The sequence below is a fragment of the Lissotriton vulgaris genome, chromosome 7 (assembly GCF_964263255.1).
Source record: "Lissotriton vulgaris chromosome 7, aLisVul1.2, whole genome shotgun sequence".
Lineage (NCBI taxonomy): Eukaryota > Metazoa > Chordata > Amphibia > Caudata > Salamandridae > Lissotriton > Lissotriton vulgaris.
Genome location: NC_141695.1, coordinates 804,357,101 through 804,645,458, shown reverse-complemented (window position 1 = coordinate 804,645,458; position 288,358 = coordinate 804,357,101). Strand labels below are relative to the sequence as shown.

General features: G+C 47.0%; 2 protein-coding genes across 2 annotated transcripts; one reads left to right on the top strand and one right to left on the bottom strand.

The window, feature by feature from the left end:
* Nucleotides 1-11,259: 11,259 nt before the first annotated feature.
* Nucleotides 11,260-16,133, bottom strand: LOC147702449 (uncharacterized). Its single transcript, XM_086928794.1, has 2 exons — nt 12,232-16,133; nt 11,260-12,177 (listed from the first exon to the last, which is right to left on the bottom strand). Exons 1-2 carry the CDS (start codon nt 14,951-14,953, stop codon nt 11,474-11,476), a joined length of 3,426 nt encoding a protein of 1,141 aa, XP_086784920.1. The 5' UTR covers nt 14,954-16,133; the 3' UTR covers nt 11,260-11,473.
* A 174,430-nt stretch (nt 16,134-190,563) lies between these two features.
* On the top strand, nt 190,564-270,960 carry C1QTNF1 (C1q and TNF related 1). The gene is made up of 5 exons (XM_086931069.1): nt 190,564-190,846; nt 230,613-230,825; nt 248,897-249,039; nt 259,901-263,328; nt 265,409-270,960. The coding sequence occupies exons 2-4, from the start codon at nt 230,629-230,631 to the stop codon at nt 260,449-260,451; spliced, it is 891 nt and encodes a 296-aa protein (XP_086787195.1). The 5' UTR covers nt 190,564-190,846; nt 230,613-230,628; the 3' UTR covers nt 260,452-263,328; nt 265,409-270,960.
* Nucleotides 270,961-288,358: the final 17,398 nt, after the last annotated feature.

The following is a 288,358-nucleotide window of genomic DNA, read 5'->3' as shown; positions in this document are numbered from 1 at the left end:
CTGGGCAGGGTGGATGCTTGGCGACATATGCACCCTGCAACCCGTGAGTATACCTATGTCTCAGCGGTACATGGGTCATTCTCACGCTTAGATTATGTGTTTCTGCCTCGAGAATGCTTGAGTAGGGTGAAGGGCGCTGACATCTTGCCGAGAGGCCTATCCGACCACTCCCCAGTTTCAGTTAACGTGGACCTCCTTAGGAAACGACAGCCGTTCAGATGGAGGATGTCCTCGTGGCATCTCCTGCAACCGGCATATACTAAACATTTGCGAGAAACCATAGACCACTACTGGCGGGAAAACCTGATAGAGGGGGCTGATGTAGAAGTGGTGTGGGAGGCTATGAAACCTACCATACGAGGAGTAGATATTGCATGGTGCTCGGAGGCCAGTCGGTGGCGCCGAGAACAGACTGCGGAAGCGGCTGAGCGAGTGGTGACCCTAGAACAGGAACACCGCGAGGGTGGCGATGAGATCGGACTACGGCTGCTTCTGCAGGCACAGCAATCGTACGCGTCCCTATTGATGGATGAAGCCAGACAGGCGTGGCTGGTCACAAGAAGTAGGGTATATCAATGGGGGGACAAGTCGTGCTCAATGCTCCATAGATTATGCCAACACAACTTCCAACCCATCATGTTACCGGGTCTCACAGACAATAATGGGGAAGTCCTGACCGACCCCAACGAGTTGGCCGCGAGCTTCGCCACGTACTTTAAGGCCCAACACGCCTCATGTGACCAGTTGCCTGAGGGCGACTTAACCCGGTTTCTCGCAGAACTGCCGCCCATACAGGTGTCGGACGAGACCAAGAAGGCCCTAGATGCACCCCTCACAGCGGAGGAGCTGGGAGACGCTCTGGGGCAACTCAATGCTGGTAAGGCTCCTGGCCCGAATGGCTACCCGTGTGAATTCTTTAAAAAATTTCATGTACAGCTGGGGCCACACTATCGCAGAGTACTTGAGGTGGCACGAGCATGGGGTGCACTGCCCCCGGACTGGCGCCATGCGGAAATAGTGGTCTTTCAGAAGCCTGGTAGACCCCCGGGTAGCCATGACTCATATAGACCCATTTCCCTAATTAATATTGAGGCCAAAATATTGGCCAAGGCCCTGGCGAACCGTCTGGCTCCATACATTACAGACCTGGTCCATTCGGACCAGGCAGGTTTCATGCCCCACAGGGCGATGCGACATAATATCCGACGGGCACAGGCGGCGATCTACGCTGTTGGAGCCTTGGGGGACCAGGCGGCGCTCTTGTTGGCCGATATCAACAAGGCCTTCGACTCGGTTAGCTGGTCATACCTATTTACATTACTATCTTGGCTCAACCTAGGCCCAATCTTCCGATCATATATCAAGCTACTATATACAGACATCACAGCCTCGGTGCGCGTCGCGGGGGCGGTGTCGGAGACGTTCCGCATTGGCCGGGGGACTAGGCAGGGGTGCCCTCTTTCCCCATATCTATTTGCCTTGGCCATGGAGCCCCTGGCTGCCAGAGTGCGCAGTGATGCGCTGAAACGGGGCTTTGTGTGGAATGCCACCCTGTCAGATAAGATTGCGCTATACGCGGACGATGTCCTCTTCTTCCTTACAGATTTGCAGCGCTCCGGCCCACGTGTCCTGGAGGTCATGCAACTATTTGGGGAGGTCTCAGGCTTATATCTAAACCTGCGTAAATCCACCCTATGGGTGCTACCTGGAGGCACGGTGACGGATCCCTGGGCCTCGGAACTGCTAGTGGCCACAGCTGGTCTGAAATACCTCGGGGTGTTTCTATCCAACTCGGCGGATACTGCTTGGGAGCGTAATCTGCTGCCCGTCTGGGAGCGGGTCCAGGTGGATGTCAAAACTTGGTCTCGAATGCCCCTATCAATCTTTGGCCGGTCTGCTATTTTCAAGATGGTTGCACTCCCGCGCCTACTCTACCAACTACAGAACCATCCACACCCTATCCCACCCTAGTGGTTTCGGCAGGTCAACTCAGTGCTGGGTCGCTTCCTTTGGGCTGGTGGTGCCGCCAGAGTGGCGCTGCGCACATGCTTTTTGTCCACATACTGTGGGGGCTTGGCCACCTCGGATCTACAGTCCTACTACCAAGCCGCTCATCTCCTTGTTCTAAATGAATGGTGGTATGGTGACGGTGGAGATCCAGCCTATGCCCTAGAACGTGCATTGATGGGAGATAACTCGCTCCACACCATCCTATACTCACCCCGACTACGTCGGTCGTTGCCGAGGGTTACTAAACTTGTCTTTGCGATATGGCGACAGGCCTTGCGTCGCATGGGCTGGTGGGGCAGACTGACCGCGGAAACGCCACTATGGCACAACGGTTTACTACCCGAACTGTCTAAATTATCAGGCTTTGATGGCTGGGACACAATAGGTATATCGCAGCTAGGTCATGTGATGTCCGGGACGACTCTCAAGTCCTTTCAAGCCCTCAGTACCGAATTCGATATGCCCCAATCTCAATTTTTTCGATATTTACAATTCCGGCATGCACTGGCGCCCAGTATAACCAACCTTGACTCACTCCCTGAATTCAGCCCAATCGAAGCAAAGGTCTTCATGGGTGACCTGGGGGACAAGAAAGTATCACGCATTTACCAGACTATGGTCACCCACTGTTCCTCCACCCTTCTTCCGCTAAAGACGACCTGGGAGGCAGATATCGGTCCGTTAGATGAGGATGATTGGCGGGAGGCCTTAGAATCCCCGAGGGGTGCGGCTATCGCAATACGGTTTCGGCTCATACAATTCAAGATTCTTCATAGGGCCTACTATACCCGAGAGCGTCTGTGGAAGGCGGGCCTGATTGGGTCCCCGGAGTGTCTGCGGTGTGGGGCAGAGGTGGGTACGTTGCTCCACACAGTATGGTCGTGTTCCAAACTGGTTGGCTTCTGGAGGGGTGTATGGGGCTGCCTGTCGGAGGTGCTGGGCTGGACCCTCCCCCGTACTCACCGTCTGGGTCTATTACACATCCTGGAAGGGGTTGGTGGTAATATCTATAAGCGTCACCTACTCCTCCTGGGGCTGGTAGTAGCTAAAAGAGACCTGGCCCGAGCATGGAAGGACGTGAGGCCTCCCCCCCTGAGTGCATGGAAGGCTGGTATGGACTTCTGTATGGGTCTGGAGAGACCAATCTTTGAGGCACGAGGATGCCCTCGTAAACATTTTAAAATTTGGAAGAGATGGGCAGACTACAGGGGCTTGACACTAGACCCCCCGGCGGAACAAGAGGAGGACCTTTAGCCCCAGGTGGTCCGGCGAAGCCCATTCCCACACACACAATAGACACGTCAAGAGCTTACGTCAACACAGTTCGTACACACATGCATGGGGTTAGGGCGGGTTCCAGGGAGGGCTCTGGGAGTTGGGTGGGTAGATAACTGAAAAGATGAAGGTGGGGTTACTGTTTCCTTGTATCCTTGATTACATTGGTTTCTTGCTTCAACGCTCAGATCTATATTATAATTGTAACAAAAATGCCTGGTGGTATCGTCCTGAATGTGGGATGCCACCCTAATTCATATGCTCATCTTTATCAATAAAATTGTTGTGAAAAAAAAAAATGTACCGATCTGAGGTGGATCGGTACATTTAAAAATAAAATAGAAATAGTATTGTGAAAACCAGGGTTGGTTGGGATTCAAAATCGGCCCGGGCACGCAAAAAAAAAGTGGCCCACATTTACATATTGCCTTTCCCCACAACACTGCTTCGGCGAAATTTTATAAAAAGGGGGAGATGGGAGGGGTTACAAAAAAGCACTGATTAGTTTACACTATTGAACCACACTTAAAACAAGTGAGGCCACTTTTCCTCAGGCCCCCTGCCCCTGCTCAATCAGCATATATTAATCGGCCGGCCCAGGTAGTGAAAGGGAGTGACACCTCTGCCCGTAGATGCAAGGGAGGTAATGGATTGACACCCATCTGCCTCCACAAAGGCCACTCGGCACCCGCAGGGCCGCTGGCGGCATCCTAACACAAAAAACGCCTAAATCGACCCCAGGCTGCCCAAAAAAGCAGCCCACAGCTGCAGCTCAGACACCGGCCCCTCGGGCATTGCCTGAGTGCCCATGTTACCAATCCGACGCTGGTGAAAGCACTTTCTGTCGTTTGTGGGGCAGGGAGTAGATTGGGGAGGGAGGGAGTTGGGGCAACAGTACCACACCAGATGACAGTAAAAATCTATTTAAAAAAATACCTCAATCACAACGCGAGCCGAAGGTAGGGGGCCAGCAACATGGAAAAGTGATGGGTTAAGGGGGAAATAAGCAACAAGGTCCAAAATTTTCTTTAATCACAGCGAGTAGCTGAGGGACACTAATTTATAAGAATCAATCTATGCTTTGTCCCTACACCAGGGAAGAAACAAGATGGGACACCTGGCCTGTGATGTCCACTTAGAAGGCAGCAAGGAAGAAGTGACACTGATTCCAATGAAAGGCAAGTAACGAGTGGGTTCTAAGCCCTTTTCTGAAACAACATGGTCTCGCACGTAAGATCGCATGCGCTAGCACAAGGCTCACACAGGCTCGACCCTCAAAATATATAAAAGAGGCTTAGAGTCCACCCATTACTTACCATTAGAATGCATTCCCATCACTCTTTTGTTTTCATTGGACAGCAGCAGCTCGCATTCTCATTTCTCTTGTCTTTATTCATCAGCGACGGCTGGTTTCATTTTGCTGTTCTCAGCTTTGAGAGGTTATTGGTTTGACCTTCTTGAGATTCAGCACATACCAAAAAATAAGCATTGCCAAAGCTAATAGTTCTTATCTATTGCCTTTGTCAATGTTTTTTTGTTGCCACCCATTCTCTGCAGAGGAATGGGGACAGGGTTATCCGTAATCACCAAAGGACTATCAACTGTGTGGCTCAGAAGCCAGTTTATTATTTTCAGGCAAGGAACATAATTGTTTACTAGTGCCCCAAAATCTTTCATTCTTTCTACTATTTGCAGCTGGGTATCTCAACCCATTGTTAGCACCTAGCCATAATCTAAGAATTCCAGCGCAGAGACTCAGAGCTCCCCTATGAACCTCATGTGTGATGCGCAGCACATCTTCTCTTCACGTGCTGAGACTCTCACACTATTCACCAATGCACGTCATGTGTGATGTGCAGCACATCTTCTCTTCACGTGCTGAGACTCTCACAATATTCACCAATGCACGTCATGTGTGATGTGCAGCACATCTTCTCTTCATGTGCTGAGACTCTCACACTATTCACCAATGCACGTCATGTGTGATGTGCTGCACATCTTCTCTTCACGTGCTGAAACTCCCACACTATTCACCAATGCACGTCATGTGTGATGTGCTGCACATCTTCTCTTCACGTACTGAGACTTTCACACTATTCACCAATGCACGTCATGTGTGATGTGCAGCACATCTTCTCTTCACGTGCTGAGACTCTCACACAGATTTGCAGATGCCCCTTATTTGTGATGTGCAGCACATCTTCTCTTCACGTGCTGAGACTCTCTCACAGATTCGCCGATGCACGCCATGTGTGATGTGCTGCACATCTTCTCTTCACGTGCTGAGAGTCTCTCACAGATTCTCCGATACACGTCATGTGTGATGTGCTGCACATCTTCTCTTCACATGCTGAGAGTCTCTCACAGATTCACCGATGCACGTCGTGTGTGATGTGCAGCACATCTTCTCTTCACGTGCTGAGAGTCTCTCACAGATTCTCCGATGCACGTCATGTGTGATGTGCTGCACATCTTCTCTTCACATGCTGAGAGTCTCTCACAGATTCACCGATGCACGTCATGTGTGATGTGCTGCACATCTTCTCTTCACGTGCTGGGAGTCTCTCACAGATTCACAGATGCACGTCATGTGTGATGTGCTGCACATCTTCTCTTCACGTGCTGGGAGTCTCTCACAGATTCACTGATGCACGTCATGTGTGATGAGCAGCACATCTTCTCTTCACGTGCTGAGACTCTCTCACAGATTCGCCGATGCACATCATGTGTGATGTGCAGCACATCTTCTCTTCACGTGCTGAGACTCTCACACAGATTCGCCAATGCACGTCGTGTGTGATGTGCTGCACATCTTATCTTCACGTGCTGAGAGTCTCTCACAGATTCTCCGATGCACGTCATGTGTGATGTGCTGCACATCTTCTCTTCACGTGCTGAGAGTCTCTCACAGATTCACCGATGCACGTCATGTGTGATGTGCTGCACATCTTCTCTTCACGTGCTGAGAGTCTCTCACAGATTCACAGATGCACCTTCTCTTCGCGTGCTGAGACTCTCACACAGATTCACCGATGCACGTCGTGTGTGATGTGCTGCACATCTTCTCTTCACGTGCTGAGACTCTCACACAGATTCGCCGATGCACCTCATTTGTGATGTGCAGCACATCTTCTCTTCACGTGCTGAGACTCTCACACAGATTCACTGATGCACGTCGTGTGTGATGTGCTGCACATCTTCTCTTCACGTGCTGAGATCCTCACACAGATTCGCCGATGCACGTCATGTGTGATGTGCTGCACATCTTCTCTTCACGTGCTGAGACTCTCACACAGATTCGCCGATGCACCTCATTTGTGATGTGCAGCACATCTTCTCTTCACATGCTGAGACTCTCTCACAGATTCGCCGATGCACGTCATGTGTGATATGCTGCACATCTTCTCTTCACGTGCTGAGACTCTCAAACAGATTCGCAGATGCCCCTTATTTGTGATGTGCAGCACATCTTCTCTTCACATGCTGAGACTCTCACACATATTCGCACATGCCCCTTATTTGTGATGTGCTGCACATCTTCTCTTCACGTGCTGAGACTCTCACACAGATTCACTGATGCACCTCATGTGTGATGTCCTGCACATCCCTTCACATGCTGAGACTTTCACACAGATTCGCTGTTGCACTTCATGTGTGATGTGCTGCACATCTTCTGTTCTAGCGCTAAGGCTCGCACACAGCTCCGCCAATGCACCAGATGTGTGATGTGTAGCACATTTTCTGTTCGAGCTCTGAGACTCACACAGCTCCGCCGATGCACCTTATATGTGATATGCAGCTCATCTTCTGTTCTAGCGCTAAGGCTCGCACACAGCTCCGCCGATGCACCTTATATGTGATATGCAGCTCATCTTCTATTCTAGCGCTAAGGCTCGCACACAGCTCTGCCGATGCACCTCAAGTGTGATATGCAGCTCATCTTCTGTTCTAGCGCTAAGGCTCGCACACAGCTCCGCCGATGCACCTTATATGTGATATGCAGCTCATCTTCTGTTCTAGCGCTAAGGCTCGCACACAGCTCTGCCGATGCACCTCAAGTGTGATATGCAGCTCATCTTCTGTTCTAGCGCTAAGGCTCGCACACAGCTCCGCTGATGCACCTCAAGTGTGATATGCAGCTCATCTTCTGTTCTAGCGCTAAGGCTCTCACACAGCTCTGCCGATGCACTTCAAGTTTGATATGCAGCTCATCTTCTGTTCTAGCGCTAAGGCTCGCACACAGCTCCGCCGATGCACCTTATATGTGATATGCAGCTCATCTTCTGTTCTAGCGCTAAGGCTCTCACACAGCTCTGCCGATGCACCTTATATGTGATATGCAGCTCATCTTCTGTTCTAGCGCTAAGGCTCGCACACAGCTCTGCCGATGCACCTCAAGTGTGATATGCAGCTCATCTTCTGTTCTAGCGCTAAGGCTCGCACACAGCTCCGCCGATGCACCTTATATGTGATATGCAGCTCATCTTCTGTTCTAGCGCTAAGGCTCGCACACAGCTCTGCCGATGCACCTCAAGTGTGATATGCAGCTCATCTTCTGTTCTAGCGCTAAGGCTCTCACACAGCTCTGCCGATGCACTTCAAGTTTGATATGCAGCTCATCTTCTGTTCGAGCTCTGAGACTCACACAGCTCCGCCGATGCACCTTATATGTGATATGCAGCTCATCTTCTGTTCTAGCGCTAAGGCTCGCACACAGCTCCGCCGATGCACCTTATATGTGATATGCAGCTCATCTTCTGTTCTAGCGCTAAGGCTCGCACACAGCTCTGCCGATGCACCTCAAGTGTGATATGCAGCTCATCTTCTGTTCTAGCGCTAAGGCTCGCACACAGCTCCGCCAATGCACCAGATGTGTGATGTGTAGCACATTTTCTGTTCGAGCTCTGAGACTCACACAGCTCCGCCGATGCACCTTATATGTGATATGCAGCTCATCTTCTGTTCTAGCGCTAAGGCTCGCACACAGCTCTGCCGATGCACCTCAAGTGTGATATGCAGCTCATCTTCTGTTCTAGCGCTAAGGCTCGCACACAGCTCTGCCGATGCACCTCAAGTGTGATATGCAGCTCATCTTCTGTTCTAGCGCTAAGGCTCTCACACAGCTCTGCCGATGCACCTCAAGTGTGATATGCAGCTCATCTCCTGTTCTAGCGCTAAGGCTCTCACACAGCTCTGCGGATGCACCTCAAGTGTGATATGCAGCTCATCTTCTGTTCTAGCGCTAAGGCTCTCACACAGCTCTGCCGATGCACTTCAAGTTTGATATGCAGCTCATCTTCTGTTCCAGATCTGAGACTGTCACACAGCTCCACCAATACATCTCATGTAAAACACTCTGCTATTCCACCACTGAGAGCCACATTACACACAGCTTTTCCAATGCATCTCATTTCTGATGTACAGCACTTTGCTGTTCCAGCACTGAGCCCCACACATCTCTGCAAGTGACTAAAACTTTAATCCCAACATTCTTCGCCAAAAGTAATAAAAACATATAGGAACTCGTGAGGCTGTCTCTGTCCCTGCTATTCATCTGTGGGAAGTGTGGACAATACCTTGTCATGTATAGAAGGTTACAACATTTCACTTTACACTGCTTTAGTTATTATATAGCCACCAGAAACTCCGGGCTGAGCCATGATTCGGTCCTCAGTTTTTCGATGTATGCTCTTTAATAAATTTGCTTCTATTATTTTGGAGGCTGCAGACTACAGCAGGACTGACTGCACGGCAGGCTTTGGAGATTAGAGTGAAATAAAGCCAAGAGGACTCGACTCTGTGTGTCTTGTTCATGTGCACCACATGCCCAGTGTGCTTAGAAATGGAGTCTGTTGTAAACTCTCCACTGTTGTAAGGTTTGATAGTGAAGGTAGGCACACACACTTTGCCCTGTTCTTGCATGCCCTTTGACACAGAGCATGTCTCTTAACACAATCTTTGTGACATGTGATTAGTGTAGTCAGACAAACAGTCTATGATACTCGGTTATTGATATGAAAATGCTAAGTGCAGAGTGACATGCACTTGCAAAACCTACTATTTGTGAGATGCTTTGTATAGACAGACGAAAGCACTGTACTATTGGCAATATGTGCACAGTGTAGACAAAGTCTGCAAAAACTGCATTTTTATATTGTTAGAGCCTAGAAACTAAAATTCTTTATAAATGATGACACATTCCACTATCACACTTACCAAATAATACCAGGCCCATATACATAGTAAATGAGGTGAATGGATTCTATATGTTGAGTAACTTTTAGCAATAAACTATCTACAAAAAACAAGTCCAGCTTGTCATTTTGAAAAGTTTATTTTTTAAAGTTCATAAGTAAAATCTTTAATAACTCACTTTATTAAAATCAAACATTTAGTTTTATTAATTCAAATCACATTAATCATTGGCACAATGCAAGCTGTCAGAATTAATCAAAATGATGGATTAAGAAATCATTAGCTTTTTCTCTAAGTTAATTTTCAAACCTGAAAGGGAAACAAAAATATAACAGTTGCATGCTTACTCTCTCCCAAGGCAATCCGACAGCGCTTCGCCCCTCTGGAAAAGTACGTGCCAAACCCCACAAGAGAGCCAATTTTATATCATTTTTCGCTCTCAAAACTAACTAAATGTTATTATTTTGAAAAGTTCAGCACTGTGATTGGTTTATGGCCATCAGGCCACCTCAGCTACCAGTCCAGAGAATATGCGCGTCACCGTGCCATTGTCCATCTAGAGTGACAACGACTTCCGAGGCATTTGCAACAAAAAGTTGCCAATCCACTTCCACCAGAGCTCGGCAGATTCACGCTTGTCACTTCCTCGGCCTTGAATAGGAACATCCAGAGCAGTCCATGAAATAAACTCCATTTAAAAAGTCTTTCTTTAATAAAAGGTCTGAGCCACGAGAAGTAAGTTCAATAACCTCTTGCAAAGTTTTTTTTTCTTTCAACGTGCAGCTTGGCTCAGCTTCTGCTCAGTTCAGGCCGACCAACTTTACTCCAAAGCAAGAACTAGGCCTCAGCTCACTCTTGAGCTATTATTTAAACAAACACAAAAAGAGTGATTAATTCAAGTAAAGCAAACCCTTGTGTACCACCCAGTCCCTTATTAATTATTAATTAACCCACTAATAAAAACATTTAGCAGAAGCAAACATTTAAAGCAGCACATAAAATAACCACCATTCTTCATGTAGTCCAGCTTTATGTTTCTGAAAGAATAAAAAGATAATTAAATGATACACAGACAGACAAACACAACATAGGACATACATGTAAGCACATATAAAAGCACATGCCATGAATGATCAGCTGCATGTTAATAGTGACAAAGACAATAGGACAGACATAACAAACAGGACAATATTAATAATGTGTTACAAAAACAGACTTGCAAATGCAACAAGAGCACATATAATTAGTTTCCCGCGTGTTCATGTGTGGTGCAAACTTAATCTAGGTTGGATTAATAAAATAAATCATGCAACAGTGCATTAATTAATCAGTTAATGTTATGGGGAATTGAATCCACAAGCCAGAATAAAATATTTTCTGCAGCCCGCTTTATCAACTCCCTCATCTGGTGATATTAAAATCACCAAACAACACACAAAAATTTTTAATTAAAAATGTTATCTATTGAACATGTTTCAGGCTTACTCTGGATTAGTATTTAAACTCTAATTTCATCTATCTCATAATTAGTATTGAGTCTTACATCTTACTAATTCTGTATCCTTTACCCTTTCTTTATTCAGCTAAGTTGGAATCCTTTCTACCTTTGAATCCCCAACCCCCAATGAATTTACGGAACTAAGTTTTAAATTGCATAACTACATTTTGAATTGCACCAACAAAACAAATATCAATCTGAGTATTATAAAACAAAACAAAAAAAAACAAAAAGTACATTTGTGAAATTTTTTGAAAAATGAGTATAGTATATACCCCCTCTTTTTTTTTTTTTTTTTTCAAATTCTAAACATGTTTTCTTCGACCTTGCGTCTTACATAAAAGTGTTTTCAGCTAACACAATTTCTTCGACCTTGTGTCACCCTAACATAATTTCTTCAGCCTTATGCCAAAAATAAACCTCAACTTAAAGAAAACTAACACAATTTCTTCAGCCTTATGCCAAAAATAAACCTTAACTTAAAGAAAATTAAACTTAGTCATTGTCACCATTTTCTTTCAAGACCACCTGACTGCTACTGCGCTCCTCAACTATTGAAGAGATAGTTATGTAGACCCATTCTGGAGACTTGTATTTTACATTTGGTCTCAATGGTCTTTTGCTTTTCCTGGCAATCATTTCAATCTTCTCTTCAGCTTGCTCTTTTTTGTCTGAATCACTCTTCTGACTTGACACTTCATATTTGAACTTTAAATCTTTAGGCCAGACATCACCTTTTCTCAAGAGTTTCTTCTTAGGCTTGCTTTCTTTACATTCAGCTTTCCAAGCCCTTTTTCCGAATTTTCTTATCTCAGACTCTTCATCACTCCCATCTGTAACATTTTCTGAGACTTCAAATCTGTACCTAGGAACTTCTTTACTCGGCAGCTTCACTCCGTTAGAAACATCATCCTTACAGCTGGTACTTGGTAATTCTTCCTCTTCTTCAGGGATCACCTTCAGCTTCCCAGTTTCAGGATTCTTGTTCCCGCATTCAGAGCTACTCTTCTGCTTTTCAATACTCTCCTGGACTAGATTATCTCCTTGCTCAGAATTTTCTGCTTCTGAATCTTCTTCTTTTTCTTGAGATTCTTTTTCTAGCAGATTTTCATCATTTTCTGAATCTAGAATCACAATCTCTAGATCTTCTTCATTCAATGTTTCATTCACATTGACATCATCATCCAGATGTCGACCACCTTGTCGATCTTCAATATCTGAATTTTTGACATCATCATCCAGATGTCGACCACCTTGTCGATCTTCAAGATCTGGATTTTCTTCAGGAATTTCTTTTTCAGAGTCTGAATCAGTTGTAGTGTCTTCACTGTCTTCATCAGTGTTATCAGGTACAGATACACAAAGGGTATTACTGATATGCATCCATCCAGTATCTGTTGTCACCTGACTTGCTTTCTGCCACTTGGGTACTAGACAGTTTCTCCTTCGATGAACCTTTGTTCTGACCAAGTCTCTTGGCAATAGATCATGAGCCTGCTCCTTTTCCACATCTGTTCCCAACTGATGGAATACAGAAACTGTATCATTCTTTCTTTTTGGAAAAGCTTCCACCCATTTTGAAAATAAATAAATGATGACTAGGACATATCTCAGTTTGTTATGTTGGGGCACTTCAAAAAGATCTGTTTGAATAGTTGCAAATGAACCACCCTCCCGGCCTATGGTTCCCAAATTCTCAAATGTCTTTTGATCTGAAATGTTTTCTTGGCATGTCAGACATGTTTCCCTGAACTGTTGAATCATTATGTCTCTTGCTAAATGACCTGGACCATGGTACATCTGTGCCATGTCAGCAATCATGCAATTGGACATAACAGGTCCGCCATCTTTGTAAACCCTTTCATCTTCTTCTCGCTGTCTGCAACCTGCTTTGAGCCATGTGTTTTTGTCCTCATCATGTGCCTCATCTTGTAATTGTTTTAACTCTTGCCATGTCTGAATTGCAAATATTAGTATGAGGATGCTTGAAACATGTTCATTGAATTTTTCCCCTTTGATTGCAACCCTCTTCTGAGCACAAAATTTAACAATGGTACTTGCGTGCTCATTACCTTTTGAGACATAATCATTTTTCTCTCCAGCACATTTTATCTCTGCTATTTGGTCTAAAAGCTCAGATTCTTTGTTGAAGTCTGGCATGCCCTGAACAGGAGCTTCACACAAACTCTTTTTAAATTGCTCAATGGCTTCAAGCTTTATTTCTGTCAGGACAATTGGGTCTTTTATATTATCTGCTTTTGTCAGTCTCCGCAATTGTTTTGCAAATCCTGAGAAAGCACTAATCCATTGGCAACAGTAACCAAGCATGCCTAGGAGCATTCTTACCTGTTTTTGTGTCTTAGGGAATTCCATTGCTTCAATCATTTTAATTCTCTCAATAGTTACCTGTCTGGGAATTCTCTCTCTCTCTTGGAACCTGAAAGCAAAAATTATTTGACTCTCTGGGTGCATTGGAACCCAATACCACTCAGTATCATGTGGTATCTGATAAAGGATCTCTACTAGTTTGGGCACAATAAGACAACAAGTGATAACTATCTCATTAACCTTTCTCAGGTCCTGTACTATTTTGTACATTTCATCTGGCTTTCTAATTCCCAAATCTGGTGAATCACAAAGACTGTTCTCAATCTCTTTTAGGACACCCTGCTTAATCAATGTTTCAATAACAGGAATTGTTTCTGGCTTCATCTTGTACTGTGGAACAATAGGAAATGAGTTTCCCTGCTTGTTTGCAATTTTAACTGGATCAGGTCTGTTTTCCTGGACTCCACTGAATCCTGTATCTGTATTGTATTTCTGCTCATTAACATAATTTAGAAATGGCGGCGGAGGTATCTCATTCTGCTTAATCACCACCTGTCGCTGAATTTGTAGCTGTTCATTCAGTAACTGCTGCTGCTGATTTATCTCACTCTGCATCTGTGAATTTTTACGCTCTCCTACAAAAGCTAAAGTCGCTTTTTCCTTCTCTTTTTTCTTTGTCCATTTTGTTTTCCATTTATTCAGACTACCCCTTTTTCTCAAAGCCCAAATTAAATCTTTTATATGGGCAGAGGCAAACCTACCTGTATTGTTCACGTCTTCCATGTCCTCATCATCCTGTAATCTTTTTAATCTGTCTGTACTGATTATATTATCAAGTAATTTGTACTCACCAGGCTGTGTCAGGTCAACCAGGTCAACGTCAAAGTTTTCACTAGGTAAAGCTAGAGTCATCACTCTCTCTTGCTTAGTTGGAATCATTACTAACTTATTTTCAGGTACATTAGAATAAAGTTTTTCAGCAAACTTTTGAATTTCACAATTCAATGTGACCATTAAAGCTGTGGGACTAGTTTCATCTTTTCTAAGCACTGGGGGAACAGGTTCATTAGTCACAGGAACTGTCACTACTTCCATGACGGACGTTAACTGCTCAATTAAATCATTTGTAGAACTTACATGATCAGGAATATTAATTCCAGAAGTACTAGGCATCTCATCATACCTACCTGTTGTGACACCTTGAGAAAGGGTCTGGACTGGGACTCCATTAATCTGGACTGGGACTCTTGGCTTTACATTAATCTGCTTTCTTGGCGTCACATTAATCTGTTCTGGGGGTCTGCTTTTATTTCTGTCCTTATCTGTATTTACAACATAATTTTTATAATGATCAATTAATTCTTCTCTGTCAGGTTTATTATTTACATTCGCTAATTTGGGAATCGAATTTTCATTAAAAATGATTTCTTTTGGGGGAGGCGGTATTCTTTCAGAATATGTGTCATTTAAAACTGCATCTTTAGCATCTGTATTTCTATTATGCTTACTAGTTACTTCATTACTCACCTGTTTATTCATTAATTTGCTCTCACATGTAGCAACAACCCTTTTAACCTTTTTAAATACATTTTTCATTTTCTGATGGCAGAAAAACGTTTTCTTCTTCTTTGGATAATAATTATCCATGATTTAAAATAGTCAAAATAATTACAATAAGTAAATGCGTTCACTTAATTGGCCTTCCAATCTTTTGCTGATCAATTAATTAATTATTTATCAAGGACAGGTGAAATAAAATTTTATACCCTGCTCAAAATAATACAACTCCTAATTTACCGGCATCACTATTTTTAATAAACCTAGGGAAAAATATGCATTTACAAAACAGCAATGTAAAACATTTATTTTGCATCAACAAACACATAAATGTGATTAGATATGTTTAAAATGTATTTTATTTGCACTTACACACCTTACTGCAACAGTACTTGTAAATAAAATTAAATACACAGGTTAATATATTTGGCAAAAGACAACAATAAAAATACCTTATTTTAACAAAAGCAGAAACCCTTAAAAATGATTAAGTATTTAGAAATGCTTGTTTGCACATATTGTGCACTACCACTTGTGGAGAAAGATTTGTAACATTTTATTTAAACACACTGCTGCAAGAACCTCAGTTGTTTTCCCTCTGCCAACCAGCATCAAATTAGTTTCCCTTGAACTTATTTAAACCCCATAAATCACTAATTCCATTTATGTCACAACACTTGCTGGCTGCTGCAACATGAGTCAGCTGTAACAAGCACTTTTTAAAAGGGAAAAGAAACAGCATTGAAATTATTTATTTTTTTCCTTCGTTGTGGCAGTGTTTATTTAGATACCATGCACTATGCAAACTGTGTACCAGAGAAATACATTCACACAATGCCTTGGGAAGTTCCTGACATCAAGCTTTCCACACGATCTATATTTTCTAATTATAGAACAGAAGGTTTCAGCAAAAGCTTTCCTTCACGCTCTCTGCACAAGATGTTAGTGGCACAGCATGTATTTCAGCAGGAGCCTCTCTCCACACTTGGCTGAATGCAATGTTTACTTTCAATTAGTTTAACATTAAGGCTCCAACATGACCTTCCTCAATGCATGCCTGCTTATTTTCAGTCACATATGACAAGTCTTAATAAACGCTTGGCTGCGCAGATTAACACGGTGTTTGTTTCAATTCTGTGATGACAGATTTCAGATAGGCTTTTAATGGCAGATTTTACACCAGGTTCTCACTGCTTTAAACAGTCATTTATTCAGACTTGCACAATGGTTTTAAATTCTAAAGTAGTTGTGCCACAATCCAGATGAAAGCCGAGACACTCATAATGTAAATAAACAACTCGGCAGTCAGTTGCAACTCGGACACCAAGCCATTCACAGCACAATCTTGCTGTGACACTATGGGAGCCACAACGAATCACAGCACAGCTCTGCTGTGACACTCCGGCACATTAACCAATCAGGGCGCTGCCCTGCTATGACACTGCAGCACCCTGACGAATGAGAGCACAGCAGCTGTGACGTAGTCAGCTGCTGCAGCTGGCAGCTCTCCCCTTTCACTCCTCACTCGGTAAACAGCCCCTCCCTTCAGAATTTTCGATCGGGACCCTAAAATGCTCATAAAATAGCGCAGAATTCTTTTAAAATGCTTTTAACAACGTGGAATACCTTAATAATAACCTAATTAAATCAGAACACTCCTAAATGCTCCTAAATGCATTAAAATAGCACAGATCACCTTTTTGCACAGATCAGCTACGCTGAACACTTTTTATACATTTAAATCGCACAGAACACCTTACAATGCATTTAAACAGCGCAGACTTTACCTAAAGGCTTCAGAGCGCTTTACAATATTTTAAAATAGCGCATTCTTTACCCTGAAGGCTCCAAAAACGCTTTCCTATTACTTTTTTAAACGCAATTAATAACAACATAAAGGAAACCATTTATCTGCTTCTCTAAACAAAGAGATAGTTTTATATACATTCATTCAAGTATTCTCAGCGTGGAATAGACGACGCTATTCTCACAGAATAGTCTCAATTGCCAATAGAGTAATTCTTACCCTACCCTTCAGTTTTACAAAGCATTCACACACTTTTAAACAAAGAAAACCCTGTTCATACACACACAAATTCTTGGCAGGACTTGAACCAACCACAGAAAATGTCAGGCGTGGATAAGAATAGACGACGCTATTTTTACCCTTCACTCGAGTTTGAATAACTCCTACTACTCTTTTCACAGAAAGCTTTAAAACAGGCTCACCAGGTCCCTCTGCTTAATGCTACAATTTCATAGGCAATCCTTACTAAACATTTAACCATGCAATCTAAGGTCCCTAAACTTGTGTTGTACGCCCACAACACGTGATATATGCTATACCACAATTTTGAAACAGACAAATGCACTGTGTAACTCTTCTAGCTACACTACCTTGCCGGCCGGCAATTAACCAGGAATCTTTCACACTGCTGGAAAAATTATTTAAGACTACATATAACAACCTGACAAAATCAAAACTTAACAGATGTTAAACATCAATCCTATGTCTATACCAACATATATGTAACATGCATGTCAAAAACAACATATAAACCGTCTGAAGCTACCAAATTGTTAGAGCCTAGAAACTAAAATTCTTTATAAATGATGACACATTCCACTATCACACTTACCAAATAATACCAGGCCCATATACATAGTAAATGAGGTGAATGGATTCTATATGTTGAGTAACTTTTAGCAATAAACTATCTACAAAAAACAAGTCCAGCTTGTCATTTTGAAAAGTTTATTTTTTAAAGTTCATAAGTAAAATCTTTAATAACTCACTTTATTAAAATCAAACATTTAGTTTTATTAATTCAAATCACATTAATCATTGGAACAATGCAAGCTGTCAGAATTAATCAAAATGATGGATTAAGAAATCATTAGCTTTTTCTCTAAGTTAATTTTCAAACCTGAAAGGGAAACAAAAATATAACAGTTGCATGCTTACTCTCTCCCAAGGCAATCCGACAGCGCTTCGCCCCTCTGGAAAAGTATGTGCCAAACCCCACAAGAGAGCCAATTTTATATCATTTTTCGCTCTCAAAACTAACTAAATGTTATTATTTTGAAGCATTTGCAACAAAAAGTTGCCAATCCACTTCCACCGGAGCTCGGCAGATTCACGCTTGTCACTTCCTCAGCCTTGAATAGGAACATCCAGAGCAGTCCATGAAATAAACTCCATTTAAAAAGTCTTTCTTTAATAAAAGGTCTGAGCCACGAGAAGTAAGTTCAATAACCTCTTGCAAAGTTTTTTTTTCTTTCAACGTGCAGCTTGGCTCAGCTTCTGCTCAGTTCAGGCCGACCAACTTTACTCCAAAGCAAGAACTAGGCCTCAGCTCACTCTTGAGCTATTATTTAAACAAACACAAAAAGAGTGATTAATTCAAGTAAAGCAAACCCTTGTGTACCACCCAGTCCCTTATTAATTATTAATTAACCCACTAATAAAAACATTTAGCAGAAGCAAACATTTAAAGCAGCACATAAAATAACCACCATTCTTCATGTAGTCCAGCTTTATGTTTCTGAAAGAATAAAAAGATAATTAAATGATACACAGACAGACAAACACAACATAGGACATACATGTAAGCACATATAAAAGCACATGCCATGAATGATCAGCTGCATGTTAATAGTGACAAAGACAATAGGACAGACATAACAAACAGGACAATATTAATAATGTGTTACAAAAACAGACTTGCAAATGCAACAAGAGCACATATAATTAGTTTCCCGCGTGTTCATGTGTGGTGCAAACTTAATCTAGGTTGGATTAATAAAATAAATCATGCAACAGTGCATTAATTAATCAGTTAATGTTATGGGAAATTGAATCCACAAGCCAGAATAAAATATTTTCTGCAGCCCGCTTTATCAATATCATGTCATTACTATTGCTAGACATGCTGTTAACAGCGCACTATTTGTATTATACATTTTGTGTATACAAATTGTATAACCTGCGCTATCGATACTGTGCCCCTGAAAATGAAGCCTGAAACAGGAGTCTTTCGCACTTGTGAGCACAGTAGTAGTACGAAGGCTGAGAATACTTATCGTAAAGTGAAGTTACCTTTCCATGAACTGGTGAAAAGACCAACAATGTTCATTAGTATTAGGGACACAGGCAGTAAACCATGCACCATCTGCATCTTGTGCTTAATGTAAACATATGAACAGATTATGCACACAGCTCTGTATGGATATGTCACACTAGTGTAAACAGACAGTCTGTAAATACATTTGTGTTTCCAGTTTGTCTGCTTACTCTAGCATAACGTTTGTGCAGACACATTTGCAGACTGGCAGCACTCTGTTGATCATTAACTAGCTCACTAACGTGAAGGGCGATGTCAGCCACACGGGCACTCTGAAAACTGCACTGCTAGTTGTGAATAGTGCAGTCAGACACATAGGCAGACTGTAAACACTGCATAGATAAGGAACATGAATAGCAGGGTCAAAAGAGGCAAAACACCACATTACTTTCTATATCCAGGTAATTTATTAAGGGCAGGCATGAGCATTATAAGTAATCTAAACTCATACATAACCCATATGACCCCCACACATCTTAATGCCATAACATTCAGCAGTCAGCAGCCAATCGTAGTATGTGCAGTCTGCAAAATATACAGCGTAATCTTCTTACACTCACATATGACATCTGCTACAGGTCTTGTCCATCACTGTGTGCTGTACCAGCCCATAAACCAGCCATATCCAGCTGAATAAGCACGGAATACCCGAAGAGCTCTGGCACACGCTGTTAGTTAAGCAGAACTCTACTCCAGTCCACTCCAGGTACCAAGTAGCTACAACTAGGATTGTTTCTTGACATCTCAAAATGACAGTCAGATGTAGGATGACAGTACCAACGTGCATCTCAGCACATCTCCCCATCACCTATCTCTCCAATTATGCTGCCTCAGGACCATAAACTTTAAACAAGAAACCTGAAAATGCTGGTTAAGTGCAGTAACCAGCTAGGTGAACATGTTCATAAGAAATACCATAAAGGCACCTGCAGGGAAACTCAAAGCTGGCAGCGTACTGAAAACCATATACTGCGCACCTATCTCTCATGCTTCATCATCCCACACACTGCTAAGTGCTGCGTCCCATAACACAGTAACCACACCTCAATGATCATCACGTTTTTCATGAGAACACTTCCCATATAGGATCAACAAGTATTGACAAAGCAAATAGGTCGCACCTAAGTGCGATCTATTGGCGTTGTCAATGTGTTTTTTAGGTACGATGTACAGCAGCACGTCTGCTGTGCACTACGGCTGAAAGTGAAAAAAATAGCACTGTGATGCAATCAGCACTAACTGCCTCATAGCATTTTGATTTATTTTACTTTGAACCATGCTGTACAGCAGCTGCACTGTTGGAGAGCATGGCAAAACAATGACAGTGGGTCCAGACGTGCGTGCGCGGTTGTGTCTATAAACAAAGAACCTTACAGGCATCTAGTTGGACTCCTAAGGGCCTTGCAAGAAGCCAATTGTTTGTCATTAGAGACACTACTTATAGCGAGCCCAGCCCGCTTGTCCGTCGAATGCCTCCAGTGGCAGCTCTTTACCGTGACTAGGTACTACCAACGGACAGATAAGGGGCTTTAACAACTTGTGCTTGCTCTATCCTTATTTAAAATCCCTCAGTTTTAATCTTGCTTAGCAACCTTTGATACCCTGTGTCATTTGGGATTAAGGTTCATTAGAGTAAATCTTATATAGAGACTTTATGAAGGTGGCAATCCAATGCCTTATGAAGTTTGGGACCGTGTGCCATTTGAACAGGGTGCTGCAAGATGTAGTCTTCTGTAAAGACCTTATGAAAGGGGTAGCTACAGGCCATAAGAATACAGTTGGGCCTCAGGTCCTGAGACCCTGCTGGTATTTTGAAACTGATCATTTGATTAACAATTCAGAATATCTAACCAGTGCAAAATACTCAATACCTCATGTGAGGGCTTGTATTACCCATATTGCTTATATTCTTTATCAGGGTTAACACAATATTTGATTATGAACACAATAGAGCTTTTTTTTTTTTTTTAAAGGTTTGTCCACCTAGAGAGATGATCAGGTGTGACACCCTATTTTGTTCCCCACAGAGCGGGCCTCCTTCCCTGAGCTGGTGCCAGGTCGAGGTGAGGTATATTTTCCTACTTCTGGGGGTGAGTTTGATAACATTCAATACGATGTGAATGATCATTGACAATATGATATATAGGAATATGTCAATTGAGTTGCACTATACTTATTTCTGTGCGATGTTTTTTGTTTCTCTCTCATTTTCACAGACATTACCAGTAATACCTGACATCTCGACGCAGGATTACTGGTTTGGTATTACTTATGATTTTCAAATAATATTTTTTTCTTTTCAACACTGATTTTCAATAGGCAGCAGCACTAGTAACATCTCATTGGTCCTGAAGAAAGCCATTGATAGAGAACACTGATCGCCAGGCTGAAAAATGTTGACCCAATTTTAGAGTAATTTTAAATCTATACTACTCTCTGCACTGCTTTTTAATCCTGGCAGTGAGAACAAGCATCCCAGATTCAATAGGGAACCTCTTTCAAAACATCCCTGAGCTCCTTCCTCACAGTGAGGAAGTTGTAGCCCCCAGTAGGACTAGTATTTCCTATTGGGAGGAGGAACCCATATGATGAAGCATGTCACCTTAGAGTGAGTGAGGGTTCTCGTCCTTAAGGGATAATTCCCCCCTATGGGTATTAAGTTGAGAGAGTCCATACATCCGTTGCACTTCACTTTTATCACTTGGTTTGTGCGCATTTTCTGAGACCCAAGGTAGTATTGTGTTATTGATTATGTGTAAGGGGATGTTCTCCTTGCTTGGTCTTTAAATTAATTTCCCTTGGACCCTACCCCACCAATTTTGTTAATACAAAACAATGACTAAGCCAAATAGCTCCATTATTTGGCTTTGGGATTTTTAAAGCTCTGTAGCACAGCAGCACAGCTGCTGTGCAGTGTGGTTGAAATTAAAAAAAAAAGAAAACTATGATGAGGCCAGCGTTACCAGCGCCACATCGCCTTTTATTTTACTTTCAGCCATGCCACACACAGTCGATCAGAAAGTCAGACGTAAATTTGGACTGGATTGCCATGATGTTATCAACCAAGACCGATAAATGCTCCTAGCACTGTTAGTAAAGGCAAGACAGAGACCGCGTTTCCCATTTCATAATGATTTCCTGGGATGTCGCAGGCATAAGGCAGATCTTAACCCAGAAATATATCAAGGGGTCCAGCCTCCTTTGCTTTCAGGAAACATGGGCGTTGTCCTCGATACAGATTAAAGCCTTACACAAACTGCCTGTTAAAACAAACTACTGTGGGTGCCCAACAGGTGACCTTGCAATCTATACATCTACAAGCATGAATCTCGACACAACCATATTTGATAAGGAGTGTCCGTCACATTTGACAGCTATAAACAAAGGGTGTAAACTATGAGAGGGACAAACAATTTTGTCAATCAGCGTATATCTAAATACTCACAGAGTTGTAGGAACGCCGTGGTCTCAGCCTTCTGCGAAGCGCTAACTGCCATAATCTGCTGATCCCCCTCACATGAGATTTTTGATAACAGGAGACTTTAGCACTCACAACTTATACAACCTGGTGGACCTGCATTACAACAGTGCCCATTTGGTTGAGGAAATAGTAGTTTGGCTCCAAACACACTTCTCTGCGAGTGGCGTAGGAAGGGGGGTGCGTTTGGTGCGGGCCGCCCCTGGTATCACCACTGGGGGGGGGGGGGGTGACAAATGGCACTGAGGGGTGGTGACAAAATGGCAAAAATATGTGTAACTATCTCTTTTTCCCTTATTTTAATAATTTCAATGTAGTCAGGGTGACAAGAAATTTTCCGCACTTGTTACCACCTGAACTTGCTATGCCACTGCCGAACTCCCCAAACTCTCAATGAGATAGTCAACATACCCATACATACATTCACTTGACTACTCCTTTGCAAGCATCCTGCTACTGGCCATATGCAAAGCCTATACGGTTGTGAAATGCTTAGAAAGTGACCATCACCCAGCCGTAGTACAGTTTGACATTGAGCATCTCATTTGTAACCAATTAAACATAATAGAAAAAAAACACGCTGGTAAGAAGACTAAAGTGAAAAGAGGCAACTTTGGATCATTTAATATCTGGAAAGAGGGACGGAAATACTCACATGTTAGCCCTGGCAACCTGCAATACGACTGGGTCTCATTCACAGACTTGGCTTTTCGCTACCGGAGAGAGGGGACAAAGAAACCATCGCCCACTAGTTAATAGCAACCGCGGAGTCAAGAACGCACCATGGTACACCATTGAATTAAAGAAAAGCAAAACAGCCCTAAATGCTGCCGCCAGAAGATACAGCAAAAACAAAACAAATGTGTTATACAAAAGTGAAACACATAGAATTGGTATGGCTACACATAGATTCCCTACTAGCCTGAAGCAATCAAAAAACATTTAGACTGTACATTAATACGTTAAACAACAAATCTATTGTCAGAGGGAACGGCATACTAACGGTGAGATGGGTTGAACATGTTCAGAAATGATATACAGATGCTGATCCTTAGGTTAGACATAAAGGTGTACATATGTGGCAGGACTTAGTAAAAGAAAATAAGAAGCATTGGCCTGAGGTCTTTGACAAAGCATCTGTCTACAAGGCCATTAAATCCATGTGAGCCAATAGGGCGCAATGCCCCCAAGGCCTACTGAGTGCATTGTTTAAGGCAGAAACAGACTTTTTGGTGGTTTACCCCTTTGTACATGGACTGTTTCCAATCTGCAGGGGTCCTGCAATGCTGGAAGGGGTCTATCGTAAATTCAGTACACAAAAAGACGAGGAACTCCACTCCAGGAACTTTTGCCTAATTGCCTTACTAGACGTTGAGGCCAAATCGTAAGCTAAAATTCGATTACATGAACTTGAAGCCTGGGTGGCCGAAGCAAATATCATATGTGTGGCAAAGTCATCCTGTGCTCTGGACACCCTCCAACTTTTTGCTGACTCATTCTGGTGGTAACTGATTTTGACTGACCCTGGGCTCTGCCTAACCAGGTCCAGGGCCAGTGCTAAGCTGAAAGAGATGCAGTAGAATACAGTTAAAACACCTTACATGCACTAGGGTACACTATGGTATGGTGGGGTACCCCGGTAATTGGCATGACCTACCCCATATGCCCCAGTATATAATAGGGCAGGGGATTGAAACCATCTAGAAGTCACCAGTACCCTGGGGCATGGCAGTTTAGAGGCCTGCAGCTTTTTCTGCACTTGCATGTGTGCACTGTTGAAGCCTGAGGTACGTTTAAAAACAGCCCTGGGTGCCAGGGCTGCTTTTAAAAAGTAAATGTTGCCCAACTCGACTTTGGTGGTAGGGGCACTTAAAAATGGATAACCTACAATGTTTTGGCATATTAGGGACCCCCACGGTCTCCACTAGGTAGCCCAGGGGTGGGGGGGTCAGTTATCTATAAGGTACACTCTAATAAAATGAGTTTTTATATGCTTGGGTAAAGTGAAATTTCACATTTCACTCCCACATTGTGCTAAAGTGCTGCTCAAATTCGACTTTGATCCTGGGATCACAGTAAAGGGAGAATCTGCAATATTTCTACAGATTCAGAACCCCTAAAATCTCCGCTAGTTGCACATGGGGTGGGGTTCCTGTAGATATAAGGCAAGTACTTATAAAATATATTTTTGTAAGTCCTGGTGCTGGAAAAATGGCCCAAGTCATTTTTCCCATTGCAAATCCCTTGTTACATAGGTTAACATGGTAGGAGGTTATTGATTAATAACTATTGATAGGAGAGGACTAGATTGGCCATACAAAGACTTCCCAGAATGGTAGTAATAAATCCAACATTATCATAATGGTGAATTTCTTCTAAAGTGTACCTACAGGAAGTTATAAGACTTTCTTGTTTGTAAGTCCAAATTCAGCCTTCCAGTGGTCTGCCCTGATTGGTCAGAGTTAAGTGGATTAGCCTGCCTTGAAGAGGTGATAAAGAGGGGTTAACCAGCTCTGCTGGGAGGGCAGTGTGCTGTTCCATAGGAATGCCAGGCCAGGGGGAGGAGTCGTAAACCATGGTCTTCAAAGGCAGAGGGATGGCCACAGTGTCCGTTTCCACTTTACACTTTTGACCCCCACCAGATCCAGGATACGGGAAGGTATGCGCAGATGGTTGGGGGAGAGTCTATGGAAATAAGCCATCCTAGGAGGTGTGTTTAGCCAGCTCTTACCTCCTTGTTGGAAAATCAGCCATTATGGATTTGGAGGATTTGATGCTCTCTGGGACAAAATAATTCCACACTCTACAGGATGTGGTCATAACTTTGAGGAGTTACCCTGCTTCCATTGGTCAGAAGTGACCTCCTGCATGACCTATAGAACTTGGAATAAGTATCTGAAAGGGGCAGAGCCCCCCAGATCTGCTGCTTGAAACTGAAGAGAATCAGAAGAGTCTGTCTGCGCTGAAGATTTTGAAGTGCGTTTCCAAAGGCAAGGACTATGAGTTTGCGCCATTTTGCACCATTGGAAACGACAGCCCTGTGGATCAAACCTGCTTCAAAGGGACTAAGGAGTAGACTCCCTGCAAGCTACAGGTTAACAGAGCTCACCTGGACATCCCCACAAGGAATTACCAGCCTGGAGTACCAGTGGAATTGTAAGGGTTTTGTTCAAGTGGATTGTGGAATTGAAGTTTCACATTTTCAAGGACCCTCATGGAGATTCCAGCACCGTGGATTGTGTGTTGGATACTTTGGGACCCGCAAGCAGAACTTCAGGAAGGAGTTCTAACTGGACCCCGCCTGCTGGAGAAGGCGGCACAACACAGTGGTGAGAAAATTCTCCAGAACAATTTCTAAAGGTGTGTCCCTGTCAGAGAAAACGAAATGACTAAGAGGGGCACGGTTGGTTTCTAAGCACTAGAAAGTGACTAATCTTTAAAAATTCCTATCTCTGGTTCCCTACAGTGGATTTTTTTCGTTTTGGTGTCATTTAAAAGATAAAAAATATTACCTATTTTTATGAATTGGAGTTGGATTTTTATTTTGTGTTTTGTCTTAATTATTTACTGAAGTGGTGTTTTTAAATGTTTTACATACCTGTCTTTGAAGTTAAGCATGTCTGCTCGCAGCCAAGCTACCAATGGTTGAGCATAGGAACAATTTTCTAAGACCTATGCTGAGTCCTAACATGTGTTAGTGGCCTTATTGCCAGTGGCAGACCTGCATTTTCCCTTACCAATAACCCACCTTCCAACAATACGGTTTTATCAAACTGGTTTCAGACAAAACTCTTCTACCATCTACTCTGCCTCCCTCGCGTCTCGATCGCCTCTCTTTGCATGCTTCGTGGATTACTTAGCAGCTTTTGATGGAGTTGGCTGCAATAAACTTTGGGCCAAACTGGCGGAGTGGGGGCTTCCCCCTACTCTACTCAGAGCAATCATATTCTCTCTACTCGGACATGTGGGTCCGCGTCATGACGGGTACAGATAACTACACCACAATTCAGATCCCAACCACACGGGGACTAAATCAATGGTGTGCCCTAGCCCCCATGTTGTTCAATCTCTATACTCAGGGCCGGCTTTAGGGCATTGCAGCTGGTGTGGCCGCACTGGGCGCTGACCTGTGGAGGGGGCGCCCACCTAAGGGGGGCGCTCTGTTTAGCAATAGCTTATGATTGGAGAGATGAGGGACACTTTTGATCAGTGGTAGTGACAGAATCCGAGGAGGCGGTCATGGGGTGTGGGGGCACCAAAAATGATTTTCACACCATGCTCCACCAGCACTAAAGCCGGCCCTGTCTATACTGCCGATATTGGCCGCTCACTGGTAAAGGCAAATACAATCCCACCCAAGATCAGCTGCAATAGGCTTCCTATGATCCAATATGCAGACAATTTGCTTATCCTGGACCACACAAAAATAGGCCTACAGTGCGCCCTCAATGAGCTCCACATCTATAACATAACGAACATGCTGGTGGTTAATTTAGGGGGAAAAAGTGATGATCTTCGGCAGTTAAAAGAATAAGTCAAAATTAAGTTAAGGGCTATGGAATCAAACCATCACCCAAACATCCAACTATAATTTTGGTTCACAGACAAAGGCAATCCCGGTTTACATCTTAAACACATCACTAAAAATGCCCATGCTCTTACATTCGCTTTATATAGATTACATTTGCAACTAGATTCACCATCGGTAGAGGCCATCTTTCAAAATACGTGAGAGAAATTACTTCCAAATCTCTCTTATGGTCAACTCGCCTATCCGGGGATATTTTCCACTTTTTTTGGACAAGCTTGAGTGTAACACTTATAGAAGGCTGTTTCTCCTCCCAAATTCACCCACCACTCCCTGCTTCATATGGAGTTTGGCCTGATTGGGCAGGATTTTGAATGTAAAAGTCTCAGTTCTTAAATATGACCATGCTATTCAGCAAGCTAAACTAGATACCTTAATAAGACCCTCCAAGTGATCTTTACCAATTCCATCAATCCATCGTCTCGATCCCTAGAAAAGCGATCTTGGACTTAAATGTCAACATGCATGCGTTGGCAGCCATCACAGTTCTCATTCAAGCATAAAGCCCATTTAGAAAAAACAAGCTGCTACTCTCTCATGGATAAAATGATACGAGAAAATGAAATCGCAACCGTACTGAAAAGAAGCACTCAGAAAGACGACAAGGCATTGTTTTCAAGAACACGGCTCATGCCCACATGCATCATTGTTACATTTTGCGATCTCTTAATTGCGAAAATTAAGGAATCGCAATTAAGAAATCGCAAAATGCTATGCATTAAGAAATCGCAATATTTTTTGCGATTCCTTAATTTTCCTTAATTGCGTTTCACAATTTGCGAATCGCAATTAAGGAATCCCTTCCCATTGATTCCCATGGGCCTAGAGGCCCATAGGAATGAATGGGAAGCCATTCTCATTTTGCGATTCGCAATTAAGGAATCGTAAAATGAGAATGCTATTTCAAGGGTGCAGGTGGGGTCCCAAGGACCCCCCCTGCACCCCTGAAATTTAACTTTAAGAACATTTTTCACACACACATGCCCCAAGGGCATGTGTGTGTGTGTAAAATGAAACTTTCAAAAGTGCACTTTTGTGCATTTTTTAAAGTTTTAGCAAATTACCATGAAGTTCAACTTCATGGTAATTTACCTGTTCCTATTTGCGAATTCGCAAAAAAAAAATATTCATGCATTGCATTTAAGAAATCACAAATTATGATTTCCTAAATGCAATCGCAATTTAAGAAATCGCAACATAATTGCAATTCCTTAAATTGCGAAAAAATAAAAAAACATGATGCATCCCAAAAAAGGAAATTGCATTCGCAAACGGCCGAATTTTGCGATTTGCACCGTTTGTGAATGCAATTTACCTTGATGCATGTGGGCAATGGTTCTGTCGGTCAACGAGTTTCGTTCTGATTGGACATCTACTTCTGGCATTAGCCAGCAGATTTTGTGACTACAGGACAGAATCTGTGGTCCATCTGCTATGCTGGTGCCCAGATTGTTTAACTGCACGAAGCATTTTAATTATATGCATTGTTCATGAAGAATGGGATTTCTATGATGCGCTAGAATTTTGTATGTCCACTACTGTGCCTATGTACTTGTCACGCTTCGAGAAATGTGTCAATATAATCTTTACTATCATTAGGCGGAGGCGAGTCTGATCATTATAACCATAGTTTACATGGTGGGACAGTCATTTTATATTTTAACCACTCGATTTTAGCATTCTTTCTGCCTGAAGTTGTTTTAGATTGACTTGTACAACTTCGGGTCTCATGTTTACATGTTTATATTGGGATTTTATTTTGATATTTTGTTTTAATGTGATTAGATGGTACCAATTTTAAACAATTTACACAAATTAACGTATTCTTTCATTTATTCATTCATTCATCAGTGAGCAACTAAAACAACCTTCAAGAATGACGAAACACCTGGTCCAAACCGTCTGCAGGATTGGTGGGTGCCGATTATCTGAATACTGTTTTACACAGATGTTCTCAAAGTCACTAAAAAAGGTGAACATTGTCTCATTATGAAAGGGGGGAGACAAGAGAATCTTGGGGCATATTATCAAGCCTGTGCGCTAAAATTATCGCCGCTTTATCGGCCGAAAACGGCCGATAAAGCGGCGATAATGGGCTTGATAATATGCTCTATGGAATTCCAATCGAAGCACATGTTAGATGTGAAGACATCTAACATGGGCTTCGATTGGAATTCCACAGAGCATATTATCAAGCCCATTATCGCCGCGTTATCGGCCGTTTTCGGCCGATAAAGCGGCGATAATTTTAGCGCACAGGCTTGATAATATGCCCCCTAGATATTACAGGACCAATAAGGATAATTGATGTAGAAGCAAAACTCCACACCAAAAGATTACGAGACCTTTTACAGGACTGACGGGAGGAGGAGCATCATTTAAAGAGGGCTTCTGCCTGGGTCTGTCAACAACAGTACAAGCTTTTAAACTAAACTGCCTGTGTGGAATTTCAGGATTATACACCAGAGCTCAAACACAAACAGGCATAGACTCTTGTCCAAACTCAATGGAACATTGATCAAATATCCCTCAGCCAATGGAAGCAGCTGACACCACCTGGCTGATGCCATATGCTCCTTCGGTCATCTCTTGAAAGAATTCAGCACTACAATTGGGTCAGTTAGGGATACCTTCAGGTCCTCCTTTTATTCATTAATGTTATTAATGATCATCCTGAAGTTGTCTGCATTGTCTTAGAAGGTGTGAGAACGAAAGGAAGACAAGAACGTGCATGCCACGATACTCTGATGAATCTTTTGCTTTGGCTACAGCCACTGAGACAGCCCAAATATTACTGAATGTGGTTGCCACCTACTGCACGAAAAAACACGGGAAATCTAGAACTAGGACCTGGCTCTCAGTCTGAAGGTGCAAGGAACACAATCTTATCTTGGTACAGCGCCACTCCTTTTTAGGAATATTCACCTCTCCTATGACCTGGGCATCACAGTTGCTGGACGTAGCAGAAAAGAGCAGACTTCAGAGTATGGCATGGTGAGGGTAACGTCCTGTTTCAGATGAGGGGCAGCCCAAAGCATTCTATTTGTGAAGATCGTGTCATACGAAGTGGCGTGAACAGACCCCTGAACCTCACCGGGCGTCCCCAGATGTCTGGGAGTGGTTCAGTGACTAATGAAGAATACAATGTGCATCCTACAGGCAATTGCACTTGTTATTTTTGAGGCATATCAGACATGCAACAAGAAAGTCATGATTCATTTATTGAGCCCAGAGAAGTACAACCGGAGGCATTTGTTTCTTATTTCATTTTATTGTAATTGTCGATTTTAACTGTGGTATGCAGAGGCCAATATCTGGCAGAATGCGAAACACAGTTTTAATTTGGCATTTGAATTGTAGGCTAAGCCAGGATGAAAAACATCAGAAGGGTCCCTTCTTTTGCCTCCCTGGAGCTAGCAACGCCCCTGGAATGGCAAACAGTGACTGCCCAAGTGGGTAGAGTTCGTTATACACAGCACAGCCTTTTACTCTATACTTGGGGGCGCGGTGTCCCAGCCCTCCCTCCCTGGTCTAGGTTAACACACACACATAGTTCCACACTACACAATAGGACGCTCGGCTCCCTTTCACCTCAGTGGTGAAGCTGTCACAGTATAACTCATTCCGGCCACTCCCAATAGAAGGCGAAACGCGTGGGATATGGTATTTGCCCACTAGAGGGCTACCTTAGGCCTGTGATCATTCCTCATAGTAATGGCCTTCCTAGAATGAGTTGTTTTTGAGGAGCCTGGTTTGACGAGATTCATTAAAATTCCCTTCCTGTTAAAACAAGCATTTACAATGCAATGGTTTCGCCTTTGGAAAAGTTTGAGCTATTGGCATTGTAAAAGACAAAATTTGTATTTATGTGTTGGTTTTGAAAACAGATAAATAAATGGCATTGTCATTTACATTGCCATTAGCTTAATCTCTCGCAAATGTGAGACCTATTGTACCCTACGGACGAGCTCAGCAGACAACAATTACTACCACACACACACACACAGAGCCACACAAACACACCCAGAGCCAGCCACACACACACCCAGAGCCAGCCACACACACCCAGAGCCACACACACACACCCAGAGCCACACACACACCCACCCAGAGCCACACACACACACACCCAGAGCCACACACATCCAGAGCCACACACACACACACACACACACACCCAGAGCCATTGGTGTATTTTCTGCACCACCTACCATGACCTTATGGGAAAGTTAAATACACCATTGGGGTGAAAGCAATTTTGACCGTACCATTTTAGAACCAGAGAACGCGCACAGTGGCACTGAACAACAGTGTCACAAAATGGACACAGTGATTAGATCAGCACCCATAGGAGCACGATAAAGGTGAAAAATCTGGGGTGACCGCACAGAAAAGGCAGACTCAACAGCAGATTTCCTACCATTGCCTGGCGGCCTGTTTACACTTATTGTACCTGAGTAAAAAAAGCATCATAGCAATTGATTCACTGTGTTTCAGAGGAGTTTCCCCACACTGACGAACCCCTGCACATCCAGGGATATCAGAATATGTTGTGAAATCCTGCACAGGCCAGTCACGCCCCCCACTGCCTTCCAACCACATGGAAGTATATCCCACGAGGGAACAAACCAGAAATAAAAAACACGAAGGCAAATAAGCTTCCAGGCAGAGGGATTGGTGGTGGAGTCTCTCACACACAGTGTGGCACTACTCCTGAGAACTGTTTCATCACATCAGGAGCACTGAGCAGGTTCAACATTGAAGCAGAGTGGGGACTCCTCTTAAAAAATAAATGCCAAATCATGCTTAAATAAGCAAATAAAAGCCGCACCATGTTTAAATAAACAAATAAATGGCAAACCATGCTTAAATAAGCAAATAAAAGCCAAACCATGCTTAAATAAGCATAAATCTATTGTTTGCGTGTTTTACTCAATTATTAGATGCTCAACACAGACCGGTTTGCTCATGGGCGACCTGCAGGTAGCACAGGCCGCTCACATCTAATTATTCAGCAATGGATGGTACACAAAGGGGAAAATCCACCATCATATGGGGACCTATGTTATGCCACTTTTTTTTTAACCTGCAAAACATTTTCCTTGCATGGAAACCCCTTCACGTGGACCCTCTGAAAACACGGGTGGGTTCTGGCACTTTCCTACATTCATACCACTTAAACTGTCTGATGCTCTGCTCCATACAAGCAACACTCTTCTCCATAGCGCGGGGACACGTCGAGAGACGTCACCAGGCGCTCTATAAGCTCCTATAATAATAATAATAATTAAAGAATTTACAACTACATGAAGTGGCAGCAATGAGTGTGACAAAGTCTTTGAGAGTTTGTAAACACACACACACACACACACCCAGCTATGGCTTTGTGAGGGTCTGCCACATTCTCAGAGGAGCAGCACACCCCTCGTAGTGCTCCCAGATGTGTGAGGCGCTGTGGATCTCAGGAGCCTGAGCACAGCTCTGGTGAATGGCATGACTTCCAGCCCAGTGCATGGAGCATAAAAACACAAAAACCCACCAGCAATGAACAGAGTACAAGGGAGGGAAAAGCAACAACAGAAAACCGCACACTCACATCCAGAGCGCCCTCTTTCACAGCACGGCCCTTCAGAAACCAATCACATGAGCGATGAAACTACATGAGAGAATGAACAATACTAAAGGCTGTGTCCAAGCAAACTGGCCTCGCAGGAGCAAAAAGAAAACAATAAAGTTACTGTTCTACTCAAGTCGTTTTCAGACTTCGAGCTCCTCTTTCCTGCAGCCCAAGCAAGGGCTGTGTCGCTCAGGAAAGTATTTTCCAAGTCAATGTTTCAAAGTCAAGTATAAAGAAAGGGTCTGCCTGCCCCCTCCCTGGCACCCACCTCTAGGAATCCTGCCTGAACACAGCCAGACAGGTATGCTGACTGACAGAGCACAAGATGGCGGAGGGATCTGGGGTGCACACGGTTACTTTGAAGGTAAGGGTGGGAAGGCGAGGGATGGCGAGGGTCTAGCATGGCAGCCAATCAGCACACCGGGGCAGGTACCCAGGACCGCTGCCGTGCCAGGATTGCGAAGAATATGTGGTTTGTCAGAGGGAAAAAAAGGCTAAATCTGTCGAAGCACTTCCACTGTTCATCCTACAACAATCCACAGAGCATCAAAGTCAGCAGGAGTCATGAAAACACGAACAGCAGGAGGGGGGCGGGTTACCGGGCACACGGACAGCAGGAGGAGGGCGGGTTAAAGGCTAACCCTGTCGAAGCACTTCCCCTGTTCAGCCTACAACAATCCACAGAGCATCAAAGTCAGCAGGAGTCATGAAAACAGCAGCAACGAGACACTCAAAGACGTAAAACAAACATGGAGAGGACATGAGACGGGGTTAAAACAAAATTACGAGACGGGGTTAAAAGAAAATTTGCTTACCTGATCGCAAATACAAAGTACTTCCTGGCAACTTAAATCTAGCAGCCCACTCCAGCAAAAGACACTTCTAAAAAGACCAAAACATGATCGAGAAAAAAAAAAAAAAGAAAACGCCCACCGCCGCATGACGCACGAAAATGAGCGGGATGAGTAAAAATCGCCCGAACGCCCACAAATCTGCTCCGGCAATGACGGACAGATCTCTCTTCCAATGGCTAACCTCCATTTATTGAGCTAGCCAATGGAAGAGAAGGCGGGACAAAGTGCCCATACTGTTAAAACATAAGATTTCGCCTGCGCGAAACGCTGCTGCGCAGCTGTTCGCCAGGCAAAACCTAACAAAAAATTTGGCAAACTGGCCACCTACCAGGGGTCCCATTGGTGGTGCGCCCGTGAGGTGTCTTCTAGCTATTCACACATTTTTTCAAATGTCGTCCTTCTAGTGAATGTTTGTACTGTGTTGTCTAGTGTCAGGCTTATCAGAGATTGGCTATTTTTATTCTTGGCAATTGTCTTGAGCATGGCACCTATCTCTAGATTTAGAGGTGTGATTGGAATGATCTTTTGACAATCCATAGATGCCCATAGATTTATAAGAATTATTGCCCTCAGGACTAGGTTTTTTGTGAATTTTGTTTCACCTATTCTGGTCACCAGATTTTCAAAACATGCTTATTGCGAATTTTCTCCAGGTTCTATGGCAGATGCGAGTACTGGACGCAGTCAATGTTCGTAAATCAAAATACTGAAGGAGCGCGAAAAATAAAACATGAGTTATTGCGATGCCAATTTCACATTAGTATTAGGAAATTAGTTCCAAGAAGTAATCCACCAGGCGAATATTGTATAGTTCGTTTTCTTTATTCTGAACAATATGTTGATGGCAGTCAGCTTCCAAAAACAGCAATATTATGAATACAACAAAGTTAACAGCCGACGCGTCTCATCCCCATTTGGGACATCGTCAGGGCTGTAAATAAGGAAAAAGAAAAAAGGACATAAAGTCACTTTACAGTGATCCAATTATATACAATGTACAATATTAAATCGAAAAGTAGCCATTTGACATATATTTCTCATTGTGAGATTGTATTTATACAAAAAACAGGTACCACTCTGCCTAATGAACAGTCTAGCAATTGCTTTTGTACAACAACATATATCTAAGAACATTCTCATCTTAACGTAGCATGGAGAAACCAACTGTGTTACAATTTGAAAACGCTACCCATCCTGGGTCATGATCTTGTGACCCAACAATATAGACATAAGAAGCATTAGGGCCAACTTGGTGTGTAAATAGAAGTGTTACCTTCCTGAGCTCACCTTAGAAAATGTTAATTCCACTGTAATATTCCACTAGTATTTCTTTCCAACCTTCTAATCCTCCAATTACTTCAACTCAACCCAAGTTCCAAACTGTAAAATACATTTGTAAACATCTTAGATTAGCAAAACATCACATTTTCCATCAAATCTGATTCCACATTCCCTAATTAAAAGTCCACATTTCCCATACCGATCATGGCATTTAATCCAAAAGTCTTCCTCATGTACTTCATGGTTCCAATCCATTTTAATTCCAGTTTGAGTCTCCACTCATTATTCTTTATGACCTTCCAATACTCCAATTCCTTCAATTCAATATCCAGACTGTGAAATAATATTAAATAACAACTATGATCACACGTTCTAAGAAGTCAGTACCCAAGGTCCCCCATTACAAATCCACATTACTCATACCTATTGTGGAGTAGAATCCAAGCATATTCAGCATAAGCTTCTTAGTGGCAATATATTGCTCCCTTCCAGTCCCGCAATATCACTCCCCAAAAAGTCCCAGTGTTCCAAGTACTACATTGCACCATGATCTGTGAAAAATAAAACGAAAAAAAAAAAAAGAAAACAGTATCACCATCCTATCCATAACTCCAATACCAAATAATCCTAAATCAACCACCGAGTCACCCCTTAATAATCCTCCTTAATCTTACCAATGCACCAATCATCATGCCAAAAGTAAAGAAATAGAAACAAACATCTATTTCTTTCATTTTGGTATAATCGCGGCACCCGCGCTTTACTTTTAAAATGTTATAAGTAAAGCGCGGGTGCCGCGGCTGCCTGGCGAGTGCTTGTTTAAAAAGTCACTAGTCCCATGGCTCATCTTACATGATACACGTCAATAATATTTGCATCGTACGTTGACCTAACAATTATGCTTTTAGTGTTTTGCAAATAAAGCATGTATTGGTATACTTTCCAAGTAGGTTTGCCTGTATGTTGATGATGAAGTTTCTCTTCACGATGGGGGGGGTGGGGTGCCCCAGCTTAAGTTCCACGCTGGTTGCTGACAAGTAGGTTGATTTGAAAGCCCTAAGTCAAATCTCAGCAAGTTGAGAACTCTGTTATTTACAATGTTTAGAAACCGCAGAGGTGCGGCATGAAACGCCTTAAAGACTGTGCCTGGAAGTGAAGGGCTTTGCAGCTACTGTAGGCAATGTTCAGACTGACAATGGGGCCACCTCGTAGATAGACTTGTATGGCTGATACTTAAGGTGGTTTGTCCCGAGCTGTGGTGTTGGTTTCTCTTTATTACTGAAATACATTGGCATCACTGGCGAGTAATTTACCTGGTGAGAAAACAGGCTGAGGAAGAAGCTTTCTGGGTGTCTCGTGGACTAAATGTTGGGAATAATGACCCCCCCCCCCCCAATTCAGGAATGACAGTATTGTGAAAAGACATGTGTGAAAGTGTTTATTGCGCGATTATACCAAAATGAAAGAAATAGATGTTTGTTTCTATTTCTTTACTTTTGGTATAATCTCGGCACCCGCACTTTACTTATAACATTTTAAAAGTAAAGCGCGGGTGCCGCGATTATACCAAAAGTAAAGAATTAGAAACAAACATCTATTTCTTTCATTTTGGTATAATCGCGGCACCCACGTTTTACTTTTAAAATGTTATAAGTAAAGCGCGGGTGCCGCGGCTGACTGGCGAGCACTTGTTTAAAAAGTCACTAGTTCCGTGGCTCATTTTACACGATACACGTCAATAATATTTGCATTGTACGTTGGCCCAACAATTATGCTTTTAGTGGTTTGCAAATATGCACGTAATGGTGTACTTTCCAAGTAGGTTTACCTGTATGTTGACAATAACGTTTCTCTTCCATATGGGGGGGGGGGGGGGGGGGGGGCCCAGCTGAAGTTCCATGCTGGTTGCTGACAAGTAGGTTGATTTGAAAGCCCTGAGTGAAATCTCAGCAAGTTGTGAACTCAGTTATTTACAATGTTTAGAAACCGCAGAGGTGCAGCATGAAGCGCCTTAAAGACACTGCCTGGAAGTCAAGGGCTTTGCAGCTACTGTAGGCAATGTTCAGACTGACAATGGAGCCACCTCGTAGATAGACTTTTATGGCTGCTACCTAAGGTGGTTCGCCCGCGCTGTGGTGTTTGTTTCTCTTTATTACTGAAATACATTGGCATCACTGGCGAGTAATTTACCTGGTGAGAAAATCAGGAAGAGGCTTTCTGGGCGTCTCGTGGACTAAATGTTGGGAATAATGCCCCCCCCCCAAATCAGGAATGACAGTATTGTGAAAACATGTGTGACAGTGTGTTTTATTAGTACCCCAGGGATCCTCCCTCAGCCTGACGCTGTTCAACATTTATATGGCCCCGCTCACACACAAAGCCTGCCAGCACAACCTCAACATAATCTCCTATGCCGACGACACTCAGCTGATCCTCTCCCTCACCAAGGACCCCATCACCACCAAAGCCAACCCCCATGAAGGAATGAAGGCCGTCGCTGTATGGATGAATACCAGCCGTCTGAAGCTGAACTCCGACAAGACGGAGGTCCTCATCCTCGGCTCCAACCCTTCAGCCTGGGATGACTGCTGGTGGCTGACAGCACTAGGGGCAGCCCCAATACCCACCAACCACGCACGCAACCTGGGAATCATCCTCGAATCAACGCTCTCAATGACCAAGCAAATCAACGCCGTCTTCTCCTCCTGCTTCAACACCCTCCACATGCTCTGCAAGATCTACAGATGGATCCTGACAGATACAAGAAAAACAGTCACCCAGGCCCTCGTCAGCAGCAGACTCGACTACGGAAACGCCCTCTACGAGGGAGCCCCGACCAAGCTCATCAAACGACTACAACGCATCTAAAACGCCTCGGCACAACTGATCCTCGACGTCCCACACCACGGCCACATAACCCCCTACCTGAGAAACCTGCACTGGCTCCCCGTCAACAAGAGGATATCCTTCAAGCTCCTCACCCACGAACACAAGGCACTCCACAAGACCGGCCAGCCTACCTCAACAGACGGCTCTCCTTCTACATCCCCAACCGCCAGCTACGCTCCACCGACCTCTCACTTGCCACCGTTTCACGCATCCGAAGAACAACCACCCGTGGGAGATCCTTCTCCCACCTTGCCACCAAGACATGGAACACCCTCCCACTGAGCCTACGACAGACACAAGACCTGCTGACCTTCAGGAGGATACTCAAGACCTGGCTCTTCGATCAGTAGCGCCCCCCCCCCCCAGCGCCTTGAGACCCTCGCTGGTATGTAGTGCGCTTTACAAATGATTGATTGATTGATTGATTGAGTTATATTATAATTGCACACGCGGGGACTTGTGTGCCTTGAAATATAAATACCAAGTGTTCAGACGCATAGGCTATGAATCCCAATGCCCCCTGCCTTATTAATGGTAATAAATGGGTTATTACTCAGCTGGTCTGCATGTATAATGAATGCTATGCCATGGTACTTATTCAAGTGTAAACGTTGTAAACAAAGTTATTTCTACATAACCAGTACATAGTGGTTAAGTCCGTGTTGAAATTACATTGACTAGGCCTTGTGAGTAACCCTGCTACAGTACATGTGAGGCAATAAGCAGTGTTTCTCGCATTTGTAGGCTGTATTGTGGTAATAAGATAGAATTGGATTTAATGTGGTCACTATTCCGCTTTTTTTCATCTAGTGTTTGTGTCTATTATCCACATGATTAACATTGGAATGCCACAATTAACCCCACATTGTACTGCTTAAGAGAGGTTTAAAATAACCTGCTTTATTGGGGGCCCTGGCTGGGCACAAACGCATATGTGGGCACTCTTTGATTTAAACTTCAATAGAGGCAATGTGTTGCCTTTTGCTCATTCGTGCTGGTTTAACAAGAGCTTGAGCCTTAGCAACACCCGCCCATGGGGTCCGTTCCTGGTTGTCCTGCAAAGAAAGGGCGGCTTACGCAGCAGTTTGCTCTCTGACTGTCTGGAAAAGGGGTTGTAAACCGCTGCTGCAGAGATGGGCTTGGGGCTGCAGGCAGGGAAAATGGTCCTGTATGCCCTGGTTTGGCAATAAATCCGTTGTGAGTGGGCCACAGTTGTGGGGTATATAATATAATGTAAGACAATAGGCTATTCATTTTACCACTGTTTACGAGATTCGTAACTCGAGGCCAGCCTGTATCCTACCTACCTAAGGCAGCATGAATAGCGCCAGGGTGTCGCAAAAAGGCCGGGTTGGCCGTGCGGCCCGGTCGTGTATATATACTGGGTGCAGTGAGGTGTTTACGCCACAGGGTGGCAGTGTCCTTCTGTTACGATCGCCGTACACGCCAAATGATGTCATTGATATTGTAATGGGCTTTCTCCAGCATCTCATCATTAGTACGGTATAGAGTAACCCATACATGCCAACAGACCCGATTCAGGCGGGAGACTACCGATTTTCCAAGCCAAAAATGGCTTTATTTTAGCTGTCTCCCGCCTGAAATTGCTTTTTTTACAATAGAAGTCAATAGGGAATTTTCATTCTCCCGATTTTTTATTTAAGATCTCCCACTTCCCTGTCCTTAAATGTTGGCATGTATGGAGTAACCTTCTCTGTGTAATACCTTCTTTTTAGTGACCTGGCAGAAGAGGTGCTGGTTATTTCAGGCACCTTTACATGTTTTGTGTTTACCCAGGGGAATCGTCTCTCGATTTGTCCCTCATGTAGTGCGGCTTGTTCAGCACATGCCGAGCAGGGGGCAACCTAGAAGAGGTAACAGCTGGATTGGTGCAGGTCGGGCTTGGCATGGGTAACGTGCCTTTGACCCCACCGAGCGTGTTGGAGAGAAAGCGGGGGGAGTGCCTCAGGGTTTCTTCCATCCATTAGGGACTGCCCCTGGCTCCGCGTTGGTTCTTAAAGCTTAAAGCTTCCCCTTTGGCGTTGACCGATTATAAGCGCAAATCAACGGGGAACATCCAAGGAGGTGTAGTAACGTAAGACACGGTCTAGTGTCTCAGTTCTTTCTGTAACTGTACACCTAACACCCACCCACCACCAGGCGTCACAGGTCATGTGACACTGGCCAATAAAGGGGCCGAGCGCTCGTGCTCCGGGGCCCATTCACCCATCTGTTACCACTGTGTCGGTGTCTGCCTCATTGTGTGCTTGCTGCGTCATGAGGGCCTAGCGCCCCTCACCTCACGATCTCGACAATGGCGACGAGGCGGAGCTGTGCCCAGCGTGCCACAGCTAATTGAAACCATCGTGGGGGAAGAGGAGAGAGCTGTGAGGCGACGTCGCGCCCCCCCCCCCCCTTCCCCTCACAGGATCGGCGCCTGCCTTCCGTGAGGCCCGCGGGGCGTGAGCCAAGCCCCGGGCCGACAAGACCGAGGAGGTGACCGGGAGCCGACCACGCACCTCATGAACACATCGTGAGCTGCTCCCCCTGTGAAGGATAAATAGAGGGCTGCGCGGATCTCACCTGCAGCGGCTAAAAACTGGGCCGCGACTGAGCCCCACCGTGAGGTGACCAACGCAGAGCCCACCCGCGTGGCAAGAGTGGCCATGTGGCCGAAGGTGAGCCTAAGCGCAGTGTGCCCCGAGTGCAAGAAGGCCAGCGGAGCCCGCCCGCGGCCTGCCTGAAGCGTCCCCTGTCCTCGCCGCGCAGCGTGTGTGGTGAAAGGCTGCGGCGGCGGCGTGAATAAACTGAGGAGACCACTGCGGAGCCTACCCGCGTGGCAGAAGAGGGCCGACAAGCATAAAGGGGTGCCCCAGGGCGAAGCGTTTGGAGCGGAGCCTACCCGCTGCCTGCCCGAGTCGTCCCCCGCCCCCGCCGCGTGTGTGCTTGGAAGCGGCAGGGGCACAGAGACGAATGGCGGCGTGAAGAAGTGCGCCGGACCCGCAACACCCGTCAACAACGAGGGGGAGGGAGCGGAGTAGCTAACCGCCTCCCGACCCCCCTCGCAGTGTGATCCGGGCCAGCGGAGCCCACCCGTGGTCCGCCGGTAGCGCCCCAGCAACAAGAAGTCTCTGCAGCACCAGCGGAGCCCACCCGCGGCCTGCCGGCGGCACCCCAGCGTGTGAGGACACTGCAGAGCCAGCGGAGCCTACCCGCGGCCTGCGAGGATCATGGCAGGTCTCCGCCGCGCAGCGTGTGCGAAGCTGCTGCGGCGGGAGACCGGAGAAAGGTGAAGCCTGCCGCTCCGCCGGAGAAAGATCAGTATGTAAATAAGCAGAGCCGGCGGAGCCTACCCGCGGCCTGCCTCAAGCACGCCCCTGCCCAGGGAGGAGTGACTGGAGCGCCGCGCTCCCCGCCGGTGGGAAGCCTCATCAACGCCCCCCCCCCCCCCCCGCGTGAGGACTGCCGAGGCTGCCGCGGGCGGGGAGGGGAAAGCAGGAGAAGGAGGAAGCGCCGCGATCCAATATGCCCCCACCTCGTGGGCAGGTACTAAGTGCCCGTTAAGCGGCCAGCGCCGCCAAAAGTTTAAACGAGCCCCACCAGGACACTGAAATAATTGGAAGTGCCGGTGCACCCGGCAAGAACAGAATATTTGCCCCATGCGCACAGGAAAGAAAAGTGCTCACCCGCACGAAAGGGCATCCTGCCTCCCAGGAACAAGGACAGCTAACCCACACTGGAGCCTGTGCCTTTCCGCCCACAAAAGTAAACGAAAGCAGAGAAGGGACTCACCGGCAAGAACATGAACATGTGCCCCTCGTGCCCCTCTGCAGCAATCAACCAACTGTGAGGCGCCTGTGCTGTTCTGCCCCCAAAAGTAAAAAAAAAAAAAAAAAAAAAGAAAAACAAAAGAGACTCACCAGCTCCCTGCTACCAGCAGCTCTAGCCCCCCTGTGCACCGAGAGAGCACAGACAATAGAGTGCTCAATCAGCGAAGAAGGTATCAAGCAAGGCAGGCTGCTGACACAGTGAACACTGCCACCCAGTGGCCAAAGTCAAAGCGCACCTACATCCACAAGAACCAAAACAAGCATTGCACAACGCAAGCTCAGTCAACAGCATCAAGGGGCATCAGACTGAGTAGCGCCCCCAAGGAAAGCATCTAAACTCCCGCAGCAAGCAAGCATCCAACCTCACGCAACAAGTAACTGCGCAACAGCGCAAATGACACCCACCCACACCAGCAAGGAGTCGGCGGCTGCCACTTCCAACGCGACGTGGGACAAAGGCACCAATGCCTCACAAAGCATCCAAGCCCTGACGACTGGAGGAAACGACTGCCAAGCACCAGAAGAACGTCCGGGGAAACGACTGCCGCGATCAAAGGACGGAGAGAGCAGCGACGCCTGGTGGCCACAGGCGCTCACCGCAGCATCAACTACTCCCGCCAACGGTCCAAAGCATCAAGTACCTGACGACAGCCAAAGCAGCAAGTACCCAACGTCCTGCAACAGGCGTCCCAGAACCCTGAACAGTAAGTGCGCAAACAACGCGCCACGTGGCGACGCACAGCCACCGCAAGCAGAAAGAAGAATGCATGCAGCGCCATCGCGCAGAACAATCTTCAGGAACGATCGCCCATCAAGTGCCGACCCGCAACAGATCCATGGCGCCTCCCAGGGGCCGATCCGCAGGATGATCGCCCATCAAGTGCTGACCCACAACGGGTCCCCCAGGAACTGTTGTAGCGCAAAGTCCGACAGGACGACCGAAAGCAACCTGCCAGCATCGGCAGAGTGGACCGGCCAGAGGTCCAAGAAGTTCAAACACCAAGACACAGTCCACGATCAGCGACTAACGAACTTCGACAACCACAATTCAACATGTAACATCTAAAGAGAGAGAGAAGATCGCAACGCCCGGTCCAGTCACAGACTGACGAGAGAAGACAGTGTCCGTGAACCAGGACAGGACCGGATGGAAGCAGGTGGAGTGCACGCTGCCTGGAGAAGTCTGGTTAGGAAGATGTAACAGCAAGGTGACCAGACCGCGTTGCGAAGAAAATGGAGAAAGGAGAAGAAGTCTGAGTGGCATGACGTCACCAAAGGAGAAAGGAGAAGAGGTCTGAGTGGCACGTTTGCCACCACCGAAGAGAAGAAAAGGAAAAGAGGTCAGAAGCACGACGACAGGACGACAAAGAGAATGGACGATAACTAAGAGGAGTGTGAACCAAGACACCACAACACTCAAAAGGGGAAACACCGAGGAGAACGTGAGAGGTGCATAACAGTCCACACGCACGACCAAGTTACAAGTAACACCACTGGAAGGAAGCGTCCACATGCGAACTCGACAATCATCCATGGAAGGACAGAAGAGAGCACGCCAGTCTGTTGGCAACACCCACCTCTGGGATGGAACGGACGAAAGGGCCGCGGAAATCCAGGGGCAGAGGCCTCAGGGACACCGGTGGCAGCGGGTCCCACACGAGAGACGGACTGTGGAAGCTCACGCTGGAGATCCTGGAAGACCGAAGGTCGCACACGACTGAACCAGTGCCAACAACACCCTTTCAGGTGGAACTCGGACACGGAGAAGATGACCCGTAGCGACGACCTTCAACATGTTTGAAGAAGGCAAGGCGGCATGCACACCGGTCCAGTGGAAACCTGGCAGAAAGGCCTCCGGGTCGTCCAGTGAGAGGGGACACCCACGAGAGAGGGGTATCCGTGAGAGGGATAACCTGCAGCTGAAAGTCCAGTCAGGAACAGACACCAGTTTTCAACCAAGCACCTTGGACAGGACGGTCCAGCGAAAAGTAACACACTTGGGACTCAATGTATATTTATACTTCTGCACGTTCACAGGATGTGAAACAGAGCGAGAGAGACTGTAAAGCCCACTTACAAGCTGCAAGTCTGCCAAGACAAAAGAAAAGACATTGCCAGCAATCAATTGAACCAGCAGTAAAGACCACCACGTGGGAATCGTCGTGTAAATCATAAGTTTTGTTTGAACTGTTTATGTTTTTCCCCGCAGGTTGAACTCTAGTTAGGGTAATTTGCTTAACTAAGGTTGGGAGGGATGTAGTAACGTAAGACACGGTCTAGTGTCTCAGTTCTTTCTGTAACTGTACACCTAACACCCACCCACCACCAGGCGTCACAGGTCATGTGACACTGGCCAATAAAGGGGCCGAGCGCTCGTGCTCCGGGGCCCATTCACCCATCTGTTACCACTGTGTCGGTGTCTGCCTCATTGTGTGCTTGCTGCGTCATGAGGGCCTAGCGCCCCTCACCTCACGATCTCGACAGGAGGCACGCAGATGGGCTGTGTCGGGTACTTGTAAGCCCCCGTTTTTCAGTGACGAGTTTGTGTGCTGGTCAGGAGGCTATTAGTGGGGCACGAGGAGGAGTACAATTTTAGGCGGTACGTACGCTCGGATAGTGCAGCGAGGTGGCGGTTAATGTGTGTTATGTATGGGTCTAAGGGTTTAACGACATGCGGCTCTAGTATTGCTTGGCTTTGCGGTCGACCAGGGTTTTAGTAGGCGTTTCTGGAATTGGCTTTGGGGATCTGGCCGCAACTCCGGATTTTCCAAAGCACAGCACATGGGGGCTGGATGATTTTAAAAATGGCGCCCACGCGCGGAGGTCCCATATCCCGTTTCTCAGGGTCACAAGGCGGAGAAGGGAGCATCACATCCCGTTTCCCATTGGGGCTCACAAAAGGGTTTGATGGCCCGTGTTCAATTACAGGTTGAATATCCGTCCTCGGGCGTCGTTTTTTAGGTCTCGCCTGTCGATGCGCATGCGCATCGAGCTTGCGAGACTATGGGGGCTTAACCACTCTTTACCTAACTTGCAAGGAATCGCAAGGAATCGTGGCGATTCCTTGCAGTGCCCGTGACTTTTAAGCTCAATGCACATGCGCATTGAGCTTAAAAGCGCATGCACATCAGTTCCCTCAGCCGCACTCCAGGCCCCTGCTGCTTTCACACCCTCTCCCCGCTCCGCCCCCTCCCCTGCCCGCCGTGTCGCATTTCTCCTCCCCCCTCCCCTTATCTGCCTTCCCTCCGTCCCTTATTTGTGCACGTCCACTTTAACATGTGCATCTGCTTGGTTTTCGTGACTTATCACCTGAATCTGCCGTGTTTGCCACAGTGAGGATTGTCTCTCCAAAATTATTGAAGGCCGGTAGTTTGGGTGATTTCTGAAAGCCTCGGCTTACATATATGTCCTGCCTGGCAGTCTTCTCTGAGCATATGTAGTTTACGGACATACAGAGTTGGAGGCCATGACCCTGTTTTTCAGTGCAGTTCTCACAAGCCTGGCTTTACTAACATATTTTTGTTGGCTGCAGAGATAATTCAGAAGGATTATACATCTTTCAGTGGCAGCCATAACTGATAACTGCAAAAGTCTCTTCTAATGTAGGTGAGGCGTGACATCCACTGTGGGTGCTTGACTCGAAATGCGAGTGAACCTGGTTTGGGACTCATTCCCTTAAATCGTGCAATATCTATTGGGGATCTGCGGACTTGCTTCAGTCTGCGTAAGGAATGATGGTACACTTCTATTTTCTGATCCCGCCGTGTCGCATTTCTCCTCCCCCCTCCCCTTATCTGCCTTCCCTCCGTCTTGTTTGTGTCGCATTTCTCCTCCCCCCTCCCCTTATCTGCCTTCCCTCCGTCTTGTTTTTTTTTTTTACCCGCTCCGCCCCCTCCCCTTCCCGCCGTGTCGCATTTCTTTTCTCCTCTTTGCTCCTCCAGCAGTGAAACTCTGATTTTAGAAATCGTTATTTTTTAACACAGTAATAACGAAGGTTAGCTTTAATAGCTATGTACTAGTTTAGCGTTTGTTTCTGTAAATATTATTTTAAAAAGTGTGTTCATGAAACGAAAAAATCATCCCGCCCACAACCATCACATAAACAAGAGTAAATCAGCCTTTGTGCATATGTGCAGTGATGCACGTCCACTTTAACATGTGCATCTGCTTGGTTTTCGTGACTTATCACCTGAATCTGCCGTGTTTGCCACAGTGAGGATTGTCTCTCCAAAATTATTGAAGGCCGGTACTTTGGGTGATTTCTGAAAGCCTCGGCTTACATATATGTCCTGCCTGGCAGTCTTCTATGAGCATATGTAGTTTACGGACATACAGAGTTGGAGGCCATGACCCTGTTTTTCGGTGCAGTTCTCACAAGCCTGGCTTTACTAACATGTTTTTATTGGCTGCAGAGATAATTCAGAAGGATGATACATCTTTCAGTGGCAGCCATAACGGATAACTGCAAAAGTCTCTTCTAATGTAGGTGAGGCGTGACATCCACTGTGGGTGCTTGACTCGAAATGCGAGTGAACCTGGTTTGGGACTCATTCCCTTAAATCGTGCAATATCTATTGGGGATCTGCAGACTTGCTTCAGTCTGCGTAAGGGATGATGGTACACTTCTATCTTCTACCATCACCACATCCACCACCACATCCACCACCACCACATCCGCCATCAACTCCACATCCACCACCACATCCACCATCACATCCACTGCCACATCCACCGCCACATCCACCGCCACATCCACGGCCACCAGATCCACCACACCCACCACCACTACATCCATCACCACACCCACCACCACTACATCCATCACCACACCCACCACCACTACATCCATCACCCCATCCACCACCACCACCACCGCATCCACCACCACCACATCCACCACCACCACCACATCCACCACCACCACATCCACCATCACCACCACATCCACCGCCACATCCACCGCCACCAGATCCACCACATCCATCACCACACCCACAACCACTACATCCATCACCCCATCCACCACCACCACCACCGCATTCACCACCACCGCATCCACCACCACATCCACCACCACATCCACCACCACATCCACCACCACATCCACCACCACATCCACATCCACCACCACATCCACAAAAATAAAAGCCATTGTTATTTGTAATATCTATACATCTAAGTCACGTAAATACAACACACATTGCATTACAAATGCTATAGCTGTCACATTTGCGAAAGTTAAAACTATTGACATTGTGACTGACAAAGCTATTAATTTTGCTATTTTCAAAACCAACACATAAATAAAAAAGTGTCATTTACAATAACAATCGCTCAAACTTTCCTAATGCGAGACCTATTGCATTTCCAATGCTTGTACTGCTTTATTTGCTGCTGTGTCCGGGTAGCTCAGTGGTTTGTGCCCCTGCTAATTCGTGGGAATAGAGTTTTTTTAATTCACTTACATGAATCATGCTGACTGGTTTTCCGCCGATAGCTCTTGTGGGCTCAGCAGTCGAGAAAAAGGCACGGTATCTTTCCCAGCTGCACGCGCGTGTTTGCCATTATGTGGTACGAGCACTTTCAGCAACGTTTACGAGCAGGATCAGGTTAGGCATGTTCGTGCCGGGACCGAGGGCGGTCGACTTGCAGGAGAGCTCGCTTTGAATGTTAATGGCGCAACGATCTCCCACACCCCCGTGCCGCCCTTTCCACGGCGTGGGAGTGCCACCAGGGTCAGTGGTTTTTTGGGAAAGGCAGCTATAAAGCCTCGCGGGGAATATTGAGTGCCGGTAAGGAAGCCGTGAAGTGTATCCTGGCCCCGCGGGCCTCGGGCTACTTGCCATATCTCCGTTCGTAGGGCTGGCCTGCTCCTGTGTGGCCCTCAGTTTTCAGCATCTCCGTCTTCAAGGACCGCGGTACGGACATGGTCACATCCTTGCAGGGGGTCGGACCGCAGGCCCAGCAAAGCCCTCGGAAACGGGGTATTTGTTTGGTTGTTATGTGCTCGCTTAGAGTGCGAGAGGTAGCAGGATCATTGCCCGCATTCCCCAGAGGGTATTTCTGCGCAGGGAGTCTGCAGCGGGGCAATTAGTTTGGGCTCGAGGCCACGGGGGCTTTCGACCGAGTAACACGGGGGAATTCAACACGAGGGCAGTAAAGGGTCATGGTAGCACTCAAGCCTAACACCAGTCTAATTAACTTTTCACTGGTGCCTATGTAAGCGCGCTTTCTTTCACTATGGGTGAGCCAGAGACTTTTATAGCAATAGCCATGTGAATTTTGGTCACGTTCCTTACAGGCTTGGTATCGGCACACTCGCTTTCAGTTTTGAGTGCGGATGCCTCTTTGAGAGGGACCGGGAGCTTGCTTTGTATTTAAGGCAGGCTACGGTTTGATATCCAACACCTTCATTACAGCGTTCCCAAGTCCTAAGCATCACAGGCCCCGGAGCCAGTAGGGTTGAGGTGTTTCGGTCATCTCCATTCTGGAATAGGGGGATAATATTATATATAATATCACTCAAGTTGGGCTAGCAGCGGCCTGTTTTTCCAGCGCAAATTAAGTAGCACTTTCACGGCTGTGGATCATGAGTGCATTTGTGTTATAGGTTATTCACCTACGCATGTCTCCTTCCCTTACACACAGCACGCACAGGACAAGCTACTCAATTGTGTTAGGGGTAACCAGCGGGGTTGCCTGGGGACTTATGTGAAATACAAAGGGATCGAGAGGTGCCCAGTGCTGGACACTCCAGCATTTTACAGGACTGTATTACCTGCCGCTTACTTCATCACACTAGAGGGAGGATAGGTAGGAAAATTCTTTCCACCGTTGTTCTTCCTCAAAGGTGTTCGGTATTTAATGCAGGGCTTTAAATTGAATTAGAAAGAAGTACTGTGGCACTCGCAAGTACCCTCTCCAGCTGCTGCCCAAGACATTACTAGCTTTGGGGGGTCTGGAACAGACTGTATCGCCACCCTGCCCAAGTGTTAGGGTACTGGTGATGCTTCAGGGTTTTGGCTGTACAGCGGGAGCAGTGTGCGGGGCATGCGGGTTTGGCCTCCTCCCGTGAGCCATAGGGCGGTTGCTTTTCTTTAGCCATTTTGTTTGGCCGGAGAACACCTGACCGAACTATATTGTTCCTACATTAAACTCAGTTATTCCTTGAAACAGGCATTTTATCTCCACCCTCCTAGTTAGTGCAATTTTGGCGGGGAGGCACCAGGGAGCCTCACAACGATAGCAGGATAAGTAGGATAGCTTTAGACATTTGTGCCAGTGGTAATGACATGCATACAAGTGGAAACCAATTCTCAAACATTGATACTAGCAGGCCACGTATTTGTTCTATACTTTAGGGCTTGTGGAGCATACTCGTTACTAAGTGCAGCGAGTAGAGTTGTTTTAAGTTTCCATACTTGGATCCCTTTCGCATCTGCGCGGAAATATAACGGGACACACTATAATTCTCTGAAACATAGGCAAAGCCTCAGAAGTTTCCGCAGCAACATACCTTGTGATGCGAGGGGTTATTCTTTATGATATCTTTATAAAATCACGGGCAGACGGCAGGACAGTTTATTTTAGCCGTACTGATCAGTACCTGTCGGTACTTGTGAGGCTTCACTAACACCTGGTTATCGGTTGCCAGGGCTACCAAAGTTTTATCTTTTATTATAAAAGAAAAAAAAAAGGTTGGTTCAGAATCATTAGGCCACGGGGGGCCTAATGAGGATTTGGTTAATTGCAGATACCTTGTGTTGGTCCATTCAACATATGTAACCAGTATAGTAGACTACAAGAGGACCTCTATGGAGCAGTGGCAGGTGTCTCAGATACGAGTTAGCAGTAAGAACAGTGAGCGGCTGCTGTTTCCAATGCTTGCAAACACAAGTCTGTTTCCAATGCTTGCAAACACAAGCCACCATCACTCGTTAGTGAGGCACATTTGCGTTATAGAAGGGTTTGAACTGCAAGACGAAGGATTCTTATCAACCTTCAACCGCCCTAATAGAGTTCCAGTGACACACACTTTACAGTTGAACTACACAGGTGCTTGTTTAAGTACCGACGGATTTAACTTGCCCACATCTCTTACGCTGTACTACAACATCAGCCTTTTCTTAGACCCAGGGCCACTGGCATTATGGAGAGGCAGCAGCAAGCGGCTCACACCTTCGGGCCCGCAGTAGCCTCTCATATACTCCTCCTCGCTGGCCTATGCAAGGTCCATTCGGGTATGACCCCACTGTTTGTCTGCCTGATGCAACAATGCTTGGATTCGTTTACGCTTGTTTAATTTCTGCCCAGAATATCGGTGCGAGAATCCATGCACGCTGTTTATATCTTTAGTTCACCTCGGTTGAATGTGTCGGGGGGGGGGGGTTCCGGGTGCCCTCCACCGTCCCTCGTTGGTCACCAATGGCAGTTCCGACTGTCGGCCACTATATGGCTTTGTGAGAGGACCACTACAACAAGCACGGAGCAAGTCTAGATCATAGGTGTCTGTTGCCTTTGGATTTAACGGTTGCTTCAATTCCTGTTGCCCAGTATCTTGGACGCATATTGGCACGTTTTGGCCACATAGGGTGGTGTCTTAGCAGGAGGGGCTGCGATTGGTGTCACTGGTGGGACTTGTAGAATACGGATGTGAGCAGGAAATAACAACAAGTAAAACGCAACAGCGGGGGGTTCACGCGCAGTGGAGGGACATGGCTAGGTGCACTAGTAATATTTCTACCTGATGACAATATGTTAAGTAGTGGTTGTTATGTACTAAGGGTGGAGATCTTAGGCGGCATTACCTGCCGGGAAGGACGTAGTGATGAAGTAATAGTCTCCAAAATTAGCGCATCATTATATATACATTTGGATAGGGGGCTGGTTAGAAGCTGCCTTGGGTCCAACAAATGCAATTTGTCAAGAGACATACATGAATAGTCACTCTGAACGGTGTACTACAAGGGATGTGGTCTAAGCAGGTCTCAAGCTAGCCTCATATGCATTTGGAGACTATTAGTGACATGCCTAAAGAGCTAGACCCTGTATTAAAGGAATGGGTTGCTAAGGGAGATAGTGTGGTCGGCTTGCACAGGCAGGTCTTTTCGCAGGGGCGTGCTAAGCCTGAAGCCAGGCAGTGGGCTGGTACAACTAAGGTGAGAACATTAGGGTTGGAAGCATGCACCAAGGGATGGATTCCCAAGACCATCCAAGACAGACAATAACACCTGCGCTAGAGCCAGGGAGCTAGGCAGTGGTGGTAGCTGCCAGCTAAATTGTGGATTGCGGCGCAATAACCTGAGGGGATCGTGGGGTCAGAGCATAATTTGGCAACAATGATTGAAGAGGTTTTGTTTTGGCGTTACGACTGCCCAAAAAGGGACAAGTGTTGCGTTCACGTGGTTCCCCCCTTTTTAACGGCAAGTACCAAAGACGCCTGAGCCTATGTCACATATCGCATGGCAGGACAGTCACCAAAGGGGGGGAATGGCCTTTGATATGCCTTGCCAGGACAGGGATAGTCACGTACAAAAGCTGGAGCCTGTAAGGGAGATAAATGTTTGAAACGTAGACTGGGTGCTGGGCCCAAAACCCCTCACTAAATCAGCGGGGCAGCAGGCTGTAAGGTGTTTTGAGGGACGGGCAAGGTCATTATAGGGTTGAAGTGCGTGACACAGCTTTGCAGTGACCCAGAGAGGTCCCGGCGGATCCTCCAAAAGGACTATAGTGATACATGTGACACGCAATCTTGTAGTTCGACACCATTATTGGTGTAAGTATCAAGGGTCACAGGTGGAAAGCAGGGTCCGGGCATCTGTGAAAGTCAAACGTTCAGCAAGCAGGGTTGGCTGTGTAGTTTGGCACTTCATGATATGGTGCAGTGTCTAATGACGGACACCATACACTTATTCCCCTAACGTGTTGTGACACAATTGCTATGTGCACCAGGGACAGTGGCGGCTGGTGACATTTGAAAGTGGTGAGCCGTAAAATTAGTGGTGGAGCACACCGCCTTTTGACATGCAACACACAACCGTAATCAGGGTTCAGCGGGCCCTCAAGACTTTGGTTAGCGGTGCCACTACACCTGCTGCAGCAGTGAAAGCTACCCCCTGCTGCACACCTAGCTTTTTACATCCTACGGACTTGGTGCACTGGAGGTTTGAGTAAACAAATTCCACAAGGTCTACCTGGCGAAATCGATGCAGACCTGGGGCGGTATTTTTGTATTCCATAATCATTAAATGCAAACTCCCTTTTGTGCCTGAACCTGGTTTACTACAGCCCTCAGATTAGTTATTTCATTCAACCGGCTCACAGGTTAACAGTGCTTCTGACCAGAGTTTATGGTGTCGAACCCTAAATAAAGTGTAATATTTCATGATGTCATTACCCTTTCAGTACTGGCTGGGAAACCTTTGCTTTTAGTGTATTGTGTTGGAAGAAATGTGTAAAATGCACCATATATCACTATTTGTTTTTCAAAACCGTATATCGAGGAATATCTTTATAACCCATCCTCTTTTCATAAATAGGTAAACGCTTAGAATGTGTCAAAGATCAAAGCAGGAATACAATGAGGTTGATCCCTATGTAATAACGCCTGCCTTATCCTGGCAGACCTGCTCTCCCCAGGGGCTCTCCTTATAATGACTGACAGCGCGCAGTTAGAAGTCCTTTAAAGTGGCGTCTCCCTCCAATAAGAATTCCCCCGCATGAGGGCTCCTGGAAATGTTCTGTCTGCCGCGGTTAGTGCTCATCAAGCTGCCCATAATAACTACGGTTTGGGGAAACACATATTTATTTCACAATTATTAGAACTTGTCGATGTCGAAACCTTAATGTTATTAAATTAAAGAACTGGATAAGGGGCTTGCATTGTCTTAATAAATAAAGAGCAGAAGGATGACAAGTGAGAGGATAAGATTATCTCGAGGAAGGGAGGAAAAGGAAGAGACGGAATAGACATGAATGTGTATATTGGATTGGATGATGTGATTGCTCGACCAAAAATAAATAATAATAATGAACTCACCAGGACCCAAAGAACGGAGGAGAACCCTCTGCGCGTTTAGGGCGCGCTGGGTATCAGGGCTGTCTGTGGTGAAGTTCCCCTGGCGCGGAAGTGCAGAGCCAAAACTTTCCATTCAAATGCGCTGACTCGGTTTCGAGAAATTGTCGTTTTTAACCAAGAATTGGCATACCAAAGCCCGCAAATGACCAACACTGCTCTGAACCTGCGGCAAAGTTTCAGGTGCCTCGCTAGGGCTAGGAAGTAGAATATGAATTAAATGCAATGCAATAAGGGCACTTGCTGCTTAGCACATAGAACAGCCGCAATGTGTGTGCACTATAGTCGCCTTTGCGGAACAGGAAGCAATACGTCCGAAGCGCAGGCCCCCACATCTGTGCGTTAATTTCGATCACGCAGAACAGTGCACAATGTCCGTCAATTGATTTATTCTTAGTGCAAGCAGCTAAGCGTGTGCTATATTTTCAGCCAGTTCACTTGCATGCAGTACACAACGCTATGTCTGTGCACCATGAAGCCCCCCTCAAATAGTAAAAGAATATATCTACACACGGACCATAGTCATGGAATTCACGGCGCTACATCCATGTAATCAGGCCGCAATACTTTTTGAATGAGATGACCGCTCCTACATGGCGCTATAATTTAGCAGTCTGGGCACTATCTACGCAGGATAAAGATATACATTTTAGGAGGAAAAGCAACGGTCCAAAATAAATAAAATAATTAAATACAATAAAAACTAAACTTAGCTTACCAGGATGAGGCATGTCCTCCGCCAGCGGCCGGTCCCGCGTCACAGCACGTCTCACTCCGAGTTCAACGTGACAAATCATTGGCAGGATACCGCCCCCAGTCGCATCCAGGCCTTTTGAAAGGGCATGGGGCGACTGTACGTCACCGGCCGAAGAGGAGCCTATATGCAGACTTCTGCACTACACTAGGCATGCGCAGCATGCCTAATGTTATGTCAATGGACTGGCCGTTCTAAATAAAAAGCGCCCCTGGCTCGCAGTTGCGCAGTAGGAGTCCACTTCTGGACTCCTGCTGCTCCCGCCTGCGTGCATGCACTGTGTGTGACGCATGCGCACTTGAGGCTGTGAAGCAGCTGCCAGCACAGGCCGGAAATGTAAACAGATGAGAATTGCGTCTGCTTACATTTCTTGCTGCCTGCAAGGTACGTTACAGTTTGTCTTGATTGTGAGAAGTGGGGCGCTGCCCCAACGCCCCTAATGGACCAGCCGCCACTAACCAGGGATAATGTGAATAGAACATTGAAATTGTCAGGTCAATTTGGCAATGGATGCACCAGAGAAGAAGACCACAATGACCATTCGGTGCAAATTAGCAACCAATGGGAGACAGGGAATTTCAGTGGTCTGAAATCACCCCTGCTGCCTGGGGCTGGGAGCTCGGCAGGGGAGGCGATGGGTCCTGCACGCAATAGGTTCTTCTGTGCGATGTGTAAATTCACTGGGCAGAGGAGACTTGGCTTCATTAGACTTGGGTGATACACGCCAAATTCACAGGGTGTTTTGAGAACGAGGGTTATACCTGCCCGGTACAAGCTTGGCCCGGTTTCCTGCTGGATAGAGGAGAGGCCCTAGAAATAGCGGAATGTGATAGGAATGCCGGCCTTGGTGGGGGACCCTAGCTGCGACGGTCGCCACACCCAGGGCTGTGGCGGAGTTACAGGGTGATCCAGAGGCGGAAAGGCACTCAGGGGTACCCTGTTCAGGAGCACAAAGTGTGCTGAGGCCTAATATCCCCAGGAAGTCTGTGCGGTGGACCCTGGGATGCGACAGTGCCCCGCTATCCTACGGGCAGTTGGAAACCTGTACAACCGGGGGTCGCTTGAACGCTCCGCCCCTCGTAGGAGGGGGCGTGAGCAAGAGGGTGGATTGATGGTTCACCGGAAGTGGGAGTAGCTATCCTCTCACCACAACCGCTAAGCAACAACTGGCTAAGGCCACAATGCAAGTTGGCCCATCAGGTGGTAGGCCGCGAGGGGCGGCATGCTTTTGGATCAACTGTAAGATAACCCACCATGTTGGCATATGTGTATGCTAATAAACCTGCAGCAATTTTCTCCAACAAAAAGTTGTCTTGTCTGCTTATTTATGCTACATGTATGTTGCTGCTCGAGGTCTGGTGAGTGGGCCAATATTGGCACTATGCGGGCCGACCGACACGTCTCCGCAGGGGACCCTCATAAGAGGGCGGCCCCCTTAGTGCCACAGGATGGCACACGGGGCAGCCCAGTGTTCCGCGATCCCTGTTTGGGTCCCGCTTGTCACTTCCGGCTGGGTTGGAGGGCGGGGGAGAGGTATAAATTCCTCCCCGCCCACCTGGCGGCCTCTTTGTCCCCTCACCCTGTAGCCGTTTTTCTCCCTACCGCGTACCCGGCGCTTTCAGGGTGGGAGGGAAAATGTCTTCTATTCTTTTTATTTGTGTTGCAGGCGGAGTTACAGGGTGATCCAGGGGTGGAAAGGTACTCAGGGGTACCCTCTTCAGGAGCACAAAGGGTGCTGAGGCCTAATATCCCCAGGAAGTCTATGCGGTGGACCCTGGGGTGCGACGGCGCCCCGCTATGCTACGGGAGGTTGGAAACCTGTACAACCAGATGTCGCTTGAATGCTCCGCCCCTCGTAGGGGGTTGGGGTGAGCAAGAGGGTGGATCAATGGTTCACCCGAAGTGGCTATCCCCTCACCACAACCGCTAAGCAACGATTGGCTAAGGCCACGATGTAAGTTGGCCCATCAGGTGGTAGGCCGCGGGGGGCGGCTTGCCTTTGGATTGCTTGTAAGATAACCCACCATGCTGGCATATGTGTATGCTAATAAACCTGCAGCAATTTTCTCCAACAAAAATTTGTCTTGTCTGCTTATTTATGCTACATGTATGTTACTGCGGGAGGGCAGGTGAGTGGGCCGATATTGGCCCTCTGGCTGTGTTTGTCCTTGTTTCCCTGCCCCTCTGTTCTGCTATGACTTTACGGCCTGTGTGTCCTGTTGGGTAGGGTGCCTGTAGTTCTATTCTCATGTGAGTTTCTCTATGTTCATTTTCTGCTGCCTGTTTCTCTGCGTGTTTGGCTTTCTTTGCATTGTATCTGATGCGTGGTGTTGGTCTGTGCCATTTTTGCCTTTGTGTCTCCGACTGTGCCCGTATATCTGCCCCTGCCTCCCGTGTTTGTCTGTGGGTGGTGCATCTGTGTGCTGCATGTTTGTGTGCCCACGCCCATCTCCCAACCCTCCTCCACACCCTGTTTGTCTTTGCCCTGTACCTGCTGTTTGCTGTTTTGGTGTGCATTGTGTTTTTTGTTTCTCTGCGCTTGGGTCGTTCCTTTGCCCAGTATCTGCAGTTTTTGGGGCCAAGTTTGTGTGTGACTGCCTTTATGTGCGCTTTGTATTTGTACTGTGTGTTTGCCTGCGGCCATAGACCACTAGTTAATCAGCCCCCAAAGGGGCGGCATGGCCCCCTTCCCCAAGAATGATCTCTTTCGTGTCACTAAGTTTCAATTTTATACACTTCGTTCGGAGACGTCTCCACTCCGTCCCTCAAAGATACTGAGTTCAGCTATGACGGCATGGCATGAACATCCAGCAGTGAGAACGAAGGCCTTGTTCTTTATAGTGCTTCGTGTCGCACTTCCTTATTTTCTCAGCACGGTAAACATCCGGTATTCTTGTACTCCAGTGTATTCTTTGCTGTCTCCGCCTTCTCTCGTGCAGCCCCCCCACTCTGGTATAGATGGGTCTTGAACACCCCTGAAAAGGCCTGCATGGGCCGGGAGTGGTTTCTTTTGCTCCCTGTATTCGCGCTTGTTAGTCTCAACTGCCCGTTTTCCCTCGTGTTGGTCACAATTCGTGACCACAAAAAGTGCATCTCACCGTGTGTGGTCGGTTCTCTTGTAAGCTCACGGATGGCACAGTGCCCTGTGCGGCACGTCTCCTACCACGAGTCCGGGAGGGCAGTTTGTTTGGACTTTGAGTCCACCTGAAGGAGGGGCTGGGTGTGTGGGCAAGAGTTGCAGTCTTCCAGGTTCCCTTTGTTTTCAGGTGTGTATACGCGTCTCCGTTGAGTCTGCCAAGAGTGTTCATGTGACTAACTTGATTATGAAAATGTTGTTTTATGCAATATATTGACATTAGGAGGCCGAAGCCGCGTGTGCGGTAGCGGAGTTGTGGTCTGTGCGGCTCTGGGTGCATCCCTAGGGGTCAGGGAGTCTGGTCGGGGCTCAGTGTAAAGGTGGGGTCATCTGTAGGCTCCAGGCTGGAGCGCTGTCGTCTAAGGGGAGTTTTAAATTGCACTGAGGGAAGGGCTCTGTCCCCTTTGGGGCGGGATGGGGGCGCTACATGGACTGCGGGGAATCGTGGGCTTAAAATCTTCAAGCGTACTACTGGTTTCTTTTTGAGGGTGGGGAGTAGTGTATACAAGCCACCCATTTTTTGTGTACTTTTTTCAATGGGGGAGGTGGCGTGTAACAGGCCGCTCCTTCCCGCTGTGTGCCCCCGTCACCCTCTCACATCTGTCCAGGCTCCCGATGTCGTGGGGGCCGCGAAACAAGAGCCGCAATTAAAGCGCAGAGGTTGTAGGGGAGCCCCATGTCGTCTCACCACTATAAGCCGTTGTTGTGCACGCCTCGCTGGCGCCCACACGGCAGGGAAAGTTAGTGCCAGGGGTACTTTGTGTTAGTGAGAACTGGGTCCAGCAACATGCTTGTTTATTTATGATTTATAGGAAATTTTTGTCCGTAACAATGAAAATTAAATTGGACAAAAATTGCTACCCTGTCACAGACTTCAAGATACTGTAGCTTGGGGGTGGTGGGGGGGGGGCTGGCATGCAAGTTTACACTTGGAGATTTTTTGTAATGGCCACATAACTTGGCATTAACATAGCAAAAGGCGTTTGGCCACAGCCCCCACCACCAAACCTCTTCCTCTGCCTCGGGGGTTTGGACAGCAAACCCGTGCTCTTCGGGGTGGGCGGCGCGGGGGCCAATGCACGAGCCATGTAAGGGGGACGGGGGAGTGGGTGGGGAGCACGTCCATCAGCCTTTCCGATCTGCTGCTCCGTAAACGAGGCAACCACAGGGCCTGTCAGCCGCAATTATGCAACAAGCATTGAAAATGCAATCGTTCTCGCCTTTGATTAAGTTAAAGCCATTTGCTTTGATAATGGTATTGTATAGCAAAGCTAATGACTTTAACTTAATAAAAGGCAAAACCTATTGTATTTTAATGCTTGTTAATAAGATGTCCGGTTTTGCTCAGGCCTGCTGAACCGAACATAACAAAAACCACTGACATTATATCTATTCTCGATTCCTCTGTCAGTGCCAATAAGAACAAAAGGGGATAGGTCCATAAACACGTGGTGGGAGCTAGACCCTTTATGGAATATATAACACAAATTGCCCGAACCACAAAATCTCTACAAGCTTATTAGGAGAGAAAAGATCAATTTATTGTGATCCCCCTCGACATCCTACTTAGTGTCAATGTTTATTATCTTTTTCAAGTTATGACAAGCTCTATGACAGAAAACAACAATACATTAAATATTTACACACCTATATATACTTTGTACATACATGAAAAACAGATTCTTTACACATTACAAAAAGAAAATTTCTTGCTTCAAACATTACAAAAAACTAAGAATACATCGCAAACAACATTAGAACAAACATTACAATCAAAAAATTAGAAAAATAGTAAAAACCAATCAAGGGGTAATTATAAGCAAATGAATGGCTCTTAAACAAATCAATACTGGACCAGCCAGTCCTAGTATCGTAGAGATGACATTTTATTCCACCCTATGAAAGTGCTGACGCGTTTCGAGATCAGGCACAGTGTCGCTGATCTCTCATCAGGGCTGTTTTATTCTTTGTATCTGTAAGATGCAAAGAAAATATTTTACTCATCACTCTCAAAACCGAACTTCTTTTAAGGCAATGGGCTGAGAAAGAAAATTGCTACATACCAAACTTGGTTGTAAGTAGAGCATATTTCTATTCCCTTTTTAATTTTTGGAAATGTGCTCTCAATTTACCGTCCTGTGTTAGCGAAAAAACCATAAAGCGAGTGTAAGCGCTTGTAGCCAAAAGTATGACCATGCATTGGCTGCCTGTGAAGGAAAGAGATTTGTTTAAATCTATCTGCTTAGTCCATTAAGCTATGTTCTGCTGTGCTACTATCGGCGCCAGAGTGCTTTCGTTTGCAACTGGGTCCCAGTGAAATTTTCTTCTTCTGTTTTTGTGGTCATTGCCATCCCTTCTAAAATGCAGGAAAACTCTGAAGACCTGGCTATTTCCCCATCTATCTGTTAAATAAGCTGGACTTTTGAAAACTTTTTCATCCATAAGCATTGTTTTTTTACCGCACCAAGGTAACTCTTTGATATATGATTGCACTTTATATAAAAACTATAAATCAATAAAAAATAAACACAACTTTGCGGTCAGGTCAGTGAATACAGAGAACTAAGAAGCCATTTCTGAGTTGGGAGGAGGGTAACATATGCAGTATCTTGGATCATGCCCACTTTGCCACAAACAAAGGACACACCTAGAGGCTCTGTAGTGGCTGGGCGACCACACCGAATTTATATTGAAGGTACCCCATCTCCAAGGAGACACAAAAACCTTTAAACAAATCACACTGTCACCAACTACGGAGTCACCTTTAGTACCACAGGGAGATACTCACTGGTAGATGAAATGTCACAACGAGTCACCAATGATGTCACTGTCAATCCTTTAATTAGCACAGTCACGATCCACACCTCCTCTTTTTTGCTGCCTAGCAGACGGTGTTTGATAATTTTTGTTCCAAAATTTGCAGTGTACTTATTGTGCCTTATTTGTGTTTTTTATTGATATTGCTTACCTGTGATATCTTACTGCCTTGTTTGCTGTAAATTGGGCAACCGAGTAAACACGCTTGAAGTGTGGTGCTCTCTTTGACTTCAATATCTCTGGTGGATGTGATGGCTCAATGACTCCATTGTCTCCCCTTCTCCTCCTTTGGGGGCGTGTCTTATAATACTCATAGGCTTTTTGAGAGATCGGTCAGTTTTCGCTGTCTTTGCATTTGGCAGCCCTGTCTTTCCTTATCAGCAGCTTGGCTGCAGGGTGATGATGAGGTTGATCCTCCCCATGCATGTTTTTGCCCTTCCTTTTTCCTTCAGATGGCGCAGTCACCTTGTTGAACTTGTTCTGGAGACAAATGAGAGAAGGACATGTACAGCGTTGTTCAAACTAATGTAAACCAAAGGAAAGAAGGTGTTGCGTGCTCCTGGGGCTTCACTTTCTGTTCCACCAAGTGTTACTAAGAGGTCAATAGTGTTGCAGCCCCTAAAGAGGAGCTGTCCCTCAGTGCACAGCGTAGAAGATCCAACGAGCTGGTTCAATCCAATATATTAGGTTGAAAATCTTTAGACCATACAGCAATTAGTTATCATCTATTTAATGACCATCAATCTGTTTTAACACTCATTGTTCATGTTTAAATTTCTTCACAATGTAGTTCACAAAAATAATAATTTTCAGTGGCTGAACAGCCAAAGCCTCAAGGTTTTAAATCAATGCCCATCCAAAAGTAATATCCATCCCAATGCATTTCGGGCATCGGTTGTGCCCTTGGTCAGAGGAACTTTCTGCAAAAAAAAAGCAGGTGTATGATCTATACAGGAAGACTCTCGGTAAAAGTCTCAAGCTATGTGCATGCAGTTATCTGTGATATCAGTTATTGGTGAGTAAATGTGTAATCATGCATATCATCAAATGTCATGACAAACATTCAATGTCAAAGCGTGTAACCAGTAAAATCCGAATTGAAACGTAACTCGAAGGGTGCAAAAGTGAAAACTGATTTGGTGCCTCGACGTTGTGATAAACTAAGAAGTGATTAACCGGCGTGAGTTACGTGGTTGAAGAGATCCAACCACCCGTGTATGTTAATTAGTGATAAAATAGAATTTAAATTAGTAAGTCACAAGTGTTCCAAAAAAATATACAGAAGTAAAATAAAGTGCACGAATAGTAAAAAACTGTGTTCTTACATAATCGATAGTGAAGGTTAGGACACGTGGTCTCTGAAACAAGATAAGATAATGTAAACAGAGCGTATGACCAAAACGATAAAACGCGTGGTTTCTGAGTCCTCAAAACGAGGTACTTGATAACGTGAACCAAGCGTAAAACCAAAGCGGTAAGACGCGAGGTTTCTAAGTCCTCAGCGAGGTACTTACAAGGGTGACGATTAGGGTGAGGCATCTAGGTGAACAAGCTCGATCCGGTGTTCCATAATCCGCTGACCCCCGTGTGGCAGTGGCCCCCCCCTGTTTTGCGCATGCGTACGCATGCGCACATTATGGCCGATGACGTGGTACCACGCCCACCATCATTCCGTGACATCATCATTGCGCATGCTCTATTCGAACATGGCTCGCGTCTCGGGCAGAAAGCGCCCACGGGGTCCTTGTGCCGACACAGCCCGTCTCCGTACAAGCAGGACCCCCACCTGCAAGCCGGTATTGCCCCGCATTAAAGCTGCTACATATTTATTTAAAATGTAAACCGTGTACCCGGGAAGCGTGTTAAACAAATTATTATACGAACGATCACAGTGCATGTTGCGATGCTAAGCTGCCTGCATTACAACAACATCAGCGTGCCTCGTCCCAGACCCCTCTCCCTTTCCTGCTGTAATCAAATCTCCATCATAGATGGTGATTATCATGACATTAATTACCATGAATTTAGAACTGTTCCAGCCTCGTACACCGCCTCGGGCTGCTGGCGGCTCGAGGCTGTGAACAATGTTGGCACAAAGACCCCGCGGGCGCTCTCTGCCCTTCTCCGCCCGTGACGTAGGGGGTGCAGCCACTCACGGGGATACAGTGAATCTCGGAACACCGGCATGTAGAGTCCAGCGCTGTGGCATTGTGGGTGGTGAAGTAGCTTTCGCAACCGGAATAATTGTGGGCTAGTGACATAGAAAGAGGACTAACACGTGGTGCAAAAAGTGGGCGCCATCTTTAAAGTATCAATGTGCACGTAGGCTATATAAAGACATAGTGGTGTAACAATACAGTGCATATAACACGAATAAAAATAAAGAAACATTAAAATAACACAAGGTAATACATGAAAACATCGGTAATATGTTGAGCATACAAAGAATGTTAATGCTTTCAATACATCTGCTTCAAATATAACAAAGAAATTCCATTCTGTCATTGAGCCCAAGGGGCTGCATCGTGCATAGAAAATGTATCCAATACTTCTCCCTCTGTAACAGTTTATTTTTATTGCTGCCCCCTTCGGTTTGGTTGATCACTTCTAAAACTAAGAACTTTAACTGCGAAACGTTGTGTCTTTTCTCCAAATAGTGCATCGCCACAGTGGATTTGGGGTTCTTCGATCTGATTTTGCTTTTGTGTTCCAGAATCCGAATACAGATTTTTCTCTCTGTATGGCCCTTTGAGAAGATAAATAACGTGTGGCATTGGCTCTCAGTTTGATTTTTGTGCCATTCATAAGGTGATAAATGGTATTCCTGGGTATAGAATTATGACAGTTACTACAATTGTAACACAGTAGTAAGCCTTTAAAGGTGGTATTTTCTGTGTTGCTTCTTGATCGAGTAAGTAAATCTTTTAGGTTGGTACCTCTAGTATAGACAAAGATGGGTTTATTTTCAAAAAGACCTTTGAAATCGGGTTCCATGCTCAGTAATGGCCAGTGCTTCAGAATGATTTTGGAATAATGGTTGCTTGTTGTAGAGTACTTGGATACAACTATCATGCGATTGGTGGTCTTCTTCTCTTTGACTGACAATAAGTCTTGTCTGTTAAAAGAATCGCATCTGGTTTTAGCTTTGTGTAGGATATCTTCTGGATAACCTCGTTCTTTGAATCTACATACCATGTTATCTATTTGTTTGACGCATTCTGAAGGTTCCGATACGATGCGTTTGACTCTCAGAAACTGAGAGACCAGTAAGTTGTTTTTTAATCCTGGTCTATGAAAACTTTTGTAGTGTAATATGCTATTGCGATCTGTATCTTTTCGAAATAAATTTGTTGAAAATTTACCTTTCTCAAGCTGTATATAGACATCTAAAAAATTGATGATGTTTATTGACGTAGAAAACAAATGGAGGAGTATCACCCGAAGTTGGGCTGAAGGTTTTCCAAGAGGAGGAATAATTATTCCTTTTGTAAGAAACCCCTCACTCACCACCTAGTGGTGACATGCTTCATCATCGGGGTCCACCCTGGTGGCCTAGCGTCACCAGGGTGTGCTTCGACCCTGTGGTACAGTGGAGCAGGTTGTGAATGTGGGTGCAGAAAAATAAATGTTAAAAATTGTCCTGGTTTAACTTGAAAAAGTGAGTTTTATTTAAAAGCAACTGGACAATATCAAAAATAAGGGACGAGATATTGGGAGGGGAGTTACGACCTGAGAATCTCTATATGTGTAATGGTGAGTTGGTCAACATGTTTCTACCAAATGAGTAAATACCCGGTATTCGTCAGGACCAAGGAGATGGACGGTGTGAGCCCCCTAAAAGGCTCACCCTATCCTAAATCCTTTCTGTACCAATTGGCAAATTGGCCAAAGGTAGTGTGCTAAAAAAATATAGAGCATGAGTTGAAACAAGTAAAAAACCTGTGGGGAAGAGAAAGTAAACCGGTGTCAGGCGCAAACATTCTTACTAGCCTGTTACGTCGTGCAGTGTCTCAGTGCGTTCATACTTCATGCCACGGTGATGGATGGAAAAACTTCTGGTGATAAAGAGCGTGTTGATATCGTGTCTGTGAGCGCTTACTATTAGTGCCGGGACAGATGTATATGTATCAATAGGTGCGTGCTCAATCGCATGCAATAATTCTATTTTTATCGCAATTACATTCTGTTTAGAAAAAGTCACATAATGCGATGTTTCGGTTATGATCGCAATTGCCTTCTATTTGGAAAGGTCTCTTAATGCGCGATGGTATTTATCATGGACCAGGCAGTGATGGCCCTTAACAGTTATGGTGCAGGCTATGCCCGTAGTTTCAAACAAGGGACACACAAGACTCACAAACATGTAACATTAAGAGTATGAAAGCACTGAGACACTGCACGACGTAACAGGCTAGTAAGAATGTTTGCGCCTGACACCTGTTTACTTTCTCTTCCCCACAGGTTTTTTACTTCTTTCAACTCATGCTCTATATTTTTTGAGCACACTGTAGGAGAGTAGGGTCTGCAATCCTATGATCACCCGGACTTTTTGCTTCTGTTCACTGGTTTACGACTTTCTCGGGCTGTGGGCCTGCCAATCAGACCCACAGCCTAGCTGTTCTCTCTCTAAATTGATGCGTGTACCTTAGGTGCATTACCCAATTGGAACTGGGCCACCCTGTCAGACCCTGTAACTCAGGGCATCGGTGTACCCAGGGCCTACCAGGGGCTGAAGCATGTATTATGCCACCCCTGGATGGCCATCTAAATCTGACACAACTGGCTGCACGACAGCTGGGGCAACGTAGTGTACCCGCTCGTTGCTTTAGGTATAGTAGCCCTATATCTAACCATACAATGGGCACCCGAGTTCCTATCAGACACTCCTATGGCAGGCCTTGACAATCCTGAAGGCAGAGTGCTTGGAATCGTGTGAATTGGGTTCTGGCCCGAGCCGAGCCCGGTTGCAGCTTGCGGAACCAAGACCCAATGGCTGTTCCCTGACAACGCGTACCATATCGGTAACTTCGGTATAGCGTTATCAAGACATGTCGAGTAAGGTGTCATACGAATCGGGATGCTGCCCCCTCACCAATTCTGGCGACGAGGTTAGCATTCCGCCCTTCTAGAGGGACACGACATGTACGTAACTGTGAACCCCGGTTAAAGTTAACTAAAGCCTCAGCTCCACAAAATGGATGCTGCCACCACAGACACGAGTCTGACCTCCTGCTGCTGGGAGTCCTTCCAGCGAGGAGAGCTTGGACAAAGGGTTTCCTGTCAAGAGCGGTGTTCGCACCGTCCCAGACAGGGTTTGTGTATTCTGGGTAGGTAGGGCTTTGCGAGAAGGTGACTGCGGAGTGGCACCCCGGTGCTCACTACGCATCTGCCGGTCAGAACCAGTTCCAGGGGCGCGCAGCCCCTGACCTGGGGAAAGCCCGGCAGGGGAGAGGGGTGTAACTACCCCCCTTCCTGGTCCCACCCTTAGGGCAGGACCTAGTCATGTACCCACCCCTTTCCTTAGGATAAAGGCCGGAGCGGGGACCCTTCCAAATTAGATCATCTTTGAATCAAGAATACTTTCTACGAAAGGACTTCGAGACTCTTCTCAAGATTTCTCCCTTGTGGCTGAGGAGTAGTCACCCTGCACCAGCGGGCACCATCTAAGAACTCTGCGGTTTGCTGCAAGTCCTTCCTCAAGGAATCCGACGGCCCAGCTCGACGAGAACCGGCTTCCCTGGCACTTCTGGATAACCTCGTTCTTTGAATCTACATACCATGTTATCTATTTGTTTGACGCATTCTGAAGGTTCCGATACGATGCGTTTGACTCTCAGAAACTGAGAGACCAGTAAGTTGTTTTTTAATCCTGGTCTATGAAAACTTTTGTAGTGTAATATGCTATTGCGATCTGTATCTTTTCGAAATAAATTTGTTGAAAATTTACCTTTCTCAAGCTGTATATAGACATCTAAAAAATTGATGATGTTTATTGACCTAGAAAACAAATGGAGGAGTATCACCCGAAGTGAGATCTGTGGGTGCGACGAGACCTCGAGGGACCGGCCATCATCAAAACCTGCACGCTTTCTTAATCAGCACGACCATCGAAGCAATTCTCTGGTGAGTGCTCTGGGGTCCGAGAAGCCCCGACCCTGAGCAGCTCCAGCACCGAAGTGCAGTCTCCCAGCATCTCCACGATCTGCGTGGGGCCCTTCTGCTCGCTGCTCAGCACGTTGTCTGGTCACTAGCCGCTGGCTTGTGCCCTTCTTTGACGACATCCGACAACCATCGCTGCTGGTCTGGTTGCTCCAGACTGGCCTTTGCTTCCATCTTTGAGAGAAGCACCCCGGACCCTCCTGGTACACTCAAGACGCCATTTTAGGCCCACCACGTGGCCCTGAAATCTGCCAAGGCTTGTTGCCCCAATCCTGGGCCCAGCGACGCCGACAGCATCAACCTCGTGGGACAGCTCGCACCTCCATCCTGGTCGCCGACAACGCCTCCTGGTCCGTGAGACTGCAGAGCCTAGCGTCGCCCACTCACCTAGTCGAGGTGACGGCCAACCGGTACCTTCCTGGTACCCTCTGACTACTGGCTAGTAGTACGAACTTGGTCCCCTCTGCTTTCAGGTATCAACGATCTCTGATCCAGGCTTGGATCTCTACGAACTATTCAGCACTGGTCGCCGGCCAGCAACTCCTTTTCTTCCGGCTCCTGGCTCGTCAGCGAAGACCCAGACGCCTGTAAGACTGGTGCAGCCGCAGCCCTCGTGGCTAGGTAACTTCGGCATTTCGGTGCCTGCATAGCCTCCTTACTCTAGGGTCCCGAGTCCCTCGCTTCCGACTTGCCTTATCGGGTCCGCCCGAGACCACTAAACTTTCCGTGTCCTCAGACACTTGTTTTAATTGTGCACTTGAAGTATTTTCCTAAGAGTTTTGGTTTGTGCTTAGTACCCTGTCCTCATAAAGAGTCCAGGGCTGTTGTGATTCTTAATAAATATCCTGTTTATTTTCATAACACTTGTGTGGTGTCTTTTCACTTGGGGTTCAAGGGGTATGTGATGGTATAACAGCTGGCTTAACACGCCCTCTAGAGTTTAGCCCGAAGACTGCTCGTACCCACGCTACTAGGATAGCTGGTCTAAGGTTGACTTACAACCAATCACCATAAGGGTCGTTTGGAACGATACATAGCGGTCGCTAGAATAGCGAACGCTGCATATCTGGCCAACTTCTCACATTGGTGAGCAGCGGTTGGGATTTGAGCTTGCTGTTGTTTTACCACGCGTATCCTAAGAACATCTTGTGAAAGATCGCATAAGTACTCCAGGTACATATAACCTAGCTTAGAATACTCTGAGTTCTACTGAACCAGCTGTTGTAGCTCTTCAAGGCTTAGCACACCTTGGCTGCAACTCTTAGCAAGGGCTCAGTAGGTAAACCCATAGTGTAGGTAGGTGCATCACTTACACCACACTAGAAACAGCATGTCGGACAAAGGCGGAAACTCTGAGTCTCCCCTCGTGTCAGTTGACCATCCACAGGTCACCTCCAGATATGCTGCGCTTAGCTTTCATGAGATGCGACAGATCTGTACGTCTCGAAAGATAAAGCAGGGTGCAAACCCTACCATTCCGTTTCTGATTGGTCTCTTGGAGACTTATGATGCCAGGAAGGCGGGTAACACCGACCATTCTCATCCCGAAATGGAAATGCCTCCCCTCGAGGGAACCCGAGATGACCCTGACCTTATCCATCTCTCTGCCGAGGGCGAAGAGGAGGACGAGGAACCAGAGACATCTGGGGACGAGGCAGACAAAGGTCCAGTCATAGTTAGTCAGCTAACTCAGGACAACTTAAGCCGGCACAAGATTGGTACTAGGAGACCCCTGGGGCCTCTCTCGGGCCAGCTTAACATTGGGAACGGACGAGTTAGGTCTCTCTCAAGAGGCTCTAACAGATCTGTTCGAACCAATGGCTCTCGAGGCTCTGCTCGAAGAGGGATGACATCGCCTCAGAGAAGAGTGTACGAAGCAAAGGAGCGGGAAGTCAATCTGCGGATCGAAAGGGAAGAACTTGCCCTAGCCAAAGAAAGACTCGCCTTTGCTCGAGAGCAAGAGTTGAGTGGGACGATTCCCACTGGTGGCAGCATTCCCCCACGGGAACCCAGGAGTTTAGACACTAAGCACCTGAATAAGATAGTGCCCCCCTTTAAGCAAGGGGACGACATCCACAAGTGGATTACTGCTTTGGAGCGGGCCTGCACGGTACAGTGCGTCCCCCATAGTCAGTGGGCAGCTATCTTGTGGCTCTCCTTTGAAGGTAAAGGTAGAGATAAGCTCCTCACCACAAGGGTCGAGGACGCTAACAATTACCAGATCCTGAAGAACACACTGATTGATGGGTTCGGCCTAACCACTGAGCAGTACAGGTTGCTGTTCAGGGATACCCAGAAAACTCAGTCTCAGGACTGGTCTGATTTCGTTGATTGTGCCTCTAAGGCTTTTGAGGGCTGGTTGCTGGGCAGTAAGGTTACTGATTACCAAGGATTGTATAATTTGATCATGCGAGAACAGATTTTAAACAATTGTCAGAACCAGTTGTTGCATCAGCACCTTGTCGACTCGGATCTGACCTCTCCCCAAGAATTGGGAAAGAAGGCAGACAGATGGGTCAGAACAAGGGTTAAGCAAAACCAGGGCCAGAACCAGGGTGGTCAGAAGAAAGCAGACCAGAAGGGTAAAGATTCGAAAGGGGAACAAACTGACCAGAAGTCTTCGACAGGTCCCCAACAACCCAAAGAGGGGGGGGGGGGTCAGGCTTCCCAGAAAAAGAAGAATCAAGAAGGTCAATCGAAAAGGTGGTGCCAATACTGTAAAAGTACAACTCACTGGTTTAGTGAGTGCACCAAGAAAGGAGGGCAGACTCCTGCTACTGCAGCCCCTACGGCACCTGTGCCCCCTAGTACAGCCAGCAGTAGTAGTGCGCCTCCCAAGGGACTAGTTGGGTTAACCTTGGGTTCTGAGGGGTGTGACGGCTTAGCTGGTACACTCACTCAGGCTGTCCTTGTCTGTACAGGGGATGTGGATATATCCCCTGACATCAGTCCCAATACTTTGGGCAAATACCGACAGACGCCTTTAATAAATGGAAGAATGGCTCAGGCCTATAGGGACACTTGTGCCAGCGTCACCATGGTGACGCCTAACTTCGTGGACCCTGGACTGATCATGCCAGGTACAGAATTCCTGGTGACCAATGCCAGCAACGTCACTACCAGTCATAGTATGGCGATTGTTGCTTTCTCCTGGGGAGGGGTAAATGGCCAGAAAAAGGTTGTTGTTAGTTCAGACCTCCCAGTGGATTGTTTGTTGGGCAATGATTTGGAGTCATCACGATGGTCAGAAGTGGAGCAACGGACTCACATGGAGATGTTAGGCTTGCCAGCACACGTGTTTGCTGTGACCAGGTCACAGGTCAGACGATGCCCCACTGAACAGGTGCTGGATCCTGGAACAACGGACCAGACACCTCCCAAGAAGAGGAGCAGTCGGGTTAAGGCTTCGCCTTCCCCCTTGCCCCAGGTCGAGGATCAGGACTCAGAGGAGGCTGACCTCCAAGAATTGCGGGAAACTGAACCTAAAGAACTCGAACTTGATCAAGTTGAGTTTCTGGGCTCAGGGGGACCCACACGAGAGTATGTAGCGCGCTATACAAATCTTTTGACTTGACTTGACTTGACTTGACCTGGGGAAGGACCAGTTAAGCTGCCCTTCTCTTGAACCCCCCAGACAGCAGGCTGCTGCTGAGGCTGCTGGGAACGCCACAGGTACCCACAAGGTATACTGGGAAGATGGACTCCTGTACACTGAGGCAAGAGACCCCAAGCCTGGCATGACCAGGAGGCTGGTCGTCCCCTTGTCTCAGCGTGGTTTCATCCTTACCTTGGCCCACGAGATTCCCTTAGCAGGACACTTAGGCCAGACGAAGACGTGGGACAGGCTTGTCTCACACTTTCACTGGCCTCACATGAACGAAGATACCAAGGAGTTTTGCCGCTCCTGTGTCACTTGCCAAGCCAGTGGTAAGTCAGGTGGCACGACAAAGGCCCCCCTTATACCAATGCCTGTGGTGGGGGTGCCCTTTGAACGGGTGGGGATTGACATCGTCGGTCCCATGGAACCACCAACAGCATCAGGGCACAAGTTTATACTGGTGGTAGTGGATCATGCCACCAGGTATCCTGAAGCTATTCCCCTTAGGACCACTACAGCGCCTGTTGTGGCAAGAGCCCTAGTTGGAGTATTCTCCAGAGTGCGCTCCCCTAAGGAGGTCGTCTCCGACAGAGGTGCAAACTTTATGTCGAGCTACTTAACTGCTATATGGAAGGAATGTGGTGTCAACTACAAATTCACTACACCCTATCATCCACAATGCAATGGGCTTGTTGAGAGATTCAACAGGACCCTGAAAGGGATGATTCACGGACTACCTGAAAAGCTTCGGCGTAGATGGGACGTCCTGATCCCCTGCCTTTTATTCACTTACAGAGAAGTCCCACAGAAGGGGGTTGGCTACAGCCCTTTTGAGCTTTTGTACGGGCATCCTGTGAGAGGACCCCTGTGTTTGGTGAAGGAAGGATGGGAGAGACCTCTCAAAAAGCCTGCAACCAGCATAGTGGACTATGTGCTGGGCCTCCGCTCGCGGATGGCTGAGTACATGGAGAAGGCATCCGAAAACCTTAAGGCCAGCCAAGAACTCCAAAAAACTTGGCATGACCAAAAGGCTGTCTTGACTGTTTATCAGCCCGGACAGAAGGTGTGGGTGCTGGAGCCAGTGGCCCCGGCAGCACTCAGGGACAAATGGTCCGGGCCCTACACCATCCTGGAGAAAAAGGGAGAGGTCACCTACCTGGTAGACCTGGGAACTCCCTGGAGCCCCCACAGGGTGCTCCATGTCAACAGGCTCAAGGCATATGTCGACAGGAAGGACATGAGTTTGCTCATGGCCATGGATGAGGGACAGGAGGAGGAGAATGACCCTCTCCCCGACCTGCTCACTCAGAATCCTGACGATGGATCGGTAGATGGTGTTGTCTTTTGTGGCAGCCTCTCCGAACATCAACAGGAGGATTGTAAACAGGTTCTTCAATCCTTGCGGCAAATGTTCTCTCTAACACCCAGTCAGACCAATTGGTGCACCCATGAGGTCGACACTGGTGACAGCTTGCCCGTGAAGAGTAAAATCTACCGGCAGCCAGATCACGTTAGAGACTGCATCAAGAACGAAGTGCAGAAAATGTTGGAGCTGGGAGTCATTGAACCCTCGGACAGCCCCTGGGCTAGTCCCGTAGTTCTAGTGCCGAAACCTCACACCCCGGGCGGTAAGAAAGAGATGAGGTTCTGCGTAGACTACAGAGGTCTCAATGCAGTCACTAAGACTGATGCCCACCCAATACCAAGGGCAGACGAGCTTATCGATAGATTGGCTTCGGCCAACTACTTAAGTACGTTTGACCTGACAGCTGGGTATTGGCAAATCAGGTTAGCTGAGGACGCCAAGCCTAAGACCGCATTTTCTACCCCTGGTGGGCATTACCAGTTCGTGGTGATGCCCTTTGGTTTGAAAAATGCACCTGCCACCTTCCAACGGTTGGTGAATCACGTTCTCACTGGGCTGGATGACTTCTGTGCGGCGTATCTTGACGATATTGCTGTCTTTAGCTCCACCTGGGAGGATCACCTGGTCCACCTGCGGAAAGTGTTAGAGGCTCTGCAAGCAGCAGGTCTCACTATCAAGGCTACCAAGTGCCAGATAGGGCAGACACAGGTTGTATACTTGGGCCACCTCGTCGGGGGAGGCCAAGTTCAGCCACTGGAGAGCAAGATACAGTCAATCAGGGACTGGGCTCCTCCAACCACCCAGACTCAGGTTCGAGCTTTCTTGGGCCTGACTGGTTACTACCGGAAGTTCGTCAGAAATTACGGATCGATGGTGACTCCGCTCAATGAACTGACGAGTAAGAAAATGCCCAAAAAGGTTCAGTGGACAGCGAGCTGTCAAAAAGCATTCGATGACCTAAAACAGGCCATGTGCACGGCACCTATCCTCAAGAGTCTAGACTACTCCAAACCATTCATTGTCCAAACAGATGCTTCTGAGTTGGGTGTGGGTGCTGTTCTATCTCAACTGAATTTTGATGGTAATGACCAGCCCATTGCTTTTATAAGCAGACTGCTGACCCCCAGAGAGAAAAATTGGTCAGCTATAGAGAGGGAGCCCTTCGCTGTGGTGTGGGCCCTGAAGAAACTGAGGCCATACTTGTTTGGCACTCATTTCAAAATTCAGACCGACCACAAGCCCCTCTTATGGCTAAATCAGATGAAGGGTGAAAACCCCAAACTGCTTAGGTGGTCCATTTCCCTACAGGGGATGGACTTCACAGTGGAGCATAGACCTGGCACTGATCATGGCAATGCAGATGGGCTCTCCAGGTATTTCCACTTAGAACAAGAAGACTCACCTGGTCAAGGTTAGCTTATTGTCCCAACGTTTGGGGGGGGGGTCATGTAGGAGAGTAGGGTCTGCAATCCTATGATCACCCGGACTTTTTGCTTTTGTTCACTGGTTTACGACTTTCTCGGGCTGTGGGCCTGCCAATCAGACCCACAGCCTAGCTGTTCTCTCTCTAAATTGATGCGTGTACCTTAGGTGCATTACCCAATTGGAACTGAGCCACCCTGTCAGACCCTGTAACTCAGGGCATCGGTGTACCCAGGGCCTACCAGGGGCTGAAGCATGTATTATGCCACCCCTGGATGGCCATCTAAATCTGATGGCCATCCAGGGCACGACAGCTGGGGCAACGTAGCGTACCCGCTCGTTGCTTTAGGTATAGTAGCCCTATATCTAACCATACAATGGGCACCCGAGTTCCTATCAGACACTCCTATGGCAGGCCTTGACAATCCTGAAGGCAGAGTGCTTGGAATCGTGTGAATTGGGTTCTGGCCCGAGCCGAGCCCGGTTGCAGCTTGCGGAACCAAGATCCAATGGCTGTTCCCTGATAACGCGTACCATATCGGTAACTTCGGTATAGCGTTATCAAGACATGTCGAGTAAGGTGTCATACGAATCGGGATGCTGCCCCCTCACCAATTCTGGCGACGAGGTTAGCATTCCGCCCTTCTAGAGGGACACGACATGTACGTAACTGTGAACCCCGGTTAAAGTTAACTAAAGCCCCAGCTCCACAAAAGGGATGCTGCCACCACAGACACGAGTCTGACCTCCTGCTGCTGGGAGTCCTTCCAGCGAGGAGAGCTTGGACAAAGGGTTTCCTGTCAAGGGCGGTGTTCGCACCGTCCCAGACAGGGTTTGTGTATTCTGGGTAGGTAGGGCTTTGCGAGAAGGTGACTGCGGACTGGCACCCCGGTGCTCACTACGCATCTGCCGGTCAGAACCAGTTCCAGGGGCGCGCAGCCCCTGACCTGGGGAAAGCCCGGCAGGGGAGAGGGGTGTAACTACCCCCCTTCCTGGTCCCACCCTTAGGGCAGGAGCTAGTCATGTACCCACCCCTTTCTTTAGGATAAAGGCCGGAGCGGGACCCTTCCAAATTAGATCATCTTTGAATCAAGAATACTTTCTACGAAAGGACTTCGAGACTCTTCTCAAGATTTCTCCCTTGTGGCTAAGGAGTAGTCACCCTGCACCAGCGGGCACCATCTAAGAACTCTGCGGTTTGCTGCAAGTCCTTCCTCAAGGAATCCGACGGCCCAGCTCGACGAGAACCGGCTTCCCTGGCACCTCTGACCTCTACCCACGTCGTAAGCTCAGCTGAGATCTGTGGGTGCGACGAGACCTCGAGGGACCGGCCATCATCAAAACCTGCACGCTTTCTTAATCAGCACGACCATCGAAGCAATTCTCTGGTGAGTGCTCTGGGGTCCGAGAAGCTCCGACCCTGAGCAGCTCCAGCACCGAAGTGCAGTCTCCCAGCATCTCCCTTCTGCTCGCTGCTCAGCACGTTGTCTGGTCACTAGCCGCTGGCTTGTGCCCTTCTTTGACGACATCCGACAACCAACGCTGCTGGTCTGGTTGCTCCAGACTGGCCTTTGCTTCCATCTTTGAGAGAAGCACCCCGGACCCTCCTGGTCCACTCAAGACGCCATTTTAGGCCCACCACGTGGCCCTGAAATCTGCCAAGGCTTGTTGCCCCAATCCTGGGCCCAGCGACGCCGACAGCATCAACCTTCGTGGGACAGCTCGCACCTCCATCCTGGTCGCCGACAACGCCTCCTGGTCCGTGAGACTGCAGAGCCTAGCGTCGCCCACTCACCTAGTCGAGGTGACGGCCAACCGGTACCTTCCTGGTACCCTCTGACTACTGGCTAGTAGTACGAACTTGGTCCCCACTGCTTTCAGGTATCAACGATCTCTGATCCAGGCTTGGATCTCTACGAACTATTCAGCACTGGTCGCCGGCCAGCAACTCCTTTTCTTCCGGCTCCTGGCTCGTCAGCGAAGACCCCGACGCCTGTAAGACTGGTGCAGCCGCAGCCCTCGTGGCTAGGTAACTTCGGCATTTCGGTGCCTGCATAGCCTCCTTACTCTAGGGTCCCGAGTCCCTCGCTTCCGACTTGCCTTATCGGGTCCGCCCGAGACCACTAAACTTTCCGTGTCCTCGGACACTTGTTTTAATTGTGCACTTGAAGTATTTTCCTAAGAGTTTTGGTTTGTGCTTAGTACCCTGTCCTCATAAAGAGTCCAGGGCTGTTGTGATTCTTAATAAATATCCTGTTTATTTTCATAACACTTGTGTGGTGTCTTTTCACTTGGGGTTCAAGGGGTATGTGATGGCTGGCTTAACACGCCCTCTAGAGTTTAGCCCGAAGACTGCTCGTATCCACGCTACTAGGATAGCTGGTCTAAGGTTGACTTACAACCAATCACCATAAGGGTCGTTTGGAACGATACATAGCGGTCGCTAGAATAGCGAACGCTGCATATCGGGCCAACTTCTCACACACACTACCTTTGGCCAATTTGCCAATTGGTACAGAAAGGATTTAGGATAGGGTGAGCCTTTTAGGGGGCTCACACCGTCCATCTCCTTGGTCCTGACGAATACCGGGTATTTACCCATTTGGTAGAAACATGTTGACCAACTCACCATTACACATATAGAGATACTCAGGTCGTAACTCCCCTCCCAGTATCTCGCCCCTTATTTTTAATATTGTCCAGTTGCTTTTAAATAAAACTCACTTTTTCAAGTTAAACCCGGACAATTTTTAACATTTATTTTTCTGCACCCACATTTACAACCTGCTCCACTGTACCACAGGTGTCGTAGCACACCCTGGTGACGCTAGGCCACCAGGGTGGACCCCGATGATGAAGCATGTCACCACTTGGTGGTGAGTGACGGGTTTCTTCCAAAATGAATAATTATTCCTCCTCTTGGAAAACCTTCAGCCCAACTTCGGGTGATACTCCTCCATTTGTTTTTTACATCCTTGACCAGGGAAACAGGAGTATTCCCTGTCCACCACGGGTGGACACTATCCCTTGCTCTCCCCCTTGTTTTTCCACGATGTTTATTGACGTCCTATGCCAATTGAATGCGTTCGTCAATAGTGTTGAGTTCGTTGAGAATGTTTTTATGGGTGATCTATGTTCCAGACCATAGGATGAAAATATCATCTATGAAGCGAAGGAAAGTCTTGCCGTGTTCAAGCCATGTGGGTTTGTTGAGAATATGTTGTTCCTCAATTTATCTGCAAGTACCAATTGTCATTCTACTTAAAATAGCTTTGATAAAGGGTGAACGTCAGTAGATCCATAATGAACACTTGAAGATTAAGATCTATTGTAGAATCAAGTAACACTCACTCTGTTGCTTCGATACCTAAATCATGGGTAATTGAGGTGTACGGTGATTTTACATCTATGGTACACAACCATAAGTCTTCCTCTGTAGTTGTTTGTATTGAATTGATTTTGGTCATAAAATCAGTAGTATCACAGATATAAGACCTTGTTTTCACTACAAAAGGTTGCAGATGTTTATCAATGAATTTCCCTATAGGTTTGTGCATGTTGCCTCGTGTGGAGACAATATGGTGAAATGGTGGCTTTTGTAAGTTCTTATGTATTTTAGGCAGCATATACAAGGAAGGAGATCGTGGGTTATCTTGAATCAGAAATCTTTTCACTCTGTCAGTGATGATGTTGTTATTAATGGCTTTCTGTATGATGTTCATCAAGATGGAAGCAAATTCTTGTGTGGGGTTGTGATACAATATAGCATATGTATTGGTGTCTGAAACATGAATTGATACTTGTTCATGATAGAAATTGCTGTCCATAATCACAAGGGCACCGCCTTTATCCACATTCTGACATACTATGGAATCATTATTAGCCAGATTTTGTAAGGTTACAGTGTCTCAATGTTTGTTGAAATTTGAGGGTTGTGATCTTGTGTTTCACCAGGTTCTCAAAGGTGTCTAATGTTTTGTGGCTGACAGGAGCCACAAATGTGCTACAGGGACGGAGTCCCTTTAATAGTGACTCATCTTGTTGATCCGTGATTTGTACCACGTTCTGTAAATAATTCTTTAATCTGATGTTCCTCATTAGTTCAAAAAAACTAATTTCCAGTTCAAGTGTGTTGGTGGTGGTAGTTGGAACAACAGATTGTCCTTTTTGTAGGGTGCATATTTCATGGTTGATCCTCCCCATTCATGTTTTTGCACTTCCTTTTTCCTTCAGATGGCACAGTCACCTTGTTGCACTTGTTCTGGAGACCTCAGCTCACTTGGCGCACATATGTTCACCAACTGTATTAATTTATTTTCAGAAGAAGTTCTTTTAGTTTTGAGCACTGAAGATAGACGGGGATATGACATGAGCTTATTTTGGTCCCAATAATGAAAAGTTACAGTAAGGGTTAAGCAGGTTTCAGGTTCTCAGACTACTTGCCTGTATATAACTTGATTTTGTGTTACTTTGTTTTCCATTTAAAGACTGGATAAAGGCTACTAGCCCGTTTAAAAAAAAATGTTTTAGCCTAGTGGATAAGTTACAGAGGACGTAGGGAAAACTGCATTGAGACAGCTGACTCTTCGTAAGTTGAACCTTTCTTCAGAACCATCTGCGTCCCACCGACTCCTCTTTGTAAAAGGAAGAATAGTTACAGTGGAAGCAGCAGTAGTTGGTAAATGATGAATCCCTCATTCGGATTCAGGACATTGCCCAGTCCGAGGCTGGACCTCCATGAAATCAATGCTCAAGACTAGATGAAGGTTAATTGCAGCCTCTTTTGATACATTGATTTTACATTTGCCATATGCCCTCAAAAAGAGGCACATTCTATTCACAAGCAAGGCTCATCCTCCTTGGTTTCTAAAGAAGGTAGAAAGTGGTACAAAAAGAGAAAGAATGTTTCTGAGGTGCCTACGTTAGAGGGACAGAATTGTGGATTTCAGCGTGATCCCTTTGTACACAGACAGAAAACTAATGTTCCTTTAGTTCAGTGTTTCCCAAACTGTGGGTTACAACTCACTGGTGGGTCGCCAGTTGATTTCTGGTGGGTCGTGTAAGCGATGGAAATTTGTAGATTTTAAAAGTGGTGAGGCGGAAACTTTACACCTGAGTGTAATGTGCAAGCGCAGCAAGCGAGAACTTAAAAAGAAGGGTATTCTCCCACCGCAAGAAAATGTTTTAAACAAGCATTTACAATGCAACGGTTTCGCCTTTGGAAAAGTTAGAGCTATTGGCATTGTACATGACAAAATTTGTATTTATGTGTTGGTTTTGAAAACAGATAAATAAATGGCATTGCCATTTACATTGCCAATAGCTTAATCTCTCGCAAATGTGAGACCTATTGTACCCTACGGACGAGCTCAGCAGGCAGCAATTACTACCACACACACACACACCCAGAGCCACACACACACACACCCAGAGCCAGCCACACACACCCAGAGCCAGCCACACACACCCAGAGCCCCACACACCCAGAGCCCCACACACACCCAGAGCCCCACACACACACCCACACACCCAGTGCAGTCACATACACACACCCACTGGAGCAGTCACACACATACACACTGAAGCAGTCACACACACACACTCTGGAGCAGTCACATACACACACACACACTGGAGCAGTCACATACACACACACACACACTCTGGAGCAGTCACATACACACACACTCTGGAGCTGTTACATACACACACACCCTGGAGCAGTCACACACACACACACACTCTGGAGCAGTCACATGGACACACACACTGGAGCAGTCACACATGCACACACTCTGGAGCAGTCACATACACACACATTGGAGCAGTCACACATGCACACACTCTGGAGCAGTCACATACACACACACATACACACACTGGAGCAGTCACACACAGACACACACTCTGGAGCAGTCACATACACACACACATACACACGCTGGAGCAGTCACACACGCACACACTCTGGAGCAGTCACATACACACACACACACACACACACACACTCTGGAGCAGTCACATACACACACACACACACTGGAGCAGTCACATACACACACACACACACACACACTGGAGCAGTCATACACACACTGGAGCAGTCATACACACACACACACTGGAGCAGTCACATACACACACACACTGGAGCAGTCACACACACACTCTGGAGCAGTCACACACACACACACACACTCTGGAGCAGTCACATACACACACACACATACACACATTGGGGCAGTCACACACACACTCTGGAGCAGTCACACACACACACTTGAGCAGTCACACACAAACACACACACACTCTGGAGCAGTCACATACACACACACACACTGGAGCAGTCACACACACACTCTGGAGCAGTCACATACACACACACTGGAGCAGTCATACACACACACACTGGAGCAGTCACATACACACACACACACACACACACACTGGAGCAGTCACACACACACACACTTGAGCAGTCACACACAAACACACACACACACTCTGGAGCAGTCACAAACACACACACACACACACACTGGAGCAGTCACACACACACACACACACACTCTGGAGCAGTCACACTACTGGAAGTTGACAGACTGTGTGGTGCAATGCTTGTGTCTGCCTCCTGAGATAGTATAACTGTCTGAGGAGAGCTCCTTCCCATGGTTTCCTCAGGCACCGCCCATAACCGTGTACTCCTGCTAGTTTTAGCCCTGCCACGGCTAGTCCACTGATTAACATGCCATGCCTGTACATTTACAGACACGCTTGGGCAGACTAGTAGACAGTCTCCCAACCACCCATGATGGAACACAGGTCTACCACACTGCCAATGTGGGTGAACCCTCAAGGCATCACCACCACCTTACTCGAGGTATAGCACTGGGCAAACCTTACACACTAATATACCAGTAATTAAAACACTTACCAGTTGCTACAACCACTCTGTAAAATATTTAGCTGGATGACATCAAGCGCAGGCAATGACAGATCAAAGGTGCATGGAGCAGGTAGTAATGCACGCACAGGGTGACTTTTTTCAACGAACCACAAAAACACGGTAAACCAGTTCCATTAGTATCATTTCTGTACAGTAACCTACTGTACAATAAGCATTACAAGGAATCACCTAATGACCCCGTAATCACAGGGGGGTGGGGGGGCTTGTTTGCAGCCCAATATGTGCATGGGCACGGATGTGTATACACACACATAGCCTTCTACGTATCATATGCACACCCAGGGGAATATCTGGGTAATAGCAGAATTATTTGCTTGCACCTAATGGGACAAAAGTCACTATTAAACTCAGCTATTGGGAAAAAAAGAGAAAAAGAAAGGCAGCAATAAAAAAAACATAAAGATAAAGCCATCATTACCAGTCCCACACGGTATTATGCATAATTTTCAGTGCTATAGGTGAGCACAAGTCAGATTACTTTCTGATACACACCCAGGGGAGGATCTGGGCAATAAAGGGAGGGGGATTTCTATTCCCAACACAAGACGTCACTATTAAGGTGAAATACGGGAAAAATCAGCACCCTTAAATGGGGATGCTGAAGAAGGCAACAACAATGGATATAGAAAAATACATTCAGCTTTACCAGTTAAATACCCCATTATAGTTAAGTTCATGGCTCTAGGCATTTCACAGTTTACAATGCATACATGGAGGGGTTTTTCATATATGCAGTCACACAGAAGGAGGACATATAACTCTGCCTCCACACATTCACATGTACAGCAGTTAAGGGTCACGGGGCGATAGCACTTACTACTAACATTTTTCGTAACCCAGGTTTGCACCTACTGCGATCTCAACCTTTCTTTCGAGGGAGAATGCTGGTATGGCAACACCATACACTATCCATATGCATACACTCAGCCAATTTCTAGTGAGGGGATGGATCTCACCTATGTAGGAAACATGTTCCTGGTTTTTCGTGCAGCCCGCTACACAGCCACTCAGTCACACAGCACAGCAAGGCGAGATGCAGGCTACAGCTGAGGAAGGAAGCGAGCTAGCATGGGTGAGCTGCCCGCAGCCTGCCACCCTACCGCCCGCCGTGCACCTCACCTGACACCTGTCACTGAGGAGAGAACAGCCGCAACTCAGACAAAAGACACCGCTGCCGCCCTGATTTTCACCTGACTTTGCAGGCATTTTGCCCGGCCAGCCCAGCCGACTGCGGGTCTGCCACTGGTCAGTCGCGGCCGGCCAGGCATTCGGAGGGCATTTTGGGAGTCCGTGTTTGGGAGTCAGCAGACCCCACTGGGGAGGAGCAGAGTGAGGTAGGCAGGTGCGGCCGCCATTGGAAGGCGGCCGGTAAGTAAGAGCCTATCTTGCTGATAGCTGACGATAGCTCCTTCAGAGCAGCACATGGTAATAGGGAAATAACCAAACCCTTAGAGGCCATAGAGGCCACAGGGGCTACAGAGAGAAGTGAGAAGTGAACCAGCACAGATAGCTGCTGGTTACAGAAGGTTAAACCGCACAGGCTAGGAGCGGCGCAAGAGGGAGAGGGAGGGGGTTCGACACGTCCAGCAGTCGGTATTACCAATCATCGCTATCACCAAATTTCCGCTGAGAACTGCCAAAAGACCCCCAGAAACAACAAAGTAACAATGAAGTAACACTCATTAAATACATCTAAGAAATCAAAAATCAATAAAATAGAGAAGTCATGCACGGATTATTGCTGGAGGCGGCTGGGTTCAGCTTGAGTACAGTTTACGGATCATCTTTCGACACTTAAACACAAGACCGAAAAGACCAGTGGGCAACGGAGCAAAAGAGTAAAATCGAAACTAACAAGCACCTACGGGCACACGGACAGCGGGAGGGGGGTGCGGGAACGGACAGCGGGAGGGGGGGCGGGAACGGCGTACGGACAGCGGGGGGGCGGGAACGGCGCACGGTCAGCGGGAGAGGGGGGTGGGAGCGGGCACTCACCTGGACTTCTTCCGGCGGAGGTCGGCCACGGAATGGGAAGAAAACAAACGGCGGACAAAAAAAAATAAACCCCGCCCACGGCCGCGATGACGATCGGAGAGGGAAGAAATCATGAGAACGCCACCAAATCTGGTCCGGCCTTGACGGACAGATCCGGCTTCCAATGGCTAGCCTCCATTTATGGAGCTAGCCAATGGGAGTCGGGGGACGTTCCTATATCCCATATTGTAATCATTAGGATTTCGCCTGCGCGAACTGCTTGCGCAGTAACGCCAGGCGAAACCTAAAAATTAGTTCGAATGGTGGATTTTATGGCATACAGGCGGTTATTGGAAACTTTGCACTTCAGTGTAAGGCAAAGACCAACAGCCAGTGTGTAGTGTTCTCACCAAGACTTAACAACACACATAAGTATGCACTGATAAAAGAACAATAAGGTCTTGATTCAAAACGTTTATTTGTGTACAGTGCATTTTGTTAGCAGTTGCTTTTCACAATTCTGTTGCCTGTTTCAGCGTTTCGTCTACTCATAAGAGACTTAGACCAGAAGCAGACAAGCAATCTTCTTTCATACTAAGTGGAAACTCTAATTCTGCCAATACCCACGCATTGCTGTCCTGACACATTGGACCATACATCCTAGTCGTTATCACTCAAGATACTCAGTGCCTGCTATGACTGGCAATGTAAGTGCCATGATTCGTCTCTTTTTTCTTTAGTTAACTTTTTGTTTTGTGCATGGTTGCACTTGTGGTCCACTAACGACACACACTGCCCACATTAACAATATTTTCATGAACTTGCACACATACATGTGTCTTTGAAAAGCTACTGATATTGCTTTTGTGTTGCAGTTGTTTCTGGCAGTGTCAGTACATCACACCACGTTCAGATGTCATTGAGCTTTAAAACTACTTTAGGGAGCGCACTGTGAGTGCACACACTTTAAAACCAGTTGATTTTACACTTTGTTTACAAGTGTGGCAGTACGCACCAGCCACTGCCTAGTGCCTTGCCCTTTTCTAAACCCAATGGTAGCTCCCCTCACCCTTCGAAGCAGGAAGCGAGAGTGCAAATTGCACATGCTGCCAGGATATATCTCTGCGTGGGCCGAGCAGCATGCACCAGCCCAGCCAGCACGTGTACCTGAATGAAGGGGTGTCATACAAGTGGCTCAAAACACCCTTTCACACACTCACACTCGCACACGCACATTACTGCTTTGTAGGGATTCCTTTTCTTTTTGTGTATCATTTTCTCACCCAGAAATATGCATTTACGTCTTCATATTTAGCAACACTGCTTGGTGTCTTGCAAAAACATGGCCTACGCATTCTTTATTTCGAAATTAGATTGCGTTCAATATGTGTATCCACATCCGTGTTTATAGTGGCAACATCCAGACAGAATTTCACTGGAGACAGCAGTGGGAACTGTCACACAGCACACTACTGAATGATCATTTGTCACAGGACTCCTTGGATACCATATTTCTAGTCTGAGGCCCCTGATCGGGCCAACAACTCAGAAAGTCACAGTGGGACAGGCAAGCCGCTACTAATTCGAAACCTCTGCGTTTGGCGGGCAGTGGTGGGGGCCTGCGGAGCCCCAGGGGCAGGATCTGTTTGACCCGGTATCTCCCCTCAGGGAAATAAAGTGAAGTAAGCCTCACTGCCATGCTATTCATTCCCTGCAGATGCAACATGCATCGGTGGAAACGTGTGCTTTCACCTCCTGGGCTCAAACTGGTGCAGGAGGAAAGGAGAATGAGTCCCCTCCAGTCTGTGCCATATTAGCATAAGAGGTGGCTCTCGTTTAAAGGCATAGTGGGACCGGAAAAGGAACATTGCATACCACATCAATCTGTGAATTGTATTACTTGCATTAATAATCCATTTTATAGGCAACTTAGTAAATGCTTGCATTATGGAGCAGCGCCATCTATTGATGAATATAAGTGCCAGAGCTCAATGTTGGCACAAATGAAGCACAGGTGCTAACAGAATGAATGCATTCCAGTGGAGTTTGCACTAAATAAAAACTTGTTTGACGAATTCCCTACTTATATTGGGCTCAGTCTTGGACTTAAATTGCTGCAATTAACCAGGAGGGTCGGTCTCAGCTCCATTACTCTTCCGAAATGAAAACGCAAACAGAACTGAACACAAGTGCCCACTGCACTCCTCCTGCCATCCGCCTCCTCTCCTGAGAAGTGGCAAGTTGTTGCCACCCACTACCTCATCGCCTTCATCGGCGTGTCACGCCCCCAGCTGTGAAAGTAAATAGAGCTCTTAACAGGGCCATTGAATGAGCTCCTGGGAGTCAATCCTGTGTGTGCTTTGTAAATCACACACACCCTCTGTTTATGATGTCACTGCTGTAGCTTGTGCCTGCGGGTCCAAGAAAACCTCACATGCGCAGCAGGACGTGTCCAAAATCCTTCTCCCTCCCTCTCCCCCCATAGTAATAAAACACAGATTCGGCCCACTTTATTACTGAGCAGCAAGTAGTCATTTTATGTCCCAGCTGCTGGGTGTTTCTTCTCCTCGTGCTTCTCCATGAGGGTAGGAGAGGGACACCTATTCGCCATCTATCAGCAGCCGCCCCTGCGTGTAAGAGCTAAAAATAAAGATGCCTTTATATTTTACATTTATCTTGTCAAAGTTTCTGTCCTTCAAAGACAGAGTTCAAATGTCAGGCTATGTCTTCTGTCTAATTGCTGCTAATTCTTTAAGCATGTGGATTGGTGTTTGCTTTTCTCTTTTTGACTGCAATAGAGCCGTTTTAAAGAGACAACAACATTTAAAATTCCTGGAAATTAACACAATGTTCGTGCATATTTCATTATATATCAGCAGTTAGGAAAGCAAAAATGAAGTTCATTTGCTTGTAACTAAAAGGTGTGAGGGAAACAAAGATTTTAAACGGATTCAAAACAATCAAGACACTTTTACTTGGTGATGTGCAAATGAAACATATTAATTGAATCCCAATTTGTAACACACAACAACATTTAAATACCTGGAAATTAACACAATGGTCACACATATTTCAGACTATATTAGCAGTTAGGAAAGCAAAAATGAAGCTAATTTGCTTGTAACTAAAAAGCGTGAGGGAAATAAAGATTTTAAACGGATTCAAAACAATCAAGACACTTTTACTTGGTGATGTGCAAATGAAACATATTAATTGAATCCCAATTTGTAACACGCAACAACATTTAAATACCTGGAAATTAACACAATGGTCACACATATTTCAGACTATATCAGCAGTTAGGAAAGCAAAAATGAAGCTCATTTGCTTGTAACTAAAAAGCGTGAGGGAAACAAAGATTTTAAACAGAATCAAAACAATCAAGACACTTTTACTTGGTGATGTGCAAATGAAAAATATTAATTGAATCCCAATTTGGACGCATTATCATTTGTATACTAAATAGTTTTTACTTTTTAATGTTTTTTTTTAATTTTTTCCACATAAGAAGCAATCAGGCAATATTGCCCACATTAGAACATCACCAAGAAAGAATCCCACTTTTCCCTCCACCCAAACCCCACCGCCACACCAGACCAGACGCTTGTCAAATCACAATGTATTATACATCAGAATCTAGATCTTTGGAAGATCCAGCACGTGTACACACACACATACATGCACATACAGATAGGGGGCAGCGGGTGAGAGTATGTCAGAGTCAAAATTTTTTACTAGACCTCATTCAAACACATAATGGCTATGAGGTCTTACCCCATACTCTGCTGAAAAAGTGTTTTATTAAATGTGCTAAAACCGCTGATATCAACACCAACATTTTTCAGAAGCCTTGTGATTTTAGCGAACAATTGCCACAGGCCAGCACCCCACTCTGAAAAGTGTTAAAGCTCCAGTGCAGTTGACCATCTGACAGTTTTGTGGGCGGATCAATATCTTGGCTACAGTCCGATAAAGACATATCAAAAGACGTGGTCAGGGTCCTGACATTTACAAACAATTGCTGTACGAAAGGTACGCAAAAGTTTATAAAGAGTATCTAAGTAGGTAATTCCTAGCAGTTTAAAAGCTTGTCTGCTGTTACATTAAAAATCGCCCGCCTCACGTCTTGTAAAGGTAGGTGATTCTCAAAAGATTGTCGCTGTAAAAATTGGGTCATGGTTTTCAAACTTTTTATTGCTACGCACCACTTTGTGTACACAAGATTCATTGCCTTCCCCAATAAACGAAAAACATATATTCTCGCAATAATTTCATAAACTCAGCTGTTCAAAACATATTCAATCATTAAACTTTGTTATAATATTTAGCAATCCCCTTTAAAAATGCAGTGAAATACATGATTGCCAGTATGCTACTTATAATGTTGTATAAAATGATAATAAAACGAGGATGAAGTTCATCAGGTTAAGCAGAGTGGGTTTATTAAAACCTCATCCATGAACAGCCACAAGTAACTGAAAAAATACAGAATACTTGAGGAGAATACATTCTGAGAATTAAGAATGAAGGGGAGAGTGATGTGTCTTAAAGGGGAAGGAAAAGAATGACAAGGAAAGGAGAGAACATCACACATCTCCCTTCCTTTACAAAATGAAAAACATCACACATCTCCCTTTCTTTACAAATAAGAGAATGAGAACAAGTTAAACAGTATATAAACATGAGGAAAACGAGCTAAACATAGTCTTTTAAGTAGCACGGAGCCCTACAAATTCTTTGACTTTTTTTAAAAGGAGACGATGACCTGTCAAAGGAAGAGTTGGAAGGAAAGTAAGAATTATTGCACAAACCAATATCTTTATGAATGGAGTCACCTGACAAATTAGGATTAACGACAACCACACGACTCTTATTCCAGATTCTTCCATCTTCAGTCTTAACAGCATTCCTGAAAATCTTGATAACAGCTCTAACATCAGTATACTTGGACCACGGTTTTCGTCCAACCGGGGTCTTTATTTTTACAAAATCACCCACTTTGACTTCTTGAAAATGTACACTTTTTTTTTGTCAAAGTACGTTTTGCGTGCATTCTGCTTGAGCAATTCTCTAGCCCTCCAATCACCTATGTCATTATCTACCAGACCTTTGTTCAAGCACATCCACCCAGGACACAACAAGGTATTAGGAACCCTCCCTTTGAACAGTTCAAACGGGGACCTCCCAGTAGAGGAATGAGGGACAAAACGATAGGTATTTATCCTGTCCTGGAGAGTGGTTTTCCAATTTAAACCTGAAGAGCGAGCAAGTTGAATTGACTCCTTCAGCGTTTTATTGACCCTTTCTACGGCACCATTGGTCTCAGGGTGGTATAGGGAACACCTTTTATGAGTAACACCACACTTTTTTAGAAAATCAACAAATACGGAGGAACAGAACTGAGGACCATTGTCAGATAACAAACTATTTGGAAAACCTTCCTTATAAAACAGTGGCTCCAAAAACTTAATGATGTAATCAGAGGTAATTTCTCTGACAGCAGAAACTTCGATCCATCTTGAGTAGAGATCAATTAATACAATAAGATAAGGAGTATCGGAAACTTCAGATAAAGGACCCAGAATGTCAATGGCAACCTCATCCCATGGATGACCAGGTAAAGCCCTCTTGACCATTGGCATTTGTTTCGTTTTCAAGATCTTATCGCTAGAGCAACACTCTGGACATTCTCTGACCATCCTTTCAATTTCAAGATCCATACCTGGCCACCAAAATTGCATTCGCAGAAACTCTTTAGTTTTCACAATCCCCAAATGACCACAATGGGCATGAGTCAACAACTTTCCTCTTAGAGTAGAGGGAGGAACAAGTTTAGTACCTCGAGTCAAAAGACCACTATTAACAGAGAGTTCATCTGAAACCAAAGACCAAGGTTTAGACAGACGAGATTTACTCTTTAAGGAAAGAATTACTTTAGATATTTCTTCATCTTTGTCCAACTCCAACCTCCACTCAGTTTCATCAATTGCACCATCAGTGATTTCACACACATTAGTACACTCATCAGGTTCACTTAAATCATCCTGATCAGCATTCTCACTGTCAACCAATCTAGATAAGCAATCAGCTGACCTGTTAGCTATGCCAGGAATATACTGTACTTCAAACTCAAATTCCTGCAAGGAAACAATCCATTTCCTAATTCTTGAGGAAATGACATCAAGACCGTTCTTCGAAAAGACCTCTCTCAAAGGCTTATGATCTGACAACACACACACTTTCGTTCCCCAAATGAGATTTTTGAACTTTCTCAAAGCCCAGAAAATAGCAAGTGATTCCTTCTCTATTACAGAGTAATTAAACTCTGATCCTCTAAGGCAACGAAAAGAACAACAAATTAAACAATCTTTTCCATTTCTCTTCTGAACCAAAACGGCACCCAGGCCTTTATCACTTGCGTCTGTAAACATAACAGTGGGTAATCCAGGAACAAATGCATGAAGAGAAGGAGCTTTATTTAACTCCTTCTTGATGCACACGAATTCAGCCTTACATTCACTAGACCAGTCAAACACAACATTTTTAGCAGTTAATTTCCTTAAATTGTGGGTTTTGTCTGCGAAATTGGGGATGAATTTACCATAAAATTCAACCATGCCCAAGAATGAGAGAAGTTCATCTTTACAAGTTGGATCTTTAATCCACTAGTTCTTTCTTAGGAAAAACCCCATCACCTGTGATACAATGACCTAAATAATAAAACGAGGATGAAGTTCATCAGGTTAAGCAGAGTGGGTTTATTAAAACCTCATCCATGAACAGCCACAAGTAACTGACAAATACAGAATACTTGAGGAGAATACATTCTGAAAATTAAGAATGAAGGGGAGAGTGATGTGTCTTAAAGGGGAAGGAAAAGAATGACAAGGAAAGGAGAGAACATCACACTACTAGCAAGCCGCTCTCCCTCAAATTGTAAATATATCCACAATTAGAGGGATTTGTAAGGGTTATTTGGATCTCCTCCCTCTCGTTGACACCTACGGGACAGGTGACAAAAACTCTACTAATGCCAAATTAGTGAGTGGCTCACTGCCAGGGTGTTTTCTTTCACTGAAAACACAACACAGCTTCAGCATGATTTCTGCCTTAGTTCACCCAGGCCCTAGTACATGCTTCTCTTGACCAGAGCTTGGAGCTCCCCTGAGAACAAACCAAGCCTCCAGGGGTCCTGCCCCACAGTATGAAGATCTCTGCTTTAGTGGCACATGATCCTAGAGTAGATGTGCAGAAGCTGTGATGTGAAGGCCCAAAATCTATCCTTCCCTATAAATTTCCTGTCATAGATACTGCAATGTGCGCTTTTTGATCTGAGGAAGGAAGGCGACAGCTGTGAAAAGGGGATTGATATGGCCCTAAAAGTATTTCAAGACACATATATATTCTAATAATAGGTATCCTGAGTCCTTTTGCCACAATAGTGGAGATTACCAAGGAGGCAGTGGTGTTTGGAAACCCGGCGAATCTGCCTGTGTTAAGGCGTTGGCTAATCAGTCAACCGGCATGCAATTACAATGCGGTCGCTACAACGACCGCACTGTAACAACGCATATCATTACCCCGCAAGTCATAACAATGACTTGCGGAGGAGGGAGAAGGTGTTGGATTTTAAATCCAACACCTTCCCTACTGCCCGAACAGACTGGAGTTAGATTAGTAAATTATACTATTCCAACATGCAGCGCCCCCTCCGCAAGTCATTTTTACGACTTGCGGGGTAATGGTATGCGTTGTTACGACATGGCCATTGTAACAACTGCATTGAAATTGCATGCGGAGTGAAGGCATGCGTAATAAGGAGGCATAGTCCCTACTTGGTAATGCCAATATATACCTCTCAGCAAAACAAAAACAGAACATCGTGATGAGGGCAGATCTAAAGGTGGTGTGGATGTCAGATAAGGACTTGGTACTAATGCAGAAGGGTACATCTTTGGAGAGAGATCAATGGAAGAGATATCAGCCTATGTCCAAACCTTTACATCTTTTGATAAAGCCCAGCAAATTTGGAAAAACTGACAGAGGCAAAGCTTGTTTTTCCAGCCCTTCACAAAACGGTTTCTTGAAACTTGTATTCTGTGTCCACAGAGGAGGGCACGAGGAGGGCCTTCATCAACCTGCAATGACAGAAGAGGCTTAGGGCCTTATTTGGAGTTTGACGGATACGCTACTCTACCACAAACTTGACAGAGTACATTGCCCACCAAACTCTCAGCTTGCCAACTGTATTTAGAGCCAGACGAACTGTTGTGATTATGCTGCCCTAGCCTCGACTGGCTCCTACCTTAGATTAATGGTGCTGTCTGTATAAGTACCTGAGGCCATCCACCCCTTTTATGGCAGACATTTTTTCCTGTTTGGTCTGCCAGGGTGAGCCAAAATGGCCCTTATTCACTTTGAGAAAGTTCCCAGTGTGTCAGGAATATCTGTTTTTTATTTTACAAAAACAAAAGTCTCACTTCGGGAGATTGTGTTTGTAAAACAAAGTACTTTGCCGGGTGGAAGTACTGAACATGCTATCCGCACAGCAAAGGTTTGCTTTCAGCGGAGATGCAGTGGTGGCAGCCCCTTTGAAGCCACAGAGATCTCTGCCAGGCAGGAGCAGTTCTCTAAATATGGAGGACTGTAGTCTGCCAAGACAGTGGAAACATCCTTCCACTGCCCCGGTGGAACTGAGTATAATAATATAATATATAATAATAATAAGGGAGTTTTATAAAGCGCCTGGTTACGCTCAGATGGCGTGTCCCCGCGCTAAGACAGGAGAACTCATGAAGCTGGGCCGCAGGTATAGCCCCAGATGTTTGTTTATTCCCAGAGTTAGAATCACTGGTGAAGCAGAAGCCACAGAGGCAGAGGCTGCTTGCACCTCAGCAATGGTAGCTCATCTTCACTTAAAACGTTTTCCACTGAGAATGCTGGGTGGCAAACTCACCCTCTTTGTCACTAAGCACTGTGTCAGGAATCAGGATTTTGAGGAGTGATGTACGCCGATGTCAGCCTACAGGCTTTCTCTATAGTCTTGGCGAGCCTGGAGGAACACATATCCCACCAGAGATAGTTGCTTGCTGGTTGTAGCAAGGGGTTTTCTCTGTTTCTGTAATCTGGGTTACACCCAGGGCCGGACTGGCTACCGGGCAGTTTGGAATGCTGCTGAGCTGGGTGCTGATTTCGTTAATGGGGACCTGCGTGAGCTAAACGAAATTCGTTTTGCTTTCAGTATTTCGAAGCACATGCAGGTCTCCATGGACGAAATCAGCCCCCACTGCAGTAAAATCAGGCAGCAGCTCAGCAGCATTCCAAACTGCCAGGTAGCCAGTCCGGCCCTGGTTACACCTTTGAGGAAAAGGGGTGGTCTACAGTTTGTAAGAAGGGGTACCTTGTATGAGAATATAAGAAACAAACACAGCCAGCATTGGTAACGCATCGGTTTCGCCTATGTGAATAAAAGGCAGTTTTTTTATCAACGTCCGGAAAGAGGGAAAAAAACTCCTTGACAAATAACATGGGAGTGGAGTGGATGTGGCACAGCAGCCAGAGCCGCTGACTCAAGATCTGTGGATCCCGGTTTGAGTCACTGCGGTGCAACATCCTTTGATTCTATGCAAATCACTGAATCTCTCCGGTAGATAAATTGCTGTATAAATATGCTGCAAGAGTAAAAAGCAAAAATAGTTCCAACATAACAGATGTTACCAGTATTTCGGCTACGGAAAACTAAGAGAAGCAGATGAGGAACCAGCATTGGTAAATGCAGGAAAATATGCTAGCTCCAATAGAAATGGAGGAAAAGTAAGTGGCACCTGCAGGAACCAATGAGAAGCCAGGAAAGAGAGGAGGCATGATGTAAGCACCTTTTAAGTTTATATTAAAAACAATATATTCCTCAAGCACAGCGCAAGTGCTGTGCAGGCTAAACCTAATAACAAGCACTGACAAAGCCAACAGGTCTCGCATTTGGGGCCTTATACGTGGTTAGTCATGCAGCACATTATCCTGGGTGCTGTCCTGCCATGGATTGAAGCATTATCAGGCTTATCTGCACCACTTTGCATCTTGTGCAATAGCTCATTGGTGTTTTTTTTGCAATCAGACTTTGATGCCGGCCATTAGGGCCAAATGGAGAAAGTAATGCGCCTAGTATAGAATGGCAGCTGGCGCGTGACATTCTTCATTGGCAGCTTTAAGGGAAATCTCTATCGGCAGTGAAGAGGCCTGCTTGTCACTGTCACCATGGGGCGATGTGAGCTGATAACACAAACTGCTGACCAAAGAGTTTCCCCACCTCCAATGTGTGCTATTCCGCAATCAGGTGTAGTTAGCTGTACTTAAAAGATTCAATACAGGCCTGAAAAGAAAATTAAACAGCAGCCTAAATAGACAATTAAACAAGCCTCAAAACCCAAAAGCAGCGAATACACGTTAAACTCAACATTAAATTCATGCCTCCAAATAACGCCTCGAATCTCACAACAGAGGCTCACCCTTCCCTGATAAAAGGGTCACAAGCACCAGAGCAATGTTGATAAACATACACTAAAGAAGAACCCCTTCCGAATGACACCCCCTTAAAAATATGACAGATGGTCCACCATACCAGCAAATGTCTGAGCGGAATGGGGGAGGGGTTCACAGATAATGAGCGACTCTGTCAGGCACCTTTCGAGAAACAAAGGGGAGCAATGTGAATAATAAACTTTGCATTAAATACCCATTCCTTGCTACGACTGTTGGACGACCCCTGCCAGAGGCAGTAAGACTTGTGGAAACAACACCACGACGAAGCCTGTCGCACATTGGCTGTAACTGTGTCGTGATTCAGCACAACAAAAGCTTTTGCACTAACTTTTGTAGGAGTACATTAACAATTAGCATTTTATAGCATGCACACAACAAAATGAATTGCCTCTAAATGCAGTAAATAACAGATGTCCTTAACACCAAACTCAACACTCCTCTTTTTGTTGATAATAAAAAAACAAGCAGGCTGGAAAGGCTATGACTTGAACGTTTGTCCTGCAGGTCCAAAGCAGCAAGCGCACCGAACCATCCAGTTACCTTCGTAGGACTAACTAGGCGTGCAAAGCCTCTTGCTGAACTCAGGGATGACATAAATAAAGCTTTTGAAAGTGAGCAATTGGGATCAGATAGGTAGCGGGATTAAACAAGCATTGGCCGCGTGGCTGTGAAAGTTACACGGCCATGCGGCCACGAAAGTGATCACGATCACACGCTGCGAGCGATGCGCTTAATGAGTATGATGAGGAAAGCCATATGTCGCCTCTGCTCATAAGTGCGCAACTGTGCGTGTAACCGCCAGCTCTAGGCCACAGTGGTAGCATTTTCTAAAAGCCCTAAGGCAAGACCTAAAAAGGACAGCGTTCTGGGCATTCACCCAATGAAACAGTAAAGATCCATGATGGTGGCCATGGCCCATCCTCCTGAAATCTGGGAGAAGCTGATGTCACCAGCTTCACAGTAAACTGTAATGTTCACAAAGAGGCAATCTTAACAGCAGGTAAAATGGTGGCAGGAATTCGTACACCAAAGGAACCAATGTAAGGTGAAAAATAAAAAAAAGTCCAGGTGTTGTTGCAGGCTTGGATCACTTACTCACGAGGGAGGCCTGGAAGAACACTGCAGCAGAGCATGTGGAACTGCTCTCTTGCTGCTGCACTCCCTCGTAGCCTCACTGAAATTAGCCTATGGAGCCACCCTCTTGCTGTCACATTTCCTCGCTGTCTTAGGCGTTTTGCCTGCTAACGATTTGGCTTTGTATGCTCGGGGATTTGGATGGGAGATGTCATACCACTGAAACACAACACATGGGGCTGGGGGTTAGTGTTATTTTCTTACCTGATTATTCTGAAGTACCCACAGTTGAAAACCAGTAATCTGGTTGGTTCTTAGATTTTTTACACCTAAGATGGCAGATTCCTTTCCAGGTTACTGCCCAAATTCCTTTTTCTGATACTCTATAAAAGCCATTCATGGCCTAGCCAGGGTGCATTGCAAATTAGTCTGGCCGTTCGTCTCTTCTGATAAGTTCTTCACTTCTGATTCCTTTATCTTGCCTGTTAGGATTGATTCTGGTTCTTTCTTCCTTTGCTTCCTAGCTTTCATCTCATTTTGTGGCTCAGCAGCTGCCTTGGCCTCTGACTACCGCCTTGAGACCTTTCTTCGACCCTCTGCAGCCTTCATCAGTTCAAGTCTGGTGTTTTGTTACCCTTATTCCAACCAGTTATTTTATGCCATGTGCTTTTGCCTCCTAGATGACGCTTTCTTTTTGGGGACACAATTTCGGGTGGTAATCACTTTGAGTTGTTGCTGCTGAAAGGGATCGACCTTACCGATCAAGACTTTCCAAATCAAGAAAAGGACTTGGCGATTCACATCGGGCAGACATGACAGGTGCAAAGTGAACAGCACCAGCAGGGATCCTTAGCAAATGCAACAGTTGCCAGGCAAAGGGTCGGTGTGTGACTCGGGATCAAATATGGCTACTATTACTAGTAACTGGAAGTGAAGGATTTGAGCCCTGAAGTAATGCCCCGGTTACTTACCGGTAATCTTCTTTACTCCTAGTCCATGTCTTACTCGCCACAGTAATTACCCATGAGACTCCGGTTCCACACAGAACTCCAAGTATAAAAAAAAAACGCTCTAGTCTCCCTCTCCCTCCTCCAAGATGACCCCGAGTGGCTCCAGCCAATCCTATAAAGGGATACAGATACAGCCAATCGACCTGAAAAACCAAGCCGCAGACATGAAGCCACTACCAGGGCCGGGAGGGAAGGGAAACTATACTGTGGCGAGGAAGACATGGACTCGGAGTAATGAAGATTACCGGTAACTAACCGGGGCATTACCTCCTCGTCCTGTCTTCCTCGCCACAGTAATTACCCATGAGCCGATACCAAAGCAGTCAGCTTCATGCAAGGAAAACACTCCACAGAAATCATGCAGAGAAACATATTTAAACACAAGAGATACAAATATTCCACAGAAATATACACCTCAAGGAATCCCAGCGGACAGTACAGAAAAGGCAAAGGAAACAGAACCCCCACCCCCAATCCGAAGGTGATAATGGGACCTGAAAGTATGCGGGGACGACCAAGTGGCAGCCCGGCAAACATCCTCCATGGACACCCCTTTAAAAGCGGCCCACGATACAAAAACAGATCCGGTGGACCGACCCTGAACAGTAAGAGGGGGAAGAACAGAAATAGAACCATAAGCCAACAGTATGGCCTCCTTAATCCAAGGACTGACAGTGGACAGGGAGGGCTTCAGGCCCTGACGAGACAAACCAAAATGGACAAACAAATTGTCAACCTTACAAAAGGAGTGCGTGATAAATAAACCAACAATGCACGACGCACATCCAACAGGCGGAGAAGGCAATCCTCAACCGAGGAAGGATCAGGACAAAGAAACGGAAGAACCACTTCAGCAGAACAGTGAAAATAAGAATCCACCCCAGGAATAAACGTAGGATGAGGGCGCAAGACTAAATGACAATGACATGATCAGACAAAATGACCAAAAATGGAGCAGACCGCAGGAAGGCACCGAGCTCACCAATACGCCTGGCAGATGCAATAGCCACATGAAACACCACTTTGAGTGTCATGAACTTCAGGCCCACCGACTCCAAAGGCTCGAAGGAGCCGACAGCAAGGAACGCAATACCAGAGTTAGGTCCCAAGGAGGAGAACAGAAGATAGGACGGAGACGTGGCAAAGAAAGCGACTTAAAAAACCGAGCCACCAAAGGAGAAATTTGAACCAAAGGCAGGACATGAAATGCCCGAATGGCGGCCCATTGAGCCCTGAGAGTGGAAATGGCCAAGCCCAAAAGGAAACCATCAAGTAAAAAATCCAGAATCCGAGCAGGGTCCAAAGAAGCCAATGACAGCCTGTGACACACACATCAAGAGGCAAAGTAATCCCAATGCTTAGCGTAGGACTTAAGAGTAGAAGGCCTCCGAGATTGCTGAATGACGCCAGCAACCGCAAAGAACAACCTGCACGCAACAGCGATCCCCTCTCAAGAGCCAGGCCCGCAGACCCAGGGACCGGAACACAGGCAGAGGCAGAAGAGGACCCAACAGAGGATAAGGCACGAACGGTAACGTCCAGCCCGGAGAAACAGCCAATTTCATCAATAGGGGATACCAAGGACGACGGCACCACCCCGGAGCAACCAGAAGGACAAGCGACCCCTCCCTCTTGATCTCCCGCAATGCCTCCGGAATCAGGGGAACAGGAGGAAAGGCATACAACAGGCCCCTCGGTCAAAGGATTGACAGAGGAACCACACTCCAAGCATCCAGACAAGGCATAAACGTGTAAAAACTGCGGAATGCGGCAGAGGTCCCGGAAGCAAAGAGGTCTACAATCGGAGACCCAAACATCCACCGCAACCAACTGAACATCAATGGTGGCAGGGACAAAGACCCCATGGATGGAAACACACGGCTCAGACAATCCGTCACAAAGCACTCCCGACCAGTCAGGAAAAGCTCAGACAGGGACGCCAGGCACATCTCCGCCCAACAACAAACCTACGGCCGAGGCAACCGAGGGAACGTGATAGTCCGCCCGGACCCACACACGGTGACCCCGCGGAGATCCGAAAAGTTCAACAGACCCAACAGGAAGGACCCAGCCTCTCGTAGTCGGAAGAACAAGACAACACCGTCTGAGGCCAAACCCCCGATTCATAGAAACCCCCGGAGAAGTACCCTACCTCAGCAGGCCGGAATCGGCAGTGATAACCTGTGAGGGAACAACCAGAAACGGGCAGCACCTGGACAGATGACATTTGGCCAACCACCACACCAGGACCACCCAAACCCCCGGGGACACAGGGAACAAAACACTCATATCTAGGGAACAGGGGTTCCAAACGCAACAAACGTGCGGGACACCCACAGAAATATGTGAAGGCGAGCCCACGGCACGGTCAACAAAGATGCAGACATCCGACCCCGAACCCGCAATCACAGGCTCACAGGATGAGAAGGCCTCGACAACAGAGACCGCACAGCAGACACCAGGGACAAAATCCGAGCAGGGGTCAGGAACACCATCCCCAACCGAGACCCGAACAGAGCCCCAACGAAAGTCGACACCGCCGCCGGAACCAGGGAGGATATTGGAACAATCACCAGGAACCCGTGAGGCACCAGTCCAAGGCACACCTACCGGACATGCAACTCTGCCTCCAAAGAGAAGAAGCAGAGAACGAAATATCGGCGATAAAGGAAAAAACACCAATGCCCTGCTCTTGCAAATGGCCAATAAGAGGAGCCAGAACCATAGCAAAAATCCTGGGCGAAGGCACCCGGAACCGAAAGGGACGACCCAGGATGCAAAAACAGAGAAACCTCTGAGAATCCGGGTGAACAGGCACATGCAGATAAGCATCCCTCAAGGCCATGGAGGCCAGGAAATCCCCATGAGATATCAGAGGGAGGAGCACCTGGAGGGAAACCAAAACGAATGTCGAACGACGAACGAGAGAATGCACCCATTACAAATCCATCACAGGTCTGAGATCCCATGTGCGTCTTGACACCAGAAACAGGATGGAATACAAGCCCAACCCCAACTGATCATCGGGCACAGGAATCACGGCATCTTCTGGCCACCAGGGAATCTATGTCTTCCAAAAGCGCCAACCGTTACAGAGGATCCCTGGGACAAGGATTGGGCTTGAAACAGTCTGGGGGAGTCTGGGCAAACCCAAGGTGCAAACCATCCGAACACAATGTATATATCTTGACAACAAATTCACAAGTAAGAGGGAAAGTGGCGCTGACAAGGAATCACTAATACAATTCAATGTAAAAAACTCAATTATATTTAATAGATATTCATATTAATAACAGCATGTATCATTATCAACAAAACATAACAATCAATAACACACACATATATGTTCACAAATTTCACAGAATTAATAAAAATAATCACAGAATTTAAAAAGAACCAAAAAGTGGCAAACAGTATGTTTCCGACGCGCGTTTCGCGTTTCAAAGACGCCTTCTTCAGGAGCCACAAAATATGTCTGTAAATGTATAAAAAAACATATACATATAATCAATAACATATAATAACGATTTTTAAAATTTAATGTTCCTATCAAAATTAATTCAAAACATATTAAAAACTTTATTGACATAACCAGCATCAGGTAATCAACATTGCCTGACAAGTTCCTTAAAGGCACAACTTCCCTCTTTACTACAGCAATTCAAGTAAATACCAAACATATTATAATCACGATAAAGGTATATTTGAGCAGTCGTTATCAAGAAATTCTATCAAGGGAATTAATTAATTTAAGAGCCCTCCCACCATCTAGTTGGCAAGAAATATGGTGGGGATTGAGAATATCTGGGCTAACAAGGTTAATAAATTGAAAGGAAATGGTCCCTTCAGCGGGGCATCCTAGTTCATACACTGGATTTACAACTAGCATCAAGCTAATCTTAAAGTTTCTTATCATAGCAATGTAATGCTATCAGAATGGTTTTTCTAGCGAATATTTGCTCTCCAACGTATGAACATATTGTTGAGCTGATAGTTTCTCTTTTTAGCAGTATATTATTCTGTACAGTATGTAGATGATGTTAGTCTATCCAATGGGACTTAACCCCTTTTAAAGACTGAAACCTATCAGTATTCTTTAAAATTGCCTTCCTGTCTCATTTACGGAGTATTTTTAGTAATGAAGACAAAATAAGCTTAAAGGTGCTAGCCAGGTGTAATGATAACCATATACTGCTATACAACCCCCAAATCTACTCACTTTTCAACAGCGTGAAGTAGTGCGATGCAGCAAATGATTACCAAATTCAAATCAGTGCCATTCTCTGTAGTGTATATACCTTCTTATCTGTGATCGTATTCAAATTATGAGAAAAAGGGGGGGGGGGGGGAAAGAGAGGAAAAAACGAAAAAAGGGGTTTATTATTCTAGCTATTCATGTCTCTAATTACCCCATTTTCGAATTTAATGAGCTTAAAAGGAATCATGACTCACAATAGTGAAATGATGATCGATAAAGTAGTCAGATCCTACAAAATTCGACAAGGCCTTGGAAATTCATTGTAGGTATATCTTGTCAGTTTAAAAAGCCAGTATCTATATAAGAAGAGAAGACCAATTACGGTATTATAGTAAAAGATCCTGCATGATTTTAGACAAAACTGGCATGTTTATTATTAGATGTTGATCCTAACCAAGGTAGAAATACTATCGATCATATCATGTATTTCGGCTGAAATAAAAACACTACTGCTCACATTATGTGTCAGTCACGTGGTCGGGTATATACGATCTTTACAGTTTATTCTTACCGGTGTATGTTTAAATTATATTATTGGCATCTCCAGGCACGGATTTCTGTCGTGAGTAATGTCAATTTCAATATTATGAAGGTCAGCAATTATCTGAGGGAAAGCAAGAAAGAATGAAAGAAAAATGGAATTAATTGAAAATATACGCCGACAGGAAAAGCTTCCCTATTTCAAAGAGGCGAATCAACTTAAATCCGCTTCATCGGATTGAATCATCTTACCGATATATATTGCCGAGAGGTTGATCTACAAAACGCTCTGCCGTACTAAGAACACTTGGATGAAACTTCGGATATTCTTTTAAAGATACCAAGTTTCTGAAAAATACATCGTAGAGGTATTGATTAGGGAATAGGTTATAAGTTAAAGCTGTAATAACTCACAAGGCTAATCTATGGGTGCTCGAATAAACTTACCGATAAGATTAGATCGAAATAGGTATAGACGGCATTGGGCGCAGTGAAAGATGTCTGTTGGCGTCTCACGACCGTTGAGATTCGTATCACCTGCTGCGAAAAACGGGCTGCCTCTAAATAATAGCCTTACGAGTCACGTGGGACTGATCTCCCATTACCACGTCACACAGATATTTAAAGGTATATCCTGACAATGTGGCAATGGGGTTGACTACGGGTGGATGATGTATACGTCGTTCCCGGATTATTTCTGCTGCACGGCGTGTGCGCTATATTGTAACAGTTACCACGGAGATAGATAAAACTCGTCATTTCGTAACAGTTACCAAAAAGATGGGTAACACGCGCAGTCAAGTCTGCGTGTAACCGTAAAAAGAGTTAAAGATATTCTTTTTAGGTGCTTACAACATATGGGATACAAGCAAATATTTGCGGATATGGAAATGAAAAATATAGACACATTCCTCGGATATATGTTCTGGGATACCATTGTCCAAAGATCGGAGGTAAATCTGCGGTTCGTAGCACGAAATGCAGAATGTATAAATAGAATCCGATGTATAAGCGGATGATTATAGGGATGCGATCGAGCTCCTAGATTATAGCATATTACATATTCATATCGATGGATGTTGGATGTTTATACAGCTATATTGTAAGTATTGGGAATCTAAAATATAAGATATCAATACATATCAGAGCAGGTATGTTACGAACAGTTTAATTTCAAAATAAACAGTGTTCCTAGGGATGGCCAGGTTCACTGTTAATAACGGATGGACCTGTAAGTTACATCTTTTTTTCCCCCCATGGGGCAAAAATATTGTGTTTTCCCACGGAATTTCGCTGTTCAACCCTTTCTTGAAAGTGTTGAGAAAAAAAATCCAGTAAACCTCTCTTTTCTTTCTAATGGCGCATCCACCTTTTGTATCTGGTGTTGTTATTTTTTCTAAGATGCGCCATTTAAAATCTTCAGGAGTGTGATCCATTTCCAAAAATTTTTTCACTAGAGGCGCTGTCATTTTACCTGTTCTGATTGCTGATCTATGCTCAGTGAGCCGTACCTGAATGGACCTGCAAGTTTCTCCAACGTAGCCTAAGCCACATTTACATTGAATGAAATATACCACATTAGTGGTTTTACAGTTCCAGATATCATTTGCTTTTGTAGAGAAACCATTATGTGTAAAATCTTCACCTTCGATGATACTTGTGCAAGATTTACATGCAGAACATTTTATTGTTCCACGTACTGTCAGGTTAGATAACAGTGATTTCTGGACGAGACCATTGTTAGAGACCTTCATTCCGAATCTTGAATGGACGATTTTGTCTTTTAGATTTTTATTCCTTTTATGTGCAAATAGTGGTTTCTTCAAGGTTTTGTTCGAAGTCGGGTTACAATTAAGAATATGCCAATTGGCATTGATGATTTGCCTTATGCGCTCATTCAACGTAGAATGTGTGGTTATGCAGACAAGTTGGTCTTTAGATGGTTCATCCTTCGGGTTTAGCAATGCATCGCGATCAAAAAAACGTGCCCTCTTATAAGAGTTCCTGATAAGTCTGTGTGGATAACCACGCTCTAAGAATTTCTTCCTCATAACTAATGCTTGTCTATCAAAGTCCACAAGATTGGTGCAGTTCCTGCGAACTCTTAAAAATTGAGAGAATGGTATGCTCTCACGTTGACTTTTGGGGTGGAAACTACTAAAATGTAGTAAGGTATTACGTGCCGTGGTTTTCACGAACAAGTCCACCTCTAATTTGTTGTTATTTTCCTGTATCAAAAGATCCAAAAACTCAACCTGATTTACACTGTATTGGGCAGTAAATTTGAGGTTGACATCAGTCAAGTTGATCCACTCAAGAAATTCCATAAGGGAATCCATCCCATTGGTCCAGATAAAAAAGATATCATCTATGTATCTGGACCAATGGGAAATGGATTCGAAAAAGGGAGCGACCTCATTGTCGATGAACCTATCTTCGAACTGGGACATATAGATGTTTGCTATTGAGGGGGCTACTGAGGCCCCCATGCTTACTCCCTTATGTTGGCGGAATAGTAAATTGTCAAATTCAAAGATGTTATCAGTTAATACAATGTATAAACAATCAATGATGAATTTTTTTGGACAACATATATCATGCTTGTCGATAAACCAGTCAGTAGCTCTGATTGCTTCATCAAGCGGGATATTACTATACAATGACTCGATGTCCATTGTAACTAGTATATCTCTATTTGGTATAAATTCCAGATTTTCAACTAGACTAATCATGTGACTCGTGTCTTTCACGTATGATTTGAATTTAGGTATGTGTGGTCTCAAAAAATGATCCACAAATTTAGACAGGGGCTCTGTTGGTGTGCCAATAGTAGACACAATCGGTCTATAAGGTGGATTATTAATACTCTTATGTATTTTCGGAAGACCATAAATACAGGCAGTTTTGTTGTTATTGGTATTTAAGAAATCATGTTCCTTAGTATTGATATCACCACTGTTGAGAGCCTCTTTTGTAAGATGCTGAATCTTTTTAATAATGTTTTTTGTGGGATTGGAACTGATTTTAAGGTATGTGGAACTATCTTCTAACATCTTAATCATGTTACATTCATAGTCAGTTGAATCGAGTACGACAATTCCTCCTCCTTTATCGCAACTTTTGATCGTTAGTTTGTTGTTTTCTGAAAGGTTTTTAAGTGATAATGATTCTTCCCTATTGATGTTATATATAGGTTTTGGGATATATTGTAGTGTCCTTTCCAGTTTTTGAAGAACTACTAATTCAAATGCTGCTACTTCCGGGCCTAATTGATCTAGCCCTGGGCTAAAGGTAGAAGGTAACATTATCTCTCTCTGTTTCATCTGTTCATTATTATCATCTTCAGTATCTTCAAAAAACTTTTTTAACCTGATCTTTCTGAAAAAAGATATAATATCTTTGTGAAGCTCAAAGGTGTTAACATAAGCTTGCGGTACAAATGAAAGGCCTTTGGACAATAGAGCTTCACTATGTTTATCCAGTTCTTTTGATGATAAATTAAAAATAGGAATTACATTCCTTGGCCCCAGTACTGTCTGTTCCGTGTTTCTCTTATGAATTGGGGTTCTTGTTGTTGGTGTTGTTGATGTTATTGGTGTGATGTCTGATGTTGTTGGGGATTCGTTTGAAAATTCCCTCTGGTCTGTCCCTGGCCTTGAAATCTCACTCTTGAACGGCCTCATCGAGGCCCCCTGTTGGATAAAAAAGGCCGCTGTTGTGGTCGGGAGTTAGCATAGGTGTTAAACCCTCCATCAGATTCATAATAGTTGCTATTACTAAGGCCCTCGCCTTCAGAATCTGAGCTATCTGTGAAGTTGTTAACTCTTTGTTGGCCATTTCTAGATTCATCTACATAGTGATTTTGTGTGTAGAAATCCTTGCATAAAAAAGGGTAAGCTAGTTCCTCAGTATATTATCTTTTGTCTTTGTTTAATTTTTCTGTTTTACGTTTAGTAAGGTAATTACTAAAAGATTCTAAATCCTTATTATACTCCTCTATTCTTTTCATTGCTTCTTCAACCCCGTTGAGTTGTTTTAGCTTTTCTTCCAACTCGTCAATTTCAAGTTTTATGGTAGCCGCCAGTTCTTTTGATGTTGCAACGATCAGAATCATTAGATCGCGGGAACATCTATTCGCTATAAGGCTCCACTTTTCCAGAAAAGGTCTATGATGTACAAAAAGGCCCGGTATGTTTTTTACTTGTAGCCCATTGGGAATAATGCCTGTTTTAAGGTAAGATAACATAAACTCCCTGTGGGCTTCCATCCGGATGAGTTTTTTCTTCAGTTCAATAAGTTTCTTACCTTCATCGGTGCCTCTAACATGGGAATTTGAACTATTGGAAGAGGCTGTAGTACCAACTAGGGTTGCAAACTCCTCATCTGTGAAGCCAAATGTTTTCATGTTAGCCTTAGCTGTTAGAATCAAGGATAATTTTTAAGGAAAGATGATAAATCTTGCCAACAAACAACTGCTCAAATATATAACAAATTCAACATAACAACAATATTAAAGTGGAACGGCCCTACACAGACAAGCTGTGGGAAATATAGTGTGAACAACAAGGACCCCCTGATGCGGAATGATAGTTCCTTAAGACAGGGATAGAAACAATGTATATATCTTGACAACAAATTCACAAGTAAGAGGGAAAGTGGCGCTGACAAGGAATCACTAATACAATTCAATGTAAAAAACTCAATTATATTTAATAGATATTCATATTAAAAACAGCATGTATCATTATCAACAAAACATAACAATCAATAACACACACATATATGTTCACAAATTTCACAGAATTAATAAAAAATAATCACAGAATTTAAAAAGAACCAAAAAGTGGCAAACAGTATGTTTCCGACGCGCATTTCGGCGTTTCAAAGACGCCTTCTTCAGGAGCCACAAAATATGTCTGTAAATGTATAAAAAACATATACATATAATCAATAACATATAATAACGATTTTTAAAATGTAATGTTCCTATCAAAATTAATTCAAAACATATTAAAATCTTTATTGACATAACCAGCATCAGGTAATCAACATTGCCTGACAAGTTCCTTAAAGGCACAACTTCCCTCTTTACTACAGCAATTCAAGTAAATACCAAACATATTATAATCAGGATAAAGGTATATTTGAGCAGTCGTTATCAAGAAATTCTATCAAGGGAATGAATTAATTTAAGAGCCCTCCCACCATCTAGTTGGCAAGAAATATGGTGGGGATTGAGGATATCTGGGCTAACAAGGTTAATAAATTGAAAGGAAATGGTACTTTCAGCGGGGCATCCTAGTTCATACACTGGATTTACAACTAGCATCAAGCTAATCTTAAAGTTTCTTATCATAGCAATGTAATGCTATCAGAATGGTTTTTCTAGCGAATATTTGCTCTCCAACGTATGAACCTATTGTTGAGCTGATAGTTTCTCTTTTTAGCAGTATATTATTCTGTACAGTATGTAGATGATGTTAGTCTATCCAATGGGACTTAACCCCTTTTAAAGACTGAAACCTATCAGTATTTTTAAAATTGCCTTCCTGTCTCATTTACGGAGTATTTTTAGTAATAAAGACAAAATAAGCTTAAAGGTGCTAGCCATCCGAACCCATCCGAATCCACCTGAAGAACCCATTGGTCCGACACAGGAACTCGCCAAGAGTCCATGAAGCAAGTGAGGTGACCCCCATTCGGACCTACACCAGGAGCGAACCAGCCATGATTTGGAAGCAGGAGCGGAGGAGGCAGATGCACCGGAGAACCGGGACTTATCAAAGGAAGGAGCACCCCGGCCACGCCCACTTCCACGAAAGGGCTGACCAGCCCGACCCCTTCTAGAAGGACCAAAAGCCCTCTGTGAACCAACGGCACGGAAGCGGCCAGTCCGTACAGGAGCAAGCAGTGTACGGTCCTCCGCTGTCTACTTCACCATCTGGTCCAGAGGTGAACCAAAAAGCTTAACCCCAGAAAAGGGGATCTTCATCAGCAGGCATTTCTGCGCAGCATCAGCCTTCCATGAACGGAGCCACAACAGACGCCTCGCAGCCACAGAAGACCCAGCTGCCGAAGCCACCACCCCCAAAGAATCAAAAGAGACATCTGAAAGCAGGCGAACCTGTTGCTCCATCATAGCCAGGGTAGAAGAAACATCCTCCCCCTGGTCCATCAATTCCGACAGAGACTGAAAATCCTTAAGCAAGGACTGGATAGTGCAAGATGAATAGGCAGCAGTCCGACAGAAAAATTAGCAGCCGCAAAAGTGCGTTTTCACCGCACCATCCACTTTACGGTCAACCGGGTCAGCAGGAGAAGAATCCTCCGAAACAATAGTCCCATGAGAAGACATGCTGGCCAACAAAGAGTCAACCTCCACCAAGGAAGGGTATTTCACAGCAAAATCCTGCAGCGGGTACCTCATATACAAAAAAACGCGGAAAGGAACCCTTGTCCACATCATGCCATTCATCCTCCAAGACCTCCAACACAGAAGAAAGTAGAGGCAAAGAATCAGGTACAGGACACTGATACTGTAAAAACAGATCGTCCTCCAGAGGTACAACAGAAGCCGGAAACACCAAGTTCACACAAATGTGATCCAGCACCTCCTTAAGGTCTGCACCCTGCACAAAGCGACCCCTGACATCAACTACATCTCCAATGTCAGAATCAACAGCAGCAGCTCCATCAACCCTCGCCTTCTTTAGGAGGAACAGGCACCTGACCGTGTAACACTGCAGACACAGCAGAATTGATCATCAGCTGTAATAATTCCATAGAAGGAACATGCACCCCTGAACCAGAAGCTTCATTCAATGAACCAGGAGCACTAATTACAGAAGAATCATCCATGACAGCCACACTTGTGAACGAGTGCAAAAACAAACACAGGCAATGAGTAGAACAACCCGCCCGGTAAAAAAAGGTCCTGAGGTTGCTATGCAACCGAACAAACCACACCTCGTCCGAAGGGAAAACCCATAAAATCAGCTAGAAGAGCCGCGCGCACACTCAAAAACAGTCTCAGACCGTCTCGTGCCAAACAGAGCCCTGAATGCGCCCCTACCGCAGTAGACACAAGTCGAAGAGGCAGCAAACACAGGCCGACGCCCAAACCTTCAGTAGGTAAGGAAAGCGAACAAAAGCCTCCGGCCCCCATTGTCAGCGCACCCGGCCGCGCAACGTCCTCTCAGCAGGACGCGCGGCCGGCAAGGAAATATAAAAAATAAAGAATCGGCAGAGCAGGACTCAAGGCGTCCCGCTCAACGGTAGAAAAAACAAATACAGCCGCAAACAAACGCCACAAAAGTCCGCTAAGCAGGACACGAGGCTCAGAGGCAGAAGAAGGGGGGAAAAACACAATTGAAACACATCAAATAAAAACGCCATGAACATACACATTAATAAAAGAACAAACACTACTTTCCCCCAACTAGATACCTAAAGACAGAAGGGGTTGCTAAAGCAAGACCCCAATCCCACTCACCTGACCAGCAGAGAACACAGCACTTGGAGAAGTACAGAAAAAAGAACAGGTCGATTGGCTGTATCTGTATCCCTTTATAGGATTGGCTGAAGCCACTGGGGGCCATCTTGGAGGAGGGAGAGGGAGACTAGAGCGTTTTTTACACACAGAACTTGGAGTTCTGTGTGGAGCCGGAGGCTCATGGGTAATTACTGTGGCGAGGAAGACAGGACGAGGAGGTAATGGTTTAGAGCAGAATATAAAAGCATTAGATCGCTCCTAATTGTTTTCCCTTATGTGCCCTACTCCAGTTTTCCATAGATGCCATGTTGGCTATCTGGAAATTCTTTAAGCCCTCTGCAGTATCCTGGTAGTTAAGGATGAACTATTCCCTTGAGGAGCAGGGACAGTATTGATCTGCATAAGCTAAGCCTCTATCCAGAATGTCAACGTAGTATAAAAATGATGAGTTGGAATCCTACCCGAGCTATTGCCAGTGGATATGCTATTTGCAAGCAATCCTCCTATCACATTTTGCATGTTTGATGGAACACAGATATCACTAGAGACCTCAAGGGACAAAAAGGGGAGGAAGAGAGAGAGACAAACAGAGTTGAGGGTACAGACAGTGCATCATGCCAGACAAGGAAAAGGGGAAGTAAGGAGGACTGCTTTGCCCCTATGAGTTTTATGTCCACTGATGCTCTGAGAAAAACTGGAGAACTGCAGGGTGAGGGGTCTCCTGTTAGGAGTTTTCAACCGAACCTGCCAAGACTTCATTTCACTGAGGCATTGTCTGGCAAACCAGTAAGTAACACTCTACCAACAGGATGTCCCTGAATGGTGGAAGTAACTTTGAAATCCAGTATGAAGAAATTCTTATCCATAGTCAATCAGGATAGTAAATAAACAGAGCCACAGAAATAAAGTCAATCTATACAAATATCACAATACAACAGGCGAGTCCTAGCTGCAATCGACTGACAGCTGCATGAATGCAAACAAATATCTATTGGAACGACTGTCCCGAATGCCAGACTGGGGACACGAACAGTGGACTCTGCATAAAATGAAGATGACCATGGAAGATAGGAGCTGTCACAACAATATCAAGATTTCATCTTTTGGGGTCCCAGAGAACAAAGAGTAGAGCAAAATGATAGCCCTCTAGGAATCCTTAATCCCACAATTTCTTTGCCAGTTCATCATGACATCTCTGACATTTCAAAGGATACACTGGATCTTCTTCCCAATACCCAGTTCCCCATACTGGAAACATAGGGATTTGTTCTACTAACCCAACTAATTCTGTTATTTTTCAGATTCTTACAATTATTTAGAAGATTATTAAGATATACCTGGGATGTTCTTCCCAGATCAGGATGGATATCTTGTATGTCAAGGGCTCTATTTTCTCTGTAACTGCATAAGGACCATGCTGCTTAGCCCCCATTTTGTTCTCACTTGTTGGGTAAGAATAGTACTTTATCCTTCTCTTTATAGGTCATGAGATATGCCTCTTTATTATACTGCTTTTATTTGGCTCTTTGGGTATCTTGCAATGGTTGAGCTGATATTTGTCAGAGGATCTGTAATCAAGTTTTCAATTTTGATATTTACCAAAGGGTACTGTTATACCTGCTCTTCCAGGTCATATCTAATATTGATCTAGGTCCAAAATGTACCTCAAAAGGTAAACATTTAGTGGCAGATTGGGGCACACTATGCAAGATGGAGAGTAACAGTGGCAACACTTTATACCAGTCCTTCTCATTTGTGCTGATTGTTTTCCAGGGCATTTGATTTGATTTATTATTGAAATACTCCACTAAACCCATTAGTTGGGGCGTAGCTTGGTTACTGAAATTGTGTGTGTGTGTATAAAAAAGGCTTTCACAACAATCACGCTGGTATATCTTCTGAAAATACTTTACAAGAGAAGTGGGGTATAAGGGGGAGCTTAAGGGGCAGTGCATATTGCTAGGAGTACATGTAACATAATATTTTTCGAACTATCTAACATGTTTTAAGACCTTCAAAAGAGAGACGAGAGAGTGAGACTGTGTGTATTTTTGTCTGTGACTAAGTAAATCTCCAGGGTGAAATCTGACAGACACCTCACCGTCCCCGACTGAAAGCACTTGCACCCAACTATTTACTACAGAATACAATTTATTGGGGGGTGAAACACCCCAAACACACCACCCCCCTGAAGCTATTCCTCTGCCCATCACTCTGTGAATGTTACACAATTATCTACATTTGATGAATAAAAAATCGCTATCCGATCTGAGCCACGAGCTTCAACATAAAGTTATTTCTTTGTTCTCTTAGGAACTCCTGCTGCAATCAAACTTGAGACAAATAGGGTATAAGTTCATCACTGACGTGGGCCGTGGAAGCTGTCTTCAGGGGAAAAGCTTCTGAATAGCGTAGTCTACCAATACTAGAATATACTTATGTCCTCCCACCTGACTGTTCCAAGAGACCTAGTGGATCCATCCGTATTCTTTAGAAGGGTGTCATGATAACAGTCAAAGTTTGCAGTTTACTTTATAACATATCCCAGATGTACCAATTGATACTTTAGGCACTGCTTACAATAATTGTTTGTCTCTGCATATATCCCCAGCCAATAGAAACATTGCAAAATAGCCTGCTGCATCTTTTCAGAACACAGGTGCCCACCTGTTATGTCTCTATGGGCTAACTTCAACCCGGAGAGCCAAAAGGATCTGGGTTACTTCAATCTGTGGGGCCATCATTCAGACAAGCCGTTTCTTCCAATGGAAATAGAAATACATAGAAAGAGCTGTGTTTTGTTTTCCTTTCTGGCTCATTACTGGACATAGGCTACAGTTGGGGACTGATATTGATCCTCTCGGATGTATTCTCATTTCCCTTTATTCTATTCCACTCAACCAACTTCTGATTGGAATATTAGTATTCTAGCCCTTTTCTCTCTTTACCCTGATTCGTTCTTTCTTGAGGTTCTTTGTTCTCCAGTTATGTAGCGTTAAATGGAGCTTCTTGTAACAACTCTACACCTGAGTGTGCGAAGAAAATAGATCTGCAAACTGGGAAATGTAGGTTCTAAACATGATGTCTTTGGAATGGTTGGCGATCAAACCTAAAATGAGGGGAATGGGAACTTCTCCTAGAGAGGGATTCTAGTAGTGGTATGAATCTGAGTATCACCATGGATACAGGTAATGGTTGCTGTCCCCACAATTAGGCTGTAGCTAATCCAGGCAACATTGAGGTCTGCAAACAACCACTGTTCACCAGTACTTGAACTTTTTGACATAGTTCTGGGCCATTGAAGTAGGAATATGCAGAATATGCCTTACTCAGGAAACAATAAAAGCACGAGAAAAAAGCTGATCATTCGAATATGTAATACCAGCAGTTTATAATCCACAGGTTATACCGCCTAACAATTCCCGGGACATCACCAGGGAATTTGTTGCATGTATTACCTATTTACTCAACTGTGATGAATGTCAAATTGTGGGACTTAACAAGGGTATGATGAAATAGCAGTAGCTTTTGTGGCATGATTTCTAGTAAGGCTCTGGTAGAGAATGGGTTTCCAATGGAGGACTACAAAATCAATGAGCGCATTCTGTCAAAACTTCATTGTAAGCTATTCAAGGATGTAGAATCATCTGGCATCTAATGCACTATATCCAACTGAGCAGTGATCTCCCTCTTTCCCAAAGTAGATAAAGGTCTTCTCTTATGTGCCATCTACAGGTCAATATCTCTACTTAATGAAGATTTAAAGATTCTTGCCAACGTGCTGGCTAGTAGGCTGTTCTGGTGACACTTACTTGTATACACTCTACTTAGGTGGGTCTTGGCCATGAAAGGCTTCTGTACACAAACTGAAGATCCTGCTTCATTTCCCATGGCTAGTCAGAAATGACCAGGAAGATAAATTGGCCTTGTCTTTGGATGCACAAAATAGTTTTGACTTTAGGACCCTGGAACACTGGGTTATGCCCTGACATTGTGGGAAAAGCCAACTGGCGCTACTCAGCACCTGTAGCTCAGATTAATTATGGGGAGGGTCTTAAACATTCCAGTTTAAGAAGCCAAGTAGGCTGGGTTACTCCTGTCACCCTTGCTGTCTTTGATGGCGTTGGTACCCCTAGTGACCACTCTTGTGCATTCTAAATATGTAAGAGGTAGTGTAACACCTATGAATCCTCAGAGGATACAGCTGCACACAGGCAATATTCTCGTTACCCTATCGTAGCATGGTGTCTCCATCCTTGCCATTCGGCACATAATAACAAAATGCTTGGCTTTCTTTGGGTACAGAAAAAATGGACTAAGAATGAAGGACTGACTGTGACCAGATTCACAGGATGATCAGCTCTTGGAGAACATCCCTTCAAGTGGCTGCTGACAAATCAGAAATATGTGAGCGCCCTAGTCAGCTAAAGATTGGCCATCATAATGTTTGACCAACTCCACATGCTTTTGTCATGGACGTCAATTAGGGTGTCTAGGGGTCGCAGCTGTGACCCCCTGCCTTTGCTCTTGTGACTCCTGGAATTGCCCTTTGTGACTGCTGGCCTCAAAGGACCCAAATTCAGTGCCAGAAACCCTGGGGTGGCTAGCCCTTATAGGCGTTGGCTGGGGCTCCACTCCCAATGTTTTCTGCCATTTTTTATTATACTAATAGTGAATAATGTAACACAATGTGAAGAACAATTAGCTGAAATAGGACCTTTCCTGGCAGCCGAGGTAAGAGTAAAATGCTCTAAATGAGCCTACATGAGGAGAGGATCCTATGGCAAAGTGCTGGCACTAGCATATTGTAAGTATGGTTATGAGGAAGGACAACCACAGCACATGAGGAAAGGGCAACCATGACAAAAAGCTGGCCCTGACTTACTGAGGTAATTGCTAACATTGGGGGTCCCCAGTGGTATTTTGAGAGTATTACCAACAACATTCTGGCTCTGGTAGGTTAGCAATTACCTATTCCACCTCAATTCGCTGACGGGCACAGCAAGCCCATCGGCCACTTGATCCACCTCATTCGCTGATGGGCACAGCAAGCTTGTCCGTTACTATATCTGCCTCATTTCGCTGACAAGCACAGCTAACTAATCCATGATAGAAGGTGGACTTATCCTCTTTATTCAAGCTGACCAGCACAGCAGGGTGCTGGACATAATCTCTCTACAGCATTGTTCTCTTATTTGAACTTCATAAGCAGCGTACCTAAATTTATAACCTTTCTAAGCCTTCTTTTGTACTTTTCTCTATCCTTATCTTTTCTGTCAGCTTTATTACATGGCTGCTTTTAATATATCCTGACCACCTCCATTTTTAAATGAAGTTGCTGAACCAAATATCCCTTGGAAAGAATGGAAAGATCTACTTGAGTCTTACCTCATAGCTATTGGGGGGACAAATTCTCTCACTTCAGGAAACAACACATACTGTTGAACAATTTTGGTATTGAAGGTTTTAAAACCTTCAACAACCTAAAAGATTCTGAACAGGAAGTTGATGAGGGGGTCGTGATTTCAATGTATATTTAGCTACTATGAACAAGTTAGAGAAACATTTTGGTCAGGTCATTAATGTTGTATTAGAGAGACACAATTCTTTCTGAAGAGTCCAAGGCAAAAATGAAACAATCAGATCTTACATTACCGTGCTTAAGGGTTTGTCCAACACCTGTGATTTTGAAGATTTGACTGACTCACTTATCAGGGACCAATTAGTGAGATGCACTAATAACCCTAAAATACAAGAGAAATGATTAGCAGGTAACCCTGATCTTAAACAAGCCATAGAAATAGTGTTGGGAGTAGAACATACCGCAGAATGCATAAAAGAAATGAGAGTGAGCATGGAATCCTGCCATGAAGTGGTTGCTATTTTCAAGCAAGAAAATAAAGAAATTCACAAGCCAGATATGGACGGCAGGTTCATAAACCAAGGGAGTATAAGTATTAAGTCTACATGCTACAGGCTACAGGTGCGGTATCCCAGCGCACTTGGCCAATAGCCCATCCTGTCCTGCCAAGAAAGTAAAGTGTCACAAGTGTGGATGGAAAGGATATTTGGCCAGAGTTTGCCATGACATGCATGAAAAAACAGTATCGTTGATAGAACCGAAGACACCACTAGAACCCACATTGATGTTACAACTTGAGAACAAGGATGATGGTGTCAGCTATCCTGAGTGTTGTATTACTCTAGACAACAAACAAGTCAAGGTATTTGCAGATTCATGTTCCTCCTACACTCTGCTGGAGGGTAGAGTTTTTAAAGAAATGTTTCCCAACAGACTAAGTGCACTCCAGGCAGCAGATATTAAACCTGGAGGATACAATGGTGATCCTATTCCTTTGGTAGGGATGACCACCATGTTTTCAGTTACAAGGGTAGGAGCACTGTAGATAAAGTTTATATTACGGAGAAGGGTTCCAATCTTTTAGGTTGGAAACATTAAAAGGAACTTGGCATCAAACTTGACCCAAACAGCCCAGATCAAGTACTTTTAGTTTATCAGTCCGTATGTGGTCAAGACTTTTGCGAGGAATTCCCAGAGGTCTTTATGAATAAACCAGGTCTACTAAAGTACTTCCAACACCACATCAAACTCAAAAACAAGACTAAAGCTGTGGCACATAAAGTCAGACCCATTTCAGCCCTCATGCAGTTTCCCCTTCAAAAATAGTTAGACCGGTTATTGGATTTCGGTGATATTGAACCTATAGAAAGTTCCCAATGGTTGGCTCCCATCATAATCATGTCTAAATCAGCTAACAAAGAAGTCAGGTTATGCATTGACCCCAGAGATTTAAATAGAAACATCTGGGTAGACAGACACCTGCTTCACAGGATTCATGAGATTTTAACCCTCATCAAGGACTCCAGTTATTTCAGTGTCCTCGATTTATCCTCGGCGTACCACCAGGTGGAACTGCACCCTGAGTTCCGTCACCTCACTTCATTCATCATGCACTTAGGTGCATTTTAATATTTATGTATGCCTTTCGGGCTGGCATCTGCTGCTGCTGCCTTTCAAAGAATAATGCAGTATATTTCAAAGGCTGTCCCTGTGCTTCCAAAATGGCATTCTCTTACATGGGAAAGACATAAAAGAATACAACGATATGCTGAGACAAATTCTACACAAATTGTGTAAGGCAGGTTTTACATTAAAGAAAGAGAAATACCAAATTGGAGTAGGTTCTGTGGAATCCCTAGGACATAGTATTTCCCGAGATGGCATCAACCCAAAGACAAATTTAGTTAATGCCATCCTAAATACGGTTGCTCCCACCAATGTTGAAGAACTTAAGTCTTTTTTAGGCCTCTCAGAATACTATTCCAAGTTCATACAAAATTACGCCATCATGGTGGAACCCCTACGGAACATACTTAGAGCAGAAAGAAACCTTTGTATGGGTTTCAGACTGTCAAGCAGCATTTGTTGTCTTTTTTTTAGGCCTCTCAGAATACTATTCCAAGTTTATACAAAATTACGCCATCATGGTGGAACCCATACGGAACTTACTCAGAGAAAAAAAATCCTTTGTATGGGGTGCACACTGTCAAGCAGCATTTGTTGTCATCAAATCCTGTATCACAACGCACCTTTTTTAGGCAGGTTCGATCCTACGAAAGGTATATTCTTGTCTACGGATGCCAGTAATAGAGGGTTGGGAGCTAGCCTCACTCAAAGGGTAGGGGATAAGGAGCAAGTTGTTGCTTTTGCATCAAGGACATTGAAGGGAGCTGAACATCATTACTCTGTGGTAGAGAAAGAAGCCCTTGCTTGTTTCTGGGCTATCAGACACTTCAGGTTTTTCTTATGGGGCATACCTTTCACTGTCATGACTGATCATAAACACCTCATCTATGTCTTCACGACCAAAGGCTCAAATAGGGCCACACCTAGGATCTGAAGATGGATTATGGGGTTAGAAAGTTCGAATTTTAAGATGGAATATGTGCCATGTAAACAGAATGTGGTGGCTGATTTCCTTTCTCGGGCTCCTCTTAATGTATGTGCTGACACCCAGGAGGAGGAGGAAGGGGACATAGTTTTGGAAGTAGCAGTTCTGGAAAAAAAGATTTGGGATGTTTGTAGTGTACATGATGAAACGGTACCTTAACTAAAGAAATACATAACGGATGGCTGGCCAGATAACAAGCGTGCTCTACTTGAAGATGTTAGTAAATATTGGGAAGTAAGACTGGAGTTATGTATAATTGAGGATACCATTTATCGAGGAGGAAAAAATTGTACATCCAAAGGGCATCAGAAACAAAATTGTAGACTTAGAGCATGTAGGACATTTAGGTTGTACCCTTACTAAGGGCAAGGTACGTGAAGAGTATTGGTGGCCAGGCATGGATGCCATGGAACAAGAATCTGTCAAAAATTGTAGTGAGTGTGCTAAAAGTGATAAAACGCTTGCTGTCAGGAAAGCCCCGTTGTCCCCTGTCCAAGTCTCAGCACAACCATGGTCTAAGCTTGCCTTGGACATTATTGGCCCTCTCAACCTCAAATATCCTGAAATAAAGCTTCATTTTAGTCCTCATAGACTACCATACTCGTTGGGTAATCACCAAATGTGTACACCAAATTGATACCAAATTGATACCAAATCTTTCATTCAATTTTTAAAAGATACTTTTTATGAAAAAGGCATACCGGACACACTTGTAACAGACAATGGGATTCAATTAACATCCGATCTCCTGAAAAACTTCCTTTCTGATCTTCACATTTCTCACCAAAAGACTGCTTTGTATTGCCCCTGTGCTATTGGGCTGGTTTAAGGCATGAACAGAGTCATCAATGAGTGCTTACAAAGATCAGAAGTGTACGATGTACCTGCCAAGTTTGCTTTGCAAGAAATTATATGGGCCTACAGAACTGCACCAAATAGTGTCACAGGTGTGTCACCTTTCATCTCCTTAAAAGGTAGGAAACCCAAGACCAACCTCACTGCTGGATGGTTACAAAAAGACAGCACATGTTTTGTAAACCGATCGGAAATTGCCAAAAGAATTGACCCTGCACCAAAGCAAATACAAAACCAGATATGACAACACAAAATGTGTTAAAACACAGATGTTCAAACCCAGTGAATGGGTACGAATTGACCTTTCCAAGGTTAGGAGAAAGAACTACTCCCAGTTTTCCGAACCTCTCAAGATAGTAAGCGTGGGAAGAAATGTGGTCCAGTTAGAAATTGGACAAACATGGGGGATGGACAAAGTGGTAACGTGCAAATCTCCCATTATTTCTAAATTAACCCAGTACCGGAGGTATGCGGTTGGAAAAGTTAACTGGTTTCCCTCGTATATCACCAAGGAACAGTATTTGTTCCATGTGGCACACGGACTATAATGTTGGTTAAAATCTGATTATTGATATAAGCTGTAATCCTTTTAGTTATTCGTTTTCATACCTTGGATGTAAAGGAATGTGAAGAGAAGTAGGGTCCACACAGCAGGTAAGTGGAACTACGACTTTATTTCACGTCCAGTCTCAGCAACTCCCCGGCAGCAACTGCCAAGTAAAGAATCAACCAAGTGTTCCACGCAGGGAACATTCTACATAGAATGCGAGGAGAGGGAGAAGTCCCAACACACCTCCCTTTCTTCACAGAGAAAACAAAAGAAGAGAAAAGGAAAGGAGGAAGAAGAATGCCAAAGGAAAAGAAAAGAAGCTGAGGGAAGAAGGGAACAAGGAAAATAAAATGCAACAATTATGAGGAAAAGCAAACATTGTGAGATAACACAACATATACAGAATTACTTCATCACATAGTCCTGAAATTTGGCAGGAACAGATCTGACCCTGGAGGAGGTCTCTCTCAGCGGAAAGTTTCCATCAGAGTGCACCACACCACCCACCTTGGAGTTGGAAGGAGAAGTACTGACCCCCAACCGCTTCCCAACACTCTCAACCATGGGCCCAGGAACGATAGAAACCATACTCTTACTCCAAACCCTTCCATCCTCCAACACCACCACAAAATCCCTCACAGCAGCCACCTTCCTGGGAGAATAAAACCGTGACTCCCCTTTACGGAGAAATCCAGGTTTCCTTATCCTCACCCAATCACCAACCTTCACCTTGCAAGAAGACAACACACCTGATCTGGTACCATAATTGTTCTGAAGCGAAGCCCTGACATCAGCTACTCTAGCTATATCAGTGGCATCCACAACCTTCCTGGACATCCATTCCTTGTTCAACTTGGTACCAGCGACTCTCCCACGCAACAAGGTAAAAGGAGCAACACCAGTTGAAACATGCGGAGTAGTTCTTACAGCCCATAACATGTCGGCAACCGCTTGACGCCACTGCAAACCATTCACCAAAGCCAGTTGAAGATGCTCTTTGACAACACGGTTGAAACGCTCAACCAAACCGTTGCTGCGAGGATGATAGAGCGACGTGCAAACATGTTTGATACCAACTTCTTTGAAAAATGAAGACATCTCAGCAGAAACCAACTGCGTACCATTGTCCGAAACTATCTCCTCAGGAAAACCCTCCCTAGAGAAAACATCACGTAAAAATGAAATCACCACAGAAGAACTGATGGAATCAACAAATCTCACCTCAGGCCACTTGGTCATATAGTCAATCAATACCAAGATAAATTTGGGAGTCGAACCAACGAGACCGTAAGGTCCAGCGATGTCCAAAGCCAATTTGGACCAAGGAACACTCTTCACAACGATAGGTTGAACAGGCAGAGGACAAGTGACCTGTGACTTGTCACTGACCATACATTCACAACATTCACGAACAAAATGCTCAACATCTTTGTCCACGGACGGCCACCAAAAATCTTGCCTCACCCTGCGCTTCATGGAGCGAATGCCTGGATGGCCTTCATGAGCCAAACCAAGAATCTTTCCACGAATAGAAACCGGAACAACCAAAAGCCCACCCCGTCTCAAAATTCCATTAACAAGAGACAACTCATCCTTGACCCGCAAATAAGGAATAATAGCAGCAGGACAAACTTTTTCACACGGCCAAGGTTTAGAGAGAAGATCAATAACAGACTGCATGTCCACATCAGAGGCAATCCCCTCCAACCACTCACACTCCGAAAGCGCACACCCCACAGAGTCACACAAAGAACCAACAGCACAAACTACTTCCAAGTCGTCACACACGACACTGTCGTCACCATCGGAAAGAGGTAGTCTGGATAAGTAATCAGCAACCAAATTCTTCGCCCCAGCCACATATTCAAGCTGATATTGGAATTCCTGCAATCTGAATTGCCACTTGGAGATCCTTGGAGTCGCCCTACCACCACCCTTGGTCGTGAATAGATCAATCAAGGGCTTATGGTCGGTCCTCAAGATGAATCTATTCCCCCACAAAATATTTTTGAAATGCAAAACTCCCCACCACATCGCTAGGGCCTCCTTTTCAATGGTAGAATAAGTCCCCTCAGCACCTCGCAAGGTTCTGGAGGCAAAAGCAATGGTTTCTTCACGACCATCACCCCTTTTCTGCATGAGGACGGCCCCCAAACCCACATTGCTAGCATCAGTGGAAAGAATGCACAAGTCATTTATGTTGAACAGCTTCAGAGGGCGAGCTTCAATAATCTCTTGCTTGATGACATTGAAGTTGCTCTCACAATCATTATCCCAGACAAACTTGACATTTTTCTTGAGCAGACCACGCATAGCAGCGGTTTTGGTAGAGAAATTCTTAACAAACTTGGAGTAATACTCCACCAAACCAAGATATGAACGTAATTGATCCTTGTTCGTAGGAACAGGAGCATTTTGAATGGCGTCAATGATCTTGACTTTTGGTTCAACCCCATTTTGGGAAATGTGGTGACCAAGATAGTCTACTCCGTCTTGAAGAAATTTGCATTTATCCTCCCTCAAGGTTAACCCACTAGATCTTAGTATGCTGAGAACAAGTTTAACACGCTCATCATGTTGAAGTTCGGTTTTGCCATGAACCAGAATGTCATCCTGGAAAAAGACAACACCAGAAATGTTCTTGAACAGGTTGTTCATTAACCTCTGGAAAACAGCCGAGGCTGAAGCTAAACCAAACGGCATGCGGATGTAACGATAAGCACCCTCCGGGGTTACAAAAGAGGTAAGGTGTTTGGAATTAGGACACAACTCAATCTGATGATATGCAGATGATATATCGAGGGAGGTGAAAAATTTGGCACCTTCGAGGGTGGCTAACATCTCGTTGATGTTAGGGAGTGGTTGCCGGTCAATCCAAATATTGGCATTGAGATCACGCAGGTCAACACACATCCTCAAACACTTGTCAGATTTCCTCGCTAAAACTATGGGGGCAAGCCACTCTGAGCCTTCAATCGGCTCAATCACACCAGCAGCGCATAACCGCTCTAATTCTTTCTTTAACTCTGCACGTAAGCTCAAAGGCACCTTGCGCACCTTATGGGCAACGGGAATGGCATCCTCTTTTAAAATTATCCTGTGCTGGAAACCCTTGAGTTTGCCTAATTCCCCACTAAAAACTTCAGGAAACATGAGAGCCCACTTGGTGTTAGACACATGAGATACAGCAAGGGTCTTTGGTGACGCCAACATTGCAGAGTAAAATTCACACAATTCATTGCGAGAAATTACCATGTTTGGATGGTTGGGATCTAAAACAATGTTCAAATCTCCCTGTTCATCCCACCCCAACAAATTGGTACCATCCTTAACTATGAACACAACACAAGTAATGTGATCACCATGAAACTCAAGTTTGACAGAACATTTCCCCAAAACCTCAACTCTCTTGCTATTATAAGCAAAAATCTTGATACTAGAAGATTCTAAAAGTACATTAGAAAGTTTGCTAAAGTCAGTGAAATTCAACAAAGTAAAAGGAGAACCAGAATCCCCAAGGAATTTGCAGACAACGCTATTTACAGTTATTAAACAAGAAGGAGATTTTCTTTTCCGACGGCCAGACAAAGCGGACAGTTCTACCACTCCGGCCTCGTGCAAAGTAGAAGACAGCATCAGTAGTTCATAACATTCCTCATCAGATTCTTCTGAGATATGCTTCACAGAGGGAACGGGCTTGTTTGTGGAAGCAGCTTTGCACATGCGGGAATAGTGACCTTTGTTCCCACACTTGTAGCAGGTTTGATTGAGAGCAAAACAAAATTTAGCAGAACCTAAATGTGAGCTACTGCCACAACGAAAACATATTAATTCCTTTTGCACAGGTCTGTTTCTGGAAGAAAAGTTAGATGGGACAGAACGAGGAACACTAGGCAAAATAGGTGCTTTCGATTTGAAAGGAGGTTTAGGATTCAATAGTTTGACTTCAGTAGAAGAAGAGGTCGTTGGTGAGAAAGATGAATTCATTTCTTTGACGCAAAATTGAGAATGTTCAATACTTTTGGCTAAACTGAGAGCAGTCTCTAAATCAGGATCACCAGAAGCAAGAAGTTTCTCTTGAATTTTCTTGTTGGAAGTCCTTTCAATAAGTTGATCACGTATGATCTCATCTCTGAATTCCCTGTAGTTGCAGTTGATAGCCAAAATGCGAAGAGCTGCCACAAAATCATCAATTGATTCGCCAGGGGTTTGGGCACGTTGAAGAAATTTATGGCGTTCGAGAACGACATTTCTCTTGGGAGAGAATCTCTTGTCAAGAGTTTTGATCAAAGTAGCATAATCGTCAATGAGAAGTGATTCTCCAGCATCACCACCACTAACTGTAATGCTGACAACTTCAAGAGTCAACGTTTTTAATATGTTCCTCCCTTCATTGCCTAGGTTATAGATAAGTAGAGCTTTTTTCTTTTTGCCAGTAAAGGTATCGCCATCGATAGCTTCGAAATACGCTTCAAAAGTGTCTTTCCATTGCTCCCACAGAATGGGGGGAGTACCAGCTGTCTGTAGGAAAGGAGGAGGAGCCAAAATATGATCCATAGCGTGGGTGAGTTGCTGCCACAGTACACACAACAAAATAATTCGAAAACTTTCCAAATTTCGAATTGTTCACATAAATATGTTACGTTTAGCAAAGATACATTTGACAACGTATTTGTAACGTGTAACAGAGCTGCTCGGTGAGCCAAAAAACGTTGCACTAGTGAATAGCGTTGTGCATTGCTGTGCACATCAGCATAGAATCAAGGATTTGAAAAGATTAAAAGATGAGCTGTGCGCATCAGCGATAAAACATAAGTACGACTAACTGTGCGCTTGAGATCTGCCAAGATAAGCTGTGCGCATCAGCGGAGAATTCGTTGCGAGGCTTGCTTACGGTTGCTAGGATGCAAGTAAGGCCTAAGATGGCCGCCACACGCAACGTCAATTGTCCCGCAGGCGTCGTCAGGCAGGTCAGGCACGATCGCGTGGTAACGCGAGAGTGGCGCAGGGCTTGGACACGCAGGGAAAACGAAAAGAGTACCTTAATTCATCTGTCGGGAAGGATCGAGGAAGTTGACGGGCCAACTGGATACCATATGAAGCTTAGGTAATGAGAATGAGCGCGAGGATAGCGCTTTCCTCAAGGAGATGTCGATTCCAGATTTCGACGGAAAGAGGGGTGCGGAGGTCTTCCTCGGAGTTGGGGAGACTGGGAACTGGAACCAATCGTCGCCACTGAAGAGAAGTAGGGTCCACACAGCAGGTAAGTGGAACTACGACTTTATTTCACGTCCAGTCTCAGCAACTCCCCGGCAGCAACTGCCAAGTAAAGAATCAACCAAGTGTTCCACGCAGGGAACATTCTACATAGAATGCGAGGAGAGGGAGAAGTCCCAACAGAATGTTATCCTTGTTGCAGTTATGCGGTTTCCTCTTCCTCTTCCTCTTCTTTCTTTCTCTTTTCCTTTTTTCTCCTTGTCTTTTCCTTTCTCACTTCCCTGCATAGGAAGGTGTGTTGTAATCCACTTGGTTCTACCTTACCTTGCTCTTCTCCCCCTCCTGCTACCTTCTCTTGGAATGTTCTTACAGTTGGTGAGTGAAAATTCCAGAGCTGCCTCCAGCTGACTGGAACCTGTTGGTGGTGTAAGGCGTATTAAAGATTCTTCCTCATCTACTCAGTGTTACGTCTTATTAACATATACATAAACCTTAACTTGAATGGGTGCCCATGAAGAGTAGAGTCCCTTTGTGCCTCAGTGACCTGTGTTAGGCCACCGTTTGGGCCTTAAATCAGACTAGTTATATGACAATAGGTGTGATTTTATAAACAGGAATTCAGGCGAATCTTCCTCGGTTGCAGTTGCGGCAGGTGAATTTATATAAATTGGTTCAGCATCAGATGTCAAAGCTAGCACAGGTAGGGTAATTTTGCTGGAATACACATAAAACATCTCAACAATAATTTTTATAAAACGGTAGTCAGGGCTCGAAAGTGCATTTAAGGCCCGCATTGGCGCTCCCTGTTTATTTTTTGGCTCACGAAATTCAAATAAAAGGGGGGAGGTAGAGGGATGACAGCTAGGTTCGCCCTCCACAGCTAAAGTATATGTCAACCAAAATCCGAAATCTCGGATAAAGAACCTAGCCGTAATGATGAGACACTGTCTACATTGGATGTGGCTCATAAAGAAAAAGGTAAGAAAAGGGGCGGCTACTCTGAAACTTTCTTAGCCGGCGCTCGAAACCGAGACGGCATCCGCCGGTTGCGAGGGACGCCGAGTAGGTTTACAAGCTAGGAAGAGCTCTGTAACAAATGGATCCAGTGGACTTCCTTAATCCCTTGTAGGACCCATAGGCTTATTAGAGCCCTAAAAAACATACACCACTGAATTGCAGAAGAGTCGTATGTATACGTAGATTTATATGTACATGCTCATTGTTAGGCATACTATTCATTTTTTGGAGTGGAACTCACAGGGCTGGACCCTGTGACGTCCTGAAGAAGAGCTGAGGGGTACAGCTCGAAACTAGTTGGCTTTCTACTAGGGTCCCGGTTCCATCACACAACCGGTTCACCTTGAGAACCACCCCACTTTTAATATATCTACTAGGAGCACTAATAAAGTTATTTCCGCCCACTAGTAAGATATTTTTAACTCACACCACTCCACCCACTTCCCTTTTCACACTGCACCACACATAGTACTCACTTACAGTGCTCCTACGTAGTTCGCAAGTCGCAGCACACACATAGAGACCCCCCTGCCGCCGCGCATACACACACGCACACACACACACACACACACACATAGAGAACATCCCCCCGCCCCCCCGTGCGCACACACACACACACAGAACCCCCCGGCGCTTACACACACACACATCCCCTACCTTGTCTCAGTGTGTCTTTGAGCTCCCTTGCCCCCGCTCCTCTGGTCTGCGCGCACCACTGGTTTCGAATCCCGCGTCGGCTTCCTGTGGTGCACGCGCACGACAGGTTTCGATTCCGTGCTTGTGATTTATTGTCGCCCACTGATGCAACATCTTTTGGCCCAGGCTCTCACGGTGGCGTGCCCTGAACACTAACCATGTTAGAGATGCTCTAGACCCCGCTGCTCAGGTCTCTTTCTTCCACGGGTGCGGAATCTGTGATCTGTGCTATTAAAAGATCAGGAAGGCTGGTTGATTAATCAAGGTAATTGTTGCCAGTAAGTACAAACTGGAATTGACCATTTTAAAAACAGTATACGGAACTTGTTTTTTAGGTCTCTGGCCTAGCGTACCGCTATGTTATGGTATGTAGTGTTCAGTGTATGCTGTGTTGCGTTACGTTATGTTCAGGCATACGGATTGCTCTCTCCTCGCCACATCTCTGCTCATTTTGATGTAACCGGGCCACGTGCAGTGCACTCTCTGCGCCTTTGGCTTGGCTGGGTCGGTAGGCGGTGTTGGAAGCACACTGCAGCCGGGCCCAGGTACGGTCCTCTCCCCATGGGCCATCTGCTCAGTAATTGTAGCTGGGGTGGGATTCCCCAGGCCGCTCCTGTTACAAGTGCCTGTAACCCTCTCACATTAGGGAACGAGTAATGTAACCAAGTGTGAAGTGCTACTTAGCCGACAGATGGGTTGTTAAAGGGGCCATGCCTCTTACAAGCGGCACTCATGACTCGCCCACCACCTACCGGGTAAGCTATACATCACAAGAATTATTTAGCATGTGGACGCCCGCACAGGTGGGATGTGCAGGGAAAGTGGTATATCCCCCATCAGGCTGTTTTCTTGTCGCACCTGCCAATTTCAGGCAAATATATATATTTTTTTTTTGGGAAAACCTTTATTGAAAAATCAAGGCACACTGCTATTTAGCCTTACATCCCGGAGGCTAGGCAGCATTGTTAGAAGAAGGATGTTTAGTGCACACAGTACATGTTATAAAATGGTGTCAGGTTTAGTTTTTTTTTTTTTCAATAACGACAAACCTATGAGGTAATGAATCTAAAGAAACACCAAAACCAGTGTGAAAAGGCAAGGAATAAGTACGTAAATGCGACGATACCCAACGCAGGAAAGGGCAGGGCCTTAAGCCCACAGGGTGTACCTGAGCAGTACAAATTAGACGACAATGGGGGGAAAGAAAAACAGGATAGAAATGAAATAACAAGCAGGTTGGAAAGAAGGGTTAGGGGGAAAGTCGTATGTCCAATGGGGCAGTGTCGGGAGGTAGGCAGATATCTCCCCTGTATTCGTTCCAGGCCCCCCAGATCATATTCCACTTCTTGGGCTTGCCCCGGGCCACATACACCGTTTTTTCGCAAACCATACACCAATCCATGTTGGTCTTCCACAGTTCCACAGAGGGAGGCGACAGGGCGCCCCACTTCTGAGCGATGTCACGTTTCGCCATCATGTTTCCCAGGGTGACCCATTGGGTTTGCGCGTTATTATAATCCGTGGGGCCCCACACATTCAGCAAACAACACCGGGCCTCCGCCGGCAAATCCACACCAGTCACCTCACGCATCACTGCATGGACACGCCTCCAATAGGAGGCTATGGCGGGGCATTCCCAGATAATGTGCATGAATGTGGCCAGTTCACCACATCCATGCCTACAAAGACCATCCACCGAGTGTCCCATATGAATCAATCGGGGGCCGGTCACATACACTCTATGAAGAATTTTCAATTGGACCAGGCGTAATCTAGCTGAGATTGCCACTTCTTTGGGAGAAGACACCGCATACTGCCAATCCTCATCATCCAGTTCGACTCCATCACGCACCCACTGGTCCCTCACACTCAGCAGAAGATCCGTTCGGACGTTGATCAATTTTTTGTAGACCAATGAAATGGCACTGTCCGGCATATGACCATCCAGCACTCTGTCTTCTAGCGGGGATGACTCAGGGACTTTCTCACCTTCCGGCAGCACCGCCATAAGGGCGTGTCGTAGTTGGGCATATAATTTCAGGCAAATATTGAGGACAAAGATCACAGCCATTGTCTTTCTATTGTAGGGAAGACAGAGCCTGAATCAAGACTTGGTGACAGGAATATACTGTGCAATATTAGATCATTGCCCAAACACCACGCGGAAGTTTGGGAGCTTATCTCATCTACACAACCAGACCTATGTTTTCTTACAGAAACATGGCTAAAGCCCCATACGGTCCCAGCTATCACCTTAGGGATCCCACAGGACTACCATATAGTCAGATTAGATCGCCCAGTTAAAACGGGTGGAGCCATCGCTATTGTGTATAAAAAAGAGATACGGCTATCCATTCTAGAGGAACGGAGTACTCCTGAGCTGGAAATATTAATTTGTAAGATTGAAATCTTACGCACTATGAGTCGGAAAGGGGCACTAGTCTATCGCCCTCCGGGCTCATGTGCCGACTTCTCTACTACATTGCTGGAAGTGCTGGCCAGTCATGTTAACCCAGGAAGTAATTTTTTACTCCTTGGCGATTTTAATGTCCATAGTGAAATCACAAACTGTGCCGAGGCACAATCCCTACTCTCTGACCTGGCGTTATTGGGTCTTACACAGATTAATAGCGGACCAACGCATTTGGGAGGGCATATCCTGGACCTTATCTTTTCGACTACACCATATGCTATTAACTGTTGTCCCCCCATACAAGTGAGCTGGACAGATCACTACATTATGGAATTCCATACTTCTAGGCCAGAAAAACCCCAAAAACTAAAAATGATACTACCCATCACACGAAGACCATGGCATAAGATTAACACGGATATCTTCCAGCAAGGGTTTATTGAGCCAGCTATATGCTCCTCGGATGGAGTAGACAATGCCCTTGCCAATTTCGATCAAGCTATGCAGACAGCAGTGGATAAAGTTGCCCCAATGAAAACTTTTAAAACCCGCCCAGCTCATAAGCAGGAAGTGTGGTTTTCGGAGCATTTACATTCTTTAAAACGGGCAGCAAGGAAATTGGAAAAAGTATGGAGAACATCTCACAAAGAAGATGACAGGAATCTCTATTGGTCGGCCCTTTCCATTTACCATAAAGCTATTCGATTGGCACGCAAGACTCACATTGCGTCCCTCTTATCATCTGCAGGAAATGCCCCTAGAGTGCTGTACCAAGTCCTACAGTCTTTTGTTAAGCCAGCAGCTTGTGAAAGTCCTGAATTGACGTCACAGCAATTATGTGACGAAGTAGCACAGTTTTTCACTAGCAAGATCGATAAGATCTATAATAATATAACCAATGCTAATCTATCGACCACAGTGGAAATGCCACACATCCCAACTAACTCCCCCTCAAGCTTCCTTAGCACCTTCCCCCTAATCTCTTTACATGAGGTAGATGGCTACATTAATCAAATTAAAAGTGGAAGCCCATTGGACATCATTCCTGCAAGAATAATGCCAATTGTTGGAAATATACTGGGCCCAGGCATCCAGAGAATTGTGAACCTCTCACTGATAAATGGTCAGGTGCCTAGAGAATGGAAGAGAGCATCGATTAGACCGATCAGGAAAAACTCTACCATCCCTTGGACAGATCTGTCTAATCTAAGACCGATATCTCTACTCCCTTTCGTGGGAAAATTAGCTGAAAAGCATGTAAATAGGCACCTATCTAATTTTCTGGAGCAGGCCAACTGCTTGGATAACTCCCACTTTGGTTTCAGGCCCAAACATGGCACGGAGACTGCGTTACTATCAGTAACAGATGATCTTCATAGATATCAAGATAGAGGCTTTTCCGTTGTTCTAGTGCTGCTAGATCTGTCAGCAGCGTTCGATACTGTCACTCACAGTATCTTACTCGAACGATCTGCTGACATTGGGCTGAAGAACACGGCTTTAGCATGGCTAAAAAGCTTTCTATCCAACCGGACCCAGACGGTCAGCATGGGTACGTTTCGTTCAGCTGAAATGGAAATTACCAAGGGGGTGCCACAGGGCTCATGTTTGAGCCCTACTCTTTTCAACATCTATGTTGCCCCCCTGGCAAACATCCTGCGAGTGTTTGGTTTCATCCCCGTATCTTACACGGATGATACCCAGCTACTATATCCTTTCAAGCATCTTACGAACGAAATGAAGGTCTCTTTCTCCGATGGCATGAAGGCAGTAGCCAAATGGATGTCATCAAACTGCCTTCAATGCAATGTGGGGAAGACTGAGGTCCTGTTGCTTGGAGAAGTCAAGATCTTATGGACCCCAGATTGGTGGCCGCACGACCTCGGGCCAGTACCTGAACCCAAACTGGTCGTGAAAAACCTGGGGGTGCGCCTGGATCGAGATCTCTCCATGAAACAATATGCCAACTCAGTGGTGGGCACTTGTTTTCATGTGATCGGCCTCCTACGTAAGGGTTTTCCCTTATTACCAGATGTCACAAGAAAAACTTTAGTGCAGGCCCTGATACTTAGTTGATTAGACTATTGTAATGGGCTCCTGCTATCAGCCAACGAGGGAGTCAAAGCTAAACTCCAGGTTGTGCAGAACACAGCAGCAAGGCTGGTTCTAAATGCCCCTCCAAGAACGCCACCTAAACCACTCCTGACTAAACTACACTGGCTCCCCATTCGGAAAAGGGTGATATTTAAAATCTGTTGCCTTATCCACAAGAGTTTAAATGAATTACGGCCATCACATTGGGCAGATAAATTTGTACCATACATTCCGATGTGATCTCTCAGATCTAGTAACCAGCTGCTTTTAACAGTGCCAGCTGGTAAAAAAGTAAGGCAGGGTGGCAGGGCTCTATCCGTAGCTGGTACAACCTTGTGGAATGGATTACCTCTGGCACTCAGGAAATGTACAGAACATCTGAGTTTCAGGAAACAACTTAAGACCTTCTTGTTTCAATCATAAAACATTCCCTTAGGACTTGCAGAAAACGCTCTTTAGGTCACAGGCGCAGAGATACTCCTCTGGGAGTCGATTCCTAGCGCGGTACAAACCTATAAATAAATAAAAAAATAAATAAAGGGCTGCGGCCTTGGGGGCAGGTGGTAATCCAGAGAGCCCGGGGGGAGGGCTACTGTCGGAAGTATACTTTATACTGTTATGCAGCATGTTGCCACATCATTCCTTTCGATCTATCTGCTAGCCATAGTGACACACAGACCGTCTCACTCATTCACAAACACACACACACACACTTTCGTGGCACACAATAGGTGGGCATTACACCAGTACATAAACTCTGTTTTCCAACCCCTACCGGAAGAGGACCTTCATGAACAGTTTTGTTTGTGCATGAGCGCTCCCCGAATCTGTCCGTGTGATCATCAGAGGAGCCCTCGGAAAGACTGTCACTGCTGTCCCAGAGAGACCCACAGCCTGTCACTGACACCGCCGGACGAGCACCAAGCAACTCTGCGAGAGCTGTCATCGGGGAGTGCTCACATTTCAGTCACTGCTGTCACTCAGCGTTCCAACGCGGTAAGTGTCTGTCCGTCACTTTCAGGCTCACTCACTGTTCCAAGTCGTCAAGTCGTCGCCTTGCTGTCACTGAGGTGCAGTAGTACGTGTAAGTCGTTCTGAAACCCCCACTGCTAACAGAGGTGCACCTGTAAGCTCGCGAGTGTAATCAATGTAGTACGACTCTTTGCTGTCACTCTTTCTCACATGCATTAACTGTTCCCTGTCTGCCCGCAATCACTGAAGTTTGTATGTCCATTAAGACTGTCACTCCGGGAGTCCCACCATAGAGCGGTGTTTAAACCTGTCACTATCAGTAGCAATCACTAGAGCGCGGCTGTCACTTCCATCATCTCTCAGATGTAGTCACTACTTCAATCTGTCCCTGCTGCTAACCTGCCAAGTGCAGTCGTCACTGCTGTGAGCCTGTCTCTGTCACTTGTGACACTTGTCCCGTGGTTGTCTTGCTGTGATTGGAGTGTGCTGTGCGCGGTAAATGTGTCACTGTGAAAGCCTTTTTTCAGAACAAGTTTAATTTTTTAATTGGCAAGGAGATTCCCTAGTGGAACTGTTTACTTGCACTCTCTCTCCTGCAGTCACCGCGCCAAGATTGTCTCTGTCGCCAGTCGCTCTGGTGCATGCAAGTCACTGCAGGGAGTTTGTCACTCCCCAGATGAGCTCACTACAGTAAACATGTCTCTGCCCCTCTCAGGTGCAGTCACTGCAGTGCTCGGCATGTGTTGTCGCTCTATCATGTGCAGTCACTACAGCAAGCCTCTCTCTGAGGGACTCTATCTACAAGTGTAGCTGTCACATTCAAGCGTAGCTAAATATAGTGCTTCTCTGCACTGTTAAGTTCCATTCGCCTCAGAGGGTGAGGGTGTGTGTCTACAGCCACGCTCAGGTGTCCTTCCCACAGTAGGCGTGTCTCTTACAACTCTGCCAGGTGCACGCACTACAGTCAAATTGTCTATGCACTCAGTTTATGAGGCGAACTTACTACAATTTACCTGGCTCTTATGTCACTGTTCTAAGTGCATTCATCACAGTGAGCCGGTCTGTTGTCCGTTTGTCAGACGCTTTCACAGTGGCAGCTGTGAACCTGTCTCTTCTGTCCCTGTTGCAGGTGTGCAATCACTGCGGCGAACCATCACACTTTACAGTCGTTCACTAGAACGAGTCTGTCTGTCACTGAGATGCATTTATTGCAAGCATACGTTTTACCACCCGCGAGACAGTATGTGTCTGTGTGCACCAGAGGCGCATACTGCACCAGTGCACCAGTCTCTCCTTTTATTTAAAAGGATTCCCAGCTCGAGGTGCACAACCACACACACACACACACAACCACACACACACACACAACCACACACACAACCACACAAAACCCAACACACACACAGCCACACACACACACAACCACACACACAACCACAACTACACACACAACCACAACTACACACAACCACACACAACCAACCACACACACAACCACAAACACACACAACCACGCACACAACACACACACACACACACAACCACACACACACAACCACACACACAACCACACCGTCAGTGCACACTTTCACCAGGCACAGACACAATCAGTTATCAGTGCACGCTTTCACCGGGCACAAACACCACCAGCCATCAGTACATGCTTTCACGAGGCACACCCACGCCACCAGCTGTCAGTGCACGCTTTCATCAAACACACACCACCAGCCATCAGTGCACGCTTTCACCAGGCACACACACCACCAGCGGTCAGTGCACGTTTCCACCAGGCACACACACCACCAGCCGGCAGTGCACACTTCCACCAGGCACACACACCACCAGCCATCAGTACACAATTTCTACAGGCACACACACCACCAGCCATCAGTGCACGCATCAATTGTTAACGCATCCACAATTAACTATTGTAGCAATCGCAGTATGGCACACTTTACTTTTAAACATATTCACCTAAAGCGCAGCATGCCACCATTGCTACAAAAATAAACACACATTTTTTTGGCCTACAATTTATAGACTTTTGTTGCAGTAGGAGTTGCAATATTTAGCAATGCCAATAGCTCAAGCTCGAGACCTATTGCATTGTAAATGCTTGTCTTTATGAGCCACATCCAATGTAGACAGTGTCTCATCATTACGGCTAGGTTCTTTATCCGAGATTTCGGATTTTGGTTGACATATTTTATGGCTCACCCATTCCTATTGTTTACTACTATTTTGCAGAACATTAAACAATCGCACATACAAACAAATACTCACACACACGTTCACACCCTAATGCCCAATCAGAAGCTCACATAGGACGGAAGTCTGTAGTTTTTCCTTTATCGTGGCTTCTGATCTGGGACGTAAGGGCGCATGACTGACAGGCCCCAAATCACCCTTATCTGACATGCAGCTTTGCCTGAAGCTAGTGCAGCATGACAGATATATAATGTGTCTGTTAAAAGACACAGTGTAACAGCCCACGCCCGACACGTGCGCAGTACAAGCCAGGGGAGCCCTCTTCTGGTGTAAGGTGATAGTGCAGCTTTACATTTAAACAAATGATTGGTGAGATTGTTTCGTTACATGTTAAAATTGTAATAATTTAAGCAATAAGAGAGTAGTGATAGTGGGTCATTGTCACCCTTTGGCCCCTATGGAGAAGACGCCTCTGCTTGGTTGATATTGTTGCTTGCTTTCTCTCCTCCGCCTTCTACTTTAGCCCTGTTGTCTAGTACAGCTTGAGTTTGTGGTATGATAGATGTGGTTACATACATTTTCTGTATGCTCTAGAAACAATTTCTGATACATACATCTCAGTTTCTTTGTCGTATTGAGAGAGTGCTTATGGAGGTTTTCCTACATTGATGTAATATGTATTGTTTGGTTATGTCTGATTATAAAAGGAAATGTAATACATTTTTTGTCACTTGCAAAATGTAGTGTCACATTTATAAAAATTCATACTCACAAGCAGTTTTTCATGTATTTAAATCTCCTCCAGGGGCTGGGAAGTAGTGATATCAAGGTGGAATGATTGGGAACATCCACAAAAGTGCTTGTTTGTGGGTATTCTCAAATTCACAAACTCTTTTCTGACCAATTCCCATACTGTAAACGGTTAGAAATGGACTGTAGTCAGGTGCAGGAGTAAATTCGTTTCCCTGGAAGTAATGGACAGGGAATGCCTATAATTTTTGGTGGTAGAGGAAGGGAAACATATTTTTCTTGTAGAAAACAAAAAGACAACAAACATTGGTTATGGCAATAGACCTAGTTTATGAATGAAAGTGCATTTTGTGTCATTGATGGGTTTAGGCATTCGGTAAGTCATCACACAAGCGCTCTGTCATTCATCTTTTCACTCGTGCATCTATTCATTCATCTATTGACTCATTCTTGCATTCACTATCGGACACAACCATAACACAACACACACACTCAACAACATATGCAAGATAAATTAAAAAAAATACAGGTAAAAAAAATGCTGCAGTCTAAATATGGTTGGCATATGATTCTATTAACAAAACTAAACATAGCAGCACGTGTCTGTATTGTAGAAGTATTATCCACAGTCTATTGTTGTTTTAAAGTTACAGCATGGCTGACACATTTAGGAACAAACTATCGGTCATCTTGGAATGGTAAAACAATGATTTGTTATGGACAGTAGCATTCCATAATGGTCGTTTGGTGTAGAGGAAATGGCTGCCACGAGGGATGCGAAACACTGCAGATTAATTGCCTACTACAGAAATCTGCTAGATTCAGTGTAACAAAATACTAATGGTGGTTGGTACTCGTGGAGTTTCACTCCACGAATTCAGAAAAGTTACATGAAAACTCCACAAGATTCCGCAAAGTTTTGTCAGTGAGTGGAAACGGCACGTTGCACAGATTTGTTGCACCTGGAGCTTGTTTTGCACTGCAAAATCAGCTTGAATAGCCCCACGTGGCGCACCAGAGGAAGCTGCTTTTCGGCTGCTGCTCAATTTTCTACTGGAGCGGCAGCTTTCTCACCGCGAATGGTCACAACTACCTGTGTTGAGAAATCTCCCCTGGTGCACTCATGGCACTCAAAAATGGCACTAGTGGATACCAATTATTGCTCACGCTCGCCAATTTACCAATGACGAACCATGAGTACGAAAAAAATCAGCTGCGTTCCAGTCGGAATGAGGAGTGGGCAAACTCCACAAGCCCCTCTGGCGGAGTGGAATTTATCGCCTACCCCTAAAAAATACTAGGCCCGGGTACAATATAATTTGGGAAGTTTGTGTTATGCTGATTATGTGAAATTCCTGAAATTACACCATTACGCAACGTTGCATATTTACTCTGTCATTTGCAGCAAAATTATAGCACAGGAGTGCAGCAACCACAATGCGAGTGACTGTTTTTCACAGGGCAATTCTTTTAGCATAAAATGTGTCCTTGAGTCAAAAATGTATGTGTGAACACATTTCAAGCTAAATTATAGTGTTAGATGATGGATTTACATTTTGTGTAATAATTCACAATTTTTATGAAATTTTGCGTAGTTACACAAAAGAAATTATGTGACTCTCACACACCCCTACAAAATACCTCCCCACAGGCTTTAGCTCAGTGCTAACCAATGCTTTTCATGATCAGGAGGTCAGGTCTACTTGCTTTGTGATAACTTTTAACTATACACAGATCACACCAAGGATTCTGAGATAACTTTTCTCAGTGAAGCAATAGGGCCTATAGCCTTTACAATGGACTTCACAATACAACCAACACAGGCCTACTAAAACATGCATAACTTGGCAACCATCATGCATAGAGTTATAAAATGACATGTGTACAGAATTACAGCTGGCAGAACAATATACAACCCCTCTCAATTGGGCCTCACAAGAATAATCAGAGTAAAAAACTTCTACTCTCAGGTGTTGTTGGAGTGGGTGACCAGCACCACAACACTTTCCTACTGTGAGATTACATGTAACCAAATACCACTCTACTACCTGTAACATAGTGTTAGACCCGGGACCCCGGCTGGCAAAGGCTCACGCCAAAGTCAGTCAGAGATCACCATGTCTAAGGTCAGGGCAAGGGAGTTACACACCAAGATAACCCTGCTCACCCTCTAGGTAACGTGACGCGAGCAGCAAGGCTAATCTCGGAGGCGATGTGTAAAGCGTTTGCGTGCGCACCCAGGAACAACACCCAAGGCCCACCACAAAGGAAACTCCACACAAGGTTATATAAAAAAATAGCCTTTGTATTATAGCAAAAAAAATTAGATAACACACATGCTTTACAATGTGCCAACAGGCACGGGCAGAATTTACAAGGGATTATGTACAGGACAGGGCCACATGGACCACTGTCAGGGGTAGGCACTTGTTAGAAATAATACTTGTAGGTATAACACTTAGCTCATAAACATATAATGACTGTAGCACTAAAATAGTAAACGTAGCACACAACCAGTAATCACTGGTAAAGGGTAAATACCTCCTACGCAACCCTAAACACTGTAGGAAAATCACGCAGGGAACTAGGACCTTATCATCAGGACCTATAAAAGGAAAACCATCACCTAAGCAGGTCACTTTTAGCAAAGGGAAGGAAACCTAAACAATCACCTAAGCAGGTTACATTTAGCAAAGGTAATAAACATAAAACAATCCTCTAAGCAGGTCACTTTTAGCAAAGGGGATAAAACATAAACAATTGCACATGAGGCATTAAAACATATTCAGAGGTGCAGGTAGAACATTTGCGCAGGAATCAAAATAAGCAAGTAACTCACAATGCGCAGGGTGCACATAGCACAACACTAGAACTGTCCCTCAGGCCAACTGGCCTCGCAAGGGCTGGAATGCCCTGAGTCCAAATGTCAGGGAAGGCTGCGCAGGCAGCCAGAACACAAGCCTAAACGTAGCAACTGTCCACTAAGTGCTGGACAGTTGTAAATACAGATGATGCCAACGTTGGAGCCTCGTGGGCTCAAGAACACAATGGTGAGGGCAACACCGCGTGGGAGCCTCGGGGCTCTAACCACCTATTTGTGCCCCCAAGAGCCTCGCTGGGCTCTAACAAATATAATGTTACTCAAGAGCCTATCTGGGGCTCATAAATCGATATGGCTGGGTGATGAGCCTCTCTCAGGGCTCACAGAACAAGGGTGCCGGCACTCGAGCCTCTCTGGGCTCGCAAAGCAAGGAAATGCCCCCAGAGCCTCTTAGGCTCGTAAATCAATTTAGGGAGGGAGCCTCTCGGGGCTCAAAATACACAAATTGCCCCCAGGAGCCTCAGGGCTCCAATCACAAAGATGCGGGCGTCGTTGGAGTCCCTCACGGAGGACTCAGAACAAATGAATGCACCCAGAGCCTCTCAGGCTCGTAAATCAATTAGGGTGGGAGCCTCGGGGCTCTGCACACAACTGCAGGCGTCGTTGAAGTCCCTCTCGGGGAACTCTAAATGCAGAAATGCCCGCAAGAGCCTCGGGGCTCAGACAATGCCACGGAGCCTCTCTGCGCTCTAAACTGCAAATGCACCGAGAGCCTCAATCGGCTCTACACACTGGAGGGGAGGGGCGGGCACCGGCAATGTGCCCTGACGCCCTCCTCCCCGATTCGACACACCGGGCCCCACTGCGCACTGACCGGCTGTCCTTGGCACTGCTTCTCTATGCTACTCCGGGGCTCTCCTTTCAGTTGGAGCCTCGGTAAGACGCGGCAGGCTGCTTCCCAGTTCTCCGGCCTGGCCCCGTCACGCTGCAATCCGCCTGACTTCCGCTTCGGGCCGCCAATGGCAGCGCGGCCCTGGGGGTATGGAGGCGGGACTTCCGGGTTGCCGTGGGCAGCGCGGCGGCCCGGCAGGGTCTCCTGGGCTGCGCGGTGAAGTCTTTATTCACAATCCCTCGGGGGCAATGCCGGGTGGGCACCGGCTTCTAATTTAAAATATAAAATGAGGTGGGCACTCGCTCGGGCTGCGCAGATAGCGGCAAGGTCCCTGGCGGGGTAGGCACCTGCCAGGGGATTCCAAATTGGCAAAAATGGACAGGCAAATGCCGGGTGGGCACCGGCTGCACAAAAAGCTCTCCCAAGCGCTTAGGGGCCGAATAAAGCGCTCCCAGGTGCTATGAGCAAGGTAAAGCGCTCTCCAGTGCTAGCAGAGAGAGGAAAGCGCTCCCAAGTGCCAGGGGACAGAATCAAGCGCCCACAGCGCCATGGGTCAAAAGCAAAGCTCCAGCAAGGTCTGGGGGCAGGCAGGGGGCAAGGCTGGGCCCAGAGCCAGCTCACTGGGTCTCCAGGCAGGGAGACAATCCAAGTGGCGGTCATCCTGGCCCCAGCAACAGCAGCAGCCCCCTCAGCTAGGATCCAAAAGCAGAACAACTTGTATGGGGACACAGCCCCCTCTTATACTGTAAATTCCTTTGTCTGTAGGTGCAGGGTGGGGGAGAAACCAGTCGTAGCTGGTTTTGGAGCCCCCTTGATAGCTCAACTACCCATTTCATTCACTGGCAGGGCTAGGGTCATCAGTCGCACCACAGGGGGTGGAGCCAGCATTGTGTGGGGAAAGTCCAGCCCCATCAGGGACCAGGTGCACTCCTCCCCAGCCATCAACATGCTAATCTCACACTCACCACCGGGCAGACCCATCCAGCCTTCCTGGAGCCAGGCTCACCAGCCAGCTCCAGCCAATCACACGCCAGGCATATTTTACATTAATATGCCAAGTCCTAGAAGTGGCACTTCCGCACAAGACACACTCATGCCACATACATCATTGCGAAGCATTCATTCTCACGAGTTCACACATACCAAATTCGAGTCTGCACTCCCCACGCATCAGGAACTACCAGGGACACAGACATTCCCCATGCATTCCGATGGGAGAGCAGGCCAGCCTAACTACATGCACGCACTTTACTCTGGGACACAGGGAAAAAGTGCGCAGAGACCAAAATATCACTAACACAGATCACAGATTAAAAAGCAAAAAGATTAGGGGTGAACCTGCCAGAAGGGCCAAGTCCAACACATAGTGTGAGAGAAAATCTACTGATAGAGACCTATTAGCTTTAAGAGATATTTTTCACAATAAATAAGCAAGGCCTACTGCCTTTCCAATACCTTTCATAATAAACAGACCAGACCTATTGTATCTGGCATAACCTATCCATGTGTACCAATAAGGCACATAGGTACTATCATTGGCTCGTCACCTTAAACAACTCAAGCCTACTGTATTGAGGGTGAGCTTTCAGACAAGTCAACCATCAAGCATACAGTCGTAAAATAATAAATATATACAAAATTACATTTGGCAAAGCAAAATACTATCACTCCTAAAACGGCTTAACAAGGATTCTCACAGCATAAATCTTCTATACCTGCAGTTTGTCAGAGGGGGTTAATTGACCCCAAAAGCCTTTCACGCTACGGTAATGTGTGAGATTCTGTACACCCAAATACTTATCTTTAGGCTTTAAAATAGAGTAATAGGGGGCATGGCCAAGATGGCGGCGTAAGTGGATGGACTTCGGAGCTGCCGCCGACTGTCAGGTTCCTGCATCACCGCGCCTACCTAAAACATCAGAAAACTACATCTCCCACGATCCTTGTAGGGGGAAGTATAAGGGTGGTTTTTGCAGGAAACTAGTTGCACGTAATTTTGAGTCCTTTGTTTGTGTTTCCCGTGTTGCTGGGAGAAGACCGGCTTTCCTCGAGCTGCTGCCGCGTTGGGAAGTAAGAGCGCTGATCAAGCTCCTTTCAGCGTTAAGGTACTGTTGCTATGGATTCCGCTGGGAGCCCTGGTCTCGGGCGCCTGCCGGCATTATAGAATTAGACGCCTTTGTTTTCGTTCCAAAGTAACGCACCATCGGGCGCGTGTCAATTTCAAGACCCGGCTCCTCTGTTTTTCTGTTTCCCGGAGCTTCGCGGCGGCTGCTGCAAGTTACCGCGGAAAGCTTTAGTTGATTTGAATATCTTTGTCCTGCATTATCCGGAGTAGAGTGGTAGTCATACTACCTACTGCCGGCTAGAGTAATCTTCGTGTTCTGCATTGTCCGGAGTAGAGTGGTAGTCATACTACCTACTGCCGGCTAGAGTGTTTGTTTATCGGATAATATTCAAATAGCGGAACGTGGTGGCGGTCGCAACCACACGTTGCCGTTATATGGTTTAAAGGCTTTTTGTTTTGCTGAAGTGTACACCAACATATTACCTCGCATTTGGCTAAAGGATATTCTAAGTGCTTTTAAGGGACAGAGCATTGCTTGATTGAGTGACAACGTGTGGTATTATACTACAAACTCTTTTAAGATTTATCCGAACTATAGACTTGTGAATAGCTCAAAGAATAATTTAGAGGAACAAGTTCTATACCGGGGGGGGATCGTATACTAAGGTTCATCTCCACATAATATGGTGTGTATTCACAAAGGGTTTATAGTTTCTAGTTCATACACCTGTGCAGTAAATGTTGTGATAACTATTATGTTTCCTTTCAGGAAGCTGGACTGTTAATCATTTAAACTTGCTGGAGGAATGTGTACAGCCCCTCAAGGTATTCAGTGGTCTATAGAGTACAATTGAGAGTAGCCTTACAATTGGCTGGTGTTATAAAACTTCTATTCTGTCGTTTCAGATCCCTTGTCCCTGCTGACCTATACCCGTCCCCGGTCTCTTTTCATTATTTATCCCTCGCCTGATGGTTCGAACCCCCTGTGTACACATTCAGGGTGTTGGTAACATCAGGAGGTGGACCCCTTTGTTCATCGATCGGATCCTGTGGAGCAGGCCCTGACACCGACGGCCTATTTCAGCACCGGCTTTCGGGCCGTTCCAGCACCAGTCGGCCTAAGCACATGTGGCAGACTTGACGGGGACCCAGGAGGCCGATTTTCGGCCCTGAGTGGGCTGCTGAGGTGACGTTTACTGCCGGTGGCCTGTGGTGGTCTGGCATGGCGGCCTCGCAAGTAGAGGGAGGCCCGGTCACCAAGACCGACGGCGAGACACCCGAGAACTGAGGCAGTGGGCCAGCAGACTAGAGTACAGCGGCGTGGTCACCGAGGAGCAGGTGTTGGCAGTGGCGGTCCGGAGGACTGGGTTCTGGCATTCCCCTGCAGCGGATGTCTGAGGTGGGGCGGGGGCACTGGCCCGGGCCGCCATCTTGCATTGAGGGCAGCACACCCGGCCTGGAGGCTTTGAACGAGGGACGTGCCGGAGCCCCAGGGAACCAGAGGGCAGTCCTGCAGCAGCACAGTGGGAGCTGACCTGCTCGGCCGCCCTGAGTGCGAGAGGTGTGACGGAGGAGGGGGCCTGAGACACCGGCAAGGAGTGAGGTGGCAGGGATGAGTGGCATACCTGGAGCTTTTGCCTGGCCTGCCTGCCGCCGGAGATAGCTAGAAACGACGCGGGAGGCCCACAGCCTGCCGGTGATCGGAGCTGAGGCTTCCCCCACAGAGGTAGGAGGGCGGCGGCGGCTGGCGACATGGGAGCTTGGAGTGAGACGCTTCGGCCAGGCGGAGGTGAGAAGCAGCGGGAGGCTGCCATTTTGGGGCACCGCGCACCTCTGAGCGCGGGCCCGGAGATCGCTACTGCGGCAGGGGTGAGGGCCCCCTCCAGGGAGCTGAGAGCAGAGAACCGGCGTTGCTGAAGTGCTAGTGAAGGCCCCGGAGAGCAGCAGTGACATTTCACGGCGGCCCTGACCCACCAAATCAGAGCGGTGCGATAAGAGAGGCGCTGCAGGAGTGTGGGGCCTCCACTCCAGTCTGTGAGAGGGCAGAGCTGACTGGGGAAGGGGTCGGACAGCTGGAGACATACTGTATTAGCTTGGGCAGGAGGGATCGGCCGGGCGCCCCCCCGGACCTGGGGGCGGGACACGGGACCTGAGAGGTCGTGCTGTGTTCCCGGCTGAGGCGAAGAGAGGTCGGCCCTCGAGTGTGATCGGCAGTGTCCCTGCCGTGTAGCATCGCTGGACCGCAGTAGGCTCCACACCGGAGGACGACAGGTTCTACACAACACATAAGAGTCTCAGCAGGCTCGTGGGGCGCTAAGGAAGGGTCCTCTGGACATAGCGAGCCGTAGCAATGTATAACATTTCGGACTGACCCGGGGAGCGGAGCTGCTTGGTGTGACTCGCTGAGGAGGTAAGGAGCCTGGGTGCAGCGGTTCCACATTGGGACATTCAGCTGGTGTTGAGGTGGCCTGCCAAGGGGAGAGTGTACCAGACTTCACCATGGCCTGAAGGGGTGGGCAAGCACTTCAGTTTCGCTCGCACGTGACGGACTTATCAGTGAGCCGGCGAGTGCCTGACGGTCTCGTTTTGGTCCACCAGCAGTCAAGCGGGTTCACTAGGCCTGTTGGGGCCGAACGGATTGGAAACGGCCCCGGTCTGGGAGACGCAGTGGTGCCTGGAGCGGGCAATGTCCACCACCAGAGAATGTAGAGACAAGATGGTGAAGGATCTATTTGCCAAGGTCCAGGTGAGCCAGCAACTTAGAGCCATGGCTCTGGTCTCCTCTGAGCAGGGAGCGGGATCTGAGCCCCTCACTAAAGCCTTTCTGGAGTCGCTGTTTACATCATTACGAGAGGATATCCACACCTTAAAGAAGGAGTTTGCAGGGGAAATTAGGGAGGTTCGTAGGCATGTGGATGGAATCGGTGAGCGGGTGGCCGAGCTTCTTCACAAGAGCGATGGAAAGGACACAGAAATAGCGGCTTTGCAACAAGAACTTCTCAGGATACATGACCAACAGGTGGTCCTTCAGACTCACCTTGAGGATCTAGACTACCGCTCCCGACGACATAATGTTAGTGTTTGGAATGTGAAGCTGACCGATGAGACGAAGGTCCTATTTCGCTTCACGAGGGAACTCTTCAATCACATTTTGGGACGGCCACTGGAGTTGGAGCTTCGCCTTGACAGAGCACATAGGGTGGGGCCACTGCGAGCCTCCCCAGTGCCACCACCATACATCCTGGTCTGTGTACAAGACTATCGTACTAAAGAAGAGATCTCCAGAAAGCCAGGCAAATGCACCCATTGTCCTTCCAGGGCCAGTCGCCAGTCCTATTTCAAGACTTGTCGGATCTCACGTTGCAAAAACGCAGAACTTTCAAACCTGTCACGACCCACCTGCAACAGCGTGACATTTCCTATAGCTGGGGCCACCCATTACGTTTGGTGTTTAAACTGGACAATAAGCTCTATCAGCTGCAATCAGTGTCGGAAGCCTGCCGTCTGCTGGGCATTGATCTACCTGCCGAGGAGGGGGAGGGGACGAACCAGGCAGCTGCTGAGGACGATTCCAGGCCCCAGTGGCGACAGCAGGGCAGACAGCGACGAGTGAAGAAACCTCCAGCGGTGGCGATTGTGGAAGGCCAGCGGTCCGCAGTGGAGGCGGTCGCATTGGACAGGAACCCTTCCCCGACTGGCTGATTTCCAGGTCTCTCTATGGCCGTCTGTTTGCTTAACATGTTTATTAGGTCATTGGCGGGAGGGGGACCGTTGGGAGTCAGATGGATTAACCCTACTCACTATTCTACCAATCGTCTTGGGATGATGGACACTATGACTATGCTTACCTTGTTTTGTTTGGAGTTTTCTTTGGGGTGGGGTAAATGGGGGGAGGGATCTGTTGTTCCAAGTCCACCGAGCGTCCGTGGTTGCAATAGGTGCCCCTAGCGTAAGTCACCTATGAAAGCGAGACATTAATGGCCGAAACCATTCCCCTGGGGGTGTGTCTATTTCACCTTTTCTGATCCTAACCGACTAAATGCGAGATGCAGAGCTTAAAATCCTTACATTAAATGTGAGGGGGTTGAATAACCCAGTAAAGCGCCAGGCAGTCCTCTCACTCCTAGAGCATTCCCCGGAGGATATTTGCCTCCTGCAAGAGACACACCTGTTGCAGAAAGATTGCCATTGCCTCGGGTCCCAGAAATTCCCATTACAGTTCTTCTCTTCCAATGCCACGAAAACCACAGGAGTCGCAGTTTTGGTGGCCCAGAGATTCAAGGGTAAGGTGCTGCACAAAGGGGCGGAGATTAAGGGAAGGTTGCTGAAATATAGGTTTTCCCTGGGCGCCTCCACATTCACTATTGGATCCCTTTATGGCCCCAATGAAGGCCAGGAGTGTTTTTTTCATTTAGCCATCACTGAAGATTCCAATACTGCTGACTGCCATATCTTGCTGGGGGGAGATATTAATCTAGTTTTTGATAACACCTTAGACAGGTCATGTCAATGCACTTCCCAATCAGGTACTCTCACCTCTGAAGGGCTGTCCCATCTGAGTGAGTTGGGCTTAGTGGACTTGTGGCGCTGCTTTCACCCCTGAAGCCGGGAATACTCCTACTATTCTAATGCACACAAAACATATGCCCGCATAGATTATATACTGGATTCAACTTCCCTACAGGTGCTCGTGACCGCTGTAGACATTGGGACCACCTCTCTATCAGATCACACACCGGTGGCAGTTGTCCTCTCCCTTCCTCCAACCCCGCGCACAACACGATGCTGGCGCCTCGGGAAACATTACTACACTGCAAGGAGGTGGTTGCGTGGATACAACGAGTCATTACTGACTACCTCTCACATAATAGTAATGCGTATACCACACTTATAGCAATCTCGTGGCAGACAATGTTGAGCGCACGCGTAAGCGGGATGAACTCACTCAGCAGACTTGGAGCTGGAGCAAATGCACCAAAGGACGGGGGCTCCCCGAATTTGGAGGCAGCTTAAGGCAGTCCGGCAACAGCTGGCGGCTATAGATCAGGATCGAGCGAAATTTGCAGCGCTGAGACTGAAACATGCATACTACATGGGTGGAGATCGGTGCGGGCCCCTCCTAGCTCACAAGCTGCGCGAAGCTAGGCAATGCCAGAATGTGCAGGAGATTCTACGGCAGGACGGTAGGCGCGTCACAGAAGACGCTGATATCACCTGTGCCTTTAGCGAATTTGATGCCGAACTCTATGCCAGAGCCCCACCAGGGGCCTTTGCGGGAGAGGCCTTCCTGGATTCCATTTCACTTCCAGCTCTCACGAAGGATGAGGCAGACCACCTGGAACGTGACATTCGGCCGGAGGAGGTCATTGCAGCTATCTCCCGCTTCAAGTTGGTGAAGACGCCAGGGCGGATGGCTTCCCTGCGAGCTTTATAAGATGTTCTGTGCACAGGTGGCCCCCCTTTCTTACGAGTCTTTTTAATTCCTTTTCAGAACCAGGGATGATCTCAAGGGACCTCTTGGAGGCTACTATCATGGTCATTCCTAAGCCAAGGAAGGATCGTTTGCAATGCGGGCCATACCGTCCTATTTCTCTCCTTAATGTTGATCTTAAACTGTACACGGGAATCCTAGCTGCCCCGCTTGCACCTCATATGGGTGACCTAATCGACCCAGATCAGGCGGGCTTTATCCCGGAGAGCCAAACTTCTGACAATACCAAGAGGGCCCTGCATCTGGTGGGAAAAGCTACGTGTACACAGGGGGAATGCATGATGCTGGCTATCGATGCTGAGAAAGCGTTTGATCGGGTCCACTGGCCCTACTTAGAAAGAGTTCTGGAGAAGGGGGGGTTGGGAGAAAAGTTCTGTACTTAAGTTTTGAACTGCTACAAATTCCCAACTGCGGCGGTCCGGGTTAATGGCTGCACTTCCCCTCGGTTCGCTATTGAACGAGGCACGAGGCAGGGGTGTCCACTGTCGCCCCTGCTCTTTGCCCACTACATGGCGCCGTTGGCACAAAGGTTGAGGCTTACCCCAAGGGTACAGAGAATCAAGTTTGGAGGCTACGTTCATGCAATTATTCTTTATGCAGACGATGTCCTACTTACATTGTCTCATCCGAGAGAGTCGTTGCCTGCTTGCCTCGAAGACGTAGAACCTTTTGCCCAGGTGGCTGGCTTCAAGGTCAATATGAGTAAGTCGATGGCACTTGACATGTCTTTGGAGAAACCTACTAGAGAGTTTCTGCAGGGCTTGTTTCCCTTTCAATGGGCGACAGATGCGATCCCATATTTGGGGATCCAGCTGGCCCCCTCGCTTCCGGCCACCGTTAGCATTAATTATTCCTTGCTGCAACAGAAAATTAGGCAGGAGCTTGGGAGGTGGAAGCACTATCCTTTGTCCTGGCTTGGTAAAGTGGTGGCAGTAAAGATGACAATCCTGCCCCAGATCTTATATCTGTTTCGCACCATTCCTCTGTGCTCACCAGTGGGTTGGATCCAACAAACACAGTCGGAGCTGGCTCAGTTTATTTGGAACGGTAGGAAGCCGCGCCTAAATTTGCATTTGGCAACACTTCCCCCTGAGTGCGGGGGACTTGGCTTCCCAGATCTGTTACTCTACTTTCAAGCGGCCCAGCTGCACCTTCTTGTGGAGTGGAGTAGATGGGAGTCTGGAAAGCATTGGCTCTTTCAGGATCAAGCGGTAGCTGGTCGCCCACTCCAGGAAATTCCCTTCCTCCGTAAGCAACACAGACCACCCAATTTGTATGCCTAGTATATCACCAGGGTCACCACAGAAGTTTGGGACCACACAAATGTTAAATACGAGCTCACTACCTTCCCGTCCCCACTTGCCCCCTTAATGGATAATCCTGACTTCATACCAGGTATGGATTCAGTGGCCTAGGCGAGATGGAGGCCGGCCGGGTGCAGGTACCTTTTCCACTTGTACGCAGTGGAAGGTGTCATGTCTTTTCCCCTTTTCCGTCAAGAGTATGGGTTGCCAGAGTTAGAGAGGCTTCGCTACCTACAAGCGCGACACTGAGCGCTTAGCGAGCAGGTACGTCCTATGGCTGACAGGGGGCTGCTACCATACGAAAACTGGCTAATCACGCGCAAATGTGACAAAAAACTCATCTTGGATTTGTTTAGGATGTTGCAAACTAAATACACTCATATTTACAGCTCGGGAAAGGCGCGCTGGGAAAGGGAACTGGGGGGGTCACTCAGCCATAAGGAATGGGAGGGCATATTTTATAGAGCCAGGCACTCTGCATACCATATGGGACTTACAGATACAATCACCAAGGTTGCTATATATTGGTACTATACTCCTGAGCGGCTGCACGCGATGGATCACTCTAGAGAGGTGACGTGTTGGCGGGGCTGTGGTCAAGTAGGCACACTTGTACATTTGCTTTGGGACTGTGTTCATCTTCAGGAGTATTGGAAGCAAATTTTGGATGAGGTGGACGTGCATTTTGACACAGAGATCCCACGATTTCCCTTGTACGTATTGTTAGGGCTACCAAACCCAGTAACATATCCACTGTGCTCCCGCAGGGGTCGCATGATTGCGATTGCGCTAGGTTCCGCCATGCAGAATATCATTACCCACTGGTGCACTGCACACATCCCTATATTCCAGGGCTGGCTCCACCGTTTGTGGTTTGTGTTGGGTATGGAGAAACTTTCATTGACTCTGGCAGGGGAGGGAGCTAAATATGCAGAGCTGTGGCAACCCTTTCTGTCTCTGTTGGCCTTGGAGTTTCAGGAGGTCACCTGTCCTCGCTATTTGCGCTTATTGCGCCTCTCTGATGTGGAACGCCCGGCGACAGGCTAGTAGAGGTGCGCTTTTGGACAAGTTGAATGGTGGACTTGGAACGTGGGGGGAGGGTGGGGAGGGGTGATCTAGGGTGGGAGGTTGGGCCTTTGTTTGACTGTATTTTCTCTTTCAATCAATGTTGATCGTCTGCACATACCTAGCGCTCTTCAGCGAGCCTCATCCCGCAGCTTGGAATGGTCTTGCCTGTTCCTTTTGAGCTTTGGATTCCGCTATGCAAGGGGTGATGGGGGCGATATTGACAAATGCTTCTTGTGTACGTGCCTTGATCTTTCAATAAAAAGATTTAATATTAAAATAGAGTAATTACAATCCAACCTTAAGTGCCTATTGACTTTAATGTTTTATTCTCACAGTAAATACATCAGGACTACTGCCTTTTTCATAACAAACAAATCGGGCCCCTATTTATCCATTATCATTAGCTTACCACCTTAACCAACTCAGCCCTGCAGTGTTAAGTTGAGCTTTACCACAAACCAAAAAAATGCAATACAAGCAGTCTTTGCATTGGAAGTACACAACTTCGACCTAATCAGATCATCTAATTAAGACAACCAATGTGTGGGTGGCGCCCAAGCTCCTCTATGAGTAGGACTCTGGAAGCTCTTTTGTTATCACTTAGCAGAGTGACAGGTGTGCATGTCCATTAGTGCAGCCCTGGACATCCCACGCTGTGCTTCAGAGTGCAGCTGTGTGTTTCCGAGCACAGTTAATGATGGAAGGGAATCTCTGCTCCAGCCAGGGAAAAACAGACACTGTAATTTGCTTATCTGATGCCACGTGCCTTCACCAAAAGTCCAAGCTCCATCGCTTTGCAAGCTTGATGCTTTCTTTATACCTGTTAGTGAGCCTGTTCTGGGCAGACATACTGCTGCTGACTCATGCAGCTGGATAAACAAAATATTATACCAGCTTGCACGGGGAAGCAATTTTCAGCCAAAGCACACTTCTACCCAATCAGACATGTACAATTATGAACACTTAAAGCTCTTCACGTGCACGTCTGAGCAGTACTTCTGGAAGCCTGTGACTGTCAAAGGTATTTAGAAGAACTTGTGCAAAACGTTGGGAGTTTCTAAAAATTGCAGATCTGCATCCGTGCAAAGTAGTAAACATGTATGTGCGGATTGTTTTACGGAATTGGGCCCTAGTGCACCGGATGCGCTCAGCAGTTGCCCGTGCAGTTGACTTTGTAAGGAAGAATCCGATGTGGAGTTGCTTGTGTTCCGGTTCAGAGGGGACGTGGCCTGACATGCCAGATTACACTGTTATTATTGGAGCAGATCTGTGATTGTGTGAATGTGAATCCCCCACAGTGGGCAAAAACAGTAACGGAAATGCACCCAGCTCTCCACCCTTCACGGCAGGGGCTGCTTTAACGTTACACTAGGCTCTGTAAAATCGAAGATTCCTGTTTGACACTTTTAGTTTTGCTGTTGTCTCCAGTTTTGACAGGTTTATTTGTCTAGCTGTAGTTTAAGAACGTACATTTTTAAAGCGATGCATCCATCTAGTTGGACAGTATTGTCCATTATGTGTAATGACTATTTTGTTATGCTGTATCTGAAGCCAAACTTTGCACCACCTCGTCTTAGTGCTGTTTGGCTGCTTCATCTCACCCACCACCAGAGTCAGGGAAACTGAGGGAGTGTTTACTCACCTTTGCATGTCACAGTATCCTGTGTCATGGGCCAGGACAGAGGCCCAGAAGAGCATCTCTGATACCGTCAAGTTGCAAGCCCAAGATCTGGAGAGAAAACCTTGCACACCTTTATCACTCTTCAAGTTAACTCTGGATGTTTCATAAAGGTTGGCACACCTTCTGCAAGGGTCAGGTCGATTCGAGAGAGAAAGTGAAGATAAGTTCTAATTTATAATTGGAGATGTAAGTTAGGTGCCTAGGCCCCAGCTCCCCACTTTCCTGGGACTGGTCCGCCAAGTCTACAGCCCTATTAGACATGGCCTCGCATGCCACAGCGGCCCTCTGCTCTACTGCCGCGCCTTGGTGCCGTTGCCGCTCTCCACGCCTCTCTGCCTTCTTCTCTCTTTCTCTCATACTCCTTTTCCTCTTTTTCTCACTATTTGCGTTATCTTTGTGCCACTTTCTCTCACCCCTTGCCTTCCCTTTCTGCCTGTCTCTCTCATTCTTTGCTTTTGCTTTGTGCCTGTCTCTTTCACACTTTGCCTTTGCTTTGTGACTCTTTCTCTCACTCATTTCCATTACTTGTACTTCTTTTTCTCTAGCTTTCCCTTTTCTTTCGGCCTCTTTTCTCACTTGTTTCCATCACTTGAGCATTTTTTCTCCCAAGCTCTGCTTTTGCTTTGTGCCTCTGCTCGTTGTGCCTCTTTACTTTGTGCCTCTCTCTTTTTCGTGCCTCCATCTTTCCACAGGCCCCCCAATGCCTCCTCCAGTGCTTTTCCTCTTCCCACCTCCCCCTGCTCTTTACCTGCTCTCCGGCATCTACCTCCCAAGCATTCTTACTGCATCTTCTTTTTCCAACATTCCCTTGGCCCAACCCACCGCCCCTGCCCTTCTAACTCCACCAAGGATCTACTAAATGGAGGCTGCTGTGCGACTGTTCAGCAGGAGTGCCAAAGGCAAACCAATCTATGCCACTCTGCACTTAAACCACGCCCAGCACCACGACCCCTGGTCAGATAACCCTGGTCAGATAACTCACTGTTGGTAATCTGTAGTGACCCTCCACAGGCTCAACCATGGACACCTCTTCACCCACTGCTGCTGCTGCGCCACACCTTACAGCAAGGTAGGACCTTTCCCTTGCTCCCACTGTCACTTCACCTGCAGCAACTCCTCACGACATACTCCCCTCACTCAGACTCACACGCCACCATTTCACAACCTCACGTCATCCAACACAACTCCTGAATTCAGCATACTCTTGTGAGAAGTTGGCCTGATATGCAGTGCTCACTATTCTAGTGATCACTATGTATCAGTCCAAACAACCCTTATGGTGGTTGGTTGTAAGTCAACCTTATAGACCAGCTATCCTAGTAGCGAGGATACGAGCAGTCTTCGGGCTAAACTCTAGAGGGCGTGTTAAGCAAGCTGTTATACCATCACATATACCCCTTGAACACCAAGTGAAAGGACACCACACAAGTGTTATGAAAATAAACAGTGTATTTATTAAAATCACAACAGCCCTGTACTCTTTACTAGCAGGTAAGTACTGGACTAATAGGCTTTGGAATCGCTAGGACTACGTTACTGAACCTTCAGAGTACTAGTAGGAGGCCTAGGGGACTCGGGTGCAGAGTGTGCACTCTCACGCGGGATGCGGGACAAAGTCTATGGGAGCTAGTAAGGGCAAAGTTAGTGTTCTCGGGCGAACCCGATAAGGTAGATCGAAAACGACAGTGGATCCTGACCCTTGGATAGTGAGGCTATGCTGGGGCATCGAAATGCCGAAGTTACCTAGCCCAGGGGCTGCACCTGCATAGGTCTGAAAAGACGTCGGGAATCCTCGTTGACGAACCAGGAGCCTGAAGAAAGAAGTTGCTGGCAGGCGACCAGTGAAGATAGTTCGAAGTGATCCAAGCCTGGATCGAAGATGGATGACACCTGAAAGCAGAGGGGACCAAGTTCGTGACTACTAGCCAGTAGTCAGATGGCACCAGGAGGGCACCGGATGGTAGTCACCTCGACTAAGTGAGTGGGCGACGCTGGGCTCTGCAGTCTCACGGACCAGGAGGTGTTGTCGGTGACCAGGATGGAGGTGCGAGCTGTCCCACGATGGATGATGCTGTCGACGTCGCTGGACCCAGGATTGGGGCAACAAGTCTTGGCAAATTCAAGCCCACGCGGTGGACCTAAAATGGCATCTGGAGTGGACCAGGAGGGTCCGGGGTGCTCCTCTTTTGGAAGGGAGCAAGGGCCAGTCTGGAGCAACCAGACCAGCAGCGGTGATGTCATCGGGCGTCGTTAGGAAGGCCACAAGCCAGCGGGCTAGTAGCCAAACAACGCGGTGAGCAGCAAAAAGCAGAAGGGCCCCACGCAGATCTCGTGGATGCTGAGAGGCTGGACTTCGGTGCTGGAGCTGCTCAGGGTCGGGGCTTCTCGGACCCCAAAGCACTCACCAGAGGATCCCTCGGCGGTCGTGCTGGATAGAAGTCGTGCAGTTCTGATGATGGCCGGTCCCTCGAGGTCTCGTCGCACCTACGGTTCTCAGCTTAGCTGTAGAGGTAGGTAGAGGTCAGAGGTGCCAGGGAAGCTGGGTCTCGTCGTGCTGGTCGGTCGGATTCCTGAGGAAGGACGTGCAGCAAACCGCGGAGTTCTTAGATGGTGCTTGCGGATGCAGGGTGACTACTCCTTAGCCACAAGGGAGAAATCTTGAGAAGAAGTCGAGAGTTCCTTTCGTAGAAAGTAGTTTCTTGATTCAAAGATGATCTAATTTGGAAGGGTCCCCGCTCCTGCCTTTATCCTAAAGAAAGGGGTGGGTACGCGACTAGGTCCTGCCCTAGGGGTGGGACCAGGAAGGGGGGTGGTTACACCCCTCTCCCATGCCGGACTTTCCCCAGGCCAGGGGCTGGTGTGCCCCTGGAACTGGTTCTAGCCGGCAGATGCGTAGTGAGCACCGGGGTGCCACTCTGCAGTCACCTTCCTGTAAAGCCCTGCCTACCCAGGATACACAAAACCCTGTCTGGGATGGTGCTAGCACCGCCCCTGACAGGAAACCCTTTGTCCAAGCTCTCCTCGCTGGAAGGACTCCCAGCAGCAGGAGGTCAGACTCGTGTCTGTGGTGGCAGCATCCATTTTGTGGAGCTGAGGCTTGAGTTAACTTTAACCGGGGTTCACAGTTACATACATGTCGTGTCCCTCTAGAAGGGTGGAATGCTAACCCCGTCGCCAGAATTGGCGAGGGGTTAGTATTCCAATTCGTATGACACCTTACTCGACATGTTTTGATAAAGCGATACCAGAGATAGCATTTAACCGCGAGGATTATAATGCACTTAAGAGTATATGGTATGCGTTATCATGGAACAGCTATTAGGACTTGGTTCCGCAAGCTGAAAACGGGCTCAGCTCATGCCAGAGCACCATTTCACACGATTCCAAGCACTCTGCCTTCAGGATTGTCAAGGCCTGCCATAGGAGTGACTGATAGGAATCTGTGTGTCCATTTTTAGGGTTAGATATAGGTATACTATATCTAAAGCAAAGGGTGATTACACCACCTTGCCCCAGCTGTCGTGCAGCCAGTTGTGTCAGATTTAGATGGCCATCCAGGGGTGGCATAATACATGCTTCAGCCCCTGGTAGGCCCTGGGTACACCTATGCCCTGAGTTACAGGGTCTGATAAGGTGGCCCAGTACCAATTGGATAATGCACCTAAGGTACACATGTCAATTTAGTGAGAGAACAGCTAGGCTGTGGGTCTGATTAGCAGGCCCACAGCCAGAGAAAGTCGTAAACCAGTGAAACAAAAGCAAAAAATCTGGGTGATCATAGGATTGCAGACCCTACTCTCCTACATGACCCCCCCCCCAAACTTTGGGACAATAAACTAACCTTGACCAGGTGAGTCTTCTTGCTCTAAGTGGAAATACCTGGAGAGCCCAAGCAGTTTGGGGTTTTCACCCTTTATCTGATTTAGCCACAAGAGGGGCTTATGGTCGGTCTGAATCTTGAAATGAGTGCCAAACAAGTATGGCCTCAGTTTCTTCAGGGCCCAAACCACAGCAAAGGCCTCCCTCTCAATAGCTGACCAATTGTTCTCTCTGGGGGTTAGCCTTCTGCTTATAAAAGCAATGGGCTGGTCATTACCATCAAAATTCAGTTGAGATAGAACAGCTCCCACACCCAACTCAGAAGCATCTGTTTGGACAACGAATGGTTTGGAGTAGTCTAGACTCTTGAGGATAGGTGCTGTGCACATGGCCTGCTTTAGGTCATCGAATGCTTTTTGACAGCCTGCTGTCCACTGAACTTTCTTTGGCATTTTCTTACTTGTCAGTTCATTAAGTGGAGTCACAATTGATCCATAATTCCTGACAAACTTTCTGTAGTAACCAGTCAGGCCCAAGAAAGCTCGAACCTGAGTCTGGGTGGTTGGAGGAGCCCAGTCCCTGATTGACTGTATTTTGCTCTCCAGTGGCTGAACCTGGCCTCCACCTACCAGGTGGCCCAAGTATACAACCTGTGTCTGCCCTATCTGGCACTTTGTGGCCTTGATAGTGAGACCTGCTGCTTGCAGTGCCTCTAACACTTTCCTCAGGTGGACCAGGCGATCCTCCCAGGTGGAGCTAAAGACAGCAATATCATCAAGATATGCTGCACAGAAGTCATCCAGCCCAGTGAGAACATGATTCACCAACCTTTTGAAGGTGGCAGGTGCATTTTTCAAACCAAAGGGCATTACCACAAATTGATAATGCCCACCAGGGGTAGAAAATGCTGTCTTGGGCTTGGCATCCTCAGCTAACCTGATTTGCCAATACCCAGCTGTCAGGTCAAATGTACTTAAGTAGTTGGCAGAAGCCAATCTATCTATAAGTTCATCTGCCCTTGGTATTGGGTGGGCATCAGTCTTAGTGACTGCATTGAGACCTCTGTAGTCTACGCAAAACCTTATCTCTTTCTTACCACCCTGGGTGTGAGGCTTTGGCACTAGAACTACTGGACTAGCCCAAGGGCTATCTGAGGGTTCAATGACTCCCAACTCCAACATTTTCTGCACTTCTGTTTTGATGCAGTCTCTAACATGATCAGGCTACCTGTAGATTTTACTCTTGACTGGCAAGCTGTCACCAGTGTCAACCTCATGGGTACACCAATTGGTCTGACTGGGTGTTAGAGAGAACATATGCCTGAAGGATTGAAGAACTTGTTTGCAATCCTTCTGTTGATGTTCAGAGAGGCTGCCACAAAAGACAACACCATCTACTGATCCATCATCAGGATTCTGAGTGAGCAGGTCTGGGAGAGTGTCACTCTCTTCCTCCTGTCCCTCATCTATGGCCATGAGCAAGCTCATGTCCTTCCTGTCGACATATGCTTTGAGCCTGTTAACATGGAGCACCCTGTGGGGGCTCCTGGGAGTTCCAAGGTCCACCAGGTAGGGGACCTCTCCCTTTTGCTCAAGGATTGTGTGGGACCCAGACCATTTGTCTTTGAGTGCTGCTGGGGCCACTGGCTCCAGCACCCACACCTTCTGTCCAGGCTGGTATACAGTCAGGACAGCCTTTTGGTCATGCCAAGCTTTTTGAAGTTCTTGGCTAGCCTCAAGGTTTTTGGATGCCTTTTCCATGTACTCAGCCATCCTGGAGCGGAGACCAAGTACATAGTCCACTATGTTGGTTGCAGGCTTTTTGAGAGGTCTCTCCCATCCTTCCTTCACCAAACACAGAGGTCCTCTTACAGGATGTCCATACAAAAGTTCAAAAGGGCTGTAGATAAACCCCCTTCTGTGGGACTTCTCTATAAGCAAATAAAAGGCAGGGTATCAGGACATCCCATCTACGCCTGAGCTTTTCAGGTAGTCCATGAATCATCCCTTTGAGGGTCCTGTTGAACCTTTCAACAAGCCCATTGCATTGTGGATGATAGGGTGTAGTGAACTTGTAGTTGACACCACATTCCTTCCACATAGCAGTTAAGTAGCTTGACATGAAGTTTGCACCTCTGTCAGAGACAACCTCCTTAGGGAAGCCCACTCTGGAGAACACTCCAACTAGGGCTCTTGCCACAACAGGTGCTGTAGTGGTCCTAAGGGGAATAGCTTCAGGATACCTGGTGGCATGATCCACTACCACCAGTATAAACTTGTGCCCTGATGCTGTCTGGGGTTCCATTGGACCAATCCCCACTCTTTCAAAGGGCACCCCCACCACAGGCATTGGTATAAGGGGGGCCTTTGTTGTGCCACCTGACTTACCACTGGCTTGGCAAGTGACACAGGAGCGACAAAACTCCTTGGTATCCTCATTCATGTGAGGCCAGTGAAAGTGTGAGACAAGTCTGTCCCAAGTATTTGTCTGGCCGAAGTGTCCTGCTAAGGGAATCTCATGGGCCAAGGTAAGAAGGAAACCTCTCTGAGACAAGGAGATAACCAGCCTCCTGGCCATGCCAGGCTTGGGGTCTCTTGCCTCAGTGTACAGGAGTCCATCATCCCAGTATACCTTGTGGGTACCTGTGGCGTTCCCAGCAGCCTCAGCAGCAGCCTGCTGTCTGAGGGGTTCAAGGGAAGGGCAGTCTAATTGGTCCTTCCCCAGGTCTTCTCTTGAGGGTCCCCCTGAGCCCAGAAATTCAACTTGATCAAGTTCAAATTCTTTAGGTTCAGTTTCCCTCAATTCCTGTAGGTCAGCCTCCTCTGAGACTTGATCCTCAACCTGGGGCAAGGGGGAAAGCAATGCCTTAACCCTACTGCTCTTCTTCTTGGAAGGTGCCTGGTCCATTGTTCCAGGCTCCAGCACCTGTTCAGTGGGGCATTTTCTGGCCTGTGACCTAGTCACAGCAAGCACATGTGCTGGCAAGCCTAACATCTCCATGTGAGTCCTCTGCTCCACTTCTGACCATTGTGATGACTCCAAATCATTGCCCAACAAACAATCCACTGGGAGGTCTGAACTAACTACAACCTTCTTTTGGCCATTTACCCCTCCCCAGGAGAAAGCAACAATCGCCATACTATGACTGGTAGTGACGTTGCTGACATTGGTCACCAGGAATTCTGTACCTGGCATGATCTGTCCAGGGTCCACAAAGTTAGGTGTCACCATGGTGACACTGGCACAAGTGTCCCTATAGGCCTGAGCCATTTTTCCATGTATTAAAGGTGTCTGCCTGTATTTGCCCAAAGATTGGGACTGACATCAGGGGATATATCCACATCCCCTGTACAGACAAGGACAGCCTGAGTGAGTGTGCCAACTAAGTTGTCATACCCATCAGAACCCAAGGTTAACCCAACTAAGCCCTTGGGAGGTGCACTACTACTGCTGGCTGTACTAGGGGGCACAGGTGCCTTAGGGGCTGCAGTAGCAGGAGTCTGCCCTCCTTTCTTGGTGCACTCACTAATCCAGTGAATTTTACTTTTACAGTATTGGCACCACCTTTTTGATTGGCCTTCTTGATTCTTCTTTTTCTGGGAAGCCTGACCCCCACCCTCTTTGGGTTGTTGGGGACCTGTCGAAGACTTCTGGTCATTTTGTTCACCTTTAGAATCTTTACCCTTCTGGTCTGCTTTCTTCTGACCACCCTGGTTCTGGCCCTGGTTCTGCTTAACTCTTGTTCTGACCCATCTGTCTGCCTTCTTTCCCAATTCTTGGGGAGAGGTCAGATCTGAGTCAACAAGATGCTGATGCAACAACTGGTTCTGACAATTGTTTAAAATCTGTTCCCTCATGATCAGATTGTACAATCCTGTATAATCAGTAACCTTACTGCCCAGCAACCAGCCCTCCAAAGCCTTAGTGGCACAATCTACAAAATCAGACCAATCCTGAGACTGAGTTTTCTGGGTATCCCTGAACAGTAACCTGTACACCTCAGTGGTTAGGCCAAACCCATCAATCAGTGTATTCTTCAGGACTTGGTAATTGTTAGCATCCTCAGCTTTAGTAGTGAGGAGCTTCTCTCTACCTTTACCTTCAAAGGAGAGCCACAAGATAGCTGCCCACTGACTCTGGGGGACACACTGTACAGTGCAAGCCCTCTCCAAAGCAGTTATCCATTTGTGGATATCATCCCCTTGCTTAAAGGGGGGCACTATCTTACTCAGGTGTCTAGTACCTAAACTCCTGTTTTCCCTTGGGGGAATGCTGCCACCAGTGAGATCTAACCCACTTAACTTGTGCTCTCTAGCAAACGCAAGTCTCTCTTTGGCCAGGGCAAGTTCTTCCCTTTCAATCCTCAGATTGACTTCCCTCACTTTAGCTTCATACACTCTCCTCTGAGGGGATGTCATCCCTCTTTGAGAAGAGGCCTGAGAGCCATTGGTTCGAATGAATCTGTTAGAGCCTCTGGATAGAGACCTAACTCGTCCATTCCCCACGTTAAGCTGGCCTGAGAGGGGCCCCAGGGGTCTCCTAGTACCATTCTCATGCCTGCTTAAGTTGTCCCTAGTTAGCTGGCTAACTATTTCTGGACCTTTGTCTGCCTCATCCTCAGATGGCTCTAGATTCTCATCCTCCTCTTCACCTTCTGCAGAGAGATGGATACAGTCAGGGTCACCTGTGGTTCCCTCAAGGGGAGGCATATTCCCATCTGGATGAGAAGGTTCTGTGTTACCAGCCCTCCTAGCATCATAAGTCTCTAAGAGACCAATCAGAAAAGGAATGGTAGGGTTTGCACCCTGTTTTAGCTTCCTGGATGTACAGATTTGTCTCATCTCCTGGAAGCTAAGAGCAGCATATCTAGAAGTGACCTGTGGAAAGTCCACTGACACAAGGGGAGACTCAGAGTTTCCTCCTTTGTCTGACATGCTGATTCTAGTGTGGTGTAAGTGATGCACCTACCTACACTATTTGTTTGCCTACTGATCCCTTGCTAAGAGTTGTAGTCAAGGTGTGCTAAGCCTTGAGGAGCTACAACAGCTGGTTCAGTAGAACTCAGAGTATTCTAAGCTAAGTTATATGTACCTGGAGTACTTATGTGATCTTTCACAAGATATTCTTAGGATACGTGTGGTAAAACAACAGCAAGCTCAAATCCCAACCGCTGCTCACCAATGTGAGAAGTTGGCCTGATATGCAGTGCTCACTATTCTAGTGATCACTATGTATCAGTCCAAACAACCCTTATGGTGGTTGGTTGTAAGTCAACCTTATAGACCAGCTATCCTAGTAGCGTGGATACGAGCAGTCTTCGGGCTTAACTCTAGAGGGCGTGTTAAGCCAGCTGTTATACCATCACATATACCCCTTGAACACCAAGTGAAAGGACACCACACAAGTGTTATGAAAATAAACAGTGTATTTATTAAAATCACAACAGCCCTGTACTCTTTATGAGGACAGGGTACTAAGCACACAACAAAACTCTTACGAAAATACTTTAAGTTGCACAATTTACACAGATGCCCGAGGGGCACGGAAAACCATATACTATGGAAGTGGAATGCTAAATTACTAGCAGGTAAGTACTGGACTAATAGGCTTTGGAATCACTAGGACTACGTTACTGAACCTTCAGAGTACTAGTAGGAGGCCTAGGGGACTCGGGTGCAGAGTGTGCACTCTCACGCGGGATGCGGGACAAAGTCTATGGGAGCTGGTAAGGGCAAAGTTAGTGTTCTCGGGCGAACCCGATAAGGTAGATCGAAAACGACAGTGGATCCTGACCCTTGGATAGTGAGGCTATGCAGGGGCACCGAAATGCCGAAGTTACCTAGCCCAAGGGCTGCAGCTGCATAGGTCTGAAAAGACGTCGGGAATCCTCGTTGACGAACCAGGAGCCTGAAGAAAGAAGTTGCTGGCAGGCGACCAGTGAAGATAGTTCGAAGTGATCCAAGCCTTGATCGAAGATGGATGACACCTGAAAGCAGAGGGGACCAAGTTCGTGACTACTAGTCAGTAGTCAGATGGCACCAGGAGGGCACCGGATGGTAGTCACCTCGACTAGGTGAGTGGGCGACGCTGGGCTCTGCAGTCTCACGGACCAGGAGGCGTTGTCGGCGAACAGGATGGAGGTGCGAGCTGTCGCACGATGGATGATGCTGTCGACGTCGCTGGACCCAGGATTGGGGCAACAAATCTTGGCAAATTCAAGCCCACGCGGTGGACCTAAAATGGCGTCTGGAGTGGACCAGGAGGGTCCGGGGTGCTCCTCTTTTGGAAGGGAGCAAGGGCCAGTCTGGAGCAACCAGACCAGCAGCAGTGATGTCGTCGGGCGTCGTTAGGAAGGCCACAAGCCAGCGGGCTAGTAGCCAAACAACGCGGTGAGCAGCAAAAAGCAGAAGGGCCCCACGCAGATCTCGTGGATGCTGGGAGGCTGGACTTCGGTGCTGGGGCTGCTCAGGGTTGGGGCTTCTCGGACCCCAAAGCACTCACCAGAGGATCCCTTGGCGGTCGTGCTGGATAGAAGTCGTGCAGTTCTGATGATGGCCGGTCCCTTGAGGTCTCGTCGCACCTACGGTTCTCAGCTTAGCTGTAGAGGTAGGTAGAGGTCAGAGGTGCCAGGGAAGCCGGGTCTCGTCATGCTGGTCGGTTGGATTCCTGAGGAAGGACGTACAGCAAACCGCAGAGTTCTTAGATGGTGCCTGCGGGTGCAGGGTGACTACTCCTTAGCCACAAGGGAGAAATCTTGAGAAGAAGTCGAGAGTTCCTTTAGTAGAAAGTAGTTTCTTGATTCAAAGATGATCTAATTTGGAAGGGTCCCCGCTCCTGCCTTTATCCTAAAGAAAGGGGTGGGTACGCGACTAGGTCCTGCCCTAGGGGTGGGACCAGGAAGGGGGGTGGTTACACCCCTCTCCCATGCCGGACTTTCCCCAGGCCAGGGGCTGGTGTGCCCCTGGAACTGGTTCTAGCCGGCAGATGCGTAGTGAGCACCGGGGTGCCACTCTGCAGTCACCTTCCTGTAAAGCCCTGCCTACCCAGGATACACAAAACCCTGTCTGGGATGGTGCTAGCACCGCCCCTGACAGGAAACCCTTTGTCCAAGCTCTCCTCGCTGTAAGGACTCCCAGCAGCAGGAGGTCAGACTCGTGTCTGTGGTGGCAGCATCCATTTTGTGGAGCTGAGGCTTGAGTTAACTTTAACCGGGGTTCACAGTTACATACATGTCGTGTCCCTCTAGAAGGGTGGAATGCTAACCCCGTCGCCAGAATTGGCGAGGGGTTAGTATTCCAATTCGTATGACACCTTACTCGACATGTTTTGATAAAGCGATACCAGAGATAGCATTTAACCGCGAGGATTATAATGCACTTAAGAGTATATGGTATGCGTTATCATGGAACAGCTATTAGGACTTGGTTCCGCAAGCTGCAAACGGGCTCAGCTCATGCCAGAGCACCATTTCACACGATTCCAAGCACTCGGCCTTCAGGATTGTCAAGGCCTGCCATAGGAGTGACTGATAGGAATCTGTGTGTCCATTTTTAGGGTTAGATATAGGTATACTATATCTAAAGCAAAGGGTGATTACACCACCTTGCCCCAGCTGTCGTGCAGCCAGTTGTGTCAGATTTAGATGGCCATCCAGGGGTGGCATAATACATGCTTCAGCCCCTGGTAGGCCCTGGGTACACCTATGCCCTGAGTTACAGGGTCTGATAAGGTGGCCCAGTACCAATTGGATAATGCACCTAAGGTACACATGTCAATTTAGTGAGAGAACAGCTAGGCTGTGGGTCTGATTAGCAGGCCCACAGCCAGAGAAAGTCGTAAACCAGTGAAACAAAAGCAAAAAATCTGGGTGATCATAGGATTGCAGACCCTACTCTCCTACAACTCTCACATTCATGCTCCTAAACAATTGCTCTCTCAAAAAACACACCATCAAAATTTGGGACCTTCTTAGCCGTAGGCCACCAGAACTCCTCTTCTATAATGGAGATCTGGATGAACCCCGCCTCTGCTCACAACATTGCTGTGGCTGTCCCGGCAGGATACAAAAATTGCACGCCAGGACCGTAACTATCCACAAACCCAGCGGAGGTCTCGTCATCATCTACAAAGACACCCTCAAAGGCACAACTATCACTGAACCAGACATCCTTTTCATGGAACACATGCACTTCAACCTGCAAGCAAACAACAGCAGCACCGGGAAGGGGACCCCTAGCTTAAAGACCACCCTGTCGGCGAGAGAACTTTAGAAACCTCATCTCAGACTTCATCGCCCCCTCACCATTAGCTCCAAGAACTTCCTTCTTCTCGGCGACTTCACTTTCTAGCTGTAAGACCCCTCTGACCACTGCTACTCCAAACTCCTCAAATGTCTACACAACTTAGGACTTTCCCAGTTCTTCACAGACTCTACACACAATGCAGGGCACACTTTAGTTGCAATCTTAACCTCCGGCATCTGCATCAACTACCACTCCCTCTCACCACTCACATGGACCGACCACTACATTATCCATCTAAATATTTCCATGACACAAACCAAAGCTCCCATCAACACCAAACAAACCATCCAGAACTGTAGCAGAATAATGGAAACAGACTTGCAGTACAAGCATAGTACGGAGACATCACATCTCGCCGCCACCGATGAGATCTTCACCCTTATAGACCTCTGCCCTCATACTGTTGAACCTCTCTGCAGTATATGACATCAAGTCACACTCCAGTCTCATCAAAAGATTACATGATACAGGGATCCAAGGCCTAGCCCTCGTATGAATATGTTCCTTCCTCACAAGGAAAAAACAGTGTGTCAGACTTCTCCTCCTATACATCAGAGCCTAAGGACCTGATCTGTGGAGTCCCTCAAAGATCATCCCTCAGCCTCACCCTGTCCAACATTTACATGACACCACTCACTGGCTTAATCAGATCCCACCTTGTCTCCTATGCAGATAACACCCAGCTAATCCTTTCTATGCCAGATACGTCCCCCATGAGCAGATCAAACTTCATCGAATGCATGATCCACGTAGCAGAATGGATGAGAACCAACTTCCTGAAACTCAACACTGATAAGACATAAGTGCTGATCATCAGGAACAAGAACTCCCCCTGGGACTTCACATGGTGGCCTTCAGAGCTCAGTCCAAATCCATCATCCACCAACCATGCATATAACTTAGAGCTCATATTCGATGACGGACTCAACATAGCCACGCAGATAAATCCAGTTAGTTCCTCCTGCTGCCACATGCAATGCATCCCTCAAAAAAATCTTGGATGGATTCCCAAGAGCACCCGACCTATTGTCACAAAAGCCCTATTCATCAGGAGACTTGACTATGGCAACACACTCTATGCCGGAATCCCCAACTATATCCTCCACCGGCTTCAGACCATCCAGAACGCTGCTGCCAGACTCGTCCTGGACCTCCCTCTGCACACCCACATCACTCCTCACCTCAGAGATCTCCACTGGCTGCTAATACACACATGCTGCCAATCCAGACTTTTCACACACATACAAGGCACTGCACAACATTGGACCACCACACCTTAACTGCCGCCTCACTTCCACCAGCTCACCTAACACCTAGGCTCTGCCTCTCTCTCACACATTCAGTGGCGGCTCCAGCGTCGCCCCACTGCGATGCAGCAGTAAAATAAAGATAACATAAAATTATAATACCTTGTTGTTATTATCATTTTATTCTCCTTCTGTGGCAGCTTTGCAGGTAAGGCGGGCCAGACTGCTCACACAGGAGCAGGGGAAGGAGTGGTTTGCCCACTTGAAGTAAACATGAATGTTTGACCGTCTGTCTCAGTCCGGCCAAACATTCATGCACACTTTGCATGTTGTCCACCCAGGCTGCATTACAGCCTGGGTGGAGAACATGCCCAGACTCCCACTGCCTGTCTGAGCGCCGAACCACGGCGCTCAGACCAAGCACAGCGTTGCATTGCAGCATTGTGATTGGCTTAGAGGAGCCAATCACAACCCTGCATTGCAACAGTGTGATTGGCTATGGGGAGCCTGGTGCTTCCTCCTTCCTATTCTGACCGGGAGAGATGCTGAGGGACACAGAGGAAAGATGAGGCAAGCAGGTTTGTTTTTAAAAAAAATTTTTTACACCACCTCAACCTCCACACCCACACCCCAATCCCCAGATCATTGCCGGGCAACTCAGCACACACATACCCTGTATCCACAAAAGCAGAGCAAGGCCTAGCTTTCTTATTCGTATCATCCAAAATATGGACCAACCTCCCTCTATGCTTAAGGGCCTCATCCTCCGCACTTCTGGATTTCCAGAAGAAGCTGAAGGCCTGGCTCTTCAACTAAGACCCTGAAGGCGGCCTTCACACCTGCTCCAGAGCCTGGATACCCCTCGGGTGTGAGAAGTTGGCCTGGTATATGATGTTCACTATTCTAGAGAGCACCTTGCACCAGTCCAAACAACCCTTATGGTGATGGTTGTAAAGTCAGCCTTATAGACTAGCTATCCTAGGGGTAGCATGGACAAAGCAGTATTAGGCTAAACTCAAGAGGGTATGTGAAGCCAGCTGTTTTACCATATGTAACCCCTTTAATACCAAATGAAAGGACACCACACAGGATATATATATAGAATATATATGTTATTTATTACTAGACAAACCCTCTGAACTCTTTATGAGGTCAGAGGCACAAGCACAATACAAGATATTCAATTAAAATACAATAAGTTGCACAAAATACAGTAGGGCCCTAGGGGCACGCTAAACCATATACTAAAATAGTGGTATAAGAACCACTACACCGAAAGTGAATAGGCCTAGGGACTAGGGAACCGCTGGAGCTACGCTGAGCTACCAAGAGTTAGGAAGCAGGAGACCCACGGGATGTGTGTGCAGTGTCTAAACACACACGCAGGTTACCATAGAGAATAAATGGGAACGTAAAAGATGAAAACTAGTTCCTTTTAGGGCACTTCTGACTGGACTCGGTGAAAGTTACTTGAAACCTAGACAGTTGGATAGTCAATACCCACAGGAGCACCGAAGTACTCGCGTTACCTCACCCACAGGAAGTGGGTGCATAGGTGTCAAAGTGTGTCGGGTTTCGTCGTCGAATCCTATGGAGTCTGGAGAAAAGATGCTGCAGGCGGCCAGAAGAGAAGTGTCCGGGTGGATCCAAGGGTGGATCGAAGATGAAGAGGACCTGAAAGCAGAGGGGACAGAGTCTGGGTCACTAGCCAGTGACCAGGAAGGAACCAGGCGATGTCGCGAAGCAATCAGGTGCTGTCGTGAAGCTTGTCTCTGCAGCCACGTGGACCAGGAGGTGTCAACGACAACCAGGAGTCAGGCACAGACTGTCCCACAAAGGCTCTCGCTGTCGGCGGTGTTGTCTTCAGGATTGGAGTCAACAAGCCTTGGCAAAGGCAACCCACGCAGGAGACGAAGTTGGCTTCTTACTCAGACCAGCAAGGTCTGAGGGGCTGCTTATTTTGAGAGAAGCAAGGGCCAGTCTGGAGCAACCCGATCAGTGGTGTAAATTCAAAGGATCATCACCAAGATGGCCACTAGCCAACGGGCAAGTGACTGGGCAGACACGTTGAGCAGGAAAATGCAGAAGGGCCCCACGCAGAACTCGTTGAGTGTGCAGGGCTGATCTTCGGTGCAGATGATGCTCGGGGCTGGGGCTTCTCAATCCCTAATGCACAGCTTCGAGGGTGCCTCGGGTGCTGCACAATTAGCAAGTCGCAGACTTTTCAAGATGGCCGGTCCCACGTCTCTCATCGCCTCCATGGGTCTCAGCTCTGCTGGAACTGTGCATCGGGCTGTTGGATGCCTGGAAGTCCGGTTCTTGTCAGGCTCTGTGCTCGAGCTCCGGCGGGAGCGTCAACAAAGCAAGCCATTGATCGCTGGATGGTGCCTGCTTGTGCAGGTGGTCACTCCTTGACCACAAGGGAGATTATTCAGTCGTCTTCTTGCAAAGTAGATCGTGGAAGGTCCAGAGTTTCATTTCAGAGTTTCAGTCAGGATAATCTAAAGTATTGGGACTCAGCTCCTACCTATATACCAAATCTAGGGGCTGGATTACCTGCTAGGTCCCTCCTATGGGTGGGACCAGGGAAGGGGGTGGGTACAACCCTTTCCCTTTGTCCAGTTTCGCGCCAGAGCTGGGGCTGGAGTGCCCCAGCACTGGTTTGAACTGGACTATGCGTGGGACACCTTGTGTGCCCCAGGCAGTGCCTCATTTCTTTCAGCCCTCCCTGCCCCAATACACATAAGCCTGTCTGGGGTGGTGCTAGCACCTCCCAAGGCAGGAAACCTATTGTCCAAGCCTCCCTCGCTGGAAGGACTCTCAGCAGCAAGAGGTCAGACTTGTGTCTGTGGCAGCAACATCCATTTTGTGATGCTGAGGCTCTGGTTAACTTGAACCGGGAATAGTAGGAACAACATGTCTTCTCCCTCTAGAAGGGTGGAATGCTACCCCCGTCGCCAGAACTGGCGAGGGAGTAGGATTCCAAAACATATGACACCTTACTCGACATCTTTTGATAAAGCCAAACCAGAGTTAGCATTTACCCGCGAGGTTCATAATGCACTTAAGATTATATGGTATGGCAATATCCTTGAACAGCTATAAGGACATGGTTCCGAAAGCTGCAGACAGGCTCAGCTCATGCTAGAGCACCATCTCACATAAAACCAAGCACTCTGCCTCCAGGATTGTTAAGGCCTGCCAAAGGAGTGACTTATAGGTGTATATGTGTCTACATATAGGGTTAGATATAGGTATACTATATCTAAGCAAGGGGTGATTACACAACCTTGCCCCAGCTGAGTGATCAGCCAGTTGTGTCAATGTGAGTGGCCAGCCAGGGGTGGCATAATACATGCTGCAGCCCCTGGTAGGCCTTGGATGAACCTATGCCCTGGGTACCTATAGTACACTGTACAGGGGCTCATAAGGTGACCCAGTATCCAATTGGTAATGCACCTAAAGTACATTGCAGTGAATTTAGAGAGAGAGCAGCTGGGCTGTGGGTCTAATTAGCAGGCCCACAGCCACATTAAGTCGAAAACCAGTGAAGCAAAAAGTGGGGTGACCATAGGAAAGCAGACCCTACTCTCCGACATCGGGGACCAGTTGCGCTATACAAATCCTGATTCATAATTTTAACAAGTCAAGTTAACCTCGTTTATATACATGATTTGGGTCAGGGTCAGTGCTTGAAATGGAAAAATAGAAGTGCAGGTACTCTGTAGCAGAGTACCTGCTTGTTTCTGAGAAGTGTCGGTTCTCTCCAATTAAAAGTACAGCTTTTCTCTTTAGAAGTGCCGGTACTCTCCCTCTCAAAATAAAAAAGTGCCGGTACTCCGTACCTGAGAGTACCGGCCCATTTAAAGCATTGGTCTGGGTGCTCTCATACAGGAGCACGCCTGTTAGCAGGCAGGGCTGGGGCAAAGTCAGTCCCATACCAGAATGGTGTCTTCGAAATTCCAGTGGGGGTGGTCATGTCTGGGCAGCAGTTCTCAAATGCTGGTGGGACTAGGACATTCAGCCACACATCAGACCAGTCTATCCAACATATAAGCATGTTACACAATAAAAAGGGCACTCCTGTTATCATCCTTAAAGGGGGGAAACCAGGTTGTTTTGCACTGTTGTCCTTCAATGTAAACAAAGATGTATGCAATAGGCTGGGCTTACCGCTGGCCTCCCTGGTGCTTCTTAGCCCGCCCTGCTCATCACCCTTGGCGATGAATAACAGGTGTTTATCGTTTAGCCAACTCAATGGCACTCATTGTTTTGACCTTGGGAGGATGAAAGACCGAGTATCCCCGCCAGGCATCCAACCTGTGACCACGAGGTCAGCGCAGATTTCCTTGCAGAGGATGAATGAGTCCAGCAGGGAACTCATTCTGCATAGAGCATCCCTGCGTGGAGTGAAGTACCCGGGACACCTACAGCTGCGGTGGGAGCAGGAAGGGGACCCTGCTACAAGCAGGCCCGGACTGGCCGTTGAGGGCACCGGGCAATTCCCCGGTGGGCCGCATGGTTGGGGGCCGGTTTTGGGCCCCTGGGGCCGTTTTTGTTACAGGGCCGTTATGCTGCAAAAACGGCCCTGTAACAAAAACGGCCGAAAACCGGCCCTGTCACAGAGCGCGGTCGCACCTCTCCCCCCTCCCCTCTCCTCCCGGAGAGAGGGAGGGGAGGGGGGAGGGAGGGGGGCCGGAGGGGGGCTGGCCGAGCACTTTGCCAGGGCCGGTTCTGGTTCCCAGTCCGGCCCCAGCTACAAGTACAACTCGTGCTCTCCGCATCTCCGGTAGGGTGACCAACTGGCATTGGTGCAAATTCAGGACGGTGAGTGTAAAAATTCAGGACAAAGGGTCAAAATTCAGGACACAAATTCAGGACAGGAGGTCAAAATTCAGGACAAAACTTCAGGACAATAGGTACGTTTTACAGACACATCAGAGGTCACGCAATAGTATATAAGTAAGCCCAGCCATTTCCAAACATATTCAACCGTTTGCAAACCTATCCATCATGTATCCTTCCATCTATCATTTCACTCATCCATCCCTTCATCCATCCCCTCATCCATCCTTTCACTCATCTCCATTATCCATCCATCCATCCATCCATCCACCATTTCACCCTATCCATCTGTACACTTATCCATCCACTCTTTATCCCATCCATCCATTCACTCATCCATTCAGCCATTTACCCTTTCACCAATCCAGCCATCCTTTCACTTACTAATTCTTCCACCCATCCACTATTTTAGTCATCCATCCATCCTCCCTTTCTCTCTCCATCGACCCTTTCACTGAGCCATCCTTCCTTCCATCCATCCATCCACCCACCCATCCATCCATCCATCTACTCATCCACTCATGAATCCATCCATTGATCCTATCACTCATCCATCTATAATTTCACTCGTTCACACATCTATTCATCCTTTTGTCCATCTACCCTCCCTTTCACTCACTCATCCATCCTTACATCCACCCTTTCACTCATACGTCCATTCATTCACCCTTGCACTTATCGATCCATCAATCCATCCATCATTTCACTCATCCACCTACCCACCCATCATACACCCAAACATCCACCCACCCACCCACCATCCACCCACCCACTCATCCATCCACCCACTCATCCATCCTTTCACCCACCCACCATCCAATCCACTGATCCATCCTTTCACCCACCCACTATCCACTCATCCATCCATCCATCCATCCTTTCACCCACCCACTCATCATCCATCCATCCTTTCACCCACCCACTCATCATCCATCCATCCTTTCACCCACCGACTCTCCATCCATCCATTCTTTCATCCATCCGTCCTTCCCCTCATCATCCTTCCTTCCCCTCATCATCCATCCATCCTTTTCCCTCATCATCCATCCATCCTTTTCCATCATCCATCCATCCATCCTTGTACCCACCCACTCATCATCCATCCAGCCTTCCCCTATTCATCCATCCATCCTTCCCCTCATCATCCATCCATCCTTTTACCCACCCCCTCATCATCCATCCATCCTTTTACCCACCCCCTCATCATCCATCCATTCCCTAATCATCCATCCATCTATCCTTTCACGCACCCTCTCATCATCCATCCATCCACCCTTCCCCTCATCATCCATCTGTGAAGAAGTACATCTCAATTGAAGATTGGATAAACAAGTTTCTTTATTCTCATCAGAGGAAGAAAGGATCTCATCCACAGCAGAGATAAGCAGGCAGCAACTGACACAGTCTTGATCAGATTAGAACCATAACATGACTACATCATCAGATTCTATGAATAATATTCTACTAAGAGTAAGATACAGATGCAGACATAGAGAAGGATACCACACACCTTCCCCTGAAACCCAAAAAAAAAAAAAATAAAGAGAGAGGAAACAAAAATAAATTATTTCAAAATGTAATCATTCAGAGCAGTAGGGGCACGACATAAACACATGCTTTTCCTGGTGGGAACATCAGACACTACACCAGATTCAAGATGCACACATTTTTTTGCCAAATCTTTGGTCGTAGCTTGCTTCTCAGTTGAACCTAAAAAGGGAGCAATACGATTCAAATTCCAAATTCTTCCATCATTTAACTTAACAGCATTACGAAACAATTTTGAAACAACAAAAGGAGAAGAAAACTTTGGCCCTGAAGATCTAAGTGGAAGACGAACTCTCACCTGATCCCCAACACATACCTTGGTAGAAGCGACAGCATGTCTGTTATCAAAATTTTCCTTTCTCAGTTCAGATTTCACCTTTTGCTTTAGGACTGGATCCTTGTTAAGAGTACTTGTTTCCACACCCAAATCTCTCATCCAAGTCTGAAATAAGGAAGTGTTTGGGGTGCGACCACAAAAAAGTACAAAAGGTACCTCACCTGTGGAGGAATGTGGTGTAATTCTATAAATCATGACTCTCTCCATAAGATTGTCCTTCCAATCTGAACCTTGGTCTTTAGAAATCTGAATGGATTCCTTAAGGACACGGTTGAACCTTTCCACCATACCGTTACATTCTGGATGGTAAAGTGAACAACGCTTGTGTCTAACACCTTTACTAGCCAAAAAATCTTCCATCTCTTTTGATACTAACTGTACCCCATTATCAGTAAGGATGGTTTCAGGAAACCCTTCCCTACAGAAAACATCACGTAAAAATTTTACAACATCTTTAGTCTCAATATTTTGGGTAATTTTTACTTAAGGCCAACGCGAGAACATATCCATCATGACTAAGACATACCGTTGAGAATTCCCATAAGAAATTGGACCTAGGATGTCTAAAGCAACATCCTGCCAACGATGCACAGGGGTATCCCTAATAACCATTGGTTGTGTCCTTGTCTTACAAACCTTGTCAGAGGAGTTACATTCAATACAATCACGAATCATCCGTTCCACAAGAAGGTCAATACCAGGCCACCAGAAATGTAGTCGTATCCTCTCTTTGGTTTTGGATATGCCTTGATGTCCTTGATGAGCCAAGAGAAGAATTTTTTCCCTAATCAAAGAAGGTTGAATAAGCCTAGTACCTCTCCAAAACAAACCATCCTTTAAGGATAGCTCATCCTTGACGTTCCAATACCTCTTGGCACTATCGCTCAGATTCTTAAGACATGGCCAGCCATTACTCACCAAACTACAAACTTCCTGTAACTCAGAGTCCGTACCTATGGCATCCCTCCAATCATTCTCCTGAACAACTCCTTCAAAGATCTCACACACCTTAAACTCATCAATCTCTCATGAATCTTCAGCTAATTCAACATTAGAATTGGTCTTCTCCCCGTAATGGAACTCACAAGCCATTGGAAAATTCCCTACCAGACTGCTCCGTGGTGCCCCTTCTGCCCACAGCGCCATGAATCTGTCCCTCACTTTTTATTTGAGTGTCCTGCCTATAAAGTCCCAAGGATGAAATGGCTAAAACCCATGTGTCGCACACTGGGAACTAGACACTGTAATGAGGCACTAAGGATTCTTGTTTCGGACACTCGCACTTTTTATGCATGCGCCACCTCAAAGTATCTTGGGTGGGCATGGCGGATTCGGTCAAAAAGACTCAGACAAATTGTTTAATTATGTTTTTACTTTTATGGCCTGTGTCATAACCATGCCTATTTTAGGTAATTTAAATATTCTTCCCCGAAAAAATATTAGTAAAAATTGCAGACTTAGATCATGCAAGGGGTTTTTTTAAAAATACGTTTTTATCCTTAAATGCTTTGAAATGAATTTTACTTGTATGCATGCTTTTTAAGATATTTTATATGTCGAAATAAAGCCTTTTTGACTTGACTTGACTTGAACATTCTGGTCACTTTGTTCCACAACCAATCTAGAAAGACAATCAGCAACCTTATTGTTCACCACCGGTAAGTACTTTACTTCAAATTCGAATTCTTGAAGGGCAATAACCCATTTAGATACGTGAGGAAATGGCATCTAAACCTTTTTTATAAAAAACCTCCTTCAGTGGTTTATGATCAGTGTGAACCACAAAAGAATTACCCCACAAGAATTTCTTCAGCTTCCTAATGGCCCAATAAATGCAAAGCGCCTCCTTTTCAATCACCGAGTACGACAATTCTGGACCAACTAAAGATCTTGACAAGAACAAGATGGTAATTTCTTTCCCATCCCTCACTTGCTTGAGCACAGCTCCTAACCCCCAGGAACTGGCATCTGTGACCAAAATTGAACTATTATCAACATCAAAACTCTGTAATGAGGGAGCTAGACTTATATCCTGTTTAACGAGTTCATACTCTTTTTGACAAACCTGAGACCAAGAAAATGTTATCCCTTTTTTCAACAAAGCTCTCATGTTAGAAGTCTTATTGGCAAAGTGTGGCACAAATTTATTATAATATTCCGCCATGCCTAACAAGGTGACCAACTCTTCTCTAGACTTTGGCGTAGGCAAACTATGTATGGTCTTCACTAACTTGTCTTTAGGTTTCACACCACCACACTACACTTGTTTTCCCTCAAAGTCAAGCCTCTATCTTCAAAATGTTCCAGGACAGATCTAACTCTTAAATCATGCTCACTCTGTGATGACCCAAAAACAAGTACATCGTCCTGATAAATTTTGACTCCAGTAATACCTTTCAATACATCCTCCATTACTCGCTGAAAAACGGAGGCTGCAGATATTAAGCCAAAAGGTAGGCGAGTAAACTTAAATGTTCCTAAAGGTGTGATGAAGGTAGTGAAACCCATGGAAGTCTCATCAATCCTCACCTGATGGTATGCTGCTCTCAAATCAAGAGTGGAGAACATGCAGGCACCTCCCAACTGAGTCAACATGGTATTAATATTAGGAAGAGGATATCTATCAGCCACGACCTCCCTATTGAGAGCCCTGAGATCAACACAAAAACGAATCTCGCCTGAGGGTTTACGAGCTAAAACGACAGGCGAAACCCATTCACTCGCTTCGGTTTTTACAATAATACCATCATTCAAAAGCTTTTCCAACTCTAACCGCATTGGTTCCTGCATCGCCAAAGGGACATTGCGCACTTTACATGCTACCGGGACAGCATTTGTCTTCAAGACAATGCTATGAACATAACCGGAAAGGCAACCAAGTTTGTCACTAAAGACCCCCTCAAATAGTTTTCGCCAATTAGGAAAAGACCCTTCACTCTCATGCATATCAGAGGCTTTTTGAACAGATACTTCATTACAGCTAGATGTACAAGGAGTCACATCCTTTATGAAAATCTGGGCTCAAAGATTTGTGTTCGCAGCCCAGGAGGTAATACATCAAGACCAGACAGGGTTTATAGCCGATCGTTATATGGCAGCTAACACAGAATATTTAATACAGGCATTAGATTTTTCTAATATTAACTCAATCTCTGCATGCATCTTAATGATTGATGCAGAAAAAGCATTTGATTTAGTTAACTGGTCAGTTTTATTTACTTCCCTGGGTTATTTTGGGTTCCCTGGTCTAATTATTAATATGCGACAGAATATTTATGAAGGGGCTTCAGCCCAGGTTATAATTAACGCTAGGCAAGCAGGGAAGATAAAAATAAATCGAGGCACTAGACAGGGGTGCCCCCTATCTCCCTTGCTTTTTACCCTTTTTTATCGAACCTCTAGTAATAAATTTAAGGAATAATGTAGCAATATTTCCCCCAATCGTTGGAATGTCAAAACTAAAATTGTTTGCGGACGATATTATCTTATATATGGCTCCTGATAAAGAAAATATTTGACATCTTATGAAAGATCTTAAGGAATATGAAAAGATTGGGGGTTATAAGATCAATGAGAAAAAAACAGAAGTTCTTGTTTTATGCTCAAATTTAGATTTTCTTCTGTTAGAACTTCAGCCCCAAGCAGAAAAACGGGATCCAATAAGATACCTGGGGATCTACGTGACCAGGGAGTATCAAGAACTTTTTCGTTTAAATTATTTAAAAACAAAGAACAAAATCAAGAGCTTACTCGAACAATGGGACCTGTTGCCTTTGTCTTTGATTGGCAGAGTGGCTCTGATAAAGATGAACGTACTGCCTTTGCTTTTATTCTTGTTTAGCAATATCCCAATTAAAGTTAACATGGCCTTTTTTAATGAACTCGAATCCATGATGAGAAGATTTATTTGGAATAAAAAGGCCTCAAGAGCTAAGCTCTCGGTGGTACAACTTTCAGTAAACCTAGGTGGACTCGCTCTGCCCCATTTTAAAACATATTATGAAGCAGCTTTTTTTGACATAGTGGCGGGATTATTAAGGAATAGACAGACAAGAGACAATTTTTTTTGGAAAAAATGCTTGAGGAATCAGGCTCTCAAATTTTTTTCTTTTTAAAAACTGCAAAGCTTCTTAAGAAAACAAGATATAAGACACTGATAGGATATGCATCAAGATTACAGCTTTTATTTAAAAAATATGGGTCAGATGGATCTATTTATTTGAAATTGATAGAATGTACTAAGATGGGTCTTCAGATATCTTTGAATCACCTACTAGAATGGGAATCTGCTGGATTTGGGGAAATAAGGCACCTACTCATCCAAAATTCTGTAATTGGCTGGCAAACGGTAATAGATAGAGCACATCCTAGACGTATTAGGTTTTTCGAATATGTACAACTGGTCAATTTTATAAAAAAAGAAATAGGAGGGTTAGACACAACACCCAATGTTTTGTTAACAGCTCTATATGGGGAGAAACATACGGGTATTGGATTCTGGTATAAAAAGCTTTTACCTTCTGGATCATCTCCTATAACTGCTAGTCACTTAGAAAAAATAAGTCTAATGACTCAGTGTGTTTTTACAGATAAAGACTGGGAAGTTATATGTCATTTAGGAAACAAAGCACTCCGAGCAGCTAATTACAAACGTATGTCCTTTTTTTCTCGTTGGCTGCTATACTATACCCCTGAGGCTTTGCAGAGAATATTCCCTGAATGCGAGAATAAATGTTTCAGATGTAAAACTAGGGGTCAGGGTGGTTGGTATCATATTTTTTTCTCCTGTCCAAAGTTAGAATCCTTCTGGAAGGAGATTTTTGCAGACTTGGAGATGGCAATTGGGAAAATTCTACTACCAGAGGCAGAGGTAGCCCTTTTCGGTGTCTGTAAAGAAAGGAATAGGTTTAACAAATCAGAAGAAGAGTATATTTTTATCTCTACGGCGGTAGCACGGTCTTTGATCCTACAAAATAGGAAATCTATGATAGCCCCATGTCAATTAAAATGGATTAATAAAATGAGAAGAACATGTAACTTTGAGAGAGCTTATGCAGGTAGAGTGGGAGCGATTGCAAGATTTGAAAGGAACTGGAAATATTTTAAGATGCTTGAATCGATAAAAGGAAGTTGATTGTTTTATTTAAGTCAAATTTTTGGATGGTATTGCTTCTACATTTTAAAGAACTGCAACTATATATTTAATCTGCTATATTATATCAGCTGTCTGTGCACCTTATCGTATATATATTTATTTGTCAATGTTGCGCGATTCTGCATTTGTACTTTAAAGAAATATGATAATACTCCTCCTGGTATATATTTTCGGTCCACGCACTTTAATGCACTAGTCACTTTATATATGCCAATTTTACACGTTACTGCACTAGCACTTAAAAAATTACAATAATACTCTTGCTGTTTTAAATTAGCAGCTCTCATACCTCATAGCACTAGCACTTTATAAACCATATTGCAATCTTGATGCTTGTTCCATACCAATAGTTTTTATATTTCCCATCTGACTACGTCTTTGTTCTAGCACTTTATGAAAGGAAAAACGCTTAGTCGTACGCTATTGCAGTTTGTGTAGTTTTGTCTCTTGTACATTGTCTGGAAATCTTTGTCTAATTATGAAGTATTTAATGTACCAATGTTTTTCCTACGGCTTGTTTAATAAAAATAAAAAAAATAAAAAAAAGAAAGGATGCTTGTCACCAGAGTGAGAACCTATATCCCTTAAAATGATGCAAGGGTTTTCACCAGGAAGTAAGGCGAGATGTAAGTCTGCCTGATGAAACCAACTTAAGATGCTGTCACCCCTGCATGAGATGTAAATTTTACCTGCAGTGAGTCGTCCTTTATAGTCAATTTAACCAATGAAGTAACCCACAATTTTCATAGGTTTCCTCCCATAGGCCAATGGTCTTATGTCAGGTTTAAAAACTTTTACCTTCCCAAACAGTTTCTCATCAAAGAAAGTTTCAGAATTAAAGTAATTTTTGCCCCAGAGTCAAATAGCATCTTGACTTCACAATTGTCAATGCGTACAACATCAACCGCACCCTTACATTTTTTCCCATCGAACACAGATATCTCAGCACAGTGCAGTTCATTTGAGTTAGGATCAAAGTCTTCATCAAATACAGAAATTTCACCACAATGCAAGTCATCTGCATCAGAGTCAGAGTCATCGTCAACTAATACCTCTTTCACTTGTTTCTTCTTTTTGATCAACTGAGATCTGCAAGCCTTTGAGTAATGTCCTACTTTCCCACAGTTATTGCATTTAGAGGACAAAGCAGGGCATGACTTATCATTGGCTAAATGATCTAAGGCATTGCAACGGAAACATTTTAATTTTGAATTAGAAGGGACTCTTTGAAAATTATGAGAAGAAGAAGGAGCATTGGATACTTTCTTAGAAATTCTAGTGGTTGATCTTTGGTCTGGTCTCTCTAGAGATTTATTCTTCTTAATCACCAAGACTTTTTCTTCAGAGATCTGTTTTTCTTTCTTAAAGACTTTAACACACGCATCAAAGTGTTCAAGTCTTTTGGCTATGGTAATAACTTCATCTAAGTTAGGATCATCTTTTTGCCACAATTCATCCTTAATTTTCTCTAAACAACATCCTAGCATGAATTGATCGCGCAACCTTTCTTCTAAAGTACCTTCAAATTTACAAGTGGCAGCTAACTTTCGCAAAGCCGTGACATAAGTCTCAACAGACTCTTCCTCTTTCTGCATGCGCCTGCCAAAGTGGTACCTTTCTAAGATGGTACTCACTTTTGGCAGATAGTGTTTATCTAGCTTTTTAATGTTGACCTCAAATTCATTTAAATTATTAGCCTCTTCAGTAGTTAATTCAGGCAAATGTTCAAATGTTCACCATGCGCACGATGAACTCCATCCCCTCCGGATCACCGACCGACCCCTGCCCTCACCACGTCTTCAACAAGGCCGACGCTGTCATCGCACCCCTCCTGCGAGACATCATCAACACATCCTTCGACACCACCATCTTCCCTGAGAGCTGGAAACACGCCGAACTCAGCGCTCTACTCAAGAAACCAACAGCGGACCCCACCGACCTCAAGAACTACCGCCCCATCTCGCTCCTCCCGTTTCCAGCCAAAGTCATCGAGAAGACCGTCAACAAGCAGATGGCCGCCTTCCTCGAGACGAACGGATCCCTCGACCCCTCACAGTCCGGCTTCCGTGCCAATCACAGCACCGAGACCGCCCTCATCGCCGCCACCGATGACATCCGAGCCCTGATGGACAATGGAGAAACAGCGGCCCTCATCCTCCTAGACCTCTCCGCGGCATTCGACACGGTCTGCCACCGCACCCTAGTACGGCGCCTCAGCAACATCGGAATCCAGGACAAGGCGCTGGAATGGATCATCTCCTTCCTCAACGGAAGAACACAGAGAGTCCGCCTACCTCCGTTCAAGTCAGAGGCCTCCGAAGTCATCTGCGGCGTCCCTCAAGGATCATCTCTGAGCCCCACCCTCTTCAACGTCTACATGAGCCCCCTCGCGGCCATCGTACGCAAACACAACCTCAGCATAATCTCCTACGCCGACGACACCCAGCTGATCCTCTCCCTGACCAACGACCCCACCGCCGCCAGAGCCAACCTGCACGAAGGGATGAAAGAGGTAGCCGAGTGGATGACGACCAGCCGCCTGAAACTGAACTCGGACAAGACGGAGGTCCTCATCCTGGGCCCCTCACCCTCCGCCTGGGACGACTCCTGGTGGCCCCCCGCCCTGGGCACCGCACCCAAACCGACAGACCATGCACGCAACCTGGGCTTCATCCTGGACTCCTCCCTCTCCATGACCAGGCAAGTCAACAACGTCTCCTCGGCGTGCTTCAACATCCTACGCATGCTACGGAAGATCTTCTGGTGGATCCCCACCGAGACCAGGAAGACCGTCACCCAGGCCCTCGTCACCAGCCGACTGGACTACGGCAACGCCCTCTACGCCGGTACCACCGCCAAGCTCCAGAAGAGACTCCAGCGGATCCAGAACGCCTCAGCCAGACTCATCCTCGACATCCCACGAACCAGCCACATCTCCGGACATCTGAGAGACCTTCACTGGCTCCCCGTCAACAAAAGAATCCCCTTCCGCCTCCTCACCCACGCACACAAAGCCCTACACGACCAAGGCCCGAGCTACCTCAACAGCCGAGTCAACTTCTACGCTCCCAAACGCCACCTCCGATCAGCCAACCACGCCCTCGCCGCCGTCCCCCGCATCCGAAGAGCGACTACAGGAGGAAGGTCCTTCTCCTACCTGGCCGCCAAGACCTGGAACTCCCTCCCGACCGACCTGCGCCTGACCCAAGACCACCTCTCCTTCAGGAAGAAGCTGAAGACCTGGCTGTTCGAGCAGTAGCGGCACCCCCCCCCCCCCCCCCCCCAGCGCCTTGAGACCCTACGGGTATGTAGCGCGCTTTATAAGTGTCACTGATTGATTGATTGAAATACTTCTTGCCCTTCTGAGCCTAAGCAGTGCATTAGAAGCGCAGACTTCCTTTCTGCAGAAAGAGAAGTGCCACATACTCTTGCATAGTTTAAAAACACCTTTTTCCATTTAGACCAGCGAATAGGTGGATCCCCTGGTTTCGAAAAGAAAAAGGGTGCAGCCGTAACGTTTTGCATAACTTCAACAATTATATAAAATAAATCAAATTAAATGGAAATCAGTATATTCTGCAAAACAAGATGACGTATCAAGTATCAATATCTAAGATAAGACATCAATGAAATATGTAAATAATAAGCAAAAGAACAATCTGAGACTTAAATATCAAATCTAAGTATAACCTGTAAATAAAAAGTTATTAGCACAGACTGTAGAATAAAAATGATTATGATTATGAAGAAACGTATTTTTAAAGTAAAGTTCAACTGCACACATGAAAGAAGCTGAGTGTGTCAGCGCAGATAAGATCTCCCAGGACTAAGATTCAGCAACACTTGTCCAGTAGAAGTCTCTGAGTATCAAAAGGTAGAAGTCAAAGTTGATTATAAAACGTTATTTCGGAACTAAAGTTATTACCTCTTTACCTTTCGTTTTTTTAAATAATATGAGGAAGCGCTGATATAATAAAACGTTTAGGAAGTGAAGTGCCGCTGAAAACAGGTACTCGAAAATCCGGTTATAAGCGTTGTCAGGCAGAGCAGAGCAGAAGTAGCAGAGCAGAAGTTGGTGACGGAGCGTGAGGACGTGCAGCGTCACAGCGTGCCACAGAAAGTAGAGAAGATGCCGGTGATGGAGCGTGAAGGCGCGCAGATGCCGGTATTTACTTTCAAACAGTAAGCATGTAGACGCGATGGGTGAATGATCAAAGGTGCCAACTGATAGAGCAGAGTGTCTTGACTCGGCGGGCAGGCACTACACGCCGTATACACATCAATCCAGCATGTTAGTTATCACCTCAATCCAGCATTTTATAGCGCTATAAACAGCAGATACCACGCACCAGCGTTATAAAGAGTTTAGCGCGTTGATAAGAAAGTCAGCGAGTTAGCGCTTCAGGTTATAAGCAAAAAAGCATTTTGGATGCATAAAGTCAATTTTATGAATGGATAAAAAGTAATTTAAATTTCCGCATGAATTAAAGAAGTCTGTTGCCTTTAAATCACGTGAAGAGCAGATAGACAGTATCAAGCCTCAGTAAGATGCGTTAAATTAAAGTAATTAAAGTATAATAAATTCAAGTCTTCTTATGCTGCCAAGGCTTAGAGTCAATAAATGAACCAAAAAGTACCTTGAGTTGAGGCTTGGTGTTGAAATCCTTTTCCTGATATTTTTGTTAACCTCTTAAGTGCTGCGCCTATACCAGCGGCCGACGGCACCACTACCTCGGGAGTGCTGCCGTCGGCCGTTGGACGTTCCAGCTGCACCTGCGCAATGGAACGTTCAGCACTGGAGCTGGACGTTCCAAAGCAGCTAAGGTGTTAAGAGAAAAATGTCCTATTAGAAGGTAAAGGTGCTTGTAGTAGGGAATTTTCTTTCCAATCCCATCCTCGTCGCCAGTGTGAAGAAGTACATCTCAATTGAAGATTGGATAAACAAGTTTCTTTATTCTCATCAGAGGAAGAAAGGATCTCATCCACAGCAGAGATAAGCAAGCAGCAACTGACACAGTCTTGATCAGATTAGAACCATAACATGACTACATCATCAGATTCTATGAATAACATTCTACTAAGAGTAAGATACAGATGCAGACATAGAGAAGGATACCACACAATCCATCCACCCTTCCCCTCATCATCCATCCTTTCACCCACCCCCTCATCATCCATCCGTCTATCCATCCCGCATCATCCATCCTTCCCCTCATCATCCATCCTTCCTTCATCATCCATCCATCCTTTCACCCACCCATCCATTCATCCTTCCTGTGAGAAGTTGGCCTGATATATAATGTTCACTATTCTAGTGAGCACTTTGTATCAGTCCAAACAACCCTTATGGTGATTGGTTGTAAGTCAACCTTATAGACCAGCTATCCTAGTAGCATGGATACGAGCAGTCTTCGGGCTAAACTCTAGAGGGCGTGTTAAGCCAGCTGTTATACCATCACATATACCCCTTGAACACCAAGTGAAAGGACACCACACAAGTGTTATGAAAATAAACAGTGTATTTATTTAGATCACAACAGCCCTGTACTCTTTATGAGGACAGGGTACTAAGCACACAACAAAACTCTTATGAAAATACTTCAAGTTGCACAATTTACACAAATGCCCGAGGGGCACGAAAAACCATATACTCTAAAAGTGGAATGCGAAATTACTAGCAGGTAAGTACTGTACTAATAGGCTTTGGAATCGCTAGGTCTTGACTACTGAACCTTCAGATTACTAATAGGAGGCCTAGGGGACTCGGGTGCAGAGTGTGCACTCTCACGCGGGATGCGGGACAAAGTCTATGGGAGCTAGTAAAAGCAAAGTTAGTGTTCTCGGGCGAACCCGACCTGGTAGGAGGAAAACGAAAGTGGATCCTGACCCTTGGATAGTGAGGCTATGCTGTGGCACCGAAATGCCGAAATTACCTAGCCCAGGGGCTGCAGCTGCATATGTCCCAAAAGACGTCGGGAATCCTCGTAGACGGACCAGGAGCCTGAAGGAAGAAGTTGCTGGCAGGCGACCAGTGAAGATAGTTCGAGTGATCCAAGCCTGGATCGAAGATGGATGACACCTGAAAGCAGAGGGGACCAAGTTCGTGACTACTAGTCAGTAGTCAGGTGGCACCAGGAGGGCACCGGATGGTAGTCACCTCGACTAGGTGAGTGGGCGACGCTGTGCTCTGCAGATCTCACGGACCAGGAGGCGTTGTCGGCGACCAGGATGGAGGTGCGAGCTGTCCCACGATGGATGATGCGGTCGACGTCGCTGGACCCAGGATTGGGCAACAAAGCCTTGGCAAATTCAAGCCCACACGGTGGACTCAAAATGGCGTCTGGAGTGGACCAGGAGGGTCCGGGGTGCTGCTCTCTTGGAAGGGAGCAAGGGCCAGTCTGGAGCAACCAGACCAGCAGCAGTGATGTCGTCGGGCGTCGTTAAGAAGGCCACAAGCCAGCGGGCTAGTAGCCAAACAACGCGGTGAGCAGCAAAAAGCAGAAGGGCCCCACGCAGATCGTGGAGATGCTGGGAGGCTGGACTTCGGTGCTGGAGCTGCTCAGGGTCGGGGCTTCTCGGACCCTAAAGCACTCACCAGAGGATCCCTCGGCGGTCGTGCTGGATAAGAGTCGTGCAGAGTCCGCAGAGTTCTTAGATGGTGCCTGCGGATGCAGGGTGACGACTCCTTAGCCACAAGGGAGAAATCTTGAGAAGAGTCTTGAGTTTCCTTTCGTAGAAAGTAGTTCTTGATTTAAAGATGATCTAATTTGGAAGGGTCCCCGCTCCTGCCTTTATCCTAAAGAAAGGGGTGGGTATGCGACTAGGTCCTGCCCTAGGGGTGGGACCAGGAAGGGGGGTGGTTACACCCCTCTCCCATGCCGGACTTTCCCCAGGCCAGGGGCTGGTGTGCCCCTGGAACTGGTTCTAGCCGGCAGATGCGTAGTGAGCACCGGGGTGCCACTCAGCAGTCACCTTCCTGTAAAGCCCTGCCTACCCAGGATACACAAAACCCTGTCTGGGATGGTGCTAGCACCGCCCCTGACAGGAAACCCTTTGTCCAAGCTCTCCTCGATGGAAGGACTCCCAGCAGCAGGAGGTCAGACTCGTGTCTGTGATGGCAGCATCCATTTTGTGGAGCTGAGGCTTCAGTTAACTTTAACTGGGGGTTCACAGTTACATACATGTCGTGTCCCTCTAGAAGGGTGGAATGCTAACCCCGTCGCCAGAATTGGCGAGGGGTTAGTATTCCAAATCGTATGACACCTTACTCGACATGGTTTGATAAAGCAATACCAAAGATAGCATTTAACCGCGAGGATTATAATGCACTTAAGAGTATATGGTATGCGTTATCATGGAACAGCTATTAGGACTTGGTTCCGCAAGCTGCAAACGGGCTCAGCTCATGCCAGAGCACCATTTCACACGATTCCAAGCACTCTGCCTTCAGGATTGTCAAGGCCTGCCATAGGAGTGACTGATAGGAATCGGTGTGTCCATTTTTAGGGTTAGATATAGGTATACTATATCTAAAGCAAAGGGTGATTACACCACCTTGCCCCAGCTGTCGTGCAGCCAGTTGTGTCAGATTTAGATGGCCATCCAGGGGTGGCATAATACATGCTTCAGCCCCTGGTAGGCCCTGGGCACACCTATGCCCTGAGTTACAGGGTCTGATAAGGTGGCCCAGTTCCAATTGGGTAATGCACCTAAGGCACATATGTCAATTTAGTGAGAGAACAGCTAGGCTGTGGGTCTGATTGGCAGGCCCACAGCCAGAGAAAGTCGTAAACCAGTGGAACAAAAGCAAAAAATCTGGGTGATCATAGGATTGCAGACCCTACTCTCCTACATGACCCCCCCCCCAAACTTTGGGACAATAAACTAACCTTGACCACGTGAGTCTTCTTGCTCTAAGTGGAAATACCTGGAGAGCCCATCTGCATTGCCATGATCAGTGCCAGGTCTATGCTCCACTGTAAAATCCATCCCCTGTAGGGAAATGGACCACCTAAGCAGTTTGGGGTTTTCGCCCTGCATCTGATTTAGCCACAAGAGGGGCTTATGGTCGGTCTGAATCTTGAAATGAGTGCCAAACAAGTATGGCCTCAGTTTCTTCAGGGCCCAAACCACAGCAAAGGCCTCCCTCTCAATAGCTGACCAATTTTTCTCTCTGGGGGTCAGCCTTCTGCTTATAAAAGCAATGGGCTGGTCTTGACCATCAAAATTCAGTTGAGATAGAACAGCTCCCACACCCAACTCAGAAGCATCTGTTTGGACAATGAATGGTTTGGAGTAGTCTGGACTCTTGAGGATAGGTGCTGTGCAAATGGCCTGCTTTAGGTCATCAAATGCTTTTTGACAGCCTGCTGTCCACTGAACCTTTTTGGGCATTTTCTTACTTGTCAGTTCATTAAGTGGAGTCACAATTGATCCATAATTTCTGACAAACTTTCTGTAGTAACCAGTCAGGCCCAAGAAAGCTCGAACCTGAGTCTGGGTGGTTGGAGGAGCCCAGTCCCTGATTGACTGTATTTTGCTCTCCAGTGGTTGAACTTGGCCTCCACCTACAAGGTGGCCCAAATACACAACCTGTGTCTGCCCAATCTGGCACTTGGTGGCTTTGATAGTGAGACCTGCTGCTTGCAGTGCCTCTAACACTTTCCTCAGGTGGACCAGGTGATCGTCCCAGGTGGAGCTAAAGACAGCAATATCATCCAGATATGCTGCACAGAAGTCATCCAGCCCAGTGAGAACATGATTCACCAACCTTTGGAAGGTGGCAGGTGCATTTTTCAGACCAAAGGGCATTACCACAAACTGATAATGCCCACCAGGGGTTGAAAATGCTGTCTTGGGCTTGGCATCCTCAGCTAACCTGATTTGCCAATACCCAGCTGTCAGGGCAAATGTACTTAAGTAGTTGGCAGAAGCCAATCTATCTATAAGTTCATCTGCCCTTGGTATTGGGTGGGCATCAGTCTTAGTGACTGCATTGAGACCCCTGTAGTCTACGCAAAACCTCATCTCTTTCTTACCACCCTGGGTGTGAGGCTTTGGCACTAGAACTACTGGACTAGCCCAAGGGATATCTGAGGGTTCAGTGACTCCCAACTCCAACATTTTCTGCACTTCTGTTTTGATGCAGTCTCTAACATGATCAGGCTGCCTGTAGATTTTACTCTTGACTGGCAAGCTGTCACCAGTGTCAACCTCATGGGTACACCAATTGGTCTGACTGGGTGTTAGAGAGAACATATGTCTGAAGGATTGAAGAACCTGTTTACAATCCTTCTGTTGATGTTCAGAGAGGCTGCCACAAAAGACAACACCATCTACTGACCCATCATCAGGATTCTGAGTGAGCAGGTCTGGGAGAGGGTCACTCTCTTCCTCCTGTCCCTCATCTATGGCCATGAGCAAGCTCATGTCCTTCCTGTCGACATATGCTTTGAGCCTGTTAACATGGAGCACCCTGTGGGGGCTCCTGGGAGTTCCAAGGTCCACCAGGTAGGTGACCTCTCCCTTTTGCTCAAGAATTGTGTGGGGCCCAGACCATTTGTCTTTGAGTGCTGCTGGGGCCACTGGCTCCAACACCCACACCTTCTGTCCAGGCTGATAAACAGTCAGGACAGCCTTTTGGTCATGCCAAGCTTTTTGGAGTCTTGACTGGCCTTAAGGTTTTCAGATGCCTTCTCCATATACTCAGCCATCCTGGAGCGGAGACCAAGTACATCGTCCACTATGTTGGTTGCAGGCTTTTTGAGAGGTCTCTCCCATCCTTCCTTCACCAAACACAGGGGGCCTCTTACAGGATGCCCATACAAAAGTTCAAAAGGGCTGTAGCCAACCCCCTTTTGTGGGACCTCTCTGTAAGCAAACAGAAGGCAGGGTATCAGGACATCCCATCTACGCCTGAGCTTTTCAGGTAGTCCATGAATCATCCCTTTTAGGGTCCTGTTGAACCTTTCAACAAGCCCATTGCATTGTGGATGATAGGGTGTGGTGAACTTGTAGTTGACACCACATTCCTTCCACATAGCAATTAAGTAGCTTGACATGAAGTTTGCACCTCTGTCAGAGACAACCTCCTTAGGGAAGCCCACTCTGGAGAACACTCCAACTAGGGCTCTTGCCACAACAGGTGCTGTAGTGGTCCTAAGGGGAATAGCTTCAGGATACCTGGTGGCATGATCCACTACCACCAGTATAAACTTGTGCCCTGATGCTGTCTGGGGTTCCATTGGACCAACAATGTCAATCCCCACTCTTTCAAAGGGCACCCCCACCACAGGCATTGGTATAAGGGGGGCCTTTGTTGTGCCACCTGACTTACCACTGGCTTGGCAAGTGACACAGGAGCGACAAAACTCCTTGGTATCCTCATTCATGTGAGGCCAGTGAAAGTGTGAGACAAGTCTGTCCCAAGTCTTTGTCTGGCCTAAGTGACCTGCTAAGGGAATCTCATGGGCCAAGGTAAGAAGGAAACCTCTCTGAGTCAAGGGGATAACCAGCCTCCTGGCCATGCCAGGCTTGGGGTCTCTTGCCTCAGTGTACAGGAGTCCATCCTCCCAGTATACCTTGTGGGTACCTGTGGCGTTCCCAGCAGCCTCAGCAGCAGCCTGCTGTCTGAGGGTTCAAGGGAAGGGCAGTCTAATTGTTCCTTCCCCAGGTCTTCTCTTGAGGGTCCCCCTGAGCCCAGGAATTCAACTTGATCAAGTTCAAACTCTTTAGGCTCAGTTTCCCTCAGTCCCTGTAGGTCAGCCTCCTCTGAGACTTGATCCTCAACCTGGGGCAAGGGGGAAGGCAATGCCTTAACCCTACTGCTCTTCTTCTTGGTAGGTGGCTGGTCCATTGTTCCAGGATCCAGCACCTGTTCAGTGGGGCATCTTCTGGCCTGTGACCTAGTCACAGCAAGCACATGTGCTGGCAAGCCTAACATCTCCATGTGAGTCCTATGCTCCACTTCTGACCATTGTGATGACTCCAAATCATTGCCCAACAAACAATCCACTGGGAGGTCTGAACTAACTACGACCTTCTTTTGGCCAATTACCCCTCCCCAGGAGAAAGCAACAATTGCCATACTATGACTGGTAGTGACATTGCTTGCATTGGTCACCAGGAAATCTGTACCTGGCATGATCTGTCCAGGTTCCACAAAGTTAGGTGTCACCATTGTGACACTGGCACTAGTGTCCCTATAGGCCTGAGCCATTTTGCCATTGATAAAAGGTGTCTGTCTGTATTTGCCCAAAGTATTGGGACTGGCATCAGGGGATATATCCACATCCCCTAAACAGACAAGGACAGCCTGAGTGAGTGTGCCAACTAAGTTGTCATACCCCTCAGAACCCAAGGTTAACCCAACTAAACCCTTGGGAGGTGCACTACTACTGCTGGCTGTACTAGGGGGCACAGGTGCCTTAGGGGCTGCAGTAGCAGGAGTCTGCCCTCCTTTCTTGGTGCACTCACTAAACCAGTGAGTTTTACTTTTACAGTACTGGCACCACCTTTTTGACTGGCCATTTTCACCTTTAGTATCTAGGTCTGCTTTCTTCTGACCACCCTGGTTCTGACCCTGGTTTTGCTTAACTCTTGTTCTGACCCATCTGTCTGCCTTCTTTCCCAATTCTTGGGGAGAGGTCAGATCTGAGTCAACAAGATGCTGATGCAACAACTGGTTCTGACAATTGTTTAAAATGTGTTCTCTCATGATCAAATTATACAATCCTGTGTAATCAGTAACCTTACTGCCCAGCAACCAGCCCTCCAAAGCCTTAGTGGCACAATCTACAAAATCAGACCAATCCTGAGACTGAGTTTTCTGGGTATCCCTGAACAGCAACCTGTACTGCTCAGTGGTTAGGCCAAACCCATCAATCTGTGTGTTCTTCAGGACCTGGTAATTGTTAGCATCCTCAGCTCTAGTAGTGAGGAGCTTATCTCTACCTTTACCTTCAAAGGAGAGCCACAAGATAGCTGCCCCCTGACTCTGGGGGACACACTGTACAGTGCAGGCCCTCTCCAAAGCAGTAATCCATTTGTGGATATCATCCCCTTGCTTAAAGGGGGGCACTATCTTACTCAGGTGTCTAGTGTCTAAACTCCTGTTTTCCCTTGGGGGAATGCTGCCACCAGTGGGAATTGGCCCACTCAATTCTTGCTCTCTAGCAAAGGCAAGTCTTTCTTTGGCCAGGGCAAGTTCTTCCCTTTCAATCCTCAGATTGACTTCCCTTTCCTTGGCTTCATATACTCTCCTTTGAGGGGATGTCATCCTTCTCTGAGCAGAGGCCTGAGAGCCATTGGTTTGAATGGATCTGTTAGAGCCTCTTGATAGAGACCTAACTCGTCCATTCCCAATGTTAAGCTGGCCTGAGAGGGGTCCCAGGGGTCTCCTAGTACCATTCTCATGCCTGCTTAAGTTGTCCCTAGTAAGCTGGCTAACTACTTCTGGGCGTTTGTCTGCCTCATCATCAGATGGCTCTAGATCCTCATCCTCCTCTTCACCTTCTGCAGAGAGATGGATAAGGTCAGGGTCACCTGGGGTTCCCTCTAGGGGAGGCATGTTCCCATCTGGATTAGAAGGGTCTGGGTTACCAGCCCTCCTGGCATCATAAGTCTCTAAGAGACCAATCAGGAATGGGATTGTGGGGTTAGACCCCTGTTTTAGCTTCCTGGAGGTACACACTTGTCTCATCTCCTGGAAGCTAAGAGCAGCATATCTGGAAGTGACCTGTGGACGGTCAACTGACACAAGGGGAGACTCAGAGTTTCCTCCTTTGTCTGACATGCTGATTCTAGTGTGGTGTAAGTGATGCACCTACCTACACTATATGTTTGCCTACTGATCCCTTGCTAAGAGTTGTAGCCAAGGTGTGCTAAGCCTTGAGGAGCTACAACAGCTGGTTCAGTAGAACTCAGAGTATTCTAAGCTAAGTTATATGTACCTGAAGTACTTATGTGATCTTTCACAAGATATTCTTAGGATACGTGTGGTAAAACAACAGCAAGCTCAAATCCCAACCGCTGCTCACCAATGTGAGAAGTTGGCCTGATATATAATGTTCACTATTCTAGTGAGTACTTTGTATCAGTCCAAACAACCCTTATGGTGATTGGTTGTAAGTCAACCTTATAGACCAGCTATCCTAGTAGCATGGATACGAGCAGTCTTCGGGCTAAACTCTAGAGGGCGTGTTAAGCCAGCTGTTATACCATCACATATACCCCTTGAACACCAAGTGAAAGGACACCACACAAGTGTTATGAAAATAAACAGTGTATTTATTTAGATCACAACAGCCCTGTACTCTTTATGAGGACAGGGTACTAAGCACACAACAAAACTCTCATGAAAATACTTCAAGTTGCACAATTTACACAAATGCCCGAGGGGCACGAAAAACCATATACTCTAAAAGTGGAATGCGAAATTACTAGCAGGTAAGTACTGTACTAATAGGCTTTGGAATCGCTAGGTCTTGACTACTGAACCTTCAGATTACTAATAGGAGGCCTAGGGGACTCGGGTGCAGAGTGTGCACTCTCACGCGGGATGCGGGACAAAGTCTATGGGAGCTAGTAAAAGCAAAGTTAGTGTTCTCGGGCGAACCCGACCTGGTAGGAGGAAAACGAAAGTGGATCCTGACCCTTGGATAGTGAGGCTATGCTGTGGCACCGAAATGCCGAAGTTACCTAGCCCAGGGGCTGCAGCTGCATATGTCCCAAAAGACGTCGGGAATCCTCGTAGATGGACCAGGAGCCTGAAGGAAGAAGTGGCTGGCAGGCGACCAGTGAAGATAGTTCGAGTGATCCAAGCCTGGATCGAAGATGGATGACACCTGAAAGCAGAGGGGACCAAGTTCGTGACTACTAGTCAGTAGTCAGGTGGCACCAGGAGGGCACCGGATGGTAGTCACCTCGACTAGGTGAGTGGGCGACGCTGTGCTCTGCAGATCTCACGGACCAGGAGGCGTTGTCGGCGACCAGGATGGAGGTGCGAGCTGTCCCACGATGGATGATGCGGTCGACGTCGCTGGACCCAGGATTGGGCAACAAAGCCTTGGCAAATTCAAGCCCACGCGGTGGACTCAAAATGGCGTCTGGAGTGGACCAGGAGGGTCCGGGGTGCTCCTCTCTTGGAAGGGAGCAAGGGCCAGTCTGGAGCAACCAGACCAGCAGCAGTGATGTCGTCGGGCGTCGTTAAGAAGGCCACAAGCCAGCGGGCTAGTAGCCAAACAACGCGGTGAGCAGCAAAAAGCAGAAGGGCCCCACGCAGATCGTGGAGATGCTGGGAGGCTGGACTTCGGTGCTGGAGCTGCTCAGGGTCGGGGCTTCTCGGACCCCAAAGCACTCACCAGAGGATCCCTCGGCGGTCGTGCTGGATAAGAGTTGTGCAGTTCAGATGATGGCCGGTCCCTCGAGGTCTCGTCGCACCTACGGTTCTCAGCTTAGCTGTAGAGGTAGGTAGAGGTCAGAGGTGCCAGGGAAGCCGGGTCTCGTCGTGCTGGTCGGTCGGATTCCTGAGGAAGGACTTGCAGCAAACCGCAGAGTTCTTAGATGGTGCCTGCGGATGCAGGGTGACTACTCCTTAGCCACAAGGGAGAAATCTTGAGAAGAGTCTTGAGTTTCCTTTCGTAGAAAGTAGTTCTTGATTCAAAGATGATCTAATTTGGAAGGGTCCCCGCTCCTGCCTTTATCCTAAAGAAAGGGGTGGGTACGCAACTAGGTCCTGCCCTAGGGGTGGGACCAGGAAGGGGGGTGGTTACACCCCTCTCCCATGCCGGACTTTCCCCAGGCCAGGGGCTGATGTGCCCCTGGAACTGGTTCTAGCCGGCAGATGCGTAGTGAGCACCGGGGTGCCACTCAGCAGTCACCTTCCTGTAAAGCCCTGCCTACCCAGGATACACAAAACCCTGTCTGGGATGGTGCTAGCACCGCCCCTGACAGGAAACCCTTTGTCCAAGCTCTCCTCGCTGGAAGGACTCCCAGCAGCAGGAGGTCAGACTCGTGTCTGTGGTGGCAGCATCCATTTTGTGGAGCTGAGGCTTCAGTTAACTTTAACCGGGGTTCACAGTTACATACATGTCGTGTCCCTCTAGAAGGGTGGAATGCTAACCCCGTCGCCAGAATTGGCGAGGGGTTAGTATTCCAATTCGTATGACACCTTACTCGACATGGTTTGATAAAGCAATACCAAAGATAGCATTTAACCGCGAGGATTATAATGCACTTAAGAGTATATGGTATGCGTTATCATGGAACAGCTATTAGGACTTGGTTCCGCAAGCTTCAAACGGGCTCAGCTCATGCCAGAGCACCATTTCACACGATTCCAAGCACTCTGCCTTCAGGATTGTCAAGGCCTGCCATAGGAGTGACTGATAGGAATCGGTGTGTCCATTTTTAGGGTTAGATATAGGTATACTATATCTAAAGCAAAGGGTGATTACACCACCTTGCCCCAGCTGTCGTGCAGCCAGTTGTGCCAGATTTAGATGGCCATCCAGGGGTGGCATAATACATGCTTCAGCCCCTGGTAGGCCCTGGGCACACCTATGCCCTGAGTTACAGGGTCTGATAAGGTGGCCCAGTTCCAATTGGGTAATGCACCTAAGGCACATATGTCAATTTAGTGAGAGAACAGCTAGGCTGTGGGTCTGATTGGCAGGCCCACAGCCAGAGAAAGTCGTAAACCAGTGAAACAAAAGCAAAAAATCTGGGTGATCATAGGATTGCAGACCCTACTCTCCTACACTTCCCCTCTATCCATCCCCTCATCCATCCATCCATCCCCTCATTCATCCATCCATCCCCTCGCCCATCCATCCTTCCCCTCATCCATCCATCCCCTCATCCATCCATCCTTCCCCTCATCCATCCATCCTTCCCCTCATCCATCCTTCCTTTCATCCATCATCCATCCTTCCCCTCACCCATCCATCCATCCCATCCATTTATCCTTCCCCTCATCCATCCATCTCCTGATCCATCCATCCTTCCCCTCCATCCATCCACTCCATCCATCCATCCTTCCCCTCATCCATCCATCCTTCCCCTCCATCCATCCATCCTTCCCCTCCATCCATCCATCCATCCTTCTCCTCATCCATCATCCTTCCCCTCATCCATCTTTCCCCTCATCCATCATCCAGCTACCCTTCCATCCATACATCCAGCTATTTACATTTTCTCTCCATCCTTCCCCTCACTCATCAATCCATCCATCCTCTCTCATTAGCCATTTATTCAATCTGTCATTCATCCATTCACCCTTTTACTAATTCATCCAGCCATTCACCCATCCCTTCACTTACTTACTCGCCGACCTTTCCATATTAATTTTGAGCTGAGCCCTTTTAAGAAGAGGCCCATCAAGAACTTCACCCTCGCTGCAGGGGCCGTTCCAGGACTGGGACAGAAGCCACCCTGGGAGGAGACAGGATCCACCACAGAGGGGGACAGGAGCCATCACAGGTGGGGGTGGACTGGAGCCACAACATGGGGGGACAGGAACCATCCCAGGCAGGGGGGGGGGTGGACTGGAGCCACCACATTGGGGGACAGGTGCCATCACTGAGGGGAGGGCAGGAGCCATCACAGGAGAGGGAACACGGGGGTGGGCATGCAGTATTCTAGTATCATCTTGGGCTCCTCTCCTGCACAAGACAACGAGAAGACAGGCTCTCTGTCCAAAATGCCATCCCCCACTGTGATGTACAGTACTTACAGGAGATACTCTAAGAGAACTGATTGAACTGATTGTCCTCCATACTTTGTTAATCAGTGTGGGTGCGATTGTGCCATTTCTTTATTTTCTTACATTATAGACTGCATGTTTGAAGAACCAAGGTTTGCTTACAATTTAGTGACAGTAATTAAGCTCTGTGAAGAGAACCACTTGCTGCCTCGGTGTAATCAGGGGTGTAATCTGGCCGAGTCTCAGATGTTTGGGGCCCTGGGTAGAAATGGAATGTGTGAGCCCCCCTCTAAATAGCAGAGACATGACACATTAAGGGCTGTTTGCATGTGAATAGATGTCGCAGCTCCTGAACCTGCAGCCCCTCCCTCTCAGTCCCCTTCGAAGCACCTCTTAACAGGTCATCAAGGGCTGGAGGTGTGAGGGTAGCCATCCCGCTGTGCCTCTCCAATGCTGCGGGGCATCTGAGGAGCTTTGGTGCAGCATCGGAGTGAAGAAAAGAGGTGGGTGCAAGCTGTGCCGGCTTAGGGTGGAGCAACCGGTGCCCTGTTAAAATGACGGACAAATGGCGTCCGTTAAAGATTCCTTCACGGACAACGGACAGACGGGCGAAATTACGGACTGTCCGTGAAATTTACGGACGGTTGGTCACCCTAATCTTCGGACACCTGAACACTGACGGCAGATAGGGAACACCGAAGACCAGGCTCGTGCCACCTGTCGGCGGCAGCATCGCGCTCTCTGCCGAGTCTCCAGCTCTGTCAGTGCAGTCACGCCGCAGTGACGTTGCAGATACAATCACCTTAGGTCAGTGTCAGCGACTAACACTGATTTAACTACCTGTTGTAATGCAAGGGACCCTCCTAAATCCCTAGTACTCCTCTTGCTTTCTCACGAATGAGCACCCGTGTCTGTTCTGTAACTCCCTGCAAGAGGTTCCTGCACAGCAGCCCGACTCAGGAGGGACGAGGGACCCTGCACCCGGAGCTGGGCCCCCACTCCCGCGTGGGGAGGCTGGCCCAGGAGGGAGCCTGCACCCGGAGCTGGCTCCTCTCTCCCGGCGGGGGCGGCTGGCCCAGGAGGGACCCTGCACCCGGAGCTGGCTCCTCTCTCCCGGCGGGGGGCGGCTGGCCCAGGAGGGACCCTGCACCCGGAGCTGGCTCCTCTCTCCCGGAATGGGGAGGCTGGCCCAAGAGGGACCCTGCACCCGGAGCTGGACCTTGCACCCGGAGCTGGGTCCCCTTTCCCGGCAGGGGGAGGCTGGAGCAGAAGGGACCCTGCATCCGGAGCTGGCTCCTCTCTCCCGACGGGGGGGGAGGGTGGCATAGGAGGGACCCTACACCCGGAGCTGGGCCCCCACTCCCGGCGGGGGGAGGCTGGCCCAGGAGGGACCCTGCAACCGGAGCTGGCTCCTCTCTCCCGGCGGGGGGTGTCTGGCCCAGGAGAGACCCTGCACCCGGAGCTGGCTCCTCTCTCCCGGAGTGGGGAGGCTGGCCCAAGAGGGACCCTGCACCCGGAGCTGGACCTTGCACCCGGAGCTGGGTCCCCTTTCCCGGCAGGGGGAGGCTGGAGCAGAAGGGACCCTGCATCCGGAGCTGGCTCCTCTCTCCCGACGGGGGGGGGGGGTGGCTGGCCCAGGAGGGACCCTGCACCCGGAGCTGGGTCCCATCTCCCAGCAGGGGAGGCTGGCCCAGGAGGGACCCTGCGCCCGGAGCTGGACCCTGCATCCGGAGCTGGGTCTTCGCTCCCGGCGGGGGGAGCCGGGAGCAGAAGGGACCCTGCACCCGGAGCTGAGGCCCCTCTCCCGGCAGGGGGAGGCCGGAAGAGGAGGGACCCTACACCCGGAGCTGGGTCCCCTCTCCCGGCGGGGGGAGGCTGGCCCAGGAGGGACCCTGCACCCGGAGTTGGACCCTTCATCCGGAGCTGGGTCGCCACTCCCGGTGGGGGGAGGCGGGAGCAGGAGGGACCCTGCACCCGGAGCTGGGTCCCCTCTCCCGGCGGGGGGGAGGCGGGAGCAGGAGGGACCCTACACCCTGAGCTGGGTCCCCTCTCCCGGCGGGGGAGGCTGGCCCAAGAGGGACCCTGCATCCGGAGCTGGGTCCCCGCTCCTGGCGGGGGGAGGCGGGAGCAGGCGGGACCCTGCACCCGGAGCTGGGTCCCCTCTCCCTGCGGGGGAGGCTGACCCAAGAGGGACCCTGCACCCGGAGCTGGGCCCTGCATCCGGAGCTGGGCCCCCACTCCTGGCGGGGGGAGGCGGGAGCAGGAGGGACCCTGCACCCGGAGCTGAGTCCCTGCTCCCGGCGGGGGGAGGCGGGAGCAGGAGACCCTGCACCCGGAACTGGACCCTGCATCCGGAGCTGGGCCCCCGCTCCCGGCGGGGAGAGGCGGGAGCAGGAGGGACCTTACACCCGGAGCTGGGTCCCCTCTCCCGGCGGGGGAGGCTGGCCCAGGAGGAACCCTGCACCCGGAGCTGGGTCCCGGCTCCCGTCCGGCGGAGGCTGGCCCAGGAGGGACCCTACATCCGAGCTGGGTCCCCGCTCCCGGCAGGGGGAGGCGGGAGCAGGAGGGACCCTGCACCCGGAGCTGGGTCCCCGCTCCCGGCAGGGGGAGGCGGGAGCAGGAGGGACCCTGCACCCGGAGCTGGGTCCCCTCTCCCGGCGGGTTGAGGCTGGCCCAGGATGGACCCTGCACCCGGAGCTGGACCTTGCACCCGGAGCTGGGTCCCCTCTCCCGACGGGGGAGGCTGGCCCAGGAGAGACCCTGTACCCGGAGCTGGGACCCGGCTCCAGGCGGGGGGAGGCCGGCTCGGCCCCCGCAGCTTCCTGTGCACGCTGAGGCGGCCGGCGGAGGCGGGAGCAGGAGGAAGGCGGGATGGGTGCCAGCAGCGGAGGGGTTGTGTCGGGGAAGTTTTCACAGCGTGTCCTCCGTTTTCATATCTTCCCTCGGAGGAGCAGAACCTCGGGTCTCTGGGAGGAGGGAGGGCGGGGGTCTGACTCAGGGTGGAGCTCTCTAATCTCAGCTGTCTGCAGACATCTAACCGCAGCTCCTGACAGGACCCTGCAGCTGCCCGCACAGCTGGCTGCAGGAGGGTTTGTTGTTCACTCTTCTTTCCAAATCCAGCTTTTCTTTCCCCAACGGCGTTTCCGCTCCAGTTCAAGCCGGGACAGGGATCGGGAGGGTGAGTCGAAGCATCTCTGGAGAGTCTCTCTGGTTCTCTGCCCCTCCTCGCCTCCCTCTGTCTTACTTCTCTTCTCCCCTCGTCTCCTCTGTCCTCTTATCTACCCTGTTTCGTCCCACTCCGTCACTCCACCCACCCTCTTCCCCCACCTCACCAGTTTGCTCAGTTCATCTATCTTCTACTTTCCCACCCTCTCTTTCTTATTGTCTCCTATCTGTTCCTCCCATTTTGTCCTTTCCCCTCTCACGTACCCTCTCCTTCACACCCGCTTTCTATTTTCAAATGTTATGTTTAATAACCCTCTTCTTTTCTTAACTTCTTAGTTCGATCTCTCCTAATTCTCTACTTCTCTTCAACCTCAATAGACTCGTTCTCGCTTTTTTAACTTGTCTACCTCTCCAACCTTTTGGTATCTCCTGCATTGTTTCATTTCCCTGGTTTTTCCACTTTTATTATCTGATTCGTGCTCTCGTTTCATCTTTCATACCCTTCCCCATGTTTTCGCCCTCTCTCACATCTTTCTTAAGCCTTCCTTCCTTCCTTCCTTCCTCCTCCTCCCTTCCTTTCTTTCTTCCTTCCTCACCTTCCCTTCCTTCCTCCGTCTTTGAAGCTCTCGAAACAACCATTCACCCCTTCCTTCTTTCTTCCACCTTCCCCCTTTCCTCTTCCATCTTCCCTCTCCTGTACACGTTTCATCTCACACAATTGTATACGAACCATCTCTCTATTCTTTTTCCCTCTAGATATGCTTTTCTGCCACGTTCCTCCCCCACTCCCGCCCCCCCTCGCCTCCCGTCACCTCATGTGTGTCGCAGCCTCCCGTGTAGTATGTTTACATTCTCTTCCTCCGGGCTCTCTCTCCTGCAGAGTATATGGCTGCATGCATATATGGTCTGTTCAGTTCCCTGGCGTTCTCTTCCTCTGCCCACATTTGAATGATGTATTTCTGTGTATTTCTTCGTGAGCAGCGTAGAGCTCCAAGGTGGGGTGCTTAAGGCACCCCACTCTAACAGGCGCCATATACCTTCTCTACTCAACACCAGGTGCCCGGAGGGACCAGTGCCCGCACCAGTGGGAGCCAGAATGGACTTCCAAGCCTGAGAGGACCAGTGGCCCCCTCCAACTGGAACCAAAACGGATCTTGGGGTTAGAGGGGACCTGTGTCCTCACCACCAGGTGCCAGGAAGGACTAATGACCCAGAGTCCCTGCTAACAGATGTCAGAGGGGACCTAAGAGCCAGAGGAGAGGACAGCTGTAAGGGGACCGTGACCCAAAGGATACCAGTGGCTCCACCGCCAGAAAGCAGAGGGGCCCAAAGGGGTCACTGGTTCGCACCACCAGGAGCCCAAGGGACCAGTGTCCTCCACCACCAGGGGCTGAAGGGACAGTGGAATATAGTCGACCACTCCACCAGCGCTAGAAACGGGGAGAAAAGGGCAGGAAACCTGAGGCTTATGCTGGCCTTTGCCATTAGAAACCCACATGGACCCGTAGTCAGGGTCCAGTGGAGACGCGTGTTCCTCCTCCCACCACCGAGAGCCAGAGGGCACCAGTGCTCTTTACCACCGAGAGCCAGAGGGCTCCAGTGCTCTTTACCACCGAGAGCCAGAGGGCACCAGTGCTCTTACCATCGAGAGCCAGAGGGCACCAGTGCTCTTTACCACCGAGAGCCAGAGGGCACCAGTGCTTTTACCACCGATAGCCAGAGGACACAAGTGCTCTTTACCGCAGAGAGCCAGAGGGCACCAGTGCTCTTTACCACCGAGAGCCAGAGGGCACCAGTGCTCTTTACCACTGAGAGCCAGAGGGCACCAGTGCTCTTTACCACCGAGAGAAAGAGGACTCAAGTGCTCTTACCATCGAGAGCCAGAGGGCACCAGTGCTCTTTACCACCAAGAGCCAGAGGGCACCAGTGCTCTTTACCACCGAGATCCAGAGGGCACCAGTGCTCTTACCACCGAGAGCCAGAGGGCACCAGTGCTCTTACCACCGAGAGCCAGAGGGCACCAGTGCTCTTACCACAGATAACCCGAGGGCACCAGTGCTCATTACCACCGAGAGCCAGAGGGCATCAGTGCTCTTCACCGCCGAGAGCAAGAGGGTACCAGTGCTCTTTACCACTGAGAGCCAGAGGGCACCAGTGCTCTTTACCACCGAGAGCAAGAGGACCCCAGTGCTCTTTACCACTGAGAGCAAGAGGGTAAGGAGTAGTTTCTGTCCTGTAACTCCAGTTCTGTAGTAGGGGTATCTCTGTTATAGTCATAATCTAGTGAATAGTCCCGCCCATGTGCGTGGACCCCGGCAATCAAAAATAATCTCTTAAGTTGTCAAAAGAATGCAGGAACTGCAAAGACACTTAAGAGAGAATTAAAGACAAATAATGCAGCCTATATCCACAGGCTACACTGTCCAGTACTTCAACTAGAAATTCCACCAAAATTCACCACACACAGCCCAGCCTGCTAGTTTCTACCACAGAGAAACCTGCCTCCCCAGTCAAAGACCCAGGAATGATAGAGAGGAAGGTAGGGACAGACAAGCCCCATAGGCTGCCATTATGTGGCTTAAACAGGATACTGTGCCTTTAAGAGAACCTTCTAGACTTCTCCCAGTATCCCAGAATGCATAGCAGGTCCAACTTACTTTCAGTTCTTTTTGAAGGCGTATACAACGCCAGACCTGCAGCATTGTGTACATGAAGAATTCTCCACCGGGGAGGAGGGAGGGCGCTTATGACTATAACAGAGATACCCCTACTACAGAACTGGAGTTACAGGACAGAAACTACTCCTTCTGTAGTAGGGGATCTCTGTGTATAGTCATAATCTAGTGAATAGAATGGCAAGCCCATCCCCCAACTAAGCGGCGGTGGAGAGTAAATACATAATGCCACTATTGTGCGAACAAATTCCGCAGTGAAGCCTGTCCAACCTGAGCGTCTGCCCTGGCGTCAGTGTCCAGGCAGTAATGCTTAGCAAAGGTATGAACCGACTTCCAAGTGGCTGCCTTGCAGATTTCAGCTATCGGCACGTTACGGAGCAGAGCCGTCGTGGCAGCTTTGCCCCTGGTGGAATGAGCCTTAGGCTTACCTCCTAAGGTCTTATTAGCCTTCTGATAACACAATTGTATGCAGGACACAATCCACCTAGAGATGGACTGCTTAGAGGTCGCAAGACCTGTCCTGACCGATCCATAATTGATAAACAACTGGTCAGACCTACGAATATCTTTGGTTTTATCCAGATAAAATTTCAACACCCTCCTAACATCCAGAGAATGGAGAGACCTCTCCGCTGGGGACGAAGGGTTCTGAAAGAACGTAGGTAAAGTTATAGTCTGGTTGACATGAAAGTCAGAAATAACCTTGGGAAGAAATTTAGGGTGAGTACGCATAACAACCTTAGCAGCATGAAATACAGTATAAGGTTCATTACAACACAACGCCTGAATTTCACTCACCCTGCGGGCCGATGTAATGGCCACGAGGAACGCCGCCTTCCAGGACAGGTGCTGCAACGAAGCCTTATGAATAGGTTCAAAAGGTTCCTTCATCAACCTGGACAGCACCACATTCAATTCCCATGAAGGCGAGGGAAGCCTGACAGGAGGGAATACTTTCTTCAATCCTTCCAGAAAATCTTTGATCACGGGGATCTGGAAAAAGGAAGTCTGTGAAGGGCATTTCCTGTAGGCAGTCAATGCAGCCAGATGAACCTTAATGGAATGCACATTAAGGCCAGACTGCGCCAAATGTAAAAGGTAAGGAAGGATGACATCTTCCTTACAGGTCGTAGGATCATGGTTCTTAGACTGGCACCAGATACAAAACCTCTTCCACTTGTAAGCATATGAAGTCCTAGTGGAAGGTCTCTTGGACTCCTTCAGAATGTCCATGCAATCATCGGGCAGATTAAGATGGCCATACTGCACTATCTCAGGAGCCATGCCGCCAAACTCAAAGACGATAGGTTGGGGTGCAACATCCGTCCCCCGAACTTCGTGAGAAGGTCCGGCCTGCACGGCAACCGAATGTGAGGAAGGAGAGACCGGTGAAGCAGGTCCGTGAACCACCACTGCCTGGGCCACTCCGGGGCGATGAGTATCATCCGAGCCCTGGACCGGGCCAGCTTGATGAGCACCGCCGGAATCAGGGGAATGGGAGGAAAGGCGTACAGAAAGTTGTTCGTCCAGTCGATCCATAGCGCATTCCCCAGCGTCCCTTGCTGGAAGTACCTGGAGGCGAAGTCTCTGCACTTGCTGTTTTCGGCGGTGGCGAACAAATCTACGTCTGGAGTTCCCCACCTTGCGAAGACTTCTCCTAGTACTTCGTCGTTTATGACCCATTCGTGGTTTTCCTGAAGCAGTCTGCTCAGTGCGTCTGCCTGAACATTCTGCACACCTGGTAGATGGGTGGCCGTTATCGTCAGTCCTCTGGCCAGGAGCCAGTGCCAGATCGTCTGCGCCTCTTGTGACAGGGTGCGCGATCTCGACCCCCCCTGCTTGTTGAGGTAATACATCGTGGTGGTATTGTCCGTCTGTACAAGCAGAGAGTTGGTCCGGAAGGACGGAAGAAAGGCCTTCAGCGCCAAGTGAACCGCTCTGAGTTCCAGGAAATTGATGTGATACGTGGCCTCCATCGGTGACCACGTGCCTTGAATCTGCAGAGTCCCGGAGTGCGCTCCCCATCCCAGAAGAGACGCATCCGTCACGACCGTCTGCGTGGGAATGTCCTTGTGAAAGGGAACCCCTCTGAGGAGATTCTCCGCCGAACACCACCACTTCAGGGACTGAAGAGCATGCAGCGATAGGCGAATCTCGTCGTCCCAAGATCCTATCCTCTGATCCCACTGGTCCTCCAAGCACTCCTGCAACGGTCTCATGTGCAGCCGTGCGTGTGGCGTCAGGAAGATACAAGAGGCCATCGATCCCAGTAGAGAAGACACCGTCCTCACTGTTGTAGATGGAGTCATCATAAGAGCCTGAGCCTTCCGAAGGAGTGATAATCGTCGCTCTTCCGAAGGAGACACGCTTGCTGACAGCGTATTGATGGAGGCTCCCAAGTACTGTATGCATTGGACCGGAGTCGGAACAGACTTGGCCATGTTGATGTGCAACCCCAGCTTGTTCAAGAGAACGCACGTCTTCTGGAAGTGTGCTCGCGCTTCCGAGAAGGAGGATGCCTTGATCAGCCAATCGTCCAAGTAAGGGTAGACGAACACCTTGTTCTTCCTCAGGTGTGCCGCTACCACCGCCATGCACTTCGAGAATGTCCTTGGCGCAGACTTCAGCCCGAATGGGAGTACTGTGTATTGATAGTGATTGGTGCCGACTTGGAACCGCAGGAACTTCCTGTGTTTGTGAGCAATGGGCACATGGAAGTAAGCATCCTGTAGGTCTATCGCGCACAGCCAGTCTCCCTGTTGCAACTGAGGGTAGATCTGGTGCAACGACAGCATGCAGAACTTTTCTCTGCGAATCCACTTGTTTGCCTGTCGCAAATCCAGAATGGGCCTGAACTCGTTCTTGTCCTTCTTGCGAACCAGAAAGAACCGGGAGTACAGACCTCTTCCTCTCTGAGACAGAGGTACGTCTTCTATCGCCCTTTTCCTTAACAGGATATCCGCTTCCGCCTGAAGCTCGCGCAGCTGAAACTGCGAGCTGACCGGGGGAATCGCTGGAGGAGGGCTGGTGAACCGAAGACTGTATCCATTGCAAACAATATTCAGCACCCACTTGTCCTGAGTAATTTTTCTCCACTCTGCCAGAAAAAGTTGGATGCTTCCCCCTACCGGAGTGGGTAACGGATCCGGGGGAAGTAAGTTCCTAGGGCCTAGCCCCGCCTGGCCCTTGGGCGCCGGAGCCGACTGCTGGCCTCCTCTGCCCCTCTGCCGCTTCTGGAACGGCTTACGGAACTGCTGCTGCTGCTGTTGTGAGTGTCCCGAAGCCTGTCCCCGTCCTCGGCCTTGACCTCCGAACCGCCGTTGGAAAGGGCGGTACTGCTTCTTGGTCTCCTTGGGTTTTTCCAAGCCCACAGCCGTCAGCGTTTCGGCCTCCGCCTTCATGCGGGCCATTTCATCATCAGCGTGCTTTCCGAAGAGGGTCTCCCCGGAAAACGGCAGATTGGCCACCCTCTGCTGCGCGTCCGGTTTCAGGGACGTCAGCCGGAGCCATGCGTGGCGCCGTTGGTTGATCCCGTGGCAGAACCCGTGAGCAGCCAACAGGGAGGAGTCCGCAGCCGCACTGATTATCTGGTTGGCCACCAGCATACCCTCACTCAGGACCTCCATGAAGTCTTCACGCTGCTCCCGAGGCAAATGCTCCGCAAAGCGCTCGAGGGAGTCCCAGAGGGCGCGGTCGTAACGTCCCAACAGAGCCGTTGCACTCGCCGCTTTCATGGATGTCGCGGAAGTCCCACAGATCTTTCGTCCCGCCGAGTCCATCCACCTAGATTCCTTGTCCGGGGGGACCGTGGAGGTCGGAGTGGTGGCGTGCTGCTTGCGGGCCGCCGTGACGATGACGGAGTCAGGCGGAGGCTCCGCTCTCAAGAAGGCCGGATCCGATTCGGGAGCCCGGTATTTCTTTAGTAGCCTGGAAGGGGCCGCTCTCGTCACAGCCGGGGTGAGAAACAGCGCCATAGCCGGTTCTTCCAAGCCCGGTACCAGGGGCAGGAGGGGACGAGACATGTGCCTCTGATGCAGAGTCTCGAAAATGACGGACGTCTTCGGAGTAGGCACCGTCAGTGTAATGCCTAGCTTCGCCGCGCCCCGCAAAAGGACGTCTTGAAAGGCAACCAGGTCGTCTATCGGGGACACTCTGGTGTCCGGCGACCCCGACAGCGTAGGTGAATAGTCCCTGGTCCCAGAAGATCTCGTGCGAGAGCGAGATTCGCGCCTCCTATGGCGGTGTCTCGACCTCGTGGGAGACCTGCGCCTAGAGCGAGAACGAGACCTGCCAGCTCTAGGGCGCTCCTTCGGTTTGCGAGGAGGGGTCTTCCGTGGCTTCTCACGGGGACTCTTCGGAGCCTCCCGGGGCTTCGGTTTCGGGGTCCCCTTGGGAGGAACAGGCAGCGACGGCAGCGAAGTGGACCTCGGCGGAGGGACCACCGGCTGCGGGGCGGGCCCATGAGGTGGGACCGGAGGTGGATCAGAATCCCCCTTAGGAAGTGGTGGTATGGGCGGAGGGTCCTCCTTCGGTATGGGTGGAGGAGTAGGAGTCCTGGGCCGAGATGGAGTGTACACTTCCGAGTACACCGAGCCCGGTGACCCTTTAGGGGACGGTTGCGGAGAGCCATCCCCATCCGCAGGCGACCTCTTCCTCTTGCGACCACCGGAAGTGGCGTGACTCCTGGGGCTAGAGCCCCCTCTGCGCCGTTTGGGAGAAGGAGATCTACTCCTCGGCGCTGACCGCTGTCTGCTGGACGCAGAATGACGCTTCTCCGGCGTCGAACGGCGCTTCCTGGACTCCGGCGTCGAACGTCGTCCCCTCGACGTCGACCCTCTCATCCTCGGCGTCGAACGTCGACTCCTCGGCGTCGATCTCCTCTTGCGCGATCTCTCACGCCGCCCTCTCGACGTCGGGCGGTCCGCCCTCGGCGTCGATCGTCGACGTCGCCTTGTTGTCCCCGACGTCGAGGAGCCCCTCGACGTCGAACGGCGGTGTCGCCTCGACGACGACCGACGGCGTCGCCTCGACGGCGAGCGTCGGTGCCGCTTCGACGGCGAGCGCCGAAACACGTCCCTGCGCCTTCGGCGTCGGTATGAAGACGTCGACGTCGACGAAGACGATGACGTCGACGGCGGCCTTGACGTCGGCTTCTCCTTCGCCGTCGATCCGCCACGCCGTCTCGACCCGGAGCCCCGGGGAGACGGGGAGCACGCCGTCGTCATCCCTCTCGACGCCGTCGTCGAAGCCTTCGACGTCGACGGAGAATGGGACCGTTGGCTGGACTTCCTGCCCCCGGGGAGCCCCCCAGGGGCCTCAGCAGAGGCAGAGGGATCCTTCCCAGGCTGCCCAGACCCACCTGCAGCACGTTGACGCCTATCCTCCAGGCCAGCCAGCCTGATCTTCAATCTGTCCCTGAGGGTCCTAGCAGAAAGCTGCTGGCAGATAGCACACTCCTCAGGGCCATGATTCTCCGGAAGGCACACGATGCAGACATCATGGGGGTCGCTTTTGGCCTTTTTCCTCTCACATGCTGGGCACTTCACAAAAAGGCCAGGCATTTTGGAGCCCCAAAACACCTAAAAACCAGCACAAAAGGGAGAGGAGAGCACCAAGAAATAAACTGTAACACTTTTAAAAGACAAAAGTGCAAAAACGAATTCAATAAACCCTTGAAAAAGGGAGAGCTCAATGCCAGGGTCCTGTAAGCAGGAGCCGGAAAAAAGAACTGAAAGTAAGTTGGACCTGCTATGCATTCTGGGATACTGGGAGAAGTCTAGAAGGTTCTCTTAAAGGCACAGTATCCTGTTTAAGCCACATAATGGCAGCCTATGGGGCTTGTCTGTCCCTACCTTCCTCTCTATCATTCCTGGGTCTTTGACTGGGGAGGCAGGTTTCTCTGTGGTAGAAACTAGCAGGCTGGGCTGTGTGTGGTGAATTTTGGTGGAATTTCTAGTTGAAGTACTGGACAGTGTAGCCTGTGGATATAGGCTGCATTATTTGTCTTTAATTCTCTCTTAAGTGTCTTTGCAGTTCCTGCATTCTTTTGACAACTTAAGAGATTATTTTTGATTTCCGGGGTCCACGCACATGGGCGGGACTATTCACTAGATTATGACTATACACAGAGATCCCCTACTACAGAACAGTGCTCTTTACCACAGAGAGCCAGAGGGCACCAGTGCTCTTTACCACCGAGAGCCAGAGGGCACCAGTACTCTTTACCACCGAGAGCCAGAGGGCACCAGTGCTCTTTACCACCAAGAGCCAGAGGACCCCAGTGCTCTTTACCACCAAGAGCAAGAGGGTACCAGTGCTCTTTACCACCAAGAGCCAGAGGGTACCAGTGCTCTTCACCGCCGAGAGCAAGAGGGCACCAGTGCTCTTTACCACCGAGAGCCAGAGGACCCCAGTGCTCTTTACCACCGAGAGCAAGAGGGTACCAGTGCTCTTTACCACCAAGAGCCAGAGGGTACCAGTGCTCTTCACCGCCGAGAGCCAGAGGGCACCAGTGCTCTTTACCACAGAGAGCCAGAGGGCACCAGTGCTCTTTACCATCGAGAGCCAGAGGGCACCAGTGCTCTTTACCACCGAGAGCTAGAGGGTACCAGTGCTCTTTACCATCAAGAGCAAGAGGGTACCAGTGCTCTTTACCACCAAGAGCAAGAGGGTACCAGTGCTCTTTACCACCGAGAGCCAGAGCGCACCAGTACTCTTTACCACCAAGAGCAAGAGGAACCCGGTGCTCTTTACCACCTAGAGCAAGAGGGTACCAGTACTCTTTACCACTGAGAGCCAGAGGGCACCAGTACTCTTTACCACCAAGAGCAAGAGGACCCCAGTTCTCTTTACCACTGAGAGCCAGAGGGCACCAGTACTCTTTACCACCAAGAGCAAGAGGACCCCAGTTCTCTTTACCACTAAGAGCAAGAGGGTACCAGTGCTCTTTACCACCGAGAGCAAGAGGGTACCAGTGCTCTTTACCATTAAGAGCAAGAGGGTACCAGTGCTCTTTACCACCAAGAGCAAGAGGGCACCAGTGCTCTTTACCACCGAAAGCCAGAGGGCACCAGTGCTCTTTACCACCGAGAGCCAGAGGACCCCAGTGCTCTTTACCACCGAGAGCAAGAGGGTACCAGTGCTCTTTACCACCAAGAGCCAGAGGGTACCAGTGCTCTTCACCGCCGAGAGCAAGAGGGTACCAGTGCTCTTTACCACCAAGAGCCGGAGGGTACCAGTGCTCTTCACCGCCGAGAGCAAGAGGGTACCAGTGCTCTTTACCACTGAGAGCCAGAGGGCACCAGTGCTCTTTACCACCGAGAGCAAGAGGACCCAGTGCTCTTTACCACTGAGAGCAAGAGGGTAACAATGCTCTTTACCACAGAGAGCCAGAGGGCACCAGTGCTCTTTACCACCGAGAGCCAGAGGACCCCAGTGCTCTTTACCACAGAGAGCAAGAGGGTACCAGTGCTCTTTACCACCAAGAGCCAGAGGGCACCAGTACTCTTTACTACCGAGAGCAAGAGGACCCCAGTGCTCTTTACCACCGAGAGCCAGAGGGCACCAGTACTCTTTACTACCGAGAGCAAGAGGACCCCAGTGCTCTTTACCACCGAGAGCCAGAGTGCACCACTCCTCTTTACCATGAGAGCCAGAGGGTACCACTGCTCTTTACCACCGAGAGGCAGAGGACACCAGTGCTCTTTTCCACCTGCCTACTTAGCTAACGCTTTTGCCAGCAGCCCCCCCCCCCCCCACACCCCCTCCTAGCTTTACGCCACTTCCTACTATACACACAAACACATACACACAAACACAGGCCCTTATTACAGGCAGGCTCGAATTCACCTGTCAAGCAGAACAAAGCTGTTAAGCGTATCTCCCCCCTGCTGTCTGCAGTACCTGTCGCCCCTCCCCTCTCTGGGGCGGTTTAGGCGCCACAGCAGAGCCCTCTTGGCGCTTCTCCTCGATATACTCAGGGGAAACTACAGCCAAAGGTAGGTTTGTATTCTACCGTCTTGTGTGACAGCTCAGTATGTTAATGCGTTTGTTGTTTACACCTGTGGCTAACGAACCTGCGAATTGAGAGGCGCGGGATGCTGACAGGGCCCGGGGCTACGGAAGTCCGTCTTCACCTGCCCACAGCCCCTCCATGCCGCGACAGCTCTGTGTCCATTCCAGGGGCACAGCCTGTGCCAACCTCCAGGTGTCGCCTGGCACCGATTCCAGCTGGACGCAGTGTCATGTTAAGGATTTCGGGTGGTCCTGAGCAAGAAATATTTTGAGGCGCCCCTTTTCGGAACAACTATGTTATTATACGCATGTTTTGCTAATTCACGTTCTATGTTGCTTTTCATATTGAATTATACCAAAACTACACAGACGTGAGCTGGAGAGAAAGTTTCCTTTCTCTGGGGAGTCCTTGGAAGGTGGAGGCCTTGGGCCGTTGCCCACTTTACCCATGCCTTAAAACGCCTCTGCCTGGACGTGGACGCAGATTGGCTTTCTATGGATCTTCCGTTTACCTTTATTGGCATGACGTGTGAGGCAGGTAGCGCCAAAGTATACACACACAGGCGCGAGGTGGTTCAGGAACTACATGATGTTGCCAAGTGGTTTTGTGGACCGAGTTGTTACTATATGTGATGCTAACAACAAAGATTGGACTCACCCAGACCTAAATTCCCCAAAATATCCGCGTACCCATATTGTAGGCAGTGGGATCTCAGGCCGCTTATTTGGCAGTTTAGCCTGTCAAGTGCAATGCAGTATTATAGTTTGGGCAGATTCCTGCAAAACGGACAGTGAACTATCCGGCCTGCATGGGGACTGTGTTCCAACAGCAGCTTAAACATTGCTAATCTGGACAGGGGCATCACGCAGGCCCTGAAGCTCCCGGGGGAGACAGGCGTCTATCCAGGGGCTGAGGGGAGGCACGCCCTTCAGGGTACCCCCTTTGATTCCAAGGCTATTGCTATCTGAGAGACAAGGGAGGTCGCAGGTCCTCCTGCCAGCTCCCTTTTGACAGGTCTCCCGACACTGAGATTCAATCGCCCACACTCCTCTTCCGTGCACATCTCATCTGCTGCATTTTTGTTCTTCCGTCTCTGTTTGAAATTTTCGTCCTCTTTTTTTCCCTTTTTGCTCTTTTTCTAGCTGTTTGCATTTCGTCCTATATTTTGCCTATTTGCTCGTTCATCTCTTTGCACTCTGTTTGCCTCTCTGTCTTCAGGTTGATTTTTTGTCCTCTGTTGCCTATTTTGCCCTGTTTGCCTTTTTGTCTCTTTTCTCTTTACTGCTGCCCATGTGTGCCTTCCTCTCACCTCGCTCTCCCATCCTCTTCCAGTGTTCCCTTCCTTCTGCTTTCCTCTACCCAGCACCCCTCTCTCCCCCCAGGAACAACTTAATGGTTGCAGCAGCGCAGCTGCGTGGGCTCGCCAATTGCATTGACAAAGGCAAGACTGTTGTGACCTTCCGCACCTGTACCCTTAGCCCTCCCGCCACCCACTACATCGCCGAGGAGCTCTATGCCCTGGACCCCGGATGATGCAATAGCAACTGCTACACCTCCTCCGCTCAAGCAACCAAAAGACCCTGCATCTGCCTACACTGCCCCTTCTCCTACCACACAGGACTGGCAATTCACACCGGGTCCTGTGCCACACCTGCCCAGAAGACTAAGAACAACCGAGAACCGCTCCAGTGCATCCTGCTCAACGCTCGATATCTCTGCAAACAGGCCACAGAAATCTGGGACACCATCATCAATCTCTTCCCGACGTAGCCTTCATCACTGAATCATGGCTCAGCCCCTCCTTGAACCCCGACATCGCCACTGCAACACCCGACGGCTACAAGATGATACACCAAGACCGTACCAACAAACATGGCAGAGGCATCGCCAATATCTTCAAGGAAACCAGCTGATGCCTCACCACCGATTACGACCTACAGCTCTCATGGAACACCTCAACTTCCAACTACAGATCGACGCCAAGACAGCGTTAAGAGACACCCTCATATGCAGACCCCTGAGACGTTGACTGGCCTTCTGCGATGCCATTTTTGATTTCATTGCCCCTCTAGCCATTAATTCCAATCACTACATCCCACACGGCAACCACAATTTCCACGTCAATGACCCCATCAAGGCTAACTCTATAACTCTTCTGGAGAACATGAACAACATCAGCCTCGTCTTGTCCAATTTAGTGGTTTGGTATAGGCTAACTGGCGCCACTTAGACAGTCTCACAATTTTATTTAGGTGCAGATGTTTATCTCTCATGTTGCTATAAGGTAGAAGGAACCACCTAATCCTTCCAATAATGAGCATACGCTTCAAACAGAAACAAACTCCTTAGCACACGTATATCAAAATATAGTTATATATAGGTGTTGCCACCCGTTTGACACAATTGCAATACGTAGTCCTTGGTAATACAGGTATTCAATTTATTCTTGAATGTTGCAAGTTCTCCACACAGCCGACACGTGTTTCGTCGTGACCGGGAGTATAACCCAACGACTTTTTCAAGGCTATTTTCAATTCCGTTTTCTTTTATTAGTATGCGGTGATAATTCCAACCCGCATAGGGGTTCTACGGGGGTCTTCTGTTATAATGTCCACTATAATATGTCCAATGGACTCCACTTCACACTTTGGTTGAGTTTGGCTTTCGCCTAAATAGTTTTCATCCGTCAGTGCCCCCGTTCAGGATCAGCGTGTTTGCTCAACATCAGCCTCACCCAACTAGTCTCCGAACCCATGCACAAAACTAGACACACACTCAACCCCATTTTCACCTCCAGCGTCAGGGTTAAATTCAACCACGTCACAGAACTCCCCTAGTCCGACCACACCATTGTTCATTTCACCATCTCTGGCGAACAGCAAACCATCACGAAGCAGCACAGCTCCTCCCACTTGCAGCTGGGGCAGGATAACAGAGACACAGTGGACTCAGCCCTCAGCACCACCCAACCTGGAACTTCATCAGATCTAGAATAGGCTGTCCAGAACTTCTCCACCTGATTGCCAAATGTGTCAACCAAGCCGCCTGATGAAGCCATTAAGAACCCACAAAACCTCAAGATGAGCAAAGTGGTACACCCCAGAGCTCAGAACCACTAAAGCGCAACTGCTACCCACTAGGGAAACCATTGCGCTTCACCAGGAACCCCTCAGAGAGCACTGCTCACAGAGCGGCCGTCAGCAATTGCCATCTGCGTATCAAGGAAGCCAAGAGAGCAGCCATCACATCCCTCATCGATACAGCAGCCAACCACATGAAAGAACTATTCAAAATATTCAAGGAAAAAAAACTCCAACCTGACAGCCACAGAGAACACAATTTACCTGTCCCAAAAACTCTGCGACACCCTCTCGGACTCTTTCCACAGCAAGATTGCCACAATTTACAAAAACTTCAATCCCCAACCCACAGTTCTCACCTCAACAGTCTTGACCAACCAACGCACACCAGCCAAATTATCAACACTTGGACCCCACTCACCACACAGACCACAACGGCCAACATGTCATCCATCCACTCCGGAGTACCCACCGACCCATGTCCCCATCATTATTTCAACCTCAGAACCAATCAAATTAGCATGGAACTCACCAGTATTCTCAACACCTCCATAACCATGGCAGCCTTCACAGACAGATGGAAACACGCAGAGATCAGACCCCTCCTAAAGAAACCCTCGTCCGATCCTAGCGAACTAAAAAAATATTAACCAATCTCTCTGCTCCCTTATCCTGCCAAAGTAATCGCGATGGCCATCAACTAGCAGCTCATCAAATGCCTGGAACAAAACAACCTGCTTGACGTCCCCCAATCAGGATTCTGAGCCAAACACAGCATGAAGACCACACTGATCGCTGCTACAGACAACATCAGAACCCTCCTCAACCAGGGTGAGACTTCAGCCCTGATCCTCCTCAACCTCTCCCCTGCATTCAAAACCATATCCCACCACACCCTCATAAACATCGGCTTACAAGAAAACGCCCTCAAGTGGATTGCTTCTTTCCCTACAGGACCTATGCAGATCATGGGGCTGCCTCCCTTCACCTCTGAACCCAAGAACATCATATGCTGTGAACCCCAAGGATCATCCCCCAGTCCCATATTGTTCAACACCTACATAGCCACCCTCGCGGACATCGTCAGATCCCACGGTCTCAACATCATATCCTACGCCGACACAAAACTTATCCTCTCTCTCTCACTGAAGACCTCCCCCACTACCAGAATTAACTTCTGTGACGCCATGACTAATATATCCAACTGGATGAGAGCCAATTCTCTTAAACTCAACTCCGACAGGACAGAATTACTGATATTCTGGAGAAACACATCCATATGGGGCTGTGGCTGGTGGCCAGTTGAACTCGGACCCACACCCTCACCAACAGGCCATGCATGCAACCTAGGCATCATCCTCGACAGCAAACTGACCATGAAGCAATAGATCAACTCAGTCACCTCTTCCTGCTTCCACACCCTCTGCATGCTCCACAGGATCCTCAAATGGATCCCAGTCAACACCAGAAAGACTGTCACCCGTGCCTTTGTGACCAGCTGCCTCAACTACAGCAAAGCACTCTACTCCGGCATTCCCACCCAGCTCCTCAAAAGACTCTAGAACATACAGAATACTGCAGCCAGACTCATCCTGGACCTCTCCAAATGGACCCACATACCCCCACCTCAGAAATCTACACTGGCTCCCCATCGAGAAGATGTCAGTTCAAGATCCTCACACATGCATACATAGCCCTACACGATCAAAGACCTGCTTACATCAACCACCGACTGAACTTCCAGCAACGCATAAAACACCTGTGCTCCGCCTCACTAGCCCTCGCACACACACCCTCATCTGTAACAACCACATCGGTGGCCTTTCCCTCTCCTACATTGCAGCTAAGACCTGGAAAGACCTACCCCTCCACCTTCGAACAGCACCCTCCCTTGCGGATTTCAGGAAGAAACTCAAGTCCTGGGTTTTTGATGGAGACCTCGCATGCCAGCGCCCAGATAACCTCATGGTGACAGTGCGGCACTCTACAAATGCTGATTGATTAATGTGGCTCTCAGGAGTCCTTCGACACATCCTAGGGCAAGGAGGTGGATTCGTTCTCCTGCTCTAGACATATTTCCACAGTGTGCAAATCATAGGTGAGGGTACGTCTTTGGTCCATAAATCTGTGTGGAATCGATAAAACACAAATTTAAATCCAAGTCAAAAATCTCAGGGCTGGGCCAATATGCGTACGACGGAGATCTGGCGTAACTGACATGTCTCTGGTTTGAATCCTTAGTGAGTAACTCAATCAGTTCATGCATCCGTTGGTCAGATTAGAGTAAATTGTATGTCACATATTTAAATTGCAGTGACATTGCTCTGTAGATTGTTGTGTCTGCTTCAGATATCAATGTGCAAAGTGCAATCTCGGGTTCCAGTCAGTCGAATTCAGAACGCACCAGGGCAGTCCATCGTCTCCAGGAGCCTGTATCTAACCTTCAAGCCGCAGGTACCAATCCCAGCAAGGGCAGCTGATCCCTTCAACTGTCCGAGGACATCGTTTCAAGGTCAATGCAATGAGTGCGGTAACAACTCATAGGCTACCCTCCAGAGGCACTGGCCTGTAGTGTGGCTGACTGGACCCCCGCCAATCCTAATCAATGACCTCAAACATAAAGCCTCTGTTGGAGACATGTCGCGATCGTCGTCTCGTGCAGTCGGCGTGCAGTCCTAAAGGCAAGGCCAGATTGACAAGAGCAACATGTGGAAAGAATTCTCAAATTTCCTCAACGGTGTATATAACCCCTAAAGAGTCTAGATGGCTCTCAAAGAACTACCCTCCCTGCCTCATCTATTGTGCTTATAACTTCAGAGGAATTTAAAAGTCTCTCTCATTTATCTTATTTATTTGAATCTCGTGCTCACATCAACACTCTCCTCCTCTGTCACATTTTAACCCATGAGCTATGCAAAGTTTTTCCTCGGGTCTCCCTCCTTCAGCTTCTTTGCTCACACACCCATTGTATCCTTGAATGTCTCTCGTTGATCACTCCTCTCCCTCCTCCGCTGCACTGTGTTGTAATTGTATTCATCTAGCACTTCATTTCTATCCTTGATGATTTTCCTTGAGGTGTTTAAATACCTTCCTGAGACCACCCCTCCTTCCTCAATTACATCTCACCTCACCCTTTATAAATGTATCCTCCAGACTCCCTCCTATACTGTTTATACACATGATGTGTTTAAATGTCTCTCTCATATTATCCCTTTCCTTTTCTATTGCAACTGATTGATAATTAATTGCAAATTAATTTAAAGGCGCCTCTCATATCACCCCTGTTCCAACTGTACCCCATTTATACAGAAAAGTGCATTCTCTCCCATCATGCCTCTCCCTCGTATATTGCTTTTATACCCATGATGTATTTAAATGTCTCTCGCATACTACCTCCCACCTCATCTAGTGCATTTGTACCGCAGACGAATTTTAATGCCCCTCTCATATCACTGCAGTCCTCCATTTATACCTCTCATGTATGTGAACATCTTTAACCAGTCCGTGTCGCTTTTATACCCCTGACGTATTTAAATGTCTCTCTCATATTACCCTCACCGCCTTTATTGCAGTTATACAACAAATGTATTCAAATGTCCCTCCAATCTCACTTGAGTACTCCATTTCTACCTTTAATTTATTTAAATCTCTCTCTCTCGCCATCTCTCTCCTTCCTCGAATGCTTCTATACCTCTGATGGATTTAAATGTCCCTTTCATATCACCCCCACTTCCTCTACTGCTATTATATCGCAGATGTATTTACATTTTAATGTATAGCGCTCTAATACCTTCGGGTCGAGTCCGCGCTATATAAAACTGCAACAATAAACATAAATGAATAAATGAATGTCCTCATTTCCACTGATGCCTCTCATGCATTTAAATCTCTTTCTCTCATCACTCCTCTCCCTTCTCTTGTGCTTGCATCCCCTGATGTTTGGAAATGTCTCATATTATCTTCCACCACCCATATTGCATTTATACCTCAGGCGCTTTTAAATACTTCTCTCCTACCACCCCAGTACTCCATTTATATCTCTTATGTATTTAAATATCTCCCCCATCACCCCACCTCTATGGCATGCATACGCATCATGCATTTAAATGGTTCACTCATCTTTTCTCTCCCTCCTCATCAGTGTTTTATTTCCCTTCCATGTCGCCCCCTGCTCTGCCCACGGTAACTGATACCTCTTCACTTCAGCTTGCCCAGAGGGGGCAAACAGGACAGAACCTTTGATAGCACATCCCATGCAGCCCTCTTGACCTGTCTCCATCACCTTGCAAGTCTTCAGGAGCCCAGCTCTGCCTCACAAGTAGTGATGAGCAGGTCATACAGATCTAGAGGCAGGACAGGAGGCTTTGCTTTCAGCCTCCCAGCGTGCCCCCCTGCACCCTGCCCAGTCCCTGCCCTCCTGCACCCTGCCCAGTCCCTGCCCTATCTGCAGAATCCAGAGTAGTGGTGCAGCAAGAATATCACCCCCAGCGTACCTTACTTGCAGACCTACTCACCTGCTCCCTCTCTCTCTCCCGACTAGACATTTCCTCTTCACTGCCCTTGCCCTTTCCATCTGCAGGACACCCTTGTTATGTTATGTGTAGTTGTAAAGCGCACTATCACCTGTATGGGAATCCTGGCACTTAGCAGGTTTGTGTGCCGAGCCGTGCCTAGGGTAGGTTGGTTAATTCAATAGCCAGGTCTTCAGCTTCTTGCAGAATTCAAGAAGAGAGGAGGTTTTTATGTGGAGTGGGAGGTCGTTTCACACTTTAGAAGTGATGTAAGAGAGTGCTCGCCCTCCTGATCTGATATGTGCGTGGCATGTATGCGAGTAGGAATCCTGTGCAGCGGAGGTGTCTAAGTGGTTGGTGGATGGAGATGCGACTGTTCAGGTAGGTGGGGCCTAAGTTTTGTAGTGCCTTCTGTTTGTGTGTGAGGAGTTTGAAATGAGGGCATTTGTGTATTGCGAGCCAACGGAGCTCGCTGAGGTGTAGTGCAATGTGAGTTCTATGTGGGAGGTTGAAGATGAGTCTGGCTGCCGAGTTTTGGTTGTTTTGTAGACTTCTGGTGAGTTGGTTGCTTGGTGATCTAGATGTAGAGGGTATGCCAGTAGTCCAACTGGCTGGCGACTAGGGTGTGAGTGGCAGTTTTTCTGGTGTTGCTTGGGAGCCATTTCAAGATCACCCTCAGCATCATGGAACCAGGAGGCAGTGAAGGCATTGACTTGTACAGTCATGCCCATTTTGTTGATTCTGAGGTTCCTAGTGTGGGTCCAAGTTCTGCCGGCCACTAGTTGGCGTGTTATGGTGAGGTATTTTTGCTGAAGATCACCACTTCTGTTTTGTCAGTGTTGGCTTTCATCCAGTTAGCGACATCGGTCATGCAGTCGGTGAACTTGTTTCTTGTGTTGGGGTCTTGTCCGAGAGGTAGAGTATGTGTAAGCAGATGACATTGGCCATATGGATCAGTATGTGTTGGAGAGGGTAGAGCTGAGCGATGAACCATGAGGCACTGCGCAGATGAGTTTGCTGGCTTCCGAGGAGTACGTTTCTAGGCTGACAGCTTGTGTTCTATCCATTAAGAAAGAGCAGATCCAATGGAGAGTAGGTCCTTGGATGCCAATTTCGTGTAGGAGGCTGATGAGACTATGTCAAATGCAGAAGAGAGAATCTGGAGATTGAGGACTGCCATGTCTTCTCTGTCAAGGAATGCAGATGTAGTCTGTGGTAGCAATGGATGCTTTTTCTGTACTATGATTGAGCCTAAATCCATACTGTGTAGCATCAAGGAGCTGGCTGGAGAGGTGGTCGATGAGTTTCTCTAAGACCGTGGCCAGAAATAGTAGGTGGGAGATGGGTCTGTAGTTGGAGAGTGTGACTGGATCAGCGGATGGTTTCTTGAGCAGGGGTGTGATGGTGGCAAGTTTCCAGGTGTCTGGGAATGTGGCTGAGTTGACAGAAGTATTAAGGATGGGTGTTAGAGCTTCGCTGATCAGTGGAAATCCTTTGGTGAAGGTCTGGTGAGGAAAAGGGTCAGATGGACCCCCAAGTAGATGGTATTCATTGTAGGGAATGTTTTGCTGGTGGTGATGGCAGACTACAAGGTCAGGGTTTGCTTTTCGGCCATGATGAGAAGATGAGTTGCAACAGTGATGAGGTCCATTTGAGAGTCTAAGTTGCCTTATATTGAGATGATTTTGTTACAGAAAAATTCAGAGAGCTTGTTGAAAAGGTTTTGCCAGGGTAATTTTGCTGGAGGCGGTAGGAGGCATGGTGAAACCTTTGAAATAATTTCATGCCGGACACTATATACATCCTTTCTGGTTTGCCTTATTTTGTTATTTCCTTGTTTGTTTGTATTGTATGGTTTGGAAAATCTGTGACACTACTTAGGGGTTGTGCCAACTCCTCCTCGTATATATTAATCGTAAAAGTGCTGAGTATCCGTTCTCTAACTATCCAAATAGAATAAATTCAAGAGTCACTTTGAAATGATGAAATCATTGAGGGTGGCGAAGACTTCCTCGGTACTGTTTGTGCTGGTGTCGATGCAATCTGCAAGAGCCCTTCAATACGTCCAGGGGAAGGACTAGCAGCCTTTCCAGCAATGAGGGAAAAGCGAGAAGTCGTACTGTCAGGAAGCATTAGAGGGCCATGAAAGGAGTGGTGCTTTATCCCAGAGCTCTGCAGAACTTTACGGTTCCCCTAAGCACTCTGATGTGACTTGCACAGTGCAATGTGTTGCTGACTGACAATGCATACTGAGCCAGTGTCAGCGGTTTGCTGGTCCATTCGTAGTAAAGGAGAGCTAGATTGTTCATTCTGGGCATATTCCAAGCTCCGTGCCACACAAAAGACCAGGTTAGCTCACTTGCAGTTTCCCTTTGCAGGGAAACTGCATGTGAGCTAACCACACGTTTCCAGGGCTTGGGTAGTACACTGCAATACAAAGCAGTACACTTTCAAGCAGATGGCAATGCCAAACCTACAGGAGTTTATTTCTTAAAATAAACTATTTATGACCAATAAATGATCCTAACCTGACAGTTGGACCCGTTGAACAACCATAACAGTGCAACCTGCTTTTTAAACCCACAGGTCACACATATGACACTAGTCAGTCACCATCAACTCACCTGATTGAAGCTGCTTAACACTGATGAGGATAGACACCAAAGCCCCAAGAGATCTACAATATATGTATGGCATCTTGGGTGATTTCAAAACAACCCAACCTGCATTTTCCACCCTCATCCGTCACTATTTTCAAAACGGACATAATAAAGCATTATGAATTCTTTGAGAACAAGGCATATTTAAGGGATGACTGTAACACAATCCATGTGAATCTATGTCCTCTCTCTCCCATCTTTACACAAGATTTCTTAATTGCTGTGTCCAGCATATGAGGTGGTTTGAAAGTAATTTGGAAATCACCATAAACTCAGTAGGGGACTTGCAGTGTAATTTATAGCAGACAGCTAATTATAACCGGTGTCCACTCTGTCTCTTCCATATCTACCTCCTTTTGATCTTGACATGTTTAGAGCACCAAGGATGTGTGGGGTGGTAATGCCTGTGAATGGTGTATGGTCGTTCTCCCCTGCTCCATGTGTCTGACTGTGTGTATCTGGTATCCTCGTTGATGATCTTTTGCCCAGCCTCACACTAATCCTGGGTATATGCAGAGCACCAGGGCCTGTCCCTTGACATGAGTGAGGGTCTGAACCTCCCCTGTCACCTGGAGGGGCACACCAGGCATATACTCATATCACTGACAGTGCACTAATGTCCCTGTCATGGGTTCAGTACATAGCGCCGTGGTGGCAGTGTTGTGTGAAACCATACTTTTGACCAGACCTTTTTATCTGTGTCACTGGAGTGTACACCTACTGGACCACTTGTGTTAAGTTCAACTTCCATGCCATCACCCAGATCCTTTTTTTAAGTAAACAAGGGGGACCCAGGTGGTAGCTGTGGACCATGGGTATCAGTTATTAAGAAGAACAAGGGTCCTCAGCAATTTGAAGTAACAAAATATTATAATATAGACCACAAAAGGCTGCTATATATTTTCCTTGCCCATCCAGACAGGGAATTTATTATAAATCAATTCAAGTATATGAGTTTAAATACATTTAGCAACAAGCAATTCTTGCAGTAAGGCACAGTCCTGTACCGTACTGGAGAGTTAGGAGTAGAGAGGAGGGAAATAACAGTAGAAAATGAAAGAAAAAGGTTCTTCAGGTAAAGAGGAATGAGCGATCTGGGTGCTGTATAGAACCAATATGAACAGTATTTCCCAGAGTAGCACATACAGCAAACAGTGGTACAAAAGGGGGTGGTGATGGACGGAGCATCTGAATCAATCAAACACTCACACCCAGTCAAAAGATCTGGGTTTAATCCATCACCGTTCTTTAGCCCACTCTGCCACCCCAGTTCAGACATGGCTATATGCAAATCAGTCTGACCCTGTGCCTCATGGGAACAGTCCAGCCAGAAATGCCAAGCCATGTCTTCCCTGGACCGGAAACAAGCTTATGAGGACCGGTTTCTGGCATTCCAGCCGTCTTCAGCCCGGCCCGCTTGAATCCAGTGGCAAAGTCTCACGTCTGAGCATACCCTGCCACACTTATGGTGGCCAAAAGCGGTATAAAAGGGGGTGGTGATGGACGGAGCATCTGAATCAATCAAACACTCACACCCAGTCAAAAGATCTGGGTTTAATCCATCACCGTTCTTTAGCCCACTCTGCCACCCCAGTTCAGACATGGCTATATGCAAATCAGTCTGACCCTGTGCCTCATGGGAACAGTCCAGCCCGAACTGCCAAGCCATGTCTTCCCTGGACCGGAAACAAGCTTCCGAGGACCGGTTTCTGGCATATCAGCCGTCTTCAGCCCGGCCCGCTTGAATCCAGTGGCAAAGTGAGCAAGGGACTCACGTCTGAGCATACCCTGCCACACTAAACAAAATATTATAATATAGACCACAATAGGCTGCTATATATTTTCCTTGCCCAGACGGACAGGGAATTTATTATAAATTTATTAAAGTATATGAGTTTAAATACATTTAGCAACAAGCAATTCTTGCAGTAAGGCACAGTCCTGTACCATACTTGAGAGTTAGGAGTAGAGAGGAGGGAAATAACAGTAGAAAATGAAAGAAAAAGGTTCTTCAGGCAAAGAGGAATGAGCGATCTGGGTGCTGTATAGAATCAATATGAACAGTATTTCCCAGAGTAGCACATACAGCAAACAGCTCTAGATCATTTGTTATCGGTAACCCCTCCCTCTCATTTTAGTATCACCAGCGTCATCAGATGCAATACCTCCAGGAGCATCATTGTTTGTGCCCCCCAGCCCTCATAGAACGCCTCGGGCCCCATCTCTCCCCTCTTAGAAGGTATGCTCTCACTCGCCGAAGGTATGCTCTCACTCGTCGAAAACCCTTGCACTGTGCACTCATCGGGTAGTTCACGCTACCACCAGTTCAACACGCTCACTGCCTCATTTTCCTACAATTGATGGTTGATTTGATGTTTGATGAAGAGCCAACACCGCTCGCTTCATTATGAGTTTCACAGACGGTTACCTATCGAAATCCACACGCGACGGTCAGGAGGCTATGCTCACTATCACCATTCTTCAATATCTGCTGCCGACCTGGCACGCCAGAAAGAGCGCCAATTGAACCACCATTGCCATACTTAGCAATTGGTCACGCTGGCTTCCTCCTCACAACCACGGAGGCACCAGCTACTCTTCACCCACGTCTATCCCACATGGCTTTCATTACGGCATTTATTATGCACCGAACATCATTGTCACTCCAAATAATTTGTAACAATGGCACCTCATCACTGCGAATCCGAATGATGATAAACGCGGCTATGCTGACTTCTTGAAATTTACAAAACATTGTGTTTCTGTTCTTTTCTCCTGTTTTTCCCCTAACAGGCGTATACAATAAATAACCAGGCAATCACAATGTTTAAGTCCTGAAGATGATCCCATTTTAATTTGAGCACGGGATCGAAACGTCGACTCCTTTTAGTAGACATACTGTTGACCATTGTACACTGTTTGCTGTATGTGCTACTCTGGGAAATACTGTTCATATTGATTCTATACAGCACCCAGATCGCTCATTCCTCTTTGCCTGAAGAACCTTTTTCTTTCATTTTCTACTGTTATTTCCCTCCTCTCTACTCCTAACTCTCCAGTACGGTACAGGACTGTGCCTTACTGCAAGAATTGCTTGTTGCTAAATGTAAACTCATATACTTGAATTGATTTATAATAAATTCCCTGTCCGTCTGGGCAAGGAAAATATATACTAGCCTATTGTGGTCTATATTATAATATTTTGTTACTTCAAATTGCTGAGGACCCTTGTTCTTCTTAATCACCCAGATCCTAGCACCAACATTTCAAGGGTATGTTGTGCATCCTGGTACACGTGGGCTGAATGGTACATGTATTGTGTGTTTGAGTGTGCCTGTAGAATCCATTTGGGATGCCCTTAGCCCAACACCATGGACAAGATGGAGGTGAAGTTGTTTTCCCATACAAGGAAACTGCTAACAATTCTGAAGCTGGAGGGAGAAGACCTAGACTCTAGAATGGGAAGAGAGGAGAAAGGCTCCTTTAGTAATTCGATTAGGCCTTTAGCTTGAGGTTCTACTGATTACTCTTCCTGTTGCACTGCTATTTGTCAGATGGTGGGTGTAAAGGGTGAGACTGCAGTTTCTATTGTTCAAGGTGAAAGGGGCCCCTTAGATGAGGCCACCCTTGTGTCTTTCTTCTGTTCACACTTCAGGGAGGCTCATGAAAGCCGGGTGCAGAATACTTACAATTTGTGCTTCTTTTGTGGGTGCTCCAGACTACCCTGCTGTGAGGAGCGTCCCTCTACACAAAGAGGAGCACCCCTCTACACAAAGGTAATGTCTGACAAGGACACTTGAAAGGAGAACCTTCCCAGCCAGTTCCGAAAGTGCAGACAGTGGATCCACATCTCCTGTCTGTGTTGACTGATAAAAGTGGGACACACTTGTTCCAGTTTCAAGTTCTGTATGACCAAGGAAGAGTGTGCTCTGCAGAGTGCTCAAAGGACTGCTGTGCAACCAGAGCTGGTGTTTACCTAACAGCCAGCTTCCCAGATGTGATGGGACATCACATGAGTCTTGCCTTGCTGGAAGAAGCTGTTAATCTGCCCTGAAACACCTAGACTTCAGTCTGCTTCATGAGAAAGGAAAAGAGCCTGCTAGCCCTGCAGAAGGAGTCACTGCCCAGTGGGAGTCAGATGCAGCAAGACCCCAGTGCAGGTGGTGCTGTAGGTAAGATCGGTGGGGCGTTGGTGCCGGCTGGGGGGGGATTTCGGGGGACGATCACTAGGGGAAATTAAATAAATAAATAATTAACCCTCGTGGTTGTCTCTCGAAATCCCCCCCAACTGGCCGCACCACCCGACAGCTCTACCTGCAGCAGCCGCACCTGCCGCTGACAGGCTCTCCTGTTTGTGGTTCCAGGCAAGAACAGCAGAATCACGGCTGCCCGGTGCTGCTGCAATGAGGTCTGCGAGCGCAGTTGTTCCTGTGCCATTGTGACCAAAATAACTGTGATTGAGCTTGATCCTGTCCTGTGCCACTGTGATCAAACGAACTTTTGTGGTTACCATGTGCTGCTACACTCCATCCAAATTCTGAAACATACTTGTGTGCCACTGGTTCTGAAGAGATCTAGGCCTGGCCCAAGCTCTTTTCACCAAGGAGCCTAGTGCCTTGAAGAGGAGCCTTGTGAAGCATAGCACTCAGATCCTGGTCAAAGTGTGGGAAAGACAAGATCCAGCCTAGTGGACTTTCTACGGCTCCAGGTGTTCTGTTTTCATACTCTGTTGGCACTCTGGCATCTGCTTCTGGTGCCACACTTCAGCCGCGACCTTGCTGCAGCCAGAGGAGGCTGCATTGGACATGTGGCGTGCATGCCCACCTAGAAGCGGGAGAAGGGATGGTGCTGCTGCCAACTAGCTGCCGCCTGACAGCTAAATACCCTTAGGACTCATTACAGTGAGAGAAAAACTTCATGAACTATGAAAGACTGAGCACACCGACATGCACGTGGCCTAAACTCACACTATTACAACTGCTCAAGCCATTGCCACTGATACCACTAAGTGTCAAGTGTTGAATGGGTAGTATTTAGTCCAGTTTGCACAGCCATGGTACGACACAGACCCCAGGACATCAGAGGCGAATGATCCAACCCCCTCGATTGAGGCCCAGCAACCCCTGCGTGTTCTGTGGCGTCCACATAGTGTTTGCCATCAGGTCTCTCCTGCACCCCCCCAAAACACTTTTCATTGAGGCCCACAGCAAACACACCACTCTTAGCTCTCTTCCAAGCACTCTATCACGTTATAGTGTGTTACCAGCTCATCTGCTTGACCTCCTCACAATAGGGTAAGAATAGAAATACAACAAAAACCTAAACTACCAAGCAAATGTAGGCCACAAGGGCTCAACTAAAGTGAAATAAACAGAACACCCCACATAGAAATACTTGGCAATGCGTTATACACCACAAATTGGCATTTCTACTTTGTCTCTCTTCGGATCAGTTTGAGTCTACATTTCAATTTAATTTCTGAATGAGATTTTCTCCTGCTGGATTAAAAATTCTCAATTTGTCAACACAAGGTTACGTGACATCCATTCTCAGTGTCTTTGAATCGATCTGTAGTTGCGTGAAATGTAATTCACACAGCTAGGTGCTCTGTATGGTTGGTTTGCTTGGTTGGTCTCCTATTTGGAAAAAGCATGGTGGATGTATATGCTTAGCGGTCCAGGGTATGTCAAACACTCTGGGAGTGGCGCAATGGAAAATGCCAATATTCTGTAAAATAATCTGGGCTTATCTTTGCACCCGGCCCTCAAAACGGTAGCTCAAGGGAGCCATGGTAGGGTCTTCGACCTGACAGACTAGGCAGGGATGAGACCTGTAGTATGTCAGCATTTCTTTGGAGTAGACTGTGCTTAGGTACTTTGGGTGGGGTGGGCTTCTAATAATGACAGTGGTGTTCGGACTCCCACCCACAAGCCTCACTGGATGCCCAGTCTGGTTCCAGAAGGGAGGACCCATGCTGGCCTTAGGTGCTCGGCAGAGTGCCAGGCCTCGGCTTACTGGCATGGTTTGTACCATGATGAGTCCTGGCAGCTGGAGGTGGTCTCAGCATCTTGAATTTGAAGGCTTACCTTTGGTAGCCTTTCGGGGAAGAGATGTAGGCACTGCAGGTAGGCAACACACAGTCGATTGGATTAGAGGTTTCCCACAGCTCAAGACTTCACAACTTAAAAGTAACATAGTTAAAAGAATAAAGAATGTAGCTACAAATCAAGTTCATGAAAGGTAACAAAAATTGAAGTGGCTAACCACCCGCTGGATTGAAGACGTTACGAAGGGAAAGCGGAGTAAAATGACTTCAACAGTTTTCAGTGACAGCAAATGAGGCCATCTGGTGACATAGAAAAATGAATGGGAAAGAAAGGGTGGGAAAGTCAGAAAAATGTGCCATTGATATTTTTAGTGGAACTGCTGCTAAAGGAAGGACGCCTTGAGGGTGCTCTTGGCTTTGGAGTAACGGTGAACAGTGTCCTTTGGATTTAGCAGTCCTTCATGGAGCTCCCACCCCTGCAGCTGAGTGTCCAGTCTGAAGATTGACACTATCTGCTCTGAAAAGGGTCAGTAAGATGAGCACCCCGAAGTAAAAGAGGTGGGCTGAGACAGCTCATGCAGAGACGAACTTGGGATTGAGGAGTTCTTTTCTATCACGTCCTCAGGGGAAATTCACATACAGAGCATCTGGATCAAAATCACAAAATGGAGACGATGAGTCTGTTTTAAAGAGCGGCTTTGGCATAGCTGCAACACAGTCATAGAGGAGTGACCACATCATACACTATTTGATGCATATTCTCTCTCTCGGTTTTTTTCTGCATCGCATCAATTCATCTGTTGCCTTTACGCATCAGTCCAATCCCCCATTGCTAACTACCTCTTCACTCATTTAAACCCTCTTATCATACTCTTGCCATACCCCCTTCTCCTCCCAGGCTGCTTAGTGATGATGGCTAAAGGCACCAGAGAATCAGGGTGTGCTTATACATTACACATACGTCTGATCTGCAGTGCTCCCCAAAGCTCATCTCTCAGCCCACACTCTTCAGTATCTACATGGCTCCGTTCACCAACTTCCTCCGCTCCTATGGGCTCAACATCGTCTCAGACGCCAATAACACAGTTCATCCTCTCCCTCTCTGATGACAATACAAACAGCTAAGCAAAGGTCCACTGAATACCAGTCGTGTGGAAAGGGGGGGTTGCGGTGGTGGGAGGCCAAAGGTCTAGCTATGCCACTGCCGTATACATTTTAGAAGTCGCCCTCTGAATAAAGACCAACTCGCACAGCCTGAGGGGATATTCTTTACAATATACACCTTGTTCTGGTCTTCTGGCTGGTGGCCATCGGAACTAAGATTCACCCCATGTTTCCTAGCTAGGAACCTAGGGATCATGATCAACAGCAACATCTCAGTGTCCAGCCAGGCTAACTCATTCGCCTCCTCCTGCTTCAACTTCCTCAAGCTCCTCAGGGAAACCTTCAGATGGCTCCCCTTCCATATCCGTTGTGCTATCACCCAAGCTCTAATCACTATTAAGTTAGACTACGGCAAGGCACTTAACATGGAAATTTCCATCCAACTCACAATAAGGGTCCAGGTCATCCAGAACGAAGCAGCCAGGCAGACTTACATTCAATCTTTCCACCTCCCGCACCCACATTTTCACTCACCTCAAAAACCTCCTCCGACTCCACATCCACAAATCCCCCTTTTTCAAACAACTCATGCACCCGTGCAAAGCACTTCAAAACTTAGGTCCCACTTGCCTTAACAGCTGTGTCAGCTTTCACAACCCTGCCAGACACATCTGCTTCACCAACTTCCAGCTTGCCTCTGTGTCCCTGAAGAGGTGGTGGTCACACCTTTTCATACCTGGCTCTTAAGGTAACAGAATTCTGGTAGAAACTTGGCTATTCCAATAAACTCCAGGCAGGAGAGTTTATTCTTCTCTTAGCTCCAGGATACTCTTTTGGTGAAATGCGCACTGTACAAATGTACATCACATAATATAACATAGTGTACCATAGCATAATATAACAGACAAACCCACATTACTACAGGTATAGTATATGCAGTCCTATGCTAAATCTGAAATAGTAGTAAGCTTAAACAAGCATTTGCAATGCAATAGGTCTCGCAGTAGGAAAGTTTGAGCTATTGGTATTGTAAATGACAAATATTTTATTTATGTGTTGGTTTTGAAAATAGCGAAATTAATAGCTTTGTCATTTACAATGCCAATAGTTATAACTTTCGCAAATGTGACACCTATAGCATTTCTAATGCAATATGTGTTGTATTCACGTGACTTAAATGTATAACAATGGCTTTTAATTTTTTAAAATAATGAATACTTAAATAAAAGTTATTGTAATTTATAATGGCAATAGCTTAAACTTTTGTAAATAACTTTTGTGAAGATTATGTTCAGTGTATTTTATTGTGAGGAAAAACCAAGAACGGAAGTGAAATATTAACATACTTTTGTGAAATTTGTAATAAAGCTTGAAACATTAAGAGAACATATTTGAACCAGTTGTTGTTAAATGGTTGCACAGATTGATGCTGTGGTGGCGCTGAGTGATGTTGTGGTGGCGACGAGTGATGCTGTGGCGTTCAGTGATGCTGTGGTAGTGCATAGTGATGTTGTGATGCCCCTGAGTGATGCTGTGGTGGTGCTGAGTGATGCTGTGGTGATACGATAGATAGATAGAGTGAGGGCGATAGATAGATAGAGGGAGAGCGATAGATAAAGTGAGGGAGGGAGATAGATAGATAGATAGATAGATAGATAGATAGATAGATAGATAGATAGATAGATAGATAGATAGATAGATAGATAGATAGATAGATAGATAGATAGATAGATTGATAGATAGAGTGATGGTGATAGAGTGAGTGTGATAGTTGTTATGTTATGTTTTGTTGTGTTTTGTTATGATATGCTATGCTTTGTTTTGTTATGCCATGCTATGTTTTGTTATGCTATGTTTTGTTGTGTTTTGTTATGCTATGCTTTGTTTTGTTTTGTTATGCTGTGCTTTGTTATGCTATGCTATGTTTTGTTTTGCTATTCTATGTTTTGTTATGCTATGTTTCGTTGTGTTTTGTTATGCTATGCTATGTTTTGTTACGCTATGCTATGTTTTGTTATGATATGCCATGCTGTGCTTTGTTTTGTTATGCTATGCTATGTTTTGTTTTGTTATGCTATGCTATGTTTTGTTTTGTTATGTTTTGTTGTGTTTTGTTATGATATGCCATGCTTTGTTTTGTTATGCCATGCTATGTTTTGTTATGCTATGTTTTGTTTTGTTATGCTGTGCTTTGTTATGATATGCTATGTTTTGTTTTGTTATGCTGTGCTTTGTTATGATATGCTATGTTTTGTTTTGCTATTCTATGTTTTGTTATGCTATGTTTTGTTGTGTTTTATTATGATGTGCCATGCTTTGTTTTGTTATGCCATGCTATGTTTTGTTATGCTATGTTTTGTTGTGTTTTTTTATGCTATGCTATGTTTTGTTTTGTTATGCTGTGCTTTGTCATGCTATGCTATGTTTTGTTTTGCTATTCTATGTTTTGTTATGCTATGTTTCGTTGTGTTTTGCTATGCTATGCTATGTTTTGTTATGCTATGTTTTTGTTATGCTATGTTTCATTGTGTTTTGTTATGCTATGCTATGTTTTGTTATGCTATGCTATGTTTTGTTATGCTATGTTTTGTTATGCTATGTTTTGTTATGATATGCCATGCTGTTCTTTATTTTTGTTATGCTATGCTATGTTTTGTTTTGTTATGCTATGTTTTGTTTTGTTATGTTTTGTTGTGTTTTGTTATGCTATGTTATGTTTTGTTATGCTATTCTTTGTTTTGCTATGCTTTGTTTTGCTAGGCTATGTTATGCTATGCTATGTTTTGTTGTGCTATGTTTTGTTGTGTTTTTTATGCTATGCTTTTTTGTGTTTTGCTATGCTATGCTTTGTTATTCTATGCTATGTTTTGTTATGCTATGCTGTGTTTTGTTGTGTTTTGTTATGCTATGCTATGTTTTGTTATGCTATGCTTGTGATGCTATGCTATGTTTTGTTATGCTATGCTATGTTGTGTTGTGTTTTGTTATGCTATGTTTTGTTATTCTATGCTATGTTTTGTTATGCTATGTTTTGTTGTGTTTTGTTAAGCTATGCTTTGTTATGCTAGGTTTTGTTTTGTTATGCTATGTTATGCTATGTTTTGTTATGCTATGCTATGCTTTGTTTGTTATGCTATGCTATGTTATGTTTTGCTATGTTTTGTTAGGCTATGCTATGTTTTGTTATGCTATGCTATGTTTTGTTATGCTATGCTATGTTTTGTTGTGTTTTGTTATGCTATGCTATGTTTTGTTATGCTATGCTTGTGATGCTATGCTATGTTTTGTTATGCTATGCTATGTTGTGTTGTGTTTTGTTATGCTATGTTTTGTTATGCTTTGTTTTGTTGTGTTTTGTTATGCTATACTATGTTTTGCTATGCTATGTTTTGCTATCCTGTTGTGTGGTTGTGTGTGTGTGTGTGTAGGGTTGTGTGTGTGTGAGGGGTTGTGTGTGTGTGGGGGGGTTGTGTGTGTGTGGGGTTGTGTTTGTGGGGTTGTGTGTGTGATTGTGTGTGTGTGGGGTTGTGTGTGTGTGTGTGTGGGGTTGTGTGGGGTTGTGTGTGTGTGTGGTGTTGTGTGTGGGGGGGAGGGGGTTGTGTGTGTGGTTGTGTGTGTGTGTGTGTGTGTGTGTGTACGTGGTTGTGTGTGTGTTGGTATGTTTGTGTGGTTGTGTGTGTGTGTGGTTGTGTGTGTGGGGGGTTGTGTGTGTGGGGTTGTGTGTGGGGTTTTGCGTGTGTGGTTGTGTGTGTGTGGGGGGTTGTGTTTGTGGGTGTGTGTGTGGGGGGGTTGTGTGGTGTGGGGTTGTGGTTGTGTGTGGGGGGTTGTGTGGTGTGGGGTTGTGTGCGTATTGGTTGTGTTTGTGTGTGTGGGGGGTTGTGTGTGTGGAGTTGTCTGGTTGTGTGTGTGGGGTTGTGTGTGTGTATGTGGGGTTGTGTGTTTGTGGGGTTGTGTGTTTTTGGGTTGTTTGTGTGTGTGTGAGTGGGGTTGTGTGTGGGGGGGGGTTGTGAAAGGTTGGGCCTGCGGCTCAGAGAAGGGGCTCAGTTTCCCGAGGGCTACTGCCTGCTAGGCCCAGATGTTACAGTCTGCTCGAGAGTCTTCTGGCACCGTCAGAGATGGAGATAACATTAGTCCTGGGGGTAAGCATGGGCGAATTTTGCGAATCTCGCGTTCGCGAATTTTGCGGATTTGCGAACTCGCAATCCGCAAAATCCGCGAATTCTCGTGAATTTGCGGATTTTTTTTTTTTTGTGTTTGCGCGGGTTTCTGCCAGTTCGCGAGGGTTTTTTACAATGTCGCAAATTGCGAACTTACCTGTCGGGTCGCAAGTTTCGCGAACTTGTTGTTTCTACGTGTCCAGCCTGTTTGGGACACTCTTCTTCATCACTGCCACTCTCTGTCACCACTGCCACTCTCTGACTACTCATGCCACCCTCTGGCCCACCCATGCCACCCTCTGTTTCATCACAGCACCCTCTGGTTGTCCAGTCAGTGTACATTATTGTGGCAACGCAAGCACACCTTCCCTGCCTCAAGTGACCTGAATTAATTTGGGGCTGATTAATGTGTCACAGAATATTTTTTTAGCTGGCACCTGCTTCCTTAGTGCTTCCTGATTAGTGATCTTTTGCACTTGCTAAGTGCTTTCATTGTTGCAAAATTAGTTACAACACCTGCCCTGCCCCAACTGACAATAATGCATTAGGGGCTGATTAATGGACTTGAACTTCCAGCCTGGCTCCTGCTTGTCTCCCTTAGCTGTAATTCAGGACCTTTGTGGCATATGTGTAACTATTCTGAGGTTCAGAGCAGGGTCACATAATAGTTTCAACTGGCAACTGAACTCTGGAGGGGCCCCTCAGGAAGCACTACAGGAAATGGCTACTAATGATGAGCCTGAACTTTTGAACCTGGTAAGTAGTTACTTTCAGTTTTGCTAAGATCGTATTTCTGCAATTTTGCACTTATTCGCGGGGCGCGAACTCACGCGAACAGTGCGAACAGTGCGAGCAAAATCCGCTGCTCGCGGATTTGCGGATTTTGCGGGAGATTCGCGAATCTCGCGGATTGCGAATTTACCGAAAATCCGCAAAATCCGCGAGCGAAACGGATTTTCCGCCCATGCTTACCTGGGGGTAAATACTAGGAGGGAAGGGCGTGGGGGGAAGAGAGGGAGGAGGGAGATCACAAACAGATCGTGAGAAATTTAAAACAAGCCGCACAGGACTAGATGCTTGACCGCCATTATTTAAGATGTTAATAAAAAATAAATAAAAAAACGAGTTGGCCGAGCCATGCGGAAACACATTTATTGGGAGGGTGTAACACCCCAAACACCTTCCCCATCCCTAAAGATGTGCCTCTCTCCCTGCAGGCTCTGAAGAGATGGCTGTGTAATGGGAGGGACTGTTTGTGCTGGTTGTGAAGTCTTAGGGACTGTTTGGATAGGCTCCGAAGAGACAGCTGTGTACTGGTAGGAGCTGGCTTCACTGGAAGGGACAGTCGGTGATGTCTCTGAAGAGTAGCTGCTGTCTATTGGTAGGGGACAGCCGGAAAGGCTCACGAGTGTTGTCTACTGAGAGGAGCTGTGTGTACCGGGAGGGAACAGTCCGAAGTGCCCCTGAAGAGACTGCTGTGTGCCGAGGGACAGTGCGTCATGCCTCTTTAGAGACAGCTGTGTGCTGAGGGGCAGTCTGCGGTGCCCCTTAAGAGAAGGTCGTGTGCTGAGAGACAGCACGCGGTGCCTCTGAAGAGATGGCTGTGTGCAGAAGGACAGTCTGTGGTGCCTCTTAAGAGACGGCTGTGTGCCGAAGGACAGTCCGCGGTGCCCCTGAAGAGAAGGTTGTGTGCTGAGGGACAGTCAGTGGTGCCTCTGAAGAGACTGCTGTGAACACAAAGGTGCTTGCATGCAGTGGTAGAGACAGCCCCCGCTCTTCAGAGACTGTTCTGTACTGAGAAGAGTTTGCATGTGCATGAGAGGGACAGATGTGTAAGGGGGACAGTCAGAGCTAGCTCAGAGTGAACTGGCCAGCTCATAGATCACATGGATAACTAAAGCCTTCTAGTGACTCGTGAAACTGGAAATGTAAAGGGAATGTCATGATCCCGCACATAGCAACAGGAAGGCTGCAGGAAAAAATCGTTGATCTGTCAAGAACCTCGGGAGCGCATTCCATTGAAGTCTGATGGGGGGGCGGGGTAACGGCTTGCTTTGAAGTCGCAGACAAATGGTGTATGGAGTGCGATGTGAGATGTGGCTGGTTGATGTGCACACGCCTGGCTCACATGAACTGTGTCTAATCCGCAGCTTGGGGAGACTTTTCGGAAGCCTTACTAGAATCTCGCCGAACAATGCTTACGCATTGCTTCAGCGAGACCTAAAAAGGATTGTCAAACAATGTCCCTCTTCCCACCCGTCTACGCCTCAGCATTACTTCCTATTCAATTCATGGTCCCAGTCCTTAAGTCATGTGCATGCACACCCTAAAAACAGGTGCCTGGCTGCCTGGTTAAAATAAAAAAAATATTCAAACCATTCCCCCACCAGGTGTGCCTAAAAACTTCCAACTCTTTTCAGAAACAACCTTTTTGTTGGTGGAAGGCAGTCATCGTTTGCTTCCTGCCTACCTTTAGACCCTGTTTGGCCCTTTAATACCAGCTCACGCCCACCGCTGGGTCCCAGTTCTTGCTTATCCCGTTGTGACTGCCTATGGGTGTGGAAGGATGATGTGGACTGCCTTCCTGTGACTTTTTCTTCTTGCTTCTGTTTCCTCTCCTTTTTTTGAATTGGGGTCTTTCAGATGGGGTGTGTGGCTCTGGCTGTGGGTGTACCCTTGCCTGGCACTTGTGCACTAGAGGGGTCTCCACCTGCTCCAGCGTGCGAGATGTTGTTGTTTTCGTACCTTTTATGATTGCCTTTCCTCTCTCCACTTTACCAGGATTGATTGGTGTTTGCTGCAAAGGATCTGCAAATTAATTCTGCTCATCCTCTGATGGGTCCTCCTTCCACAGCCTCTGGTAGCCCCTTTGGGTTTCTGTGGTTCTGTCTGCTGGGTAGGCCTGGAGTCTGGGTCATTCAATGTGCTTCTTCTGATTCATGCACCTTCTTTTTTGACTGGCGGCGCTAGATACTGGTAGTGTTCTCCAATTTTTCTCCTTGTAGAAAATGAGGACTCCTTATGGATTCAACTCCGGGAAGCCTCATATAAGGGACATGCCAGGATATTCTGGTCATTAATTGGCAAGGGTTGCGGCACTAGATCCTGTCCTATGCCTATTGCCATTGATGAGCAGATTTGGGCTCATTACATCGAGAACTTATACAGCAACAATGGTCCCCAACGGGACGATGATGCTCCCATTGTAGACTCTCGTTTATATGATTCACCGTCCGAAAAGGAAATTGAACTTGCCATCAAAAGCATGCGCTCTTCTGGTGCGATGGGTCCCGACGAGGTCCCTATTTCGGTGTTAAAACAACAAAGTGAATTATGGAGCAAAATTCTTTATCCTGTGTTTAAATCCTGCTTTATTAGCGGAACAGTCCCCCCATCCTGGAAAGGGAGCATTTTAGTCCCTTTATATAAAAAAGGGGCTAGAGACCTACCCCAAAACTATCGTCAAATCGCTTTGCTTGATGCCATTGGCAAGGTCTTCGCAAAATGTCTTCTTGCTTTAATTAACGATTGGGTATCTAAGGCCGAAATTTTGCCCTTTGAACAAACTGGCTTTAGGCAAAAGCATGGTACGTTAGATAATTTGACTGCACTCCAGGTTATAACGGAGAAATATGTCAAAGTTCGTGGTGGACATGTGTATGGCGCCTTCATCGATTTCTCCACAGCTGTCGACAAAGTGGACAGGACATTGCTGTGGGGAAAGCTATTCGATTTAGGAATGCCATCTTTTCTTTTTAAATTAGTCCGTGCCCTGTATTCGGACACTTGGTGCAGAGTTTTGCTAGGCGGGGAAAGAGGTTTATCTAGAACTATTCACACGTCTAATGGGTTAAAGCAGGGTTGCCTATTGGCTCCTCTGCTGTTTTCTCTTTATATAGTTGATTTACCTCTGGCTCTCTATGCATGCTCTGGCATAGCTCTGATCCTGGGGGGTTCCCCAATTGTATGTCTCATGTATGCTGATGATATTTTGATTCTTGACCTAAAACCCAAGGGATTGAATAATCGCCTGCATGCCTTACATAAGTATGCAGGAAAACATTTTTTGTTGATAAATATTGCAAAAAGCAAAGTGATGTGTATGTCGGGTAGGAAGAAAACTAAATATGCGAATTTTCCATGGACTGTAGGGGGCCAAAAATTGGAAACAGTGAAATCGTATACCTTCCTTGGTAAAATTGTTATCAGTAATTTAAGCGAAAAAGCTCATATAGCTAATAATTCCCGGAAAGCTATTGTCCAGGGAAAGAGTTTGGTATCCTTGTATAAGGCTACAGGTAGGAGACACTTTTCAATACTGTTAGACGTATTGAGAGCAAAAGTCCCTGCCTCCTTACTCTACCGAATAGAGCTAATTGATATAAAAAATTGGAGCTTTTTACATTCCTCGGAAGGAAAAATTTTACGTAGCCTTGTATCGGTCAATACAGCGAGTTCAACGGCTGTCTTGAGACAGGAATTCGGCTTACGTAGTAGCTGGGTTCAAGGTTTGGCGGGGATCGTGCGCTGGGTTCTAAGCCTAGCAAGGGGCGAGCCGGGCACGCTAAGACATCTTATAAAAACTGAGTTGTTGGGAAATTTTAATGACTATTCATTAATTATAAACAATTTTAGATATGCTGTGAGTCACTTACAACTAGATAAAGATGTTTTATTTTCTTTGTCACCATATCAGTTGAAAACTCTCTTGAAGTCTTCCTCGTGGGAACTAGGGTTCAGACTGGATAGAGAGCTTCGCATTCTGAAAAAGGGTATTACTCCAGTTATCGATTCCTGTCTTGTGAGGAAAGCTCAACCATATGTTCTATGGAATATTCCTCATGTGGTTAGACGTCTACTATTTCTAATAAGACAGGATTTAATGCCTCTGAAATTGCTCTTATCTAAATGGTATGGCTCTTCAGCTGTCTGTGATTTATGTCATATGAAGGAGCAGGATTTGTTGCATGTTATTTATGTTTGCCCACGCACTGATGCCTTATAGGCGGAAATGGCTAAGACCCATTTGCTTTCAATTGAATATTTTGCCCGCTTCTGCTTTTAATGCAGCTATGATCAATCCCCCCAATGAAATGTTCTGTTTTAAACTATACAAATTTTTCAAATGTTTTCTGGATATGTACTAAGTGGAAATTCAGATGCCCTGATCTCTGTGTATCTTTATTTTATGTACTAGTTAGTATGTTTTCTCTTTTATGATTTTATTTGAATATATTTCTATGTTTTTATGTGGATCTCGTGAGAGTTCCGTTATCATAAATAAATAAAACTTGAAACTTGAAACTTGTAGATGTGGAAGCTTAGCCTACCCAGGGCATGGTTTATCTCCCGCTGCATGCCGTTTTTGTTTGGGCAATTGGATTCCATTTTCCTCCTCCCTTTTCTTGGAGTGGGGAATAGTCATGCATTGGCCCTGTCCTCCAAGAATGTCACAAGGCAGGGGCTGAACCTGCTTGTGCCTGAGGTGCTTTTGCACCTTGCTTGAGATTCTTTAGTGTTTCTCTGTCCACTTTGAATTATGTTCTGGAGGTCATTTACAAGGCTGATCTCAGGTGGGACCACTGATGACTTTAGTGATGCAACATGCCCAACACCTTTCCACTCCTCACCCCTGCTTGCAGGGATGGGTGCTCGTGATAGTCTCCGGCCTGGGCTCTCGATTTTGATTGGGTTGAATTGTGCTTGTTCAGCCGCAGGGTCTTTGTGCTGCTGCCTTTGGTACATACTGTTCTTTTCCCAGCCTGTCTGTCTTTTGGTGCCTGACAGGTGGCTTCCATTTGCTTCCTCGGCTCTCTTACCTCCTGTAGGGTGCTATTGTAGGTGTCCTCTGATTTGGGCCAGCTCCTCGGATCATGGGTTGCAACTTCTGCTTTTTTAAGCTCCCAGTGCTTGTTGCTTATTTTGGGACTGTCTCTTTGGGTTTTGTTTTGTTGGTCTTTTGGGTTCAGTCCTTTTTACTGCGTGTGTCCTTTTGGCAGGCTACTTTGGTGGGTAATCTATGCCTGCCATGCCTTCTTTGGTAGATCCTGATGGCGTAACGTTGGGACAATGAAGTGATAAGGAGGCTATGTTTTGTTTACTTAGCAATAATACCATTACTATGATTCTACTTCCTTGCTCCAGTCCTTACTATGCTTGCACCCTCTCTGCTGTGTGCCCGGCTTTGATGGTGCCCTGTTGGGCACATTTGGTAGTCGACTAGGGAGGTTTCTGGGTAGAGGTGGTCCTTTCTAGGTATCCTTGGAGGGTGAGGAGTTTTCTTCTTTTTTTTTTAGGTAGGCAGTGGGGAGCCCGTCGGTAGGGTGCATACACACCTAATGACGTAAGCAGTGGGATGAGAATGTAGAACGGGAGTAATGGGAATTACCAGTAAGTAATCAAGGCATTATTAAAAACTATGAAACCTAGGTAACGCAGTTACAAATGTCCATTCTCACTCTGATTTTTGATTATTAATAACGATTCTTACACCACCACTTTGAAGGCACATTTTCAAGAGAATCTTCTTGGTTATGAGGGTGCTCTTACTCTGGAGGCAATAACATTCACGACCTAACTCCAACCCGACTGAAACGTTAAAAGTCATAGACAGCCCTGGACATAACCATTCCTTCCATCCATGCATTTCTGGTAAGTTTCGGCTCTCCTCCTCTTCCCCTTGTGACCAGACATCCACATCAATTAAAAAATAAATTTTTGGTGCAATGTAAACCCATTGTTTATTTTTCAACATAAAGCGAGGTGAATAGGTTCCACTTTCTGAGATGCTTAAAACATCTTTGTCATTCAACAAAAATGACTGGTACCACGACAGGCCTCCTCTTCACACCTGGTAGACAGTTCTGCCCTTCTTCTCTGCCCGCCTGAGACCTCGGGTAAAGATGGGCACACCTTCTTTGAGCCCCATCTTGAGATGGCTTAACCTGCTCTTAGCCACTGTTAAGAGACACATACCTTGCTCGTATCTCCCTCGATCAGGGCAGAACTCACCTCGTCTTGGCCCAAGTTGAAGACAGACTTTCTCGATCTTAGTCCCAGTTAGAGATGGCCTGCTTGTACCCTCCTTTAGAGATGGACATGCCTGATCGTATCCACATTATTGATGGATGTGTCTGCTCGTATCCCCTGTAGAGACGGACATGCTAATATCCATGTTAGAGATGGACATGCCTTCTAGTATAGGCTTTAGAGGTGGACTCTCCTGCTCTCGGCCACCATTAGATATGGACTCTCCATCTTCCATCCCCATGAAGGACTCTCCTGATCGTACACCTGTTAGAGAAGAACACCCTTGTCTCAGCCATCCAACAGATGGAGAGTCTCCTGTCAGGCTCCACTGGAGATGTCTCTCCAAATCTTACCACCAGTGTACTTTTAGGCTCTTATTCGCCTACACCAGTTGGAGATGGACTCTCCTCTACCAGCCACTGCTAACAAAATGACTCCTAGTGGAGACAAACCCTTCTCGCTTTCTTTCCTTGTAACGCAAGTCTCTACTTCTCTTCTCTTAGGCAAAGCTGTGCAAGGATGAATCAGTTGGCCCGTGGCTCCCCAATCTTCATGTACCTGCTGCTCATGGAGATGATGTTCAATGGCAGTGTGGCAGCCCAGCGGAGCAATCCCCGGCGGTCTCAAGGGCATTCCGACAAGCCACAGCGTGATGTTCCTCGCAAGCAGCCTCCTGCACCCACGTCATCCACACAACCCCAAAGCCAGACCTCCAGGTGAGACCCATGCACGAATTATTTAGTTGTCTTCTTTTAGATGGAAAAAATAAAATAACAATGATGTCTGGAACTGCTTTGCAAGCCAGAGACCATGGGGAGGTATAGCACAGTTGGTGGAAGATTTATCCTTATATATTCATTATTAGCTTCACTTACTGGAATTGTGCACTAAACATGAACATAGATGTGTAAATAAAACTACTGACTAAATGAGTTATGTAGTTGTCGCTCCTTACAGAGTGGGTGAGTAAGTACTTGCAGTAACCAGGTCACAGGCGTACATTAGAAGGCTCAGTGATAATTGGGTGTGTGCTCCTGTTTATTCCCTTAAGTGCCAGTCCTGTATAAAGCCTAGAGGGAGAGATATAACAGACAGATATCCCTGAACACCACAAGGGTCTTTGGTGGATGCTCTCTCCAGTCCTGGCAGTCTGGAAGGCAATATGTTGGATGTGTGATTAGAAATCTCAGGCAGCACTTCCCCATATTGGGTCTCTGAAAAAGGGTTGTGAGGAGTGTACATCCGTAGGCACAGTGACCATGGGTGACCTAGGTGAGTTGAAATGGCAAGAATCAGAAGGGAAGACTGCAGCTGAGGTAGGTGCACTCTAGGTGCACTGGTTGATTCTCTACAGCCTCCACAGCTGCATGGTCTAACTCAGGCAGAGGGAGGGGTGCAGCTCCACTGGGCAAAGAGGGTGGAGTCACCATGTGTTTTGTGCGGGCAGTAGGGCATGGTGTCTTATCGGATTTCAAAGAAACCCAGGCTGTGTTGGATAGAAAAGGTAATCCAAATTCTTCTTCATTTTTATCTTCAATCAAGCCCACCGTCGCACGTTCTCCAGCTCCGGAATCAGATCTTTAACTGTAGAGTTGAAGACTTGATTTTAGAGTTAGTCATCACTGCCTTCATGCGACTATTAATTCACACGGTAAATGCTTGTTTACATTCCCGATAACACGAGGCCATGGAGCTGGCGTTCCTCTCCCTCATGGGTCCTTTGTTCATATCGGAAGGGATCTTGTACGCATAAAAACCACTCGTGAACAACACTCCAAGCCAACTCAGGGGACAGGTCATGGAAAGACGTGGGTACAATGCACAAAGCAAGGGTGAGAAGCAGCTAACATCAACAGAAGAGCATTCCTACACCAGCCTCCTGCATCGACCAATCTCTTTTGTGAGAAGGAAGCCTCTGGTCCTGAATACATTAGTCATCATAATCCTGGAACTCTGGAGACCATGGGATCCCCCTCAGGGAACTCAGACGTTTGGAGCACCAGGGGAGGCTCACAATACAATACACCAGATATAACAAGTGTACATAGGAAAGTGTCACGGGATTGCTGATTGTGATGGAGAACAGACATCCATCAGGGAGGAGCCCCCCCTTTTCTAATCAGAGAGGACCTGATATCACAAATGGTGGCCACAGATAATGGGAAGGGAGTCTGGTTGCTCCCCTGCAATTTGTGCACATGCCCGCCTAGCTCCTTTTCTTCTTTCTTGGAACTGCGACCTTGGTGTCTCTTCTGTAGCTCCAGTCTACCCACAGTATAGACATCAGTTCCTTTGTTCCTCAGTTATTGTCGAGCTGTTGCTGGGCAGCAGCCACACTGTTGCGAAGAAACACCACATACTTGTGAAAGATTCATTGAGTGTCACCCGTTGCCTTGAGCAGCATCAATAAATCTTTGGCATCGTTTCCGTTTTAGTGGGCGAGAAAAAACAAATGTCCACACATCTTCAGATTTCGTGCAAATGTTGTACATTTGTTGTTTATTACAGTACATGCATTGCAGTCTAGTCTTTCAAGAATGTTCTGGTTAATGCATGCTATGTCTCTGTTCAAAGGTGAGCGTTCTCTTCTAAGTCAGTTGTCTTCCTGACCAGCTCAGAGGAGTCCGCTCTCATCTTGTCTCCAACTCAAATAAAGTACTGAAGCTTACCTGTGCCGTCTGCCACTTTCATTTACTACATTTATCTTCCCTTTTCTGTCATGAAGAAGTGATAATTGATTGGTTGATCAGCATTTGTTAGGTTATATAACTAGTGAATGATTGGTTTCTGATTAGGTAGGAAAATAGGTGGTGTCACCTTAGGCCTGTCCTGTGATCATGAAGGGGATGCCCCAGAGAAGGAGACAAGATAGTCTGTAGGTTGCTATGGACCAAAGTCGGACACAATGCAATTTCCAGGTCATGTCATGTGAACTCCAGGCACTTTGGGAAATCACTGTGTCCTATATACGACTGTGATCCCTGTATATAGTGTAGATAATTGGTCTGTATGCATTTTAAGGACTTCTTTAAAGAAATCAGGTTTGCAAGTGTATGGAGATTGCTGGCTTCCGAGGTGGGCACTGATCCGGGACTGGCAGCAGACCAGACACCTGGGAGCAGTGATTCTCCGAATTATATGCCACGAGAATCTGAATTTCATTAAAGACACTGAGGCTAACAATATGCATTGTTCCTTTAATGCAACTCCACACAGCCGCTTTGAAGTATTACCTCACAAAGAACACTATTCCAAAACAAAATACTTCTGGCACATAATAGGCATGCACACAGTACAATCTGCCTCTTTGAAATGCAGTCCAAATTCCTCTATCATGCATCATGAAGAATCCGAAAATGGCATGAGAACAACAGGATAAAGAACAAGCATTTACAATGCAACGGTCTCGCCTTTGCAAAAGGTAGAGCTATTGGCATTGTAAATGACAAACTTTTTATTTATGTGTTGTTTTTGAAAACAGATAAATAAATGGCATTGTCATTTACAATATAATAGCTTAATCTCTCGCAAATGTGAGACTTATTATTTTTGGTGTTGTCTTTTGTAAAGTTTAAGCAAATCTGTTTGTAATTAGGTGTCTTTTTAGTTTTTCTTTCATTAGTGGTTTTAAAATTTTTAGGTACATACACGCACTTAGTGTTTTTAAATATTTTAGGTACATAAGATGCACTTATGTGTGCATTCATGTATATGTAAGTATGCTTTATTATTGATATTGATATAGATATGCAGATGTATATAAATTTTATTATATATATATATGTATATATATATATATATACATATATATATATATATACATGTATACATACATACATCTATGCATATATATGCATGTTATGTTCATGAAGGTGTAAAAAACCCTATAAAGCTAAAGCTAAAAAGCCACCTGATTACAAACAGAATTGCTTTATGTGTAACTAGCAGCCCATCCCGACGTTGTCCGGGTATGAATTGCTGCCGGCCAGTAGTATATTGTTTTGTAGGATTTCGTTTAGATAGCCTTTCTTTTCTGCAACAGGCCTGTGAAACGCTCTAATTCACAGTGCACTGCTGATGCACTTAAGAGTGCGCGTTCAGTAGTGTGTGAACTCGAGTTTCCCTACTTTATTTTTCCTTGCAATATTATATAGCGCAAACTCGACAACATGGTATGAGCACAATTTACATAACAGAAGAGCACATTAATTTGTGGTAGGCACGGGGAAACAAAGCGATACAGCCTGGAATCACAGGATGTTGAGCTGATGCCGAGATTCGAACGTAGCTCCCCAGCTCTAAAGTTTGCAGTTCTAGAACTTGTGGCGGGAGGTGTGTCTAAAAGTGTATTTCGGTCCTGGCCATCAATGAGAGAGACCTGTGCATTTTTCAAATGGGTGGTGAAAAAATATGAGAATATTGCTGGAGATGTGGGTAGCCGTGCCACCAATGTACTTACCGGGGGGAGGGTAAACACCCATTATTCCGCAACTTTCTTTCTGCATACCATGACTCCGCATACTTTCATTACGAAAGTATCATGACTCCGCAATGCCATTATAACGCATTGCATTACATTTTATATGCTTTTACCACGCATACATTTACAACGAAATTCGTTGTAAATGCATGAATGGTAAAAGCATTTTTTTTTAATGTTTGGATAAGGTAAGTATGGGTATAGGGGTATAAGTTTTGGGGTACTGAGGGATATGTTTTGGGGTGTTTGGGTATTTTAAGGGTTCAGATGTAGTTTTGGGTTATGGGGTACAGGGGTAGTTTTAGGGTTTAGGGATAGGTATTGGGTTTGGGGTACAAGGGTAGTTTTAGGGTTTAGGGATAGGTATTGGGTTTGGGGTGCAGGGGTGCAGGGGTATTTTTAGGGTTCAGAGCTATGTTTGGGTTTTGAGGTAAAGGGGTATTTTTAGGGTTCAGGGGTAGGTTTGGGTTTTGGGGTACAGGGGTGTTTTAAGGGTTCAGGGCTAGGTTTGGGTTTTGGGGTACAGGGGTATTTTAGGGTTCAGGGGTAGGTTTGGGTTTTGGGGTACAGGGTTATTTTTAGGGTTCAGGGCTAGGTTTGGTTTTGGGGTACAGGGCTTTTATTAGGGTTCAGGGGTAGGTTTGGGTTTTGGGGTACAGGGGTATTTTAAGGGTTCAGGGCTAGGTTTGGGTTTTGGGGTACAGGGGTATTTTAGGGTTCAGGGGTAGGTTTGGTTTTGGGGTACGGTGGTATTTTTAGGGTTCAGGGCTAGGTTTGGGTTTTGGGGTACAGGAGTATTTTTAGGGTTCAGGGGTAGGTTTGGGTTATGAGGTACAGGGGTATTTATAGGGTTCGGGGCTAGGTTTGGGTTTTGGGGTACAGTGGTATTTTTAGGGTTTAGGGATAGGTTTGGGTTTTGGGGTACAGGGTATATTTATAGGGTTAAGATGGGTTAGTGTTTAAGGGTATTTTAAGGAGTAAGGGTGGATTATGATTATGGGGTGCAGGGGTATTTAAAGGGAGAGGGTGGGATTAGCTCACGATATGAGACATGGCATGAAGGGCGGAACGTACCACACACCCCCAGCGTTTGTCACGCCCCCAGCACACGCCCACCGCACAACCCAGACACGCCCACAAGGGACTACTGTGCTGGCACGGTTCTTTTACCTTTTAAATGTATATGGTGGGGGTCTGCATAGCCTATGTCCTTCTGCTGCAACTGCCCTTTCCAACGCTGTATTGGGTGTTGTGATTGGTGCTGTGTTCCTGAGATTACCTGCCTCAAAGGTTTGGGCTCTCTCTTTATCATATTAGTTTGGATAAAGATGAGTCTGATGGCATTTTGTTCACTAGTGCATTTAGGCAAAGAGTAAAGGTTTGGAGTAAGGTTAGGCTGTTTTTGCAGATTGAGTGGTAGAGAGTGAGTAGTATTTAGTGAGTAGAGAGTACTAGAGAGTGAGTACTAGAGAGTTAGTAGTATGATTAGTAGAGTGAGTAGTAGAGAGTGAGCAGTAGAGTAGTAGTAGGGAGTAGTAGTTATTAGAGAGTGAGTAGTAGACTAATAGAGAGTATAGTTGTAGAGAGTAGAGTAGTAGTGAGTTGTAGTCAGTAATAGAGAGTGAGTAGTATAGAGTAGTAAAGAGTAGTATAGAGTGAGGAGATATTGTGTATGAGATAGCGAGTAGTAGAGAGTGAGTAGTAGAGATTAATGAAGAGTACTAGATAGTAAGAGAGGGTAGTAGAGTGAGTAGTAGATAGTAGATTTAGTAGAGCGAGTAGTAGATAATGGGTAGTTAAATAGAGTAGATTAGAGAGCAGTAGTTAGTGAGTACTAGAGAGTACTAGGGTGTAGTAGAGAGTAGTACAGAGTGAGTTGTGATTAGTAGATAGTAGATAGTACTTAGAGTGTGTAGAAGAGAGTGAGTAGTATTGAGTGAATAGAGTACTAGAGAGTAGTAGAGAGTGAGTAGAGAGGAGTAGAGTGTGAGTAGCAAAGATTAGAAGTAGAGAGTGGATAGATAAGAGTTAGTAAAGTGTTCTAGAGAGTAGTAGAGATTGAGTAATATAGAGTATTAGAGTGAGTCGTAATGAGTAGGAGAGAGTAGTATTGAGTGAGTAGTATAGAGTTGTAGTAGAGTTATTATTAGAGTGTTAGTAGTATAGTGATTTGAGAGTAGTAGAGTGAGTAGTAGAGAATGAGTAGTAGTGAGGAGAGTAGTAGTGAGTAGAGTAGTAGAGAGTAGTAGAGTGAGAAGTAAAGAGTTATAACAGTTTTAAATAGTGAGTAGTGCGTAGTAGAGAGTGATTAGTAGTGTGAGTAGAGTAGAGAGTAGTAGAAAGGGAGTAGTAGATATTAAGTAGTAGAGAGTGAGTAGTAGAGTGAATAAGAGTGAGTAGTAGAGAGTGTGTAGTAGAGTAGTAGAGTAAGTACTAGAGAGTAATAGGTATTAATATAGAGTAGTATTGAGTAGCAGAGAGTTGTAGAGAGTACTAGAGTGGCGGCTGATAAAAGTGAGTATAGTTAGCAGTAGAGAGTGAGAAAAGAGTAGTAGTGTGTGAGTAGTAGAGTGAGTAGGGAGTATTAGAGAGTTGTAGAATAAGTAGTATAGTAAGTAATAGAGTGCCTGGTGCAGCTCTGTGTCTCGCATGTCTGCGCCTCTCTCGGAGGCCTCATTCCGTTATGAAGAGGTGACAGAACTTTGCCAGGCCCTGCAGACAGACAGCCCCCCCGGGGTACGACTACCTGAAGAGACAGAGACACTCCCCAATACGAGGCCTGCTAGGAACAGGCGGGGGTCTGAGGCTGGTGGATTCTATTATATGGTATTGGTCCTTGAAAGGAAGTCTTTTTGGGAACATTTGGGGCCATGGAAGTCTTAAGGGAAAGGGGAGGCCCCCTTGGTGTTTCTACAACAACCCTCAGCATTACTGAAAGTCCACTGTCTCTCAAGGTCATGTGTATACACTGGAGCACGGGTACTTGCTGCACGTGCATTCAGCCGAGTCGCCTCTAGGCGCAGTAAAGAGTGGAGTAGGGGTAGATTTGGAGCCAGACTAAGAGCCCAGCCCCAGGGCCCTCTGGCACATGGCCCCTCCCCCCCCCAGCCAACCACATGCTTTGTGCTATGGAGTTTTCTATGCATTAATCTGCCCCCTAAACCACTCCCGCAGCAGCGAGAAGCTGCGCGAGTAAAGGCCCAGTGGAAGGTTTCGAGCTTCTTTAATAGTAATGAACAAATGTTGCTGTTATTGGGCTCAGTTCGACTGGTGAATGCTGTTTAATGGCTGCGCTGGGGTGTTTTAAGTTTCTATTAAGTTTAATGTTTGCCTCATGATGTAAGCTGACATATGTAAACATTGCTCATGTGTCACAACCGTATGCTGTGTAAAACATTTATAACTTGTCGACTGGATTTTTCACAAGTGCACTTCGCCGCTCCTCCTTTCATCCATGGCTGGGTGGCCTAGCTGACATACTCGAGGGCACCCCCTGCCCCATCAGATGTCATTCAGTACCCCCCACCCTCCCTGGCACTAGGAGGTTCTGACCATGTCAAGAAATGAATACAAGTGGAGAGGCAGAACCAGAAATATATAAAAACAATGTGTGTCCCTTACTACACACCCCGGTGGCTGTTTCCTGCGTCCTCTGAGCGCACAACACGCCCGACACTTCACACACCACGGGCCTGTGATCTCCTGCCAGGGCCTGGCCTCTGTCAACATCTGTCCCGGGGAGGAGGGGGGGCGGCGGGAGGGGGAGGCTTCAGCACCGCCCTCACCATCAAGGTCCCAGAATGAGCTGTGAGAGAGGAAACAGATGGGGTGCAGGTGTGAACTCAGGGTTTGTCTGTTACAATGAAGAATGCGGCACCATTGAAGAAGGATTTACTTCTCCAAATGAATAGGGGGCGGGGCGACGGGACCCTGTTGACTTACATGACCTTGACTTAAATGTCCAGAATTAAATACACTCTGTTACCCGGACAACTTCCACCCACAACATTTTGCCATTGAATGTCCCACAATACACATTCTCATAATCAGTCAACGATTTTATATATTTTTCTTATTATTTCTGTCCCCCCCCCAAACCCCCATGTTATGCTTTTTGAAGTGTGACTTCGGTTGCTGTTTCCAATATTTAAATCATAACCACTCCGCCTGCTTGTTTCCTAATGTTGTTTTTTATTCAAACATGAAATGGTCGACACTGCGCTACCAAAGAGGCATTTCCTCTCCCCAACTCTCGAAGCAGCCGCTAGGAAGTGACCGCCTCGGGCAGATTTTTTGCTCCCAGCTCAGGTTCTAAACGGGACCAGCGCAGATTTGTAAACAAGCCGAGGCAGCATGGCCGCTGGAGAGGGAGGGAGGGGTGGGGGCCCGGGGGACCGCAGAGCGCGACGGAGGAGAGCTGCGGCAGAGGGAGGGGGGAGGCGAGAGCCCGATGGAGGGCAGAGGGAAGGGGGGAGGCGAGCGGAGCCGAGCAGCTCCTGAAAGCTGAAGGGAAGGGAGGCAAGCAGATCCGGAAACAGCACCACGTTTCACCTCCCTTCATAGCGGGTTTTCTGTGTATATTAACCTGAGCACTATTACGATTTCTAATGCTACATCTGCAAGCCCTGCCAGTCAAGTACGGCGCGGGGGTGGCAGGACAGCAAGCACGAACAAGGGGGGGGGCAGGACAGCAAGCACTCACCTGAGGACGACTTATTCCGGCGGCGATCGGTGGAAATGGCAAAACAAAAGCGCCGCCTCCCCCAAAAAAAAAGTAAACGCCCACCTCCAAATGACGAACAAAAAGGGGCGGGGCTTTAAAAAAAGCAAGAAACGCCCACGAATCTGCTCCAGCCCCGAGTGACACACATCTCTTCCAATGGCTAGCCTCCATTTACGAAGCTAGCCAATGGAAGAGAGAGGCGGGTTAAAGCCCCACTGCAGAAGTCATAAAATCTTCGGCTCCGCCCACTGCTTCGCAGTGCGACGGTAGCCTCGACCTAAAAACTTCAAAAATAACAAAGAAGCTTCATAGTAGATCAAAGGAGAGAAAAACATCAAACGCACCGATATTCCAGGTGATGGAAAATCCAAGAAGAACCAATCTACTGGACTTCATCTGAAATTAAAGAGGAATGGTAGTACATCCTATACAGCTAACTGTGTAAATCACCCCAAAAACTGTCAACATATGAACTTATTCAAAAAGAAAAATATAAATTGTTAACTTTCTAAAGCATTGTTTTAATATACTTTTATACTTATCTAAACACTCCAAGCCAACTCCAGGGATTGGAGGGTGAAATAATGTTAGCCTCTGTGTCTTTAATGCAATTCAGATTCTCTTGGCATATAATTAGTAGAATTGCTATTTCATTACAAGACCAGAGGTTACCATTATGCATGTTGGTAGTTCTGAAAACCCACATCTGACGTGCTCAATCAGCTTACAATAATATTTTGCAAAAGTAGCAGAATTTGTCCTCTAGTCTGCCACCCTTCCAGAAGGACTGACTAGCCATAGCACCCCTCATAGAGTGAGCTTGAAACTTGTTAAGGTCAATGCCCGCTAACTGCATAGTCCATTTAACCCATCTTGCTATTGTTGTAGAGATAACAGCTCTAAAGGGTTTTACAAAGGAAATGAGAAGTTGATTAACACCATCTGGATGATATTCACTCATTCTTGGGTCATACTTCTTCCAGTGGCGGCTGGTGACATTTGAAAGCGGTGAGGCGTAAAATGATTGTGGTACTGCACTGCAGCGAGCGAGCGAGCATTGCGTGCAAGCCCGAACCACCTATGGGGGTTCGGGGGGTAGAACGAGTTCTGCCCCTGAGAAAATTTTGAAAAAAATAGAGGACAAATGGTGCATTTTCAAGCAAATTTGAGAAAGCAGAAAGGTTAATAAAGCAATTGTGAATCAACTAACCTCACAAACAAGCACTCTGTTACAAACTCACTGGAGCTGCTTTTGTTAATATAGAGAGTTGAAATGAGTATTGGTCAAGAAGACTAATTTAGTTGTTTCACCTCTCACTTTGGTTAACACCTCAACTATCCTCAAAGCCAACGAACATAATAGAAAATGAATCTGCTTTTAATGACCAATAAATTACTTTGAAACATCAATTAGGCAATCACAACTACCCAAAAAAGTCACACAACACATGACAGCTCAAACAAAATCGAATGTGAAAGTCAAATAAAAACTCTTAGCTTTAGGGAATCAAATCAGGCAATAACCCACCTATTTTCAACCTGGCAACTCTTAGGTGAATGTGCAAACTTGCATTCCTCATGAGACCACGAGCAAGTTCCCCTCTGAAACTGCCTGCACACTTCAATCGTCAGCCATTTTGTATCACGTACAGGAGCCACATTTATAGCCATGTTGGAAAAAAACGGATTTCTTCTGTTGCAAATATAAAAAAATAAATAAAAGGCAACACAAGACCCAGCAACTTTCAAAATTGACGTTGAGGATAATTAAAAAACATGCACGGCCTTTAACGGAGATGCTGTGAAGGAATAAATGTGGTTCCAAAGTCAAAAAGCAGCATATGAAAACGTGATACCTGACGAGTGAAAAAAAATTAACTTGTCGATCAATAATCCCCACGTGAGGTTTCAATGCAACAAACAAAACATGCTCAAAGGTAACCCGTGTGGTTAATGTAGAAAGTAGATTTTCCTAGTTATTATGACGGAAAGTGTTAATTTTATTAAAGACACGGAAGCGAGTATTATGCTTTCTAATCTTGCATTTATTGCAATAGCAGCCAGAAAGAGAAAAAACTACAGTTCCCAGAGGGCCAGGCAACAACTGGGCCATGGAAATGTGAAAAAACGAGAGTACGATAACCAATCAGCACCAAGAACATAGATAAGAGGCCATACTGACTGCGCAGCTTCCTCTTTTCGCTGACGAGCTGGTCAGATAAAGTCATTGAACAAAAGAAAAATAGAAAGAACAATAGAAACAGCCATAGTCCAGGAACATATTTCTTGAATCACAGGAAACCAAAGCCAAAGTCCAACTTGGGTATCTGGAGGAGCCGGGAGAGTCGAGGAAGTCCACAAGGGTGAAGCACGAAGCCGATGGAGAGAATATCTCTTATGATGAAGCAGGTGGTAAGGCCGGATTCGCTGTAGGGAGGGAGAACACAAGTTAGCAGTGTAGAGGTGGGATAATACTCGCCTCAGTGTCTTTAATAAAATTAAGACTTTCCGTCATAATAACTAGGAAAATCTACATTTTATGACAAGACCGGAGTCTCCTATTATGCTTGTTCAAAGCATATCAATAACATCAGAAGCAACAGAATGAATAGGTTTACAATAGAACATGCAGAAACACTGTCATTGGACCAATCAGCTGATCTCAGAATGTCCTCCAAGCGGGAACCGGACCAAAAGGCCTTAGAGGCCATGGCTCCCCTGGCCGAATGCGCTCCGAAAACGGAGACGTCAATACCGGCAAGAGACATAACCCAACGAACCCACCTGGTGAGGGTAGGGGAAGAGACGGGTAGGGGAAGAGACGGGAAGGTGGGGTTTACGGAAGGAAATAAGCAGTTGGGAATAAGAGGACGCTCTGAGATTAGCGGTCTTTTGTTCATACACTTTTAAACATTGTCCCACACAAAGCTGGGGTTGATCAGGAAAGTAAGGATAGAAAACTGAATCTAGATTAGTCTTTGTTCTCCTGCGAATCTGGAACAGAACACCTGTAGGAGAAAATTGCCTAGAAGAAACATCCAGAGTTCTAACATCTGAAACTCTCTTGATAGAAATTAAACAAAGCAAAATAGTTAACTTAGCGGATAACATTTTGAGAGAAAGGTTAGAATTAACAGGCCAATTCATGAACAGTTTAAGTACAATGGAAACATCCCATAAATGGTTATACTTAGCCAACGGAGGTTTAGCACATCGTACGCCCTTGAGGAGGCGACAGATCAGGGGATGAGCCCCAACAGGTTTGCAATCAATCTGAGCATGGTTGAGGGAAATCGCGGAGCGATAAACGTTGATGGTACGGTAGGCCTTACCAGAGCTGGCCTCAGAGGCCAGGAAATTGATGAAAAAGATTAAAGGGGCTGACATGGGATTGATACCCCTTTCCAAACACCTGCTTGCCCAAAGAGACCAGGCGGATTTGTATGCCTTGGAAGTCCCAGGGCCCCAGGCCTGGTTGATGAAGAGAGCAGCTTCTTGTGAAATGAGGACATGAGGAGGGGAAGGCCGGAAACTTTCCAGGCCGACAGAGTCAAGGAGTTGTCCAGAATGAGATTGTGGCGAAGGCCCTGGGGATTGAGGAGCAGGTCGTCGAAGGAAGGAATCAGGATCGGAAAGTCTGTTGACATCTCCAACAAGGAGGGAAACCAAAATTGAGCCTGCCAAAAGGGGGCAACCAGAACCAGAGAAGTGGCTTGGCGACGAACCTGAGACAGTACTCGGTTGATCATCAGAAAAGGAGGAAAGGCATAATTGAGGTGAAGAGACCAGTCCTGAAGGAACGCATCTGTAGCAAGTGCCAGAGGATCCGGCCGCCAACTGAAGAACTGGGGTAATTGACAGTTGAGGTGGGAAGCAAAGAGATCTATAGAAAAAGGACCCCATTTGCGAGAAAGAGAGAGGAAAACGGAGGGACAAAGCTTCCAATCGCTGGAATCGTGGAGAAACCTGGAGTGCCAATCCGCAACGGAATTGAGATTTCCAGGAAGATACTCTGCTGTTAAGGAGAAATGATGGGAGAGGCAGAATTCCCACAGACTTTTCGCTAGATCCGCCAGAGGCTTGGACCTGGTCCCGCCTAGGTGGTTGATATAGCGAACCGCAGAAACATTGTCCATGCGGAGGAGGATGGAACATTTGATTCTGTCTTTGGAAAGGCTTTGGATCGCAAAGGAACCTGCAAGCATCTCTAAACAGTTGATGTGCAACTTGGACTCCTCTGCGGACCATGTACTTCCAGTCAAGATTGGTCCACATCGGGCGCCCCAACCCGACAGGCTTGCATCTGATTCTAATACAAGATCGGGGGCAGTGGCGAAGATAGTGCGTCCGTTCCATGCATCTAAATGGTCTATCCACCATTGGAGCTCGGTGCGGGGCTCTTGGTCTAGGGCGACAAGATCTGCGTAGGCGAGGCCCTGACGAAGATGTTTGATTTTTAAGCGCTGAAGGGCGCGATAATGGAGAGGGCCTGGGAAGATGACCTGGATGGAGGAGGACAGGAGGCCAACGATCCTGGCAAGAGACCTGAGGGACAGAAGGGAGGACTGAAGGACGGAGGCAATCTCCGCTTTGATTCTGGATACTTTGGAAAGAGGTAGGAGGAGGGAAGCAGCCACCGAGTCCACAGGATACCCAAGAAATTCCATGTTCTGGGACGGAGTCAAGGAGGACTTCTCCGTGTTGACTAGAAAACCCAAGTCCAGGAGAAGAGACTGAGTTGTCTGAAGATCGGACAAAAGAGAAAGTCTGTCGGAGTTCAAGATCAGAATATCGTCTAGATAGATGATAAGTCTGATCCCGAGGGAGCGGAGAAAAGCGACCACTGGCTTCAAGAGTTTTGTGAAGCACCATGGAGCAGAAGAAAGACCAAAGGGGAGAGAGGTAAAACAATAGGTCACTCCGGACCACTGAAACTGAAGAAACTTCCATTGGGACTGGTGAATAGGAACAGTGAGATAAGCGTCCTGAAGGTCCAAACGACCCATCCAATCCTTCGGACGAAGAGTGTCTTGTAAATGGAGAATAGTCTCCATTTTGAAGTGGCGGTAAATTACGAACTGGTTGAACCACTTGAGGTTGATGACAGGACGCAGTTTCTTGTTTTTCTTTTGAACCAGAAAAATGGAGCTTAGAAAGCCGGAGGAGTCGAAGGGAAAAATCTGAATGGCCTGCTTTTGGAGCAGAGAAAGAATCTCGTTTGAGATTAGGTTGGCCATATGGGAGGAAAAGACTAGAGGGGGGGAAAGGAGGTCTGGAGAGGAGGGGAAGAGAACTCTATGAGATAGCCCTGAACGGTGTTGAGAACCCAGGGATCTGAGCTTATGGTGCGCCATTTTGGTAGAAATAATCTTAGACGGCCCCCCACAGGAGGGGAAGAAGAAGGGCTTACCTTGTTGGTTGGGGTTGGAGTTGCGGTAGTATTTTTGTCCTTTGCCTCTGAAGCCACGGCCCCGCTGTCGGTAGAATTGGGGCTTGTAGTCTTGGGAGTTGTTGAAGGAGCCTCTGGAGCCTTGATTGTAGGGACGGCCGGAAGAGCGACCCCTGCCTCGTCCGGCCCGTCCAAAAACACAAGGGGCAAAAACTTTTTTTGATAGATTGTTGCGCCTTATCCAAGGAGGCGAAAGTAGAGACAAATCTGCTGAGGTCGCGGACCAAGTTGTCACCAAAAAGAAGACCATTGGCTTTGGGACCAGGATCCATAGGAGCAAGGTTGGCCAGTTTTGGGTCTAATTTAATCAAAAAACCTTTACGCCGTTCATGGGTAATTGCTGAATTGGCGTTGCCCAATAGACAAAAAGCTTGTTGAGCCCACATAGAAATGTCCTCCGCAGAGAGATCAGCACCTTCAAGACGGGCAGATTCCGCCATGTCCAGAATACGGGCCAGAGGACCCACCATATCCAGAACCTTGTCCTGACAAGAGGACCAAGCCTTGTCCACCCCTTTGCGGGGGTCTTTGCCAAATTTAGAGAAAAAAGTCAGAAGAGGCTGGTCAATAGAAGGAACTTGCGTGATCTTTTCAGGTAAAGAGGGTTTAGGGCACTCGGACTTAAGTCTAGACCGCACCGCAGTCTCCAACGGAAGGCGTAAACGGGCCGAAATGTATTCGCCCACATGATGGGAAGGAAACCATTCCGTGGAATTAGGTTGTCGAATTGAAGAAGGGTCAAACATGGGGAGGCCCTGTGAGTCAAAGACAGGCTCAAACGTGAAAGTGTCGAATTTGGAAAGTATGGGAGGGGGTGAAGGGGGGTCAGCCACATCAAAAACATCAAATAAATCGTCTGCATCAGCCATATCATCGTCAGTGTCCAAGACGGTGGAAGTAACCAGTTTTTTGACTGTTGACTCTGCGTGCTTAGACTTTTGTTTCTTTTTGCCCTCGGTACCAACAAACCCCTCCTTGATAGGAGGCCTGGCAGGCACTAAGTCCTCAGTCATATGCGAGAAGGACTCGCCCATCAAAAGTGACGATTTTTTGTGAGATAGCACAGGAGCAGAGTGGTCCACCTTACGTTTTCTGCTATCCCCCGCAGACTGGGCCAAGACCTTGGACATAAGGCTGAGCATTGAGTTCTCCATTTTCTTTGACATGCGTTTCATATTCAACTCCACAGCATGTTCTACGGAATTAGTGATAAAAGTGCTTAGGTCCTGTTTGAAAGAACCACCATCCTCCTTGGAGGGAATTTCTTCAGAGGAACTGTCACGTTCCATTATCCCAAAGCAAAACAACCAAAAAGGTGGCAGGAAAGGGTTAAGGAGCCGAGCAGTGTTGTGGGCGTGAGCAGGGCGGGTCAGAAGGAGAAGAAGGACCGCCTGCGCCAGACAGGAAACACGAAGCCGAGCTGAGGAGAGGCTTCCAGAAGTGCTGAGGAGTGGGAGGTGAGAGCGTGCGAGCAGCGCGAGGAGACCAAGCCGGGCGAAACCACCGGCAAAGAAAGAAAGAGGGGGAGGGGGGGGGGGGGGGGGGAAATGTATTTGCCCACTGAACACCTAAACGGAAAGGAAGCGCGTAAAGCGTGAAAGTGAGCGCGCCACAGGTGCGAAAGAAACGCTAAGCAAAGCGAAAGCAAATATACATAAAATACCAAAAAGCAATGAACATAATTCAAATCGTATATATACTGGGAGCAAAAGATAATAGCACTTATCTGACTGCGAGCAGCAAGAAAAGAGGAAGCTGCGCAGTCAGTATGGCCTCTTATCTATGTTCTTGGTGCTGATTGGTTATCGTACTCTCGTTTTTTCACATTACCATGGCCCAGTTGTTGCCTGGCCCTCTGGGAACTGTAGTTTTTTCTCTTTCTGGCTGCTATTGCAATAAATGCAAGATTAGAAAGCATAATAGGAGCCTCCGGTCTTGTCATAAAATCTTGATTGTTTCAGCAACAAACTTAAAAAAAGTTATTCCTGCTGAAAATTAAAAATAAAAGTCGACTTAAATACAGTGAGAAATTGTCCTCGCCCAGAAATTACTTACCTGTTGTCGTACCCCAGCCTGTCAACAATCTGCAGTGCTATGCTGTGACTGCAGCCGGGGCCAGTGTTCGTTCCAAGCATAAACACAGCCAACAACAAATGGAATACAGCACACCTCCAGTATTCTGTGATTCGGGCATCATCTTTTGAAGCGAGTTGTGTAGGAGGAGTAAGTCTCTTTGTAGGATAGTAATGTGCACCTCCAGCAGTGGGAAGTGATACAGATGCGGCACAGGCGTGGAATAGGTAGCCAAGAGTGGGTATCTAAACATTTCTCTGGGGTAGCTGGTCCCAATCATGCACAGAGACGGTGTAGCTAAAGGCTGGTTGGCAAGGTTCTGCCTTGGCCTCCGGGGCAAGAGAAGAAAATAGGCATGCCTCTAGGTTAATACACAGGACCAGCAATCCTATGTGTGGCTCCTATACCTGGGTTCTGGCTGGACACTGGTAACCTCTCCTGGGTCCGAAGTCCTTGCGGCACAGTCCAGTCTAAGGGCCTCTGAGTAGGGCACAGGAGGAGTCGTCCTGTATAACTTCCAGTCCACAGTCTTTGGAGTCCACCCACGAGCACGCTCTCACTTCACCTACACCAGGGGCAGCTCCGGAGCAGGGACTCTGAGCGGGCCAGGTGTTGGTAGCCCTTGGAGCCAAGTGTTAGATATAACAGACCCCAGGCGCCATACTGACCCCACTGATCCCTTCCGGAATGAAGGCACTGGCGGGGGCTGGCGTGAATGTTTACCCGCACGGTAGTGTCCACGTGGAAAACTCTACACTAAATATGGACACAATGGGTTTGTCATAGCCTCACAACAATCTATTTATTTACCCCACTGGTGGACCAATCCGCAGCGCTCACACTTGTCAGGCTGCTTAAACAGGAAGAAAATGTAGCTCACTTTATTTGGAGAAACATTACAGGAGGGCACTGAGCGCTGCACTGAAATCCCCTCGCGCATCAAAACAGCCCTGTACTCAAGCACACAGAGGACTGCAACAACTTACGCCCACCTTAAAGGACAGTGAACTCTTGCTATAGACCGGAACGGGGGAGGGTTGGAGGGAAAATGGGGCATAGGACGATATAGCTCAAGTGCTGTGCGTAGAGTGGAATCTATCTATCAACTCAGATCTAAGCAAAACCGATTATAGTTTTACAACCATAATGTGGCCGCTAAACATTAATACACACCACTGACATTCTGCAGTTGGAAGGTAAGCCCCTAAACACGCTCCTTCCAAATACCGAATCGGTATGTACTCACAATTCCAAATAGCAATTCGGTAACGTGTTAACAAATTGTAATGTGGTATTTATGCACATCAGAATTATTTTTTGGGTTCGCCAAAGGGCCGATTCCACTTTTACAACCGCAGAAAAGATTTGTACGTATTGTGAGAGTGGATGTACATTTCTGAATGGGAAAATTCAAGGGGGGGGAAGAAGGCAGAAGGAATTCTGTGACGGTAGAGGCTGGGCAGACTATGGGTGTAGTAGCCTGATGTGGCTGACTCCCCCCAGCCCTTCCAGTCTTTCCCGAAGACCCGCCTCTCCGGGACCATCATCATATCCCCTGCAGTCTTTGAGTTGTTTAGTTGTGTATTGCTGGGCCCGTGCCAGTGTCTCAATCACGGACGCCCTGCTGCAGCTGCTGCCAGTGCCGGGTGAGCCTGCTCGGACACGCCCGGCCGCTGCGCGTGCGGTTAGAGAGCCCGAACCTGGGCACGTCAGCAGCGCTCACTGCAATTAACATACCACGTATGTCTCCGGTGCGATGTTTGACCTTCTGAGGCAGGTTCACAGATTAAAAGCTTATGTGTACATGAATGGCGGCACGGAATTAACACTAAACAACGCGCACAAACAGAAAGCTGGGAATGTTACCTTTGTTGGGTGTCGTTACTAACATCTCTTCAAGTTTATACTATAGTGCTTGGAGTTCGAGGTACTAGACGTGGCATCTACCTCTATATACACTGCGTTAATATTATCGTTATTACTATTGTTACTGGCTTTATTATCGCTGCGTTTATTATTGTTGTCGTTGTAGTTGTTATTAGTAGAGTTGTTGTTGTTACAGAATGGACCCAGAGCCCGTCATGGCGACGCCAAAACCAGACTCTCCTCCTCTTCCTCCGCAGTGTGTGCGATGCTGCGACCCCCCGGTGCACACCGCCGCCATGTACCAGGCAGTGCCCCAGATTAACATCACCATCCTCAAAGGTACGTCACTGTCCAGAGCTCTTGGTCTGAGGAATGATGGGGGGATTGCGGTGGGGTGAAAGTGGAGGCCAGAAGGGCTACTAGGCTCTCACTTGGCGCGGGACTCCAGAAAGAGGCGAATGGAAGCAGCCTAGACTCGGCTGGCGGCTACACCCAGTCTTAGATTGTAACCCTGCGGGAAGCAGGGAGAGGGGTGCAGAATGCAATGTAAAGCACCAATCAAGACTTTGAATCAAAGGAAAGATTGTTTAGGAGAAAGGTAAGTAACACAATATATATTTATTTCTAATTAATACTAATGACTAACATAAGTATGGAAAGTTTATGTGGAGTTAGAATCCCTCATTACCTGGCCTTGGAAACTAGAAAAAGTCCCACTGGGATTAAAACACTGCCTAAACTACCCAGACAGAATGGATAAAAGGACTTGGGGTCCAACTTTAGTTTAAGATTCACCTGTTTACTTCGGCTATTTATTTTATTTTATTTTATTTATTTAATGCGATTTTATATAGCGCAAACTTTACCTGAAGGTGTCAGAGCGCTTTACATAAGAGCCAGTTGCAAAACATAAGTATTTAGGATTACATGCGTTACATAAAAGATACAAACAAAATGTACAAAATGCAAAGTCACATAAGGAAGAGATACAAACAGAAAGAGAAATTGCAGATGTACAAATAGTAGAGTCACTCAAGGAAGAGATACAAATGGATATACTCTAAGAGTCACATAGGAATGGTTGAGAGTACAAAGGTCTACTGCATATACTAGTGATTAGAGTTATCTCTATATACATAGGGAAGGGATACAAATGGATATACTCTAAGAGTCACATAAGAATGGTAAAGAGTACAAAGGTCTACTGCATATACTAGTGATTAGAGTTATCTCTATATACATAGGGAAGGGATACGAATGGATATACTCTAAGAGTCACATAGGAATGGTTGAGAGTACGTAGGTCTACTGCATATACTCGTGATTAGAGTTATCTCTATATACATAGGGAAGGGATACGGGTGGATATACTCTAAGAGTCACATAGGAATGGTAGAGAGTACAAATGTCTACTGCATATACTAGTGATTAGAGTTATCTCTATATACAGAAAAGCAGAGTTCCATTAAGTGGGGTCGGAGGGGGGATGCAGTCACAGCACCAAGGGAGGGTGGGAGGGATACAAGGGTATGGAGAAAAAGCAATTCAGAAAAGGGAAGAAACATTTGAGGATCGTCAAGGAGGAAACGAGGGAAAAGGGTTAAAGGACGAGGGAATAGACAAGATGGTGGGTCAGGGTCCAGAGAAAAGCGGCTGAGAGCAGCAGCAAAATGGCGGCCAGGACCAAAGAAAAAGTAAAGAAGTCCAGGAGAGTCCGTGGCATAGTTTCTTTAATTCGAATGTGTCTGCAGGACTGCTGCCTGCATCTGGTGTTATCACGGCCCGCTGCTTTGTTTTGCGGAGGGGTGTGTGTGCCCCGAGGGCCGCTCTGCACAGGCCCTCTCTACTAGCCCAGAATTGCGGGGGTTGCTGCAGACGTGGGACGGCTGGGGAGCGCGACTAGGGCTCACCCTTCTCGAGTGGGCTGCATGGTGATTCTGCAGGTCCAGGAGAACCATAAATCCCTGGTGTGGAGAGGAGCCTCCGGCCAGGGGCGGCCTTAGGCATGTGCAAGCTGTGCACCTGCACAGGGCCACCAAACCCCAGGGGCCACCACGCCAATATATATCCTTAATATAATAATCCTCTGAGGGTGGATACATATTTGCGTGGCAGCCCCTGGCAGGGATTTCAAACCAAACAGGTGATGGACCGAATGTGGATCAATGTCACACATTCACCCCAGTCAAAAGATCTGGGCCCAAATCCATTATTTTTTTTTGCACTCCACACCACCCTGGGTTAGACAATGGCGATATGCAAATCAGCTCTGACCCTGTGCCCCATGGGAACAGTCCAGTCCGAACTACAAAAGCCATGTCCTTCCCAGAACGGAATCAAGCATCCGAGGACCGGACCGGTTTCGAGGTAACACCTCTCATCAGCCCGGCTAGCTTGACTCCAGTGGTGTGGAGTGCCTGGGACCCACGTCTGAGCATCCCCAGCGCACTTATGGCGGTATTGCAAACAAAACAGGTGATGGACCGAATGTGGATCAATGTCACACATTCACCCCAGTCAAAAGATCTGGGCCCAAATCCATCATATTTTTTTTTTTTTTTCACTCCACACCACCCTGGGTTAGACAATGGCGATATGCAAATCAGCTCTGACCCTGTGCCCCATGGGAACAGTCCAGTCCGAACTACAAAAGCCATGTCCTTCCCAGAACGGAATCAAGCATCCGAGGACCGGACCGGTTTCGAGGTAACACCTCTCATCAGCCCGGCTAGCTTGACTCCAGTGGTGTGGAGTGCCTGGGACCCACATCTGAGCAGCCCCAGCGCACTTATGTCGGTATTGCAAACAAAACAGGTGATGGACCGAATGTGGATCAATGTCACACATTCACCCCAGTCAAAAGATCTGGGCCCAAATCCATCATTCAGGGTTGTGTGGAGTGCAAAAAACGATGGATTTAGGCCCAGATCCTTGTACTGGGGTGAATGTAAGACATTGATCTACATTCTGTCCATCAAATTGTTTTTTGTAATTTTCTCCCTGAGTGTACTGGGGTAGCTCAGACGTGGGTCCCAGAGCCTCCACACCACTGGAGTCAAGCTAGCCGGGCTGATGAGAGGTGTTACCTCGAAACCGGTCCGGTCCTCGGATGCTTGATTCCGGTCTGGGAAAGATATGGCTGTTGTAGTTCAGACTGGACTGTTCCCATGGGGCACAGGGTCAGAGCTGATTTGCATAAAGCCATTATCTAACCCAGGGTGGTGTGGAGTGCAAAAAACGATGGATTTAGGCCCAGATCCTTGTACTGGGGTGAATGTAAGACATTGATCTACATTCTGTCCATCAAATTGTTTTTTGTAATTTTCTCCCTTAGTGTACTGGGGTAGCTCAGACGTGGGTCCCAGAGCCTCCACACCACTGGAGTCAAGCTAGCCGGGCTGATGAGAGGTGTTACCTCGAAACCGGTCCGGTCCTCGGATGCTTGATTCCGGTCTGGGAAAGATATGGCTGTTGTAGTTCGGACTGGACTGTTCCCATGGGGCACAGGGTCAGAGCTGATTTGCATAAAGCCATTATCTAACCCAGGGTGGTGTGGAGTGCAAAAAACGATGGATTTAGGCCCAGATCCTTGTACTGGGGTGAATGTAAGACATTGATCTGCATTCTGTCCATCAAATTGTTTTTTGTAATTTTCTCCCTGGCAGGGATTTGGCGGCCACTTCCAAACACCCTGACTCTCCCCCCTCTTCACTGGCCTCCATGCTCTGCCCCGCCCGGACCCCCTCTTCTGGGGCCCCCTAACTACGCTCCCTGCCCAGGGCTGCCATGAGCCTAGAGCCGCCCCTGCTCCGGCGTTGCTCTGGCCCCCGGGGGCGCGGGGGGCCCGGGCTCTGCTTCAGAGCGGGCCGGGGGAGCCGCTGTTGTTGGGTGGCGGGTTGGACGCCAGGCTGACGGGACGGAGGCAGTGTGCGCAGGGAATCCATGGAGCTCGGGGTGGGAGTTTGCTCTTTGTGCTGGGGGGAGACTGCGCTTCTCCAGCAGCTCCCCCAGCACCTTTGCACATCAAATTTTGTGAGTTCCCTGGTTGATTTGTAAAACTCCACCACCATCAGTGCGATCAGAGCAAGAGAAGAGACGTGTCGCGGGTAGACAGGCATGGGTCGGTGGTGCCGGCAGCGAGCCCAGTATAGAAGGGGCTCCACCAGCGTCACACCGCCATTTTGGGAGCTCCGGTCACGTTACTCCGCATGAAGGCACCTAGTTGTGTAGGGCATGCTAGGGTTGACTGAGTGACTTCCCTCGGTAAATCAAGTCTGGGGATTTCAGAATAGTTAACGTTATTTAGTGCGGATAAGTAAGGTCCCGGTAAGTTACAGTCGCGCTGACTGAAATGGCCGCCATGAGAAGGTCAGGCAGTACGGAGGACTACCAGGGACTTTTAGATCTGGGTGCTTGCAGGTGAGTCAGAAGCTTTTGTGTGGCCCAGGACACAAAGATCATTCAGGGCCCATTCCTGGTTTTGTGGGAGCGCATCTTTTTCAAAATAGACACAGTTCGAGTCAGCTCCTGCAAAGGGTGCCACCTAGTGCCAACTGAAGTATGTGCATCCTCAAGAATAGATCACGAAAGCAAGTTTTGCGCTGTATATACACATTTCACACATGCAAACATTGTAGAGCAGCAAATTGGGAGATTAAAAAACAAGCATTTGCAATGCAGTAGGTCTCACGTTTGCGAGAGTTTAAGCTTTGGCATATTAAATAACAATGCCTTTTATTTATGTTTTAAAAACCAACACATACATAAAAAGCATTGTCATTAGCAATGCCAATAGCTCAAACTCTCACAAATTGCAGACCTATTGCATTGCCACAGTTTTAAAATATAGAAGCAGCCGCAATTGCTGGCATCCTGGGAGTGTTGGGGGAGGCAGCCAAAGTGAAAGCACACATGATACGCTGCTACTATATAGAAGTGTCCGCCATTGCTGCCGTCCCGGGAGTGCTATGGGAGGGGAGTGAGGCAGCCACACTGAAAGAACACATGGCGCACAGCTAATACATAGAAGCAGCCGCCAATGCCGGCGACCCACAAGTCCTGTCTATATCAATTAAGGAAATAGCTCTCCAGACCTCTGATGAAAGCTCCCGAGTTTGGACACATGTAAAAGAGCCAGTCCTAATAGGAGCTAATAACAGAAGTCTATACCTGAATACAGGATGCCTCGCAGAGCAGCGCATGCACTGCCCAGTCTCAACCTAAACAAGCATTTGCAATGCAATAGGTCTCACATTTACGAAACCCTCGTAAATGCGACACCTATTGAATTGCAAATGCTTGTTTGTAAAAGCGCCCACGTGTCGGCCACGTCCTTGTGCTTAGACGAGCTGTGTCTAAGAAAAGGGGTGCAGCTGCCATTAAAGTGAAAGTGCGGCACAGGGCACTTAAAAAACAAAAGTTAACATGGGCCGTAATCGGGGCCCGATGATAAAGCATGCCACCAACTAGGTTGGTGGGTGAGGGCCTTCATACTAAACCAAATGGTTTCCCATGTAGACACATAGAACACATACATAGCTAGTTCTCTTTGATTAACCACTATATTCCAGGGGAAATGAACTAGCTACTCTAGTTCCTCTCTCTCTCTCCTTGATTAACAGGACCCCTCCTTAAGACATAACCTGCAGTGACCATCAGGAAGAATATCAGTAGTGACTAATGGAAAGCATCACCCTGGAACCCCAGAGTGCCTGGAAACTAAAAATCACAGTGCTAGACTTTGCGATAACTCAATGTCTGCCTGTAGCTCAACATAGGGTGGAGAGGACGCAGCAGGAAGGTTTTCAGGAGCCATCTGGGAAGTCACTGCTGCAAAGGTTTGAAGGGAGTGCACTGAAGACAGGGACCGGTCTTGTGACCTGTGTCACAGTGAGAGGGATTTAGGCCATTTGATACTGCAACCCCTGTATAATCGTGTGCAATATTGCCTGGTTTTGATGCAGTCATTGTCCATGCCGGGCCAGTTGATCTTGTCTTCCGGTGTGAAGACCCATCAGGTCTGTAAGGTGGACATTCCTCAGTGAGCCGTGTCCATGCAGCCCTGGGTTGTCGAAGAATTGGGTCTGATTTGCATGGACGACACAGAACCTGGCTGGGAACAGGATTCTAATTAGAAGACCAAGTGCCTGAAGTTTCGGCTTGACCGCCAGGTAAGAACGTCATTGCTGTTGGAACTCTCTGGTGTAGTCAGGAAATAGGAGATCCTTAGCACATCAGAGGTTGGGGCAGAAGCAAGCCTCTCTCAAGATAGCATTTCTGTCCTTGAAGTTAAGGATTCAGGTGATCATTGGCCTGTGCTGTGCTTCCGGTGGTGGCTTAGGAGCCAATGACCTGTTGCCATCTCTATCGCAAACCAGGGGGATGATTGATCCACGGGAATCCAGGACTTAATACAGATTTCAAAAAATGTGGCAACTTGCTGGGATTTTCTGCTGTTCAGTTTCCAAATCGTGTTTATGTTATTGATCCTGAATCGTTTTTCCGCATCCTCCACACGTGATGGAACTTCATAGAACGTGTAAGGAGACTGGAGACTTGGGATTTCAAAGTAACAACATTGTCTTCCACCATGGACAAACGGGTCTTGGCCTCCGAGATCCTGGCTGAAGTGTTGCACAGATCGTGGCACAAGAAGGCAACGTCAACACGCACCAATTCGATCTTGGCTTACACAGCTGCTTGGGAGGTCTGTATGGCTTGGAGGAACGTGGCCAGATACCCATTCGAAGGTGAAGACTTCTCAACTCCGCCGTCCTGGTCTGTCCAGCACCAGCACCAGGGCTGGTGGTATACTGGTCAATGTGAGCCTGGGAGGCTGCTGAGCGGGCAGGTTTATCCTTGCCTATGGCAGCAGAGGAGAGCTGCTGTACAACACCCGCAATCAGAAGGCGTGTGTCATTTGGCGGGCAGATTTGGAGCAAAGTGAGGCTCCTAATAATGTGCAGATGGTAGCGGATGTCAGACGGGTCCAGAGCACTCAGAGTGCGACCGCCATCTTGATGCTTCAAACTTGACAGGGATAAAATTATAATTGGTGTGAGCCTTCTTTCTTCTCCAATGTCTATCTCTCCCCCCTGGCGGCATTGGTTGAATCCTGTGGGGTAAGAGTGATCTCCTATGCCGACGACACACAGCTGGTGTTGTTCAATTATCCTTCCGAGGCAGCGTTTGTCAATTTCAGACACTGTTTATGTAATATCCCCACTTGGATGTCGCAGAACATGCTGAAACTCAACTTGGACAAAACTGAGGTTCTATTTTTCAATCAAACAAGCCCCTCTCCTACATCGCTGTGGTCGCCATCCGAGCTAAATCCCTCTCCCAAGCCGGTGAACTCGACTAGGAACCTTGGGTTCCGGTTTGATAATGAATTATCAGGTAAATCCCAAATCAGTCAGGTTTCCTCTGCCTGCTTTGGAATGCTGCACATGCTTCGCAAAATCCTTCACTTTCTTACCATGGAGTCCCGTCGTACCATCATCCATGCCCTGATCACCTCCCATCTCGACTATGCAAACAGTCTCTATGTGGGAGCTCCAGCTTATCTGATCAGACGTCTGCAGATCGGTCAAAACGCGTCTGCCAGGCTGATCTGCAAAATCCCTTATCGCCACTCAATTTCTCCCCACTTAAGGAAACTCCACATTGGCTTCCCGTGACCAAATGCATCCAATTCAAGTCTCTCGTCCTGACCTTTGGATTGCTTCAGGGTCACGGCCCAGCCTATCTTAGAGCTCGACTCAAGCACTCCCAGTCCAGCCGTGTCCTCAGATCAAACAGTCTCCACCTTCTGGCTACTCCATGCTTCCGCTGCTCTAGAATGGGCGCAGAGCCTTTGCCGTGATCACAGCCAAAACCTGGAACAGCCTAGCACTCTCCTTGCGGTAAGCCGTGTCTGAGACGCTTTTCTGACGTTCATTAAAGTCCTGGCTGTTTTCCAACCCTTAGACCCTATCAAGTTCCTTCTGCAGCCTGCCAAAGCACCAGAACAACCTCGTTGGGGGAAGCTGTGCGCTCTATAAGCTTAAAAAATAAATAAATACATAGCAACAGTTACGTTATTACCAGAAAATGGGACATAGTAGGCACAATTTGGTGTTTTCTGAAATGTACCTGTGTAAAATTACGGGGATGCAGTGATTACCGCACACCTGGTAATTTCAGCATGTGCCATTACAGAAGTTACTGCACGTATCGGAATTAATATGGGCAACTGTAATCTATCTATCTATCTATCTATCTATCTATCTATCTATCTATCTATCTATCTATCTATCTATCTACCTACTATCTATCTGTCTGTCTATCTATCTATCTATCTATCTATCTATCTATCTATCTATCTATCTACCTACTATTTATCTATCTATCTATCTGTCTGTCTATCTATCTATCTACCTACTATCTATCTGTCTATCTATCTATCTATCTATCTACCTACTATCTATCTATCTATCTGTCTGTCTATCTATCTATCTACCTACTATCTATTTATCTACCTACTATCTATCTATCTGTCTATCTATCTATCTATCTATCTATCTATCTATCTATCTATCTATCTATCTATCTACCTACTATCTATCTATCTATCTATCTATCTGTCTGTCTGTCTGTCTGTCTATCTATCTATCTATCTATCTATCTATCTATCTATCTATCTATCTATCTATCTATCTACCTACTATCTATCTATCTATCTGTCTGTCTGTCTATCTATCTATCTATCTATCTATCTATCTATCTATCTATCTATCTATCTATCTATCTATCTATCTATCTATCTATCTATCTACCTACTATCTATCTATCTATCTGTCTGTCTATCTATCTATCTATCTATCTATCTATCTATCTATCTATCTATCTATCTATCTATCTATATATCTATCTATCTATCTACTATCTACCTACCTACCTGTCTGTGCTGTCTTTCTGTCTGTCTGTCGGTCGGCATATCTATCTATTACAGAGTCAGTGATAGCAACTCTGTAGTTAGAGTTCAGTCCATTTGTCAATTAGAAGGGTGTCTGTTATGTTACTTCTAGTGTTTGGCCGGATACGATGAATCTGCACAAAACATTCCAAAAGAAGTACACGTTTAGAAAAATTCACACGGATTGGTCAGGCAGAGGAACAATTATTAAAAAAGTGTCCAAAAAGTTAAATTTTTCAGCCTCCTTTGGAGCAGTTGGTCAGTTAGTGCTTGGCAGGTCAACACCATGACGTAAGATGGAGAGATGCCAATGTAGCTTCAAGCTATAGTTTACTGTAGTCAGACCATTTTTTTGACAAAACATAAAGTGTGTATTTCATCAGCTAGGTCTGCGGACTTGAAATTTGAATCCGAGCTGGCCAACACAGGGCTACGGACTGGACTTTCAAAGTAGTGTGGCCTAGAACCCCCTTCAGCACGTGAGAATCCATAGATTGGACAAACAGCTTCAGTTAATTGATTACTTTTGATTCCTTGACATGCCCGTAGAGAGATTGTTAACCTGTACATCTAGCTGTGTATGCAGCGCGACTGTGCACTCGCATCTGTATGCACTGCATTTCAGGCCTGGTCAGAGAGTTCGAACACTTTTCCACATGCTTTTGCCCCGGGGCAATAAACTTGCTGGCGATGTCCTTACTGCAGAAGTTGCCCTCTGTGTTTGTCCTCTTTCCCCTGACCAGCTGTCTCTCCCTTGATGTCCACATACATTCTGAGGCGTTTTTCCTGTTCCCTGCACCCTTCCCTGTCCCATGTATGAACGCCATCCCTGTGTTAACACATTTCCTTTTCTGTCATCACTGTTGCTGTGTTGTTTTGTCGTTTGTGGGGGCATATTATCAAGGGCTGGCGATAAACTTATCGCTACTTTAGCGTCGTTTTCGGGCGTAAAGCGGCGATAAGTTTATCGCCTAATCAACAAGGGCACTCTAGACTGTGTTTTGCTGACTTAGCGTCCGTTTCCAGCTCGCCTGATTTCACATCGCTAATGAGATGCAAAGTAGGCGTGGCTGTGAAACCAACCAGGGAATATATCGCGAAGGTAGCTTCAACGAAGGGGTAGCGATATTTGAAATCCCGTTAAGTATGCCTTAACGCAGGAATTTAACGTCTGTTACATTCCTGACTAAGGCATACCTAACATGGGGGTGGATTGTGTGGCTAAGACCACAGGCCCTATCAACAAGGATATCGCTGTTTTCCATGGAACATCGCTGGAAAACCAGCAATGTTCCATGGAAAACACTGCTATTGCTGGAATATTTATCGCCATAGCGCTAAGCGTTGATAATACAGCGCTAGCTTGGCAATATATTCCAGCGATAGCTGGCGATAATTAAATGTGCGCTAAGCACGCTTAGTGATAATTATCGCCAGCCCTTGATAATATGCCCCTTGGTTCTCTGTGCATGCAAGGTAGCACTACCTCCTGCGGTAGGATCCCCATGACCTCTCATGACCATTTTGAAGGCAGACAGACACACACACACATACACCCCACGCCCTCCCCCACCCCAGTAAAAGTGATGTTTAGTAACTTCACTCACAGATGACATCTCAAATTACATCATGGATGACTTCACTAATGATATTTATGTCAACAGTGTATGAATAAAAATAATTGTATTGTATTGCAGCACTTATTTGGCGCTTACTACCTGTATGTGGGGCACTGAAGTGCTTGCCAACATGAGTAGCAAGCAACACGATGTAGAGTGTCTGGTTGGAAGGATGCTGTTTTTGTTTTGAGCCTATGTGCGAAGTGTTTATGTCGTGGGTGATGACAACTGAGGTGCGGTTATCATGTCATGGGATGCAGAGCGTAGCAGTGTGTTGGATGATGAAGTGTAAGAGACAGAAGCACAGTTTATGGTTCTCTACACCTGGCCTTTGACCGTACATAGTACAGGTGTGCATAGTGTTGAAAGATATTATATGGTTTAGTGTACGGAGGGGCGATGATTCTCAAGAAGTGAAGCCTCAAGTCCCTCATAATAGCCCGTTACACAACTCACCTGCATGTATGCCTTTGCCCATGGTGTATTTTCATGCACATCGCTTTTAAAGGTATGTAAATAATCATAGCGTACTGGGTGAAGCCTGTGAGATAAAATCACAGACAAGTACTAACTGCATGATAGTGTTAGAGTAAGCCCATAATGAAATCTTTACTTGTACCTTTAGGAGACAAGGGGGACAGTGGAGAACGCGGAATCGCTGGCAAGAGTGGCAAAGCTGGGTCTACAGGGCCCAGGGGTCAGAATGGGATCAAGGGACAGAAGGGAAATCTAGGATCCCCAGGAGATCCCTGCAAGAACGTGTACTCAGCCTTCTCGGTGGGCCGCAAGAAATCCCTGCACAGCAACGACTACTTCCAGCCGCTAATCTTTGACACAGAGCTGGTGAACCTCTACGGCCACTTTAACATGTTCTCTGGCAAATTCTACTGTTATGTGGCTGGTGTTTACTTCTTCAACATCAACGTGCACACCTGGAACCAGAAGGAGACCTACCTGCATGTGATGCGCAATGAGGAGGAGATGGTCATTCTGTATGCCCAGCCAAGTGACCGCAGCATCATGCAGAGCCAAAGTCTGATGCTGAATCTGAAGGAGAATGATGAGGTGTGGGTGCGGCTCTTCAAGGGCGAGCGCGAGAACGCCATCTTCAGCGATGACTTTGACACCTACATCACCTTCAACGGCTACTTGATCAAAGCCAGCACTGAGGTGTAGGCAGGGCCCATCACCTCTTTTAACCTCCTCTTTTAATATGTCTATATATGTGTAAAAATATATCAAAGTATACACGTCAGGTCACGTGATTTGTATGTCCGGAAGCACCATCACAAGTCATTTGGTGATGCCCAAGCCTCACCGTTGACCAACGGTTGGGTTATGATATAATATTGTAGATGCTTAATCAACAGAGTCCTCTCAAACTGAGTGCGAGAGACAGAGAAAAGCGAGAAACCTAAAGAAATAGAGAGATAGGGAGAAAGAGAAAGGGGTGAGAGATAGAGAGAGAGAAGCAAAGGGAGGAGAGAGAGAAGCAAAGGGAGGAATGAGAGACAGAGAGTGAGTTTGATAGTGTGGCTCAGATTGAGACAGCACACCACTGACCAAGAGAGTATCCAAAGCTTTTTAAAGGGAACATCGTAATAAAGAGTTGACTAAAAGTACTATACGCACCATCTAAGGAGAGGCCTTTGAAAATTGTCCTTTGAGTGACCTCTTCAAGAGTGCTGCACTTAGAGGTGCATGGAAGGTGCCCCCACCTGTCTTCTTGCCCCCTGAAGTATACCTGTGTTGTCAGTGTGTGGGTAGCCCACTACGGTCTTATTGACAATATCACCACCACTGTCCCCCCTTATGGTAACCGTGCCATCCCCTTTAGATTATATATCTTTTGCGGCTGCCTCCACCGCTGGTGTTCACCAGAGGCAGCATTGACATTCTTGTAAGTTTCTAGGTGCCAACATGTGCTGTTCAATTGGTAGACTCAGATTACCATGACAGGAAGTCACGTGGGAGTGCTGGGGTTGTTTAGACAGTTGTCAAAAATTATCCAAATTGCCCACTGACTGTTCCAAATCTTCAAAACCTTTTAATATTGGACCACATGGGGACGACATATAAAGAGCAAATGTAGAGCTAAAGAATGCTCTGAATGCATCAGTACATTCAGGGCCTCAGCCCTGAAGATAGGGTAAGGTGGGATCAAAAGTGTATGCCTCAAGCCAGTGAAAATGCCCTCCAAAATCCTTGGGACTTGACTTAAAGTCTCTCTCTTACTGCGTGTGTGTGTTTCTCTCTCTCTCTCTCTTCCTCGTTGAAATTGTATTTATTGTCTGATTTCACAATAAACGTTCATTCTGTGATACCGCCGAGCATATAATGTAGAAGATTAAAGTATTACTCCTGTCGAAAGGTGCTATTATTGGGCCGTTGGGGCTGCCATCTCATAGGGGTGCTTGTGTAAATCTTGCCTCTGCACTGGCTCTCGCTGTACTTCCGGCCCTAGTGTCAGCAAGCGATAATTACCGCAGCAGATTCTCTCATGGTGGACACTCCCATGGTCCCTTTGTGTCACCGAGCATGACCTAAGGCCCCAGAATTTAAGGAACATACTTCTCGGAGCCAGGGCTTTGAGTGGGCCGGGTCCTGCCAGTGCTGAGCACCGGCAGTTCTAAAAAGCAGGTGCTGAGACGGGTCCCCAACGGGCTCTACAATTTCGCCCTCACCCCCAGGGTGAACAAAAATGTTAACCCTGCAACAGTGCCACCCTTCACTGCCTCTGAGGTAACTTCAAAGAGACTCGAATAGTTCTTTGGCAGTCTCATCATTTCAGAACTGGAGCATTTTCAATGATCTATACAACGAAGCCATAGTTGTTGCTTATTTATCTTAGGCATCTAACGACCATTGACAAAGCCATTTGTCTTACTTGTAGGTGTATTGTTATTTGTTGTTTTATATATTTGGATGCACGGAGAGAAGCAGCAAAATGCCAGTGGGCGGGACACTATGCTATGCAGAGATTTTTAGCTGAAGTGTTTTTAAACCACGCCCTTAATTTCATCGAACACGCCCCTTGGAGAGTCCGCCCCTCCCCACACAGTTTTTTTTATTTCTCCTAAACCCTGCCCGGAGCTTACTCCTTGGTGTCAGCGAGCAGGCCCAGGCGCAACGGAGCCTGTCACGGAGAGTAGGTTGTGATTAATTGTATTTTGTCTGTTAGCTGTCAGGCTAAACTAATAGCTCTTGTGTGTGTTAGTGTAGCTCTGCAACACCTGCCCGGTGCTTGAGGCAATCAGAGGGAGACTTGTCTCGAGGACAGGGAAGCCTGTTGCCATGGATATGGCAGTTATGAAACAGTGTATCGTAAGCCCACGCTTCTTTAATCACGTTGCTGCAAGGCCGCTGTTTCTCATTTTGACCCCTCCGGCCACTAAGGTTGTAGTCAGCGGTGCAGGTAGTCCATCGCACAATGACTCACGGACCACAAGTTCTTAGTTTAGCAATAAAGGCCACTTTATTAAGACAGGTGCCATTTATTTTCTCGAAAAAACATTTTGCCATTTTATGATCAATCCAATCCCCAAGCTTATACCAAACTATTTACAACCTAACCCCCCAAAATGTTGACTCCCCAACAAACCCAGAAGAACTGACCCCCATTGATAACTTCCCCTCTTTCTCATTTTCTTTCCCCCGTGACTGCGTACCCCACCTCCCCCCTTTGAGGATGGACAAACCCGCTCAAGGCTGCCCATCCCGCAGAAAAATCCTGCCTACCAAAAATGGCTAGCGAAAAACCTGTCTTATCGTGGCACGAACGCATGGACAAAAAAACCCTGGCAGTAGCCCAGGAAAAATGGACTCTGTACAAAAATTGAAACAAAAGGAAGAAAAGAGGGAAAGGTGGGTGGGACAAAAACTCCTCCGCACCTCCCGTCTCCCAAGGGCACAGTGATTTTCCCGCCCGCCCTGCCAATTGCTTTACCTGCTGCGCGCCATCTGCCCTGATTGTCCCCCTGCCCCACCTGTAAGGCTGCTCCCACCGTGTGAAACAGCCAATGGGGAGACCGGCTCGTGCCCTGCTCCCCCTGGGTCCCCCTTTTCCAGGGCTTTAAGTGGGAAAAAAAAACTGGGGGTGCTCTAAAAGGGGAGTGGCTACTCTCTTAAAGGGGTGTGGTCTATCAGAGTAGGGGCGTGGTCTAAATCAAGATAACTACCATTGTGTGCTTAAGAAAATCATGAAGTCGCATCCTGCTAAAACCCCCTTTTACTGCCAGACATGGCTCAGAGAGGACATCAAATTCGAAAAACTACAGGGCAATCCGACTGCTATCTGTGCCCTCTCAGCAAAATAACATTGATGAATGTGCATGGCCTTCAGCTCTCCAACGGCCTGGGAGCTGCCCTCTTGATAAACTGAGCAGGATATATGGCCCTGTTAGGGTTTAACTGCTGCTCACAGGATTTAAAGAAAAATTAATTTATAAAGTTTTAAATAGCACAAACTTGATCCCGCAGGATACCAGAGCGCTTTACAATTTGAGGCAAAGGTAACAAATCAGGACATTACTTAGTTCTCCAGTACAGACGCAAGTCCTCCCGACCCCTCCAGCACAGACATAGGCCCTCGCCACCTCTCCAGCACAGACACAGGCCCTCACCACCCCTCCAGCACAGACATAGGCCCTCCCCACCTCTCCAGCACAGATACAGGCCCTCGCCACCTCTCCAGCACAGATACAGGCCCTCACCACCCCTCCAGCACAGACATAGGCCCTCCCCACCTCTCCAGCACAGATACAGGCCCTCGCCACCTCTCCAGCACAGATACAGACCCACGCCATTGATACAGCACAGATACAGGCCCTCACCACCTCTCCAGTACAGACACATGCCTCACCATCCCCCCCCCCAGCAGAGACACAGGCCCCCCTCCCCTCTCCTATACATATCCAGGCCCTCACCAATTCTACAGCACACAGGCCCCCATGCCCCCTCCCGCACATATCCAGGCCCCCACTACCTCTCCAGCACAGAGGCAGGCCCCCACCACCTCTCCAGCACATAGGCAGGCCTCCACCACCTCTACAGCACAGATGCAGGCCCCCACCACCTCTACAGCACAGACACAGGCCCTCCCCACCTCTCCAGCACAGACACCGGCCATCCCCACCTCTGTAGCACAGACACCGGCCATCCCCACCCCACCAGCACAGACACCGGCCATCTCCACCTCTCCAGCCCAGATGCAGGCCCCAACCACCTGTACAGTCCCTTTAATGCCCCCACCCCCGTGACTTTCTCCCAACTAAAACTGTACAGTTTTTCGACGTACCATTTGGATAATATACATTTCAGAGTCAAAGATAAGCATCAAGAAACTAAAAGTGACAAAACAATTAGTTGCAGAGTACAGTCCCTTGCCAGGAGGCACTTGTCTGTCGATAACAAAACACGCTTAAAAAACAAAGATGCAAGTTTGTGACTAGAATCTACACGTTCTGCAAGCTGAAACAAAAAAACGTTTATAAGCAAACTGTGGGGATAATCCACTGCACTTACCGATCAAGGATGGGACTCCACAGGTGAAAAATGCTGAAACTAATTTCCACGACCTCTCCAATTCTAAACACGGCGCCAATTCACCAAGTGAAGGTCGGGTAGGTCGTGCTGGAGCAAGCTGCCTGGGGGCCTCTGCCTCTTCAGTTTTTCATCATCCACGACGTTGATCCTGTGTTGGTAAAAGTCCCGCGCTGGCACCACCACGACGTTGCTTCTGCGCTGGAAAGAGAGGAGAGAAGGGAAATCCTGAGAGAAAATGGCTCTCTTAAAGGATTTCCCTTCCTCCAACAAAGCTCACCTGGCAGGATGTCGTGCCGTGGACGTCATGCCGTGACCACTACTGAGTGAGAAAACTGAGCTCTCACTGCAGTAGTGAAAAATGTCACAGAGAGGTTTCTGAGCAGCAACCGCCAGGGCTTTAAGTGGGCAGAGGCAGAGTCTGAGCACCGGCAGTTTATTTTGGGGCCCTCGAAACGGGTCTGAAAAAAATAAAATAAAGAACCGACTACCTTTGCCAGCCGGGAAAATAGAGCCCGATAGAGACCCGTTTCGAGGGCCCCAAAAAAAAACTGCCGGTGCTCAGACCCGGACAGACCCGGCCCACTTAAAGCCCTGCCCTTTTCATTATATTGACTCTATGACCAGAAAGGCTAGCACTGCGCAGTCCTGGGACTCCCAGAGAGGTGTAAAGAGGGCGCTAGTGTAACTAATACAAAAGTAGTGCCTTTGATTTGTGGAAGTATGCTTTATTCCAAAGATTCAGCGGAAAGCAGGGGAGTGCATCCTTCCGCAAAGAAGATCAGAGTGCATCTGCTCGCAGTTGCATTCTGAACACGCTATGGGGAAACTGCCCCACGACCTATACATTCAATCATAAATATGTTATTGTATGCGCACGTCACTTAAGAATTATGCTGTAGAACAAGCATTGTTTGGCATAGTAATGAACATAGAAGATATATTAGTGAAATCATCATTACACCTTCCCCCTTCTTTTAAAGAAAACTTAGTACACATACAAATCTCTAAACCTAGTAGGCAAAGAACAATTGCGTGAAGATCAGGAGCTTCCTGAGCATGCATCTTCGAACAACGTATTTTGTTGCAACAAGGCATTTTGTTGCCCAGAAGGTTCTTAATGGAGTTGACTTGCAAGAGGAATATGTACAGTACACCTACCAAATGAGGAGTAGACTCATTGGATGCACTAGTCAGATAGTGAACCCAACAAGAAGTGAGTGCAATTGTCTATGTCATCCTCAGTTAAATTCTTAGTAAACAGAATCTTTGCTGCCTGCTCAGGGGACAACTTAACAACAACACTTTTTTTCCACCACCCCTTCTTATCCAAAAAGAGGGATCCTTTAGCAGTTTTCAATACCTGTACTGGCAAGGAGAATTTAAATTCATTCTTCTTTAATTTACTGTGTTTCTTAGCCGTGACCCTATCACCAACTGAAATTCCTTTCACATTGGTGTGTTTTGGGTCAAAGTATTGTTTTTGAATACTTTGTTTTATTAACACATTCAGACCCAGCTATATGCAAATGAGTCTTGACCCTGTGCCTCATGGGAAGAGTCCAGCCCGAACTGCCAAGCCAGGTTTTCCCTGATCCGGAAAAACGCATTCAGGGACCAGTTTCTGGGTAACACCCTTTATCAGTCAGGCTAGCTCGAATCCAGTGGCAAAGTGAGCAAGGGACCCACGTCTGGGCATACCCTGCCAGCTGTGTGCAAACAAACCAACACAAGGAGATGATGGACAGAGCGATGAATCTTTTCAGACACTTACCCCCAGTGACAGATTTGGGTTTAATCCATCATCATTCTTTAGGTCATTTCTCCATCTCAGTTCAGACCCAGCTATAAGCAAATCAGTCTTGACCCTGTGCCTCATGGGAACAGTCCAGCCCGAATTGCCAAGCCAAGTCTTACCTGAACCGGAAACAAGCATCCTGTGACTGGTTTCTGGGTAACACCCTTCCTCAGCCAGGCTAGCTTGAATCCAGTGGCAAAGTGAGCAAGGGAACTATGTCTGGGTATACCCTGCCAACTGAGGGCAAACAGCAAACACAAGGAAATGATGGACGGACCGAAGACTGCCCTCTTAGAGCGAACACCCTGGCTTTGTCTTCGGGGGCTCAGGCCAGGGGTGCCCAGGGGGGTTCGCCCAAACCAGGCAAAAGATGCACACATACCCGCAAGGGGCGGGAACGCGCCGGGCCAGATCGGACTCGCCTGTGAGACCTGGACTGCACCCCAGATACCGAGCACTACTGAATAATTCCCACTCTCCACAAAGATCTGGCTCCATAGACCGAGCAGAACCCAGAAGTATATCGCCCAAAACTCCTCATATGGACTTGGCTGATACAGACCTCTTTTGAAGTCCATTGCTCCTGGAATGATCGCCCTGGCCAACAGTGGACTACCCAAAGAAACAATGAATGAGCTATTTTCAAGTAGACGCATCTTGCTACAACTCATAGACCTTTCCCACTGCGATGATAAGTATCCTTATGTAGGGAGGGGTCCTCCATGCAACTCCAAACCCAAGCATTCTAGTTTCGTTGCTCACCTTTGTTCATTTGGGAAGATAGATGGTTCTGCTCTCGAAATATAGGGTGGGGGAATGGGGAAGGGGGTTGGGACAGTTCGCCAGAGTGTCTGTTGTTGTACTATGTTCATCACGTCAGCATTCCTACTCAAAAGCAGGACAGTTGCACGTACCACCCACAATACGGAAATACACTTGCTGCCCCGCAGCTTGCGTGCATTGTAGTAAATCCCACATCCAACCTAAGTCCCGCAGGCCTCCACTTACACCCTCATCCACCATGACAAATATATATAATAGTGGAGATCCACTCTGCATACTATCATGTAATGTCAATGGGTTACTGGACAAGGTTAAACGGATGGCAGTCTTGAGATATGCCAAACGCCAAGCGTCCAATATAATCTTACTTTAAGAAACCCACCTTATGGGCAACAACTGCCCCTTTCTGGCACTATACAGCTATGACAGGGCTTGGCACTCAGGGTTCGCCCGAGGCAGGGCGTGGCAATCCTCATACGGCGCAATCTCCCCTTTGTACTCACAATGGCCACTAATGACCCCCAGGGATGCTTCATGGCCCTAAGAAGAACTATAGGAGGAAACGCTTTTAACTTAGTCTCCATATACTCCCCTCCATCGATGCTCAAATCGATCTTAAAATGCACAACAGACCTTATCGCTTCTCTACCCCCAGGGTTGACAATAATTGGAGGCGACTTCAACGCGGTCATGCACCCCGATCTTGACACCACAAGCGCCCCCTTTGCCACGAGATCCACACATGCTAAACACCTGGCAAGTACCCTAGGTATCTGTGACACCTGGAGAATCTGGCATCCCCATTGCAAACAATTTACCCACACCTCTGCAGCACACCACACCCCTGCCCGAATTGATAATATTTTTATGCCTGCACTAGACTGTCAAAAGATCAGAGACGTCACCATCCTTCCCAGGGGCATCCCTCTGACATTTATACCGAAGCTATTGAGAAAGGCTCAGTTCCACCAGAAACAGACACCGCTATCATTGTGGCCATCCCTAAAACCCAACTTCCCTCACCAAACTGCACCGAATATAGCCTAATCTCCCTCATAAATACAGAGGTCAAAATATTTGCCTCGGTCCTCGCCCACCGATAGAGGCCCTGTCTCCCTAAGTTGGTCCCCCCTGATGGGAAGCATGCATTACAACGCATGCCATTACCCCGCATGTCGTTACAACGCAAAAGGCTTGTTGCAGGGGGTAGAAGGTGTTGGATTTAACTCCAACACGTTACCTACTGTTGCACACACTGGAGTTGGAATAGTAAATTATACTATTCCAACTTTCAGGTACGCATTGTAACTGCATGCAGGGTAATGGCATGCATTGTAACGTCATACAACCACCCTGAGCAATGCAGATTTAAGACATCTAGGGGGACCAGGCACTGCCTCTGACGTCTTCATCTAGCCTTAGGAAATTGCCAATACAATACCTAACCCCCTATTTAGCACTCCTCCTCAAGGATTTTGAAAAGGCCTTTGATTCCATAGACTGGCAGTATCTTGAAGATGTATTGGCCGAGATAGGTGTGGGCCAGCACTTCCGAACTTGGTTAAGGTATTATATTCCCGCAGCAAGCACAAGTGCTCGTCAAGGGGGCATTATCGGAGATGTTTCCCATTAAGAGGGGGGCAAGGCAAGGTTGCCCGCCTCACCTCTCCGAATCACCCTGGCGAGGGAGCCCTTGGCATGCTTTATACAGTCCGACGACCGAATTCAGGGATGGAGGTGGCCAAACTCTGAAGAAGACAAAGTCGCCTTATACGCGGAGGATGTCTTACTCTTTCTCATAGTACTGGCTCAATCTGGCCCCCACTGCCTCCGGGCATTGCACCTCATTCCACAGGTCTCTGGCCTGCAATAAAATCCCAGTAAGTCCGCCCTGGTCCCTCTCCGCATATCAAGAGATTAATTCGACTGGCAGTCCACAATACCTATCAGAAGGCAATCATTCAAATACTTGGGAATCTGGGTGGCCTTGCTTCCTGACCTTTTGCCTGGTCACTCAATGTTACCCGGCTAGTGAAGAGAGCTCGAGATGATCTCTGCAAATGGCAGACACTACCACTTAATCCCATGGGAAGAGTCGCCCTCCTCAAAATGATGATACTTCCCAGGTTCCTCTATATGATCCAAAATACCCCATTCTATTTCCCACTGACCTGGTTTAAAGAATTAGACAGCCTGGCCATTGGATTCCTTTGGGGTGGGCAAAGACTTCATATGGCCCTGTCCTAGGGCTGGATTCTACCCTTCAATGTGGGCATGGGCATGACCAATCCATACCTGTACTATCTGGCAACTCGCCTGCTCATGCTACATGATTGGTTTAATGGAGGCTGGTCTGACCTGACGTACAGAGTTGAGCTGAACGAGGACCTATCCCTGGAACTCTACCTGTAGTGATGCAGATGGTTCTCCTGGCTTGGCGCATCTCTTTGCGCCATACCCAGTGGACTAACAAACTGACCTGATACACACCGCTCAGGCAGGGTACCTGGCTACGGAAGGTCAGCGGAGTGGGAGGGTTCCGGGCCTGGGTCCTCATTGGTATCTCACAGCTTGGAGATGTATGGACCGGCGAACACATGCGTACCTTTTAGGATTTGCAGGCCTGATACTCCTTACATTCCTCACAATTCTACGGGTATCTGCAATTGCGCCATGCCCTCCAAATGCATGCACCAAATGGCACAACATTACCAGAATATAGCCCCACTGAGGCACAAACCATGACAGGAAACTTGGGAAAGGGAGGAATCTCGCGTATTTACAGTTAGCTAACTAACAATACTCCAAATACACTAGACCGGCTTAGGAGCCAATGGGAGGGACGGATCAGGCTCCTTGAAGAGGAAGATTGGAGAGATGCACTGATGGTGCCTAAAACAGTCACCTCCTCGGCCAGACTCCTTCTGCTCCAACTGTACTACCTAAAGCTGCATACATAACCCCAAAACGCCTTCATAGCGCATGTCTTAAACCAACTGCATCATGTACACGATGTGAACAAGACCAGGCAGACTTCTTTCACATAGTATTGGCTTGCCCCGTCATTGCGCGATACTGGAACTCCATAGAAAGGGAAGTCACAGAGGTTCTGGGTTGGGAGGTCCAACACAATCCACTATCCATGCTCCTGGGAATCACAGATAGACTGGACGGATGCAGAACTGATGAACTATTTCTTAATACAGCCATGGTGGTGGCTAAGAGGGACATATCTGCCAGCTGGAAAAACCCTGTCCAGCCTGGTATATAGAAATGGCCCAGGAGGGTGGACTGGGGCGCAGCACAAGAGTAGCCCATGTATGAGGCCAGAGGATGTCCGGCGTAACACCGCAAGGTTTGGGGCAAATGGTCAGATAGAATAAAAATGGCTCACTTCAGGAACTGTATGTATTATGTGGGATTGTATGAGATCATGTACTGCAAATATACATTTTTACAGACGTATAAGGTGGTGACGTCCTATGACTACTGTAATATGCTGCATTTGATTACTGCTGGTATTCTCTTGTTTAAAAAAACCAATAAAATTGATTATAAAAAAATAATACTCAATTTTGTTAATTAGCTTTCTCATAGGTAGAGTGAAAACATGGCTTGCATGGGTTCCTTCTTCCTCTTCTGTCTGCCTGACCTCACTGTGTCCTTCTCTTGCTAGTTGTCTGCTCCAGCCTGTGCCTTGGTATCGTTGAACTTTAAAGTTGGAGAGCTGAATTATGAAACTTTCCTCCTGTATGGTTCTGGCAATCCTTGCAACTGCATTCAGTTTGTCTGGGTCCAACACCATGCCCTCACCACTAGCACCGGCCTCGATTTACACATGGAGGTGTGGAGGACACCAACCTGTAAATGGAGTAAAGGGAAGGTAAGGAATAAGTGAAAACATGAGTGATTATGTGGATGCACACATAAATATGCATGCATTTTTTTCATATGCTTGTATGCTTGTGTGTGTAGCACGGCTACTAGGTGGGTAGCATGGTCCCATCATGGCCTGGTTGGCATATGATGGTAAAGGCTATTTACCCTGTCATGTCTTGCACAGGTGCTCTAAGGACATTTTGGATTGCTTGGCATATAGTGAATCAGAGGGCACATTATGAGGCACAGAGATAATAATCAGCACTCTGACCTTCTGGTCAGGAAACTGCACTCCCCTTGTGCAGCTCTGCTATAAGTATCCCGCTTCTAGCGCTGCCAATCCGGTGTTTGAGGCCCCTGTGCCTCAGTCTTTCCTCTGCCATCTGCTGCCATTTGTCCTGGTGCCCCGGGCATCTGCCGTTCGTCTGCCTATCTCTTTTTCCTCTTTTTTCTTGCCTTTTTATGCCTTCGTTTTTCTCTCCTTTTCTGCCTTTATTTAAAACCCCTTTGCCTTTATTTAAAAGTGTCCTTTCCTGCTGCCTCTGACCCTGCAGCCCCTCCCCCTCCTGCGTTCTCCCACCTCCCAGCTGTCCCGCCCTCCCCTGACCCCTAATTATTGGCGTCCGCTAAGCGGCCACCCTGCTGGTGTGCCATAGGTGCACCAACGGTAAGCCGGGATGCGCCCTTCCGTGACCCAACTGCGACCAGTGCCAGGGACCCATGTCCTTTGACACGGTAGCGCTACAGTTACTTGGCTCTCTATGCACTCAACACTGGCAAGGACAACAACTGCAAGCTCTCTTCACCTTTCGCACCCACAGACCCTTCACCTGCCGCCACTATTGTCACTCCTTCACCTACACCAAGACCTAGGACTCACCTCATTCCTCCAGTCACAACTCCACCGTACCAGAAACCCTGCAATGCATCCTCCTCAACGTCCGCTCCCTCCACAGGCAGACCGTAGAAATCTGGGACCTCCTCGACAGTACCGCCCCAGATGCCACTTTCTTCACTGAAACCTGGACGAATGCCGCCTCAGGACCAGACATCGCAATCACCATACCTGAAGGATACAAGATCACCCAGAAGGACCGCCTCAACCACCCCGTAGGAGGCATCGCTATCATCCACAAATCCAGTCTCTGACTGAGCACCCACACTGACGTGCCCTCAGACCTGATGGAACACCTTCACTTCAAAATTCAGAGCCACCCATCTACCACCCTTAGAAGCACCTTCATTCCTTCATTTATAGGTTCCCCGGACCCCGCGCGCCCTTTGCTGGCTCCATCACCAACATCATCTCCCTGCAAGCCATCCCCTCCACCGACTACACCTTGCTGGGAGACCTCAACTTCCATCTCAACAACCTCCAAGACCCCAACTCTACTTCTCTCCTTGACAACCTCCACAACCTCAGAGTCAAACAGATCATACATGAACCCACACACTCAGCAGGGCACATCCTCGACCCCATCTTCACAGCGGGAAAGTCGATCACTGTCAGCCACACCTCTGAACTCCCATGGATGGACCACCGTTGGATCCACTTCACCTTCAAAAAAGTCATCACCCACAAACGTCCACACCAGCTCTGGTGCAGAAACTGGAACAAGATCTCCAACGACCAGCTTTCCTCCTCCCTCAACAGCGCCGCTCCCACCGCCACTGGCAAGGAACCTACCACCGCCGCCCGGACCCTGCACAATTGGATCTCCGAATGCACCAGCACCATCATCCCCCTCAAGAACACCACCAAAACACATACCAAGAGAGCCAGCTGGTTCTCCACCGAACTTCAAGAATCTAGACAAAACTGCAGATGCCTCAAAAATCATGGAGGACTCCAGAACCACAGCAGACCTTGACAACTTCAAATCAACCACCACCACCCACCACAAGCTCATCAGATACACAAGGAAGTAAGCACTCCAAGACAGAATCTCTACTCACACACACAACAGCAAGGAACTGTTCTACATCATCAAAGAGTTTGCCCAGCCCAACAGTTAGACAACCGACATCCCCCCCTCCCAGGACCTCTGCGACAGACTTGGCCTTCTTCCATCACAAAATCAAGACCATCTATGACAACTTTGAACACCACCTACATACAGAACCCACACCCACCACTCCCCATACATCACAGCCTACATTTGACAGCTGGACCGCTTTCACCATAAAAAAGACCATGAAGTCAACCCACACCGGGGCTCCCGCGGACCCCTGTCCACACCACATCTACCTCAGAGCCACGGACATCATCGCCCCGAACTTTGACAAACCATCAACTGCTCCTTTGAGACCGCCTCCTTTCCCGAAGAATGGAAACACTCCGAGATCAACTCTCTCCTGAAAAAATCCTCGGCGGACCCCACTGACCTAAAAAACTACAGACCAATCTCCGTACTCCCTTACCCGGCGAAAGTCATTGAAAAAGCGGTCAACAGCCAGCTTGTCTCCCTCATAGAAGAAAACACATTCTTAACTCCTCCCAATCACATTTCAGGAAAAACCACAGCACCGAGACCACCCTTCTTGCCGTGACAGACGACATCCGCTCCCTACTTGACAGAGGAGAAACTGTGGCCCTTATCCTTCTGGACATCTCCGCAGCCTTCAACAGTCTCTCACCGCACCCTAGCCCACAGATTTCATGATGCAGGAATGCGGAACAAGGCCCTCAACTGGATCCGCTCATTCCTATCTGGCAAAACGCAGCAGGTGAGACTCCCACCCTTCCGCTCGGATCCAACACCGACCACCTGCTGAGTTCCCCAAGGATCCTCCATCAGCCCCACCCTGTTCAACGTCTACATGGCCCCACTAGCACCTATCATCAGATCCCACAGACTCAACATTGTATCCTATGCAGACGATACTCAACTCATCCTCTCCCTATCCAATGAACCCAACGTCTCCAAACTCAACTTTCAAGAGGGAATGGGAGCAGGCGCCAGGTGGATGAAGAACATCTGCCTACAACTAAATACGGACAAGACCAAAGTACTCATGATGGGCCCACAACCGAATGCCTGGTGCTACACCTGATGGCCCCCTACCCTCGGGAACCCACCCATCCCCACGAATCACTTGCGCGACCTTGGAATCATCATAGACTCTGAACTCAAAATGGACGACCAAATCAACGCAGTCTCGTCCTGCTGCTTCTATGCCCTCTGACTCCTATGAAAGACCTTCAACTGGATTCCCCTCAAACACAGAAAAACCGTCACCCACACCCTCATTAGTCGTAGACTGGACTACGTCAATGCACTCTACGCCGGAATCACCAAGAACCCCACCCACAAACTCCAGAACGCCCAAAACACCCCTGCCAGACTAGTCCTCAACCTACCACACCACTGCCACATCACCCAACTCCTACAGACACTACACTGGCTCCTCATCGAGAAGATAATCACCTTCAAGCTTCTCACCCACACTCACAAAGCCCTTCACAACAATGGACCTGCCTCCCTGAACAACCGCCTCTCGTTCCAAACACCCCAAAGATACCTCCGCTCAGCACAGCTCTCCCTCGCTATGATGCTGCGCATCAAGAAGACTTGAACGGGAGGCCGCTCCTTCTCCTACCTTACAGCCAAGGCATGGAACACTCTCCCTCTCGACCTCCTACAGATGCCAACACTCTCCAAGTCCATGAAGGACAACAAGACTTGGGTCTTCGGCAAATTGCTGTGAACTCACTGAGAGATGCAACACTCCCCCTCAGCACCTTTAGACCCTCTCAGGTGAGTAGTCGCGCTCAATAAACCCCTGATTGATTGATAATTGTATAGCTGGCAAAGGAGGTAATTAAAACATCATGGCATGGTTGGTGTATTGAAGATATGGGTAGATAATGGTATACTTGGAATATGAGAGAAATGGCAACATAATGACGTTTCTGTCTTATGATGAGCTGAGTACAACATGGCATGGCTTGTCATACTAGGGGATAAAGGGTGGACCATGCCATGGCATGCATATGAAAGAACAGACTTATAATGGCATAAGTGGCATTAGAGGGAACATGTGAAATAGGCACATCATTCCATGGCTAACTTATCAGAGAATAATGGCACACTGAGGAAGGATTGACATACTGGAAACAGACACAACACAGCTTAGCTATCATTTTGGGGGACCTGATGCATCAAGACATGACTGTCAAAAGGAGTAATCTAGGATAGATCATGGTATAGCTGACGTATGATGGAAGTGGGCACTTAATGACTGTAAAATGGGGGAACATGTTTACTGGCTGGTGGAGAAAGTCCCCAGATTACTCAGAGCGCTGTCTACAACCATACCTAACCAGAAAGCAGATTTTAGATGGAATGTAATGTCCTACTAGTCAAGAACAAAACCGAGGTGCTTTGGGTATAGTTCAACAGCACCCCAAGATCAGTAACTGTAAACTGATAATAGGATTACCACTTGATCAGAATGTATGTGGGGTATTTATATTGCACAAACCTCCCTGGTATGACAAAAGTAGGCAGGAAGACAGTAAGGGAAGGAGATGCCTAAAGGGGATGCTCTGTCGCAAATCTGACAGATATTCCATCACTGTATTACAAGTGCATTATGTCATATGGAACTTGTATTAGGAAGCACAGGATATGCGTTCCATTTGTGATAGAGCATAGCATTCTCCAAATTCTAAATGAGACCCTAAGATTTTTTTTGCAGCAGACAGAATAGTTTATAAAAGAGTTAGGTATAATACTGCAAATAAATTATTTTAGAAACTACAAGTTTGTGTTTTCAAATTATTGTCATCTCTTTTATGCCATTTAAATCATTGTAGAGTTTGACAGCTCTGAAAGATCAATTGGAGCTGTTTTATTGCCGACAAAGACAGTAATAGTTTGGAACATATCACATTCTATTTTTCTTAGGTGCTAAAACAACTGAGAACGCAAATATGTAATCTTAGAACCAAAACGTTCGGCAGTGAAACTGGCTTACAAAGAATTACTGCATCATTTCATTGGAGCTTGACAAGCATTTCATGTCTAGACTCACCATACAAATCTACAATGTCGTACAATGTCACCAAAGCTTACAGTGCTGGAACAGTCACCAAGACTGATGAGAATATTTTTCCGCTTAGTGTTACATAGGGCCTGATTTAGATCTTGGCGGACAGGTTACTTTGTCACAACGGTGACGGATATCCCGTCCGCCGAAATACAAATCCCATAGGAAATAATAGGATTTATATTACGCCCGACTGGATATCCGCCACCATTCTGGCAGAGTAACTCGTCTGCCTAGATCTAAATAAGGACCGAAATTAACAACGAGGGGAGGTAGAGTAAAGAGATAGGATTCCTACTCCACAGGCACTGATAATTAAACAAGAAGAATCCTACTCCCAGTGTACACCGCAAAGATGGGGGACACTCAGTGTTGTGTAAAATACCCCTCACACACCAACAGGCCCCTTGGTGTCATGCTTCATCATCGGGGTCTTCGCACCCCGCTAGAGGGATGCGGCACGCTGCGACCTGCGACTACGCGGGAGCGTTGACAAGGTTGACTATGTGTGGTGTGTGTTAAGTGCAAGTGAGGGGATACATGTGAGTGGAGGGTGTAGTGAAAAATTAAAAAGTACCTGGCTAGTGGGTGGTGTGAAAAAAACTTTATTCAGGACCCCTAGCTGGTGCTATTAAAAAGATGTGCAAAAAAGGCGAGGTCAGTTGTCTTAATTAGGGACACTACCTCTGGTGTGCGTCGACATGTTTCGGAACTGGTGTTCCTTCTTCAGGACGGGGCACAACTTCCCAACCCTACTCACGTATTTCTATAAAAAAGGTGTTCTTTTAAAATCTTTTTACTGAAAAGTGAAAACAATCTCACAGAGGCTAACAATGTGCCTACAGCGGTATTTGCTACCACCCTGTGCTGCTTCGCGGAGCAGCACAGGGTGGTAGAAGGAGGCCAATTTAGGCGGATTTCATTGTGGATCCACCTACCTACCCTGATGTTCTGGATATGCTCATGATGCAAAATACAACAGTGACTATGAGGCATGCAATTGCATGAACCAAAAATACCGCTGTAGGCACATTGTTAGCCTCTGCGAATAAGTTCAGTTCCTCCACACAGGCCGGCAGCGATCTCCAGCGTCAGAATGACATCATCCGCGTACAGGCTGATCGCATGATGGAATTCACCCATCTTGACACCAACAATGTCGGGGTTCTGCCTAACCCTCTGAGCAAAGGGCTCCATGTACAGGGCAAAGAGCAGAGGGGAGAGAGGGCACCCCTGTCTCGTACCCCGCTCAATGGGGAAGGGTCGAGAGCTACCGCCGTTCACCCGGACTACCGCAGAGGGGAACCGGTAACAATTGAAGATCAGATGACGGAACTTCTCCCCAATCCCGAATTTGCTCAGGACCTTCTCTAGGTAGGGCCAGTGCACCCTGTCGAAAGCCTTCTCCGCGTCTATGGACAGGAGCATCCTCTCCCCAGGGATCCTGGAGGCCTTCTCGAGGATGTGCGTCACCCTCTTTGTGTTATCTACTGTTTGCCTACCGGGCACGAAGCCCGCTTGGTCCGAGTCAACCATGCCCGGGAGGTGCAACGCCAGGCGTGCAGCTAATATACTGGTGAACACTTTCAAATCTGTGTTCAGTAGCGAAATGGGACGGTAGGACCCACAGGCGGTCCTGTCCTTACCCGGCTTCGGAATCACGGAAACCGTGGCCTGGAGAAATTCGGAGGGGATGGCTCCCGGTTCCGCGAAGGAGTTAAAAAGGCGGGTCAGTAAAGGCGCCAGTTCCTGACAGAAGGTTTTATAGAACAGCGGGATAAAGCCATCCGGACCCGGGGCCTTGCCCAATTTGAGCCGGGATATCGCCGTGATCACCTCCTCGACACGGATGTCACGCTCCAGATACTGAGCCTGCTCCTGAGACAACGACGGGAGCGGGACTGAGTCCAGATAGGCCATCTCAGCCCGGGCCGAGGGGGCCTCCCCGGTGTAGAGGTCAGCATAAAAGCTGCGAAAGACGTCTGCTATTTGCTCATCAGCCGTGACCCTACCACCGGTCGGGTCCACCAGTTCCTTCACACGGTGCTGCTGGTGTTGCACCCTAAGTTTATTAGCCAGGAGCCGCCCACACCGATCGCCCCCTGTATAATATTTATGTTTCAGGCGAAGCATCGCATACTCCGCCCGGTCCGTGTCAAGGGCCGCCAGGAGTTTCCGTGCCGCCTTCAGCTGCCTCCACACCCTGGGGGCCCCTGTCCTGTGATGAACCTGCTCCAGCTCCCTCACCTGCCGGGTGAGCTCATCTCTCTTGAGCTGTCGGTCCCTATTCTCGGCCGAGGAAATCGCTATAAATTCGCCTCGGAGCACCGCCTTCAGGGCTGCCCACTGTGTCGCATGAGAAGTATCCCCAGTATCATTTATGGTCTGAAAATCCAAAATGGCCGCCCTGATCTGATCCACCACCGACCGCCTGTGCAAAAGCGTGTCTCGGAGCCGCCAGACCCCTCTCGGCCGAACCACCGGGGGCAGAGTGAAAGCGCCCTCCACCGGGGCGTGGTCAGAAAGAGAGAGGACCCCCATGTCCACACTCGAAGCCAAAGGGAGCATTGGGCCCGACACAAGGAGATGGTCTAATCGTGCATAAGATCTATGGGCATGTGAGAAGTAAGAGTATGCGCGGGTAGTGGGGTGGAGGTGGCGCCACATGTCATGCAGATCCAGCTCCTCAGGTCGAGCTCGAATCGAGCCCGAAAGCTCACCCAACTGGTGGCGCCGCTGCACAGACCTGTCCATCGCCGCGTCGAAAACCAGGTTCAAATCACCCCCCAACACTATGTGCCTATCAGAGGTGGATGCTACGTCCTCCAAAGCCCTGTGTAAGAATTGGTCCTGGTGGTCATTGGGGCAGTAGATGGTACCAACAGTCAGTGCTAAACCCCCCATCTTGATCCTGTACATTAGGAGTCTCCCTTTCTGTTCTGCTACCTTGCACACGACCTCTCCTCTGAACTCCCTAGAAAACAAGATCGCCACCCCTGCCGTCTTGGAGGCGCTAGAGGAGAACAGCTGCGTGGGGAACTTAGGGGTACGCATCCTCGAGCAGTCCTTAGCCAGCAAATGGGTCTCCTGCAACAGACATATATCCGCTTGTGAGTTTTCTAACAAGGATAACACTGCCCGCCTCTTAACTGGATTATTCAGCCCCTTCACATTGAGAGTAAGCACCTTAAGAGCCATCAAGGAGGGGGATCAATGGAGCACATGTCAAGAGGCAAAGCCCCGCAGGCAAACACAGAAGGCACCACTCGAGGCCCCAAAACAGAGCAACTTTGAACCGTCCACTGGCACAGTACAGTCCCCGAACCCCAACACCCCACAACTAGAAACCCCCCCCCTGTCCCCACACAACCAAATCTACACCGCCCCCCGCCACTGGCCCCCCCTCTAGACCCCAGAATCAAAACATCTGCCCGCCTGTCCCAACCCCATTCCCTGCTACTCAAACTTTTCAAAGAAGACATTGTCCCAGTCCGGCCCGTAACGGGCAGGGCCGTGGTAAATCAGTCTAGTGGACGTCCAGCCACCTCCTCCAGCACTCGCCATACCTCCCAGCCCACCCCCCGGATCCCCGCACCTGCAAGAGGAATAAGCTAAAGTAGACTCCCCCCGGAGTGAGTTCAGGCCGTCAGGGCCACTTCGCCATTCGCCGCCACTCTGGAGGCCTCCTGGATGGCGGCCGCCATGTCCGCCCTGATCACGGGCGAGCCCGGACGCTCCGACGGAGGAGAGGTCCCCCCTCCAGCTTGTTGCCATCCGTCACGAGTGCTTCGCCTCCGCCGCGGAGCCGGGGTATCTGTATCCGATGCTGTGAGGCCCAACACCGCGCAGACATCCTGGAGGGACCGAAGCTGATGCAGAACACCGTTCCACCGAAATATCAGACGGAAGGGGTGCCCCCAGGAGTACTGTGTCCCTCGTTCCCGGAGGAAGTCAGTGGCGATCTTGAATGATTTCCTCTTCTGCAGCGTGACTGTAGATAAGTCCTGAAACAGGGTCACAGGGTGGTCCCGGAATCGGAAAGATTGCTGCCCTCGTGCTTCTCGGAGGATTCGCTCCTTCAAGGGAAAGTCCGGGAGGAAGGCCAGAATGTCCGGGGCGGGCGCCGTAGCTCTGCGGGGGCGGCCCACCCGATGTGCTCGGTCTATGCGGATCCGAAAGTCCTCCGACTCTCCCAGGATCGCACGAAAGAGGGCAGCCAGATAAGCAGTCACGTCTTCACCCTCCTCACCGGACGGCACACCGCGGACCCGTATGTTGTTCCGCCTGGACCGATTTTCAAGGTCCTCGGCGTGGGCCTGTAGCTCAATCTGTTGCTCCCGCAGTCGCAGGACCTCCTGCTGCAGATGGGTGATCTCTTCGTCCCTGGAGTGACCCGCTTCCTCCACTGTGTTCACACGTTCCCCCAGGGAGTCCATCTCTCTCCTTACTTCGCGGACCTCCCCGGCCACCTCACGCTTGAGCGTTTGAAAGTCCTCCCGAAGGGAGCTAAAAAGCGATTCGAGAAATGATCTCGTCACCGGGGGTTCTCCGCCATCTGCACCCCTGGTCGGGGCCGGGGAGGTCGTGGCGGGTTGGGTTCCACCGCTGCGTAGGGCACCGCGTCCCAGCATTTCCGGCAAGGTTCGGTCGCCCCGTCGCTGTCCTCTAGCGTTCGACATTGCAGCTGAGTAGAGGACGTTGAAGGCAAAGAAAGCAGCTATATGCCAGCTGGGGGCAGCGTCACATAAAGAGCACCAGGAAGGCCGAGCTGCCCGGCCGAAGACCACAAAATGGCCGCCCTGTGATGTCTAGGGGCCAACGCCCAATATGGAGAACCCCTCTCCGTCTCTGGTCCGGGACCCAAAAATCCGGCCAGTGGGCAAAGTCACGGTGCGATGGTCGCCGGGGGCTGTAGTCTCAGGGGGAGATCTGCCCCGGGAGCCCCGTTCCGCTGTTCCGCTCAGACAACCGGCCGGAGCGGCCTCTCCCAGCGGGCCTCTTCAATCCACGGGCTGGCGTAGTGAAGCGATGTCGACTCCGCCTCCGCTCTTCACCTCCGCTCTGCTCCGTTCCGCACAACCGCCGTCGGGCAACTCCGAGCCGTTCGCGAAGCCGCTGCCGACTCCCACTCCGACAGTTCATGCACCGCTGCGGGCATCACACGCAGGCAGCTGGGCGCTCCGACACGCTCCGAGGGTCGGGAGACTCGCGGCTTCCTGCTCGCGCACGGGCCATTCAGCGGGCCCCGACCCGAGCTTCACCGGTCAGGATCTCACCCCCGACGGCGCAAACCGGGCTCAGCAGTCGCTCCACACCTCCACCGCGGGCACCAGGCTCAGTCGCCGCGTGATCCGGGGGGGAATCAGCGGTTACAAGCGGTGCAGGGATTCAGGGGTCCGGGAGCCCTCGGCAAGTGCGACCTCTCAGCCCGCCATCTTGGCCACGCCCCTACACCTGCATATTTAAAGACATCTTGCAACAGGAATAAAAAATGATAATATTTCTTCACTATTTTATTAAAATGCAAAAGTGTTACACCTGAGTACATCTGGTTTATCAGTGCATTGAGAAGTATGTTTTAAAAGGGAACATTTTCAAAAATCGGTGTGGAAACATTCATGCCTCCTCCCACCCTGACAACAACTAAAAGGCAAGTAAGTTGCCATGTGGACCTTCTGGGTGGCCTACGTTGTTATCATATACATGGACATCATAGTTTAATAAATAAAACATAAGAAGGTTTTGTACTGTGCACAGCTTGAGCTCATGTATTTTACGGTGCACTTAAATGTGATAATGAAGAAAAGGAAGGCTAAGTGAAATAAAACAACTTTGACAGCCTTTTCCAAGAGCCATTATCATTCATTATACTACCTGTACCTATTTGTCCCCCCCTTTATTTACCCCTTATTTTTGACTAGCGTGTTACTTTTGAAAACTAATTGGGCTTATTTGAATTGAAAAATCAATTGCCAGGACCACACAATTTGTTCAAGTCTGGAAACCGGGATTGATTCCAGGCTTTCTGGTTTCAATTCTATTTTATTCCAATTCAATAATTAAGTAACATCCTTAGTACACTTGACTGTCCCATGGTAGCGATAACAATCAGAGAACGCTTACCCCAGGGAGCGATTGAGAGGTAGCGATTCAGACACAGCATAACATGGTACTGTTAAATGTATGACTCTCCTAGAGACTAGGGGTTTAATTTAGAGGGCAGTTTGGAAAGAATCACTCTCCCTTATATCCATCTTACATCCACTAGTGTCAGTAAATAAATTCTGCTGCAGCAGTCTTTCACAAGAATACCATGCTCTAGGGTCATGTGTTCTGTGGTTCCATAAAGTATACAATAAAAGATAGCCTAGCTTACTGTTTCGTACCCCAAGCACCGTACAGTCTACTACTGGTCTAAGGGGTTATGAAAGCAACATCTTGAACTTGAATACACTGTGTCCAGCCGCCACACAAAGGGCTGCATACCCCTCTAAGTTAGTCTGGAACCTGGAGTTGGAAAGCAGACAACCAGTGGACTTCAATGGGAAACCGCTGGAAGCTTCTCTCACTTCAAAGGAAGGCCCAGGTATAAATATTGGACCTCAGACACCAACTCATAGGTACACTTCTGAACCTGTGGAATCTGCCAGAAAGGAGGCCTGCTGTGCTGCTGAAAGGACTGCTGCCCTTATGGGCTACTGCCTTGCTGGATTGCTGCACTCCTTCCTTAGTCAGAGGAATTTGGTCCTGCACCTGCACACAGGACTCCCAGAGTAACTAGGAGGGTTTCTCTGCTGGCTTACTGTTCAGAACTATAGGGACAGAACAGGCTCACAACCACCTGATCCAGCAACCAGATTCAGCTGGAGTAAGTCCCTGACTCCCCAACTAGTGCTCCTTTTTGAACAAATTAATTTTGTTTTAATGTTTGCCCTTTTACCTGAGGAGTTTTGCTGTATTACATCTGCGAGGAAACAGATGGCTTGTAAAAAGATAGTTCTTTCTCCACAGAAAACTTTTAGAGGATCTCTCGCTTAGATCTCCTCTTTTAAAGCTAATAGTTGAAGCTTGTTTTAATGATTTTTTTAAAATGTGGTAATGAAATGTTTTATGGTGCCTAGGTTTATTTTGATGATACCTTTTATTGTTGTCATTTATATTGTACTTAGTGTACTTTTTGTGGTTTTCAGTAACCGAATAAAGTAGTTTTGACTAACTGACTGGTGCTCCTCAGGTCCTGGGCCTTTGGTGTGACCTCCGTGAGGCTAAATTTAAGTTTATGGGCTTTTCATGGATAGGAACAGACCCAATAGCGCAGAAACCTTGTCACTCACACAGTCGGCCAACATGAAGTTTCGTCAATCGGACTCTTCACGCTACAGCATCGACAGCTTGCAGGTAGCACCACTGCAAAGCTTCAGCCAGCTGGTTAGCGACAACAGGATCTTTGTGATTCAGCAACAAACATCTGCGATACCAGGCCTACTCTTTGGCTACATCGATGACCATCTGCAACTCTTCTCGAATCCTCGAAGCCTCCTCCACCGAGAGCGGGACTCTTTGCGTTGAACAGAGATGGTAACTTTTCAGTGGGACTAACCTGAGCTCTGTATCTGACCCGCGCTCCGTCGGGGGTCAGTCTGAACTAGTGACTTTTTCCCAGTCTCGCATGACTAGATAGCCACAAGTGGCGCTCTGGGCTTTTTGGCACTATTTTCACTTAAGTCTTTAAAATTGCATATCTCTGGTTCTACTGATTGAATTTTTGTTGTTCTGGTCTGTTTTAATTATTACATTTTGCTCTATTTTTTAAAATTGGTGTGGGATTTTCTTGTGTTGTGTTTTCACTTCATTATTGTTTGAAGTGCTGCATAAATACTTCACACATTACCTCTAAGTTAAGCTTGACTGCTCTGTGCCAAACTACTAGAGGGTTGAGCACAGGGTAATTTGGGGGTTTGCTTGCGCCTCACCCTGACAAGGATTGTGGTTGCTGCTTGAGTGGGGTTTTAAACCCCCTGCCCCCAACCAGTACCCCAATGTCGCATAAGCAAAACGATGTCGGCCCAGAAATAGATGGACAGGTGACCTTGTCTTGAGTTGCTTGATAGAGTGATTATTTTAGGCATTTCAGTCAATAATTTCGGATCTATCCAAATTAACCAAACCTGCAGCATACCACAATTCTCTGAGGTAAAACTGTCTATACACCCAATTATTGTATCTTTAAAAGATTCACCACTGCACAGGTAGAAGAGTAATTTATTTTTGTTCCTCTTGTGTGTTTCTATCAAGTCCATATGCAACTTTGGAACTCTCCCTGAGGTGTGATATTGGGACTTTGGATAGAGGACCATTTTCTTTTGTGCTTTTAACTGCCTTGTCAGACGTTCCTGATAAGGAGAAAATAATTCTCTTCAGACCTCTGCCACCTGATGCAGATGACATGTACTGCCTTCATCTGGCCTGCATCCCATAAGTGCTGCCTTTGTTTATTCTTTTTTCAAAAGACGAAGCCGGAGTGACTCTTGGTTTTTGTCTTCATGGGGCTTGTCCTTTTTTAGGGAATGGTACAAAGCACAGCACCAACCGCTGTACAAAAAAAGCACATTTGGAAAGAAACGTAGAGTAGTCTAAAGAGGGTTTGAACGAGGATAAAAAGATGAAAGTTCAAAGGCTGGCCTCAGGTTTCTCGATGAATTTCCAGCAAGCAGCACCAAAGGTTCCCAGACTCCCTTAAATGAACCCTTGATGCCGAATCCTCATTGACAGCTCATGCGCTGGTGGATTCTGCATATCAGCTCTGTTATGAAGATTCCATCGGCTACCTCTACATCGACAATAACTTTGTTATTAAGAACTTTGCCAACAAGGGACTCTTTGACCTCCATTCCATCAACAAAAACCTTCTAAGCAACAATGTCAATCTCATTGGTGGGGGACAATGTCCTTCAACAAGATCTTGGTGAATGGAAAAATGCAGAGTTATCAACAACCTTGCTGCAAGTATTACTGAAAGTGTCCACAACTTCTTGCATGATCTCTACGTCATCAATAATGCCCCTGTCACTGCCATCATTTTCGACAATAACAATAGTGGCTTCTCAATCTGGCTGATATCCAGTGCTGTCGACAATTTCATGCACCTGTGTGTCAAAGATCAAGTTGCCACTCGAGCAACAGTTTTTAACATTATATGGTGGCATCATGGAAGAAGGGGAGATATGGGTCTATATAATAAGAAGAGAATGTAGAACTGGAGGTATGGTTTACCTTAAATAATGCCACTGGAAATTAATTTCTCTCCAAATGACGACCTTGAAATGAAGCAAATGGTTTATTACAGCAACAGAAAGATAAGCCCTTTGGTCACCACAGTTATCATCTGCATTACTGGCCGATCTGCTGAATTTTCGAAATCTCTCTTTAAATATGATGTATACTTTCTGTAAGAGGTTTCCTAATCCTTAAGGGTTGCAGGACTATCAGCAGAGAATGGCTGCTCCTCACAGCCAGTATGTGTTCTGCCTCTACAAATACATAGGAGTCAGAATCACCAGCACCCGAAGGGGTGCATATCCCTGTCACTGAAGAAATAAAAGAAAATGTTGACCAGGGCAGTGATGATGAAAAAAATAGAGCAGCAGATACAGAGAACAGTAAAACAACTCCTGGTACTGAGTTGGATGACAGTATCCTTTATGGTACCTGTTATCATGAAGAAAAGCCACGCAGTCACGTCATGTAGATTAAGAATGTAGGTTGTTATATTCGTTATATCGTTATATCCTGAGTTCCAGGTTATATGCATCCTTGCTGCTCGGCCCATTCACTCCAGCTGACACTCATCCAAACACAAAAACTCTCCAGGTTTTAATGGCCTCACGTACTGGCTGAGCAGCAGGCAACACAGAGCAATGGGGAGAATGCATTGTACATCACCAGCACCCCCCAAAAGTGACCGACAAATCCCATCATCTTTTGGAGAATTCAGATAAGCAGTTCAACTTCTTTGTGTCTACTAAATGGAAGCAACACTTTTTGCATGAATTCAAACTGGATAAAAAGTAAGTCCATAAAATCTATTTTGATGGGTTGACCACCAACACGAGGAAGGTGTGCTCCTCATGAAGACTTCTCTGGGATTGTTGTTTTAATGTAGGAGAGGTTCATGCTGCTAATTATAACACAACATGCATTATTGGATAGCCGAAGACAGGTTCTGCAGCATGTATTAGTTTAAAAAGCTGACATCTCCTTGCTGAGCCTCACCTTGTATATCAAGACAATGACTCGATGCTGTGGAAAAGATCTGTTCTTTAGCAGGGATAATGGTCAAGGCATATAACATGCTGGATATTGTAGGTCACTGTGACTGACAAGTGTGGCTCAGACCTGTTCGGGGTGCAGAGGGACTTATTAACTCATATGAAACAACTGCATACCAGCCCCACCTAAAAGCAGGACTGGGAAGGCAGGCTCTACAAAGTGTCATGATGGTGAGGCTCTTAACTTTGCCAATACAAGATTATAGAGCTCACTGGAAAAATTGGTCGTCAAGTGGGACTGGATGTTGTTTGTGCCAGTACCATACAGAATCTGCGGAGCATGTCATTTGCTGTTGCACAGCTTTGCTAACCCCAAGGCATTTGTACTTAAGAACCATGTTAATTCTTTTAAAAGGTGTTAGAACATGTAGGGAGGCCTTAAGGCACATTTACACCACCACAGTGCTGATGGAGCTCTCACAAATTGGGAAGATGTATGTGGTTGCTGAAATGACTTTACGATCAGCCCGAGAATTAATAGTAAAATAATTTATGATTCTCGGATTACCAGCACCCGCACTTGTACAGCATCGCATTTTTAACACTTTTTGTCTACACTAACTTTTACTAGTAACTGGACATTTAACTGACTGAGAGGGGCACACCTAAATATACAACATTTAGATGTAAGTTACTATGACATCCACTAGTGTGCAGACGCACTACCTCCTCTCAGCCCTCCTTGGTGACGCTGCTCCACCCACCCTCTGCATGTTATATCCTACGTGTGTTTTCATTTTAAATGTACCTTTTCTCGTACAAAGTAACAATACTCATGTACTGGTGACCATGATAGCATCTTTGCATCTTAACCCTCCTTTTAGATTTTATCTATTCTATTTTTACCCTCTTTTTTAATTTGTATAAAATTTTGCTCAGCTTTTGTAAAGGATTTTAAGTAATCATACAGTAAAGTTGTAATCTCTCAAAAAAAAAATGTGGCAGCTCATAACTCCTTACTTCAAGATGATCCTGGAAGACCAGAAAGCAGAGGCAAAGCCATCGTGAAGGAGGGACAAATAACTTTGACAATGGTGACACAGCCATGGGCTTTGCTGAATCACGGTTTTGTCAAAGGCGAAAATCTATGGTTCTCTGTAGACAAGAAAGACTTCAACCCAGTAATACAGGATCAGACCATGGATGTAACAAAAATGGACTTGATATATTTAGTAAATATGTTGATGAGGACTTCAAAGCATGAAGATGGACACTGAGGGCCAGATTCACAGAACTAACTTGAGACAAAATCCTAAAGTTACTACCATTTTGGTATTCACAGAAGGCACTTACTCATTTTGGTATTCACAGAAGGCACTTGCTCATCAGTGAGTAAATGTCTTCTGTGAATACTAAAATGAGTAAGTTACTCAAAATGAGTAAGTTACACAAAATGAGCAAGTTACTCATTTTGGTATTCACAAAGGGCACTTACTCATCAATGAGTAATAGCCTTCTGTGAATACCGAAATGAGTAAGTTACTCAAAATTACATTTCTGAGGACTTGCCTCAGCACCTGTGAAAGAAAGGTTTTTCCATCTAAATAAAGAAGACAGAAGCTAGTCAAGCTGGCATCTTCCTTTCAGAAACCAGCAGCTTGCTTGGGCAAGGAATACAATGCACTGCTGGTAACCATTTCCTCATTCCATTCCACATGCACCTACTTCATTGTTGTCTGTATGGGATATTTATACAGTGGCC

Excerpts from the sequence above, each read along its gene's own strand:
- LOC147702449 (XM_086928794.1), bottom strand. The coding sequence starts at position 14,953 with ATGGATAATTATTATCCAAAGAAGAAGAAAACGTTTTTCTGCCATCAG. Across the intron at positions 12,178-12,231 it reads AGATCTTGAAGATCGACAAG|GTGGTCGACATCTGGATGAT; the intron begins GTGGTCGACATC and ends AAGATCGACAAG.
- C1QTNF1 (XM_086931069.1), top strand. The coding sequence starts at position 230,629 with ATGAATCAGTTGGCCCGTGGCTCCCCAATCTTCATGTACCTGCTGCTC. Across the intron at positions 230,826-248,896 it reads CCCCAAAGCCAGACCTCCAG|AATGGACCCAGAGCCCGTCA; the intron begins GTGAGACCCATG and ends TTGTTGTTACAG. Across the intron at positions 249,040-259,900 it reads TAACATCACCATCCTCAAAG|GAGACAAGGGGGACAGTGGA; the intron begins GTACGTCACTGT and ends TTGTACCTTTAG.